The sequence below is a fragment of the Pleurodeles waltl genome, chromosome 10 (genome assembly GCF_031143425.1).
Source record: "Pleurodeles waltl isolate 20211129_DDA chromosome 10, aPleWal1.hap1.20221129, whole genome shotgun sequence".
Taxonomy (NCBI): domain Eukaryota; kingdom Metazoa; phylum Chordata; class Amphibia; order Caudata; family Salamandridae; genus Pleurodeles; species Pleurodeles waltl.
The window spans coordinates 69,976,219-70,220,011 of record NC_090449.1 but is presented as its reverse complement, the minus strand read 5'-3'; the positions used below and the strand labels follow the sequence as shown (position 1 = coordinate 70,220,011).

The window sequence follows — 243,793 nt, the reverse complement described above, 5'->3', positions numbered from 1 at the left end:
TACTATGCCAATAGCTCTAACTTAAGGAAACGCGAGACCAGTTGCATTGCAAATGCTTGTTTTACTTAACACAAAGCACTGTTATCCGCATGATGCTTCTTTTAGCCAGAGAGTGGAGTTCCCCCTCCCCCCAAACTAAGGCCCCCATTGAAAACCTCTGCGTTAGAGTCACAGGGCCACGACACTTCACTGGTATAACCAAGCTCTTTCCTTTAGTGGATAGGCAGAAGCGTTTTCAAACCAAGAACAGCTACGTAGCAGAAAACTGTGTGTCCCTCACAGCTTTCCCTTGGTTGTGCAACAGTCAATGACAACGGTCAGTGAACGCTGTTAGGTATTTGCATGCCCTGAGCAGCCAAGAGCCTTAACTACCATCTCGCAGCTCTACCGCTACCGGCTTCCTGCAATACACTCTGTCTCACCCCAACTTCCGCTCAGTGACGTAACCACGCCTGACGCGCCTAACACTTGGACGTGACAGTCACGTGCCGCTGCGTCGTTGCTAATGAGCCTTCCTCTAATGGGAGCTAGTCCCTTCCTTTCCCATATTGCCCACCTGCGCTCTGTTTCAGGTATTGAAGTAGGTTTGATCGGCGAACCGCGCGGGGGTCATCGTGGTTTTAGGGCATTCCCGGGAATCTCGACCTTGATTCTGGGGGCTGGCATGTGTATTATAGATGTCAGTGCCCTAGGGTCTTAGGCAGCGCGCTGGTCACCGGTCTCTTCCTTCAGCCACTATGTCCTCCGTGGACATGCCCGTGCCGGGCTCGGACACAGCGGACGAAGCCGTCAGGACCACCTGCGACGACGCCTCCATCTGCAAAAGGTAAGCGTGCTGCTGGGTGTGGTCTGCAGAGGGGGCCCTTGCTCCCCTGTGCGTTGAGTATTCCCCCTTATGAAACTTCTCAAATGTCACTGGGGAGCTTCCCAGTGTGCTGGAAATGCACCCAGCCTGCACAGTCTGTTGAGAGGCGGGTGCACGGATTTAACCTGCCCAGTTACAAACTTGGAATGCATTTATTTTTCCCGTGGCAGGTACTATGAAAAACCTGGTTTTGTGAGAGTCTGCTATTTTGGTGTATAGTGATCATAATATTTGGTGCAATCTGCAAACACAATTCCAGGGCATTCAGTACTCCTGAATTATCTCACCAACCAATAAGTACTGCAGAGAGTACGCAAATGTCTACTTTTATTGTGAGTGCACATTAAGTCAAATGTACCAAAACCCGAGCCCTGGTCCCTGTGTGTGTACAGAACATGCTGATCATCAGCGAATAATTCGAAGGTTGTGGACCTTCTCTCTTTCTCGACATCCCTGGGGTTAGTGCAGCTCAGTCAGAAAGCCACCAGTGGCTAATTATACTCCCAAGCGTCCACCTGTACCATTTCAGTATCTGTTATCCTACCCATGAGCCAGATTGATCACCTTCTAATTGAGCTACAGGTCACTTTTTTTGCATACAAAGAATGTTACTGTGAAACAGTTGGTCCACTCATCATCCCACTGGAAGAGATAAAATCCACAAGGAGCCCTGGATGGTGTAGCCTCCAAGTTGACTAGGGTCATTATTCGTGATATGATTCTGGACAGAATCCGTTTAAAGGAGAGCATGGGGAGGCTTGTTTAGTCCGCTTATTACATTTTCACCTGCTTAAGTTATTTCTAACCATCTTGGCAATTACTGTTTGGATGATCATGTAGAAACACAAAATTTAGAACTACCTAACTGAAACAAAAAAGGGCAGTACATACACAAAGGAAAAACAATACAGGCACACAAATACTAAAGCTTTACAAACTGTCTATTTAAAAGTCCGAAATTAACTATTGATACAGTTACATCACAGCATCGAACATTCTCCCAAAAAGCTCTTGTAAATACTTAATTCTTTAGCCCATCCATATTTTTGGAAAATAACATCATGCCCTTACAGGAACTCTGCCACAAACTTTCACTTTTTTTTCAGCCTAAAATACTTAATGCAGATTTCGAAGTCAGTCGATGGACAATAGAGCTGCCAGCTGCTGAACGGACACCTGATGCTGTTACGGATGTTTAAAAAAACAAAACCTTTAATTTTAGTTTTTCAGATAACATCAGCATGCAGCGGTCCATGATATGTCATACGCAGTACAGGTCATTTTATGAGGAGCAGTTTGTTTGGTCATACACTTTTATATTTCTCAATAACACCCAACGTACAACACCATGTAAAACGTTCCCACTACAGTTTTCCCCACTCTGTCTAATCTCCACTTTGAGCCACAGTAGTGTCTGCGTCTCCTTCCTCGTCAGTGAATAACTCATCATTGCTCACCGATAGTTCACTTGAAGCTCGGGACAAAAGCGCTGTGCAGTAACGCCCCCTACACCGAGATGCTCCGCCAATTTCTCATCCAGTCTACCGCCTCACGTGGCCCTCTTCCGCCAGCTCCCATTCCTGAACATCCCTGCGCCAGAGTTCTATTGTTGGAGCTCGCTGTCCCATCCATGAGATAGCCACGCTGCGTCAGGTCGGCACCAAGGCCAGCTGGAGAAATTTATAATCCATCCTGCTGTTTTTTGGGTTTCTTGATAAGGGCTAGTAGGCACTGGAGGGGGGTGCAGTTATTGGGTATGTGAGTTGCTCTATTTAATTCCGTCACTACATGTGCCCAGAACACCTGGACTGCCTGACAGTACCATGCTAAACGCATGAAGTCCGCTCCATTCATGTTATATTGCAGGCATCTATCTTGCCTAGTAGGCGTTATGCTTTGCGTTGTCCTGGGTGTTAAATGTGCTCTGTAATAAGAATGCATTTCTACGCAAGCAAACCCTTTTCAGCAGCATAAGGATAATGAAAGACTGGGAAAAAAAACATTTCTAATTTTTGCTATGCAGGTTTCATGCAGCTCTTTGGCAGTTTATAGCTCACTGTGCTATATTGCGATCGTAATTTATGAACTACACAGTATCAAAAGAATCTCTGTGACGAAAGCAGTAACCCACTGTGCTATGCACATAAACTACTGTCCTTTACATGATACATGTTCACTACAGCAGGCATATTAACTATCTGCGCTACCTTAGATGAGTCAAAACTGCCACCAGACAAAACTCCAGTTTCTCTCCAGCAGGTACATTAATCACCAAGGTGATCTTGACGCTTTTATTTTTACCCAAAAGCTGCTAAATGTACCAGGAACTTTGCAGTGCTTTAAAACTGCTGCACAAATGAAGTGATAAACATAAAACAAGCAGATGTTTCTGTCGAGAGGCCCCAGCTAGAGAAGTGCCTTCCTACTGACCCAGGCCTGTGGACCCCCTGGGAATCTGTCACGGACCTCTGGAGTTCAGCTGACCACAGGTTGGGCACTGCTGGTGTAAGGTAAAGCCGCTGAGATGTCACTGTGGTATGTGGACTTTCTTTTTCTTTTATCATGCAAGATAGCTTGCAGGGACAAAAACATGGGAAAGATCAGTCTTTTTACAACTCTTCTTGAATATATCGTAATTTTTTTCCTCCTAATTTGTGAGTTTTTTTTTTTCTTTAATTATTTTAAAAAAAAAAACAGTTTATTATTTTATTGCCATACCATACTTAACATACAAACAGTCTCCCCATCAACGAGAGATATGATTGAACGAATGTAAGGTGAGGGTTACAATGTTGTCAATAAAGACAGTGCAACGGCAGTCGGTGGAATCACATTAGAGGGGGTATCAATGCTGTAAAAATAACAGAAAGCATCGGAAGGCACTCGGAAGTAGACCATCAGTAAACACTTACATCAGTTTAAGTATCATAAGGGTAACGGTTCCTCCAAGCTACTGTCCCTGTGTGTGGTATTGATCATTAACGGGTAGTCCCCAGGCGTTGCAATATGTCCTTAGGTACGTGGTTGGGTGATTGGAGCGCAGCGTATATTTCGCTGGTAGGTTTGCAATAAAATAGACTCTGGAGCCATTTCTTCACTGTGGGTGGAGCTCTGCTATCTCAGCGGTAAGTCTAGGATCCTCTGTGCGTGAGAATCCATGTCCCACTGGTATCAGGTCCCCAAAGGTGTGGAGAGTCAAACTATTCAGAGTTGCGCTGGGCCAATTTTTCTTTAGCAGTGGGGAGCCATGGATTATTTGGTATAGTATAGTGTCCAACCATTAAGGAGTGGGCGAGCTTGCGCCATGTCAAGAGGTGGTTGAAACAGTTTGGACATCTGAAGGGCCCAGCAAATATCCAGCAGGGAGCAGTGTCTGTAGTGAAGTGGGGCTAATAAGGTCCTTTTCTGGTATGACATATGGCAAGTGTGCATCACTGTGATACCAGTGGTGCGCAAAGTGACACTGGTGGTTAGGTAGTACAGTTGAAAATGAGGGACGCCGAATCCTCGCTGTTCAGAAGGGAGTACCATGACATCCCAGAAGATCCGGGATAGGATTGGGCTAGGCTTGTTGCATCTGTGAGAGGTAACAACTCAGATTTTGCCCAGTTAATGTGTAGCCCTGAAAAGTTCCTGAAACGAATAATTTTGAGCAAAATGGGGTTCAGATTGTTCCCAGGGTGGCGAATAAATAACGGAATGTCATCCACGTTAAGCGAAATAAGCAAGGGGCCCAGCTTGAATTGCAACCCCCTATGTAAATGTTTTTCTTGGAGATGACGTACCAGTGGATCCATGACTATGATGAAAAGTAAAGAGGGAAAGAGGGCACCTTTGGCGTGTACCCATAGTGACTGGGAATGGGGAAGATGTAAAACCATTTAGTCAGATCCGAGCTGGGGGCTGTTAGTATAATAATTTAATCATAGAGAGAAAGCCACTGAGCAATCCGAGTTTGCGTAGGTTTGCAAGTAAAAAGGGCCACTCCAGAGAGTCAAGTGTCTTTTTAGTCTTGAGTAGAGCGCAGCAGCTGGGGTGGTGGGGGCGATCTGATTGAACACTGCAGATACGGTATGGCGATTAATGGACATGGACTGATAGGATACAAATCCCGACTGGCCCGAAGATCAGATTTGGTCCATCAGAAAGGAAAGGCGCATGGACAGTAGCTTAGCATTTGTCTTACAGTCAAAGTACAGCAGAGACCGGGATCGGTAGGAGCCACACAACCGGTGGGCTTTGTCTGGTCTGGGTAATTATGCGATTATAGCTTCTCGCAGTGTTGGTGGCAGGACACCTGCCTCCAGGGTCTGGGTGTACATCGCTAATAAGTGGGGCGCCAAAATGTTTTTTGCGCTCTTTGTAGAATGCGCTTGTAAATCCATCCATGCCAGGGACCTTGGATCCATCCAGGGCATCTGTCGCAAGCACCATCTCTTTGCAAGTAAACAGCTCACAAATCTATCCTGGTCATCCACATACATGGAATGTGGGTGGAAGGGGTGTTGCTTATGAATAAGAATGCAGACCCCACAAGAATATGAGCTGTAGCTTGAGAAGTACCAGTGAGCTGCAAATATGTAAGTGGGCTGTGGTGGTAGCTGGGTCCCCTGTAGGAAGGGTATCTGAGCATTGTGTCAGGACCTGTTTACCCTTAGGAGGATTATTGAGTCTGTTGATGTTCCAAGAGATAAAGGTGGTATTTAAGATGGACCTCCCAGTGTGTGCAGTGCTCATCATCTATGCAAACATGGACCTTTGGAAAGAGCTGTATGCATGGCGAACAGTTGTGGCAATAAGGTATTAAACAAGAACAACAAAAAAAGTTCATAGACAAAACGAATCCCCTCCACCCACCCTCACCCAGCGAGAACATGTCCGGTGGCTCCCCATAGTGCTAACAAAAGAAAACAACCCAAAAGAAAGTTGGCATGTTATCTACCATAGCGGGTGCGACCTGGTTTTCTAAAATGGAAGCTTTTGCTGTTTGGGGTCCCCCCAAACCATCTCAAGCACAGTGAGGAGGGCAGTTGACACTACCTGTGGGTGAAGTGAGGCGAGAGCAGGCATGGTGCAGAGTGAAGATAGGAGTACAGTTCAGGCCTTATAGATATGCATCACCATCCGCCAGCCTGCTGTGATTGCACATGTCGCAAACTAGGTATGTAGAGCAGGAGTACCCAGCTTGTGCTGACCTAGGTGTGAGCCAAGTATCCCTCGTGGCTCCAGGCACACTGCGCATTTGATGCTCAGCAGGGCACAGAGTCTCATTGGTTGCTGAGCGTAGTTGGGGCAGGGGGCAGTCGGGCAGGGCGATTCGCCACTCCGGGTGAATGTTCACAAGGACTGTGGCCCGCTGCAGGGTGGGCTGGGCTGACTGCAGGATGGTGGGGAGAGTGTGTGAATTAAGCAGCGCTGCAGCTGTTTCTTGGGCCATTCAGCAGTCAGGGTAGCGATTGCTGCTATTTAGTATTCTGTGAGGGCCGCTGGTGGAGGTCTCGATGGTAGGCAGTGTCCTCTCACCCCCCAGGAATGTGAGCAGCGAGATGGCCGGGGTATTTGTATGTGGCTAGGGTGGTCGATAGGCTACATCTCTTATGCTCACCCAAGACCCCTGTCGCTGCAGGGCCTCCAAGGCGTGTCCTGGCTTTCGGAGCGTTCTCTGTGTGAGCAGCAAGGAGGATGCTCACGACCTCAAAAACCCCACTTCCGCCACAGTGGATGTTCAGGATGTCTGCAGTGCGCCTCTGGAGCCATAGCGGAGCTCATTTGATGTTGTCCAAGAGCTGGTCTGATGGAGATTCACCACCACATGGCCATTTTTGTCACCGGCGTGGCTCCGCCCCTTAATTTGTTGGATTGTTATATGGTTGTGATTTGGCGAATGGTTACCTTCTCAAGCACAATAATATTGGAGGTAGTTGTTGATGACTCAGGATGGGTATGTGCTAATCATTTTTAGCAAAACCCATTGTAGGATGCTCATTGTTGAAAAAGCTGTTTCAGTTTCGATAGGGATATTGTTGAGATGGGGATATTCATTCATTCTCTTATTACAACTGCTCTGTATGGTCAGCTGGTGTTAGTTTTTTGTTTTCTTTGCCACTCTGAACTTGTGAAACACTGTTGCCCTTTCATGCTGGATCTAGACTTACCATTAGTTTTCTCTGTTTTTCAGATTCGCTGTAAGTGTAGGCTACTGGAAGGACCCTTACATTCAGTATTTTGTAAGACAGGCCAAAGAACGAAAAGCTCCAGAGATCAACCGAGGCAAGTCACTGCTACAAAAAGAGTGCATGCGTTTCAATGGATATATGTTGTAACAGCCTGTTTACCACAACATTTTCTATTTTTTTTATTATTGATGAACAATCACTGATGTCATAAAATACAGATTAATTGCAGCACTGTAATAACGCCCCATGATGTACAGAAAGATGTATTTCAGGCTCTATAGTGCCAGTTTGCTGACAAGGAGTTTTCTTTCTGATGTCAAACAATAGATTTTGTTATTACAACCATCCTTAATATGTTTATGTGTTGGTATTGTAATTTTTAAAAGATGTGTCTGCAAGGACCGGTTGCATGCTATACCGTGAGGACAACTACTCGAACAAAAAATGATTCCTTTTCACATGTACTTTTATCCCAGGAGATATACCTCTGGTACGTGTCCAGCACTGGTGGACCAGATACGACCTAGACATTTTGGCAACATACAATTATCCCCATCTAATCATACCTGGTTTACATCTTTGAGACTATCTCAAAGCCATCCATGCATCAGTCTTAACGGTTGTGACCAATGCCAAATATCCAAGAGCCTTGTAGATTGTTTTCTACATCGATATAGTACACTGTATGTTGTCCACCACTAGTCTACGTTTGCCATAGAGTGGCATATTGTATTTGAATATAAGGAGAAAAGAAATGGAATCAGTAATTCAAATAGTGGTTTTCATGATCCTATTTTTAGGGGCGAGCGCAAAGCGCTCCGTCCCGTGCAGTAATCTCTCTTTGGGCTTCTAACCACACCCATGTCACGTCAGTCACTTTCATTGGTTTGTGGGCTTGACTTCTAAAATCTGCTTGCTTTAATTCGTGAAAGGCATGCATAAGTCACTCCTTTTCCAGTGTTTAGCCCACCTACACAGCACTGGTAAACTACTGAAAACATGTTTATCCTTTTATTTTCCACGCAGCGCGATTGTGCTGTTTTCCAGTTTTCAATTTCAGTGCGATCGCACTGTGGTCAGGTTTTTTATTTTCTTCTTTTTATTTGTGTGGCAAGAAACGTCCGATTAGGAGTTTACAATGCTAATAGCTCTAACTCAAGTAAATGCGATACGCCGTTGCATTGCAAATGCTTTTTTTTTTTTTTTTTTTTTTTGCAGCATCCGATTACAATTGAGCTTCTGTTGAATTGAAATGTATCCAGGTTTTTCTAATTCTTCTGCAAGACTTGTAAATTGTTGTGTAGCAGTTAATCACCCACTGTATGACTTCAATAAACAGCATTACCTCTTAATGTCTTGGAGGCTAATTAAACCAATATGTTGTGTGATTTCTCAGTATGGGATGGGAAGTGCTCAGAGGATAAGCAAAATCATTATATTTACATTGGGAACAAAAAATTATGGAGTGTTTGCATGCATTGTTTCTGTGTGTTGTGAATTTGCATAGGTTATATACTTCCTACTAGAATTAGTTTCCCTGCCGCATTCACATCTGGTGACAACTAATATAAGGAGATTTCGAATTGATTGTTTAAGTACAGAGGGAATGATTTATCAAAGTAAAGGAGGACTACCAAAGATTATTGCTGTACCGGGGACTATTTAGTCACTTTGACTATGTTAATTCTTTGTGGCTCTAATTACTTCCCTGATATTTTATCTAACAGTCTCTGACTTTTTTAATGAAGAATGTATTCTTGATCCGACTGCCTCACATTAGTGACTCTTTAGTAGAAATGTTTATGTAATCTTTTTAAGAAGCTTGCCCGAAAAAAGAACATGTTGGATTGGCCTGCTGTCAGTTCCTGGATGTGACCGGAGTCCACAGAAAAAGCAGTCCGCTGAAAATACCTTTTTTAAACAACTAGAAAGATCTTGTATCTGTGTCTGGACCCCTAGACATGGACATTAGAGCTTCGGAATTGAGGGTAGAATTCAGTTGTTCCTGGAGCAACACTGAAAACACAAGGTACTTTGGCACACTATCACTTGAATATCATCTATTGCTGACTTCTCCTTAGAAGATCAAGACTGCTAAAATCGCAGATTCTTACAGACCATGTGCTTATACATTCATATAGATGGCAGCAGCCTATCATCTTGGTGATGTGATAAAATGCACAGAGAAATCTTCTCTTCTGCTCTGCACATGCTTCTTTAATTCAGCATCCTGCCCTGAAGGGCGTGAGAAAGGAGCTCTGTCCCAGCTTAAGTTTCAGCCTAGTGCCAAGTGTAAAGCTGAGGAACTGTCAGAAAAGTGCATGACAGGGAAGAGAAAAGATGGGAGATGTCAAAGATGAAAAGAATCCGAGGGCGATGATTGGCAAAGGGTTGTTGTATGACTTTATTGAGGATGCTGGGTCAGCTTTGTGATAGGGCCTGTCTGTCCCCTGCCTGCTCTCTCTCATTCAACTGAAGAAATTTACAGTCTTGAGTGCTCTCATCTTCCATGGTTGTAGCCGCAATAGCAAAGCCGTGGTGATAGAGACAACCAACTCAGATTCTTTCACTATACACAACCCTTATCTCGCACTTAATGAGCCACTTCGTTCAGCCTTCCCTCTAAAGTAGGCGATGTGCTGGGTCGTTAAGTCTGAACATTTGAAGAACATAGAAAAACTTTCTCTAGTGCTCTTATTCTGACCCTAGATTGTAGCTTTGGGCTCTGATGTGCAATAAACCTGCACCGTTAAAGGTGTAGTTGTGTTACTCAGGACACTCACTATAGAGGAATTTGTATGCATAGTGAAGGGATTACATGCGTCAAGGATCCCTACAGCCTTTCAAGAGCATAATTAATTCACAGACTTTTCATGCCTGCTTCACCAACCTACCTTTTTAATAATAATGTCTGTGATTTCCTATACAGTAACATTAAATACATTCAGCCAAACAAGTTCTTCTGTCGTACTACATTTAGGAGCAAGCTGTGGCAAAGCCAGTAGGCCTTGCAAATAGCGCTTATTTTGTCCAGCTTTTTATTTCCAATTTTTTTCATGCATGTGCAATATAAATCAGAACTGTAAAAGATTGAAAAAATGCTGCTGTCTTAAAGTGACAAGTATATATTTTCCAAGAAAAATAAGTAAAAAGTGAACCTGCTTTTGAAGCAGTGGCCCTGTGTGAGAAGCTGCTGCATCCTCAAAAAACTGAAAGTACCAGAAAATATTTAAATGTAAATAAAATAAAAAAACACTATCCAACAAGTCCTGCCACATTAGGCCTGGCACTAACATAAACATATTTTCAGGTAGCTGTACACATGTGATCAGGCAAAATGCCATGACTCACAGACAGCCAGTGGGTGAAACAGGATCCATTGCTCCCTGCTGTATCCTGTGGTGGACGGAAGCAACATGTGAATGACATTTAAACAAACCAGTAGATGAGAAGGATTGGAAAAATAGTGCTCAATGTACTTATGTAACAATGTATTTTATTATTTGTTTTGAAAACCTTAGGCTTGTAAGACACCTAAAGTTTTCTCCAGGCTGTACCTAAAAATGGAACAGTAAATTGAGCATGTCTAATTGAAATCAAAAACGCCAACACAAAGGACAATTTAAAAAACAATTATGCATAGCCTGGCGAGAGTGTGGCACACAACTACAAGCTCATTTATGCAGTTTGCCAATACTGAGCACAGAGGTTCGGTGCAACAATAAATGACTAACTCACGGCAGACTTGCAGTGTTCCTTCCTCTCGTCAGCATACTTACTCATTCAGGTGATGTTACTAATCCAATTGCATAAATCCTGGATTTGGTCTGTCACACCCTATGAAGGATCTTGTTCTGCATCAATCCCAGACTTAACTGTGTGGCTACATTGCGAAGATGCTCAAGTGGTTCCTGCCATTCCGCTTCTAGTAGCATGCTGTCGTTATCAAAACATAAGTAGTGTGTCCGGCATGTGGTATGGGAGGATTTTATACGTTTTGCAAATTGCCCCTGCTGTAAGTTCATTGAAGAGCATCCTGCCTTCCACTTTGGAACAGTCCTGTAACTAGAGCCAACTGATACACCTGGTCCACAGAACATGTTGGAGTGGCATATAATGCAACTAAGTATCCTTTTGAAGGTAGAAATTAGTTTGTAAGTCCACAAATGTCTTTATTTTCCCTAACCACCACGTCTCAGTTTAGAATAAGTCTATGGTATCCCATTGTTTCAATCCCTCCAACAGAATTTCCTCCAGCAGTCCACCAAACAAAGATTAGCCTCTCGTCGTCTTAACCTTATTCATTACAAGGACCGTGAGTCCATGCCTTTATGCCCGTGCAAGTGACCTGAGGTAAATCTCCTTTGTCTTTCCCCCATTACAAGTACTGCAGTATGGCATTGCCTTCTGTTGCTAGCCTATCTAGTAGAAACAAGGGTTTGCCAGCAGATTGGGTTCCTATTGTCCACTAGGGACATCCATGAGTCATTTTTACCATATGTTAGCGAGATGTTCTTCTCATACACAGATCTACTCGAGGTGGACCAAAAAGTTGTTAATGCTTAACATGCCAAACCAAAACTTGTTAAGTGTTGGATCAATGTTTCATAGAGAAACAATGGCTGGGAATAATTTTTAGATCCCACCTTCAGGCAGCGTTTATGTGCAGTTGCGACATTCTATTGTGAATAAAAACTTCTAAAATGGGGCTTTCAGCACGGCCATTACTTACACATTCATTGGCATCATTATCACTCCGCTTTGCTGTTTTCGTATTTACCAGTGCGTCCCAGGTGCCACGTCCTTCGTCACTTCCATTTCTTTCAGTGGTGCATGGACGAAGTACAGACTGATTTATCTTAAATATCTTAAAAATTGACAAAACAAATAGATCTCAGATAGCGAGACCTATTGGGTTTGCCAATGCTTCTTAAACAGTACTGCTCTACAAAGAAGCAGAAGCCACCTTCAATGCTGCACATAATTGTAAAACCTAGTATGTAGCTCTGTAACAGTTTGACCTGTAAATGTTGTCCTGGTCCCAGAAATATCTCTGACCAGGCATCTGAACCCATCATTATCGATCTGTAGGTTACTAGGTCTAGGGAGCCAACTGACCACCACTGGACAGCGAATACAGCAGATTTAGGTCAGTTTATTTGTAAGCCTGAGTGGAATCCAAGTTCACAGGAAACAAATAAAGTCTCAAGATTGTAAACTAGGTATCTGCAAAATATAGTAATATGAAGTCTGATAAAGTGATGCGGGTTCCTCACTCCTGTTTTTCCATTTAAATGCGCTAATCGGAGAATCCCATTTGTTTTGGTGTGGCAGCAGCTTCTTGCTGAGCCAAAAATCAAAGGGAAAATTCATGCCTTGCAGCCTTCTTACACAAACCTTGTACAAACAACCCTGTGTCATTGCTGACACCCATGCCACAAACTCAGTGCCAGATGCCATCTTCTGCAGCATACTCAACATGGAACACCACACTGTGGAGTCAAATGCTTTCTCTGCTCCTGAAGACCATATCAATACATTGTTGTCAATATTTTTGGCCATATCCAGAGTTAAAAAACCTGTGCAGGGCATAAAGCTAGCGTGATGTGAGGAAAGGAGGGTTGTGACCATCTGCTACAGCCTCTTAACAAGGAACTTGATATAAAATGTTTTTTCCGCATTCAGTTAGACCAGTCTACAGAGCTGTCATCAGCCGGCTTCCTGGTCTTATCCATCAGAGTAGTGGTGTGACTTATCCCAGTAGGAGTCCTGTCTGTTTTTGTGCCAAGATATAAAATGAGCAGACTGTTACCTGTGAAACGTTTTAAAGAGCTCCACTGGTAAATATTTTGGGCCTGGCATATTTCTGGATAGGAGCTGTTCAAAAGCAGAAACTGTTGGTTCTAAGGGTCCTGGAAGAGTAAGGTCACCAAGGAAGTCTTTCATTCCTGAGCCATCTCAGAGCAATCTAGGTTCTTGTAGCGCTCCAAAATATCTGGACCAGATCAATGTTCCCCACAATCTTCGCTCCGAACATAATCCTAGTTGCTTCTAGCTGACTAGATTTTTCATCCCTTTTGCTGAGCAGGATTATTTGTGTCCCATTCTTTTTTTTCTTTTTCTCATCTACTAAAGTCCCCGTCTTTCAATCTTGCGCCTTATGTTCATTGCCTGCGGGAATTGAATCACGATCAAGCCATATGTTGTGTGAGCAGGCAGCTTTTGCTTCTTTGTCATTATTTTCATCTCCAGTTCACTAACCCTGTTCACCCATTCCTGTATTTTATGGTTGATATTGCACATGGGATACGCTCAGAGAATGGTTTTAAAGGTACCCCAACGTGTGACTCGGGATTGCACCGGACCCTACTTTGTCCTGGTGTAGTGGGTTAAAACATCCAGCATATGACTAACCAGATCATTATGTTTTTTGTTCTAAATCATTCAACCTTAGAACTTCTCCAGGTCATGCCCTGTGATCTCCTAAGGTCTCCATCATTGGGTAATAGTGGCAGAAATACTTCTCCTTAGACGCAAATGTAGATCCTTCTATTTAGGACCACTTTCCAGAACAAGTTCTCTACTGACCTTAGTACATCTCTTAAATTACTTTCTGGTAAGATTGAAAACTCTTCTCTGGCACCCTCTAGCTGGTCACCTTCAGAAAAGTAGTGTGTTTCTAAAAGCAGAACCTATTTGGGCAGTGGCTCATGCTACCAATTCTGGATTAGTTCAGTCATTCTTGCACAAGAATTTGCTGTGTTATATCTAAATTTATTTTCTGTTTTCTCTTGCTCTGCCTTACCATTTCTCTGGAGTTTTTAGTCCTTGTACCAGTCTATATGGTTCCACATCTGATTTGCTTGTCAATATTTCTCTTGCCCTATCAGGCTCTCGCCCATATTTCTTCAAGTGGCCCTTTTCTTTGCTACTGCATTTTACACATGGTACCTCCTCTTTGCTCATGCTTTTTCCATATTAATCCTCACGCGTGTTCTTATGTTGTCCCAGTCATATCTGACCTGTGTATTTATTTGGCTCTGTCTTGTCTCTGTTGTTCTGATTTTCGTGTTGCACTAGGTGTTCTTGTTTTTCCACTGCTCTTCGTATTTCTAGCTCACGCTTTTCTTTATCAGATTTCTTTCCTGTGGTGATGATGACAGTACTTCTGCATTTTACTTTGCTTGCTCCTTTGCCTTTGTATTTTTTCTCGTATGCTCCATCCTATTGCCAGTGCTTTGCCCGTGGAACACAGTTTTTGCTTCAGTTCCTCCTGGTTGTGCATTCATGTAGTCCTGGCTCTAATATATACCATTATATTTCACCCAAAAGTGATGTTCCCTGCTCTCTACAGCTTGAGTGGTCTTATTTACGCCCTGTTCCAACTTTCACCTTTCCTCTAATGCCTCCAGCTCTTCCATGTTCAGCTGCTTTTGAAGCTACTTCAGTTCTCTCCGCCTCTACACCAGTTTACTGAATCCTCATGTGCTCCCCTCTCTGGACCAAAGTTGAGCAACAAGATTAGGTGCAGAAAATGAAGGTTCCAGAGGAACTGCTCCGATTGTTTTAAAACTATTTTCAAGCAAAAAGGAGATGCACAGTTTAAATAAGATCTGCCAACTCTGTCCAAAAAAAGAAACTTCTTAAAAATTAAATGTGTGTGCTAAAGCCAGGTTGCTATTTAAGATACTGTAAGAACTCATGAAATCATCTAATGCCTAACTACATTACCAGAGCTGTTTGGTCCTTCTGCTATCATTGAGTGCAGCCACTTGATGTATCCAGATCAGGCATGCATGTTGGCAGCTTTAAAAAAGTAGTACAGTGACTCCATCTCTGACATAGTGCACCTCTCAGCAGACCTTATAGAGTTCTCTGACTGTTTGGTCTTTTGTGTTTAATTATATACTTAATATTCTTGTCATTACGAATTGTAAATATAGTTTTTTGTAAAGTGCAACCCCTGCTGGGGAATAACGAAGCATTGTCCAGCAATGGAATGGAGAGAGACATTATATGATGTTACATTTAGGGAGCACTTTAAGATGTGCTCAATAGTGCGGATGAGGATGCTGGTCAGTTAAGGGAGTTAAATGCTCTCTGGTGATGACGTGTTATTTGAGTCCTCGGTGAGGCTATCCTTCCATTGTCAGTAAAGTATGCACAATTAAAAATGGGTTCTATCAATGCTTGTAATTTACAGTGCTTTGAAATTCCACATTCTATTTATCATTCCTGTTGTGATCGAGTATAGGCAGCTTAGAGGGTCCTTATTGAGGGTCCATGAGGTGCTCGCTGGACACATGGGGCTTTAACACCTTTCTGGATTGCATAAGTGAAGATGAATGGCTAGGGTGTGGAAGGGAGTTTTTCCACAGCTGGTGCATGGAGAGAGAATGCTTGATCGCTGGTTTTCTCTTTGTTGCACTTCTTCGTTGTAAGCCTGCTGAAGTCTTTGATCATGTCTTCTCTATCTTGTCTGGATTGCTAAGGGGTATATTCTATTTTTTTTTATTTCAAAGGATATTACGCTCGTGTGCAAGGAGTCCAACATCTGGTCAGTGCCTTCCTTCGGCAGACTCAGTGCAACTGCCAAATCATCAACCTTGGATCTGGCTTGGATACCACGTTCTGGCGATTAAAGGTAACCCAAACAAGTACTTGAAGTTGCCACATTGCACAGTCATGGTATTCTTTTTGTGTAATTCTTATACGTTGAATTGAATCTGCATGGCTGATGGAGTCCAAACATTGGTTCCTCTGTCTTTTCTATGCACAGATGTTTGTCTTGCTGCCTGCCAATGGTGGACTAGAGATAGACTAACTTTTATGCCTGGTGCACCTGCAACCAGCATTTTGCTTATGAAACTGAAGTATAGGCGGCAGGTCTTAGTTGTATCTTTAATATAGAGGAAGAATATAGGGTGTCAGTCCCTCTTAGTGCTAGAATAAATGCTTGTACACTTCTTATAGGCCAGCGACAATTTAGGCTTCTACCTCCTACTTGCTGACCTCCATTGGTCTACGCAATGCCAAGAAATCAATGGATGACGTTGTAAATGCCAAATCAGAGCACTGTTCGAAGCTCCAAAGAAATGAGTAAACTATTCAGGAAAGTTGAGAGACTCTTTTTGTCTTTAGTACGGAGGAACCCCTCCCTTCTCTTTTCCTCTCAGACCTATCTTTCTTCCCTACAACCCATGGGTAAATGGGGAGAGGTTTGTGCCCTGGTAGCCTTCCTTCTTGTTTTATCTACGTCGGGACTAAAAATTTCAAATTGTGAAATAGATTATATCTTCCAGTTTCAGCACTCCACGGGATTTGTGAATTTCTGTAATTTTCACACTTGAATTCCATACAGCATTAATTTGCCTTCATCTTGACTGCACATGAGGCTTTGATGTGGCCTGTGGCCCCCTTTGCTTTTCTTGACTTCCAGAAGACGGGGATCTTCAGCAAATCTGATTAAACATCTTAAGCCTGCAGAAAATGGTTGTTGCACAGTGGTAGTGATTGATTATAAAGTAGCTGATCACATTAAAAATAACCACATTTTATGGTCTTGATGCAGCTGATCACATGAATGAAATGTTGTGTTTTTAGCTTTTGACAGAATTGGTCCCTTGCGTTACAGCAATTCTGATTGGCTGTAGGATGGACAGTCAATATGTTTAAATCACTCCACACTTTTTGGGACCGATTCAAATCCTAGGAAGGTGTGTGCTTTGTCACATGACAGACTGACACGGAGGAAACCCTGCAGTGTCCAAGCCTTTCAGTGGACTGTCATATTTTCTAATTGTGGATTTGGATCTGGAAATAACACATTGTTTTCTACAACCTACATTCAGTAGAAGCAAAAAATAGGAGTTGTGTACCTCTGCTTAAACCCTAAGGTTCCATCCATATCCTCTTATACTTTTTTATTTGTATTTATAGCTGAATTCCTCCTCAACCGTGAACACTTACAATGGAGTGTTTCCCTTTCACTCCACTTCCTCCATGGTGTATTTTCCTTTCCACTTTTTGCATTTGGCATAATTGTGCAAATCCTTCTGTAGGGGAAAAATTATCATGTATTCTTTCAAGACGTGGATGACAGAAAGTAGCTGGATCCAGTACATAATTCTGGCTTACGCCCCAGCTGGAGAAGCACCAGCCGCTGCGCCTCTGACTCAGACCCTGATGAGAACCCAACAAGGCTATCGGTCTGATTTCCCTTTGAAGGTAGTGTTATGTCCCTGTGTTGTCTGGTCTTATCTAGTGTCTGCTGTCTGTGCCTCTAGGGTCTGAGAGGTAATGTAGAACCCTGGTCGTCTGTGGATTCCACCAGTCAGGTCGAGGAGCTCAGAAGTGCAATAGCAGAGCTGGTGTCAACATGCTGCTGGTGGGGTGCTATTATGTGTAACTTAATTGAGTAAATTAATTTAGAACTACAACTACAGATGGACTTTCAAACATCTTTACAAACAGTTTGGAGAAAGCTTAGTGTCTTAGTGCATCCATGAGAATCAAAGAATGGGAAGGATGATGTCCAAAGTAATCTGTATTGTGGCAACTGGGAACAATGCTATGCCGGTTCCCACCTCTAAACCTTGGAGCGAAACACAACTGTGATGGAAGATTTCCTCAAACTGAGGCCCACAGAAATACTAGAGCCTGTAGACGTCCCAAAATTGGTCTTCAGTGCTGGCTCAAATGGATTCCATAAGGAGGTTTGGCACCAGAAGAAAAGAATGAAGCAGTTACAACTGTAAAGTTGAGGAATCGATCCAGATGGTTCTCTCAGAGGGACCTGGTATTTACTAGTTAGAGTCCATACATGTCATCATATTTCCTGTGAAATACGTCATAAGTTTCAAGTAAGGATGACTTAAACCACTCAAGTGCACCAAAAAAAAACTTGCACACAAACTCTCACATGCGTGACACATAGGCACCAATGTCACACTCTAACGTTCCAATATACCAACCTAAAGGCTCACAAATACTGACTGAGATCTGGCTGCTTATCTGTATCCGTTAGGTGTGGGAAGAATTCTGTGCTGCTGTTTATGATGTTTTGGTTCTTTCTGTATAAGGTTAATGCTTCTGCTGTTCCTGGGAATAGGGCGACTGGGTGGGCACATACACAGTTGATGTCTCTGGTTACCTGTTCTTTGTGTGATGGAATGACCCACTTCTGCTTTTTCACACTTCTTTTGCCTGTTTTGTGTTAAGAATCCTGCACCGCACCTGCCCAGTTTCTACCTGTGTTATACGTGTTAATGATGTTTGGTAAAGACCTTTTAAGCAGACAATAGCCCAAATAAATAGCACATCAGATGCTTGTTTTTATTATCTCCTTATCTGCTGTCTACTGATGTAGTTTCCATTTCTCTTTGTGTCATGTTCCTTCTGATAGTGTCCTGATTCTGGGAAAGCTAAATGCTCAAGTACTAAGTTTCTAAGGGCCTGATTTATATATCCGTTACCGTTGGGATGCAGTAACCATGTCCGCCGCAACCTAAATCCCATTATATCCTATGGCATTTAGATTTTGGTGGACGGGATATTCATCACTGTTATGACAGAGTAACTTATCCACCAATATCTAAATCAGGCCCTAAGTCTAATTTTAAAAGTTCACCCAGGCCCACCAACCCTCTTGTTGGAAACCCAGAACAGGTTTGGTAGGGATTGCGTGTGTGAACGAGGCTGAAAAAAGTGAAGCGGTTCCACACATGGCTTTTGATTTGGTTGTGTGGATTATAGGAACGCAGGGAATCGGTAAACAGCTGTTGGGGTCCCTTCACCTGTGACTCATTGGTCTTGCCTAGGTATACAGAGCAGGCTGTTTTTAGGACTTGCCAGGTACTTAGGTTTGCCAAAGAGAAATACTGAAGCCCTTTTTTTTTCAGAACTAGAAAGTGTCGGGAGATTTGTACAGTTGTTCCAAGCATTTTCCATTTGAGGGCTGCTCTGGCTTAATGGGAAGCACTGACTGGCCACTTCTTGTGATTAATAGCTCAGTGGGTTATAACATTCTTAAAGACTGTTGCATCTGACTCGTGGTTTAAAGATCTTCCACAAGAATAAAAACTTCTCATGCGACATGCGGAGCATTGAGGTTTATAGTGCTTTATTTCCTTAGTACTTATTCGTTAGCCATTTTGGTACTGTTGAATGAACTACTAACATCAGTTCTTGATCGCTTTGTAATTGACGCAGCTGGTTTTGATGACTGCGTGGGCTGACAAGGGGAGCCAAGGGAGTTGCATGGGCATGATGTGATCAAATGTCTTCCAGCCATGGATGAGCTGTTCTGTGGCATGTAGGATGCATGTCAGGGGGAGGTGGCATTGTGTAGTCTAGGAGGCGTTGTAGTGAGGTGTTTCCACCACCCAGGTGCAAGTGTACGATGGCTGAAGAGCAGTTTACTGTTGCTTTAAGGGAGGCACAGCTTCAACTTATTCATTTGAGAGAGCTGGTAAAAAGCCATCTTCTTTTTTTTTTTTGCAGGTGTTCCTGCACTGTTGAGGCTAAATCCAAATGACTTTGTATTAGGTGAAAGTTGAGGTTCAAATCTGTCAAGGTTGTCATTGGGCCAAGTTTACACTGTTTCTTTCTTGTTCTTGGCAGATAACAGGAACTCTTCCTTGGAATGGTTGACCTTAAGGTGTGTACATCCAGGACTGGGTGTGGTGTGTGTAATGTTTGAGATGTGTGGCTATCTGACTTGGAGGAGACTTTGAAGTAGAGCTGGGAATCGTCCTCATATTGGTGAATTTTTGAGTTTTTGGGCTTGTGGCCCCAAGGGGCAATTAGGTTTTTGTCAATGAGTCTCTTTCAAGCATTGACTTGAGGCATTGTTAATCATCTCAGATCAGTCCAGAAGAGTATTGCTCTTGCACTGTCATGCTATAGATATTTGCCATATCATTGTGCCTCCTAAAGAGTGCTCATATTTAAAAATTACATTGCATTGGAGAGGAGAGCTTGTCTGGCAGCCAAGATGACTGACTAAACCTTACGCTTCTCCGGTAGAGGGAACTGTAGGTTAGTATAAATATCTTTAGGAGGCTCAGAAGGCTCAACTGTCACTGGGAGCTGGGAGACTGGACCCCTGCGCACTGTCTAAGCCCCAAAGAAAAGCATCTTGTGGTTGCTGCCAGCATGCAGAATGACCGCCCTCTCCGTCCGTCTGAACAAATGAAATGAAAACGGCCGCCCAACTGGAATAAGCGCTCATCAGCCAATGCTAATTTAGAGCTACCTGTTGTGGAGGCGAGGAAGAGGGAGTGCAGTGTCCGCTGACTCTGGCCGTGAACGCCTTGTGGTGTGGCACCGGTAGGTGGGTACACCATGTGATGCTGCAGGCCCAGGGGGAATCTGAGAACAGAATGGTGCCCCCAAAGTGGGATGCGCGGTGTTAGGAGTGATTCACTCATGTCCTAGTGCTGCAGGTGGAGCACCACGGGGGCTGCTTCTGGACACTTTGAGAATCAACTGCCTTTACCTGCTGTGTGGACTATGCAGCGCCTGTCAGCGGGGTGGCACCAGTTAAATTGGCCTTGGTGGTGATTGGTTAAATTAGGACATTCTGGCATCTTCCCTCTGACCCTGCTGGAGCTGATACAGACCCACCTTGCCCATGGTGGACATCCTGTGAGTGGGCTGATCACCATCCACTGTTGCAGGACCTCTCTGGTTGGTCCTTTGAATAGGGCAGTAGATTTAAGTCTGCTAAAGTGCACGAATACACCAGTCACAAGCTGCCCAACTTAAAAAGTCAGAGTCGTAGTGGTTTCGCTCCAGATTACATTTGCAGAGGGATGGAAACAGGGAATTTAAGTTTAACTGCTTTTTCCTCTTGGTGAGCTGGCACGAAAACTTAAAATTACTAGCGCAACACATCAGCATACTGCTTGCGCCCCCGTGGCTCCTATGTGAAGTGGGCCTTAAATGCCTTGGGGTGAAGGTGCAGGCGTTGCCTGGGGGCGCCGCGCTACAAGCTGTTGGCACTAGACTGGCCGCTGTTCCAGCACAGCCTGGTGATTTGCTTCTTGTGCACTTCAGGGTGTGCTGTACCTTCCTCAGACTGACCTGGTACATTAACGATAGGGAGAACCACTGACTCTAAGGCGCCCAGGCTGCCCTTGGAGACCAGCAGCACTGGAAAGCTGTCTGACCCTGAAAATACTCCTGGTACAACATCTCATGAGGATACAAGAAATATGGCTGAGATGATGAACCTGATAGAATGATGCTCCAAACCAACCAAGCCTAAATTCGATGGGTAACAAAATAGATGTGCACAATGGTTGTTGTGACAAGATGGCTGCAAAGGTTGATAAACATGAAACTGCTGAGGGTGAACTATTTATTGACAAAAAAAGTAATTGGCAATGGACAAAATCCAAACAGTTGTAAAAGCTACAAACAAAGATTTAGATGCCAGGTATTTTACAAATAATATTCACAGTCTGGGAGTTGCGAAGTCAACTGACAGAAGCAAGTTAGAAACATTGATAAAAGACATGCTGATCTTGCTTCATCTCTGGCTGCTTCTGTAGTCTTTTTATGGACAAAAGATCACACGGCTCACTGATTCCCTGGATGCACCCCCCGCTTAATCAGTAATTGGTTGACTCCTAAATTGCAGAAATAGGAATTTGGCACTACAGTTAGCACTGGACAATAAGTTACTCCATTATAAGGGCTGCATTATATCCCTGCATCCAGACTTCTACTAGCTCTCCAAGAGGTCCGTAGAGCATACACGACTGTACAGAAAAAACTGCAACGATGGAGATTCAGTATGCAGTGCTCTACCCTGCATGACTAGTGATCATCTACAAAGGCAAACAAAAACTCTTCACCAATCCTCGACATGCCACAACCTTTCTACGGATGATCAAGGATGCCCACAGCAGAGCGCGACCTGCAGAGATATAGATTTGCCGCATTCGTCACATAATCCAGTATCTGTTGCATAATCTGCAGATTTTAACAAAAATGTATTGTTTCTGGCACAAACTGTTTAAAGGTTACTACAAACGCTGCTACACATGTTCCTGTGCAATGAAAGGCCCTTTGCAAAGCTGGACCTACCACCTTTTTGTTGCTTTTACTATATTTGGATATTACAATGATACAAATGAGGTGCAACCAATGCCCAGACAGTGTTATCAGGTTTAAAAATGATGAAATAATGAAGTGATGCCATTACAAAGTGTGCTGCATTATGCCGCATAATTTGGTTTTCTTGTTGCATAATTTGCCTTTTCTTGCTGCATAATTTACTCCACCCTGCGGCATAATTTGACCCTTTCCTGCTGCATAATTCCAGTGACCCTGGCTATGATGGAATTGTAATTTGGTGGGCGGGATATCCGTCACGTTTGTGATGGAGTAATCCTGTCCGCTAATGCCATAATTGGGCCTCAAGTCTATTCCAAATGGTCATATTACTGACATTTCTACAATTGTTAACATACCCATATTGCTCGGCTAACATTTTTGAAATCCCTCCAGTCTCTGCTAATTGAACTAGCATGGCCTTAAAAAACAGAACCTAGAATGTCTTGGAAAGTCCTCTCTGTCCCGTACAATAAAGGTGAGTTTGAAGTTCCTCCTATGGAATTATACCGTCACACACTATTGGTTCCATTCTCAGCCATACATGACGCCTTGGCCGTGGTAACAACGTGGCAGGCGCCATCCAACTTTGCATGGGACTGTGGGTTTAAGCATAAGGCTAAAAATGAGGAAATTAACAAGGTTAATTGCACGGCTTGTGCTTGGAATAAAAATGAAGAATAAAGCACACTCTAAATTGCTGTGCTCCCCCTCAAATCCCACTAGCATCGCTCACACCCTTCCATGCTACAAGTAACCAAAAAAAGCTGTTTCCCACCTCCACTACTTGTGCATCGTTAACTGGGGGATTTATAGGAGTAGGGCCAGGTTATTGTCCTTGACACATGGGCCGGCGCTGATGTCACTCCAGAAGATGCTCTCTACTACCATAGGATCAAAGCTACCTGCAACCTGGTTACTCCGAAATTCTCACTAGACCCTTTTTGCTTTGGCTCACTGCATAAAGTCAGAATGGCGCATCCATCCATCCATCCAAGAACCTCGTAACCATATCATATTGTTAAACTCTAAAAGTGTCCTGGCCTCACACTCCTTCAGCGACAGGAGGATGGGACCCACACCGTCGTACCCCTCTGATTGATGAACTCTGGGGGTGCTGCCCAGAAGCAGGTTGAGAATGATTCATTGCAGATATATACATAGGCTATATTTTCTTGAATTTTGTTAACAGGTTATTGACGAAATTGAAAAAATAACTGGGGATGCCATCGCGAAGTCTCTGATTTTCACTTTTCACTCTGCTTGGATAGGTTAAACAAACCCCATGTGTCAATTGGATATTCATTGGGCTGGCATTGCTGTGGACAACAAAACTGCTGGCACGCTTTTGGGGCCGTGGAGTATATCCGACGTGGAAACTGTGGTTGTTGCAACTAACCTCTTGCAATGAACAACTGGAGCTCTGCGGTGAGTTGCTGCCCGAGGCCTCTCGCCCTAGTGCGAGTATAGACAGCGCCTCCTCTCGGAATCTGAAGCTATTGCAGACGAAGCATCCGGTGACCACGGGGTTCATCAGAGCCTGTGTGCGTAGACCGCTCTCCAGCAAAGGGGAGCGGCGATGGGAGTGTCCAATATGTGAGATATGGTGAAGTATCGTGCTCTGCTTTACGTGGTACTGAGAGCGGCTGTTGTACTTCACCGTTTGGAATTTTTCTATTTGGTTATGTAATAAAAAACAATTTAAAATTACCTTAGGAGTGCGTTGAAAATAGGAATCGTTTTAATTCGTTTTCCACAGCATGCATTTTAAATTCTTTTGTTATGACTCGGGTGTGACTCTTATACCAACAAGACGTCCAGAATGATTTTTATCATACCACCAATATCACCCCCCCAATGCCACACCACCACTAATAACCCCAACAATCCAAATTCTGTCAACACTAACAATACCAGCACCGCCACCACCAGTGCCAATGTCGCCGAAAATACCACCCATACCATCACCGATACCGTCAACAGACCAGGACCACTACCTTAGTGCCACCAGTTCAGCCACCAAGGTCAGACCACCATCACATCACCACCAATACCCCATGTACTCCATCAGCCACTCACTTCACCAACACCAAGCTTTGGGAAAACCATTAGGTCTGGATTTAGTGTGCTATTGCAGTTCTGCATGTCTGTGTTTGAATACTTTGTCATATTGAACTTCAACTATTGGCTTTTCCAGTGCTTGTTAATAGTTTAAGACCAAAGCGCAGTGATAATGTTTTGTTGAATGAGGTGGTTCCAGAGCATACCAGTTTTAACAGAACCAAGGTTCCTCTTGTGTCTAGTGCCACCTAGTGGTCAGAAGCAGGTTTGTAGCCTTACCCCGTTCAGCTCATTGAAGTTGCAGAACTGCTCCTTCTGTGCTGCTCAGTACTCCTCACCTGAAAAGGCTGCGCGAGAGGCAGCAGCGAGTGGAAATTCTATTGATAAAACAGCTGTTTAAGGTCTAATAAAAATAGAGCAGAAACAGAAGGGGAAATAGGAACGTACCAGAACACCAGCAGGGACGAAGGACAGGTGAACATGGCGCAGGTATGACCTTTTTTTCTAGTTGGGCGAATGAAACACTAGGTTTACAGCGACATGGTGTGTTCATTCATGGGAAAGGCATCCTTTACGGGATGCAACTCTATTCAGATTCTAGCATTAAAACATTAATTAAATGTATAATTTTGTTTGTAAAATTACTTGCCAAACAAATATATTGCTTAACATTAATTAAATGCAATTAAATCCCACAAAGTAAAACCTTTGGAAGTAATTAATTAGTAGTTCACCATTGGCCACATGTACGAAATTGCAATTTCGCATTTCTTAAATAGCGACTGCATAGAAATGCAAAATGTTATGTACAAAGATACCGATTTCCTAATAGAAGTAGGACTCGCTATTCGGAAATCAATACTAAGAAATCCCATTGCATTTGAGTCAATAGGCCGGTTGTGCATTTCCTAAATAGCGATTTCTTGTTAAGAAATCGCTATTTAGGAAATGCAAAACCTGGGATGGCAATAGGAAAAAGGCCTTCCTTGGTGCACCCCAAAAGTAGGGGTACACCTGTAGAGCACACATATGCCTAAGGGGCATGTGTGTGCTCTATTGCAATTTTTTAAAAAAACACCCAGGGGTGCTTTTTTTTAATGTATTTTTTTAATTATTTTGAATATGTGTGTGTGTGTATATGTGTGTGTATATATATATATATATGTGTGTGTGTGTATATATATATATATATATATATATATATATATATATATATATACCCACACCCAGAGTGGCATCTCCAAAATGCCCAATTTGCAGTTTGGAAATGCATGGTAAATCAGAATAGGAAATGCAAATAGGAAATCCGTATTTGCATTTCCTATTCTAGGAATCGCAAATTGCGATTTCTACAGGGGTAGGAATCACAATTTGCGATTCCTTAAAGGTCTTTGTACATTAGAAAAGCCCAGTTTGCATTTTTAATGGCCCGAAATACCGATTCAGGCCATGCAAACATGCTTCCTACATCTGGCCTTGTGTTTTTAATACAGTCTGCAAACCTTGCTCACATCTCCCTACATTATGATGTGTATCTCTCAAAAGCTGTATTAACACATCTGCACCTCCCTAAACAGCTTTTCATTCTGTAAACATGATGTAGAATATGTACAATTACTGACACTTTACAACAAGTTTTATCAAATATTATTAAATACCTGAACTTAAAGTTCTTTCTTAAATACAGGTGAAGGCACCAGTCTCTTTCACCCCCACATAAATTTACTTCTGCTGAGCACAACTCAGTCTTCCTTCTCCTCAAAATCACCAAGGGCAAACTGAGTATCTCTGTGTCTGCACCCAATCACATCACAGCATTTCTTCATCAATGTAATAACAATGGTTACAATTGGCCTTTTTTTTTTTTACTTCTCCCCATATGATCTTGCAAGACTCTTGCAGGATTGTAAAACAGCTTATGGCAGGGGTAGTAATTTTCCATGCGAGCCTCGGGTGATACTTGTGAGACTAACATTTAAAAAAAAAAAAAAAAAGAAGGAACAATCTACTAATCGCTGCCATTTCATTTCCAACATTCCAACAGCCACCCAATCAGAGCACTAGCTTTTGCAATACTCGCTGGAGCCTCTCACTCGAGTGAGAAGGCTCTCAGGGAAAAATAGGCCTCTTGACCAATCACACGGCTCAATTTTTTTAATTTGCAAATCCAACTGTCCAACTGTACATTTTTGTTATGACCCTTAATTTCTCAAAAACTGCTGTGCAGATTCACACTAAATCACAAAAAGCAAAATCTGCAGACCAAGATCTAGTTTCCTGCTGAGTAAATGGAAAATGCATGGGAATTTTACGTCCCTCACCCACCCACCCCTTTTGTTCTTGGCCCTCACTTGAAGGATCACCATACAGATTATGTTTGTAAATTTTGACTGTTGGGTCTGAGGGACTCCCACAAGAATCTGGCGAGAGAGCTAGTTAGTAAATAGAGCATTCTTATTGGCCCAGAGAGCTTTACTTCGTTGGGCCATTTCGCTCTTGTGGGAGTCAGACTCCTGTGGGACCAAGCGCTCTGATTGGCTGCCAGCAACATAAGAAAAATGTTGCTGGCAGTCAGTACAGGACTCTTGAACACTTAGTCCCCTAGGGTATATTTAGGGGGGTGGGTGCTCTCTTCTTCTAGCCAATGGTGGCCCCAGGGATCCCCATCCATTGGGGCTGATTTTGTAGAAAAGGGGGTGTGGACACAGCCCCCAACCCTGAGTCTACTTCGGCCTCGGGGACCCCATCCCTGGGGTTCAAATGTGTAAAAAAAAAAAAAAAAAAAAAAGGGTGGGGGGGGAGGGGGAGTGTAGCCATACGACCCCCGAGCCTTAAAAGGTCTTGTGGAGCCCATCTCCCAGGCCCGTAAATTAATTTGAAAGCCTTTAATGGTCCCGGAAACTCCATCCTCTGGGTCTGGCTCACTTACTGTGTCCTGGGGAGCCTGCCCCAAGACACAGTAGTTCCCTGCAGGCTGTGTTTGCTCCCCTCTGGTGGTAGCATTTTTGAATCTCCCCTCAAATGGGAGCAACCATTTAAAGATGCTCCTGCTGGTTGGGAACACACTTGTGTTCTATTCCACTGCCCGCCACAGATGCAGCTTATTAAATGTAATAAGGTAGCTCCAGTGTTCGCTTCTGGAAGAGGTAGGCCTTGCAGTTGTGAAAAACGAATTTAAAAGTTGTTCTTTACCAGGATATGTAAACCTTAAAACTCAATGTTCAGCCAAGCCAAGGATGCCAGGTCTACCCTCCCTCCTCCCAGGCACCACAGCCTTTCTTCCACCCCCCACGGGCGGATGTGGATGTTCAGCACTAATGGGCCCTGAGGCTGAAAGCCAACTAGAACACCAGGGAATGTCAAATTTGCAGTTTTTGGGGGTCTGTGCTCGACCAGGCACAACTATCTTTATGGCCCCTGGGGTGGTGGATCTGGATAGGTGGAGTGGGGGGTGTTTAGTCCCTAACGTGGGGTATTGTTCAGGAGAAAGGTGGGAATGCTGGGTGGTAGGAATTTTGTGGATCCCCAGAGATTACAGAACTTTCTTCAATAGGAATGTAAAAAAGCACGTGGTATAGTAAAAGTTTGAGGTTTACAGGGCATGTGGTTAAGAAACTGTTTTGTCAGTTTTCAGAAATCTATAGCTTTCCAGTTTCACACATAGGCTTCACACCTCTTTTCAGTACATTCTACAAATAGCTGGGAGTCACAAAAAATATGAAAAATAGACTGCTAGTTAGAAAAATTAAAAAACTACAAAGAATATTGTTTCTCGTGCACAATTCTGCTTGTTTCTGAAAACCGGGAGGAGGATGATTTTGGCACAGGAAACCTTTTGCTGATGCTAGTTTTAGAAAAAATGACATACACTTTCTTGCACAGCATTGTTTTCCCATTTTTTTAAACAAAAAACAAAATGCTATATTTTGGTTATTTTCACGGCTCCCTCAAGGAGAATCCACAAACTCAGGCTACCTTTAAAATCACTAAGATGAGGAGGGGAAACAAGGATGACAAATTGTCCTGAATATCTTTTTTGGAAAGTGTTTGTGAAAGTATAAGGTACACCAGACATCTAAAATTTGCTCAGCACTGTTGGTGGAAACTCTTTAGCAGCTAAGGGGTTAAGCCACCCTGCACTTCTTAAATGTGGAAAGGCCTTACCGGTGTGAGACATCTGTCAATGGTCCCTTCAGGCTGTACCTGTATCACTCTTGGGCATCTAGTGTAGGCATTGATAGTGGTGTGTCTTATTTTGTGATGTAGCTTGTGTACGATTAGCTCATATCACAAATTGTCCATTGGCAGAGTGGCAAAACAGCCTTCTCAATGGTTCGTAAGTAGGCAGTTTGCTATTAGCAACTTCTGGCATTGGCTGCTAAAAGAGGGACGTGGCCTGAAGAGAACAGCAGACCCCCATCTCTGTATTTGTATTCCTGAATGGGAGCATTTGTTTTATTTTTAGCCACCTGTGTTTCTTAAAGAGTCTGTTGCTGCTTAAAAAATATATTTCCTCTTGAGTGAAAACATCAGAGGGAAAAGGCAAAGGTCCATTAGACCACAGGCTGCTCCTCTCGAGACCACCAACGTAATTTTCAAAAGGAAGCTGTCCAGCAGGGAGGACATCTCTTTTGCAAACCACTTACCACCTTATTTGAGGATTCTGTATATTTTTCACAAACTTTGTGAATCGCAATTAGGATGGGATGCCCCTTTAATGCCCCACCATAATTGCACTTTGGAATCAGTTACAAAACTACTTTTGTTATTGAGGAAGGTTTTTCAATTACAAAAGCGATTTAGTATTATTTAATTTTGCTGCTCCAGACCCTCTCATTTTGTATAAATGTAGTCGTGAACCATTTGCTCTTCATCGCTCCTTGTAACAAGTAGAAGTTAACTTTGAGTAGAATCTTAATGGGTCAGAAAGGAAAGCTTTTTCTGGTTAATCAAATACAAATGTAAGCTTAATTTCAGATGACTGTTCATGGACCAGGAATGTTTTAAGGCATGGGTAAGGTGGGCTCTGGCCCAAGGCCCCAGCCTTTCGGGGGGGGGGGCCTGATCGAGCCAGCTCTGTTCTGAAGAACCTTCTCCTGGTAACTGAATACTTCTTAAATGGATTATTATAAATACCATTTTCCTTTCATTTATTTAATGTGGGTGGCATGTGAGACTATTACAGACATTTTGCCAACAACTTTTTTTTTCTTCGTTCCATGTAACATCCCTTCAAAAAAAAAAAAAACATGTTTTTTAGATCACAATAGGACCACGCATATGAGGAATGGGAGGGTGTCACAGACATTATTTGCCTAAATATTAGTAAGCTGCTGCTGTGTTACAATACTGAAAACACACGTCACTGTCCCCGAATATTAGATGCAAACACATTTAGAATTTGGACAATTGTCCCTGTGCACTATCAGTGACTTGGTCAAGGAGGCCATGGAAAAGCTGGAATTTAATCATAGCCTCAAACCTGTTCCGAATGGGGGCCCCCGAAAATACATTTGGCTCAGGGCCCCCAAAAATCATGAGATGTCCATGTCAGGGACATCTTTTTTTCCTATTCCTTTAAGATAAGACCCTAATTTTTCAGCTTAGATAGTTAGTTTGCCCTTAATGCTGGCTCCAAGTGGAAATTGATTGCCTTGTACTGCATTAAGTACCTCATTAATACCGAAGGCCAGTGACTAGCAGACATTGTCTGTATGTTTCTGATTGATTTACTGCTGTCTGTCATGCGTATGCAGTAGTGTAGCCTGACTGGTCAATCAGAACATTTATCCAGTCTTGTGTTTCTGGGTCTGTTTTCTATTGCTTGTCCATTTTTCTGTTCTGTTCTGAATGTCTTATCCATGATTTCAGTTAACACTGACACATGATTTCTGTTCACAGGATGAAAACCTCCTGCCTCTCAAGTACTTTGACGTGGATTTCCCGATGATTGTTGCACGCAAGTTGTACAATATTAAGTGAGTTGATCTGTGAATGAGAAGCTCAGTTTTGTAACTAATTCAGGTGGCTCTGCTAAAATTCTATATATTACAAGTTAATTGACATTTTATACATGAACAATTAACATACCTGATGTGTCACAAATCATTAGTTGTCCTAGTTCAACGCCCAAACATTAAAAATTGCCCTTTAGAAATGGAAATTACTCTGTTATTTACAGGAAACTGAAAACTACAGGGTAGTTGTAGTGTAATTTAATACAACAGTTCACTTAAAGATGGCAAACTGTTTCAATATAGACCATTTTCCCTGTTCCTTTTAGGAACTGTAATCTTCTCAAGTCAAAATAATTCCTTTCCTTTTGTTAGAGTGCACAGATATCTTTTCATGCAGTTAGCTGAGCTCATCATTTCAAGCCTCTGGGTCCATGTGAAAACATAGGTTGCCAGACATCTTTTGCAAAATCAAAAAGCCCAAAATATAAACTGATAAAATCTCAACTTAACATAAATATCCCCCTACAAAAATTCTAACCAGTGTTGAATTCCTAAATCAAAGCAGACTCACTTCCCACATATAATAGGTTCTGGTTACTTATGATTATAATTCCTGTGGAAACCTATTTTAGGTCAAGTTTTGTAAATGGCATTGGGTAATAGGTAGTGCAACAAGGATAGCAGTCAATTGTTCATAGTTCATCGAAGTGCTGATTTATATCTTAGTTGAAACTTTGACAACACCTTCAACAGAACGGCAGCTAAACACGTGTTTCGTCCTCTGGAGTTTCTCAAGGCTGTGAATGACATATGTGAAATGCCGCTGTTGCAGGGAACATCTCACCTAAAGAAACTGTCAGAGTGTGTCCTTATTTTTGACTCATTGATGATAATGTAATAGTACACCAGCTTTTCACATATGTTACTCGCAGCCTTGAGAAAGTCCAGAGGATGAAATACGTGTCGGCTGCTGTTCTTTTGAAGGTTTTGTCAAAGGTTCAACTGAGAAATAAATCAGCATTTAGATGAACAATAGACTGCTGAACTTGTACAACTTATTCAGTGTGCTCTGGTGTAAGTAAATAATACTTCTCCGTTCTCGTGAGCCAGGCCAGATTTTCTTACCGTATGTGGCAGGGTGATTGATACCAGATTTGGTGGCTGCTATGTCTGTATAATGTTACAGGATTCCTTGTTCAAACTATAACCGGTACACTAGGCTATCTCTGGATGTTTGGGCACTTTGGTATTGCGACCGATCTTTGAACTGTATCTGTTACGTTCTTTCATTTTATGGTATTGTGTTACATAGGACTTTTACTATGTCTATTGTATATATTCAAAGGTAGTTCTTAGCCACTGTTACTTGCATGTTCTGAAATCTTGGAATGGTGAGGCAGTTTTACATTGGATTTGCTAGCTAGCAGTCCTGTGTGCTGTGCTGTGATAAATAAAGAACTTATCTTGGAATTGGATCATTCCAATGGCAATGTGATTTGAAGATAGATCTGCTGCAATTTTCATGCAGCACAAGTGTGATTTTGTCTTCAATGAACCTACGACATTTTAATCACAATAATTGTGGCTGGATTCTGGCAGTTTCAAGATTATCACCATATGCTGGAGAAGATTATTGTGCCAGTGAGGTATTTCGGTTTGGTAATTTTTGTGAAAATATTGCTATTTTGGCCAAGACTTGCCAACAGCTGTCGTATGATGCCACGCATTCTCCGATCTACAGCATAAGGATAATAGAGTGCTGAGTGAGGGAACGTGTGCATGCCAGCAATAGAAGAACACCAGCAACGATGAGTAGATTTTGTTATCAAGCGTTATGGGGACATCATCTCACCATGCATAAGCTCCACTGCCCTTAAAAACCTCCGAAGGGTAGAACAAGCTCCACCACCTTTCAGAAACAAATGAGTGTGGTTTATGGAGCAGCCATCTTTGTTATGGGGCGCTTTTAAGCGACAGTTCGTATTCTCAGTGATAAACACACTATAAGAATTCAGAGCTGCAACCCGTGTCAACAGTAATGCTCACACTAAAAGTGAAAGTATTTATTGTTCGAAGTCAGCACGTATTCAGAGTTACAGTGCAGTGACGAGCCCACTTTGTACTAAGAAAGGTTAGAAAAGTGTAATAAAATGCAGTTTGACCCTCCCATGCCATGGGTGAGGTGCAAGGAAGAGTTCATGACAAATATCAAGGCCATAAAGGGCGAAAGAATGTTGGCAGAAAGAAAAAAAAAACATTTTTCTACATTGTTTGAAATCAGAAGGACAGGTCATCTACAGAACATTACCACAAGTAATAGGTCAAAGTAATATGAATGTTTTTGAGGAAGCTATGGTAAGAATAGAGAATCGCTTTCAGCCCACAGCTACTACTGCACTGAACAGATTTTAATTTCATACCGGTGCACAAGAAGATGATGAGACTATTGATGAGTTTATGAGCCCTATCAATGCACTACAACTTTGGGCCCATCAGAGATAAGATAAGAGACCAAAGTATTGTACATGTAATGAGTGAAAAAGTACAAGAAGATTTATGGGTATTGAGTTATCCAAATTTGCAGGTTGTAATAAACACTGCTCAAGCAGTCAGAACAATGGATGAAAATTGTGAGCAAAGAAAACAAAGATGTATGTAGTCTAAATGCTGGGGGTGCGAGTGTTAGTGGACATAATACATTAAAAACAATAGGTACAATTATTCATTGTTTTAGATGTGGTAATGCCAGTCACATTGCAGCTTCACCTCAGTGACCTGCATTGGGCAAGGAGTGCAAGACGTATGGGCGGATAGGGCACTTTGCAAGAGTGTGGAGGGCTGTAAAGAGATACAGTAACAACATAGTGAATGAAGACAAGGTTTCATGTATAAGTGAGAACTGAAGAAAATAAGGGCATAGTTTTGTCTATTAATGAGTGGAAGGAGAGTAAAGGAGCGGAAAGCTATGAGACTACCTAAATTAACGGTAAAAATGGTAGAGTTGGAGTTAATGGTAGAATCGGGATCGCCTTGGACAGTTGTTAACAATGATTATTTTATGCTAAAGTTCCAATATACTTTGAATTTGGACCCTCTCAAAGATTCTGATATAATTGCTGAAAGTGTTGATGGATCCGCAATTTACATTATAGACTATGAAGATGTTGCTATTGAGTTTAAAGGATGTTTGGCCCATATTAAATGATATGTGGGAGACAAAAGGTGTAAACGTGTTAGGCTGGAAAGACCAGTGGAAGTTAGTCTTAATTCTCAACCCTAGGAGTAAAGAATCCGTACTGGATGTGACGGATGGCAATAACAAAGATTGGGTGATTAGTCAATTTCCTAAAGTGTTTACGGAAGAATTGGGAAGGTTAAAACATTTTACACATAAATATCAAAGTAAAAGAAAATGCGTCACCTGTCAAACCGAAACTCATTGGTGTGTCTGATGTAAGAGAGGAACTAAAGGAAATGTTAGAAAATATGATGAGTAAAGGAATAATCGAGGAAGCAGAGTCATCGGAATGGGTTTCACGTATTGTCCTTGCACGCAGACATTACAAACGTTTGAGGTTATGTGTGGATTTAAGAGCTCTTATTGCCTATTTAGTTGTGGACTGCCTTGAGCAACCTAATATTAATTAGGTAATGTGCATGCTAGAGGGAGCAAACATGTTTTCCATATTTGTTCTCTGTTCAGCAAATCACCAAATCGAATTAACCGACGAGTCACAACAATTCACTGCTTTCCTTACTCCTCAGGGTTTGTTTAAGTTCAAAAGGATGACCTTTGGTTTAGCTTCAGCTGCATCCGTATTTCAGAGAGCAATCTTTCATGTGTATATAGGGACATAGATTAATTTGTTAAGTGCTTTCAGGATGACGTTCATATATTTTCCTGTAATGAAAAAGAACACATGAACCTGTTATAGAATTTTGCAACAGTTTGGAGTTACATGGACTAACCTCTAAAGAAGAGAAGTGCACATCTTTCTGTGATTCTGTACAATACTTGGGTCACACACTGTCTGGTATTGGAGTGTTCCCAAAGAAATAATTGGTGGATGCTATTGTGAAGGCTCCTGCTCCAGATAATGAGAAACGTTTGTCATTCTCAGGGTTGTGCGAATAATACAGTAAGTTTATAAAACATTTTGCCATCAAAATGGAATTGCTATGAGAACTAGGTACCCAACAGAATTCAATTGGACAGAGAAACAACAAAAAGCTTTTCAACAATCCAAGAACATATTGCAAGCTCCCACTCTTAAACCATTTTGTTTAAGCAAAACTCGTATGGTCACTGTAGATGCCAGTTTATATGTTATTGGAGGGGTGTTATCTCAAAAATGCGGGAAGCATGAGTGATGTGTTGCATTCGCATCAAGGACTCGCAGTGATGTTGAGAGGATATACTCTGTGATTGAATAGGAACTATTGGCATGTGCGCACTACCGTAACTATGTGTGGGGAAGTAGGTTCGTGCTCAGAACAGATCATAAACCTTAGTTGACATTCCATCACCAGGTGGTGGATGGAATGCCACAGCACGTATAGTTAGACTCGTGTCTAGATTGCAAGAATATAATTTCAGTGTTCAATGTTCACCAGGCAAGCGTAATGCCACAGCAGATTTTGTCTAGGTTTTGTGTCCTAGTGAAACTAGTGTGGGTAAGCATGAAATTGTAATGTTTGTGACCATCAAGAATTTTTTGTGAGTGGAGAATTCAAAACTAAAAAGGAAGATGAATGGAAAAAAGAAGTGGAAGGGATGAAAATTGGCAACGGATAAAGAAATAAATTCTGGAAGGGTGGGCAAATAATACGAATCTGAAGTTATGGGTGGTTGGCAGTGGAAGGTAATTTAATATTGTGGCAAGGGAAATATGTACCTCCGGAGTCTATGTAAGCAGACATTTTAAAACTTGCACATGAAGGGCACCCAGGTATGGCTTCCATGAAGAGGTTAATCAGATGCACGTTTTGGTGGCCTTGTATGGATAAGATGGTGGACAGGGTGTTGAGGGAGTGTAGCAAATGTATCAATAGTGATAAGATGCTTAAAGCATTTCCAGCTTCTTTGAAACCAGTATCAGTGCCCAAAATTCCTGTGGGGGAAGGTAGCTTTTGATATTTTGGAGCCATATGCAAATTTATCTCCAGAAGCCTGGTATGCTTTGTAATTGACTATCACTCCAAATGGCCTGAAGTTAAATTTGTTGCACCAGTGACATCACAAGTTGTGATACTTTTTTCAGGAAAGTATTTGCCTGCAAATGATGTCCGGAAGCAATTGTAACGGACAATGGAGTTCAATTGAAATAACGTGAGATGGAGGAATTTCTTAAAGGGTTCAGCATCAAAAATTTCACTACTGCATTATATGAACCTCAAGTAAACGGTCAAGTTGAAAGGTTCAGTCATATTTAGAGATGGTATTGAATGGGCACGTAAGTCTGGAAGAGAATGGAAGACTTTTCTAAGGGAAAGATTATGGTCGTACCTTATTACTCCGCATTCTGTCACAGAAGTAAGCCAGTTCTGGTCGTTGAAAGGGAGAGACCCAGTATCCAAGTTATGTCCTCGGTGGATGAGAGATAAAATGCATGGAATTAAGGTTGTCAGTGTTGAAGAAGTGTCTCTAAGAGTGAAACAGAAACAAGAGAAAATTCAAATTAGATATGATGACAAAAGGAAAGTGAGAGAACTGATTTTTATCTTGCAGCCCAGAGCAATATTTCTAGTCTGGAGTGGGGGTGCGTCAGCTTGAGCCCTAATATGAAAATAATATTTTAACAAGAGAGAGACAACAATCTCTGGGGACCAGGGGTAATACCTATAATAAAAATACACTGGTTGCAACTAATAATACTTTGAATGCAAAGAACCAAATGGGGGATAAAATGTATTCAATGGAGTTTACAAAAAAGTTTTGGGACACATAGCGGTGCAGTGAATATTCGTGCAAAATAAATGTGCTTGATGCTCTGCCCAGAGGTGATAAACTCAAGTGATAAATTGTGATCGACAGGTGTATTGACAATACAAGCAGCACATGGTTCATTACTGCAAGTTCTCAGCCGTCACATATGGTCTGTATTTTTAAAGCCAATGGCGGTTCCATCCCAATAGAAATAGGAAGGATGCAAGGGGTCTGGGCCTCAAGATTGAAGGCAGAATCCTTCACTGACTCGAATCAGCCCATAAATAGAGATGCACTGACTGGCAGCATGGAGTCCATTTGGGACAATGAGTGATTCCCACTAAGGGCTGATTGGACCTCCCTGTGGGCATCCAGCATATTTCCAGCTCGGGCCATTCCCAGCCATTCTGTTCCTAAAGCGTGTGACCAGGGACACCCTCCTTTAACAACTGCATCACTTTTCAAAGTCTCTTTCTCTGGCTTGCTGTATCCCCCTGTATCCTGATGATGATCCTGCCATTTCTATTGGGATCGAAACACCGTCGACTTTATTTAACAAAGGCCCTATATGATTGTTTAGAGCTTGCTGTAACAGGCCGTGCTGCTCTTATGTGTGTTGGTACATTTATTAATCACAATTTGTCACTTGAGTGTTTCACCTCTAAAGAGAGCACCAAGCAGGTTTATTTTGCACCAATATTTACTGTACCCCTATGTGTCGTGAAATTGTGTTTCACAAACTCCTTTGAATACATTTGATTTTACATTTGGTTCTTTGCATTTGTAGGAAAAAGGAGTATTATGCAGTGAAGCTGGTTAGGTTTCACTAAGCAGTACTCCCAAATGGGGTCCTTTTGGTTTCACACTAATAAATCTCTATCTCGGTCCTGGTAACACTGACCAGTCAGGCTTTACTAGAGGAACATGTGTAAGCATTTTAGAGTCCCAAAATGAACAATAATTACTTGACATGACTTGAAAGAAATCCAACACCAATTTATAAAAATAAAGCAGATTGTTAGATAAATTTAGACACGAAAACAAAGTCAATCAGATACCCATAACTGGGGTTAAGGATTTTGGAAAGAAAATACAGCAGTGTAGTACGTAGCTGTCCAACTTAAACATTGTGGTCAATGGAGAAAACAGCTAGTGACAGTCAGTCACTTTTCAGGTTGAGTCCAGTGGAAACCACTGGGAGTTAAAGTGATGAGGGTCCCAAGACCAAGGTTCAGCAGTCAGTACATTGTTACCTGGCTCGTAGGGACTGGCTGCAGACTTGTCCTGGCTGTTTGTAGTGCTTAAAACGGGAACACGTTCACTAGAAAAACATACCTAGTCACTTGCAGGTTGCGTTCAGGGGAACCCACTCGAGGTTGAGCTGATGTGGGTCCCTGGACCAAGGTTCACCAGGTGGTGCACCTTTACCTGGCTTGTACAGCCTATGTGCATTATGGTCAAGGTTGTCCTTTGTGCTGTACACGGGTGCTTCGGGTGCTGGAAGGAAATGGATGGAAAAACACAACAACAGAGCCACTGAGGAGGGTGGTTGAAGGTGTTGCGGGGTTTCCTTGAGGTTCAGAGTCGAACAAAGGTGGCGATATCCTGGCTGGCCACAAGCAAGCCTTGGTTATGGCACACACTGCATGCAATTACTTCGCTGTCCTGGAGTCCAGGGGAAAGCATTAGCAGCCTCAAACTTGCTGGAGGTCAGGGCTGCGTCTCCCACAATGCACTAGACCATTTACTCTTGGGAAATACCAATGGCCAGTGATTCTTTGGTTCTGGGAGCGTGCTGATGCATGTGGGCTGCAGAGGACTAGTACTTCTTGTCCTAGGAAGTTCTGGAATTGCCTTTGATGCTCAGAGAAGTTCCACTTGATTTTGGAACTGATCTGTGGTCCAGGATGAGTCGCAGTTGCAGGGTGGTTGCCACAGATGCAGATCTTTGCGTCTTTTCTTTGTGAAGGTCTTGAAGTTGCAGACACTGGTCTCTGCTGTGTCCTTGGGTGCAAGTTGAATCCGAACTCAGGTTCTAGTGCCAGGGGTGCCCCTTAAATCCTAGATTTAAGGGCTATAAGGGTGTGGGTGTAGGTGGCAAGTGGGCCACTAGCCCCATTGGCTAATCTGCCCCTGAGGTGGCCACATCCAATGGTGCGTCTCAACTTTTCTACCTAGAACCCCTTATTTTGCCACTTATCAAAATGGCTGAACCCATCCTCTGCTATACAGACCAGGTAGCTCAACCTAGAGGCGTGGCTAGCCTCCTGGGGGTGCACACTTATATAATGCACCCTGAATTTTGGGATCAGCAGGCCAACCTTAGGGTTGACTAGCATATATTAAAAGCAGTGCTTAGACATGGCCACACATGGGGAGGGCAAGGTTGAATTGGAGTAGTTTGCACTGTTCCTGCATTCTGCAATGGTAGGCCTGCTGTCATAGTTTTACTTGGGTCACTCAGGCTGGCACAATCAGTGCTACAGGCCTAGGTCACCCCGTTAACTCTCATGCCCTGAGTACCCCTTGTAGAACTATCCTAGGGACTTATAGAGGGGTTAAAGTTCTTGCCAATTGGGGGTACTGATTTAAACATATCACTTGCATCGGGCCTGGTTAACCAGGAGCTAGTAGTCCAAACGGAGGCAAAAGATGGGACGAAACTTGCAAAATGCCTGTTTTCCGACAGCATCTAAAGTATTGTTACTATGGGTCATTGTGTTTTTGTTCTTTCAGCCCTATTTTGAGCAGCTTTTATGGCCTGAAACATGGTGGTTTGGATTAGGAGTTCTCAAAGTGACACTAATTTTATTATATGCCTGTGGTTGGAATGCAGCAATGACATAAGAGTCTTAAACATATCTTCAGTGTGCGTTGTTCATCCTTATGAGCCTACATTTAACATCTTTCATCCAAAGCAAACTCTGCAGTCCTGCTGCCATCCTTCTTGCTTGAAACACCATGCAGTGTGTGGATCATACTTCTGTACGACAGCAGCCATGGAAACTTTGGAGTGGTCTAGGCCACAAGTATGTCTGCTGTCCTCTGCCCACACGCAACATGCTAGATGCCTGCGCAATAATTGCAGTCTTCCTCTGAAGGCTTGCCGCCTCTTGTGAGCTCTCCTCGTGGACGTAACACTGGGGAACTTTGAAACAATACTGGTTATGTCTTCCTTCGGTCATTCATAGTATTCTACTCCGTCCCCTAACTTGTGGATATAGCATTTGGTAAGTATTATACTGCTTTCAATCTTCAGTGTTCAATGATAACAACAGAAGTTCTTTCCCTCCTGAGTCCTGTAAGTTGTCTCAGGTTTCCACTTGTATCAGTCCTGGACAGCTGCACGCCCATAATACGTAGCTGTGCTGATAATTTAATGATGTATTTTATATAATTATGCAGTTTGTAATCTGCTGAACTATGCTCCTTAGCATTCTTGCAAGAGTTTAGTTGTTGATAGGGCTATCTTGTGCCTCATCGACACAGACCACTTCCAGAGCACGCATATAAATCAAACTCAGTGAACTGTTACCTCTGTATCCAACCCAACAAGGACTGGAATACATATTTCAGTGCAGGTTTCTTTTTCATTAGACCTCCTTTGTTCGCCACCAACCAGCAGGTTCACCTCAGTCTGTTTTTTTTTTTTTTTTAATTGAGATGCTTAAAATCACCGGACTGATCTGAGGGTTTGAAGCGGAGCAGGTTGAAGCTAGATACAGTGAATGGTGAAGGTGTTCAGTTGCCTCTGTTGCACCACTGCTCCAGTTTATCAGCTGGTTCTGGGCGGAACCAGACATGGACAGGAGATTGGTCTAAAGCGACTAGGTTTTTATGCACTCGAGCTCAGATGTCTTTGGCGAGGCCATACTTAACCGCCTGGCTTAATCCCAGTGACGGCAGAAAGTCAGCATGTTCTACAGTGCCATTCCTTACCATTGCAACCTTCGTGTAGGGTGTGTCTATCTTCCCCAGGGCAGCCGGTCAAACCCCACATGTAAAAATTAAACAGTGGAAGAAGGGCACTGCAAACACCTGATCATAAGTTTATATGTTTCAGCAAGCTCCAGGATTTGTTTAGTACCACATGCTTCTCAAGTAGGCTAAAAATACTTTAGACATGTTCCCAAAAAGCACTGGTAGCTTACAACAAATTGATCACTACTTTGGACTTGTCAGATGGAGGAAAGCTGATCTCATTGATTTATACAGCCATCGGGTAAGATATCCTAAAAAGTCACTAGCTAAGTAGAATTAATGGAAATCAGCTTGCAGAGTTTAAACTACATCAGAGAGATAGAGTAAAGAGTAAATATTCATGTATATATGTAAGTTAAATTCATCCTTTTCAGTATCATATACCATGCCTATGAGACTCCAGTATTGAACACAGATTTTAAAGCAAGAGTTGTGCCTACCCCACTGCAGAGGTCATGTTCTTCACTTGTCATGGTCTTTGCTCAGTTTTTTGAATGCCGGTGCCCAGACACCACTCGGCATGCACTGCCCTCAGATAACTCCTAACACTTGTCTAATAGTCGTTTCCCCCCTAGCAGTTAAGAACAAGATCACCAAGAAAGTGACATGGCTTTACTCACTGTTGGCCCATTAGAGTTTAGCTGTTAGATGGGTCTGTGTCAGTGACCGGAGTTGAATGATTGTTTGAGACGTTGAGGAATGGGTGAATGCCGTGCAGAGATGTATGAAAATAGCGTAGGATGGATGACCGATTGGAGCATGATTTCACAGTCTAGTGAGGTTTCATACTGAACCTTCTGTTCCCACCTGATCAGATACTCTCTAATATTTAAAAGCCTTTAGAAAAAGGAATATCTCCCTGTATGCACCATTGTACGGATCAGAGATGTCATTGGACATGACAAATATGCATAGGATCTTGGGGTGTACTACATTCTGTGTTATACAGTTGTACGGCACCTCCCGGCTACCTTGCTCTCCATTGATTCCCTAATACTCATGTACAATACGAGTACAGGGCTCTGCAATGCCAATTTATTGTAATCCTGCTGTCTGATTAAATGTACCTTCAAGCTTAAAATAGAGAGAAACTGACTTAGGTCAAATGTTTTTTTGTTGAATGTCTGAATTTCTCAGACTCTGGTGGGAATACTGCCCTGTACTATTTGTTTGTAAGTTTTGTGGGAATGCTGTCCTGTACATTTTTCTTGTTTGTGCAGGTGGCTTTGACATGTTTACTGTCGGTGTTTGTGCTTCCAGTTTAGATTTCTTCACAAACGCAGGATCTTAGTAGTTGTGATTCCCCCAAACATATTCTTTTAAAGTATAGGTTAGCATGGTGGCTAGTGGTCATGGAATCTGGTGTAACATAGTAGTAGGAACAGAGAATCTGAACTGAAGGGCTGAAAATGAAGACAGGCTACAGCTTACTTAGTTCTAACATAATTCACTTAAGCTACCTCGCATACAGATAGTGTGAAGTCTCTTACTCTCTCTTGTGGCTTGTTAGAATAAAATGATGTTTTAACAGGGTAGAGTAAAACAAAAAGTATTGGTTTTGTTAAGTCAAGGATTGACTTATCTTCAGTACCTAGATAACCTAGTGCTGTTCTTTAGCGCGTTTACACCACTAGATGTGCTGTCTCTTTCATTACTTTCTATTGTGAATGGAGTCGTAGCTCCTCAGCCCATTGACAATGACTGTGATCCCGAAGGTCATCAAAAGCTATTCCTTCCATGTATATGGTAAAGCCGAACGTTGCACGCTTGTCTTATTCTGAACACATTCTATGGTACTAACCAGGTAACACCAGTGTTCCCCAGCCTTATGGACAGCTTCCTCCTAGATCTCATTGCTTTCTCGTCTGCTATACCTGGCAGTCGTATGATACGCTAGGAAGACATGAGCCAGTTAGCGTATCCTACATTCAAGTGTGCATTTCCCTTAAAAATGTTCTTTCTTTTCTAATATGTTGAACTGGTTATTGTTTTAGTTCTGTCTTCTTGTTCTAAGTATGAAGGTGAAACAGGGCTCCTGATAGCCAAATCCAGCACTTAAATACTCACAGCAAAACCTGACGACTCGTGACGACTCGTGGAAGCTAAAACAAAAGCAAATAGATTATATTCGCAGCAGGATACATTGGCAGTACGTGTATTCATATATGAATGCACAGGTGCTTCTATGTTATGAAACTAGGAAGGGTGCAGCAGAGCACTGGTTTCAGTGATCGACTTCACTCTGTCAAGTTGATTTTATTTGTCATAAAGAGTATTCTGTATTTTCAGAATCTATTTTAACTAATTCCTTTACATTTTAGATCAAAACCTCCACTAAGCAAGCCAATAATGGAGGTACAGTCTGGGGAATCTCTGCTCATGGGTAAGAGTTTGCAGTAAATTATCATGTGTGATAAATGTAATATTTTTTCTGTGAAAAGTATTTTCCTTCGTAGGAAGTCTAGCTTCCAGAAGCATACTTGCTGTTTGTTTTTGGGATTCTTGAAGACAGTTTGGGCGGAAAGCAAAGAAAAGTAAATGATCACCGTCTCTGAAACCTTCCCTCTCCATAGCCAATCCCGTGCAGGACCATGAGCAGTGGAGTACGTACAAAGCCACTGTTTGTATGTGTCCCTAATCGCCCTTAGGAATAGTGTTCAGGAGAGTGGAGCATCTCTAGTGAATCCAACCATTAAACTGGACTCACAAAGGACTGTCTAACCTTTTGTTCATTTAAGAAATAACTTATTTTTGTCATTTTTGTTACGTGAAAGTTAAGGTTAATTGAATTTGATAAGGATGGGAGCTAAGGTTTGAAGTGTTAACTTGATTTGCGAATTTGGGGTCTTCTTTCGTTTTGCGCTGTAGCCAGTATTGCATCCCATCGACCTTAACAACCCTTTAACTTTAGTTTTTTTTCAGAAACTTCGATTTTTGTTTTATAGATGTGCACGTCTTCTAATGTTTCAGACTGCCACCTTTAGAATATATCCCGCCCGTTATTGCAAACAAGGTATGAAAAATGTAAACTGCCTCTGCCTTTCTCCGCCGACTCTTTTTTGTGGTTGAAAGAAACCTAAACCAGCTACTAGCACACCCAGTGACGACTTTGCAGGTGCAAACAGGTTGCTGGGGGAGCTGCCATTTTTGTTATTTCTCCTTCCAGTGTAAAAATTGTAATGACCAAGGAGAACTGGCTCGGGTGAAAACTTCCCTTGGCAGCTTGTTAGTGATTGTAAATAGGCATTCGACAAGCTCTGACCTGTCCTGTGCCTCATTGCTATCAAAGTGGTGCAGACCAAGGAGGGCAATGGATTTTGACAACATTCCTTGATGCCTTGTTTGATGTTGCAAACTGGGTGACTGGAGAAGTGGTCAATTGTCCTCGCGGTATAACGCCCTTTTTAGGGTGAAGGAGCCTGGGAAACAAGACAGCAATGCCTGAATCCTGTTTGCAATGGAGAACAGTATGCAGGGCAGCTGTTATCTCTCCTGGATGTTTTCAGGCAATAAAATTGCGTGGACCAAGGAAGACGGAGGCAGTATGTATCTGCACTGACACATTGTTTGCATTTGTGAACAGGGAGCCAGGACAGCTGCCACCTAAAGGTGCAAAAGCTCCTGCATAGCCTGTAGGTGACTCATTTCTATCTTGGTAGTTGTAACAAGGGCACTGAAGCTGCTTCTCCTGCTTTGGGCCTCTCTGAGCCACAAAATTGTTCCACATAAGGAGGCCCAGGGTGTTTGACACCTGGCCTTTTCTAGCTGGTGAGGTAATGGTTAGCTTCCTTTGTGTAGTGGGGTGACATTAGACATTTTAGGCCTCTGCCCAGGCCATTGGCAGTGGTGCCTTAGATATTCACCCTACCCAAGCCTATTCATTGTTGCCAGTGGATGCTTCTGGGATTAGACAAGGGACTTCTCTCAAGCACGTCACCTTTTACTGTCTGCAGAACCTTTACCGTCTGCAGAACTTCTGTCATGCAGTAGGGGGCTAAGGGTCTTTTGTCCCAAAGTAACACAGTGAGTTGAGTCACTGCTTGATTTGGGAGGTCGAGAATGGGGTGGTAGAACACTGCCCACCTCTATGAAACCCTCTCGCCCCTCTTCTCTTGGTGTGAAGACACAAACCTGCCCTAATGCAAAATCTGGATCCTAACCTCCCTAGTTGGTTTCACTGTATATGTGGTTGCAGAATTGAATCAAGAGGAATGTGGTGGTTTCCTCTCATCTTGTGGTTAGATACCCAACAAATGATTAACCCTTTTTCAGTTCCAGTCTCAAGTCAAGTCTGATCTGGAGAGGTTGCCATGTACTTCTTTCCCATCCCACTGGAGAGAACTACAAGAGTCATTTTCTCTCTCCTAGCGACTTCCGGCTCCTAGACTCGCAGGGATATCTGACTCGATGGTGTCGGACCATATGTGGCTGTGGCCTGGGGTCACTGTCTGTAGGGGCATGAGCGGTTGAGTTGGCTGCTGGAAAGATCCCTCCTTCCCTCACCGCTACAAGATATTCCGTGAAATCTCTGCATACACTGTAGGTCACGGTTCGGAAAGGTATTTGCCCTTGCTCAGATTTTCTGTACATTGTAAATCCTCCAACTTGGCACAGATTTATCTGTATAGATAGCGGGTACCATAAAAATAAGCAGAGATCTGCACCTTCGCCTCACTATCAAAAACTGCGTGCTTTAATGATACAGTTGGCTTTTTCCACCAGGTTTATTGCACCTCATCTCTTCCCCCACAAGGCAGGGGACGGAGAGATCACAGTTTATAAAATGATTGTGCAAGACAGGTGACTGGGTGCTCTGGAAAGTATGGTACAGTTAGTTTTATTGGATAATGCTTCATTTATTAAAATGGAAACCAAAAACACTTCCGTTCCATTTATCGCATAACATTCCTTAGTATAAGCCAATGTGAAATTTGTATATATAGTTTTGCATGTTAGATTCTTTGTACATTGAGACATAGAGGAAGTCTGGTTTCCTGTGTGGAGTCAACAGGGGCCTAAGAGAACAGGACATTTTCCTGATGGTGATAACAACGTGAATGCCAATCAGATCATTGCTCTTTCTGTTGAATCTCACCATCTTTTGATGCTGCATCTGCTATGTCGGATGTGAGGGGGTGAAGGTTCGAGAAAGGGAAGGGAAGCGGAGCGGAGGTGTCTGGTGGGCTGATTGAAGTGATTTTGGCAGTTGAGGTATTGAGCGAGGTGGTGAGTACGCGGCAGATTCTAGCTTTGCATAGGTTGAAGATGTGGTGAGGGCGGGAGTCAGGTTTGGCCTCTGAGTGGGCCGGGTTCATGATGGATGCGGTGTCCTGTGAGTCGAGCTGGCTCCATTCGGTTAGTTGGATGTCTGGTGGTAGCGGGGTCATTGTGTTGGTTAATGAAGTCGGATGGCTTTTACTGGTTTCTGAAGTTTCTGTAGATGTTGGCGATTTTGTCATGGAAGACGTTTGCAAGGTTGTTGCAGAATTCCTGTGAGGAAGTAATGTTGTTTGTTGCAGCTGAGGCGTTGGAGAATTCTATGACAATGTTAGAGTTCTTTGTTGCTATTGAAGTTCGATTTGATGCCTGTGGTTAAGGTCTTTTTCTTTAGTTCTCTCAACAGTCTGTGGTAGAGGTTGAGGGCTGTCTTGAAGGCGGTCTTGTCGGCTGTGTCTTTACTGGTGCGTCATCTCTCCTTTCCAGTTGTATACAGTGTTGTTTGGTTGTTCTAAGGTCTTCAGTGTACCAGCTAACTTGCTTGTTGGACCTTCTGCTGGTGTTTTTTGCTGATGTGAGCGATGCTGAAGGCACAGTTGGTGATCCAATTGCTGAAGTTTCTTAGGTTCTGGTCTAGGTTGTTGGAGGAGATCGGGTGAGTGGTGTTGAGGGTGTTAATCCATGTGCCCTTGGAGACTTTGCTTCAGCTGTGGTGGGAGGGCGTTGAGCAGACTACGGATGGAGGTCTGTGAGCTGGTGATGTTGAAGGGGGTGATGGAGTGGTCAGTCCAGGGGAGTTTTGTGGGGTGGCTCTACTTGATGCATTGACTGGAAGTGAAGATGGGGGTCTGACCTGTGGTGTGTGTGGGGTCGTGGACGAGTTGGGTGAGTCTGATGTTTTCATGCTGTCGAAGCGGTTGGTAGCGTTGATGTCATTGTGGTCATCGAGATGGAAGTTGAAGTCGCTGAGGAAAATGTAGTTTTTGGGGTCTGTGGCGAGGGGGACTATGAAGTCGGTGATGAAGTTGCATTAACATTAAACATTATGGGGGTCATTACGACCCTGGCGGCCGGCGGTAAGTTGGCGGTAACACCGCCAACAGGCTGCCGGTGTTCCGCTAGCTATTATGACCGCGGCGCAATAGCCACGGCCATACCGCCGGCCCCTCCACTATACTGCCAGGCTTCTGCCTGGCAGTCATAATCCCCAGGGCAGCGGTGCAAGCACCGCTGCCCTGGGGATTATGAGTCCCCGACCGCCAGCCTGTCCGTGGCGGTAAACACCGCCATTGAAAGGCTGGCGGAAAGGGGACTTGGGGTGCCCCTGGGGGGCCCTGCACTGCCCATGCACTTGGCATGGGCAGTGCAGGGGCCCCCAGGCATAGCCCCGTCGCGCATTTCACTGCCTGAATTTCGGGCAGTGAAATGCGCGACAGGTGCTACTGCACCCGCTGCACATCAGCATTGCCGCCGGCTCTATTACGAGCCGGCAGCAATGTTGATGTGACTTTTCCGCGGGCCCAGCGGAAAAGTCATAATAGGGAGCCAGGAATACCGCCGTCAATGGCGGTATTCTGTCTCCCGCAGCCTCAGCGGTCTTTTTAAAAGACCGCCGAGGTTGCAATGACCCCATATATGCTTTATCTAATCAGTTGAACTACATCACAAAAAACATACATAGGCAAAATCTAAAAGTTCAGTGATTAAATTAGTCAAAATGTATGAGGTGTGAAAACGTCGTGAGGGAGCCAGAGGACTTTTTGGGGTTAAGGAAACATTGCATTATTGGCCACCTGCAAGTGTATAGTTTGCCAAATGCTGATATTAAGACACTTGTGAAATCACTGAACTTACTTCCACACGCGCTTGTCGTCTCTGGACATGGCTTCTATTTCCATAATATAGGGTTGATTTTTATGTATTTGGGTTTTACTGTGGTCAATTTAGAAATGACTTTGTCTTTCAACAGAATCCTGTGTAATTTTTCAGGGATCTTGGTTTTGTGGTTCGGTATTGGGGGTCTAGATTGCTGCATGTTATATGGCCTTTTCAGGTCCGTATTACATTGTGTTGACCTGTTGTTACCTTACTACTACAACGTCAAGGCATGAATCAGTAGTTTTCAGGATCACTGTTTGAATGTGTCAGCCTTGCTCCAGTCAATATTAGTAGGCAGCTGGACACTCGCTCCTTGATGAACTTGGTATCTCTTTCGTATTTGACAAATTATTTGGATTGTGGTGTACCACTGGGTGTTTTTCAGATGGCACTGCTGATCAGTGCCTTAAAATGGGGTTTTCAGCCAGCACGTCTGTAACCATTTGTTTTGATGTAGCACTGTTGACAGTGTAAATCGATACAAGTGGGATAAACCAACACAGGTTTTTTTCTTGAAGCTAGTGTTGCAGTTTCAGCAAATCTTGTGGATGAACTGCTGTATTTCTGAAAGAAGAATATTGTGTCTTATTCATGGTTGTAGATTGGAAACGTGTTCACAAAAGCAAGTTTTCATGATTTTTCTGAATCGAAGTAACTTTTCAATAGTCCAGCTCTGTGATCAGAGGGAGGTCCAAAGGCTACAGTATTGGACCTGATGACAGATGGGGATCTCTCGTGCCTTTGACTCGAGTAGTCCGATTATAACTCATTTTACACTTGTAGAAATTAGTTTTATTAGCCAGAGAATGATTCTTTTTCCTGTAGTGTTTTTGGGCTCTGCAAAGGCTTATAAATTGAACACATTGTGTGAGTAAAAACCGGGCAGTGTTTGCAGTGTTGACAACATGAGATCCTATTGTATAACAGGTGCACAGAACCTTCCTTGTGTGGTTAAACTGGGTACAATTAGTGACATCAGACTCTGACACTCAGTGTGTTGTGGCTTCTAACACAGTTTCTTCTATGTTATTCAGCTTTTGGTTAAGACGATGGCCAGGCTGTGAGCTCCAATTATACCGACTGCATGAAATAGGCCCTCATTACATGTGGCCTACCTATGAAATGGGGCGGTGTTTCTCCACACCTTGAGTTACCAATACCTGGGGTAGTGGTACCCTCAGGGGTGGTAAAAGTCTGGCCCTTTACAAATTGGAACCTGGGTGTCCACGAAGAATTTAGGAAGTACATGTAGAATTGGTCATTCTGATGGATACAACTACCTGTGGATTCCTCACCTTATGAATTCTCCCAATGCGCCAGCATTCGCCGGAAATTTTTTCTTCCCAGCTCTCTACGAGGACGTCACAATTGCCCGACTCCATCTGACGTCATCATGGCAATAAGAGGTCCTCGTCGGTGTATTGACGTCAGTTCCCTTTTTTCCGTGCCTTTGAAGCATAATTTTTTTTTCCTAGCTCTTGGGAGTTACTGTTACCGAGGGTGTTTAATTGTAGGTACAATGTCTCCCCCTCGGAAATTCGGATTCAAGCCTTGTCAGGAGTGTGGGGGGCGCATGTCGGTGACGGACCCGAACAATGACGGCCTGTGGTGCTTGAGTTCTGAGCACGGTGTGGAGGAGTGTGGTTCATGCCAGAGGATGAACCCAAAGGCGTTCAAGGAGCGGGAGGCCAAGCTCTTTTTGGCCAAGGCAAAGAAGAAGGAGAAGCATAGGAGTCATCGCAGGTCTTCTTCCGGAAAATCCTCGAGGTCGCACAAGAAACGGCATCCGCATGATTCCCGGCGTCGTTCTGATAGAGGTCGGTCCCGATCAAGGTCTCTATCCAGTCGGCATCGTGCGACGTGGGAGGTTAGTCCAACGGCGACTCCATCACCTCGGAGTCCTCAAGCTTCTCTGGCGCCTTCAGTCTTCGAGGTGGTTGAGCCTCAGGAGAGGCCTCGCTTATTCGCCTGTAACGCAGTCGGACATTCCGGATCCGGCTCCGGCGCCACAGGAGGAACAGGGTTATCCAGCCTTCCCGGCTCCGGGTGCGGACCCGGCGGCATTTTTAAATGCCATGTTTAACATATACAGTTCTTTGGCCCCTGTAGGTGCACCGGCTGGTCCCACAGGTCCTTTGGCCTTTTCAATAGGTGCTCTGGCTCCATATAGACCGGCGCCGTTTATGCCCTTTTGCCATGCAGAGGGTGTTGGTCCGGCGCCGATGCCGTTGGTGTCTCCCGGAAGACCTTCGACGCCGGTGACATCACCTGCGAGACCAGTGGTGCCGTTGCCCCATACTCATTCGATGCCGGTGAAGCGGGCCAGTGTGCCCTTGGCGCCAATGGATTCGGTTTGGGCGTCGGATGGATCCGTAGAACCACGCCAGCCGAGATCTTTGACGTCGTGAATTCCATGTTGACGCCGAGAATAGAGGCCAGGTTAAGGTCAAGGAGAAAGGCTCTCAGACTATTAGAGGAGCGACAGTATCCGAGGCAGCTCCTGGAGGAAGGAGAAATTGCTGAGCCCCTGGGGGACTATCAGGATTTGGACTCGGCAAGTGGACTATACACTTCCCCTGAGTGGGATCTAGCCTCTCCTGGGGAATTTACAGAGGAGGCAGCCTCTTTTCATTCTGTGCTGAGGAAGGCGGCAGATTTTCTGGACCTTCCACTACCATCTGCGGAGGTCAAGTCTAATTTCTTAACTGAGGTCCTCCATCCTGCTTCAGCTGCTGGGGAACCACTTCTGCCCTTTAACTATGCTCTTACGGAGTCTATTCTGGATGTCTGGAAGAAGCCCGTGACTTCGTCTGCTGTTAGCAGATCGGTTGCAGGGAGGTATAGAGTGGCTCCGGGGGCCCAGGGTTTCCTGTCGAAACATCAGACTCCGGAGAGTTTGGTGGTACAGGCTTCATGCTCGTCTCATTCGGCTTCTGGTTCCTTCCCTGACACGCCTTCAGACAGGGAATCCAAGAGGATGGAGCAGTCTGCCAAAAAAAACTTTTCTTCATGTAGCATGGCCCTCAAATCTGCCAATGTGACTTGTGTTTTGGGAAGATACATACATGCTCTGATGGACGCAGCCAAGGCTGTGCTACCGGATCTGCCTTTGGAGATGCAGGGACTCCTGTCTGATGCTCAGGCTGCTGCTACGCAAGTTATTCAGTCGGGTCTGGATACTACAGACTCTGTGGCCAGAGCGATGGGCACTTCCATTGTCACCAGAAGACATGCGTGGTTGAGCCCATTTGTCGGATGCTTTATTTTTTGCGTTGTCCTTGGCGCAGAAGGGTTGTGCAGTTGCGACTGTCAAGGGCTATTTATCGGCACTGTCGGTCTTTCTGTGCCTTCCTGACCAACCTTCCTTGTTTAAGTGCCCTATAGTTGTAAGGTTCTTAAAAGGTCTAACTAATAGGTTTCCTCCCACTCCCTTTGTTTTGCCTCAGTGGGATTTGAATTTAGTTCTCACTTTTCTGATGGGTTCACCGTTTGAACCTTAACATTCTTGCCCCTTAAGGCTTTTGGTGTTGAAGACAGTTTTCCTCACAGCCATCACGTCTGCTAGGCGTGTGAGTGAGCTTCAGGCTCTTAGTGTTAAACCCCCTTTCACGTCTTTTCATGCAGACAAGGTGGTGCTGAGGACCAAGGCGGCTTTCCTACCAAAGGTACTCCCTTTCATATGGGGCAGTCCGTCACACTCTCGTCCTTTTACCCTCCTCCCCATCCATCGAAAGAGGAGGAGAGACTGCATTGGCTTGACCCAAGGAGGGCTTTAAGCTTTTATATTGAAAGGACCAGAGAATTTCTTGTGGACGACCAACTCTTCATTGGCTATGTGGGGAAGAGGAAAGGCAAGGATGTCCATAAGAGAACGCTGTCCAGGTGGGTCATTCTTTGTATTAAAATATGTTATTCTTTGGCAAAGAAGGATCCTCCTGTTGGAATCAGGGCCCATTCCACCAGGGCTAAGTTTGCCACTTCAGCCTTGGGTAGGGGTGTTCCAGTGGCTGACATTTATAAGGCCGCAACTTGGGCTTCCCTCCACATTTTCGCTAAGCATTATTGCTTGGACGTGGAGGTTAGGAGGGATGGCCATTTTGCACTGTCGGTGCTGCAGGATCTCTTGGTGTGACCACTCAGGCACCCTCCTCCGAGTGCGATACTGCTTTGGGACTTTATTCATAAGGTAAGGTAGCTAGTGTATCCACCAGAAAAAGCGTTACCGAAGGTAAGTAACTTGTTCTTCAGGGTCCTCCTTTTATCTTGTTCTTTTCTTCCAGAGTTTTCAGCTTCTTTCACCAAGTGACATCTTTAGAATAAGCAAATCATTGGTGTTCCTGCGGATATCATTTTAATTGAGTGGGCACTTTTACTGAGACCCATAGAGGAGCAGCAGGGAAGGGACAGAGCCTTTGGGAGCCCCACATAAGCAATGATATTTAAGTGCATTGGGTTAGCATACAGTTAGCAAAATGTTACAGGGTGGTGCTATATGGTATGAAGTTAGCACAAGTTGGATCTTCCACAGTAATTTTTTCAGAAGAACATATTGCAAAAGCATTGCATCAGAGCCAACATGCCATGTTCGAGTTCTTGGAAGATTAGCAAGGTGGTATTAGGTCATGAAAAGTTTGATGTAAATCAACAGTCACAGGTAGTCTTGACTAGTGCCAACAATTTTGTGTGTTTTACAATTTTAAAGAAAATGTAAACATTAGGCTTGATTGATCAAGTGAATGGAGTAGCCCTTAACAGACAGAGAAGCTGGTTAGCAAGTCCATTCCTTATTTCAAAAGTAAAAGTTGCCAAATGCTACTTTGGTCTTTGTTTTGAGGGAGGTTCTGTGTTATTTGGCCAAGTTCTCAAGATTATATTAGAGACATTGAAATAAAAACTAAATCTTGGGAGCATAGATAAGAACATGTGCACTGAATTATGGTAAAGAGCATAGTGTTGCATGTGCTTTTTAATACGAAAAAAGATGATTTTTACTTCTAATCATTTCTATTATTTTAGCGTGGGATGGGCAGCTCCTGCATCAGTAAACTTTTACAAAAGCGATGACAAAACAGGCATTTGCAAAATTAAAAGGCTGACTGCAAAAACTAGTCGTACTGGTCTTGGCAATATCTGTTGAAAAATGTTCTGAGGCATTTGTTACAAGTTTGTTGTAAATGAAGGGAGGACTTGTACTATTGCCTGGGCAAGATAGTTCGTGGCAATTTCTGAAGGACTTCTCCTAACCACCATGCCTAGACAAGAAGCCAGTCTACACTAACATTGTACAGGAATAAAATGGCTTTGGATTTGCAGAGGTACTGCTTGTACAAAGAAGCTGTTGGCAAATTCAAAAAGGTCATTTGTGAAGCACAAATATAATTTACAAATCCGTAGTGGTACTGGGAGTAGTCTTTGTGCATGAAGGCACATTTAGCCAGCTAGTTTCTTGGGGGTAGAAAAGGCGCATGTGTCCCCCCCCCCCCCCCCCCCCCCCCCCACACTTTCCAATTTTTTGTGATTGCTAACATTGATGAACAGCATTGAATGGTTACAGATTTCTAATTAGATGTGGTCACAATTCACAAAATGGAAGCTGTTAACCTTGAACAGCTTCCTTCATACATGTGCAAATTGCTAGCTTTGGAGAGTGCAGAGTGGGTTTGTGTAGGCCACTGCATGCTCCCTGCCATATCCCTATCACAGTTTAAAACTTAGTCATGGGATTGTGACCTTCTTTCATTAGGGAACAAAGTAAGTTATGAAAGTGAATGTGGATACAGAGGTCTGCTGTCCCTTCCAGGTCTTTGTTTCTGTATTCTTTGCTGTACACAATGAAGTGTACAGCTGATTCACACATTATTAACAGTAATTAGCTGGGCCACTTGCATCTTCGTGCATGCAGCTTCTTTTACGACATCCATATAATACATAGGACACATGGCAAGAGACTGGCTTTCCAGTAAAACTATGCTACGCAAATGTGACTACCCAATGTTAAAAGGCCAGTTAGCGTTTATGCTTCTATATCTGTAGTATTTTGTGCCATTAAACAACAAATGGAAAAATAATTATAATAGCTTCTACCGCTCCTTTCCTTATGGTTCCCAGCCGTCACCTCCATGAGTCCCACCCTGTAAACTTTTTTGAAATATTGTATATTACAAATTGCAGTGTTCAGAATCTCTGTTTGCTGCTTGCATTAGGACTGAAAAGCCCCTCCCGTAGTAATGAACGTGAACCCCTGCTCTGAGTGCCCCAACTGTAATGATGTCTGATAATGAGTTTTGTTGTTATGGGCGTACGCAGATCATGCGTGTTTGCAATGATATAGACCTGTCTCACAGATTGCAGTCTTTTTGGACCAGGGAGGTGCCCAAAGCGCAACCCTCATAGTGGTGGAAGGCTACTGCCTTTGCCAGGCATTAAGCAGCATCAGCCTGATGATGGCAGAATGCTGTGTAGTGATCAGTAAAAATGAATAGGTCCTTTTTACCTGCATCATTTGAGTGAGGCCTGCAGGCTCACCCATTTAAGGTTCTGCTGCTGTGCTTAACTCATCCTTGGCCTACATCAGTTTTGTGTATAGTGCTGCGCAGTGCACGTGTGTTCTACATATAGAAGGTGAGTGTGTGCCTGTGAATGGTACAGCACAGGAATGGTGCAGTGCTGTGCAGTGAATGCATATTAGATGCATGTGTTGTGTGTATGTTTGCCTATCAATGGTACAATACATGAAGGATGTAGTGCTGTGCAGTGTGTGTATATTATATGCATGTGCTGGGTAGATGTATGCTTGTGAATGATGCAATACATGGAAGATGCGGGGTTCCATTTTGGGAGACCCAGGGACAACTAGAGGAATAGGAGGTAGAGGAATCTCCCCCCAGACAGATTTGTGGATGGCTGCATTCCTTTGAGCAGGGTGGGACACAGTGGAGGAAGGGAGAGCCGGACTATTCAGTACACTTGCTCTGAATCGGAGAAAGTTTGCTGGGAAGGAGCCTGGGCACATCTCAGGCAGGACATTGGGCTGATAAGAGAATCATAAGAGTAGGACTGAGGTGCTGGAGTAACCTTTTAATACACATATTACTCTGGCTGAAATCCAGGTGTGAATCTCTAGTCACTGCTATGACCTGTGATGTGGGACTGTTAGATTAGGAGTCACTCCTGCGGTGATAGACTGCTTTCTTGAGGAAGGGCAGGGCAGATGAGAGGGCACTGAAGCAGACCCCCAAACATAACCTTAAGACTCAGACTCTATATCATACTTGGGGTCTGGAAATGGACTATAGGAAGTGGAGGTCGAGGACCCCCATAATTGTCAACAGTGAAGCAGCTAGTTGGGCTGTGCAAGGAAAAGACTTCTGCCTGTGACCAATACTGGTGGCCAAGGTCTGCCAGTGTCCCAGCTGTGTGTGGGTACATCACCTAGGGATTTCACGACCACCTGCCCCTGGAGCACCAATGACTGCCTACTTCCCAGCACCAGTGTGCCCTGTGAGGAATAGGAGAGCACTGGAGGGTGGTACAGGGGTCCAGTGGAGGAGCTTGTTGATTGGATTACTGTAGCGTGGTGTGAGGATGTGGCTGCAGCACCCATTGTGTTGTTGCCTGTGTGCAGGGAAAGTGGATGACCCTGGTATGCCACAGGAGAGTCACAACCCCAACCTCCACCTGTGTGGAGGATCCAAAGAAACTTACCAGAACTAAAGGATCATCGAGGACCTGCCGGTGACTGTGACCGTAAGACCGCGTGTGAGGAACTCTAGAAACCTCATGATGGCCCCTTCCAGGCTATGTGTGAGTAACTTACCAGAAACTGCTGCTGCTGGAGACTCCGGTCCCTCAGATCCCACTGGGGAATGTAAAACTGATTTATGAGCCAGATGGCCCAGAGGGAACTTGCCTGCCAAATAGCACTTCAGCACTGGAACACTTTTGACTTTAATAAAAAGTAGGAATGGGGCTCCTGAAACTTGGTATACTAGTGGGGCGTAACCTGAATGATTCCTATAGTGAATGAGGAATAACCACCCCATCTAGTGAAAGGGGAGTAGGACTCAGGAACTTGCCTATAAAACACAAGAGCCCTGACATCAAGAGACTGTGCGTTGTGTGTGAATGTCGTATTTTACTTAGTGTTCGTATATAAATATTCCTTCTTTTCCTAAAAGCAAGTATTTGACTGAACAATCATTTGTTGCTGCTGTCTACCCTCCCAAAACTCTCTCCTCTGCCATCCCTCAAGAAGCCCCAGACTGCTCGATCCACGCTGTGACCGAGTCCAGTGTTCAAGGGGTTCTTGGCCCAGTAGATCAAGATCTGTAGTAGGTCAGGCCCCAGGACTTCAGGACTAACAGATCTCAACTCCCAAAGTTGCGCACAGTAGCTCCTGCTTCTCCTTTGGCCCTCTGAACAGGGGTTTTGATAACTTGTGCTTCATGTAGCCCCCATTGCAATCCAATTCATGCATGGATCTCCAGCTAACCCAGATATCAGAATTTCTTTTAGTCAGTAGTGGTAGCAATGTGTTTTAGTTTCATCCTCTCTTGGAGATCTCTGGGGGTGAAGTACTCTTGGTTGACAGGATGTCATTTCTCAATCATGGGTTTCAAGAAAGCATTTCAAGATAGCAAAACATGTTTCTTTTCTCTTTCAAGGAGCTCTTGTTTAGAGTAAAAACCTGAAAAGAAAATATCAAAATGGTAGCCTGCACAACTTAATCAAAGAACAAGAGTGACTGTGATTTATAGCGTACAGCAGGTGCACCTTAGTCCAGTGAAGTTTAGCAATTTTCAAGTTGATGGCGGTTATGTTTCAGTCATTGGCCTGCAACATGTTGGCATAATTCTTTGTAACTCTCAATGAATGTAGTAATGAAGGTTAGTTCAGTTTTAACACTAAATAAATGGATGTTAAGTTTATGATTTGGCATTGGCATTTTCACATCTCTCCGCATGTGCTTTGTTTTCAGAGATAAGACGTAAAGATTCTTTGGATGCAATGCATTTGACACTGAAATGAATGAGATTTTCATAATGATTGCTATGATCCTCGCATTGCATTGTTCGACACCACAAGTTGCTTGAGTACATACCCCCTGTTCTCGCCATCGCCTCAGGGCAGGAGAGAGAAATATATAGTGCTCATTTCATGGAGGCTTTAAAAAGAATAGATTCTTAAAACCGACCATTTCCTTTTAGCAAAAGAAGCTAAATGTTGAACATTAGCCAATAAAAAACAGCAAATCAGAATGCCAGCTGGGAGGAGGTATGAAAGAGAGTTCCATGCCAAACCCTTCCATTTGTTGCTTTACCCAGCTTTGTAGCAGCAGTTTTTGTGGACTGTGTGTATCTACACATCCTTGTGACCATAGAGGTTCAGCTCCACCAATAGAATGGCGCTTAAGCCAGATGTATTAACAGCCCTCTATTAGTTGCTAACAGAGCAGAAATGTATGATGTCGAAGTATTGAGGTTTATTAGTAGGACTAATGGTCGGGTCTCTCTAAGGAGTTATCGCTCACAGATGCAGGCCATGATGGAGATATATCGACTTTAGTAGGTATGGTGCTCAGGTTTTGAAATAACATAATGCTGCAGGTCAGAATTAAGGTGCTTTGGCAGGGCTGTACGTGAGGGGGGTGTATTCTAGAATATCAGTGTGCTGTAGTAGTGAGGACCGGAGCTGGAGGGGCAGGTGTCTAACAGGTACATTGCTGTGGTTGTCTGAGAAATCCAGGTAACTGTACTTGGTGCAGAGCAGCATTAAATTGGCAGAAAGATGTAACTTCACACTTTAGGATCTGCAGATTAAAATTGATGTGCTTTGCAAGAGTCATTGTTAGATCCAGAGCTCAAGTAGACGCGAACTCTGCATGACATGGTCAATATGCTAGGAGATATTTGCTTGGAAGAGCTGGATACTACTGTTTACGGGCCTGTCATTGACTTACCTTTCCTCTAGTGGCATAGATGAATGACAAGCATGGAAAATTAGTTTTGGAGGCTATCCCCAGTCACTGGAAGCACTAAACAAACACTGATCTATTCCAGTGGTTCCCAACCTTTTGACTTCTGCGGACCCCCACTTTATCATTACTGGAACCCGGGGGACCCCCACTGAATCATTATTGGACTCCGGGGACCCCCACTGAGTCATTACTGAAAGCTGGGGACCTAATCTGACAATATTATTTCATTTTCTATGCAGTTGCGGACCCCCTGAGGAGGCTTCGCGAACCACCAGGGGTCCCCGGACCACAGGTTGGGAACCTCTGATTTATACAATAGACGGAGTGAAACATGCAGAAAATAAAAACTAAAAGGAGAGCACGCACTTGGGATTTGGCTGAGATCTTGACTTGTCCCATGTGAGGTGTGAGTGCGGCATCCCATTGCTTTTTCTTCTTTGTCCTGTGTTTACAATAATACATATAGCATTTCAGTTGCAAGAAGACAAAACACAGACCGGAAACAGCTGAGATTAGACAGCTTGCGGTCTCTACAGTTAAGCAGTCCTCTGCATGAGGTAAAGTTAAGTGCAGGTAGACAAATAATGATCATAAAGGTACAAGGGTCAGCCCATTCTTGCATAATAAGATGAGAATGATATGCCTAAAGCTGATCTGCTGCTGAACTGCACACCTCAAGTTAAACCCCACACCATCTGAGAACCAGTCTTTGCAAGGGTTAATTAATGTCAAAGAATTATAGACTCTGAACCTAAATTAGAGATGCTATCAGAGACCTCGCTTCTTAGCCAGGCATATAATTGCTCTCACTAGCAGTCACAGGTGATAAAAGGAAAGCAATTAGTAGGGCAGGCACAAAGAACAAAGTTGTAAGAAAGATGAACTAAATTATACACCAAATAAAGAGGTAACATGTAGTGAAGGAACTCTAGAACATGAGGAGCTGTGGAAAAAGTGCTTGCATCAGCTGTAGCTTATAGGCAGTGAATGAAAACGGCAGTAGAAGGTGTCACAAACTCTGAGCTTAGAACGCCTGCTCCCGAAACCCATCTTAGAATCCGATAACAAAGCGGTCTAGCTGGCTTAATACGCTCTATAAGGTAATTGCAAAAAACGAATTACGAAGGGACATAGATGAGTCAGTGGGAAAGGTCTCAGCCAGCAGGTAAAGCATACAGGCATGGAAGAATGTGGTTCACAAGTCAGGAGTAGCGAACAGCACTGCGGTTCTCTTCTAGGAAACTCTTGCCACTCACACTCGCATCTTGCTGTGTCCTGACAAGGTTGGAGCTTCATGGGATGCATTCCACAGGCTAAATGTGAAAACGCAGACTGTAAAGACAAAGACCCAGAAGTATAGGCAGCCCAGATATTGACTTTGTATAAATATCTCCTTACAAAGCGTTCTCACCTCTTGTGGCACTGGGTTACTTTACTATTCTGACTCCGGTCCAGATGTGTTTCAAACTAATGCTTGGTGGTAAATGCTGAATGCCATTTTTGAAGCTATATATTTCTGTGTTGTAAACATTTTGGTTTGTCACTTGTGAGCATTGATTTACATCCTACCGTCTCAGACGACTCTTTAAAAAGTCTCAGCAAATGAGCAGTACCCACTCTGGAACTATAATTACTTTTTTATTTGCCACCTTATGCCTTCTTAAGGAACCTGGCAATTTTAAATTGCAGAACCAGTACACTTCCAGGAAAAATTCATCGAACACTGCAGACTGTAGGAATATCCGATGCCACCATCAACAGATTTTAGGATTACCTTAGACTTCCAAACAATACAGCCACTATCAGGACCCCGGACTTATGTATTATGTTGCATCACACTGTAAATATTTATTTAAAGAGTTTAGTTCCTTTACCAACAATAGTGATAGTTTTTGTTGTGTTCCTATGCAGACTCGCACAGTATGGACTCAACACGATATTCCATCATTGGAGCTGACCTCAGAAACTTGCCAGATCTTGAGGAAAGGTTAAAAAAGTTCAACATGAACCCAGAGTGAGTAGAACATCTATACATTTGTTTTCTAGTAGTGTCTTGGTGTCACAGTGAATGGCATCATCCTACCATTTATTGTGAATTTCCTGAAACCTAGATATCGAACCATGTTTTTGAAAAAGCAATCATTTAAATCAATTACTTCTACAGATTTACACTCCTACCTGTACCTGTGCCCTGAGAGTTTTTGGAAAAGTGAATTCTGCAGTGTAGCAGTCGAGAGGCCCACCAGCTGCACCACACACGTGTTCTCTCAACCTTTTATAATCAAAGTTGGCTGACTTCAGTTAGATTTATTCTTTTGTTCACACTTTTAGCTGTTGTTGGTCAGTGACCTGTTTACCATTTATATGGTCAAGAAATGATGCCCTTTATTAGTAGAACATCACTTATTGCTCGCACAAGAATTACATTGTGTATAATTTGAGCTCTACCTGGAGCTGTTGGCCACACTGTGGCAGTTCTTTTTGGGGGTCTTTTCTTCGGTGCTTGTTTGGACCTTCAGGCATAGTAAGGTAGTGGGTGAGAAACGCCTAGCAAATATCAAACTACATTTCTGGCTGTTTTACCTATTGACATTTCTTTTTTCTAAGCTTGCCAACTCTCCTGGTAGCAGAATGTGTCCTGGTGTACATGAGTCCACAGCAGTCAGCTGCCCTCCTCTCCTGGGCAGCAAAAACCTTCCCAGCAGCCATGTTTATTAATTATGAGCAGGTGAGTGAAAATGTGAAGCTAGGACTCCATCTGTAAAGGGATGTTTGTGAGGATGTCTAGGAAAATTGCACTTCTGGGGGCTTCAGTCCCCTCAGTCAGGCGTCTTTCCCCAGTGATAAATCTTACACTTACTTCACATAACTCGAAGCTACCTGGTTGCTAGGATGTAATACAAAAATATAAACTAAAAGGAGATTTTAGCAGACCCCGATGCTTCAAGAACAACTGGTTCTGTGTGAATTTCCAAGCCCCCAAAATGTAGACAATTGTGCATTGATTGATACCTGAGATGAGAATATCAGGAACAAACAGAAATGCTGCTTCTGCCTCTCTTTGCTGTGGGGTGAGCCTAAATTACTCCTCTAGTTGGGTAACTCCAAATCTTTTCTTTAACCTTAAACAAGAATAGTGCATTGGAAATGTATCTCTAGTTCCTTGGTTTTCAGGAGATTTGATGTTTGGTGGTCACCATGCATCACAGATGAATGTTATCACATGCAACTTACTTGCTTCCTGTCTCTGATGACCTCATTCCTCTCTGCCTCAGCTGATGGGCTCCATCTCTGTGCATATTAGATCACCTCCATCCTATATCTGGTGACCCTTCTTTATCCTTACCTTGCAATATAATTAATCTAGGTTCATCCCTACGTGCCCATTAGTAACTTGGCTTTACCTTTTCCTTCAGTGGTTTATATCCGGCTGGCACTTCCATCCCCCACTTTGTGGCTTACCTCCATCCCTCCCCCTGCTTAGATAGTAACCTGGGCACTAGTGCAGGTGTTGCCAGCATCCATCATACACCGATTGTCTTTCTCCACTAATTTGCTGATCCAAAACTGAATACTGTTTGTGGATGTATGCCTGAGTGGCTGGTATTCACCTTTGAACGTTTTTGATAGGAAATAGACAGATGGGATGGAAAGGTAAAACAATTGGGTCCTGAAGTGTATATACTCCTGCTTGCCATGTGGCATCAGTCAGCTTTTAGGACACTGTAGGTGAAGATTGCTATCCTGTTTACGTCGGAACAGGGAAGAGAACCGCTCTGCAATCTGAGTGGCGACCCAGGTAACCTACAGCAGGGAGACCCACGAGAAACCATTAGTGACCTTTGGCTTGACGGACGGAAGTCAGATGATGGCAGAAGGGCTGTGGTGCACGGAGACTAAGTACCAAGTTAGAAGCTGGTGGGATTTTTGCAGCCAGGAGTCACTGTGACCTGAAAAAGTGAGGTCCCCGGTATATAAAGGAGTAAACTGAAATCGCAGTCTGGTCCTTGGTGCATCCTGGTGCAGTGGTGAGAAGGTAGTCAAACGAGGTGACATAGGTAGGCAGTGGCAAACTCAGGTGCAGGTTTGTGATTCCTTTTAATGATGTCAACAAGGATCATGCATTATAAGTCCTGGAATCCTCTTTTTCTCTCTATGAAACATTTTATTGTTTTGTCTGAAAGAATACTCCAACATGTAGAAAAGGGATAGTATAACTCACTCCAGAGTGTTTGCACGTCACTTCTGCACCACTGGTATGTAAAAGAGTCTCCATTTAAGTAAACTCAGCAGATCATAATCAGGATAAATGGATGGGTAAACCCACAGCAAAATGGTGGCCACCACTTGTTATCTACATGTGACGATCCTGAACCTCCTGTGAGTACATTATCAGCTGTAAATCCCTGGACATATCTCCAGTGAAGTTAAAGAAAACTGCTCTATCTTGTGTACACTGTGGTTGTTAGCAATCTTGTCATCTTTTTTCACCACGGTTCCATCTACCCTCTTCTTGACTTCATCATCTTTACCAGGTCCACTGCTCTTTCTATGTCCCAGAAAGTGTAGTCCTTATTGTCCTGTGTTACTCCGAGTTTTTCAACACAGAGTAGGCCCTCTTCACCCTTTGTGGCCAGAATGTTATTTTAACCACTGTCAAGTTCTACCTTGTTTTCATTTATTCTGGCACAAGATCTGGGAACAGTAGGATTCTCTGATATCCAATGTTCCTCAGTCCTGTCACCCAGATGATCAAGGTTGTGTCTTTGATTGCCTCATCTGCTGTTTGATTTTTGTGCCTATCTTTTGGAACCAGGGTGGTTGAAAAAACTGACTCTGCACCCACTTTTTCATTTGTTTTTCATAGAAGCTATGCCCCTTGAGTGAGGATGTATTACCTTCTTCCATTGTCCTGGATGTCTTACACCTCCTCCTAATCTCTCTCCCTTGTCTGGTGTATGCTCTCTACCGTAGGAAAACATCCGTGTAATAAATGGGCTTCTTGCCTCTATGATAGCTACCACAATGAGCTGAATGAAAAGCTTCACCTTTTAATTACTGCATTCTATACTATGGTCTTCTTTGTTCACAGGAGGTTTCTATACTTTAGGCACGTTCACCACTGAATGAGTAAGCTGCCTCATTACGAGCCCACACGAACAGGATTTCTTCCTTGCTTTAAATTCTTCTCAGTTCCCAACCTCCAGGCAAGTGCACAGGTTGCTCTTGCACGCTTTTCTCCTTCTGCTTCCGGCATGTGTCAGCACTCCCCTCTGATCCCTCTTGCTTCACTCATGGTGAAGGCCACATAGGTTGGACTTCCCTCTCTCACCCATTGATCTTCCTGCTCCCCCCGGCTTGTCTCCATGCGTGTTCTCCAACAGATTTCTGTGATGGGTTTGCCACTAGGAGTGCCTTGAGGAGGTCGTATTCTAAGGGTTTTCACAGAATTCAGGAAAATGATGTTGTCTTGGCATATACCTGGTCATGTACCTACCTTTCCTCCCCACTGACCTCTGTTACAGTGGGAATAGGATATGAAGCCTTGATGACCTAGGGTGGATACATTGAGGGACAGAAGCTGGACTGAAATTTAGGAGCAAGTATGGGTTTCAAAATATCCAAGAGTTTTATTGTACGAAGGAGGACTCCATTGACAGGAAGTTTTCATAAGTGAAAGAGGAAACAAAGCACCTGATGGTGACGCAGAACGTAGCGTCCATTGCTGTACTACTTGGGAGCTCACAAAAAAGGACACAGGTGTCAATTTTTTTTTTCCCTGAGACAGATGTACAGATCCAAAGATATCTGCTTCATCAGTCTACTGGCTGGAGATGAAAGCAGAGCTCCTCCAGGACTCGTCGAAGGCAAAATACATGAAAACTTAGTACACAGGTGGGATGAGTTGAAGAAGTTTGCAGTTGATAAGCTGTCTCTTTTCACAGGAATTGTTAATGCCCTCAGAGTCCCTTTAATGTGATCTACAGACGCAGATCAGAGAGGGGACACAATCTTCATAACCCACAAATCATTTAGGGGGTTATTCCAACTTTGGAGGAGGTGGTAATCCGTCCCAAATGTGACGGATTTACCACCAGCCGTATTACGAGTTCCATAGGATATAATGGACTCGTAATACGGCTGGTGGTATATCCGTCACTTTACCGTCACTTTTGGGACGGATTACCACTTCCTCCAAAGTTGGAATAACCCCCTTAGTCTTTGTAAATATATATTATAGAGCGTGCCATGAAGAATTCAATAGTATTCTGAGGAACCAGGCTTCTGTTATTTCCCCACGTAGACTATGAGATTCAAGAGAGGGAGCAAATCCTCTCTAAGTATCCAGAGTGACTAACAGATTTATAACCAAAACTCCTTTGAACATCTGGTTAAATTTAACATGTTTCAGGTGGAAAAGACATATACCTTCCCTCGGAAAAGAGAACATGCAGGCTTTGGGAGGGGGCCAAAACACAGAATGGCCTAATAGAAGTATTTGTTGTTTGATTGATACAGTCCAGTTGTCCTGTAAAGTTTTAGCTTACAAGTTCCTTGTGCTACCTGAAGTTTTCGCTGATGAGAAGCCAGGAGATGAAGGTGGGGACTTAATACTCCTTCCCCTTAAAGTCATAGGGTCCTATCTCTCTTACTCAGTCAATAGATTATGAGGATTGAGCTGGTATGAAGATGATTAAAAACAGTTTTCTTTTCAGCTTATGGAAGGGACTATTGATTCTGTTTATTAAAAGTAATTGGGACTGTTACGATGATAGTAAGTTGTCCTCTTTGCTGGTGATGTGGTCGTGCTGTACTGCACATGAATAAACAGTTTGAAACTTGGAAACAAAAGACATCAGTTTGCAGTCTCAAAGAACTGTGTATTCCTACACATTTGTAATGCAGAGCAGCCTTATGCCAGAGTGCAGACGTTACTTGAAAGCTGCTTGTGCCTACGCCCTGTATGTAGTGTTTCCCACATCTTTAGCTTCAAGGCTAGTGCCCCTTATCTGCTTCCAGGGTTCACAGTTACAAATTCCTACACGCTGATCCCACTGACGTTCTAAGTATAGAGGCCTTTCAGAGTTGGCAGAATCCTGGTCAGATGCATAGATAATAACATTTAAATCACGTTCATACATGGTTGACAGTCTAACCAAGCATATCCATGATGTGTCTGAATATAAAACCAGTGAAGTCCAATGCTTGCTTATTAGAGTACTGGCCATTTGAAATTCACTGTATCCTGGTTTGAAAGTTTGTAAAGTAGTTCAGGAGAGGTTCATGGTTAGATGTGGAGATGGATAATCATCTTTTGTCCATCAGTGTTGATGAGAGACCCAGTGGGGGTTAACATGCTCTCTATAAATATACCAACCACATTATGTTAATGTATTAGATGCTGAGGGCTCAGGTCAGGTTGTTGGTGCATCGGGTGCTTGCAATGCATTGAGTAGAGGTTGGTGAAACATTAGTGGGATGGCAGTATGTGGGAATTTGTGCATTGGGTGGTTGGTTGCAGAATTAGATCATTTTCATATTGATTGCGATGATGTGTTTGGCGTTGAGTGTGGTGAGTTGTAGTTGGGGCATTTTATCTTCTGGTGCTGTGTCTGAAAATAGGTCTGTTGTGAGAATGGTGCAATTTGTGGTAACCAGTTGCGTAGACTGTGTTTTTGTATTAAGATATTGGTATCCTGGGTTTTCCACAGCTGTAGTTTTTATTTTATAAATGCATCAAGCATAGGTTGTGCTAGTTGCCTTACAGTTTCTTTCCCATTCTATCCAGATCAATATGGGTGATCGCTTCGGCCGGATCATGGTGGAGAACCTGCAGAGGCGGCATTGCGATCTAGCTGGTGTTGAAGCATGTCAGTCCTTACAAACACAGGTGAGTCAAATAGTTGTATTCTTATTCAGCCTGAATAACTGATTTCTCTGTCGAGCCAAGACAATTATAGTTGCAGTGCAGACAGTGAAATTCTAAAGGCTATGGAAAAAAAGATAAAGCAGGAACAAAAAAAGTGCAATGTAAAAGGAAACAAAACAAAAGTAGGCACACTTGAAAATAAATACAACACACAGAAGTGTAGCTTGAGATTCAACAGTAATTGGCACACAATCATTTGTTAGCTGTGGAATATTTTGGGTCTGGTTATAGATAGTTTGAGATTTGTGGCAGATGTTTTGTTACAAGTTCTTAAAAATATAAATGTAGGCCGCTTCTGGACCTGCCCTTTGGAGTATTATTCTCTTGTCTCACGCAGTTGTCTGTTGGGTAAATATTCCCACCTCCTAAGGAATGCTTGTTGAGTGACTGCTCTCAGTTCCGAGACTCGGAGGACTTTGGGCAGAAACCTTGTGGTCAGGTGTTCGGTGCGATTGGCAAAGATGACTTTTTCCCTCCTGTCCCTCATGCTGATCTGAGGTGCTCTGTGACAAACACCCTCTGTTCTTCTGCTGTCACTCCTTTGTCTTCCCTTGTTGTTCCTCAATTTTTGCCCCACATCTTCTCCCTGGTGAAGATCAGGCTCTCCATCCAGACCTGCTCTCTACTCTATCCCTGCAGCCTCCTCTGCTCCTGGGTGCTGCTGATCTGTCCAGTTACCTGTTCAGTTGTATTGATAAGCAACAAAACGAGGTATGTGAAGTTGTGAGTCCTCCGCAGCTTTTCACACATACGTAATGTAAGCAGTGTTCTGTCACATTGCTATTGATTTTTGTTTCTTGTGGTATTTGTGTGAGGACAACAAAAGAAACATACAAAATAGCCCTGGATGTGAATATGCAAGAAGGGCATTGCTCAAGGGCAGTACATGTGCCACATAGGGCTCTCTAAATGCTGAAAACATTGCTATACTCTAATAGAATTATATATTGATTACAGCTACATGCCTCCTTCCTGGTGCTCTTTTGAGCTTAGTGTTCATTCGAAAGAATTTGTCTAATTTCACTAGAGCCATTTTGCTAAAAATCTCTTTGAAAATGGGAAAATCCTTCAATTGGGCAACATGTATTATGCCTGGGATGGTAGTTAATGCTGCAAAAAACACAGAATGGCAGAGCCAGTAGATCCCAATAGATCTACCTATAATGTGCATACAGTTGTTTGCATGCATTTCCATGTGAAGTCACATCTATTGGCTTTGCTAGTATTTGTTCTAGCTAACCTCCTCTTTTATACCACTAGTTTTTTAGTGCGCTGGCTGGGGTAGAAACACTAGTGTGTGGTGGACAGAAGTGCACCTGACATTTGTGAATTTTTCTCTCGTCTGTAGTTCGAGGACTAGCTAGCCTGTCCACCATGACCTGTGTGTTCTGGGTGTACAAAGCGACCGAAGAAGCAGTTAAGCAGGCTTGTGCGGTAGGCCTCTCTCCAGTGAGCCAACCGAGCACAACGAAGAAGACAAATGACTAGTAGTTGATGGCACCTAAATTCCAACTGAGAAGAATATTTTTTTAATCAAAATGTAAATAATATGAAGAGTGGGATAAGGTGACTGAAAAAGTGACATAAGGTCCCACTACAAGAGATAATGTGGAAGACCGCGAGAACCTTGGTAGAAGTAGAATTGCATCTGCTTTGAATCAAACTGTTCAAATACAGACTGGCCAAAAATGTCAATTTAAATGGATTTTGGTTCGAATCATTTGGTTGTACTCTACATTTGTGTCAACTATTATTTTTGCTGTAGTAATAGGGCGTACATGTGCTCCTGCTCTTTCCTTCATCTTTTTATGTCATTCGAGTTCCTGACAGGGCTTCTCTTTTCTTGTCTGTACTCTCATCCTGTGCCACCTTCTTTTCTCTCCTAACCAAATTTGCTCACTAGCATCTACCCTTCCCTCCTATGCTTTCCAGTTTACTGATTGTCTCATCTCTAGTCCTTTCTAAAACACCTTTCCTAGCTCTGTTTTCTAGTATGTTTCCTTTTTTCAAAGTTACTTTGTGTTTTTGCTGTGTTTTCTTATAAATAATAACTTTTTCAAATCTTTGTTAGAACTACACATATTTCAGATTATTTGCATAAGGATCAAAGAGAACATTGACATTTTGTGTATGATTCACGTCTTCATCTAGTCCAATCCGAGCTTACTCTCCAGTCATTTTACCTCAACGTAATTCTTAAAATAGCCACTTGTTAGTTTTGGTTAAAACTGTGTTGTGGGCCGAAGTTCAAGCATACCGGGAAGAAACACCTTATATAGAAATATGATCAGAACAGAGTATTTTATGGACTTGGGATTCATGAGATGTTCATGCCTGCTGGATACCAGTTAGCAACTCTTCCTAAACAGCGTGGGATCCAGTGAGTCCGGGCGATGGTTTGGCTTGACGAGCGTGGCCTTGCCACCTGGTGTAGGCCCCCCTAGATTCTGTGGTTGTAGGGAGAGTCGGTGAATGCTGCATGGCAGAGAGGCAGTGTATATAACATGCTCCATGGTATGTAATAGACCTTGCAAAATCAGGATTGCTACAGTAGCGGTCTCAGAACAGACCAATGATAATACCTATACATATAAGTGGCCATTTCCTGTGGATTCATTGAGTGTTCTGCCACTTATTTTGTAAATAGTGCTCTTTTACCGTTACCTTGGCCCCCTCAGAGCCTTTCCATTGGAGACATATGCTTCTGTGGGGGTGGGTTTTCCCATAGAGGATCATTCGCGCACGGACCATACCCAATATGCTGATAGGGTATTGTATTCGATATTGGACTTTCCCAGAGGTTGTTTGTTAATGTAGGATGCCATTGGAATCTGCCATCTAAACCCATGCAGTGGTGAGGTGTTTCTAGGGCAGTCTCTGCATGGTGTAGGGTGGAGGCGGTTTGTGCCAGTGCGCCTTCTTGGAGTCTTGATGCCCTCTGTGGAACAATTCTATTTCTGTAAGTGTCCGCGAATTGTTAGTGGGTGTTATGGTGAACGGGGCTAGTTACAGTGATGTTCATGTTTAATTTGATTCTAATTTCATGCTGCTGGGGTGCCAGTCTATGCAGTGCTAAAGGAAAGGTTATAATTCGTTGAGTGGCTTAGTCTGAGAAGGTGGGTCTCCCCAGATATTGCTCCACAAGAGCATGTAGGTTTTCTAAAATTCTTCACCTATTTGTGTAGCACAGCAATCAACAGTTACCCATTGGACATCAACAATTACTTAGCTGCTATAAGAATTATGTTGTGTTGGGCAGACTCATGTCTTCGATTGTGGGTTTATCAGAAGGAGCTTCTCTCTAGGTGGCTAATGGCAACTCCTCCTTCCCTGACTGAAGTAAATGTGGAAGGCGTTGATTGCAAGATGAAGGTTTTTCCTACAATGGTGTTTCATATACAGGGACACATATTGATACCCTCTAACCTAACAGGAGTCAGTTGAATTTATTCCACTGATTATATATACTGGGTGCCATGAAGTGGGGTTCGGGTCTCAGAGCCTTCCATCTAACCTATATGAGCTGTGGCAGAGTAGTCTTGTAGGGGGTCACCTATGGGTGGTATGGAATAGATGAATGGATAGATACAGGTAGACAGATGGAGACACACAAAAGACAGACTGAATAGAGTAGACCAATATACAGATAATCCGATATGCAGGATCACGTCTGTCCAGATAGAAATCAGTGGAGCTGTCCGTAACAATACTGGATAGCTCTGCTGTCTGCGTCAGGTGATAGTGCTGCACTCTATGACAAGCATAGGGATAGCTTTACGGTCAGCCAGCTGATCAAAGGAGCACTCTGTCAAAGATGCGCTATAACTCTGCTGTCTGTTTAAGTGAGAGGTAGTTTTGCTGCCCTTGACAGGTGAGCAATGACATGGATGTCTAACCTGATTGAAGAACCAGAGCAAGGGATGGCTCTCCTCTCAGTTGTAGCTGACAATTTGGCTATTGTTATTGTGTTTGTCACAGGTGATGGTTTTCCACTACCCTGGTGCTGGTGTCTCCTCAGAACTACACCCTGTAGGACAGTGGGAGAGATTGGCCTTACTGTTCCCTTTCACTAATGTATACTTTAATCACAGGACATTTACTTCTTCTCAGTTATCTATAGAACCCAGAGTTGCAGAGGGAGTAGATAAATGAGAATTTTAGCAGTGCCAGTTACTCTTTCCCTAACAGAGGTTTTATTTTACTGTAGGGAGGAAGGTGGCAATAAAGTTTGAGACCTGTGGCAGCATCGGGTTGTTAGTAGCCAACTTGTGACACTTTCTGATTCTAAGTCAGCTAGGCCTAGGATGCCATACCTCTTGCCCTCACGCTCGTTTGTATACCTGCTACATTGATTTGGCAGTTGTCAAGACCTAACCAGAGCTGTGCCCCTCTATGGTTATAGACCCTTTGGAACCCCATAAAGACAACAGGGCACAGAACTGAGCTGGTTTCCATCCATGATTTTTGATTGAAGATGGATGCCAGCCCTAAGTGCTGAGTCAGCAAACACAATACCTTGCCTCTTGTCTAGACATCTCCACAGTCATCATTATTATCCAAGTCCTGGATTTCCTGGGTATGCGTTCTGGCTCCAGAGGCACCCTAGCTATAAGAACGGTAGCCTCTCAGAAATATCTGTGAGAAGAGGAGGGAGGTGTGTGTGTTTTTTAAGGAACAGAGGAGTGAAGACAAAGGGATACTCATAGAAAGGTTCATTGAAATTGAAAGACGTTGTGTGTTATTGTCCTGGTAAGTGGGTGTAAATGACAGACACAACTCTTTTAAACATGTCTGGCATAGTCTTTGGAAGGTTGCATTTGTTTTAAAGACTGGTTTGGGATTAGAACAGTGAGTGCCAATATAGATTTGAACATATAGTCTATGTTGAAGGCTTCATCATAATGCATACTTTTTACTCCTACACCTAGGAGTCATTCACCAGTCAAGTCCCCACTGCCCTTGAAAGTAATTGATGCCCAGCATGCATATTGTGCTGCCCACCTCTCTATTTCTGCCTGAAAAAAACATTGTATTTGTCTATAATGTTTGCGAACAACCCAAACCTATAGGTACTAAACATCCTCCTAAAATGAAAGGTCTCACTGATCTCTTTTTCTTTTGAAAGAGGGTTAAGCTTGATCATCTCCTGGGTTGATAAGGACGACTGCTACTCGGAAAGAGTTTGGTTTCTAACAGGCTAGGATGATGTTAAGCATTAGGAGATCATATTTAGACAATTTATAGTATTCTATATAATTCTATTTGTACAGCTAATTTGTATTTATACTATGATTGGTATGTTTTGCATTGTTACTTGTTTATGCAGAGTGATATGAGATGCATACCTCAAACTTAGCTCTGTGGTTGGAGTTGTAGTAAAATCTAATTTCTTTGGATACTTCTGAATGCAGGTCCCTCACTTTGGAAAATTACACAGGCACCACATGAGATGTATGGATTTTTTGTAGTAGTCTTCCTGCACACTGCTTGGTGGTGTCATACCACTTTGCTCTAGCTTCATACTGCCCTGTAAGTGATGGAGTGGGGTCGCTTATAAGCGCCATCCTTGTTTGCTGATGTCAGTTCCTTTATTTCTGCCCCATGCGACGCGGATCCGGGACTCTCCTTCTGAATTTTGATGTTTTTTGAAGACTTGCAGCCTTTTCAGCGTGATACGTCCAGACCGAAAACGATAGGATTCAAGATATGCCACGACTGTATGAATCAGATGCCTTCAACAATCTAGCAAGAGAAGTATCTTTGGTTCCTGGGCTCTGTACACAATGTGGTATGTTAAGTGTCCTCATGTACCTGAAGGCAATTCGAGACCAAGAGGCAAAGTTTATGTTGCCGTACACAAGAACATGTTGCAGCCTTCGACTAGCTCCCACTCCTGCTCTAAATCATGGTTCTAGACTCTGTCCCAGTTCTGGGGCCTTTTCTATGACTGTTCCACTTCTCACTTGAAGACCTCTAATAAGTAAAACACCAAGTCCGAACGCAGTATATAAAATTGAAGTGGAACTCCCTTCGCTCCGGCTCCAAGTAGAAGGCGGTGGGTGTCAAAATTGTAAATCGCAGTCCATTGAGGTCATGAGTCACTGAACCAATTCCTTATCTGGTCCTGATGCCCTCGGAGTTCCCCGGGCCATCGTCGACCCCACAGCAGATCAAGGCCTTCAAGAGATCATGCTGCAAATATTCAGGCCCTTACGGGTTTGGCACCACCTGACTGCCAGTGCGGACAGAACACCGCCAGCCCTATTTGGAGTTCACCGCAGGGCCGGTGGGGAGAAACAGCATTTCTGCCCACCGGACCTGCGGTGAACAGGGCCTTCACATTGCATCCGGCTTGTAATCTAGCTGGCGGCAATATGGTGCTGCGGCGGTGCAGCAGCACCCGTCACGTATTCCACTGCCCGTAATTCGGGCGTGAAATGCGCAACGGGGCTGTGCATGGGGGTCCCTGTATGGGCAGTGCAGGGCCCCCAGGGCCCCCCCGACACCCCATACTGCCAGCCTTTCCTTGGCGGTGGAACCACCATGAAAAGGCTGGCGGTATGGGGACTCTTAATCCTGCCCTGGTGGATTAGAACCACTGGGACCGCCAGGCTGCCGGCTGGTGGCAACCAGGCAGTGTCGGTGGTCTGAACGTGGTGGCTCCGCAATGGTCGTAATATTGCGGTCTTCGCTGCCGGCCCATTGGAGGTGGTCCCGCCCGCAAGTCTTGTGGTCAGTAGACTGCCAGACTTGTAATGAGGGCCTCAGTCTTCCTCTGGCTCCTTCTGGCATGCTTTTGGGGCCCACGGGACAGATGAGGCCACCAGTTGGGTTACAGCCAGTGGAATACAGTCTCCAACACAATATTTCCCTCCAGGACCTGTTACCTGGCACGTACCTACTTCCGCTCAAGGATCCACATTGGTGTCTCCTGCCTCAGGACTGGTATGACTCCTCCGATGCAGCTGAATGATAGGATGCTCATGTCCCTGTTGGACCCCAAATCGATATTTGCTCGAGCTTGACCAACGTCGCTGTTTGAAATGACGAAAACACAACCAGTAGGCAAGCAGCCTGACTTTAACCGTGTGCCTCTTACGCGTTATCTCCTTTATCTATTTGGTTTGGACTCTGAAACTGTGCTGGAGCAGGTTGTACCCCAGGATAGTGATGACGTTGGTAAAGGCTTGCTCTTCCTGCCATACAGAAGACATGCTCTACCTGATTTACAGAACACCAGAGGCTTTATATCTCTATTGTGACAGAGCCTGACTAGCCCAATGGGCCACCAGCTGAAGAGAGTGCCCCATTTTCAGTGGTGGCTCGGAGGGCAGCAGAGGTGGTATATTTTAATTTCAAAGGAGGGCAGCTGTAATTCTGTTTTTTTACAGAAATTCTGCAGCTTGGGCTAGCAACAGTTTATCGCTTACTCTTTAATGATGCCTGTGCAGGTACTCTGATGGCTACCTAGTCAAAACATGTTCCTCTGTACCTATGAACAGGCATGTGGCCAAAAGTCATAGACCAGCACCAGGTAACCTGCATTTTCTCACCAAGCACCTCACTTTAGAGGGGTGTGTAAAACCTTTTGGGTTATGCAGACCGTCTTTTTAATTGCTCTGGTATCCATGGGAAGCTATTTGAGTGTTACCAAACCTAGTATAATGTGGTCAAATGTTTTAGTTTCAGTAGTTAAGCGTTCTGCTGATGATAACATGGCATTCCTGGGCTGATGTGTACTCTGGATGGTGGTATTAGCACTACAGTCCTGCCTGAAAGATCAGAGATTTGTGAGGAGTGTATCAGTATAACTTTCTTACCTATAGCTCTGCAGTTAAATGCCATAAGCTGTGGAGTCCTGCTGTGCCTGCTTGATGCAGTGTTGGTTAGAAAGCAGGTGATGGAGTGAGAGAGCAGATTCTAGAAGGGGTGCAGAGGACCGAGAATGAGAGGCATGGTGAACAGGTCCAGTGGTGATTAATGGGGACAAAAATTGGGTGCAAGATGGCGATGCAGCTCAGCCATGAGCTGCTGGTCAATATGTGAAAGCCGAATGTGGCACATATTGTGTGGCATTCGAGTAGTTAAGTGTGCATTCAGACTGTAGCTCTTGCAGTAAAGCCCAGAGCAAACTAAATTCAGTCTCTCAGCAGTTTTACTTGGGTTTTCTATGTTTGAGCGATGAAATACTGAAGCACAGGAGTGATTATAGTAATGCCATTGCTAAAGGGCAAGGGGTAGGAGAAAGATTCTGGTGCAGATATCTTCCTTCAAAAATTGAGCAACGCAAAATCAAGTGCAGACAATAATTGCCAGGGGATCCACTGTTTTTTCTAGACTTTAGCAGAAATTGACAGGCTAAATGAGAGAGTTAGCTTATTAATGTCAGGGCAGTGCAATCTTAAAAAGTCAGTATGGTTCAAAAACAGCAAGTGCAAGTGGATTCTAAATTTGAGAAAGCAGACGAGACTATTTGTGGTGATCAAAGATAACACTGTGGCCCTCATTCTGACCTTGGCGGGCGGCGGAGGCCGCCCGCCAAAGTCCCGCCGTCAGGTTACCGTTCCGCGGTCGAAAGACCGCGGCGGTAATTCTGACTTTCCCGCTGGGCTGGCGGGCGGTCTCCTTCAGACCGCCAGCCAGCCCAGCGGGAAAGAGGCTTCCACGATGAAGCCGGCTCGGAATCGAGCCGGCGGAGTGGAAGCTGTGCGACGGGTGCAGTTGCACCCGTCGCGTATTTCACTGTCTGCGCAGCAGACAGTGAAATACATGTAGGGGCCCTCTTACGGGGGCCCCTGCAATGCCCATGCCAGTGGCATGGGCACTGCAGGGGCCCCCAGGGGCCCCGCGACCCCCCCTACCGCCATCCGGATCTCGGCGGTCCGACCGCCGGGATCTGGATGGCGGTAGGGGGGGTCAGAATCCCCGCGGCGGTGCAGCAAGCTGCGCCGCCGCGGAGGATTCAATGGGGCCGCGGTACACTGGCGGGACCCCGCCAGTGGTGCCGGTCCGACCGCGGCTTTACCGCCGCGGTCGGAATCCCCATTGGAGCACCGCCGGCTTGTCGGCGGTGCTCCCGCGGTCCTCCGCCCTGGCGGTCAAAGACCGCCAGGGTCAGAATGAGGGCCTGTGTCCTGTAAAAGTAGACGCTATGGAGAACGTGATACGCCAAAACAGTTCAGGGTGATGGGGCTGAGTGTTGAAGGGGGTAATCCAGCAACTTTCATTGCCAATTGAATATGGACAGAGGGAATAACAATGTTTATGTGGATACTTGCTTTAGGATAAATCAAGGCACAGAGAGCACAAAGCCTTACATTGATGTTCCGGGTTGCTGACTTGTGGGACATTGAACAGGTTTTGATAGGGTCTAAGGAAAAAGGAGACTTTCAATTTGTGGGCCACAAGATATTCCAGGTTCAGGGTTATGGCCAGGATACAGTTAAGAAAAGGAGAACTCTCTACCTCAGTACAGAGAAATTTGTAGCACATTTTGTTAAAGGGGTTTACATCATCTAGCAACACTATTGTGACACATAAAAAAGGAATACGTCTGAGAAGCAGCGAAGGTAGCAAATCCTATAAACTGTATAGAAGGCAAATCAAAAGAATGTTGGAGAAGGTTGAGTGAGAAGTGGGTAATAATTGGTATGTGAAAACCTCTAAGGAATCTTTCTACTTATGGCACTAACCAAAAGTTTATTTTAATATATTCCACACCTTAGGAATGTTCTACTGTGTATTCCTGGTGTGTGTGTGTGGAAAGCATATAAAGAATTGTGCCTCATTTACACGTTTACATGTTCTGGATGAAATATAATGAGGTGGTCACACAGAAACTGGCTACTAATTAGTAGTCTAAAATTTCACCCATTTCACCCACTTTGTCCGTGTTGCACATGGATTTAGACAAGGCATCTACTGAACTAATGGTCTTTGTAAAGTGTGTACACCGGAGTTAGGACTCTTCGTTACTCCCTAGGTATGTAATTTATCTTTCTTATTAGAACATTAGTGAAAAGAGCATGCTAAATAAAAGAGCAATCACCAGCATTCACTCTGTTAGACCTGTCAGCTTTTGGCGTAGTTTCCCCTGTGGTTTTTGCTTCTGACCTCTTGTTTTTGATCCTGTGCTGAATTTCGTTTTTGCAGACTTTAGGACTCTAGGCACTTCACCCCTGCTGCTAGTGATAACGTACAAGTGCTCTCTAATTTGTATTGCTGATTGGTGTACCCACGATTGGCACATTTGATTTACTTGAAAGTTTGTAGTATAGTGCACCGGGTGTGCCCAGGGCCTGTAAATCAAATGCTACTAGTGGGCATGCATCATTGATTGTACCACCCACATGAGTAGCCCTGTAGACATGTCTCAGACCTGCCACTGCAGTATCTCTGTGGGCAGTTTGAAACTGCCATGTCAACTTGGTAAGTGCACCCACTTGCCAGGTCCAAACCTTCCTTTTTACTACATGTGAATCACCCCTAAGGCAGGCCCAAGGCAGCCACATGGGCGCGGTGCAGTGTATTTAAAAGGTAGGACTTGTACTGTTGTGTTTTACTTGTCTTGATAGTTAAATTCTGCCAAATTCAGTTTTCATTATTGCATGGCATAGCTCTTCCACCGGGTAACTTGTGGATTGCCTTGAAATATCTTTCAAGTGTAATTTCCCATTGGGAGCAGATGGAGATATGGAGTTTGGGGTCCCTGAACTCACAATTTTAAAATACACCTTTTGGTGAAGTTGGTTTTTGAATTGCAAGTTTGAAAATGCCACTTTTAGAAAGTGGGCATTTTCATGCTTAACGATTCTGTGCCTCTGCCTGTCTGTGAAATATACGTCTGGGTCAGGATGACAGTTGGGCTGTTTGTGAATTCACTCTAGGCAGTCGCACAAAAGCGGCTTAGGTGTGCCCTGCATTTCTTGTTGGGTCTTCTGAGCTAGAGTTGTGGGAGGAGCTAACGCTTTCACCTGAATAGGGCTGTGCCTGTCCTAACACAAATCAGTCTCCAACCCCCTAGAGTGTGTCTGGGCTGGGGCAGGAAGAGTCAGTGTCTTGGGCACTACAGAGACCTCTCTTTGAAGTTTGTCTACTTCAAAGGCAGAAATGGGTATAAGTACTTGACCTCTGATACCATGTTAGAACACTTCTGGACTGAGGACATTCTGTCAGGAAGAAGAGCTGGATGCTGCAGGAGGGATTGATAATCTGCCTGTTGCTTTGTTGTACTTCTGTCCTAGTAGTGAAAGGACTGGACTTTGCTTTCTGCATCCTACTTTCCAAGGTTTTCTAAGGGCTTGAACTGAGCTCGCCTCCTTTAAGAAGTCTCAGGGATATTAAAGACTTCATCTGCCAGCACCTGGGGTCTCTTGCTGAGAGTCCTGACTTGTCAAATGGTGCCAAATCCAGTTCATGGGTCCTTGGAAATGATCTCTGGTGCAACCAAGAAAAAAAACAAGCACTTCAGCTCCAGGGCAACTTTGGAACCGGTGCCGATGTCTGACACTGTGACTCTGCCTGAACTGCGCCGTGGTGCCCACGAAGTGCATTGACCATGACCTGCAACGCAGGCCTGACGCCTTTGAGCACTTCTGAAGTCCTGCCACAGCGTGAGGCCCGAGTGCCATGTCCCCGACGTCTGAGACACCTGACTCCGCCGCAGCATTTATGGGCCCATGGTGTGATCGCGACACTGCAAAGTTGATGCCTTGAATCTTGACCTGCCGGATTCATCAACCCAGCCGAGTTGTAAGGAACTGATGCCTTTCCACCGACGCCGCATCTCCTCCCCTGCCTAGCAGTAAGGAAGCGATGCCTCACCTTACCGGTAGCAGTGAGTAACCGACGCGGTCCGGCTCCAGCGACACCTAACCTCCCCGACTCTGTGCAAGGGCTTTGTTTGCTCATCGTTTTCCAAGGTACTGTACATGGGGTCCGTGAGACTCCGCAACTGGCCCGCACCCCCTCGCGAGTGGCGTCGGACTGTTGGGAACGACTGCGTCAAGACGTCTGGATAGTTGCACTTGGAGCTGTTGTGTTTCTAAGCACTTAAATAAGGTTTAATCTTTGAAAATGTGTATCTTTGCTTGTGTATGTTGGATATGTGTCGCTTTGGCCTTGTTTTACTCCGATAAATATTGGCTATTTTTCTAAATAGGTGTGGAGTACTTTTGTGGTGTTTTTACTGTTACTGTGTGTCTATACAAATACTTTACACATTGCCTTTGAGATAAGCCAGACTGCCCATGCCAAGCTACCAAGGGGGTGAGCAGGGGTTATCTTAGCTGTGCGACTCCCTTACCCTGACTAGAGGGAGGGTCCCTGCTTGGAGTGGGTGCAAACCACTGCCATCTTGAAGCCCCATTTCTAACACTGGCCAGAATATTTGGTAGACTGCCTGGCACCCCTTGTTTCTTCATTGATCTACCTGGATCAAAACCGGTTTGTTCCTTCTCGCAATATTTCCCCTAACCTACGCCGCTTCTTTAGAATCCATGTGCCAAAAAACTGGCCTTGAGCTGTATGCATAGTGCTTGATCGTAGAAAGCCTTTGATCAGCTAGAATGAGGCTTTCTGTTTCCGGTACTACCGCACTACAGGTTGGGGACCAGATTCAGTCCACTGGTGCGTCTTGTATTTGAATCTGCGAGCTAGAGTTAAAACAGGTAATTTTATATCACAGCCAATCATAATTTGTAGAGGCACCAGGCAAGGCTGTCCGCTTTCCCCCTTCTTTTCTTGTTATCCAACAAACCCCTGGCACTTGCAATGCGAGATTAAGCCATAGACTGGGGTATTCCCATGGGAGACGGATCACACACGATGTCCTTGCGGATGACTTATTCCTCTACATCAAGGACATAATTTCCATTCCTTCCTTGATCGTGCACACCCTACACCTTTTTGCCCATCTTGCTGGTCTAAAGGTTAACTGGGAAAAGCCCTGCCTTTTCCCTACTACCCCCACAATGTCAGACCCACACTTTATTATTAATAATACTTTGATAACCTGGCAGCCGGCGGTCTTTAGATGCCTTCGTATTAGAATATACCATCTGGATTCAGAACTATTCAACTCACCAGGACGGTTACATCACTGAAATCACATGAACGTTCTGGACCACGCTCCCATTATCAGCTGTGGGGCATATTGCCCTCCTTAAAATGGTGGTACTTCCTCTCCTATTGGTGCTCGAACCTGCCATTATACTTACAACCCTTCTTTTTTTTCGATCCCTGGAGAAAATGGTGAGAGGCTGTAACTGGAATAAAACCCACTGTAGGGTGGCATTATCAAAACAATACTTGCCTTTCAATCAGGGAGGACTGGCGGTACCTAATTATGAACAGTACTATTTAGCATCGCAGCTTCAGTTGGTGGCAAGATGGATAGCAGGCTTACAACTTATGGATATTGCCACGATTGAACCTACCTGGAGCAAGACCACCATCCTGCATTTATTTAATCCATGCTCTATTTTGCCAACGCCACACCCCAAACTTGTGACCCTGGCCTACTTCTGCTTTTGCCGCTGCCTATATCTCACTCACTCCATCACGCCATGTACACCAGCAGTGGCGCTACTTGGACACCCAGAGGATGAGCTGTGACCACCCTGTCCGAACTATCTGCCTGCCACAAGGCTGGACTCTATACACTGGGCGATCTTTATGGAGACAGGACCCTTCTCTTTTAGGAGTTGTTAATGGCTGACACCGGCCTGCCTCCTGCGCACTTCGTAACTCATTAGTTGGAGCACTAGGACACAACTGGAGGGACATAACGGCTGAACCCCAAATGTATCATACCATACAATTTATGCATATGATGGGTACGTGCCAACGCCTCACGCTCTGGCTATCGGACTCGTTGCGGCTCCATACCGCAACATCACTCACACTCCTTTGTCAGCGGTGGGAGACAGATCTGACATGCCCTTGAACAGACAAAGAGTGCGCCGCGCAGTTGGCGAGTCCCACGTATGTACCTCGAAATGCCAGATTTCGACTGATACAATGCTACATCATACAAAGGGCATATCTGACCCAAGAAAAAAATAACTGGTGTTACAGTAGAATGGATGCTACCTACCCTCAATGTACTCAAATAGATGCTGACCTTCTCCGTATGCTGTGGGATTGCCACTCCCTACGACACTACTGGCATGGAGTAATGCAACATTTATCCATATGCACGGGGAGACCCACACTACCCTCGACTAGCATATAGGTAGTGAAAGTGTCCTGATCCTGAATTCCGCTTTGATGTCTTCAAAAAATGTGATCTTACAATTACTAAGGAGCAGCCTCTCATGAGTCAACCCCTATTCTCTCTGTTTCTGGAATCTCCTGTGCCATGCCGGGCTAAAATCCTTGTTGGAAAAAAATATGTAAAGGGAAGTTGGGATATTGAAAGATGTGCACCCCAGCTACCCTTTTTCCATTTTGCTGGAGGGGATTTATTGATAGGAGAGGAATATAATGTCCAGCTTTCAAGTTTCTTATCTAACCTGGGCATTGCTCACAAGAGGGCCCAACTGTTACATTGTTGATGAAGCTTAATTGCGTCTCTGTTTCCAAATTTATCTGTTGGGTCAGCTAGTCTGGCAGGTTGCTTTATAATAGTGCAGAAGGTTAGGGGCTGCGAGGCCTCCCATGGATACCGGCAGAAGCAAAAATCTGTGTGCTACCCAAGGTTACTTGCAACTTCAGATAAAGTTATCTACAATAGATAGAAATTGCCGAATGATGCAGAATAGCAGTGTCAATGGTAGAGTTTGAGAGGGATAAAGCAATTTTGGTAAGATTGCCATTTTGACCACAGCCACCAGAACTGTCCATGAAAACAATCCCATATGACACAGTGCAATGATGTCTTAATTTCTACCAGCAGGTGTAAATGATTCATGGAGAAAATTTGAGCTAATAAAAGGGCAGTCAGAACCCCCAGATAAGCCACTTCTTTTGAGGCCCCTTTTCAGCCGGAATAGGGTTTCATTCTAGTTGTTTAGTCCAGTTGTTTATTAATTGTTAAAATATCAAATTTTTGGAGGTTGATTTTAAAGTCTAATATCTGCTAGGAGCTTTCCACACCTCCCCTCTATGGGGAACAGATCACGTGGGCTCAGATATTGTCGCAATTACATCATTCACGAACATGGACAGCTTATACTCATGCTTTCTTTTCTTAATGCCTAGTATGTCTTCCTTGTATCGTATACGAGCAGCGAATGACTCCATATATTAAGCAAAAACAGCCTTGTGTCACTTTAGATCTCTGTTTTCTGGGGTGTGCCCCCCATTGAGTCTTATGCTTGTATTCTGGTTTTGCTAGCTAGCCCAAATCTAGATGTGGAGCCTGGAGCCAGACGCATCTTTTGAAAGACCAGTTTTAGAAAGTACCCGTTAACCCTATGAAAGTCTTTTTTAGCATCTTGTGAGAGCAAGAAGACATTTTCCTCATCCTCTTTGTGCTACCCCCTGAATGCAGAGCCATTTTTGTATTAATATTAGATTGCAGTCCCTTTTAAATGTCTGGGTTGAGGTGATTACAATGAGCGGCCATAGACTGGTTGCCAAATCCGCCAAAGACTTAAGCATCAAGGTTTAACAGTAGGATTGTTCTGTATGATACACATCCTTTAACAATTCTGCCTGGCTTGTAAAATACAGCAATTTCTACTTCCAAAATGGAGGGGATTAGACAACCTGCCTTCCCAAAGGAGTTTCATAAATGAGTTAAGATGAGGCCAGTTCCACAAAGTAAGGATTTTAGAACATAGCTGTATATCTGGCCATTACCAGTTATTTTTCTAGCTTCATCCTTGCACACTTTTGACTAATTCCTGTATTATAATTGCCACCCCTAATTCCTACTTTTTTGAGTTGGGATGGGTAAGCCCTCTTATCGCTCAACATATGCCTTAACCTCTTTGTCCCTGGCTAGTTCTTAGGTATCTAGGTCTAGTCAAATGTCTCTGTATCATCATACTCTCGCTTTACTCTTTTATTGACTGCTATAGCAGGCAAGGTACTAGCCAACAATCTTGTGCTTTTTTACTGATAGCTTTATATATTTTGTTTTTAACTCTTGGCATATCGTATTCTGCGTTATCCATGGCAAGAGTTGTGACTTGATCTCTAACTGGCCTGATCTTGAACATACCTGGGGAGATTGTGGCCTTTTGTGTCCACATAAAAATATTTGCAAACAGTGAATCTATATGGAACTCATTTATACTGTTAGTGGTTATCCAGAAGATCTGGCATGAGTCCAGCCCTCGTGAATGTGCCATGGCTGTCTCACAGCAAGGCGAGTGGAAATTTTAATGGGCATGAAGGAGGTACTTTGCATGCCCAAACCACAAGAAGACTGTTAAATAAGATGTGAAATGCAAACAAAACGCCATGTGCCCATCCGTGTCAGTGCCATAGTGTCCTTAACATATGAAATGCAGTAAAATGATTCATGGTGCTGCTGTGAACTCTCCTGGTGTTCATGGGACAGTCTTTTGTTTTGGGCCCTTAACTTGTAGGGGATATTTGGTCTAGCAGATTTATGCCTGGGAGCAGGGTGCGATTCCTGCCCTTGGCACTTGATTCAGAATCATGTGGTTCTTGGACAAATAATTTATGGTCCCCGTACATAAATGTATCAAATGTGAATTTGTGAAATGTAATTTTGCGATTGAATAATGCAGTAATATGCAGCGCTCTGTTGCTCCTCAAGCAGATTTGTGATATCTAAATATCAATACATACATACAAACGCAGAGCTATAGGGCCTGATTTAAACTTAGGTGGGCATGGCTTTGAATTTCGGAAGAAGAGCGCTAAATCCAGTGTACATTCTACTGGCTTAAATATCTCCACCATACTACCCTGTCTTGGAAAAAATTCCAGTGGCAGTTTTTCCTTTATCTCCCAATTGTAAACCTGGCCATTTTTCTGCCACTAAATCCTGCAGTTATCTGCTGACAAAGTCTGTCGGTCTGGGGCCACTAAGACACTGACTTCCTGACAGATTTGCTCGTCCTGTAGCCAGCTCTCCTTGGAACAGATGCTGCTTCACACCCAGGGAACTGTTATTTTTTGATCTCCCATGGCAGCCCTCAACATTCATGTGTTTGTTTTGCAGAAGGACAGGTTATTGTTGAATGGCTGGGAAGATGCCACGGCCTTAGACATGATTCAAGTCTACAGCAGCCTTCCGCAGGATGATGTCAGGAGGTACAGTCCCCTTTTATTCAACATATAATTCAAATTGTTTCTGCTAGGTGTTTCCAATCGAAGCAGGTTATAGAGTTGGTCTGACAAGGACGTTGCCGCCAGGCCTGTGTTCTAGCTTTGGACCCTCTAAACCTTCTCTGTTATCTTATGGCTACTTATTAACCAGTGAGTTCAGTCCATGCTGCAAAGTCGAGCCCGAAGTGCCCGCGTACCAGGCTGCTCTCTATGGATCATGTATCCTACTGTAAACATGTTGTACTTAGTCCGCCTTCTGTAATGTACTTAAGAGTGCAGTTTTATTATTGTAATTGTAGGATCTATCTTTTTATTTGTTAATATAACCAATCTATTTTGCACCTTTTAAAAAACATGTGGCTGTTCTTCTAAAAGGACAAGTGCTCTAGTGATTTGAGGTTCTGGATGGGTGTGATCATGCTGAAACATAGTTATGAGCTATTGTGTGCGAAGCTGGGTTTATGGGTGGCAATTGTTTTCCTCTAGGGCGCTTGGTTGACAGCGCTGAGTGTCTTTGCGGTTAATTTTGTGGCCATCCAACTGTGAACTTGTGGAGGTCCTTTAATTCCATAATGCAAGGTTATTGTCAATGTCCATAGACCGGTGAGTGTATTTCGTTTGCAGAGAAGTGGCTTGCTTGTTGCATTTGGTGATTATGCCACTTTGAAGGATGTTAGTTCAATTAGTTCATGCCGTGAAGTAGTTTGTTGGTTAGTTGTGAGTGCCCTTATTTTGAATTGTTGCAACATTTGAACTTGTATTTGGGAGATTGGTTGATTTATTGACTGCAGATGCACCAAGTTAAATTGTCTTTCCATTACCAGTTGGTGCATCTCAGGGTACCACTGCTTTTGTGGTGATAAATGGTTCTCAGAAGGTACCAGTTGGTGATGATATATCACCCCTAAGTGGTTTCTTTTCTTTGCGTGGTTATTTGCCTAGCCTGTGTATGTGAATTGTGTTTTGTGTTTCAGCTGTGAGGTTCACCTGTTCACCTGTGGTGATCAAGTTATTTTTTAAGAGACTAGTCTGCGATTTATGTAGTTAGTACACTGTGATACTGGTTTTGGGCCATTGTGATGTTGTGTGTGTTCTGTGATATGCACTTCTGTACGAATGTGTCTGTGTTTAGTGTCAAGATGTGCCCCCATATTTGAGGTTCTATTACCAGATCAGGTTGACTTCTGAGTTTCTTAAGGGTTTACTACTTTGCAGTTGTTGATGCTTTCACTTCCAGAATGTATTAATGTCTGAATTTGCATGTGCCATGATTTAAAGCATGGGCACATACACACAGATGTCTAAATCGCAAAAAAATCATTGTTTGTCCATTTATGTGCATATTTTGTGAAGTGTTCTCACACCCACAGGCTTCGTGGCTCAACCCTGGTAACTCTGGGGCACTGTGGAGATCTTGTTGACATAGTTGAAGCCCTGTCATTGTCCGTTTTAAGTTCTGTGATCATCTGATTGTGGAGATTTCTGGTCACTTGTTGGTGTGCTATGAAGGTTACATTATCTCGAATTCCTGCTTATATTGTGTGTCGTAAGTGCTTGGCGTTTGCAGCTCAGGCACTGCAAGTCTTTGACCTTTGTGGTGACCTGAGGTTATGTTCTAGATCTTGAAACACGTTCCCTGCACTGTAGCCTGTGCATTATGGTGTGTGGCATGTGAATGATGTACCATGGCCCGAAGGCCGCCGATAGACGCACAGCATTATCTTAAGCCCTTTTATTGACTGAGTGTTTTTTCTGCAGCAAAATGTTTCAAAAACAATATTGTTCTAATCTTTGAATAAGTAACTTGTTAAATGGTGATCAATATTTCCAGCCTTTCATCAGCCGAACTTCAGATGCCTTTTTCACACAATAAAGTTGCGCGACATGAATAAATAGTCACATCTGGACTGTTCTCAAGCAGAGACATTAAGGAGAAGCCATGTAGGAGGTGCAGTGGCAGCAGATGCCAGGGCTTTTCCCTTAATTGCTGATGAATCAGGATTTTCCCTGAGGATAGAAGTATGACTTATTTGTACAACTCATAAAAACTGCACAAGAGTGCTATTTTTTGTTTTCACTGTATGATAAAGGCAAAAGAAGGTACCACTCTATCCACAGTCAAACACTTAGAATGTTATCCAAATGGTATTTGGATTATAAATCTTGAGATGATGATGTCTAAATTGAAGTTAACTGCTGATGTTGGCCATGGAATGTTAAGTACTGCAAACTGGAAAAGACAAGTCAACAACATTCTAAAAGAAGTAAGCTATGAATGTGACTTGAGTGCCTTTCAGGGTCACCTTCGCTATGAATAAATATATAATGAAATCTGAATGGACCGGCCATTCTACATCCAACCCTTAACTTTGAGATGGATGCTAAAACTAAGAATGGGGCACTTGCCTGTGGTGTTGGAGACCAGAAGTTAAAGGAAGAAGAATATTCCCTATGATACAAAATGGCATCTGTGCCAGACAGCTAATCAATATTTAATTTGTGGGTTACACTTTTGCAGTGGTTTAAAAGCACAGAACATTGTTGTTATGGTTTAGAACGGTACAAATGCGAAGAATGATGTGGTAAAACATGCAATGAGCAGAGGATATATATCATTGTGTTTTAAATTAGGGACATTTCTGAACGTATTTTATGAAATGATAAAACAAAGTGTGTGTTTTTCTTTTTTTTTATAAAGTGGGACTTTTACAGATTTTAATGTTTGTATAGCCTTTATTGGCAAAATGAAAGTATTAATAAACTTAAGTTTACAACATAAACATAAACTATTGATCATCATTACTGCAGCAGCTGTCACCGTGCCATTTCGATCAGAAGATCACACTCAGTTGTTCCCTTCTCAGCTATTCGGTACTAAGAGAACCATAGTTGCCCATGCCCCTTTGAAGTGTCGGAATATATGTCTTTACCAAGATGTGCATTGTGTTTTTAAAATGTATTCCTTTAAAAGGAAATGCGTGTGTTTAACCTAATTTTCAAGTATTCAGTCCTTAAAGTCGTCTGCATGGCTTTAGGGTGTGGTTACACAATTTATCACTGCCCACGTTCGAAGATTGGGGGGTTGAAGTAAGGTTTTTGGTCTTTTGCATCGCACAGAGCCAACCTCTCCCCAGCCCACCTCATCTACTTCCTCTCCCAGTCCTAGACGAATCCCCTATTATTCCCTTATTTTAATTCATCACCCAGTCAGTGGAAGCATACTTGACACTTAACCAACAACTACTCCTTGCTCACCCACCTCTGCGATGTGTGGCCCAGGCAGTAAATGCCAAGGTTTATCCATTGGTGGCATCTCTGCCTGGCACTCTTCCTGGTACTGTCCCTCATTCTCTTTTTTGGGAGATGGCCTTCATTTTTGCACCATTTTTGATTCTCAGTTAATACTTGATGAAGTCGACTGTGGCATAGAAGAGAGAACGATCCTCCTGAAGGGGGCGTGCTTTATCATCTGCGTGAGAGTGTGTATTCCAGTTCCTATGTGCTTTCTGATGTGCTTGAGTTTTAAGGAGAGTTTGTTACAGTCCCTTGGTTCTTTCTGATCTCTCTGAGTGCTAAAGGGAGAGTGTCCAGTTTCTACAAGTTTTCATACCTCCCTGTCTTCTAAGGGAAGTGCATTCCAATTTCACAGTGCTTTCTGATCAGTCTTCGTTCTGAAGGAACTGTGTTCAAGTTCTAGGTGCTTTTTTATCTGCCTCAGTTTTGCAGAGAATTGTGTTTCAGTTTCTAGGTGCTTTCCAACCTGCCCAAGCTTTAAGTGGAGTTTCTTCCAGTTTCTAGGTGCTTTCAGAATGGCATGGGTTCTAGGGGAATATGTTCCAGTTGCTTGATGCTGTTTGATCTGTCTGAAATCTAAGGGGACTGGCTTACGTTTTCCAGATTTCTTTCTTCTCTTGTGGATGCCTTCTTTCCAGGTTGTGTGAGCAGCTCTTGAACAGAAGGCCAAAGAATCCCTTTTGCAGCATGTGACTGTGTTTTCCTATGGATAGCAGAGAGCTTCTTTGTTACAAGACTTTGCGAGGGCTCTTGCCTGACAAATTTGCAGAGAACCTAATCTGGCAAGGGCTTGATTAACTCATTTGAGCTTTTGTATGAAGTTGCTGTCTAGAATGCTGCTGTACTCTTGCAATGACTGTCCCCATTTTAGGGAGCTGCAAGAAAATGATGCTCATGAAACTTTGACTTAGGCTTCTTTGGACTTGTTTCAGTCTATCATAATTCTAAGACGACAAACAACTTCTTTCACTTTAACTGATGTGTAAACTATGCTGGATAGGGAGTGGAATTTGTAATCTTTTAAACTAAGGATGGCGGATCTAGCATTATCACCTCTGTTTTTACTGTTGAGCTAAAGTCAGCTTTCTGCCTTCTGTTCCTGGTAGTACATAATTAGTCACTCAGATTATTTATTTAAAATTGGCTGCACCACCTTGTCATGTCACCAGGCTATTCCCTGCATGACACTGAGGACGAAGATTTGTTGGCACACCAGGAGGTACATGACACAACTTCCTGTGAGGAGAGAAAACGCAGTAAGCAAAGCAACAAAGGGTGCAGATGGGTACCGAATCATGGAGCAGATCACGTATCATTTAGAGTTGCTTTCCAGCCGGAGGACATTCCACTATATTTCCATGACCGATACACAATATCCAATGCAGACGCAAGGACAGACACACTTGGAAGCGAGGCTTATCCACTACAAACCATGACTAGCTGAAATCATGTTGGTGAGTACTGTGAAGTGACATACACTATCCTTGTCCCACGTAGAGCATCTTCCCAACCCAGAATGACAACTGTGACCCTGGGCATGCAACCAAAGGAAGTAAGCCCTCGTGGGAGTCAAAATGTCACTACAAACCCTGTAGTGCTAGTCAGCCCCGGTAGGCTGCAGCTGTGCGGGACTGTCTCAAACACATACGTGCAAAAGGAGGAAGCTCAGACCTTTCAGGCCTCCCCTGAACTTGTGTCAAGCACTCTCACAATCACCTCCATCTGACATAAAAAGTGGCCATAAGATATGGGGGAGTGCACTCCCAACGTGTATGATTAGTGCAGGCAGACATTTTATTACTTGAAGAAGCTTGAAATTTCATGAGATAAGAGAAAGACAGCCAGGCTAGGGTGAGGTACTGCATGATAGGTAAGCAATAAGGCTGCCAGGTTTGAATCAGACAACCTATTAAACAGCCATTTTGAAAACAGGCATTCTAGACCAACATTAATCAAAAAACCTAAATATCCTTCATAAATGCAAATCTGCATTAAGTTACATCAAATAAATAGAGACGAGAAGAGGGAGGAACACCAAGAGAAACAAGCATGTTCATCGACAAAAAAATCCAATGTGGGTCAGCTTCTTTCTTGCAACACCTCTAATCATCTCTTCATAACCCCGGGCAGCACATTGGGCCGGAATAGATTAAATGACTAGATGGCTTCATCTGGGTCTCTGATAAAAGGACAAGAATTAAATGTGCTAATGATGAAGCACCAAGTAGGCAACAATTTTCACTGGATAACTAAACTATACCTGCTCAATCCGCGAAGTACCAAAAGGTTTGAGATACACTGAATGCAAAATTTCTGCCCAAGAAATTCATGCATTACAGCAAAAAGGGAAGCCAATCAGTGAATTCATCCGCTGTCTTCATCGACTAATTGAAAACTGCAAATAAAAAAAAAATGATTATTTAATGAAGAAGCCATCTAACTCTGAATCACTGATGATTGTCACTCCTAATCACTCAGATGCCGACTGTAACAAAAAGATGCTCACTTGGGGAAATTATAGAGATGACACATACAAATAATCAAGCATACATTCAGCCAAATATAATTCAAGCACGTACATCAGAGAAGCAAGATCAAGCATTTTGGTTACAAACTTACCCAACAAAGAGTTATCAAAAGGAACATGTACAACAATCCAGATAAAAAGAGAGCCAATGAAGCATAAGATGAAATCACAGTTCAGACTGAGATAATGTTCAGGCAAAGAGAGAGAATGCTATTGGTGTGGACAGTCGTACCCTCACGATGCCTGAGCCACTTAGTGAAGCAGATATGTTGGAAAGTGTAAAAACAATCACTTTGAAAAAAAGTGTAAAGGATCCAGTAAAGTAACTCAGGAAAAGGCAAAAATCACTTTAAAGTGTTGCTACGCTTAGGACGTAGCATTGGCAGTAAGTGACGAGCAGTAGTCCTTCCAGATGTCACACAACATCACAGGCGACATAACAGTCACAGAGATCCCCACCCAAAGAATCGCACTGAAGATCAATTTTGTTGTATTTTCAAGATACTGATGAATATTTATTCATGGTACCCAAGAAACTATGACCAAAGTACAAAGAAATCTCAGTTTAAATCTCCTAATGGGGAGATGGTGCTTTTTTGTGTAGTGTCTTCAAATTACAAAATGTTCAACCCCAAGCCAAGACATTTGTGTAGTGCCTACATGCACAGATGGCAAGGTACGCATGCGCATTGACATGAGATTACCCAATGCCGCTATACAATCAGAACAATACAAGAGACCTCACTTTACTGACATGATCACTTACCTGCATAGGGCCAACGGATTTTATAAATTGGACCTTAACAAAGTTAACCATCAACTTGAGTTGCACAGAGATTCCTAGTATATCACAATGTTCACAACCAACCCATCTTGGACTATTCACTATAAGCTACTAAAGATCTGCAGTATCATCATCATTAGAGATATTCCAAGAAGTAGGCAGGAGAGTGATCTGCCCATCATCAGTGCACCGAAATACAGTGAAGACATCTTAGTACTTATGGCCCCCATATGGTAACACAGTGACAAGAGCAAGTTTGTTTAGCGCTCCTAGATGCACCCTTAACAGTTAATGCTACAAAGTATGAATTGTAAGAAATGCCATTTAAACTTCTCGGACACAGACATTCCTGGAACAAGATGACAATAAAACCTGGAACTCTCCCACTGATGTCAGTGACATCAGCCCATTCTATTAATCACCAGTGCTTGCTCAAGGTATACAGTGAGCTATGCCACCATCGGCTGTGCCTTCAGACAAATATCTACATTGGAGCACACGTTTGACGGGACCCTGGAATGCGAACCTGCATTTCAAGAAATAAAGAAATCAGTACCACCACCAACACGGCACACTTCCCTGAACTCATTGCAAAGGCAATGCCAGTTGCTAAGTTACATTCTACATTAGCTGAAGTCTCTCCAACACCAAGATGGCATACTCACAGCCAGAACAAGAGGGCCTGACCGTGTTATGGGCATCTGAATACTACCCCACTTTTATTTATGGGAAACAGTTCACCATATTAAATGGCCATTTGGAGCTTTTAACAATATTTAAGAGCCCCCATGCATTCTCAAATTAAATAATGGGGGACCCGCCTGCCAGAATAAAGGTACACCCCACTGCCCCGGGAAACAACAGCAACACTTATTACATGTCTTGGCACCCTCTGACCAGAGTGAGTAGAACAAACCCATGAGGAGAAGGATACATCTACTTCGTCCTATGCCAAGCCGCTCCCCCATCCATGTCTCAGATAAGCAACTGTTGTGCAGTCCAGGCTTACTCTAGAAGGTGGCATAGGAATTGGAATTCAAGTACAGTATGGCATAAGAATCACATCCCAGAAGCTCAGTAGCTGGAGAAGTTGTTTCTTTTAAGATGTCCTGATTTAGAGGAGCGGTATATGGAATTAAACCCCAAAAAGGCTCTGCAGCTCCGTCCCACATCTCTCTAACAAACATCTTTGTACACTGCAAAGGGGTAATAGAAAGGTGGCCGCCCTATGAACCACATGGGTGATGACATGGGATGGTCTTGCTTTAAGTGAACCAGGATTTTGAGATGGATATTTGGTAGAACTGGAATCCAGAATGTTGCTTGGTGGATAAGGGGCAAAGGCAGACCTTTGAAAACCTAATTGCCTAGTGCCTGGTCCACACACCACGTAGAGTGACATTAAACACAGTGGTGCAGAGATATCTGGCGTCTTAATAGTAGTAACATTTTGCTATAGATAGGCCTGCTCTCCGTAGATTCTGCAGTGGACCATAGCCATTAGATCTCCGGATGGCCCACAGATGTCAGCTTGTAGACATCCAGTGTTGATGCTCAAAGCATTGGCAACTGTGCTGTGGTGCTACACATTCCATCCATAATACCTTAATGCGCTTTGGCCTAATGTAAACTTTGCCCTCGAGGTAGGGCTCCAACTCGAAGCACTAGAAGGCAGATCCCTTAGCACATGGGTACTCGCAAACATTTTCCCAGGGGCCACAAAATTTGGTTTGTGATGTGACCGAGGGCCGCATTGATGCTAGCAGGGTGGTGGGCGGCGGCGGCGCAGAGGGTGGGGGGGTGTCTTGGGGCAGTGGGGGGGGGGTGCAGTATGGTGGTGTAGGAGAAGCGAAGCATATACATCTAGTGGCTGAAATGGATAATGTGAAACCAGAAAACCTGCTATGAATCCTGGCTTTCCCCTTTATCAAAATGTGTGATCCTAGACAATTCTTTTATTTCACTTCCCCTCTTTTTTCTTCATTAGTGCATATAAGGGAATCTCAAAATACATGACTTACTTCAGTATGTGCGTGGTACAAAACCTTCTCCTGTGTTTGATTTAATAAACTATAATAATGTTCATGTGTTGTAGGAATCCAGGCCACCCAAAGAGTGAATATGAAAACCTATTTGCCTCTTAGTTCAGTGTTGGCAGCATTGTTTTCAAGTGTGGGGGGGGGGGGGGGAGGGGGGATGAATGTTTCTGGATTTATGTTTGAAAACCATCACTTAAAAATAAAATGCTTCTCCATGCACTGATATAATCTGATGTACTATGTTGAAACAACTCTGCATGTTAATGATAAACAGTTTTTGATTTTTGAAGAGCCCTTATTATATTTTTACAATTTTGGTGTAGCATGTCTTTAAAAATGAAGGTGTTCCTACAGGTGCTGGACAATGTAGTTACTTACTTTCTTTGCCTCCGATTAACATTGAAATAAAGGCTTGCCTTTTATTTAACATATTTTTAATCATTATGCAGAGCTGAGAAAACAGCCGGCCAGTCCTGCTGTTGAGCAGGGGGCCGCATGTAAAGGTCAGGAGGGCCGCATGCGGCCCCGGGCCGTACTTTGACTATCACTGCCTTAGCAGAAGTAGTGAACATGAAATGCCTTATTATTCTAGGGCAGGGGTCGCCAACCTTCTCTGTAATAAGAGCTACTAAAGTTTTTTTGTTTTTTTTAAACATCATTCGAGGTACTAATCTTATTAGTCTTGTAATAGTGACCACATCAGACAAGATCACAATGGTGGCCACCTCATGCTAGTAAATGAGCAATGATCACATCAGTGCATCTGGCAGAATTGCTAGCAGTAATCTGAAAAAGGCTTAATCGATTTGGGTAATACATAACAGCCATAGCTGCAGTGCACGAAGATAATAAGTCTCCCCAATGCTGCATAATTTATCACACACATATTAGCTTTAAATCTAACGTGTAATTGTAAAGTGCATGTTTATCCTATAGGGTTTCTTGGTGCAGAAATAACACGTTTATTGTAAACCAACTGAATGGTTGCAATGATTGACTTGGAAATTCAACTGTAAATTCAACCACTTTAGACAAGCATCTACTTGTGAGTTTTGAAAATACACATATTTTCATCTCGAATACACGCTTTTGAATTTTGGTGCACATATATTAATTCAGCAATGCAAGAACTTCGAATTTAGTGGGCTGAATTGCACACAGGAGAGCTACTTGCAGGGAGATGGAAAACTAAGAGTAGCTCATAAGCTATTTGTTGGATAAACCGGCTCTACTGCCATACTTGCACCCTTCGTTTGTGCTGTCCTAGGCTGCTGCCACCATTGACTTATGTAGCATTTGCCATTGGAAGGGTAAGATGCTTATCAAATTCCTCTAGCATTAGGCGATGGGATGATGCCATAGAGACTATAGGTGCAGTCTGATTTGTATTTTACTACAAATATATATTTTGAAAGTATTTATTTTATCGTAAACACAAAGGGCCATATTTATCAAGCTTTGTACCAGTGCAAAGTGACCAAAAGTGATGCAAACTGATGCAAAGTATTGTTTTGTATCAGACCAAAACTTTATTTACACTGGAAAGTTGACAAAGTAATATGAAGTAGCACTATTTTTGCATCAAAGTGATATCCGATGGGTACCGAATAGACGTTTTCATGCTACAGCCAATGTTTTTTGTTGCAAAGCCCCATCTTCCAACAATGGTGGATAAGACTTTGCACCATAACCTTACGCCTCCTTGGGGTAGGCACAAAGTAGAAGAAACGTATTTATTTCTCTGAACTATCCACACTCTGCATGTATGCAGTACACATACACAGTGGGAAGAGTTTTATAGTATGTCTGAGCATAGCACTTTGTACAGGAAGGGTACCCTTGCAGTACAAACCCTTTGCTCTATGTGGCAAAAGGCTGCCTGAAAATGTTCCAGCACTTAGGAAGAGATCAACAGCATAATATCTTAGTAAATATGAACCTGTCTGCTTTCTCTCTCTCGCTCATGCAATGCTGGGCAGCAATTTATGGTCGCTGCCCTTCGTTGTGTGGAAAATTTGCCCTGAAATCTGTTTGTACATTGTGCGGAATGTGTAATAAAGTTTAAAATAATGGCTTGCATTTTTCAGTCGCAGGCAGGTACCTCGTAGTACTTTAAATGCACCTCACTGTTCCCCACTTGTGCCAGCCATGATTAGGTTTTGTGACTGTCTGATTTCACCCCAGACATCTGCAGTGACTGCGTTTACCAACTGGGATATAATGGCCTAAAAGAATATATTTTCCACCTTACTTTAACTTATATATTTTCATTTAAGGGTTGTGCTTTACATTTTAGATGTATTTACCTAAAGGTACAATGCCACTAAATAGTGAAGGAATTTTTGTTCTCTTTGTCCACCTCTCTAACCCAGCCCCCAGACTCACTAACCTTGCCCTCATTACAGTTAGGATCACACTACCATACTTTTTATTTTAGGGAACTTCAGATGCTGCTCTGTTGTGCAAATGCACCTCAGGCACAGTCGTATTGCATTGCCCTCATGTCACTATGTCTGCTGTGTGACCTATCCAATTCTTTGCTTCTTGTATCATTCCAGTAGAGCTCAAAGAGGCAGGTCTCAGCGCTTCACAGAAATTCTGCAGATCCTTTGGACTAGCTGTGAAGACAGAGATGGAGGACTTTAATGAACTGACATCTCTGCAGGAGCGTTCGTTATAGGCCTCATTACGAGGCTGGTGGTCTCAAGACCACCAGGTCCTCGGATGGCAGTTGGACTGCCATATTACGACTGCGGCAGTCGGGCCGCTTTCGGACCGCCAGGATTAGTTGTCTCTGTGTGCTAGCGGTTCAGGCGAGCCTAATCGGCCAGGGCAGCGATGCATGCAGTGCTGCCCTGGGGAGAACAGGCGCAGGGGGCACCAGGGGGGGCCCTGCACTGCCCATGCACACGGCATGGGAAGTGCAGGGGTTCCCCCAGCCAGCACCATCGCAATGTTAGACAGTGAATATTGCGATGGTGCTGATGCACCCTGTGCACTACAGCTTTGCTGCCGGCCCTATTACGGGCCGGAGGCAATTCTGTAGGCCGTTTCCCGCTAGGCCAGCAGGCGGAAACCGAGGTTTCCACCTGCTGACCTAGTGGGAAATTCACAAAGGGCGCTTCCCATCTGCCTTAAGGAGATGGGATTTGAAATGCCATAAATAGGGCACTACACAGAAGTGTCATCGGGGAGAATGTGGCACAATCCGTGAGACCACACTGTACGCTGCCAGTGCTCACAGCTGGTGCTCACACCATTGCAACTGGTGAGGCCAGTCGGTATCTTCAGTGATTGTGATGCAAACAATTGGTACCATTTCTGACCCCAGGAGTAATATTTTTTTTTCCACAGCTAAAATGAATTAGAAGTTTGTGAAATAAATTCAGTATTACTTTGACTACTATTATTAGAAACTGACTTCAAATATGTTTCAGAAACCTAAAAAAACACATTTGGTTAGATATAAATCCCATGACCCCTTCCTTGCTCGTAAGTAATCAAAAAGTGGTAATTCATTTATACCCTCTCATTTGATGGTTTCCACATACCATCCTGTGCTGCTTTATGTGCTCATTGGTCCAATCCGTGTTTATGACAGCTCATCATGCTCTGCACACCCTTCCATGGAAGCGGCGTGGACTTCTTGTCACAGTGGTAGCTGTGCAGCCAAAGGTTTCCTGTCTCTGTCCTTGGAACTCATTTTTATTTAGGGCAATTCAGTTTATCCTTCTATATATCAAATTACCGCACTGTAAATTGGGGGTGTTTGAGAATTGCTTTTGGCTGGTAAAACGCACAACAGTAAATTTCAAGACACATAATTACCTTCAAGCTGTGTTAAGTAGCGTTGTGGAGGGTTCTTCTGCTCTTACATTGACACAGGCATGTGGCACACTGTAGAAGCCAGGCTGGTATTTCATTTGAGTTTTTTTTAAATGTATATATCAACAGATAGCACATTAGAATGGTACATTTCAGCTGTTTAATGTGTGAAGCAGAGAACTCAGCGACATTTGCCTAGTTGTCGTAGGTGACTGTTTTTAGTTCACTAGTGTAGTAAATTACTAGTATATCTTTCATTCACTTGTGTATTAACATTTAAACAGAGGCCCAGAATCTGTAGGCATTTTGCCATCTGTATGTTGACTGTTCATAAATTATCTTACATACCACACCTCCGGTAAGATGTCAAACATCGCAAACATAACAAATATTGATACCTGAGGTCCATTCTGAATGCCCTGTTATGTGATGCATTGATAACTTACCCACCAAATACCAGTACAATGTAGATCAGTATTGAAAGTATCTGGTAATATGCTGTAATTCAGAGTTTTGCATTGCATGTCAGAATGTGGGATAATGCAACAACCTTTCATGTATCCCCATTGCAGGCAGCAGAATTTGCAAAGTGTGGTATTTCCAAACCCAGATTCCAACAAGGTTTAGATGGCAACAGTTGTGTGTTGAAAAAGTATGGTATTATCACATGTTGTAATCCAGGTTTGTGATATTTGCTTGTTCTGATCCAGATTCGTTATTATTACACAAGTTATAAACCAGATTCATTATTACTATTCATTCTGGAATGACTATCGTAGCGTGTCACCTTAATAGAACTTCGCACATTCCAACTATATGACCTTTCTTGAAAGAAAAGGGGACGCATTATTGAAGAATCACACATGGGATGATTCAGATGTTAAAAAATGTTACATTGTTCACTCAGATATTGTAGCCAAAGGTACCCAGCCGTTAGGAATATCTTCACACTTAGAAAGACTATATGAAAGTAATGATCAAGCATTGCTTTTATTTATATTACTGAATTTGAGCTTTATATTGTCAAGTCAAGTCAAAAATTCCTTTTATTTGGGATAAGCCTTAAAAGTATAAAAACAATAAAATGTACAATTAAATATTAGATTAACACACATAGTTCTTAGATCTTTCTAATTCTTATTAACCAACTCTAATTGCATAATTCATTTGATTAAAAATCAAGTTCTTACAGTTCCTGAAAGTGCAGCGTGCCAACTTAAATTATCCCACATACAGTTCTAATTAGACTCTGCTCCTTGCGATCTCCTAAGTGCAGTTTCCCATTTTGGAATGCTCCACGTTTTATTTCTTGCCTTGTTATGCGTAGCGAGGTTATCTAGAATACCATCAACCAATTTCATTTTAGGTTAAACAAGCTCTTCTTTTCTTTTACTTCCTCCATAATTCAAGTTCTTATAGGATCATAAAGTACAACATGCCAGCCAATTTAACCCCTATACAGCTCTAAAAGAGCTCCATCCTTACTTTATCATAAAGTGCCTTTTTTTTTTTCAATTTAAAAGTGCTCTCCATATTATTTCTTACCTTCTCCTAGCGTAGAAAATTTCCTAAAATCATCAACCAATATAATAATAATCGATTATAACACTTAAAACTCTACATTCCACATTATACCCTCCCTTCTATCAACCCCTATAAATCTAAATATTTCCCTTCTTAAGTCATCTAAAAATAGGCCCAGTGCACAAGTTACATTTAAAAATCTCATATCAATATGTAGCCTAAGTGCTTGGTCCCGATTAGTAATATTATATTTCTTAAAAATCGGTTTTAAAAACTTCTTATCCACTCCTAAAAACCATTGCCAATCCACAAGTAAATGTTGCATAGTATATTTCTGTTGTAAGCCACATGTACACAGACCCTGGCTATCCTTAAGAAATGCTTTTGCTTTGGGATCCATATATCCAGGGTTCAGCCCAATTCGGAACTGTAACACTAAATTTCTTAATCTTGAATTAGGAAGAGCCTCTATATACTGGAAGGTTTCCGTATTCCTCCATGCAGCTATCATAGCCTGCGTTAAAAATTTACTTTCTAAATACTTCAGGTCTGATTCTCTTGCTCTTTCCTTCACTATTATTCTTAAATTATACTTCGAGATTTGCGAACCACACCATTGGTTATCAGGTAATCCTAGGAGGGCACAGATCTTTTTTTAACTGTCCTCTCACTTGCGATGTCCAATGTAACTCACTTATTATAATTTCTTTCTTACACAGTCTCGCGATCTTACAGAACCCTTCATCTGTTATGCTTAACCAAAACTTCAGTGTGGCTCGTAGGCCCAGATAAGTCCACGCCGTCATTTGACATTCAGCTCTTATAGCTTGTAACATACTTGTGGGGGGCAATTAAAGCATGCGCTTTACGCAAATGCTTTCTTCTATTTCCCAATTTAGCTTCCCTGAGAAAGTTAAAACTTCCACCCCATATTGGAACTGGGGGCGAACCATAGAATTAAAAGCAGAGATAACCGGCTGAAGAGAAGGACCTCTGTATTTACTATTGAATTGTTTTAATCCCCAGACTGAAGATAAGGCTTTATTTTTTAAAGTTTCAGTATGTACTTTCCATCTTAAGTGCGAATCGAACCATATGCCCTATAGACATTATTTTCGTTTCCTCCATATTTACTATAAATGTTTTCCTTTGACAATAGGAATAAAGCATCTCTAGCTTCCTTTGTAGCCCTAACTCTGTCATATCCATTATCACTAAATCATCAGCGTATAGTAGGCAGGAAACATGCACACCATCCATTTTTGGGCTTAGCCCATTAACCTTCCATAACAACCCTTGCAAATCTGATAAGAATAATGAGAATAAAATTGGGGCCCACACACAACCTTGACGGAGACCATTCATTATAGGGATCCTTTTTGAAAGTGAGCCACTCGTATCTAAAATTACTTGGGCCCAGTTTTGTGAATGCAGACCCTGGAGAAGAAATAGTATATATAAATCAATTCCTAGCTGTTTCAACATATCCCGTAACAATTTCCTGTCTACCAAATCAAATGCGGCACGAAAATTGACAAAACAGCAAAATAGACTTCCTCGCAATTCAACTGATTTTTTTGCTAAAGCCCACAGACTAAAGCAGTGATCAATTGTCGAAACCACCTTGCTCTGTTGGTATGAGCTTTATATCGTGCTTCTTGGCTCCTCATATTGCTTCAAAGCTCCCTATTTCCACCCATGATGTTGAGCCCTTTGGCAGGTCGTTCAGAAACGTGTTGCTTTAGTTTATATAAGATTTGACTAAAAACATTTACACACTTAGGGCCTGATTTAGAGTTTACCAGACCTCTACCTCCTTCACAAATGTGGCAGATATCCAGTGTGCCCTATTACAAGCGCATTCTATTGTTTGCCACTTGTAGGAAGACAGACCGGATATCAGCCACGTTGGTGACGAGTTACGTGTGCACAAAACTTTAAATGAGACCCGTAGTAATAAAAATTAGCTAGTATTAGAGATCACATCAGAGAAACATATTAACTAATTTGTAGAGACAAAAGCATCCCCTGTTAGTTAGTAGATCAACACAAAGATCTACACTCCCCCATCATTGAATTCCAGAGGTTTCGGGGTTTTAGCAAGCCCCAGGACGTCCCAGGAATAAGGTTTCGGATTTCACGGACTGAGGACCAGTCTTCAAGCTTGCATAAATTCCTAAATAGTTCTAAAATTGCACAACTGGAACATGAGTACCAGAAAGGTATGACAGAAACTTTTATCATGGAAGCCGTGCACAAATGTAAAGGGTGGTGTTGCTTCAAGCGCACAACAAAATATGTAACAGTGTCTAAGTTCCTCAGGATTATATTTTCCATGCACTTTTTCTTAGAATGGAAGCTCCTGTTCAGAAGCGTGTGTTAGTGCGCCTTTCATTAGTTAATAGCCACAGTTGTAAGTATGTTTGAATGCAATTAAAATCACAGCCATCCTATTTTTATTTTTAAATCTGTTTATTCAACTTAATTCAAAACAAGGTACAAAAGCAGCAGTTCATTACAAATGACTTGGTAAGAGAATACCCATCTTCCCTCCATATGCTTTTCTTAACGTATGTACATTTCTCTGTACATCACGGCTGTATTTTAGTGTACTGGCATTCAACAAACTTTATATAACTATTAACACTTGACATGATGGTTATTATTCTTAAATATATGTGTTAGCGTCAAATATAATAGTGGAAGCATTCGTCTATACAGGCACTAAGGGCTTCGTTTCTATGTGTGCGTTTTGGTGTGGAGGAATAACAGTATCAGGGAGGGGCTGGTGAGTAGATAACGGATGGACTTGGCATGGCAGTATGGTTGAGTGGATCTGCTTTTAACAAACTCTACTACTTTGGGTATTTTTAATAATCACATGTCCCAAGAGTGCTAAAGGGCTATCTCATGGTGGATACTTGTCGTCTCTGGATTCAATTCTAACTACGAAAAGGTCCCAGCTTTCATTCCCGCCTTGTATCTGACCCTTGTGTTGTAATTGCCTTAATGTTTGAGACTCTGCCAATGTATAATCATGTAGGTCTCGCAACCAGAGCGAGTGGGGAGGGGCATTTGGTACCTTCCAGTGTGTAGCTATCAGGCGTTTATATGTCACGAATGCCAAATCTACAAACTTGTGAGTGTGTTTATCGCCTTTTGTGCGGTGGCGTATATTGAGCAGGCAGGATTCTGGAGTAGGAGTCAACAATTGGTCTATCACGTCTGCAGTTGTATCAACGACGCGGTTCCAGCCAGTGTTGATCGCGTGGCATTCCCAGACCATATGGTAGAAAGTTGCTGCAGGGGTAGCGCATCTTGGGCATATTGGGTTAGCGCCTGGGTATATTTTATGAATACAAGCTGGGGAAAGATATGCTTGATGCACATAATTAAATTGCGTGTACCTTAGTCTGGAGTTGCGAGATACGGACTTGATCGAGATAAGGGCTGCTTCCCAGGATTTGTGTGTAATTGGTGTGGGAAGGACAGTGTCCAAGCGGTGTTTGACCTGGGTTAGGGCCTTGCAGCTACTTGCTAGAAGTATTTTATATAGTTTGGTAACAACGCCTTTTGCGTCGCCCATAGAGAGTATTGCAGTGAGTAGAGGGGATTCATTCGGTTCGTTGTGACCACAGCCCCAGAGATTGTGTAGGAGATTAGTTATGGCATTGAATGTCGGAAATGCTCTCGGTCGCATTACTTCCGCAGACACCAGGTCTGCAAACTTGATTGCTCTAGAGTCAGAATAGAAGTCTCCCATGTTCAGGGTATTAACCACCCGTACATCATGATAGGAGGATAGGGCGTGAATGCCCGGTAACTGTGGCATTGGGAGTAGGGGAGAGTAGGGGAGGGTCTGCATTCTGCCCTGCACGTATCTCTTCCAGCAGTGTCTAGCTGTGTCCAGTAAGGGTGAGTTGTTTAGTGGATAAGGGGGTCCTGCTAGTAAACATGTCAATATCGTTGTTGGGATTGTATAAGCTGTTATAGCTGTAGACTCTGCATTGGACGGCTCGTTGAGCCATTTAGTGACCCATTAAAGTTGGGCTGCTGCGTAATATAGCTCAAGGTTCGGCATGCCCAGGCCTCCTCCTACTTGTGGATATTGTGTGGTAGTTAGGGCTACTCTGCGTCTATCTCTGCCCCAGAGCAAGTCAGTCAGTAGGGAATGCACTTTGTGGAAGAACAAGCGCAGCAAGATCACCGGGAGTGCAGTAAAATAGTATAAGAGTCTCGGTAGTATTAGCATCTTGACTATGGCTGTCCGGCCCATTGGCGATAAAGGCAAGGAACTCCAAAATGCCAAGAAGCCTCGGGTGGAGCGGAGCAGCCTGTCTAAGTTACCTTCCCTTAGGTCTGACATAGAGTGATATACTTGAACGCCCAAGTATTTGAAGGTCTGGTGTGTCCATGGTAGTTGGTGCATGGGGAGAGACGCTCGCTGTTCAGTGGGCAAACAAGTGAGAGGGAAGATACAAGACTTAGACCAATTTACATGCAAGCCGGAGACCAGAGCAAACATGTTCAGTATACACATTACCTCGGTTAGGGAGGCAGAGTGGTTGCGCAGATATATCAGGGCGTCATCTGCGTACAAGGATATTATATGATATGCATCAAATTCCTGTATGCCCCATTTATGCGCACAGCCACGGAGCTTAACTGCGAGTGGCTCCATAGCTATTGCAAACAATAATGGAGAGAGCGGGCAGCCTTGCCTGGTGCCTCTGCCTATAGGAAAGGCCTCTGACACTACCTGACCAGTCTTAACTCGGGCTGTTGGTTTGGAGTATAGCGTAGCAATCCAGTTGATAAAGCCACTCTGGAAGCCAAACGCCTTGAGGGTGCGGAATAGATATTCCCAACCAAGCGTATTGAACGCCTTCTCTATAGCTAGTGACACGGTCACACTACCTGAGTCTGTGGTATCATGCATAATGCGGATTAGGCGCCTTATATTTAAAAGGGTATTTCTACCCGGAATAAATCCCGACTGGTCAGGGTGTATTAAGTGCGGTAAATGGGGGAGCAATCTATTTGCTAGGATCTTCCCTAGGAGTTTGCAAACAGTGTTCAGGAGAGAGAGTGGTCTGTATGATTTGACATCCAGTGGATCACGACCTGGTTTTGGCAGGACCACTATTAGTGCTTCCCTCGTAGAGTCTGGTAACTGTTTCCTATTACGCGCTTCATTAAACACCTCTAGTAAGGGTTGCAGGAGGTGAGTGCTTTGTGAGTTGTAGTATTCTGCTGGCAGACCATCCGTGCCAGGGGTCTTGCCACGCGCCATCTGAGAGAGGGCCAAACGGAGCTCCTCCGTAGTAATGGGGCCGTCTAGAATGTCAGCGTTGTTGATGATATTCGAGTTTTGGGGAATCTGAGCAAGAAATTCAGCCAGTTGTTGTTCTGCACGGGGGGTAGAGGATTGGTATAGCGAGCGATCATACATGTAGAAGGCCTTGTTAATGTCGACTTGAGTGTTAACCACTACTCGTGTTTGTAATTTGATAGCCCCTATCAGCGATGATTGCGGTGATTGACACACCAGCCACGCCAACAGTTTGCCCGATCTGTCCCCCTCAGCATGTTGTCTCGTTTTGAAGTGTCTGTAGTCGTGCCTACTAAGACTGTCATCCGTTTCTCTGTATTTTGCTTTCAGTGAAATTAGTGTTTCTGGTGGGGCATTGTTTGTTGAGACCTCAATCTCTGCCCTATGTATGTTGGCTTCTAATTTTAATAACTCTATGGTAAGCATTTTTTTAATGCCCACCGATGCTGCCAGGCAGTGCCCTCTAATTACAACTTTATGGGCATCCCACTCAGTGGCACGTGTTGATATGTTTTTAATTAGAGAGAAATAATTTGACAGGCATGTGGCCAACTCAGTATTAAAAGGGGGTCGGTCAGGGCGTCTGGTTGCAGGCGCCATGTTGGGATACGAGCATGTATATAGCCCCAAAATCACAGCCATCCTAAGAAAGAGTTGGAATATCTAAAACAAATATTTTTTTCAACTGCAGACCAGGGGCTTACAATGAAAACAAGACAAGTTTACTGATATTCATTAACAGGCTCTTCTTACATTCCTTCTTTATAATAAATAGAGAAGATGGTGTGTACAGGTCATCTTGAAATTACCAGCTAACAAAAGCTAACTTGGTCAGTCCATATGTAATTTTTGGAGGCATTTAACTTCAAACCACTGAAGTTTGTTTCCAGATACTAATCGGCATTGATGTGTTGCAGCTCTCAAGGGATGGAATGAAATATAAAGTTTTCCACAAGAAGGTGTTGTGGACAGAACCACCCACCACTCGTGCTTCAATGCTTATGCACTAATCCCAAAATTGATTTATGTATCGTGCATTTGTAAAGGTCTCCAGTTCTTGATGAAGGCCCAGCGTCTTTATGATATTGTGACTGTAGTAGAGCCAGGGAGGAAATGATTTTTGGATGGACTCTTATACTAGTACTGCCGCTCTACAGGACAGTAGGAGTATTCACATTTACCAGAGTGTATATTTTTGCAGGGCAATTTCATATTAATTATTGGAGATTTGTTTTATCCCCTGAAGAATAGACCAACTTCTGACACATGGTTAATATGGTAAACATTGTGCTTTGCAACATCTGAAATGCATATTTTTTCTTTTATTGTTTTACATCGGTGTAAGGTGACTGAGTTCTTGAATGACATTTAGGCAAGCATGAAATATTTTTGTAATGATCTGAGTGAGAGCAGCAAACTTTGAAAGTCTTGGGAATAGTTTCTAACGAGACTAGGGTTTGAATTCCAAAGATCCACGTCATCTCAGTCTCCTTTCTTTACTATATGTTCTTCAGGTTATCCCTTGTGAAAAATTATTTTCTTTGTTTGTTATTATAACACTGCTGTATGAGAAGTAGGACTTTCGGTGCCAAATCCAATGGATATTAGTTGTTGACATGTGCAGTATACAAGACAGGGGCTCCCTTTGGGGGAGAAACATCCACACATCAAGCTAGAGAGTGCCCATGCACCCTTAAATTGTCTGTTGTCTTTCATATCTTTTAATATTTTTAGACCTGAGTTTCCAGAAAACTAATCCTGATACAGCAATGGTTAGTAGTGTGTTTATGTATTACCCCCTCATTTAGAAGGTCGTCCAGATACGAGGGCAATCTGACGCAGATTAGCTTCAACAAACTATAAATGCTTGTGATAGAAAGTGAACGTATGTTTTTCAGGCAGGCATGTGTTTTTTCAAGGGTAAGCCCCGTGCTATAGTGGCTGGTGAGTGCCTGATGGGGGTCCTTCATGTACAAGCACTAGACCTAGCCTGGCTAATTTGATACCACATGAAGAAATTGTCAATGTACTACAGGCAGAAACCAATTTCATTTAAATTTCTATTTATTTTTTATCTTAGACACAAAATTGATCTTGCAAACATTGACTCGTTCCCAAGATTTTTTGTTGTAAATGCTGGATTTCTGCATCTTTTGTGGTCCTGTTCATTTCTAAGAAAAGCTGAATGCAGAACGGGATTAAATTGAGTTGGACAGTATTGAGGAATAGCGTGCTTTTATTGGTACCCTAAAACATGAAGTATGCTTTTTTTAAAATAGATTCATGATCATACAGAATATTCAGCCTAAATATAGGATAATAACTTGATAAATTGACTGTTGCAGTTTTAAGAAATATGTCTTCCATAATGTAGTGGGACACAGCTAACATTAAATTGCAAAATATTACCTTGATACATACTCCAGTTGTCTGGTTCCAAGCTGTAGAATGATAAAAATGTACTACTCATGATAAATATTTTGAGACTTTCACTTCCAATTCTCTATGTGTGGACTGCACCTCACAGTCTAGCAATCAGCTTGGCTCCATTTATTTGAATATTCTCCAGGCATTAAGTGATGGGTCTTCTAGAATCAGAATATTACCTTCAACATAACGTTTGTGGTACAAGCTAGCTGTTTAATGACCACCTAAATTACATTAAGTTCATATGTTGATTAGGTTCTCATTCACCTACCTGAATAAGAAGCGGCTCCTATACGGTAGGCAGACATTCCTGCTCCAACACAAGATAGTTGTCCTTCTCACAGATAAATATCTGGCCTAGCTCCCTCCCTTTCCTCTCTGCCTTCACCTATCCCACTTGCCCCTCTGTCCACTTTTCCCACCTTCCTTTCCCTGTCCATTTCCTGTACACCACAACCCCGCATCAGCTCTTACACGCCCACCGTCCAACTCAAGACAAAACATTTATGTCTGGTTTATTGTCTGAATTGGTGCATGCCTTACTTCTCCGTAAATATAACAGACCTATGGTACCGTACCCTCTTTCATCGTACCTTGTTTACTGAACATGATACAGCACCATACCCTGGGTACAGAGTGGATGGGACACAAGGGAATACACAATTGAGACACTGTCTGTCGACATTGAGTGACTCACTTTCTTCTTATCCTGTATGCCTTGATGCATAAGAGTCCTTTATACTTTCCAATTGTTTGTCTGTCTTATATAAAATATAGTAAAAATAGGTTGAAAGAAAAAAAAAATATCTGCTGATATTTCATTTTTACATTTCGGTTAAGTTCTGCGATCCGCATTAGCTGACATCTGTGCGTCTCTTTATTTCTTACATTCTGGATATTTTTACAGCTCGATTCTGAGGGTATGTGGTCAGACATTATGAGGGTTTAATAGTGTTGTAAATCATTACCACTGACCTATGAGAGGTCACCCTTTCAAACTTAATATCATTCCAGGAGAGTTATCCACTCTTCCTTAAGTATTTCTTGTGATGTGGATAGGTGCAGTTTTTGGGACAGTGTCGCCCGGCACACAGGAAAACCTACCGACCCCAGACATTTCTGAAAACTACGCATCCAGGTAAGGCGAGCGTGATCTGGCATATGTGGATCTCACCACTCCCCTCTCCCCCCCCCGAATGCCCTGCAGACTTCCAATTCAGACTACAATTACAGATTTTCCTCAAATTTCAGAGCAGCAAAGCTCTGGAATTTGCAGAGATCCACAAAGCCCTACCACCGGGTGGTTCAACATTTCTCCATATACAAAGGGTAGCCCATGGGTGTGGTGGGTGGGCCTACCACCCGTGACAGAAACTGATCAAAACGTAAACCATGTGAAGTCAATTTAGTGTCAACTTGGTCTTTGGATTGTTGCAGTTTATATTTGTTCTTATGACCTATGTTAGTCACATCCACATATAGATGGCATCATTTTTATTTGGATACGAGTGAGAATGCAAGGTCATTAGACTTTGGCCATTGCTAAAAGTGCTTGTGATTTCTGTGACATACATGAAATAGAATTTGTGTTTATTGACAATTCGAAAATGAGCTGGGATTCAAGCAAGGCAGACTACCCTGGGTTCCCCTGGGTCGTAGGTTTTCAGAAATGGCTTTGTTTGGTGTCGTTCTTTGTGTGCCGAATGGTGCATCCACCACAGTGGAAAAGAGGAGGAAATTGTGTGTTTATTTTGAAATTTGCAGAACATAATGACAACACCTGCAGTGGTTCACCCAGGCCACACCACCTTGGGTTCCCCGAGATTACAGAAATGCCATGAGGTAACAGTGTTGCCTGGGTACTGGCTAACTGGAGCCCAACCCTGTAGAAATTACCCATGCAAATGAGAGGAGATTAGGATTTCTTTTACATATAGACTGGTAGAGAGAGGGTAAGCTCCTAATTCTGCCTTCCGAGCGGGAGGGGTAGAAATCCTGTCTTTCTCTCGCTTGCCATCAGGATGGCTATATTATTTGAGCTCTAGGCTCCAGTGGGTCAGAAAGTCCCAGGGGTTTGGGGTGTGGTCCAATGACAGGACATTTGGGTTGCAACCACAGTCTCTTCCTTACTCTTTTCACTGGGAGTCTAGTGGGCGTTCTGCACCCATAGGTGTGCAGATTGGGGTGTTTACCGTATGTCTGCCCGTCCCAGTGGGTTCAGGAAGCCTATCAGACCATCAAGGGGATAGTGTGAAACAGAATGAGGTGCGGGTCTTGCCCATCCTGGCTCTGGGCTGCATCCTTCAATCCTGGGCACCAGACAGAGCCATTTTGCCACTAGAGGGAGACTTTGGGCTCTAGGGGTGTGAGGTGTGGCCCAGTGCTAGAAAGGATTAGCCCTACTACATTGAAACAAAGTGCACATAAATTGCACATCTGGTGCACTGCCCCTGTTTGACTCATAATACTCCCTCAATTCGGTGCAGCCTGCAACAGTGCCTCAGATTACAAAAAAAACTGTTGCCCTCAGTGCGGATGCGAGCACCGGCATTTGGAACAATGTCTCAGCAGAGAGTATTAGTGAAAGCTGGGAGCCCTGTGACCACCTCTACTGGGGAAGGACTGACTTTACCTTTGTGCGATATTATAAACACACCGACTGTGCAGCACTCACAGGAGGCCAACTGTTCCCTCGTTTGCATGAGGCCTTGCCAACATGCAAATTAGGGACTCCTCCCTATAATTGTACCAACCCAATATTCAGGCACCATCATCCATTTTGTAGAAGGGCCTGCACAAGCACGTGTTGGCTGAGCCCGAGTCTGAATAGGCTGTCCCCCAACCCATTAAAAAAACAATGCATCCCTGGCTTCCAGTGGGCTGTGTCCCACCCTTCCCTCTACCCGGGCAGATTGTTTGCAAATTCCCCAGTTTGGGCGTGTGGGGTACCTCCTGACGCCTGGATGGACAGGCTCCCACCGTGTTATTTTATGTAATAAAAATAGCCTGGGACTTGGGAAGGTCATTTCGCGGGTAAATCATCCAACCTGCTCCCAGAGGTGACAGACAGGCTAGTGGGTCTTTGGGGTACCAGGCTTCAGCCCAGTGCCTGGTTAGAACAGGCCCATCCCATTTGTTTTAGGTAATGAAACAGAGCCCTGGTGTGTAGTGCTCTTTCTGTCACCTCTAGCAGGACAGTTTGAGAGTAAGCCCCCAATCTGCCCCCGCTTCAGGGAAGCGAAAAAGGCTGCTGAGTGCACTCCTGCGGCTATCCGGAAGCGTGGACCTGCTAGGGAGAAGAATTCTTCCCTTTCCACCTGTACCCCTCCCATAGTGGTCGGTGCTGAGCTATGCTGTGAGCAGTGATTGCACTGAAAGCAGTCAGTATGTTCCCTGGAATGTTCTTATTTGTCACAGGGGCGTAACAAAGGCCCCCGCAGGTCACAGGGGCGTAACAATGCCCCCCGCCGCCCACATGGTGCAGGAGGGCCCCTGAGCTCCAGGGGGCTCCCTAAGCACAGCACCTGGCCTGAGTGATTCCGGAGGGTGCCCCGTTCCATGCTCTTTGCTGGGGGTCCCCTCCAGTTTTGTTACGCCACAGGCAGGTTAGTTTTCAGCCTGTTTCTCAGTAGGTTCTAGCTCGCCTGCGATCCTTTTAAAAGTCAGCAACATATCATCTGAAGATAGACATATTTAGAATATTCCTCCTAAAAACAATTGCAAAATTGCTCCATTACTGCCATATTGCTTCATAAAGAAAGAAGCTGGCACTCACATGCATGGTCAATGCTTCTAATCTCCAAGCAGTGGTGTAACATAGCCACCCCAGGTGCAAGGGGCCCTCCTGAGCTCAAGGGGATCCACCTCAGCAAAAGTGGTAAGTGGTGGGCTGGGGAGTGGGGCCCCTCCATTTACTTTGCAGTGGGGGAGTGGCTCTCAAGTTTCATTACGCCTCTGTTGCCAAGCCTGGTCTGTGATGCCCTTGCATCTTTATTTGCCAGTTTTGGCCCTCAACCAGCCCTATGCCACATCCACCACATAACTGTTGTCGTAAAAATTTTTTATCTAAATATCATACACTAAAATATTGATTTTCTGTACACTCCATGAAACATACTAAAATGTCGACAACACAAATATGGAGCACCAAAAATGTCATAAAAACAATATTGCTAAACAAAATGTAGATTACAAAAATATTGTAATTCTTGGATAATTAGGACAATGAACAAAAACCTCGACAACTGAAACATCGTGATTTACAACAACAAAATGAAAACAAAGTAAAAGCACATAAACTTCAAAATACACATAACAATATATTTCAAAACTCAAGTTTTCAAAGGAGCATTTTATGTTGCAAATATTCAGTTAGACAACTGGAAACAAAATAAACAAGCATTTGCAATGCAACGGGTCTCGCGTTTGCTCGTGTTAGAGCTGACAGCGTTGTAAACTCCTAACCCGGCTTTTCACTGGTAATGAAACCTATCGGCAAAAGTGCATTTATGTACTAACCGGAAAAGTGCAATTAACTGTGTCACAGGGTCGATATTATGGAAAGCGCTCAGGGTCGATATTATGGAAAGCGCTCAACTTCTGCCAAGCGAGGGAAAAGAGAGAAAAAGGAGTCCACAGGCCGGAGGGAAAACAGCGAGCCTCGCATGTTTTCTGTACTTGGTCGATGCGCTCGAGAAGGGCTATCCACCGAAAAAGCATGACGGTTGCATGCCTTCCACTAAAGAAATCAAGCAGATTCTAACAGGCAAGCCCATGAACCAATGACGTGACGTGGACAGGGCTCCGAGCCCTTTTTAGTAACTAAAGCGTCTCGCTTAGCGAAACGCATGCGCAAGCGCATGCGACGCAGGCTCGACCCTAAAAATAAGTTAACCTATCACATTCCAAGAAAACAAACATTAACCTCACTTGTACAACAAAAAACATTTTTTTTAAATTACATGACGACTCCTACCCAAACGCTTAACAGTTACGCCAAAAACACATAATTAACGTTTCCACAGAATAACAGATTGACACAGAAAACCTCTTGCTGGAAATCTAGTCCAACGACAGAGGGGCCCAGGATGCTTTACTAGAGAAGCACCTAGAATTAATTTTGAAGTAAGTGCAAATTTAAATGTATTTAACTTAAATATATAATTTAAAATTAAGAAAAAAAAACAACACGACCAAATACCAAAATAAGTATATAAACAAAGTACATAAAGTTAAACATATTTTTCATATTTTTACTTCCTATTCCGGCCTCCCTAACAAAAAGGTGTAACCAAAGCTGCTCAACAACAGCATAAGGACACCCACAGCACGAAACTACAAACTAGTAATTATGCAAAGACTCATGTACAATGGTTTAAATAAATTAACGTTTTACAAATGTTTGATATTTACAACTTGCCAGTAAAAATAATTATCTTGTATGTTTATTAGATTTAAAATAAACTAATTAAAAATGTATGAGACCATACTCACGCAGTTAATGAACCAATTGAAAATGTATAAGACCAAAATCTGTTCCAGAAATTGGAATTAAAGGTGTGGTACAAGACTTAAAAGAAATTGCCATCTCTCCCTCTGCACCTGCGGGAACCTAAAGGAGTGTTCACACAGAATTCCAGTCCACTGGTCGAGACAGATAACACAAATCCCTAACTTAAGACCATAAATAAAACAAGCATTGGCAAAGCAAATATACCGCGCCTATGGGACCTATAGCTTTGGCAAAGGTTTTGAACCATGCTGTACAGCAGCATGGCTGAACATAATGTAGGAAAAAAGTGCAGTGATGCATCCTTGGCATCATCTCGCGGATGCATATGCCTTCAGAATTAAGTGATCATTTTTTTTCGATTTATTTATCAATCCGAGGTGGGTTAGTAAATAAATAGTTACACATGCCAATGTGCTTTTATGATGCAGCGATAACGCACTTAAAAAAAAAAACGGAGGAGTGGATTGGGGGTCAGGAGCTGACGGGCGACAAGACAACATGGATGATCGGCGCAAGAGAAAGATATAGTTGGGAGAGAAAGTGATGAGCAAGAAAAAACAATTTGGGAAGAACAAGAACAGCAGAGAGTGGGAATGCGCACAGACACCAGAGAGCACTCTGGTGGCAGTCGGGAAGCACATAGAAAACAGAGCGCGGGCGGTAGTGTGGAGGCAAACCAACAATGGCGGGTGGGCTGACGGAGCTAGGGAAGCACACACACATTGGAGGGTGGGTGGGCAAGCAAGAACAGTAACGGAAAGTGGGAGGACATGGACGAGGAAGCAAAAACAGCAACTGATGGAGTTAGGGTGACATCTGAAACACAAGTAAGAAACAGGAACACTTCGTACACAAGGGAGGCACCCGGAAAACACATGCACTATTCTAGAGTGCGTAACCAAAAAGGGGAAAATAAAGCCAAAAGAGAAGCGGTGGGAGGATGCAAGTAATGGTCCATGCTGCATGGAAGAGGCAAACACCAGAAGATAAAGGAAAGCCCACGAAAGCTGATTACTAACAAGCAAGCAAATTAGTTAGAATGTAGCCAACCAAGGGTAAGCAGTAGGTGGGCTCCAAGTCACTGTAAGCTAGCTGTATGTCTCGCAGCAGAAAGTGCATTTGCTGTTATAGGTGAGACCTGAACAAGAGAATGGAAAAGCAAACATGTGCCCAGTCTTCCTGGCATCCATGTATTCACCCCCTTCACTTTATTTGTGCTTTGGCAAACACTGATGATTCTGTCCCACTTGGGGGCACCATTCTTGTATTATGGGGTGTTCCTGATACCACTCTTCTTCAGTTATGCAAGACAGTGTTAAAAAAAAAAAAAAGTATAAGAGTTTATGAATTCATAAAGAAGATTGATTTACTGAGTTTGTATGGACAGGTAGGTCACCACAAACAATAGTCCTTGTCGAACTGGTAGCGATAGCATCACTCGCTGCTTGCCTGCTAGCCTCAGACCACCAGAACTCAGAGCTGTCCAACCTGCTGTCCAAATTGGAAAAAAACCTTGGATTTGTTTGATTGAAAGTTTTCTCTAAAACTCTTAATATTGGTGCTGTTGTGAGGAAAGAGGTTTACAACTTGCACTGGGTCTAGGATACCCTGGCCCTAATTCTCTTCTGTAGCGACTGTGCGATTAGGCTGTGCTTGGACTACCTAGTCCATTGGCTGTAAAGAGTCAAGAATGCTGCAGTTCACATCAAGTGAGCACATCGCACTAGAACGGACAGTGCTGCATTGGCTCCCCATCACTAAGCAAACTGAGTTCAAGCCGCTGTGCAACGGGCCAGTACTGCTTTCACATTTTCAAAGCCCAGTGCTGTATTCCTTGAAGATTATGAATTTGATGCTCTATGTTCAGGTAGGACATCCTTTGCGTGAAGAGGAGGATAGAATGGTGTACATTGTAAGTGTACTGACAACTGCTTGCTCTCCCAATGCATACATGAGGTGTTAAGCCCCTAAAGTTTAGAAAAGCCACTAAAACCAGGCTCTTTTCATTAAGATAACCACCGCCACGTAAATGTCGAAAGTTTGCTTTGCAGACATCCAAGCTCTGAAAAATGAGAACTCTTCTCAACCACCTAGGGTTTCAAAGAGGTGTAAAGCTCTGGTTGTACCCAAACCCCTGACTCTGTCACCCTCCGAAGGTCACCCCTCAATTTGCACCTGCCCATCAACTGATACATGACCCAGTTGTGGAGACCAGCGGGGGTGGTATGTAATGCCTGGTACCGGTCTTCGTATCTTGCATTCATCTGCATCACTGACATGCCTGTGTACTGTGCCACGTCCACCGCAACCCAACAGGAGTAGCCCTTTGGCCATTTTGCGTGGTGATGGTTCCGCTCTCCATATTGCACTGTAAACAGCTACTTCCCAGGCCATACAAAGCGAGCTGGTATACGCTTATGAAACCACCGGGTACTGCATTCTGGTTCCACACGAGGGGTATGAAGCGCTATACAAATGACACAATACGGTGCAGTTATTTTGTGCCTACCACTCAGTCTAAACACCAGGAGGCCCAATGCCACACAAGCACTATAGAAAATACAAATAAAATAGCTTCAGTTACAGGTAAGTCATTCTTTGTATTTAAAACGAAACTGCAAACTGTTGATGGTTTCCTTGATAAATGACACATTGATCAAAGTAAGTACATGGCTGGTTTTTACAATTGTTGCAGTTTGAGACAGCACTGTTTTCTAACATGTGAACAAAACAATGTTAACCTTATCAGCGGTCAAAGGTTGGATCACTTGCGGTTGATTCTTATTTTTCTCTCTTACCAGGCCCAAGTTCTTGGTTGTTTTCACCATCTTTGTTAAATCCTTGCTCTAGGTTCCATTTTTATTTATGTTGTCGTCTTGTCAAATTCCATTAAAATTGGGATGTAAAATTGGGAAAGTTTCACTTTCCTTTCTATAAAATGAAAATATTTCTAACTACATTCTTTAAACCTCTGTTAACTTTCCAAAACTAGATTACATTGAGCAACTACCCTTCATGGATACCTTTAGAGCCTAACCTACAAGTAGACCTAGGTTAAGTTCCTAAAGATTTATCAAAATAGAATTCTCTCACAAGTTAAAAATTAATTCATACTTCTCAAGGTCTTTTACAACATTGACATCAAAGAGACTGTGTAGGTGTCAAAGGAAAACTACATGTGTTAATTGCATGAGGCATGAATGCCTGGGAACTCCTCAGAAGAGATATAGTGCAAAATGTAATGTTGTTTAGGTCGCAGTTTGCGATCAGGGACTTATTTTGTGAACGGACCTATGTACTTATAGGTTGGCTCACGAATCAAGGAATTGGAGTGGGTTGCAGTAGGACCTGCCAATTTGATATTAATTAGAAGATTGTTGGCAAATTTGCAGTCAGTCCGATTCGCCACAATCACAAAGAGGGTGGCCTAAAAGTGTTAGCAGGCCACCATCCCTGTGATTCCACCTAGAAAAAAAATGAAAACTTTTTGTCTTAAAGCTGCGTGTGAGGAAGACAGCAGGGGCGGTCATGTAATCCACACAATTTGTAATCACAATTTCCCTGAACCAGGATTGTAACAGGACTCTTACTGACGCCCTTGCATTCCCTGTTGCAAGAATTTAAGTCCATTACCTCCTGCCTAACTTATCTTGGTAACAGGCATTTAATGGAAGACGGACGGAACTTGCAGTCTGAAGCATAAATTACTTGCCCGCCTGGGGGCCTCTCCAAGTAGGTGTGTCTATAATGTAGTATGAAAAATTCTTGGAGCAAGATTTGCTTTGCTGCAGGGTCTTTTTCCTCTTAATCGAGTTCCTTTATGCTGCTACTGTAACGTGCTGCACTTATGTCTTCCAAACACTAAGTACCTTGACATGTTGCAATATCTCAGCACAAGCCATCAGTGCATTGGTTCCTGATAAGGTTTCAGATAAGCTCTTGCTAGACATTTTCAACAAGGTAAGAGAACCTCCTCCTGGATGTGTGCTGAGACATAGACCTCTCATCCCCTGTCCTTTACATAACATCCTTGTAACATAGACCCTTTGAACAAGAAGGTAACGAGACTGGAGATGGACATTAATATCCTCTGACGAAGGATATCTTTACTGGGTATGATCTACTCTGTGTATGGGGAGGACTCGGAACACTAATAGCATCCGGATTCTCAATCCGAGCATCCACTTGTTGATCTGCACACGCATTTCCTAAGCAGCCACCTTTGCTACATGAGACATTATTGTGCAGTTGTAATGCGACAGTGCCTTCCTGATGGACTACGCATCTAGACATCTACACATCATTGCTTCCGGTGGTACCCCAGCCTGCCTCACAAGATTTAATATTCTGAGCACCAAACCACCTAAGATCCAAAATGGGATTCACTGTGGTGTGCTGCCTCGTATTGCCTGTTGTAGGTCACACTATTAAGGATAGTCTTGGGTATAATTAAGAATTGTCACTACCCATCAATCTCAATTTTCAGAATCGCTGTAGATGATAGTGCACACGGTTCTCAGTTTTCTGAGCAGGCTGAAGCCTCATCAATCATTTTAGATTGTTTATTCAATTACCCACTGAGATCTGGATGAAAGGAGACAACAACAGATGCAAATGTATGGCTCTCAGGGTTTGAATATTGGCTCTATAAAGCACTATTTATTTCCCATAAGGGCTCTAGAGTTGTTCATCCTAAAACCACATCCGTTGGCCTCATGGGGTGTGCGGGCTGCAGTGTAACAGGACATTCTTTGTGCAGCAAAAATCTATTTGGAAAAAAGGTGTCCACGGTGGTTACTCTGTACCGCAAGCTGCAACCCCAATCTGGTATGAATGAAACAAATTACATCGGAGTTAGTGAGCTGATGCCTAGTGTCAGAAGCCCAACTCAATAGCAATCCAAAGACCCTGCAGTGCGTAGATTTTATTTGTTTACTTGTCCAGTCTCCCTTTATCCAAACTAATGGGAAGATTCACAAATACTTTGTATGCGGTAGGAGAGATGCCACCGTGTTGAAATGTCCCTCAGAGCTAAATACAGTGTCCAGTGGCACCATGACTAAGCTTGAGATCTGGAGCTTCCACCCTTGATGTAGCGTCTACAAAGCTCATGCGTGTCAGCCCCTGGGGCTTCCAGACGGGTGAAGGCTGAGTGTGCGTGGTGCCAGTGGCGTAGCGTGGGGGGCGCAGTGGGGGCCGGCCGCACCGGGCGCAACATCTTGGAAGAGACTAAATCCACGGGTTAGGGGGCACAAATTACTTGCCTTGCCCCGGGTTAGGGGGCGCAAATTACTTGCCTTGCCCCGGGTGCTGACAACCCACGCTACGCCACTGCGTGGTGCTGGCATGACGCTGATCCTAACTGACGGCACTGAAAATGACAATCCTCGAGACCGAGAAGGGAACTCTTAGCTTCAGTGTGAGGAAACTGCATCGGTCACTGTTGGTCTGGTGGCCTCCCACCTTCCGAACGGGACTTGACAGATGTTATTGGAAATTCACCGTAAATCCGTACCTGTAACCAACAGAAATATTAGTTCAGAGTAAGAGTTGGTTTATTCCAGAAGCTCTCCAATCCTTCCATCCAGTCCCTGCTTGTGGGAGGGGGTGGCCCTTAACCTATGAGAGTGCAGCCAGTCGGATCAGTACACGTAATATACCTTTGCCACTTCTCCAGCCGTCCATTGGCAGGCTTCTCGTACAGTAGGGTCACCTACGTAGAGGTCATAGTTCAAAGGAGTAGTTCTGATGGTGGTTATTATAAGTAGCATTTATAACAAAAGAGGTAGTATGGTATGAGTAAGCCCCTCAGTTTTCCGTTTTGACAGATTTTTACAGCTAAATGGAGACAGAAAATTGTGTGTTTCCTGTCTGTATTTATTTTTAAAAGTGGAAAAACACAGTTAATTGGGGTGGTTTGCTGCGATTCTCCAAGGTATCACTCATGAGCTCTAGGACAATAGCTGTGCAGATTGACAGATTATTGAGTCTAAAAATAGGGTGATAGGATGAGATTAAATATTGCCGTATCTCAACATGTGTTTGTGTTATAATTCTTAGATTTTAATGTGGGTGTTTCGTTTTATTATATTTGGCTTTTTAATGTGCTAAAACCAGAAAGGTCGCAAAGTATGGGTGCACATTTATCAGTTAAATAAACATGGAACTATACAAAATTACAACTTAATTTGTTAACGGAACTTAAACTAAATATGGATAAATACGGTAAAATGGATACAAAATAAATATGGATAAAAACAGGCGGAAACATTCCAAAAATAAATACCATGAAACCGGGATCCCTAATAGGAGGACATTTGAAAGGCGCCTACCACGATGCTATTAACTATTGTCTATAATCCCTCTCAAATGGTCTGAATGTTTTGTAAATTTTTGAAGACGTCAGCGTTGGGGTCCAGATCAGAAAACAATAATCCAGAGTGCGCCCTGCACGCGCAGCACTAATTGTTTACGCCGGTTGTTTTTCTAGCCCTGCAGACTTGTTCTGTGTATCTGAGTAAATCGGGCGAAACGGAGAAATAATCCGGGCTGAGTGAGAGTAAAAGGCCGTTCTTTTTTAGTATGCAGTTCTGAAACTCGTTAAACATTTTTCCAATTTATAATTCATCGCCTCATTAATACAAAACAACTCCTAACACCCCACTTTTAAACCTCCCCCCCTCCCCCACAACAAAATCCCCAGAGCGTTCTTACAAGCTTCAATCTTCACCATCCCTTTTCTTTCCTCCACTGACCTTCACACGTGACTCCACTGTCACTCCCCACGGTTCCCTCTGCCAAAGCCTAGTCTGCAATACCCCCAACCCTTCCGGCTTGCTGCACCTTCCTTATACATTGCCACCTGTCCTAAGCAACAACCTAAAGCCTCAGAACTTCAGACCCTGAAAACAAAGCACAACTTCTAGACAACTGACTCTTAGAGACTGAGGAAGGGACGAGAAATAATTTCTCACCCCTCATCTGTAGGACCACAACGCCAGAATGTCGCACCGAACCTCTAGGTGGACTAATGTCTAAAGGAGTCTCGCCCCCAGTGCAGAACTGCCCAATAAGGAGTCCCAAGGTCCTGGATTTCTCCACTCTCCCGAAGCATCCAATGGATGCCACCCCCAAGAGCCCCCACCCGGCAAAATAGATACCACGCCGAATATGAATAAAAGGCTGCTTTTATTGGGACAGGTATGCAGTTCTGAAACTCATCCAACATTTTTACAATTTATAATTCATTGCCTCTCTAATACAAAACTACTCTTAACACCCCACCTTTAAACCTCCCCCCCCACAACACAATCCTCAGAGCATTCTTACAAGCTTCAATCTTTACCATCCCCTTCTTTCATCCACTGACCTTCACACGTGACTAAACCATCGCTCCCCGGTTTTCCTTCTGCCAAAGCCTAGTCTGCAATGCCCCCAACCCTTCCGGCTTGCTGCGCCACCAGGAATAACCCTGCTAAGGTGTTATTTCCAGTCCTCTCAGCTTTGTTTAAATTAAAGATTGCCATTCATTTCTTTCGGGGAAAATATACTCTGCCGCCAAAGCAGTTAGCATCGCCAAAATACCTTTGGAGGTTGAACATTTCTGGTTGCCATCTTAACAGACCAAATGCTTATTAGCACCACCTTTGAATGGCCACAGTCAATGCTAACTTTTCTCTTATTTCAAGTAGGTATAATTCATTGCTCACAAAAGAGAGATGAACTCCATCCTGCCTAAAAACTGGAAATCATCTTTTTTGATCTCATGGTGTTCCAGACAACCTATGCTCCTACTTCTACAAAAACATGTGATTTCTCCGTTAACCTTGCTTCTCGCTCTTTCAACTGCACTAAACTTAACAGCGCTGCTCCAAACTCTTCTGAGCACTAAAGCTGTTAACACAATTTTTGTCCCAGAACAAGATCGCCCAATCATATCAAGATCTTTCTTCATTTCTTTTATCAAACCCAAACCCAACAATTGCACCAGATCATTATCGCCTAAATGTAAAAGTAACACATCAGGGCATGCTATAACTGCAACCAGATTAGATAAACAAGGTAAAAGTTGACCCCCACCAATCAATTTTTATTTAGTCACTACAAAAATCCAAATTCCTTCCAAAATGCAAGGAGCTCGGCTTGGTTCACAGTCCACTTGATGAAAGAGTGTCCGGCTATCCAAATGGAAAGAAAAGCCACCACTGGTCCTGCCACACAACCTGGAATAAGAAAGAAATGTTAGTAATACCTTAAGCATCCTCAATCTCCCTAATGTAGCGAAGACAACAATCGGATGACCACGAACCCAATCTTTTCATTTCATTGAAAGAGAAACCCAGACTCGCTGCTTCTATTCGAAAAGAATGAGTGTCAAAATGAAAAGTATCCTCCCCAATATGACATAAAGTCTTTCTCTGTGCACCCAAAACCTGTGGTGCCATGAGTCTTGTGAGTAAAGACCAGACCTGAATCAGACCACCTGCTGTTTTAAACTCGAGCTAAGTAACCACTGGACACACCAACCCACATACTCTGTGTAGCAATACCCTAGCCCCCTTTCCTCTCTGGTCCGTTTTGGAATGCTCCATGAAAACCTGAATAGTTTTGCTTGTCACTGTTATATTTCCTACTCTCAAACCCCCAAAATGACCTCTCCCCAGAAGCTCGGAACTCCTAAATGCACCAAAAAACAACAAAGACATGCATAACCTTAACAAAAACTGTTCACAGGAAGAAAAACATACGTCAGCAAAGCCCTTTACCAAACGCACCAATGATTTCACGTAGATAGGATACCTGATAAGTCGACCTTTCTGACTTTCTTTAGCCCAGCCTTGTAACATTCCCCTACCCATCTCACCAACCGAGGGCTCATAGCCCCAGAAAAACTTGCCATAAAAACTCAAACCAGCTAGTTTACCAGCAATGGTGGTAGCTGAAATCTTCCTGTCAATATTACTCATAATAAAACCTGGTACATCATCTCTCCTTATAAACTATCTTGTTCATCTTGACGCCTATGAGACGCCCCCATCCTCAAGAATTCTTCCCATGCTCTTCTATAAGAGGTTCTCGTACTCACTGTCAGAGATTTCTCAACCAGTTCAAGCAGTCTCAGTCTGCTTGCTCCCATAACTCCTGCGGCACTTGTGTTTTCTACAAATCTGTTCCCGGCGACTAACCATGGAATCTCTGCCACTGTGAATGACACAATGCGTCTGCGATATCATTGTCCACACCGTGCACATGCTTGGCTCTAAAGACAATATTAAACATTAAACAAACTTGCACGAACCTTTGCAGTAGCCTGGAGAGGCTTCTCCTTAACTTTCTAACCATTGACCGAATCTACAACTGTTTCGGTATAAACATTGAAAGCAACTCTTTTGTTTTCCAGTTTCTTCCTCCAGACTGCCAAAGCTACCAATAAAGGGAAAACGAATAAAAAAATGCACTTCTCCTGTTTTCTTCCACCCACTTCATTGGCCTTTTCTCCGCACACCATCTGCTTTCCCAGAACAAACCGAAACGCTGGAGCCAACCGCATCTGAGAAAATCTGAATCATCCAGACAAAATCCACCTACAGAGACCACATGGTGATGCCATTAAAACCTCTCAGAAGCATTGACCAAACTTCAAAGTCTGCCCTCGTCGACTCTGTGGTGTGGTAACCTCACTCCTGGCATCGCAAAACCTAGCGACCTGGCACACAGAATTGAGATGGTGTAACAGTCGTTGCACTTGGTTCAATTGTAGTTTAGGTGCTTGTACTGCTTCGTCGAGTAATTCAGTGAATTCTTTAACTTTCATTTGAGGTAACCTTGCCTCAATTTTTACTGTGTCCACTTCAATTTCTAGAAAAACTAGACAAGTACAAGGACCCACTGTATTCTCTAGGGGCTAGAGGTACTCCCAATTCATCTGCCATTTCTGAAAATGTGTGAAAGCTAGTTTACCTTCTGTGTGCGGAACAAACTTCCTGACATCATGGGTATGCTCATGTGATGCTTCTGCTATTTAGTGTATCAATGAAGCTTGGCACTGCTGATGCTGACGTGTTACCTGTTCTGTTTCTTGCCGAAGCTTACCAAAACAAAATGCACTACACAAAAGCTAAAATTGTTGATTTTGTCAAGGCTTGTTACCCTAAATGTACTATTTTTATGTATTCTTTTTCCCAGAACATCAACACATGACCAGGTAGAAATAGCCAAATATAGACAGTAGACAGTTACACTTGCAGCCTGATTGATTCAACTATACCAACAGGCGCGATCCAGGTGATAGATTCCCTATTTTGAAGCCGGAAATGGCTTAAATTTACCTGTTTTGCGCATGGAAATGGGGGAAACATCCATTTTCCAGATTTTTTTTTTTTCAAACTTTTTTTTTTCTTGTTCTAAAATGTTGCCATGTAAGTTGATTAACATCAGTGTGTCACAAGACCTAGTCACAATCTCCTGTCAATTTATGCACATTATTAGGTGTGTGAAACATAGAAGACCTCACACACCTTAGAATCATTGAAGACCTCCCATGCCTCCTATATCTGTAACTCGTGAAGCCTTTCATTCATTCCAAATTAGGAAAGTCGCCACTTCTCACAGACTTTATTCCATTTTTCGAGGCAATCTCTCTCCTCATTATTTCTTTTTCAGCATCATACACCAATCCATATTATTCTGCGAGACGGCTAATTACAGACTATCCAACATCCTCCCAACTTCCCTTATAGCAACCATAAAACTTATTTTCGTATTTGAGGAAGTAGTGTAACTCCCATATGCCCAGTATCACTAGTTTTAGGGTACAGTCTGGTGACTTCTCTTGTACCAATGCCAGATAATTTACCATCACCCCTCAAAACTCACTATTTGAGGACATTGCAGCTGTGTGTGAAGGAACGGTCCCTTTTGCCCACATCCCTTTAAATATTGGGCCTCACCTTCTTACCTGTATCTCTATTTGTGTTCTAGTCTTACAAATACGGTGTAAATGTTTTAGTTTAACATAAAGCCAGATCTGCTTGCAACTGTGTCTGGGGATATCCGCATGGCAGCTCCCACTTTGCATTCTCTTTGGACCCCAGGCCTTCCTCGCATTTTCCCTCAATAGTCCAAGGGCATCAGAGGCATTATTCGCCAGTGTTATATGTCCGTGATACAGCTTTCTTCCGCAGCGGATTAGAGAGCGATCTGGTTTTCAGGGGTGGACGGACCGCAATCTCAATAATTCTAGTGTATTTAGACAGGACTTGTCTCAATTACTTATACTAATACCGTTTGAGGTCCTCCCGCTCATATTGATTACTGAGGGCTTCAAAATCCCGCTTATATGCCTGAGCTGTAATGTCCCAATTGTGGTCCTGTTTATCCTCTCTAGTTTCTATAATCCCCAGTCACAATCAAAACACTGCTGTGCCAAAAAGGGGTCTTCAGTGTAAGTTTTCATTTCCAGGCCATTGATTGACAGGCCACTCTCTAGACCTTCAGCACCACGTGTGTGGGTTCTGGGAGCTCCCCACCTTTAGATTCCCATAGAAACCTCCTATGTTACCTCTTTTGATCATCAGTAGCCTCTCACATTGGTAGAGGGTTGTCGATGCGAGGCAAGAACCAAGTTGCTTATTGCGAATAGATGGGTGGGACAGTAACAACCCCTTACATCTGGCAGGGACAGTAATACCCCCATACATCTGGCAATAGAGTGGGACAGTAATTCCCCCTTACATCTGGCAATAGATGGGTGGGACAGTAATACCCCCTTACATCTGGCAATAGATGGGTGGGACCGGAATACCCCCTTACATCTGGCAATAGATGGGTGGGACCGGAATACCCCCTTACATCTGGCAATAGATGGGTGGGACCGGAATACCCCCTTACATCTGGCAATAGATGAGTGGGACAGGAATATCCTCTTACATATGGCAATAGATGGGTGGGACAGGAATACCCCCATACATCTGGCAATAGATGGGTGGGACAGTAATACCCCCTTGCATCTGGCAATAGATGAGTGGGACAGTAATACCCCCTTGCATCTGGCAATAGATGGGTGGGACAGTAATACCCCCTTACATCTGGCAATAGATGAGTGGGACAGTAATACCCCCTTACACCTGGCAATAGATGGGTGGGACAGTAATACCCCCTTGCATCTGGCAATACAGGGAGTGCAGAATTATTAGGCAAATGAGTATTTTGACCACATCATCCTCTTTATGCATGTTGTCTTACTCCAAGCTGTATAGGCTCAAGCCTACTACCAATTAAGCATATTAGGTGATGTGCATCTCTGTAATGAGAAGGGGTGTGGTCTAATGACATCAACACCCTATATCAGGTGTGCATAATTATTAGGCAACTTCCTTTCCTTTGGCAAAATGGGTCAAAAGAAGGACTTGACAGGCTCAGAAAAGTCAAAAATAGTGAGATATCTTGCAGAGGGATGCAGCACTCTTAAAATTGCAAAGCTTCTGAAGCGTGATCATCGAACAATCAAGCGTTTCATTCAAAATAGTCAACAGGGTCGCAAGAAGCGTGTGGAAAAACCAAGGTGCAAAATAACTGCCCATGAACTGAGAAAAGTCAAGCGTGCAGCTGCCACGATGCCACTTGCCACCAGTTTGGCCATATTTCAGAGCTGCAACATCACTGGAGTGCCCAAAAGCACAAGGTGTGCAATACTCAGAGACATGGCCAAGGTAAGAAAGGCTGAAAGACGACCACCACTGAACAAGACACACAAGCTGAAATGTCAAGACTGGGCCAAGAAATATCTCAAGACTGATTTTTCTAAGGTTTTATGGACTGATGAAATGAGAGTGAGTCTTGATGGGCCAGATGGATGGGCCCGTGGCTGGATTGGTAAAGGGCAGAGAGCTCCAGTCCGACTCAGACGCCAGCAAGGTGGAGGTGGAGTACTGGTTTGGGCTGGTATCATCAAAGATGAGCTTGGGGGGCCTTTTCGGGTTGAGGATGGAGTCAAGCTCAACTCCCAGTCCTACTGCCAGTTCCTGGAAGACACCTTCTTCAAGCAGTGGTACAGGAAGAAGTCTGCATCCTTCAAGAAAAACATGATTTTCATGCAGCACAATGCTCCATCACACGCGTCCAAGTACTCCACAGCGTGGCTGGCAAGAAAGGGTATAAAAGAAGGAAATCTAATGACATGGCCTCCTTGTTCACCTGATCTGAACCCCATTGAGAACCTGTGGTCCATCATCAAATGTGAGATTTACAAGGAGGGAAAACAGTACACCTCTCTGAACAGTGTCTGGGAGGCTGTGGTTGCTGCTGCACGCAATGTTGATGGTGAACAGATCAAAACACTGACAGAATCCATGGATGGCAGGCTTTTCAGTGTCCTTGCAAAGATAGGTGGCTATATTGGTCACTGATTTGTTTTTGTTTTGTTTTTGAATGTCAGAAATGTATATTTGTGAATGCTGAGATGTTATATTGGTTTCACTGGTAATAATAAATAATTGAAATGGGTATATATTTTTTTTTGTTAAGTTGCCTAATAATTATGCACAGTAATAGTCACCTGCACACACAGATATCCCCCTAACATAGCTAAAACTAAAAACAAACTACAAACTACTTCCAAAAATATTCAGCTTTGATATTAATGAGTTTTTTGGGTTCATTGAGAACATGGTTGTTGTTCAATAATAAAATTAATCCTCAAAAATACTGCTTGCCTAATAATTCTGCACTCCCTGTAGATGGGTGGGACAGTAATACCTCCTTACATCTGGCAATAGATGGGTGGGACAGTAATACCCCCATACATCTGACATTGGGTTGCTTCCATCATATATCTGTCGCGTAACGTTTTCGAAGATCTCCTAGGTCTACACAGTCCTAGATCAAAAAATGTAGAACCCTGTCTGTCGTGCTAAAACTTCTTCCAAATGGCACGTTCTGAAGTAAAAATAAGGACTGGGGGATTGTTTTATATAGGGCTGGTTGCCATGTTAACGGCAGTGTCCTCCAATGAGTAGTATCCGTTTCAAAGGTTGTGAGGACTTTTGTTACGTTCTGTTCAGTAAAAACCTTTCTGGCCCCGGTGACATAAATACCAGATTAAAAAACCCAGGGAGAGAGGGCACATCTGTCGTATGTATGATTTATATACCAGAAAATAAATGGGCACAGACTCTTCATGGAAAACTAATTACATTGAAATTCTGTTACCAGGAAGAGAGAAATGCAGGCAGCTGTTTGGATATGTCCACGTGTTGGGGAGACACCCGCTGCCTTCTGACTCGGATTATGACGATTTAGGGGTGAGCAGCTTTTCCCCAGCTGCAGAGTTTTGTCAAATTCTCGGTTTTAGCACCTTGCAAAGTTCCAAAGTTTGCAACGTTTCCCAGTTTACTTATGCCTTCCACCGTGCCAAGTTCTTCTCCTTATTGCAAGAAAACTTTCACTGCGTAGTGAAATAAAATGTACTGCAATTAAACTAATCTAGGCTGACGAATTTGCGCAGAATAATTAATTATTTTTCTTTGAAGTTTTGTGCGTACAATTGAATTCTACAGGACACTAGGACCACATGATAAGTGCCTCAGAGGATGCGATCCAGTAAATCTGCAGTCAGCTACTGCAGTGTGTTGTAATTTTTGTATATGATTGAGACATATTGTTTAATGTTTTTTCTGTCTTCGCCTATCTGTAGCTTGCTTCAACCATATTTACTTGCTCAAGCTAGCACTGCCCACAAGATGTTCTGGTCTCTGTTGTAGGGTTGCATTATGTATAAATGTTCAAGATGAGAAAAGCTTGCTCAGGCAAAAACCTTTCAAGTCTTTTTGTAACTTTTTGCAGGCCATTTCCCATAGTTCTGAAGAATTCAGTTAAGCACCTGCTTGTATTCATTGTGAGAATCTTATGTGAACTGTGAGATAAGTGTACTTGGATAAATTTGAGTCTCGCCGGTACTTGTCGAGCATATCTTCGCTGATGATTTAAAGGGGGGGGGGGGCATCGGATAGTTTTTCTGTGATCCACAGAATGTAAATTTTTTGTCAGTAAACTCTTTGCGACTCAACCTAAATGTAAGGTGGAGCTTTTCCTTTTATATTGTATTAATTCATCTTTCCGGGTTTTCCCTAATAGTGGGAATAACAACAGAAGTCAGTGTTTCCATACCAATGTCTGCATGTTATCCCTCATTTCACGTTTTCCCCATTCACATTTCTCAGAATTGTACTTTGCAAAATCTTAATGAGAAAATCCCTGCAGGTGTTGTATTACCACGTATCTCGTAAAACTGTTTGAGATTAAAGTAACAAAATGTATCTATTTTCTGTGAAGAATCTCGTATACAGGACCATTGCACAGATATGGCTAAACGAAACACTTGTCAGCCTTCACAAAGTTTCCCATCGGGCTTTGCGTAAGTTAAAAGACAAAAATCTTTGCAGATCCCTAGTTTGTAGTAGTCATCAGGGTTAGTGGAACATTAGCTTGTGCCAAGGATTGATTTAACTTGCAAGCACAAGGTATACTGCAGTAGATAGTTTCTCCTGGGTGCAGCGCCTGGAAGGTCTGGGTGAATTGGCAGTCCCTGTGAGGTCTAGCTCTCTTAACCATCTGGACTCTCACTGACTCTTTGTCTGCTTTTTGGTGGCGCTGTACATTGACTAGGTCTCTCCTCTTTCCCCAGAATCGAGAAACTTGAGTTCCTGGATGAGAAGGAGCTCCTGGAGCAGCTGCTGCTTCACTACTGCATCTGCTGGGCAACTAAGGACAAGCAACAGCTGGGTAATGAAGGATTCCTCACCACCGCAGACTTCCATCGACGCCATCCATCCGTATCAAACAAGCTTCTTCCAGGAGAAGCAATAATTCAGACCTTGTGCCTGTATATGGCATGCGCTTTAGTGTTGATTAAGAATTAGTATGACAAAGATGTGCCTTTTACATAGATGTTTTTGTGTCAAAATGTATAGGGGGGAAAAATATATACAGCAGTCAGAGGAGGTACTGTAACAGGTAAAAAGAGATCCTGAAAGGGATAGGCACTGAGCATGAAAGAATATGGGGCTCACAGAGTGCAACATTAGGCGCAAATGCTTTGTGTCCCAGGTTGTCACATTAGATTACAAGATTATCAGTTCTTATTTATTCCACGAGCAGTTTCAGTTAGAACCTACTTGGAGGAAGTTGTTTTAACAAAACAGTGCATTACGAGTAATACTATGAGCAAAAACTTTTGTAGAAACTTTTTTAATCTGGTGTTACCCAGTATCGACTACAAAAGCAATAAGTGGGTGTAAAAATTGCCTCGAAGCACAAACTATATTTCTATTTTAGTGTTTATTACTCATCAGGGAAGGTGGTCTGAAGTGAGAAAGGGAGACTTGTTTCTCTTGCTGTGTCTGGTATTTGAGGCACTGTTACCTGCACGAGTACTGCACACGCACGGTGTACTGCCAAGTAAAATAGGGTTATGCTGTGATATTGCAAGCTCTAGCCTGCAACAATATGTTTACTTGTAGTAGATCAATCTGTGTGAGGGAAAAGACAAACAATTTTTTTGAAGAGCAGGTGAAAAATGCAAGGTTGTGTGATACTTTATCAAAGTTGTTAATATCGACCTATAATGTCCAATTTGTAATCTACCACTGTATTGTCATAGTACGCATACAATTACTATTCATACTTTCACCTATGCTTAACTTGTAATGTAGTGGTTAGATTGATGTTAACATGATGAAATTGTCATGCAGCGTGTTGCATCTGATATAGTGGCATATACCAAAATTCATTTATCTACATGGAATATAATTACGAACTAACGTAGACCAGCACCTAGAAAAACACATAATTTACGCAGAAAATAGTTACTAGTACACCGCACTCCTGTCCTTCACTCTTGTGAGCTGTCCTGAACGACAGAAAACAATAGCAGCTCAGACATCATTTTACCACACACAACATATCTTAAAAGAACCCGATCCCTGCAAAGTACATAAAAGGCCCCTGGCTTCCAGAATCCAAGGCACACTCTGTGGTCACCTGCAGGGATATTTCTGCTGAGCTTTCATGGTATTATTTTTTTAGGAATCTTTTTTGGTATTTGTTTCCTCTATTGTAAGAATTGTTACCAGATTATGAGTAACAGATGCTTTTTAATTTACACCTTTTTTCTGCTTGGAGCACCACGTAATGGTACAACGTGCCCATTGCCCTCACACGGGCGTTCTCTGTAAACCTTGGTCTTTCTACTGCTCCTTTCCCCGACGGGTTGAGCTCTGTCATTTGGCCCTATCCTACCTGTTCAATATAACATTGGAGCTTGCCCAAGAAGTCCTGCAAGACCCTACTCTAGGTTTTGCCAAAGACATCTCGTTCGGTCCGTATGATGGCTGTCGCCTAGTCGCCTAAAGTACTTTTTGGGACTGCATGGCCCATGTCACTGACTTCTTGCCTTTTTCTGTGGCTCTCAGTGCCCATTGCAAAGCATCTTGCTGTTCTTGGGCCAACCCTCCATGTTTTTAGAATGGTGGAATCTTTAACATTCGCCGCCTCAATACTCTTGGGCCTAATATTGTTTGGGAAGTGTTATTTGGGTTTCTAGTCTTCAAGCCTTTTGGACTCTTTTTTGTGTCCCCACTCTTGTGAGGATGTAATCCCTATCTTGTTTTTCCAGGATCCTTGTGATAGAAGAGACTACTACTCTTAGCACACTTAAAGGTCTTCTTAGTATGGAAATGAATGGAGTCCTGGCTAATATGTATAAAGGCATAAATGTTCGGTGCCCTGGGGCAGAGAGTACTATCGTTGACATTGCACAATACCCCTGTCGTCATGCCCTCTCAGTTCAGAAAAAGGAGAAAATGTACCGAAGCCTTCCATCATGGAAGAGAAATTGTTCTAAAGGAATTGAGTTGGCAATGGAAAAAATAAACCTCATGAGATAAAACCTGCAATAAGTGACAAGAAAGTTTCAGAAAAAAGAAGAGAAACAAAATCAGATCAAATAAGGAAACATTAAATAAGGGGTGTTGGCGGCTAAAGAAACAAATAATATACCCCGCTTCAGGGTAGAATCTTAAACAGTCGACTTGAAAACAGAAAATTAAACTACATTATGTAAAAGGTATGAATCAGTAGTCATTTTTAATTCAAATCAAAGGTAAACTTCCATGTTCAGAAGAGGAAATGAAAAGAAAGAAGCCATAATCGGAAGACCCAACATGATGAAGACCAGTAGTCTTTCCACCAGAAGATGAGCTCCCTTGCTGTATTTGAGAGATTCAGGATCTCAGTATGAATATTCTGGGGAAGGTCTGCTGATATCATTAGAGCACCCTTTGAAATGCAGAACCCCTGGTATTTTCTCCAGTAAACATTGAATACATTGTCTGGTATGGATCTGAGCTGAAAACAAACAGTGGCTGAAATGTGCAGATCTTTCAGTAAAGGGTGCCACAAGCCTTCTAGTAGACTGGGAGCTCAGATGTCTATGCCCAGGACATTATTATGACAGCTGTGAGCAAAGACTCCATTAACCTGATGAATCTGCAAAATAGTTTGGTTTAGCGCCCTCACGGCACGAAGAAATGCATAGCAGCCTATTAAAAGAAAGCTATGTGAAAAGGTTCTCCTGGCTGTCCCCCATGAAAAATGCAGACCTTGCACTGAAAGATTGCAAAGATGAAAGTGGAAAAAATCTTCAGAAGCAGCTCACATTAGTTATTTTCTGATCATCGACAACCACAACACAAAATGGAGACTTTGAGACCTTCAGCCCCTTTGAAGGACAACAACCGGCAGAAAAAACGCTTGTGTCGAAAGTCTAAAGAGCCATAGTGGACCCCCTGTTCTGTGGAAAATGAGAGACCCCAATCCCAGTCAATTAAGGCACTAATCCAAACCACTCCGAATGGATGATTGCGAAAGCGAACGATGACCAACTTTGCATTGTGGTTCAGATACAGAAGGTGCCAACCATATCAGAACCGGGGGTACAGAAATGGAAACTCCAGGGAGGCTTAACACTGACTGGAGGTTAAGTTAATGAAGAGATCCTTTCTAGGGAAAAGTTTCATAGTTGAAGCAGACAATGATTACTATCAGTGAGAGAACCCAGGGTCCCTCTGGGTGCAGGCAGGAGGAATACTATGATCTCCAAACATACCCAGGATGATCAACTTGAGTACCAACAGGAAACCAAGATCATTGAAAATTCTGGCAAAAACACAGATCCTCCATAGAGTTCTGACCTCAAATAGAGGATAAAAGAAAAAGAGATTAGGGATTGGGACACGGGTCCCTGGGTAGGATCTCTGCATTCACAGAGTAACCTATTCACAGTGGTCATCCAAGTTGCAGCCAAACCTTTTGTAGATTACGTAGTCTGAGGCAGAAACATTGTGTAAGGCTCCGTGCCCCAGAATAAGAGAGCCCCGGAGGAAGAGGATATTCGTTATCACTGAGCCAGACACCTTTCGAAAGAGATGTCATGGGGAGTAAGCCTGGTCGTGGCATTGCATTGGGGACAATGGGTGAAGCATACAACAGAGTGAGGTCCTGACAGTGGCAGCAACAATAGATAAAGACTGTAAGAATGGTCCAGAGGAGCATCCCAGGTCAAAGAATTGTATTAATCACAATTCCAGAAGCAAAGGACTCTTGAAGAGACCATACTTGATTGGCATCAAGGAGGTGCAGCAGTGGAGTATGACATGGCCCCGCACAGGAGATTCTTCGCTGGAAGACTGTACCACAGTTTGGTGGATACTGAGATAGGGCTCTCCTCTGAATAGCAATGGGTGATTTTTTTCTGCTGGTGAGTTGATTCTTTTCAGCCTGGTTGCTTTGTATGTCCTTCACAGGTCTTGGGAAGGAGTGAGTGATGCACTATTAAGTAAAGATTGTGTATATGACTCTTGAACTGGTTGACCTAGGTCACCCATCCTTCAGACGATGCACCCACCTACACCTCTCCTGCCTGAACAGCTGCTGGTCTTCCTCCTGACAGAGCTTGGGGACTGTGTTCTGGAAACAAAAGGACATAGCAGTAGCAGGGCCTGCTAGGGGACAGGGCTCTATACTATCCCTGGTTCAAGTCAGCATTTTTTTTTTTGCAGTGGAAATAACCTGTGTATCACAGCTGCTAAACTGGGACACCCAATGAGACAGCCACAAAATAGGGTGGACGATGTAAACCCTTCTCCGACGGTCCTTGGAGGATTCCATCGACTGAATATTTCCTTCCAATCCACCTAACACTAAACGAGGCAGGGGGATAGGGTACTCTGACACATTTGAGAGTGAGGCCAAACTCATCAGGCCAATGCCATTTCTTGGCATTCCAGGTACTTGCATTTTTGCTTTTCGATCTCTAGATATAGGACTGCTAGTCAAGGATAAAAGAGTGAATTCTGAAGTGCTGATCCAGAGGAGAATTAAACACATACACAGCATCTAAGCATGCTCACACACAACACCCACAGAAACACACGCTCACAACACACACGTACATAAACACGTGCCGTCCACGCAAACAACACCCACACACCATACACACACCCAAACCTCACTTACGAACACCCCCATACATACATCCTTCCCACTCGCACACAATATATCATGACACACATCAGGCCACCAAATGAGACCAGACCACGCCATTCACCAGAAACAATCATTCTTCTCGCTGGCCGCGGTACCTCCCCTCTCTTCATCAGCCAGCAGCCCGCAGTCAAGGACAAGCACTGGCAGCCTGTCGGGTAGTTTAAAGCACCAATTGTTCGCTTCTTCCCCCCCTCAAGACTTTCCTTTACCAAGGCTAGTGCACCACACGTCGGAATGTCCTCTCGCGGCCACCGTTGACATGGTAAATCTTCATAGTTCAGTTGAGGCAGAACTTCACAGGATAAGGCCAGTTTATTCAGACTTCCATTTTGGGAGCTGAACAGAAAAAACCCTCATCTGGATTAGCATCTGCTCTGCTCGGTCTCCCAGTCTTCACTGACCAGTTTACTGCCAGTGTCCACACACTTGTGCATGCACATATACACACAGGCTAGCTTTACTAATAAGAATGTATATTTACCCAAACAGACTTTTTTTTAGCTGCAATAAGACTAGATAATTAACGATTAGGGAAAAAACATAACGTCTGAACCTGTTTCATGCAGTCTTCATGCAGCTCTCTGATGACAGTTCTTACCAGTCACTGTTCTATATTAAGGTTCTGTCTTATGAACTGCGGTAACAAAAGGATCTCTGTGACAAAAGGAGCTATCCACATAAAATATAGATCTGTGATCTCATGGTACTCGTTCTTTGGAGAAGGCATACTAACCCGCTGTGCTACTTTATAGAGAATTAAAACTGCCACTAGACAAAATGCTGATCTCTCTCTCTCTCTCTAGCAATAACATTAATCAAAAGAATTCTCTTGACATTTTTTTTTTTTTGCTGCCTGAAAGCTGGACACACAAGGAACTCTGCAGCAGATGTTTTTAAATCTTAAGTTATTGCTAAACTCAGCTCCCCCTGAGGTCAGCGCCACCATTCCGCGGTTGGCGTCCAGTGCGGACGCACCAGTCACACTGCCCGAAAGCCGGCCCTGCACACACTTATTACACAACCTCACAATCCTTTCTTAAAATGTGACAACTTCAGATTCCCTCAAACTCCTCAATAACACAGCAAATAAATTACGACAGATAAAACTAAAGCACTGAAAAAAATCCAAAAGTCCATTCTGCTTGTAAATATGAATGTATACAGGCCAGAACATGAATGCTGCGCACTGTTGCAGAGCAGAATATGTGCTTTGTGGCCCTGTCTGACTGGTAATACATTTTTCCTTCCCTCCCAGCAGACCTGGCCATGCAAACTTAAACTAAATGGCGTTTAATGAACCAACACTCCTCATTAATCCTGGAGCGTGTTTCCTGAACACACACTGAGCTCTAAACTCACAGACCAACAGACCGACCATAGAAATGGAAGAAAGATACTATTTTACCAATAATGGTGGTTGTTTGTGAAAATATCGAGCAAAAAATATTGTGATACAATACAATTATAGCCAAAATATTGATATATATCATCAGGGTACACAGATGTGAAATTAGGTGTAGTAAGTCTGCTTATATATATATGATATTGTCGTAGGTTTGACTCTTCCTCTAGGCAAGACTGCTGGTTTAAGGATGACAGTACTTATGTTTGTATGCAACTATGCCAATTCTACAACAAATCGCAACTGTCGTACCAACCCTCCCGGCTCAAAAGGAGCACCTCACCAAAAACCCAAACAGTAAAAGGTGATTTGTGGCAGCCTTTACGCATGGACTCAAGAGTGTGACATCTCAAGGAGTGTCGTGGTTAATCAGAGATTACCCCTTTCTCACATAAACAATCATGTCTCAAACAGGCAATGAAAGAGATGCAGTAAAGTTTCGATAGTTTTTTTCTAACAAAACTGAAATCTATGATAAGTTGCGTGGGCTATAATGATTAGGATAATGAATAGTGCAAGAAACATAATGGTGAAGATGAGTAATTAATATAAAGACCCCCACCATCTTGCAATGACATGAAATGACATGAAGTGTGAAATATGTCCTAATACCCTAGCCTAATGAGCCTAACCTCTAACCTAAAAGAGAGCTAGGTGTGTTAAACCTAATCTGCCAATGCCATGTCCATGAGAAGAGCCCCAACCCTTGTTCCCTTGGAATGAGGTCTCTAGCTCAGACTCCGTAGGGACACGAAGACTGGGTCAGCGTCAAGGCGACGTGCAGCATCAATGGCTTCTGGTCGGAATCCCTCTGACTATCTGTCTAAGTGAGGTTCATTTATACAGATCTACTCGTACTCCTGACGTATGTCTGTTCCCAAAAAATAGATGACAAGACATGCTTTGGACAATAATTTATGTAAACAATTCCCTCGAAAGCGTGAAGAGGGAAAGAACCTAATGTGAACACCTACAGTTTGTTTATCTTTGTCGCTTGATATTGACGCCTTAGCACTGTGGCACTGATAACATGAAACTAAAACATTGTCCTAAGTAGAACCAAGGCAGCCATCTTAAAGGAATTAATTAACTAAATGCGCTAAAACAGAGCAAGTTAAGTAGGGTAAAAGTCGCTAGGTGACGGGGGCACGAGTCTTCAAGCCAAAGGCTAAGCTAACTCCTGTTTCCCATTTAAAACAAACTAGCATTCACTACAATATTGAGCAATGTTGTTTTTGTAGCACAATATTTTTGTCTCACTATTCTGCAAGAGTACTAGTGTGATAAGGGAAACCCTTGTCTCTCAAATCACCCCATACATTCTCATGATTCCAGTTTGACAGTGCATAACTTGTAGAAGAATGAGTGCCGGTGCCCAGGGCTCTGCTCGGAAACCCGTTCGTTACTGATGCCATTGAATGTCAGCGCACCCAATAGCAAGGCTGCATAGTCCTAAATCCACCTCATGCGTCTTTAATCCACTACCAGACACTCCTGCCCGATTGTCTTGCTTTCTCCCTTCGTGGCGGTTTTTCTGTCTTTCTCCTCTTCCATCTTTCTGTTTTGTGTATTTTTCCCTTGTGTGGAAAAATCAGCATCGGCCCCTAAACATGAGTGCCGACTATGCACTTTTCTAAATAAATTAAACCACAGAGACATAAAAAAAAGAGTGCCGATGAGCACCACTGACTCAAATTAAGCAAAGTAGTTTGAGGAGATTGTGGTGGTGCCGAAACAGTTTCTTCCCCGCTGTTTGTCCCGCCGGTGGAATAGCCCAGGTGAAGGATGTAGCTCTTCCTTTTGCATAAAAAGATCATTCAGCCCTCCTGGTTTATGATGCTAATTTGCAATGTGTAGTACAACATCCGTGATGCTTCACTTCTTACTGAACACATGATGAAGCCTTGAGTCTATATTCATTGTTTGCTCTTTTCTTTGCAGGGTTGGCAGACATTACGTTTTAGGCTTCTCAGAAGGAGCGGATTGAAGAGCCTAGAATACTGCTACCGGCCAAACAAGGATTCCTGTTTCCGAAGGACATTTTGGATTGTGTGCACATGCAGGCCATTCTTGTTCCCCAAAGACTAGCAACACTCCCTTATTACATGTGCCATGTTTGAAGGAAACTGCGTTGCCCGCTTCTCCCACACGGTCTATGTTTTGTGTTTGTTTAATAAATTCTGATAGACTTTGAGATTTGCATGGCCCATGGAGTCAGTCTTTTTCAGAAATAGATCTTTCTTTAGAGCTGTGATCTCAAACCCAGGACTTGCCTCTCGACTCCTCCTTGGCATTTCTAAGTCTCCGATTGACTTTCCCGCTTCCTGACGAAAATCTTAGCATGCCTCCTGCAGTGTGGAAACTGGTCTCCCAGAAGCCAGTCTTTTTAGTGTCTGAGACACAGAAGTATGTGCAATTCTTTATTTAGGAATGGTAACTGTTGCAGAGACCCACCCCTCAAGAGGTTAATGTAGTCAGTGACCCTTGGCAGAAGTCTTGTATGCATGGCAAAGCCCCCTTATCTAGCAGACGCGGGACATGCATGGACCAGCATTCAAAACAGGAAGGTGGATATCAGCAACTTTCACAGCAGAAGAAGTCACTGCAAGGAACACAATCGAGCAGAGCTAGGGAACATATGGAATTCTCTAATATAGTGAGTGGGTGTGTGATATGCCACCTCATTGGATATAAATGAGGGAAATAAGCCTTGTTTGGCTATCACAACCAGCAATCAAGAGGATGCGTGCAAGGATCTGAATCCATCTAAGTTTCGTCCCAGCCGAAGTATATAGATGCATGGAGCAAGAAACTCCTAGCAGGTGCAGTCGGTGTATGGAAAAGCACCCAGCAGGGAAGTGCATGGAAGGACAGTGAATTCATGGGGCGGCCCCATGATCAACATGGAAATGGTCAATAGATCGTATCACATGAATTGTATCAGAAGAGGGAGATGCATGAAACATCTTCTATCCAGAGGGATGGATTCCCTAGTGGCTCCTTCCCAAAGATTTGGATGCATAAAGCAGCTCCCATCTTTATGTAGGGTCTATGGAACAACTTTAATTTTATCACTGGAACATTTCTCATCAGTCCTATCCAAAGTTGGATGCAGTGGGCAGCCTCACATTAGGTGTGGGTTAATGATAGAACCTCCACCTGAGAAGCTGGAGTTATGTATCGGTACCTAACGGAGGAGTAGATGCCTGTGATTTCCCCCAACAGACGAGTGAGAGGTCAGTGTGTACAATATTTAGTGGACGAGGAGGTAGATGCCTGAAGCAGCTCCATCACAGGGGATCAATGTGGGAAATAGATGATCAGCAGCGATGGAGATATCAAAGCTTCTAGCAGAAGGAATGGATGATCCTCTTAGTGGTGGTAAAAGAAAAGAAGAGAAGAGCCTACCCTAGAAGTGATGGATAAACTGAATAGCCATGTGAACAAGTAAAGCATAGAACCACGACTCCAAAGGGGTTGAATGAGCCAAACGGAGCACGTCATGCGATGAATACATAGAACAGCGCAAGGTAGTGTTCTGCAGTGCATCAAGCTATGTCTATGCAAAGGCTGCTGGATGTAGGAAACCAACCCAAGGTCTATTTTATCATTCACCAATATCCGGGTTATTACTTAAGGGTGATGCACAGGCCGTACATTCAAAATAAATCCTCATTTAATCAGTGTGCTTTGAAGACATTCTCTTTGTAATCACCTACTAAACCTTTGCTTTTCTCGTCACTTCCCACTTTATCATTGTATTCTTCCTCGTGATATCTACAATGTGGTAGATCGCGCCAGGCCATGAAGGGATTTTTGCAACCTTTCCCAAGAGGGCTTGCTGGTGTAAGGCATTGTGGGAACTGAGGTACTAACAGCCTTCGTAATGGTGAGGCAAGCGTCGTAATTCCACGCTGCACCGCAAGCTGACATTTTTGGAAGAGTTTGTAATGTGTTTGGTTATTTCACTTGTATTTTAAGGTAATTTAAGTTGATTCTAAAGGTTGTAACCTTAATAAAAATAACAATTAAGAGAAGTATATTGAAAGATAAGTACAAATTATTTTTTCTATTGTACTACTGAGATTTAATTTAATATCTTCAGGTCATTTTCATAGCATGTTCAAAAGCCATATTCCTTTTGTTGATTTCATGTCCATTTATTCCTAGCTGGTGGTGATATCCCCCCAGCCCCCTTTTCAGGCATCTTAAAATCAGAGATTAAAAGGGCGAGAGACGCCAGCAGCGTCCTAGATCTCCCACATCCTGGGCAACTTAAATGGAACAAAGGTGAGTTCCTGAGAGCGTAATCTAATCGTTCTGCTTATGAAAATCAAGAAGGGAAGATGATATTATGACCACCATGGGCCAGAATCTGTGATTTATTTCTGGTGGGGAGTCCGTGTGAGACATGAGTTTGCGTCTAAGGCAGGCAAGAAAATCTTACTATGAATTCAGTATACCTGCACGGTACCCCATCACATTTCAGTTTATATGCAATTGCGCCATTTTAATAGTAGAATTTGCTTCTCCTTTTTGTCAAATTTGTTTTGCAGCAGTGGAGAAGTTATGAAAGAAGCAGAAGAGTTGTTCTTGCGTAAGCTGAGCATGTAATATGGTGAGCAGGCCGACTCAATGGATTTTCCAGTCCACAAAAGTGGGGTTTTGTGATGGATGATTGAGGCGGTGGTGAGGGTGTGGCTTTTGACGCAAGCTGGTTTTGTGGTGATCTGTTTTTAATGTTCAGAGTGTTGGATAGTTTGAGGAGGGTGTTCTCATGTTTGTGTTTACATATCCAGAGATCCTTAGGCCTCTGAGAAGGCTGTGAGTTTTGGATGGTTGAGGTGGTGTTGAGGTCCCTGTAAATTGGATGGACGGAGCTGCCTGGTTGTGGACAGTGGGAAAAGACATCTGATAAGCTCCTTTGATTTTAGTGTTTCGGGTTCGCTTAGAGTGCACAGCCAGGAGGTTCTGTGGAGAACAGCAGGCCCCCCCCCGTCTTGTGGGTACAGTCTGCACGCTGAAAGATGTAGCATGTAGATACAAGATTGTCTACGATGCATGCTTGAGCCATGCGCTTTTGAAAGTGCATCAATGTAATGTGTTGCGCGATATCATGTCAGAGAGTGTATTTATGAGCATGTGGTGGAGGGTTTGATTGGTAGTTGATGTGTGGTGACCAGTGGGGTGTGGATCAGGTTGTATTTGTTTCCTGTGTTTGTGTTGATAATGTATATAGTGGTGTGTGAGCCTTGATGTACGTGTGGGGATGGGCAATTTTGTCTTTTGGGGTTGGCACAAGCTAATGACTGAATTGAAGACTGAACTGCTGTTGCAGAGCCAGTGGGAATGGAAAGTTACAAGGGTGTTCCAGGCCTAAGTAGGCCCAAAAGATGATAGCTTTTTCCTTGACACCTTTAGCAAAGTATGCCTAGGTAGGACAAACCCTGACAGAGGTGTTCTTAAAGGCAGAAAGAGACCTGCTAGGTTAGGGGAGACGGTGTTGGCCTAACTGCGGGGGAAGGCAGGAAGAGCTCTGGTTTGTCAGGGGTACTAGAGGCTGTCAGCACGACCTGGAAACTTTACAGAGTTTCTTCCATGCGCTAAGATGAGAGGCATGTTTTCAGTAGCTTCCTAAATTTAGGAAAGTCCACTGGGGTATGCAAATAAAATGGCGCGTACATTTTAAATTCAAGGTGCAAAAGGAGAGAAACCACATCACCTGCAACTTTGTGTTTTAAAGCAAAGGTCTACGAAAAAGTGAAGTCCAGAAGACGTAAGAGAAGGAGTACAAACTGAGATTTTGTCTGAGAAAAGATTTAGTATTGCAACTAATGACCGTATGGACTAGACAGATGACTGTACACCTATCCTGTTCTGGGTCAGGGGCCAAGGAAGTTGACAGAGGAGAGGATTAGCACCACAAAAGTTTAGGTATTCAAAGTGAGCCTGGCTACATAGTTCTGAATAGCGTCCAGATGCTGCTGCAGCACTTGAAATAGCAATTGGTATGGAGAATGGAAGTAACTGAGCCGTGAGCAATAAAGCTGGACATTTTTAGACTCTTGCCCTTGTCGGTCACAAGCGGAAGAATTGTGCAGAGTCGTCGTGGGATGGAAGGACTGGTCGATATCGTAGAGATCTGAGGCAACAGTGTAAGATCAGTCATTTTTACACACAGGTTTTTGACCACCATAAAGAGGTTGGGGCAGAGACCCAGTATTGCAAACACAATCAAATCTGTCCAGAGAATCGAGGGCCACCCTACAACTAAAGCTTCAATTTTATTAATGTGTGTCATGAGCATGCAAGTAAAAGCAAAGCTTTGAGTGAAAGGCCGTATCTGAGTGAAATTTTAAAACTTTGCCTGGTACATTGCTGGCGGTACGAGGAGAGAGGATGTGAAGAGTCAAATAGTCCACTTTAGAAGTCTAGCCATAGCTTGTGGAAAAAAACATAAATTATGGTGGCTCCCACCCACAGCCTGTACATGCAGGTTGAAGATCTAGTGCAGGGGCAGGTTGTTTTCAGATGTGCGCTGGTTTTTAAATGAATAGTAAATTCTTCAGACATTGAGACTCCGTGCACTCAAAGGAACTCGCGGAGGGCAGTACTTGAAGCTTTTAGTATGTTTTTTTTTCAAAATTACCTGGGTGTGAGAGGCAGTATCTATAATTATCCCTGTAAGTGAATGGCTGCATTCACTTCTGAAGCAGAAATTCAGAGAAACCGCAGAGAAGAATAATGATTCTATTCAGTTGCAGTAGGCGGTAGCGAGGGGGAGAGGAGTAGGGTGGAAAATGGGGAGCCCCACAGTTTGTGTAATTGTCTCATAGTCAACCTGTTGTTCTCTGATGTTTACTGTGTGACTGGATGGTAGTGCAGGTTGGAATGTGATTATTATTTGCAAACTTGAGCCTGTTGAGTTGCTACTTAGTGATGTCAAAGCAGTGGTGTCTGTGTTGCTGCACTTACCATAAGCATGTCCGAACCATAGGATCAGCCCTTGGGCTGGAGATAGGGTAGGGTTTGAGTCTATGACTACAGATAAGCTTAGGATAAAGAGTAGAGATAGGTTAGGGGTGTGTGTTAGGATTATTTTTAGCCTTGGGTTTAGGCCATAAACTACTAATAGGGTTATGGTTGGTTTTAGTGTAGGAGTGGTAGTAGGTTAGAGGTGAGTGTTAGTTTTAGACTTGAGATGAAGCCATGGACTACTGATAGGGTTATGGTTAGCTTTAGTGTAAGGGTTAGGGCAGGGGTAGTGATAGGTTAGGGGAGTGTGTTATAGTTAAGTTTTATGCTTAGGTTAAACTTTGGACTACAGATAGGGTTCAGTAAAGGGTTAGGGTTATCTTTAGCGTAAGAGTTAGTGTAGGAGTAGTGATACAGTAGGGGTGTGTTTTATTGTTAGTTTTATGCCTTGGGTTAGGCCATGGACTACTGATGAGGTTATGGTTAGGTTTACTATAGGAGTTTTAATAGGTAAGGGGTGTGTGTTAGTGTTAGTTTTAGACTTGGGGTTATACCATGGACCACCATAAGCACGGACAGGGTTATAGGTAGTTTTAGTGTAAGGGTTAGTGCAGGAGTAGTGTTATGGTTAGGTTTATGCTTGGGTTAGGCTTTGAACTACAGATAGAGTTCAGTAAAGTGTAAGGGTTAGCTTTAGCGTAAGGGTTAGTGTAGGAGCAGTGATATGTTTTTCTGTGTATTGGGGTTAGTTTTAGACTTTAGGATAGGCCTTGAACTGTTTATAGGGTTATGCTTACCCTTATCATAATGCTTAGTGTAAGAGTGGTGATAGGCTAGAGGTGTGTTTTAGGGTTCGTTTTAGACTTCGAGTTCGGGTGAGGATGAGGATTATCCTTAGCGTCAGGGTTAGTACTTGGAGTACAAAAATGCTTAAGGGATAGGTAAGGTTAGGTATATGCTTAAGGGTGGTTTATGGATGGGAATGTGTTAAAAGAGGTGTTTAGTGTTCAAGCGAGGGGATTCGGGTTATGGCACTTTACATCATGAGGACAATGACAGGGCGCAGTCGAGGCTGAGTGAGCTCTTACAGAAAGATTTTGGGCCTGATATAGAGTTTGGTGGACAGGTTACTCCATCACAAATGTGACAGATATCCAGTCCAGCGTATTAACATTCCCGTAGGATATAATGGGATCATTAAACGGCTGACTGGATATCTGTCATGTTTATGTAACCCATCCGCCAAATTCTAAATCAGGCCCTTAATGTCTAAAAAAAAAAATCTATGTTTGGCTTCCAAACTATTTGATAACTACATTGATTGCATATGCATTTGAGCTAAATGTTTCAAACGTTTTATTCACAGACGTTTTAATTCACAAACTTTTTAATTCAAAGTTTCAAATTAGAGTACCTGACGATGCACCCACTCCTCTCAGTACATTGCCAGCGCTTGCCTGATTTTGCAGAATGCTTCCAGCTAGTACTAAGTACACATCCATCCTCACAAGGGTTTGGCTGACAGATGTTTGTCTTCTCACCAGACAGCTATTGCCCATCCCTGAATCCTTCATTGTAAAATGGTTGCCCAGCAACCATCAGGAATCTCAGATAACCCACCTATTTGTTAATTCATAAGGAACAAAACAATGTAGTAAAGGAATTTCTAACGAACCCATTTGGTCAAGCCTGTGTCTGAAAATTCCAAGATGAATTCACTGAATTGTCAGATCTAGCTCACTGAATGTCTTTTATCTCAATCTTTTATAGTGATTTTGTATTTCCTCTAACATCATGTAGATCCTTTTCCTGTTCCCTCATTCTTGAGTACTTTTGGAGAAAGAATTGTTTCACATCATCAGCTCTGATTGGACATAAAAGCTCCTTTTGGCTCCGGACTGCAGCATAAGTTTATAGATTGTAATCTGTTATAGTACCTTTTAAAGTGTTAACTCAGTGAAGCTTCATAGCTCTCACTGGCTCAGAGACAATGACATGTATCTGCACATCTATCTAGCCACATCATTAAAGGTCTAAGAACTGTGAAAAGTCCAACTAGCCTTACCTCATGGGAGTGTTCCAGAGTGTCTGGCTCCTAACACTGAAAGCCTTGCCTATAAGTGAGCTGTATTTGAATTTTGGTTCAATTTCCCCTTGTGCCCACATTTAATCTTACCCTTTTGTTTGGGGCAGGACCAGATTACTCCTTTTATACTCTTAAGTATGCTTGTCAAGGAAGGCTTTGGGCCTAATTTAGATCTTGGCAGAGGGGATATCCCGTCCGCAATATTACGATCTCCATAGGATTTAATGGGATAATTAATACAGCGGATGGGATATCCTTTCCAAGGGAGTATTCCCCGCCTCCAAGATGTAAATCAGGCTTTTTGTGTCCTAAAATGGATGTGAAAGGTCATCGCTCCTTCATAGGCAACCACTTCAAGTATGGTTTCATTTGTTATAATCTTGTGCTCTTGGTTACCAACCAAGCTGCTCCACGTTGTATGGATTGAAAAATATTCCTGAAAGAAAAAATATTGCTATTTGGAAATCCTTCTCTAGAAGAATTGTTTCATTCTTTCGTCCTTACAGGTCTTTCCTTCTCTTCTTTCTTTTTTCTCAGTCTCTTTTTCACTCTGTTTCATCCTTGGTATTGCTCTTTTGGCTCTTTTTATTTCTCTAAAGCTGGACCCACGTCTTAGTATCGGCTCTAAATTCTCCACAAGGTGAACAAGGTCTGTTTTCTGAAGTGAGGCGAATTGTTGCATCCGACCCCTTTCTTGTGGTGAGCACATTGTCACACCCCAAAAGGATTCCCACCCGTGAGTTCTCAAATGCTCAGTAATAGGAACTTAGAACAATTGCTGGTGTAAACAGCTGGACCTATGAATCTTACTGGTGAGGCTTCTGTCACCTGAAGCTAGGCCTGACATATTTGGCCATCCTCTGTTTCATCGTTTTACATAAGCTGATGCTCTGCACTATTAATCTTAGTAGCTGCAACTTCTTTATCCCCTCCCATTTTAGGCATTAATCCAACTACAGCTGCAGGTTACAGTACCCCTCCTTCCAGTAACCAAACCTACCACTTGATAAACTACAGCTCCTCGTTTAATGGAGGAACTTTCTTCCGGCCACATGTCTCCGTATCAGATACAGGCTATTGTGGCCACATCACCTACGAAGACAGACCGGCGTCCCCATGCTTGTCATTATGGAGTTATCTGATTTGTGGCACCGAGTACTGTATCCAGGCCATTAAGAAGATTACAAAATAAAATTTGCACCATCATCTGATGTGCAGAAACTAGCCTGTCAAGCAAATAGCTCCTAACAAGATCTTATGGCTTTCAGATGGGATCAGACTAAAGTATACAAATAATTGATGGATGGAATGCTTGAATTAATCTGAATCTCTGGGAATTACTCTGGCCACATCCTGGGCCATCGATATTTTTCATATCATTCCACTTCTGTTTGGACCCAGCCATATGAAAATCGGTCTTGGTCCTGCTCCAAGGGAAACAGAGAAGCCCAAACTGTTAGGCCCTCCCTGAACTGGAACGCAAGGAAAACTGGACCGATTTAACCGTAGTTATCGCTCATCAGACAAGTGTAGCTTAGTTCCAGTGACAGTGTGCACGGTACCCACATCTGGGCATACTGGTCCCATTTAGGGTGACACATTAAAGTATACAAAAAAGCTATGGGTGGAATGCTTGAATTAATCTCAGCCACTGGTATTTACTCATGCCGCATCCCAGTCCATCGTTTTTTTTGCACACCAGGCAACCTCAGTTGGGATAGGATCAGAGGCAGGGTCTTTTTGGTCTTGTTAATTTGCAGGAAGACTGCTTTGCTGACTGACACTTTCTATGTTTTAGGTATATATGATTGTGCATTCCAAACCCCAAATCTGTATTTAAGGGTACCCATTCTTAAAGTGCTGCCAGGGCTGAGTTGAAGTCAAAGAGACTGAATTCTTTTTTTGAAAAACTCAAGTGAAAGTAAAGGTCATCAATCAATATGGAGGCTAGTAGTTGTGGGAGCAAAATTATACCCTACATTTTAGACACAACGAAAATTTACCCGAATCAAACCTCCTACATTTACAGGTTTGGACACAGTATTAAACTTCAGTTTCATGAAGCGGTGTGTATTTGCGTTAAGTCAGAGCCCAAGCATCAGAACAGTATAGTAATACACCTTATTGAGTAATGGGGTCCACTCAATAACTGAGTTCTTTATCAGTGGAAAGTTAAAGAGTTTTATTACAAAGATAATGCCATAGAGCCTCTCATCTCGGAGACAAAGAAACAGTTTTACACTGTTATACACAGTTTGTCAACATCAGAAAAATATTCTAGGTCCCAATGGGCAGCAAAATCAGGAAATAGTCTTGGCAGAATCCCTAGCAAAATACAAAAGTCTCATTTCTCACCCACAAATTCAAGGTTTTTTTATACACTGTTCTTGCATTTTAAATCAACAGTTCTGCAGTTTAATCATGATGTGAGCAAATGTATTGTGCAAATCAGAGCACATAGAAAATAAACGTCATATTGCTGTAGCGCCAAGCACTAATTATGGATAATTATTCAGCACCTACTATGCTAATGCCATCCAAAGATGTTTGAACAAAATACGATACATCAACAATAAGACTTTTTTCAAGTGAATAGGTCCAGTGCAGAAACAGAAAATGTAGTTACTAGTTACATCCGCACAATGGAAAGTTCATTGTATGCTAAATAATACAGCAATGAAAATAAACTTATATGACCTCTTCTTGTCTGTGTGTGCTGTAGAGCATGTGAAGAGAGGATGTGTGCATGGGGGGGGGAGGTGAGACATGAGCCAGTAATAGAGGTGGCATCCATCTTGTTCAAGATGGTGTCTGCACAGAAATGTGGCATAACTAAAACCCATGAAATACACTTCATTAGAAATGTGTTTAAAAAGCAACTGTGAATTCAACCTAACTGTACAATTGTGTGTAAAAATGCATATTACACATTGTAAATGACATACAAAAATATAAATCTTTATCACAGTCACCCCACAGCACACCACCATTCAGGCCCACGTTGGCAGCCTAAAAACCTAGATGCACTCTGCTAGAATCTACCTTCTGGAATGAACATCAGCAATTTAAATTGTTGTTCTTAGACAGCCAGTCCCATAGCATAGTCCAATTTGTTGAAGGTGGCCGAGAGGGCCCCCCGGTGTTGACTGAGCTCAATGTTAGCCCCACAAAAATGAGCAAAACACACAACTTCTAAGTACTTAGTTGATTGAAAATGAATGAGTTGATGGCCAAGATAAGGGGGAATCTCAAATCAATCTTGTCTCAAAGACTTGTACAGTCGATTGCCTGAAATGTTTGCTTTGCAGACACCACAGTTTGCAATCACTTGTAGGCTCCTTATCGCTTCTAGCCCCTGGCCTGTGCTTGGGAGGAGACCCGTACAGTGATAATTTTGTAGAAAAAGGTTGGTCGGCAGGATTTGAACATGTTGATAATTTGACAGCAGGATCCAACTGGTTAACTCAAGGAAAACGCTGACTGAGCAGACGCGAGCAAGTGCGCATGGTGAGAGGGGTTGTCCCCAGTCAGCCTTTAAGCTTGTCAAGGTTGAGAACTTGGGGACAATTAATTTGGGTAATAGTAACAGCTGTTACCAGATCTGCAAAGAGGACAGCCACTCCACGATTAAGGGAACTCAATAGGCTTCCGCCCATATGATATAGAAGTTATTTAGGGGTAGCCGAGAGAAGCAGCTGCCGCCCTTGGGTTCCCCGCTGGTATTGTTAATACTATGGTGCTGAAGGTACCAGCAGGACCACATGCAAAGAGGGTTGGACAAGTCCTGTCTAGCATCTCTACTTTCCACTCAGCAGCAACAATAAGTAGGAGGTTGTTGAGGAGCAGTTGGTGGATAAGGGATTATTCCTGTAAAAGGAGTTAAAGGGTATATGATGCCATTCCCTCTATTACTGACATATCAGCGTGTTGATGTCCACGGCACAGGAGTAGTTCTGCAACCCTTGACTGCAGTTACTCTGTGTTGCAGGAAGGGGCCTTAGCGTGTGAACTCTGGACCTGCAACCAGCCCCGCAGCACATAGGTAAGTTTGAGAAGATTATCTGCTGATACCATTCTACCGGTGTCGCAAAGCAAACAACCAGTCTCACTGTTCCTTTCAGAGCCACATGTTGACAGCTGTATCCAAAGAGGAGAAAGGAGCTGCAATCGGACAAAGAAATCAGGAGTTAAAAGAAGGTAAACAGTTTTACACCCCTTTAATCAGATAAGACCTGAGCAGTTTGCCAGATTCTCAGTCATGTAACAATGGGCACTGGTGGCCAGGCTTTGTGGTCCAGGAATGGTGCGTGCAGTGTGCACAACCTTCTTTTTAGACCCATCATGTCAACAGAGCAGGAATCTGCTTTAGGCAGACATGTTGAGCCCTTCTTTGAGCAATAGGAAAGAAGTATAACATGCATCTGGCAAGCTAAGGCATGCCCCATGCAGACAGTGAACAGGTTCGAAGTGGCCCATTTCTTTTCTGGATCTGGTACTGACATTGTGGCGGCAAGCCATTGGCCATGTGTAATGTGCCTCGATGCCTATGTATGCCTGGTCCTGGCTAAAGGAAACCTTTTGTGTCATTAAGTGCAAACTTACCATGAATCAATAGGGTTCTGTATGGGAAAGAACCCTACAAGTTTTAGTATTTATAACCCAGGTGGGGAAAACCTTAGAGAAAATAGGGAGTGGCCTGCTATAGGTTCTCCCAGAATATACTATTCTTCATCGTCACCGGACATTTTTTTTTTTTAACCATAGGTGCGCCACCGAGACCACACTGGCTGAAGTCTCTGACAATACCTTATCGGTATCCTACCAAGGGATGATCTCTTGTTTGGTTACCTTGAATACCTTAAATAATTCTCTGCTCCTCATGTTTGAACTTCATGGTGGGAGCCTCTGACCGTGCTCTGGGGTGGTTTGCTTCCTCCATAGATAGAGTACACAGTGTGGAAGTTGGACCCTACACCTTGGCACCGTACTCCATCTTCTAGAGTGTTTCCCAGGGGTCTGCCTTGTCCCTTCAGTTATTTAATATCTACCTCTGGCCCTCCTAAGGCTGATAAGGTTGGAAGAGTTGAGGTTGAAGTCCTGTGCACATGATGCTCAACTATACTTTAACATTAGTGGACCTAAGGACAAATTTATTAATGTTCTATGTAACCTAGAATACGGAGCAATGCAACTAAAAAGAGGTTTATCTTACTCGGTCCCATTCACATCCTTAAATCAATTTGCTGCCCACAACCCACAATTTTCTCAGACACTCTATTGTTGAAAAGGTAAAAAACTTGAATGCATTCATGTGGGCCTTTCTATAATTTTAAAATTGTTTGACAGTTATGCCAAATTTTCTGAAACAATTTTTTGGGGTTTCTTGCATGAAAAGTGAGTATGAGGACAACCTCTCTTTCCAAGGTCAAAATACAAGATAGGAGACTGGCTAAGGGTGAAAATGGCTTCCAAAGGCATTTTCTGCTTAGTCTCGCAATCCCTTGAAACCACACAGCTGTGAAATGTACAGCAATTCAATTTTGCGGCATAATGAAAATTTCTACTGGCCAAATTTGGAACTCAGATCTCAAGAACGACTCATAAATGTAGACGGTATTTAGATACCTGATTCACACTGTGTTGGCTATGTAGGATGGTGCACTTTCCGCTCATTAACCTCCATAATGTGGTTGTGGGCACCGTCATTAATACCAAACTTGATAATGTCAATGCCTACGGAAGTGGACTTGTTAGAGTCGTTAAATTGCCTACAGAATATGGCATTAAAAGTTAGTTTTTGGCCCTGAAAGCTATGCTCTCTTCCAGCTTCGAGGGTGTTGTCCACTGACTTCCAATGAAGATGAGAGCAAAATTTAAATACTGATCATGCCGTGCTGGTGTCTGCATTGCCTGGTCTATGTTCTCTTGCAGAGACGCTGTCCTGGTATCATCCGTCAGATCCTCAATGTCATCGGAAGTAGCCCTTCGTGGTCCTGTGCACCCGATGCAAGTCCAGGGTAAAGAATATCTGTTCTGTAGCCTAAGTCATGAACCAGTTTGCCAACTTTCGTCTGTTTTTACAAACAGCTGCAAAAAGTGGCTCCTTTTGTCAGTCCCCTGAAGGTGGTTTTGTTTCTCCTCCGGGTAGTTATGGATGGGTCTTCGGTGTCCTACACTTTTTTATGTTAAATAAATGAGGTAATTGGAGAAGATTCACACCATGAGACTTGCTTACATTCAGGAGGATTCCCTTTGTGTGTCTGGGACAAGAGATCAAGGTGCCCACTCCAGGGCAAGGTGTTCCTTGAAGGTATTTTCCCTTTCCTAGGAGCAAGTGAGTGAAAATATGTAAATGAATAGATGATAATTAAATGTAGCATTTATGTAATTAAGCACTTAATTATGGCACGCAAAAAATTAGGGCAAGCAAAACCTTCTATTTCCGTGTCTACTCAAATCTGGACGTTTGGGTGGAGCTCTCACATTTTGGGTATACGTTACAGTTTGACCTTGTGTTACCAAGGAATCATAGTTCGATTGATGATTATGGGTAGAGTGTGCTATAAACATGCCATTGTTGTAATTATTAAATTCAGAAGGTTTACTCCAAATAATTTAAATTGAGAATTAAATCTGGACTATGGGGGTGTGATGTAGTTTTCAGTTGATCTCCAACAATGTTTAACTTGACTGTATGGAGTTATTCTAGAGGTAGAGGACCACTACGGTAATTAAGGTGTTTGGGAAGAAATGCAATGACATAGTCACCATGCATTAGCAGACGAACATAGGGGTTTAGCCATAGGAAGCAACCCTTTATCTTCCATTAAACCTGTGCATCCCCTCAGCTAAGCTAAGCCTGCTAATTACCCCTACACACCCATTCAGAGATCTGAACAGGACAGATTCTCAGTCCACTTCATTGAATGTTATCAAGCAACCTCGATCTTACAACCCAAAGTATCTCTACGTGAAGACGTCTTGAGCACACAGAGTTTTCACTCTAAACCTTCTTCAGTCCATAACCCAAAGAGTGGTTCTATTTGAAGATGGTTTGGGCTGACAGGGTTTTCATTATAAGCCCTGTCCACTTTTGTAACACTAAGAAGGGTCCTACTTGAAGATGACTTGGGAAGAGAGAGCTTTCTTTCTAATGGTTCTCCAGGCTCATAACCCAAAAATGATCTTACTTGAAGATGACTTGGGCGTGCAGAGTCGTCACTGTAACCTTTTCCAGGCTTCCAACCCCAGAAATAGTCTTACTTGAAGGTGACTTGGGCATACAGAGGTTTTACTCAAAGTGCCCACAGTATCCTAACCCCAGAGTCCTACTTAAAGGTGACTTGGGCATGCAGAGTTTTCACTAAAACGTTTCTGGCCTCCTAATTCCACCTGGTGCCCTACTTGAAGTCGGCGCTCCTCCATTCTCTTACAAAGTAAGACTCTACTTGGTTGTACAGATGTTTTACAAAAAAGAACTCTTTTGTAACTCCATATCGTAGACTAAAGAATGGTCCTACTTGTTAAAGACTTGGGCAAGCAGAGTTTTCACTAAAACGTTTCTGGCCTCCTAATTCCACCTGGTGCCCTACTTGAAGTCGGCGCTCCTCCATTCTCTTACAAAGTAAGACTCTACTTGGTTGTACAGATGTTTTACAAAAAAGAACTCTCTTGTAAATACATACATTGGAGTCCCTTTAATAGCTAAGGGGTCAGAGATGAAGGGGTTTGGTCAGATGCATAGAGGACATTTTTCTCCTGGTTGAAACAGAAAATTAAGAAGCACTGCTGTTTCAGCTGGTTTTATCCACAGTGAAACCGGCTGGGTGATTTATAGGGGCCTCCACAGGAGGGTATGATCATGCAAGATGCTGACCAGAATGCAGTCACTATGGGGCTAGGTGTTGTGGTGGTATCTAAATTGCCACATTTCACAACCCGTGGAAATGGATCATATATTCTGATGATGCTGCTTAAACGTGGCATTGTACTCCCTCTGGTTGTATTCTGTTCTCTTAATATACTCTTGTTTGATATCTGCTTTGTACCTCCTTAGACTTGTTGTACTCCTTTTCAATATGTGCTGTTGTTATCCTTCCATTTATATGGCATTGTTGCCCATTTAAGTTTTTGGTTCTGACTCTTAGGTATTTGACAATCGTCCCCTTCTGGATATGTGCACTCCAAAGAGGAAAAGACACTTCACACCGACCTCTTCAATCACTTAATATCTTTACGATATTTCAAATTCTAGCTTAACGACATTCAGTCAACACATTTTTCAGCCATAATGGGCTTCGCTGAGGCTAAGAAAATAAATATAAAACAAGATGGTGTCACAAAAAGACAGCTACAGATAAATTCATGGCATATCAAAAAAAAAAAAAACTATAAGTGAACAACAGCTGCACACAATATCTGGTCATTATGTAGTAGATTGCTATTGCATTCTCGCACGTATAAGGGTGACCACTGGAAGTGAGAAGGGGGCTTAGAATGTCTCTGTAGGGATCAGCTATGGTAGTGAGAGGGGGGGCTAGACTTTCTCAGTAGAGTTCGCCACTGGGAATGAGGGATCTGAATCTTTCTATATAGGGTAATCTCTTTGGACGAGAGGGGGCCCTCGACTGTCTCTGTAAGGATCACCTCGTAGGGTGAGAGAGGGCTTAAACAGTATTAGCAGGGATCACCTCGAGCTCCGGGGGCCTCGACTTTCTCAGTAGAGCTCACCACTGGGAGTGAGGGATCTGAATCTTTCTATTCGTGTCACCTCTTCAGTTGAGATAGAGCCTAGACTTTAGAGATCACGCCTAGGAGTGGGGCCAAATCTTTCTTTGTAGGGTCACCTCTTGGGGTACAAGGGGAGGCCTAAGCTGTTTCTGTAGGGATCCCTTCTGGGAGTGAGGACTGTGAGTCTTTATTTGTAGGGTTAACTCTTGCCGTAAGAGGGGGGTTTGACTGTTTCGGGGGCATTTTTTGAGGTGAGATAAGGCATGAACTATCTCTGTAGTGATCACCTGTGGGTGACAAGGGCTCTAGACTGTTTCTGTTGGAATCACTCCTGGGAGTGAGGGGACTGGATCTGTCTTTGTAGGGTCGCTTGTTGGGGGTAAGCGGGGGCATAGACTGTCTGCAGTGATGAGAGCTACTCATTTTCTGCAGTGATCACCTTTTGGGATAAGATGGGGTCAAGTCTCTGTGCGAATCACCTCCTGTAGAGAGAGGTGGACCTATGCTATCTCTGTGCGAATCCCTTTTGTGATAAGAAGAAGCCTAATCGCTGACGGATCAGTTTATGGGGTGAGTGGAGATTACTCTACCTCTGTAGAGGCAACCTGTTGGGGTGAGAGCTGCCCTAGTCCCTCTCTGGAGGATCGCCTCTCGAGTTGGTAATTCTGTCTTTCGCTGGTGGATTTGTCCTTTAGAATTAGGTAAATAAGTGTTTATCCCATTCACTCTTTGACCCCTCTGTACACATATATTCCAACATTCCTTCTGAGATGATTATCATATGTAGTATAAAGTAGGATAATTGTTACCTGTGGAAGTCCGCCCTGGCACCTGAGATGAATTCAAGATATAATTCCACCTACTCTGTGTTTAGTATGTATGTCTAACTATGTATGATCTATCGCACATCCCTGATCAGTCCCACTGTGCGCTCTATGCACGTTATCTGTGTAATTTAATCTTGTACTGACTTCCAGAGCACATAATGCACACATCTGAGAGCTGGTTGTGACTGTCCACTTCTCAAAGTATCAGCACCGCTCTCAAAAAAGACATAGGACCTCATTTAGAGTTTTGGCAGAACTTAAGGGAGCACAGCTGTATATCTGTGGTGCTTTTGTCCCACCGCTTTTTAGAACAGTGCTTAATTTGTGCTTGTTGTTTCCGGTGCAGAGCATCGGCAATTATTTTTGAGGGCCGGTGCTTAGTCTTCTGCCTCAAGCATTTGCTGCGACCAAAAGACATATATGGGAAAGACGGAGGAAGAGAAGAATGAAAAAGCGTCACAAAGGGAGAAATCAGAAAGCTGCAAGAGTGAGCTGAAGGGGCTGGGAGTGACTGTAAATGGATTAAAGAGGCCCGAGATGGCTTCAGGATTACGCTGCCTCAGCATTCCGTGCTCGCACATTTACATGCAGCAGCCTCGTGTTTAAGAGGAGGGCTTTGGGCACCTGCACGTTTTTATTTACAAATTAAGCACTGCTTTAGAGTCAGGGGAGCACCTGGTTTACACCTCTGATGGTTCCACCGGTTCTGCATAGTGGAAACCTATGACTTGGTGGCCTGTTCACTGGTGGGAGGTGTGGGGTACGCTGGCTCACATTGGCGGTCTCCCCTTTCTGTTGAGGGAGAAGCTCTTTTCCTTACCGGAACACCAAGTGAAACATGGTGAACACAGGCAGGGAACCATGTACCATGCACAGAGAGAAAACGCACAGTGCGTCAGGCCATTTATTTTGTTCAAAGAAAGCAAACTCCTGCAGAGTATTTCACTGAGCAAAAAGGTTTGTGGAGTGGGTGCGTTAAAAATTGCACCTTCTCAGGAAACATGCCGTCCTTGATTAAGCAATTGTCTTTAAATTGTATTCATATTTGCATGCTCAGTTTAAAAAACACAGAAAACATGTTTTACCAATTAAATCAACACTAGCATTGACAACATAAAGGCCCTTAGTCTGATTACACCTTGACCTTTGAACTCTCATGCTACCACTACAATGGTCTTGCATTGTAATAGATTGTGTACAAATGCACAGACTTGTTACCATTGTTGAGTGTTGGAATGAGCCACTGACTGACAAGAGGCAAAGACCCCTCCCCTCAGCACTAGGAATAACTAGCATATCAGTCAATGTGGAGCTCAGTATATAGTATATGCCACGTGGCTTATCACGTGCAGCAGTTGTAGACAACCAGGTTACAAAGAGTTACATGAATATAACAAGATAAGCCTCTTGCCTGTTTGCAGAGCTGTTTCCTCTATAAAGCCATTATAACCTGAATTGTCTGAGGCAATGAGCTCTATTGGTCATGTCATTTATGCTGTAAAACATCAATAATGTGGAATTTGACCTTTTCAATATAATACATTTGTGAATAACGTGAGATTGGACTACATTTATTTTCACTAGCATAACATAAATCACTCACAGCAAACCAATTAGCTGCATAGTTCACTGCAAGTGTACTCCATCTTGAGTAGGTGGCTGGGCTTCATAGTCGCCAAGTGTCCCGTTTCTGATGGATACTTCTAACCACAAATTCCTTATATGTAGAATAATCTCCGGACACCAGACTGGACCCGGACGCTTTCCAGCAGAGCTCCTGTGGTCTACTAGGTGGTTCTGTGTGGCTCTGCATTGACTTTGTTCCGCCCCGGAAGTGAGAGAGCAGAGCTGCATATAAGCACCACCTCTGCGCACCGATTCCAGTTCCTTCCTTTCCAAGCCAGCGAATGTGGATCTGAAGATTCACTCCCTATTTTTTGTAGCTTGAATTTATTTCTTCAAAACATTGAAATCCAGTGTGCAGGGTAACAATGTCCCCACCTAAAACTACAGTGTAAAGACATTACACGTCTGTCAGAAACATATGTCGTTTACGCACCCACACAAGGTGCGTCTTTGATGTTTTGGTTCGGGGTACAGCTCCAAGTCGTGCAGAGAATGCACTGTCCTGAATTTAAAGGTGATCTGGAAACCGAGAAGTGTAGCTGTACATTGCCAAGCATTGGAAATAGACATGCAAGTCCAGCCGGAAGTTAAGGGCGCTGACTTGTGTCGACTCTCGAGGCCGTTCCCGTGACAGGTCTTCTTCACAGTTGAGGTCATCTGGTAAACCCTAATCAAAGTAGAAACACAAGAAAGCTAAGCGGGACTCTTCCCAATTCTGTCAGTCTCTATTATCATAGAAGTCGCAAGACATAATGGTGCCACATGGTCTCACTCATTATCACCGTTTGGGGAGCTGATTCCATAGTAGAGCTGGATGCACCCCAAGTTCCACACATCATTGGTGACACCACAGAAGATTGAGGCCTTTAGGGAGGCCATGTTGCATGTTTGGACCTCTTCTGGTTCTCTTTGGCGTTACTTTGGCCCCCAAGAATCCAGAGGGGCCTCCAGTTGGGTTACTGCTGGTGTGTCCCTCCTCAGCGCTGCCTGTACCACTCGAACCTGCCAATCAACGAAGCCCTCACTGATACACATACATTGATGTGCACTTGGTGTAAGCCTTGTTCTTGCCCGCTGGTGAGCAGGCCGGTAGTCAGGCGCCATGGACTATGAGGCAACCCTGATATTTAGACTCAACACTCTATACCCGAGTACTCTGTATGTGAGCGGTGGTGCCCTCCTGGCATGGGCTGTGCATGCTGCTGTTGTGTGCAGTAAGTAGTTCTACCCTCCTGGCACCTCAGGGCGTGCCTCCCATTTGCCCTCATTCATAAGAGTTTATCTCTCGCCCTTGTCCCGTGTTTTCAGATATGTTCTGACAAAGTAACCTCCCTTTCCACTGCCAGGCCTGCAGTATATCGTACTGTAACCGGAAATGTAGCGATGTTTATATAAAGCACAAGGCAGAGCCATATGCAATCTATTGTGGTTAAGCAGCTTCGGAACACAAACAGTGCGGTTGATTGTTCAGACAACAATGAGGTTTATTGTTCACTGTTTAGAGAACATTGACGTTTATTGTTCATTCTTCAGATAACAATGAGGTTTATTGTTCACTGTTTAGACAACAATGAGGTTTATTGTTCAGACAACAATGAGGTTTATTGTTCAGACAAAAATGAGGTTTATTGTTCAGAGTGGAAACTGCAACATATAATTTATGTTTTGTACATAAAACTGCTACATATGTCTTGAATGCTAAATAAATCCACTGAGGTAAGACTCTACTTAGCGTTTATAGTATGTGCACAGCTGTGACAAAAACACAACATCTGTCCGCTCTGCTGGAGCTAGTGGGGGCGTGGTACTTCATCACCCCGCGTCTCAGCCAATGAAGAGGGAGTAGGCGGGCCCACCGGTCTCAGCCTAGGGTCAAAGGGGTTTGGGGCAAGAGGGTACTGTAGCAAACAGTGCTAGGCGTGGGTTGAGAGGGCACAGTGGTACTCCCAGTGGCAGGCTAGAGGTAGGAGTCAACATCAGCATCCCTAGTGCCAGGCTATGGGCAGGACGCAACTGCAGCGATGCCATTCGCAGGCGGGGGGCAGGAGGGTACTGTACCACCACCAGTCTGATCCCAAGGATTTGGCAGCACAGTAGCACAACCAGTGTCAGGCTAGGGGCAAGAGAGTACTGCAGCCCCCCTGCTCTCAGGCTAGAGGTATGAGACTACTGCAGCCCCTTGTTCTCATGCTAGGAGCAAGAGAGGACTGCAGCCGCCTGTTCTCATGCTAGGGGCAAGAGAGGACTGCAACCCCCACCCTGTTCTCAGGCTAGCGGCAGAGAGGACTGCATCCCCCTGCTCTCAAGCTAGGGGCAAGAGAGTACTGCAGCCTCCCCCCCCTGTTTTCAGGCTAGGGGAAAGAGAGTACTGCAGCCCCCCTGTCCTGCTCTCAGGCAAGAGAGTACTGGACCCCTCCCCCCACCGTTCTCAGGTTAGGGGCAAAAGGGGCTTGTAGCCCCCGTGTTCTCATGCTAGGGGCATAGGGGCATAGGGGCAAGAGAGGACTGCAGCCCCCGTTCTCATGCTAGGAGCAAGAGAGGCATGTAGCCCCCGTGTTCTCAGACTAGAGGCATAAGAGGACTGCAGCCCCCTGTTCTCAGGCTAGAGGCATAAGAGGACTGCAGCCCCCTGTTCTCAGGCTAGAGGCATGAGCGGATGAGAGGACTGCAGCCCCTCTGTTCACAGGCTAGGGGCAAGAGAGTAATGCAGCCCCCCTGTTCCCAGGTAGGGGGAAGAGGGGTCTGTACCCTCCTGTTCTCGGGCTAGGGACAAGAGGGGCCTGTACCCCCCTGTTCTCGGGCTAGGGACAAGAGAGGCCTGTACCCCCTGTTTTCGGGCTAGGGTCAAGAGGGGCCTGTACCCCCCTGTTCTTAGGCTGGGGGCAAGAGGGGTCTGAGGCACGCCCAGTGTCATGATTGGGGCGAGACGGTATGTCCGCACCCCTCAGTCTCAACTGAAGGAAAGCGAGTATGTCAGCCCCCTGGTCTCTGCCTAGGGGTGAGGTAGTCGTGCAGCACCCTCAATCTCTGCCTGGGTGCGAGAGGGCACTGTAGCACCCCAGTCTCAGGTTAGGGGGAGAGGGGTCTGCAGCACAAACAGTCTCAGGCTAAGGAGGAGAGGGTATTGCAACACCAGAGGCTTGGGCTAGGGGCGAGAGGGGTCGTCAGCACCCTTAGTCTCAGGCTAGGGGAGTTAACCAAAGTCTCATACCTGGGGCAAGAGAGTACTGAAGCATACCCAGTGTAAACCCAGGGACAATAGCTGTCAAGCTTCCTAGATCCATGAGTGACTATTTACACTAGTTACGTTTTTCTCTTAGAATCCTGGGACTTGTAGTCCTGGTTATACACAAGGTTTAAATAAGAATACAAGTCCCAGAAATCTAAGAAAAAAACTGGACTGGCCAAACTAGTCACGTATTAACCTGAGAAACATAGCAGTTATGATGGGAGTTCTGCATCACCCCCCGTCGTAGGTTAGGGGTGATAGGCGCTACAGCAGCCAGAGTGTCAGACTGCTTCCGGTCTCCGATGGTTTAATTGTGCGTCTTGCTCCCCCAGTCTGAAGAGAGGGCCGCACCCCTGGAGCCAGGGCGCTCTTATCGTGGCACCGCCCTGGACCAGAGGCAGTTCAAAGGCAGGGCGCGGATCAAAAAGAAAGTCCCACTGCAGGTTGATGCCAAGCACAGAGCTCCTGAATGGTTGTTTGATGGAAAGCCCGTGCAGAGGGGGTGTAATTCGGGCAGCTGGATAAAGTGCACAGACATTTAAGGGCAGGGCGCTGATGTCAAAAGCCTGCTTTAGATTTCTGTAAAAACACTTCGGCCTTGTTTTTTTTTTCATCGGGACGTCGATTTATCAAACGGTAGCGGAAGTGACACACGTGCGTCCTGTGTCCTCGTGATGACAACACAAGGATTACTCCTTCCCCCACTTTTAGCCTCTTAGTCGCTGCTGATGGAGGCTCGTGGGCAGGGTCCCTCTGGATCTGAGACCTGGTAGTATTAAAAACGGGCATTGAAACGGGTCCCAAGCAGGCCCTATCCTCTGTCCTTAACTTCACAGGCAAATAAAACGGATCTATTTCTGAACAATTAGTGTAAAATACATAAAATAATCTGTGTCAGTGATTGAGTTCCTGTTTATATTTCACATTTTACTTAATCTTGCATTCCCTTAGAGTGTCTGCTTTTTCCAGAATGTTTTGTTAAAGTAATTTTTTTGTCGGGCAACGTAATATTCTCATGTAGTGCACACTGTGACCTGAGTCTCCTCCAGGCGTTTATGACCAGCCATGAGGCAGTGAGAGTTTCTCTCAGTAGGCCCAAAAGGTTTTCAGATAACATAGCCATCCAGTCCTTGGCTCCTGCGGACTGCACAGAGTGATGGTCACGGTTCCAGTTGCAATTGTGTTTCTGTGCAGATGTGTGTCAAGGAGGTACACAGAAGTCACAATATCAACTAGGCAAAAGTTAAACAAAAGCAGTGCTTAAGAGATGAGTGGGTGGTTTGTGTGAGGGATGGTGAAGTGAAGGAGATGCGAGGAAGTTCATTCAGGAGAGAGTGACAAGAGGGCTCTGAAGAAAAAGAAGATGAGGTTTAAGATATGCAAATGGCAGAAATGCAGAGAGAAATGTGGTGTACATGGCTAACATTGAGTCTGCATGATAGGAGTGTGAACGTGTCTAGCCTTATTTGGTCCTTTGTAATTAGTTGATAAGGGGACGCATTCGAGGTTCGATAGACCTTTTGACTACGCTTAGAGTGGTTCCACCTTAGCTCATAACTTCAATCAGCAAATACAAAACATACGTAATAAAACACCATCAATCTCTGGGAGTCAGTAATCTTTACACACCATGACACATTTGGCCAGGAACAACCACACCTTCAGTAAAGTTAGAATATTTATTTCCCAAGATTAATAATGCTAATGTCACGTAGATTCATCTCAAAACCAAATGATAAAGTATACAAACAACACAGGCTGACCAAAGCGTCTAAAGAATCTCAACTTGGCTAAAGCATTTATAATCAAACACTCAAGAGTTACAGTACAAATCAATAACAGAAATAAGTGAAAACAGATATAGTATGCATCTAGGCTCAAACAGGAGAACGGAATCAATTCTTTATTAATATCATTTATCAACACGTTTGGACACACTAACTAACCCACCCATTCGAATGGCATGTTGGGCTTCATGAAAAACATTTTAGTCAAAGTTCATTTGGTAAAACATCTAACTAAGGCTCTATCCGAATAGCGGTTGGTACCTAAAGGAAAACACAAATACAGCATAAAAGAATAACATTTGTTGTATCTCTCCTCAATGAGTCAGCAAGAGGCGGTTTCTTCGTCAGGTGGACATCCATTTGGTTAGCATCAGCAAAGGGACATTGAAAGGGAGTGGCTCAGTCATGGTTGGGCTCTAAGTTAACTGAGCCAACTTAGGGACAATAAACTAAGGAATTAGCATTCGCAGTTCAACTGAATACACAGAACTGCTGCGCTCCACGAACAGGACTCTTGCAGGAACAGGAAAGATGGGACGCGAAGGCATCAGAAAAGGGACTGCACTGCCCTAAGTGTAAGCAGGCTAAGTTAAACTTGCATATGGTATCTTCTCACAACTTCATTGGTCTGAAAATTTTACATTTACAGTAGCACCAATAAGCTATAAACCTAAGATATAAATAAAGTCTTTCACATGTGGATGATTGGTTCCTCTTCCTGTATACCCATTTTCGGGTTAACGGGTAACTCTTTTTTGCAGTCCTAGCTCCAGTCTGTGCGGCTATTGTCCAAGCCTGGCAACGTCTCCGTCTCACGCTTCAAGTACACAATGTGTCAACTTCTAGTACAGCACATCTCCACAGGCAGTTCTCATGAGAAAGTTTAAGACATTTGCAAATCGCTTGGTCAGCTCCATGTCAACAATAGACAATATTAACTCTCGGCTTTTACAAGACATTTCCCAACATTAAACTAATTCTGCCAAGCAATTTAACATGAGGCTCTGTCGACTAGGCCCCAAACCTTATAATTGATCAATGCCTAATAATATTTAAACAAACACATAGTACCAATATGTCAGTGCAACCTACTAGTACGTTTGTGTACATCTGCAGATCATTTAGACTATAAACATAAGCTCCTTATTCCTATACATGTAACTCATGGAGGCCACCTCAGTGGGCACATTTTCCGTGACACAAAATCATTGCTATTTATTTATCTTAAACGTCTAACAACCACTGACAAAGGTAGTAGTCCTGGCTGGTTGTAGGTGTATGTCAGTTGTTGTGTCATATCTGGGTGCGATAACAGAAAGGTCAGAGGAGCCAGAATACTGGTCAACTGGCAGACTATGGGAATCACAGAAATAAAGTTTAAGTATTTAAGCCATGCCCTTAATACATAGGCACTCCCCTTTTAGAGATGCCCCTGCTTTTTTGCATCGCACTTAAAGCCCTGCCGATCAATCTTCACAAAGAAACGAAGATGCACAAGCCAGTATAATAATTAATCAAGGTAGACTATTCCAGTCTTAACATTACCTGTCAATGTCACACAATTTAAACTCCCAAGCAGACCTGCCAACTACAAAATAAAATCCACAATGTGAGGAGGTGAGATAGCCTTGGAGGGGGCGGGGCTTAATGAAGGGAACAGCCTGAGAGACACTTCTGTCCCCATGCCCACTTCCTCTACTGACCTCCTCCCTGCAAAAAACAAACAAAAAAAAAACATAAAAGTGGAAGCTGCCACCAATGTCCTTGTTTGGTTTTCAAACCCCTAATGGACTTCAGCTGCTTGGGGCCTACAAAGAAAAGCTGGAACCCTGGTGAGTGCAGGGGTTTCCAGCTCACCTTGCCTGCCGCCGTGCGCTATTGGCTCTTGATTGGGTAACCGTGTGAAAGAAACCCATATCATGTGACACACTGCATCACCCTGTGAGTTACCAGGCTAGATTTGAAAGGAATTAACTCACTAAATTGGTTTTGACACATTTGATTTACTTGCATTTATGTTTGGGTTCTTTAGTAACACTAAAGAGACTAGGGTATCCAAGCCCTGGGAGATAGAGGTGAAGGAACGGGGAGCAAGAGTCTATGGCGGGGAGGTGGATGGAATGTGCTTGTGATTTGAATGGCCTGTGTGCATTTTTCACCCTTAGGATGCAGGCAATGAGGCAATATGTTTTTATATAGAGACCTTTGAGCGCAGCTCTGGGACAGGCTCCTCAGTGAGTCTGCCTATTTCCAATATGTGCTCCTATTTATGATTGACTTTAGGAATTTAGGAAGGAGGGAGCATCTAGGACCTGCTCTCCAGCCCACAGGCCCTGTAATAAAATCTGTCCTACAGAGGTCATCAAGATGTGTTGGCTCCTGCTCATCATTATTAGGGTTATCAACTCCTCTATGAATCAAATGCACCCCCTTAGTCCAATAACACTGGCATGACATGTTCTCCCTGCTGTTGTAGTGGCTCAATGCACACTCAGAAAGCCACGGCGAATACAAATCTACACAAGTGTTTTTCAGGTGCATGTCCCCCTCGAAAAGGTCTTTTGTCACTATCGACAGACAACATTTCTATTTTTGCCCAACTCAGTGGTGGGTTTTGATCGACCTCAGCTTGCAGAAAGACAGGGTAGACCCACCAGGATTTGGACCTGTGACCCAACACAGAGCTTTGTAGTGAGAGAACAGGTCAACTCAGGATGCAGATCCTGGTAAATACCCTACTCTCAGCCAGTGCTTAATTTGTAAGTAAAAACGTGTCAGTGCCCAAAGCCCGCCTCTTAAATACGTGGCTACTGCAATTAAATGTGTGAACACGGAAAACGGAGGCGCATAATCCTAAAGCCATCTCGGGCCACTTCAATCCATATAAAGCCACTCCCTCCCCCTTCAGCTCACTCTAGCAGCTTTCTGCTTTCTCCCTTTGTCACGCTTTTTCGTTTTCCTCTTCCTCCGACAAAAATAAGTACCTGTGCTCAGCACCAGAAACAACAAGCACAAATTGAGCACTGCTCTCAGCCCACCTGGATCAGAATAGTCTCTTTTATTCCTTCCAGTCATGGTTCTGACTGTGGTAGGGGACAGAGACCGCACTCTGACTCCAGGCCAACCCTTGTGCATTCATTTGTGTTCAGCAGCTTTTGATACATTTGTCCCTCTTTGAACATGCTTTGTTGTCCAACCCACTCATCCCTTTCTGCTGTGGGGCAATTCACCTTTCATTGGCTCTCCTACCTTCTGAGAACTGAATCAGCAAGTTAAACTGGACCTGCTCCGCTCCCTCTACACAGTGCTTGGCTTAGTCAGAGATCCATCTCAATTCTTAATGGTCCCAGGTGACCATATTCTCAACTCACCAGTGATACCACATGTGTGCCTCAATCCTGGGATTTACATCAGTGTCCCCAGCAAGGCAGGACAATGGCAGATGGGGAACAGTGTGGGGGTCATTCATGGTTGGATGCAGCTGAACTTGCTCTCTCTGATCTAGGCGGTCCGGGTGATGTGGCTGAGTGGCCCCACCACACTTTCATTGTACTGACCCCCTCCCATGGGCTCCTCACCAACTCCACCCCAGGAACTCTGTAATCTTGGACTCATCCTGAGCTCTAATTTGTCCCTGGCTGTCCGAATAAACAACACCACGAAGAATGTACTCTACCATCCACATGAAATCGTACCTCTCCTCCTACCGCACTCGATATTTCCTATCCATGCAGTGATTATTTCCCACAAGGGTTACTGTTATAACATCCCCTGGAATTCCCCGCCAACCCGGTCTGGTAATTCCAAACTTGCTTCTCATCAGCCTGCCTCTATATCGCCCTGAATACCGCGAACACCCTTCCTTCTATTGATGTTCTGCACTACATGCCAGTGAAGTAAAGTGTTAACTTCAAAATACTGTTTCTCATGCACAAGCACAACACTATCCGGCACCTCTCTAGTGCACCATATAAATGATCACCCTAATACCTAACCTTGTCTATGCAAACAAAACGAGCATTCACCCAACTGGTGGGACTCGGGACAGAAGCCTACAGGTCCATGCCGCCTCTTCTTCATGGAACTTCCCCCCCTTGCCTCTTTGACAGGGACTGGATTTAAAGAAACTGAGGCAGTGTTGTAAATCTGCCTGCCCAGAAAGGTTTTTTGGGTTCACCGCAGAGGTCGACATCACTAGTTGCAGCTCCTCAGCCAGTTTCAGAAGCGCAACCGGTGCTAGTCTAGTAGATAAGCTTCTTCCTGATTGTGGGTAACCTTGCTTTTTCTTCAAGTGCTTTGAGTCAACAAACTAGATATATTATAGCCTTATAGCCCGCAGCCGAAGTCTATACCAGTTGTTAAACGCCCTGATCCTGAATTACAGGCCCAAGCCACAGACAAGGGCTTATAACGAGGGTGAGGGCCTTTAGCTCCAGGTAAAGCCCGGGGCAGAAGGACAATAAGCCTACTAGAACATTCCACCCACTAAGGGTAGAATGTTCTAAATTAAAATGGAAGAAACAGAAAGACAAACATTGGAATGTTGGAGCTCCGGGCGTAAACCCGCCATAAGACATTATAAGTCGTAGCTACTCCTTTGCCTTCAAGGGCGCTTTCAACATTGCAATGTGCAAATTTACATTAGATTATTGGAATGTTGTGAGCTCCACAATGGAGCAGCTCAGAGCTAATAATTGCTGCTATAGAACAACTGCTCCAACATTCTAATGCTCGCCTCACTGTTCCTTCCAATTTAATGTAGAATGTCCTTCCGTCTATGGGTGGAATAGTCTAATTGCTTTGTTATGTATGGCTCTGGTGCAGAGCCACTAGTGTAAACAACTGGATTCACATCCAGTAACTCACTGCTATGACGTAGCAACCGTTGTAGCTACATCACACAGGGATGCCAGGCTGCTCTGCAGGGGCTCTCTCTGAGCCTGACAGGCCTGCACTGAAAGCACAGCTTCTGAAAGGAAGAGAGAGCACAGACCGTGGTGGGGGTTGGTTGGTGGTTGGAGGCCAGGTATTATTTTTTTTATACATTTGGGACAGGGAGGAGAAAACAAATTAAGTATGGTACTCCCATTACTCTTCTGCCCCCGCATAGCTGCTGAAAACAGGGGCAGATAATTTTGAGGGCCATATATATCATAAAATTATTGTTGGGTAGAAAGTGAACTGGGGGATGTTTTTTATCATGGTGTTCTTCGTGACATCATAGACAACTTGAGCTTTGCTTTTAATGTCAATTTGATGTCACTCAGTATCCCTCGATGAAACACATCCCCGTAATTCACTGTTACCCATATATAATTCTATATATTATTTATTAAAACTTCGTAGCACATCTAGATGCCCTTTTCTTCATAATTGCCCCTCACTTGCCCATTGGGTCTTTAACTCAGTTAAACCTATATAGACTTCAATACTCACACTAGTAACTCTGGGTGGTATAGCGCCACCTACAATTCTATAAGGGATAAAGTACCCCTTGACGTACATTATAAAAATATTGCAAGTCACTGAGGCGTTCCATAACCATAAAGAGGAACAAGGCCAATGTCTGAGTTCCTTTATTATGGACTTCCAAGGTGACATGCAATATCTTATAATGTACGCCAGGGGGTACTTTATTCCATATAATATATTGTCATACCATCACCTTTCTCTCAAACTATTTACAACCTTGGTGTGTAGTTCTTTCATATGAAAGAGGGAGCATGTTTGCAAACATGAAGAATACAAATTAAAAATTAAACACATAAAAAACTAGTTAGATATTTCCTGCAAACAGATATTAGAAACAGTTCAATACAAATCAATTTAAAAAAAAGCTGCGGTAGCTGGGAATGTGCAGAAACATGCAGAAAGGATCTAGCTTTTCTTAATCTAAGGAGTGCATAACATAAACATATTCTCTGTTTGTCGTAAATTATTAAAATAGAGCAGAAGAAAGAAAAGAAATGCTCCGTTTTCGTTGCTTTAAACAGCTGCTTCAATAATGCTCGGTGACCCGGCGTCGGCTGCTGACTTTGGCAGCAAGCACTGTGATTTTAGAAGTTGACTGTAATAACTTATAATAGCTGAGTTTTGATGTCTTTTCTTTATAATCAGCTACTGGGTGTGTCACAAGTTGCTGTTTGTAAAGAAATTTTAGCCTTCCGTTTACACAGGGATTACCGAATCCCATGTATTATAAGTACTTCTAGGTTTATTGTGGTTAATCCCATTTCCAGGGAGAAAAAGTGTAATCATTGGATTACCATCAGCAATTGTGAATTTCGGCCCTCCACTAACTCTGCACCAAAATTTATAAGCCTTATTCTGAGGGCCAAAGTTGGAAAACTAAAAACTGCACGCTTTTGTGAAGTGTTAGGTTTCCGGCTTCACTGCTCCAGTAATTACTTTTCACACCATGAACATTCTAGTTTACTAGCACTTAGAGGCGTAACGCAAAATGATGGGGCACAAAATATGAAAAGGGGACTCTTTTGTCTCCCACAACACACAGGTCCTGGGTTTATTAGGGTCCCCCTGAAGGGTTGTGGTCCCCGGAAAGGTCAGAGACCCCCCCCCCACACCCCAGAGGCTGCGCGGTCCTGCATTACGTCCCTAGTTATAGGGCATCTGTTACCACAGATTGGGTGGTTTATTGGTCTTCAGCATCTCATTTTTTATGTGTCTTCCTGGGGATGTCATGCGGCAACTGTCACAGCACTTATTTGTACCTGCTCAAAAAATCGCTCCTGCGTATCCCTCGCACAGTTTCCATCCAGTGGCGTAACGAAACTTGAGGGGCGGGCCCTTCAAAATACACAGAGGGGCCGCCCACACGCCAGACCCAGTCAGGAACTCTTAGACGAGGACATCTGGCCTTGCACACAGCGGGAGGGGGCCCCCTGGAGCTCTGAGGCCCCCCCACACAGTGGGAGCTACTGTTACGCCACTGCTACCACTTCATTGCCAGCGGTTGAAGCCTCCTACAGAGAACGCGTGGGTGCACTCATGAAGGGTATTGGTTTTAGGTTTGAAGGTCCTCTTGCAGGGTTACTATTCACAGGGTCAATGCTCAAGTGTGCCAGGTGGTTCCCCATTTCAGCATCACATCCTGGCAGTAGGCATGTTCGTCAGCACTGCCCGCACGCTCCATCAGCACTGAACCTTTGCAGGTAGACACAAGAGCATTGTTTAGGCCTCTTATCCGCGGAATATTTTCCCACTACTTCCTTTGTCCTCGAAGACCTTATACGTAAGCACATACACAGACATTCAGGAATCCGCGTAATCACTGTTGACTGGAAGGTTTCGCGATAGCGTTGACCAGTTCTGGGATAGTTCAAGGGCATTCTGGGAAAGTCAGACATGTTGGACGCAGGAAGCGGAGCGATTACCCCACAATCTCAGTTTGTCCACTTCAAAACTGTTTTCCTAAGGTTGACTGTCTAGTTATTGCTGTAGGATAACAAAGGCCTCTGTTCATTGGGCTTGAACAGCTGCCAAATGGCAACCAAAAATAATCATCGAAAGTGTATGTGTACTTTCTGTATTTTATTAAGTTCCATTCAGCTACCATTACTGCAAAGGTCACCTAAAATGACTGTATTTTTCAGGAAGCTATTTAACTCAAAAATTCGGGTTACTCTAGAAAGCTTCCATAGCCTACAACAAAGTCGCCGACCACCTGTGCAGCTCGACACCCCTCCAACCTCCCCCCCCCCGGGCCTGACCTTTCTCTGTAGTCTTTACTATTTGAGTTTCCTTCCTGCTATGAATGTATTTTATACTGTGAGACATTCTTGAAGTGATGTGTCTTTACAAAACCTCACAGCCTTGGTTGGACGTTCAGATCTTTATGGCATCTATGATAATTGACTTTTACTTTTCTTAGAGTCAAACCTACCCCTCTGCCTCTGAGCTAGGTTGGGCCTGTTCCTGCTCATCTACTGTGGAGCCAGCTTTCTGCTGCAGACGAGTACTTGGCAGAGGACGCCAGTATACAATACGTGCATCTTTTGATAGTTTTGATTGCAGTGGGGTCCACAATCCCCCATTGTAACCTCCACAGCTCAGGGAGGAGTGCAGTGGGGGGCTCCAGGGCCTAATTCCCCTCTATGGCTGTGTCCAATTAAAACATTGACTAGTCACTATGGGCCCCTTCTTTCTGTAGGCTTGCTGACAAACTCTCATAAATACACTGTTAGGAAAATAACCATGACGGTGCCCAGGGATGAGGTCCCAGGGCTGCCTCACGAGACAAGGAAAGTGATGGAGTGAAAAACAGCAGGGGAGAGGCAAACAGAGCAAGTGGGAGACAGAAGATAAGAAAGAAAAAAGTTTGACAGGAGAGAACAGAAATATTGGTGGATAGGAAGTGGCAAGGAGGCAAGGGAAGAAGGAAAGGAAAGGGTGAGAGGATGAAGGGTGGAGGAAGGATTGCAGGGCAAAAGTACTGATGGATGGGTGAAAGGTCAATTTGAAGCATGAAAAGATGGGTGAAAGGGTGGTTAGGAGGATGGATGCAGGGATGAACGCGTGAAAGGGTGGAAAGATGGATGAATGTGGACTTCATGAGTTGACGGGGGAAAAGAAAGGTAAAAGGATATATGGAAGCATGGAAAGATGGAAAGCTGAAAAGCCGAGTAATGGACGAGAGGAAGGGTGACTAGACTGCGGGGTGACAATGGTGATACGTGAAAGGGAGAAGGGGTGGTGAAGGTATGGCTGGAAGGATCGACCAAATTGTGAAAGGATTCTATCCAGCAACAGAAAAGAAATTCACTATTTTCTGAACTAAAGGGTATTAATAAAAGGAACTCGGGACCTAGAAATAAATAATGTAATGATTTTTATTGAATAACAATACATATGAGAAGTCAGCACAGGTTCAATAAGGGTACTCTAATAAAGTGGTGTAGAAGTGGTCGATATATCAAAAAGCATGATGAAGAAAAAACGTTTTAAAAAAAGTTTGACAAAAAACCAGAAGCGTGATTGACACCAGTATCCTCTTAAGGATTTTGGGGGCTCCTGTCTTGAATAACTTTGCATTTTATCACCCTTTTTCAGCTAATTCAACCCCATTGATGCCTGACAATATTGAATAATACATTAAAGGCTGAAATGGAGAAATAGACGTGATATAGAAAGTTTTTTTCCCAGGGGGCCCGTTGGATGGTTGGGGCTTCTGCAATTGTTCATTTTGCTCATGTCTCTAAACATTTCTGATTGTCACCCCCTCTCTTTGCGCAGGGCTTCCATGCAGTCCTGTGATAGGGCTGACATACCACTATTTCAGCAATCTTCCTTACTAATTCTCAAGGTTGGGGAGACAGTATATTTGGGTAGGTGGGGGGCGGCCCTTCATCTACTGAACAGGAGCACCACATCCTTTATATACACTGTTGTTGACCAGGAAACAGACTGAGCACAGTTTTACCTCTGACACGGGGACTTAGGTTTGTATGGCGGCTTCTGTGTTAGGGACAGTATGGGAGGCAGGGAGCCGACCCAAGATTCACAACACACTTTCTTATTTGTGCACCTCTCCTGCTGAGGATTATGGGTAGGGATCCTCTGGAACGCTGCCACACAGATGTGGCGCTGTTGGTGTACCCGTATGGGGCTTTGAACACAAGGGGTGGAGCCTATCTTTAAAGGGACTGAGCCCCGATCCTTTCCACAACCAGGCAAGCACCTATCAGAAACTCCGGTGCGATGGTTGGGGAAAGACCAAGAGGCGGAAGACCAGTCCTCTTTGGAGGAATAGAAGTAGAGGTGGAGCCAAGGTAGAGAGCCCCCTTGGGTAAGGGACGTCTTTACAGTCAGTCCTTGAGAGAAGTGGAGGTCCTGACAGGATGCATCCTGATTAGACCACAATTGCAGGCCAGTAGGCCCAGGTTGGTGGGTATGGGTGGAGTTGGAAACAGAAGAGAGGGGTTGGGGAAGCAGATGACTTGACAAGATGGATCCTCATTAGCCCATGTATATCATAGGGAGGCTACACCCACAATCAGTCAGTTTTTTGTAAAGCACGGCTACTCACCTGTGAGGGTCTCAAGACACTGGGGGGAGGTCACTAGAGAAAGAGAGAAATCTCTCCTGCAGTAGAGCACGCATCCTTTTGCCGAAATGTTGGACAACTGCGGCCTGCTAACTCAAGAAATTGGAAACATGAAGTAATCTTTCTGTAGGTATGTATTCAGAGGATAGAGAAATAAGCTTTCAGACACATCCTGTTGCCTTGGTGATGTTCTTATTGTCAAGGGCTCATAGAGTTCGACATGTAAATTGAACAAGAAGAAGCTATGGCTGTATAGTGACTTTCAGATACAATGCAAGATTGGAATAATATATGTTCAAGCTGCAAACAAGTGATCAGTATGAACAGTACACATTTCAAGCCATTTTTGCAAAAAAGACTAAGGTCTTTATCAGGACAAAAAGGCAGGTCTGGAGCAAAACATATGCACCTCGAGAATACAATAAATGAAGGTAAATTGTGTGTGAAACATCAATCCAGGCCTAGATTAAGTAGTGACTTGAATGTGGACCGGTTTGCCTAAACCCACAAGAAATTGCATTTTGTTAAGAGAGCCAAATTAGGAGAAAGATATAGAACATATTAAGGACATGTATTCATACATGGAGACATCAGTCTATCTGTAGACAAAGGAATATATGTGGCACTTAACTGCAAAAAGTAATTCATACCTACATATCAGCATATTAGCTCTTGCAAGTGGATGAGATCAGATGTTGAAGTGGGTCACCCGCTTAAAAAAATCATTGGAGTGTGATGCAGGGATATAAAGAAGATAACAATATGGAAATCTATAGAGACATGTTGCTTTCTAGGAAGGTGATTAACATTAAAAAGAAAGAGCTACTCACAAAATGGAGATGAGCTGACAAGTGTGGGGAAAAATAATAAAATAATTGATTAGACACATCTCTGAAGGCAAAGCTATGGGTGTCAGATGATCAAGGCAGGAGATACACAGTCATGTCTCTTCAAACTCAAAAGGTTCTGCACATGTGGAGAGGCCCAGACAACCTCGGCTTGGTCTGTACTGAAAGGGTCAGAAACTGCAATGGTAGCTGTAATCCGTGGCAGGAAAGGATGCCTAAAGCTCGCCCAAGAAAGTACACTGATGATTGAATCACTTGACAAAAGCAAAGAATCCAAACTATGAAAACAGTGAACAGCCATGTCAAGGTGAAGGAGAATCAGTCAAAATATCCAGTGTTTGACAGAAGCAATACTCACTCATTAGATGGAGTAGAGCAGAATGGCAGATGTACCACAGAGATCTGCATTCAGTGAGCAGTTTGCTTTGTTTACCTTTTCAAGCAAAATTAAGTGTGTGCTGCATCCTCCAACACAGCCTCTCCCGTGTGTGCTTGTGCAGAAACATTGACGCCAAGAATGCAAGAAAACAACATGAAATCGCATTGTTTGCCAAGGAGTATCAATTATTGTGGTACACAAATTAAAGCCTTAAATTAGAAAAATCATTAGGTTGGGCCTGGCTTATGCTCCATCGAGCACATATCACGTTTTTTTTAAGATTGGCTGAATGACTTACCCCTGGATAGCCATTTCTCAATAATTTCTCATTGAAAATTCATAAAGTCAGGTTTGCTCATCTTCTGGTATGTGTATTTGGCACAGACCATTGTTTGTTGATTTTCCCTTGCTAAATGAGGTTTCAAAGTTTGAAAAAAGGAGGTAGATGTATTTTCTTGCCACTCTTAAAAGGTAAAAGAGCCAAGGACAGAGGTTGGACATATATCCAGAAAGCTTTCTGTTGACTTCCACTGGACGCCCTTCAATGAAGATAAGGAGTCTGTGGCTCAGTTCTGGGCCTCTTGGTTGCACAGTTAAACTACTATGATTTATGCCTTAAGGAAAGGAAGGAACATGCACATCATGGAGATTCACTGGCCTCAACCCCACATCTCTGCAGCAGTGCAACAGGAAGTTGAGGTGAGTGCCTAGAATCCTCGTGCAATCTGTTCTACCTCCATGTGAGAGTCTGCAGGATCTTGGCATGCACTTATGGCAACAGGGTTTCCTGCAATGAAGCCTGATGGTGTGTGCCTGTCTGTCCAGAGACAGGGGTCTTCCTTTGCTCAAAAGCTGTTCCTCGCTCAGGAGCCTTACAAGTGAGTATCCAAATCTCTGCGATGAGATTTACTTCCTAACCCAACATTGGCAACTCTGGAATCAAATGAGTTGTGTCATCACACTTGGAAGATGGGACATTACTAAGTGACAGATTATTCTCAAACAGTGTGTAGAATGTAGCCTGATGACATATGTACATAAAAAGAACTTATACTGCTCTTTTGCACATGTGTTAGGTGCAAACTTGTCCAAAAGTGTCAACGCTGTCCAATAACAAAGTACCAGCCATAGCTTTAGTAAAAAGTTTCATTTTTGTTTTGTGTTGTGCTAATGCGGGAGACGTGACCTTAGTCTACCTTAGGTTTGAGCTCAAAACTGAACACGTGGGTTGCCTACTCTGTTGGTGTTGACAAAGATAATGGAAATCTAAGCTGGATAGGTTGAAAAGTTGCAATGGGACTTAATGTCTCCACTTGTGTATGTGTTCCTGATATTTCATTCATAGGTACCACTAAGATGATAAGGAGCCGCCTCTTAATTGAAGTGTTGGCATAATTGATGGAAAGCTTGCCATGATGGAGCCAGTGGACTGAGTCACTTCTGATGCCTCACAGGTCTGTTATCGCTGCTCAAATATTGCGCGTCTTGTACTTGGGCCAAGATGTTGGGTAAACATCACTATCTTGCTCCTGAGAATTTGTATTTGCATTTATGTTTGCATATATATATAGTGTAGTTTATATGATGACAGAGTGATGGTGTTTACCCTTTACAGTGACAGGAAGCGTATTAAGGTTTCGATCCAACCACATGTTAGGTGCAATATTAGCATTGCTTTATGCGGTCAGGGACTTCTTGAACAGAAGCCTTCAATGCTTTAATGGATTTTTGGCTTGGTTGACTTCTCACAACCTGTGACACTATGTAGTATCTAGGTATATAGAGTGATAGGAAAGAGCCACCTCTTGGAAGAGGTTTTTGCATCACTATCAAGAAGCTTGGGCGAATGAAATGTTAAACAGTGGAGTTGAGTTACTGAGTTCAGTTACTGGCAGAGCTGGTCCACTGTGTATTGTCACCATGGATATTGAGAGTCCCTCCTGTTTGGACAAGGCCCGGGAGAATCTCATAATTTTGCGGATTAAAGTGCATTCATTGTTCTTAAACTTGTTGGGTTGGTCACGGGATGGCATGTGTTCAGCCCTGCTGGGTTGCAGGGACTGGTGGGAGAGAGGCCTAAGGGAGATTGAGTTATTGCTCTTACAAAACCTTCATGAGATCCTCCCACCACTGTGACCAACAGGTCTTTCTTGAGCAATCCGTTCCTTTTCTGAGTGAAGTTAGATGCGAGGCACAATTTCTTGTACCCACAGAATTTTTCTTGTCAAAGCTGTGGCATAGGGGATCACATGAGCATTTCCTTTCTTAACTCAAAGTGACCGAAGATCTACTGAGGTTGTTCCACTTTTTGGAAAAAGCAAATCCATTATTTACTGATAGAACCTCCATTTGTTATGATCGGATTGATTCAGGTGTCCAGTATTTGGTGTTTATTTAGCCATTATATATGGAGGGTGTCTCCACTATTGACTTAGGATAATTACTTATCTTTGAGTTTGAGTGGCCACTACTTTACTTGGGTAAGGCACTTATCACTGATTAATTGTCCCCACGTCTTAGTTTAGGTTCGTCATCCACCAGTGAAAGACATCTTCTGGACTGGGCACAAGTCAATGGATGTTTGCTTCACTCCCAGATTTAAGGTAGTCACATATTTTTGAGTGATAGCTAAATTGCTTAACCTAGGGTAGTCACATATCTATACATATTATCTCCAATACTTGGTTTGGGCAGATACACGCCTGGTATATCAGCTGTGTGATTTGAATTTGGCACATATTAGTTGTCGGTATTTACATTACATGTCCATAAATAGTGCTTCTGATTCGCTGCATTGTAGAATGGTAAAACCATTATTTCACATGGCTTTTTTTTTTAATTTGTTTATTGTCATTTTCAAAACATTACATCTCGATTTCAGTTATTACTGCTATTTGATATTAGTTTCATATACATTGCCCTTGTTACTAGCCCCCAGCTGGTAATACAGTCTGTCTATGCCGTGTCTTGCGGTTATGTTTGGGGAGGAGCGGTCACATAGCATATCTACTCACGTATGTCATGCCTCGTAGGATGTAAACCAGAGATCAGGAATACTCCTAAATCCCATTTAAACAATTTGGAGCCATTAACCAACAACTAAACATTGAACATTAAACTCTGCGCCTACGGTTCTCCTCGTTGCAGGACTTCTAATGGTAGTATATGTTGGGGTGGGAGGGTGCTCTTGTGTGGATCTATCATCTGACGCCGTTTCCCCTGGCCACTCTGGCAAGTATCTTTAGGGCGTCCAGTGGGTGCGTTCCTCCCACAGGGTCTCATCTGTCCCGGGTGCCGGATCTGGGTCCCCCAAAAACATCTGCCTCCTGCCTCCTGTCCCTTAGCACCCCTGACTCCCACGTCTCAACCACCTCCGACCACAGACTTATTTCACATGGCTTATGGAAGTCTATATTGGTGAAGTCACCATAATTCTGTTTTGGTGACTCAGGTGTATTCCTGTGTGTTTTCATGAATTTATTTTGATGAGACACATATGTACTGCAAGGACAGAGTCTCAGTTCTTGACTTGAGGTAGACGTGATGTTGGATAGATGGATGTTTGTTGGAAGGATGAGTTCCATAGTTATCCCATACTGCCATTATTCAATATATCTGTGAAATTCCTCCTATATTTTTCCTTTGTCTAAGCTTAATCTAACTCGAAGGACAAAGGTATCAAGTCAAACTTTATTTTGGTGTTCCAAGGTAACCATAAAAGTGCAATACAAAGATTAAAACACAACAATGAAACATTCCACATTAATACATTATAGTACATAGGAATAAGGGGCATCGGGGACAACAATACCACAAAAAGAGCCCGATAAACAGAGCTCCAATCACCGCCATATCGCCCAGCAAATTTATCGACCCACACTTTGGGGAACCATCTCCCCACTGTGCTGCTGGTCAATTAAAGTGCAGATGCAAGATTATGAAAAGAAAAACATGGTTGTAGGGTACCACTCACCCCCAAAATATAAACTTAAACAAATAAGGTGACTACAGCAGTTAAGACAGCATTGAAAGCCTGCTTTTTACAGCACATTAAAAAAAAAAAACACACATTATCGCAATTGGACAGAGCACCTAGCGACTGCAGATGTTTCAGTGCCTCCTTCCGTCTTCTGATGCCCAGTTTCCTTTTAATCAGGAGTAGAAACAATTTACTAAAATTACGATAAAAGTTTCAAAAAAACTTAAAATGCATAAAACTCTGGGACGAGGATCATCACAGGGACACAGCAGGATTTTGGAGGCGTCGAGTTGGTCCAGAGAGAACCCCAGGTGCCAACACAGAAAGCCCAATCTAAAGCGAGTAACATTCTACCCCAGGAGCGATCAGTCCACTCCAGATACGGTACTGAACCGGGGCTATCGCATACTCCATGGCAGACGTTTTAGTGGGCTTAAGGGTCTCTCTATGCTGATGTTTGTACAATTTAAAGGAGGTTTTTACTCCTACGATGTCTTGATTGGTGATGAACAAATGCGGCTCAGCCAATTCTACAAAGAAGGTCTTCATGTGGTGAAACCAGGGAATATTTGCACCTCTTTCACAAGAGAATCTCTAACAATTTCCCTGTTGAGGGAAGCATGGGGGTTGTCCACATCGAGAGCCACAAGAGTAAGGGGGCCAATTTGATTGAATCTGCCACACATTCAACCCCAAGCTCCTAGTGAAAGATAAGAGTTGAGCACGGTGGGGGGACGCTCAATAGCTTACAGCAATAGAAAGGTATCAATGCCCAGATAATTGTGCCGGGACTGGTGGGAAGCACACACTGCCCTCACCTTGCTGCGACAGCCAGAAGGTTATATTTGAAAGTGAACCTTGACAAGAATGTGGATAAGAGGCTAAGGAATGTTCACTGGGGAGCAGATTCCAAAGAAGAGGAGTCGATTGTTGGACTGTTCACAGATGGAGGAATGTGATAATTATTTTCTGTGTACATACACATAAATATGTACAATGAACTCCTATCTGGGTAAGGTATGTAATCCCCTAAAGGGTAATCGGTTCTCAGGTATCTGCCCCTTGGGTGGGTATGAGAGACTTTAGATCGACTAGGTAGAGCTGAGACTCTGCAATTATGAAATACTGCTCCTTGGTTCCGTACAAACACGCAGTGTTACCAATCGCCAAACCTAGGATTTCTTCCATGAACATATATTAGAAGACACCTTAGATTTCATATGAAAAGTCTCCGTTTGATCTCTTTCATTACTTCTCAGAAATGAACACTAGGTCACTACCAAAGATTTGAATCTGTGTCTTCCTCTAATGCTCTCAAGCCGGTCTTATATCAGACCTCACCTTTCAACTTGCTTCTTTGTGAGAAGCTTGAACAAAATTAAACAGTTTCAAAGTTTTGTGCCCAAATGCTCTAAATGTGAACCCTCTCATTCTTACTTCCACAGTGTCTACTCCTTCCCTTTGCCGCAAATCACTTTGTTCCCAAAAAAAAAGGTGCCCCAAAAAGAGACCTGGGGGCTTCTGGACTTCCTGTCTCCAAAGACCCCCATTCAATAATTCTGGCATCAAAGCTTCTCTACAGAACTTTAATACCTTGAAGTCTTCTGAAATCCGTTACCGAGGCTTTTCTTTTTGAACTGCAGCTCCTGATTGGTTATTGTCCACTTCATCAAGAGATCATGGTCCACCCAACTCATCCCTTCTGGTCTGAGAGCCATGGATCCGAAGGCCGCTGGCGTCTACCAATGTTTAACTTTTAAGCTTAGACCACGCAAATTGGACATCAGGAGAAAGAGCAAATCTGGTGTAAAAATTCCAATGCAACCTCTGATAACTGTGGCTTTTGTTGTTAAGGTTTGATCACTGTTTTCAGTAAGCAGCATTAATTGTGTGTGTTTTTGGTAGTGATGGCAAACTGTCAGCACTTATCAGTTTGGTGGGTGGTTCAGTGTTCAGATCTCCTCCCTGAGGATGATTTGTCTAGCGCTCACGCCCACACATGCACACACACTCACACATGCCCACATGCACACACATGCACACACACACTCATACATGCCCACATGCACACACATGCACACACACACATACACACTCACACATGCCCACATATGCACACACACACACTTACACACACACTCTTTGACCCTAGTGACGTCACATGGCTGACTGCTTCTCTTCAGCTTAGCCCACAGACAGCCTCCTATTTTCCTACTAAGGAACAATGGTGAGGCAAGAAGCGGAAAGTCTTTCAGCCTCTGTTGATATGTGTTTCTACCTCTGCACGCATTACTACATGGATGAAGGCTTGCAAGGTAGCACCTGCTACCTCTGGCTAATTTAAGTTAACTTTCATGGTGCTTTGTTTCTTTTGAGAGAGGAATGTGATCTGTACGTTGTGAACAGTGGCCTACAGTCTGTATAATGATTGCGAACAAAAATACAGGGATACATTTTTTTAGCTGAGGAATCAATAGACTGATCCCTTTCGATTGAATAAGACTGGTCTTTTTATCTGTAAGAGAAGTTTATACTGTGTATAGTTTACTAACAGCACAGTGATCAGGATCAGTTGGTGATCTTAAGTAGTGACGTGAGCAAAACCTGGGTGTAGTTTGGTGGTATTTATTGTGCTGGGTGACTTCTTATTTTAGTTTTTACTTTGTATATATTTTTAATGTGTTATTCAAGTGTTGTTCTTTATTAATTAGCAGCTCTGTCTGGACATTCCTTTTTTATTTTGACCGCAAGGAGTGTTTTTGACAGTATTTAGTCTCAGACACCTATGAGGTAGGCCGTGCCTTCACACTCAAGTATGAGACTCCTGGGCTTTGAAGGACAACTTTCCACCTCAGGCCTCTTGTCCAGAAGGGCACACGTGCGGTCTCACCATTGATACTTCATTCATCCTCAAGGATCTGAGAAGAAGCCCAAGGAGATGGTGCCTCCAGAACTTGGCCTGGGCGAGGAAGGTATATATTGATGATGTTAGATCCCCCTCTGAGGGATATTTCAAACAATGACATTTACCTTATTTCCCTTATGACAGGCATTGAACTCTTTTTTTGTGTATAATGACACTGACAGTGTTCTTGACGCTTGGAGTCCCCTGAGAGAAGAGACACCCTCTGAGTGTCTTCTCAAGGCATGGAGTCCTGAGAGAGGAGCCACCTTCTAAGTGTCTTCTCGAGGTATGGAGCCCTCTGAGAGAGGAGACATCAAAGTGTCTTCTTGAGTCATGGACTCCTGTGAGAGAAGAGACACCTTCTAAGTGTCTTCTCGAGGCTTGGAGTCCTTGGGAGAAGGAACACCTACTGAGGGTCTTTTTGAGGCATGGTGTCCTATGGGAAAGTAGAGCTAACTCCTGAGTGTTCCATGGGAGAAGAGATACATGTGAATGCTCTTGGTAATAATGTAGCAGCCCATAATAGGTCATATTTGGTCTATGTTGGATGCATGTGGGATGTTGGGTCTAACACACTTTTGGGTATGTGCTTTCAAGGTGGCAAATGTTTGGATTTCTGTTATTGAGTTTATTGCTATAGTACAAACCAAGCCTGAAAGACAGCACAGGGCTGAGCATTCGCCACTAAACAAGAAATCACAGAAAGTCATGTCCTTTACTCCAGAGAATGGCATGCGTAGAAGCCTATGGACAATTTTCAAGACAAAAATAAGGACTACTCTGTATTTAGGCCAATTGAATGCTATTTCAACTAGATCAACAATCACAGTTGGTCACATCAGAAGGACTAATGTAACATTATAAAGGTGCAGGTTTTGTGAACTCCTCCTGCACTGAGAGGGCCTAGGTTTATGCACACAGTCTGAGGGTGCTTTGAGGTTGGATGTATATTGTTGAATAAATCTGAGGGTCTTTGCATCGATGCAGATTATTTTTTTCTTAGTGAACCTCAGTGTGTGGAGACCATTGAGAATCTGCATTATTAATTCAAGATGACGTGCATTGCTCGCTGAGTGTGTGTTGGCCACCCAGAGACACTGCTTACTATTCATAGAGAATGAATGGGTATTGGTCACTGAGGTTGAGTGTGTAGTAGCCTTTAAGGTCTATTGGTCACTAAGGAAAGGTGTTAGTTGCTCATAGAATCTGAGTGTGGGTCATTGAGAACAGATAGGCATTGCTTATTGAGGCTCTGGGGTACATTTACAATGTTATAGCCAGGGCCACTGGAATTATGAAATTTGGTGGCGTGTTCCGCATAATTATGATTTTGCCACATTTGCCACTTAATTCATCATCTCCTGCATAATCTGTAGATTGCAGCAAAACGTCAGTAGCTGAAACAGAGCAAAATGTGTTGCTGTGCAGTGGAAGGCCCAAGGCAGAGGTTCGCTGGTCAGCTTTTTGTTATTTGTTTCAGTAGCTGGGTGCCAAAATGATACTGAGGCGATACTTTAGTCTAGAAAGTATTACTGCGTGAAATGCTAAAATAACTAGACACGTAAATTGCCTTTTTGCTGCATAATTTAGTCAACCCTGCTGCATAATTTGGTCCTCCCCTGCTGTATAATTTCAGTGGTCCTGATTATAGAGCAACGCAGCAAACCAACCAACGTCGTTGCACAAGGGGGTAAAGCACCAGAGAGCTTTATTTACTAAATATGGCTGGCCTGCTGCTCCCCTCTCCTGCTGTGCTGGCACACAAACAGGCTGCATAGCACCCCACACACTTGTGCACCACAGTGCTAAACTGTGCGTGTGATGTCTAGCAAAGGGTTTATTCTGGAATGGTATCCTTCCAATACAAAATACTATGCATAGGTAATAGTTAAAAAAAACTTGTTAAAGTTTTTTTAAACACTTGAGGAGGTACAATTCATAATAAACAACACAGTCCCATAGTCAACATATCACATCATTTGCCAAATTAGATTCTGCATGCACTTCATCACGTGTTCTACCAGTAGTATGTGCTGTTTCATTGGAAACATCAACAGCACGGGGCATTTCAATCAGATCCCCTCCAGCAGGAATCTCTCTTGACCTCCCCCCAAACGTTATACATATTATTATAAATATATATATGTTCACCAAAAAAGGAAAAAACACTGCACTCTCGAAAACTTCACTGGCAAGTTTGATTTAATCATCAGGCATCAGTAACCAGACACCGCGACACGTTTCAACATCTCGTCTTTCTCAAGTGGTTTCAGTCCGTGTCCACACGTTGTTGTTAAAATCAAACTTTCCAGTGAAGTCTTCAGAAGTGCAGTGGTTTTTCTTTTATGGTGAACAATTTATAGGGGTCGTGGTCTTAACCCCAACACTATTTAGACTGTATTGCTTTGGAATATATGTATATACCACATAGGATGTTGATAAAGAAGTTATGACTAGATGCTCAATCATTTTTAGAAATTAGTTTGGTGTAAAATTATTAAGATAATGAACCTACAGTTATGTTTTATCTTCTTTTAAATCCTGGTTGAATGGAATATATTCAAATCAGTAAATACATTCAGTGTTATAACTATTCAAGAAAAAAGAAACAATATGTTTTGGGTTCCAGGTTTTAGGTATTTATCTAATGTATCTCATAATAAATTAACTAATTCTTATCAAAATAGTATTTCAATTCACCATTAGGCTATATAAAGTTGTAACAGTTAAATCGTTGCATATTTAATTTTAGTTATATTATTTTCTCCATTATGTTGCTTTCTCATGTCTATGTTAACAACTACTGGTTTAATAATATTTCATAAATTGTTCTTGAGTCCTTATTTTCTCATTCTTCTATCTCTTCTTTTTCATCTTCTGTCTTTCTTCTGCTTTTTCCGTCTTTATGTAATAATGTTATTATCTTTCATAAACCTAACTTCACTTAATATGAACTTTAATATAATAATAATTTGCTGCTTATCACTATTAATATTGAAATACTGTTATGATATAAATTGTCAGAAATGCAATTATTATCTAATATTTATTACACTTATTTATTGTGTGTGCGTATTTTCTATTATGCAAATAAAAACTAATAAATGGAAAAAACATTGGCATTCAACTTCACTTACAGTCTCAATTACATTTGGGCCTGTTGTCCATTTATGCCCAAGGCCCTCCATTCAACTACTCTCCTGGAGTTTTCCCTAAGTTCATAAATTCCATCCCCTGCCATTAAAACAGCTCTCCAATATTATTGAAGGTCTTCTCTCTGTCTCAAGCAAAAATGGAGGCGTAATATTTAAATATGTACGTATGAGTATATGATAGTGACAATGACTGAGTAATGCTGTATACTAATGAGGTTGAGTGCAAGAATGAATGTTGGTCACTGTAATGTGTGAGTGTAAGTGTGTCTGTGAGTTTTACTGGAGTGTTTGTGGATTACGAGGCCGGTTTACTGTGTGATGATCTGTGGTGTGCTTTGTGCTGGTCACTGAGAAGCAGGGCAGGGTTTTGTGTTGGTCATTGAGGTTGAGCATTGAAATGAATGCTGGTCACTAAAGCTCAGTGTGCATGTGAACTGGTCTATGGGGCTAAGTTTTAGCCTGTGTTGGTCACTGATACAATTTTGGTCTTCAAGGCTGCATGTTGGTACATGCTGCTTGCTGAGGCCAAGGCTCAGACTTGGTCACTGCGGTGAAGTGTTCTTCTTCTTATCGCATGTTTGTCAGTAATGCACAGTCTTGGTCACTCAGTATGTGCTCTTCACTGAAACTGCTTATTGGTGCATTCTGCTCACTGACACAGGACCTTGGTCCCTTAGGCTGAGGCTACATGGTGGTGCATCACATGCTGCTCACAATGGTTAAGTCAGGGTCACTGAGGCTGAATATTGTTCACTGAGACTGAGTTTTGGTCACTGAGGCAAAGTGTTCCTCACTGAAGCTACATGTTACTTACAGAGGTCAAGCCATGGTCACTGAGGTACTGTGTCCTTCACTAAAGTCACATGTTTTGCCTTCTGTTTGCGATGTCGGCTGGGGGACACCGACTGGTACCTCTGACCCCTGCGGCAGAGACAGTTCTCTTGGTGACAAACAGCCCGCAGGCTGGTTTTCGCCTGCTCTGGCTATCTCAGCTCCTGGAAGAGTTATCAGCAGGCATTTACATCAATCAGAACATACTGTAAATATACAATAATCCCAATCTTCCTGGCTCACTGCCCTCTTAATCTGTGTTTGCTGTGGCCTGGAATCCAGCTCTTTCAGGGCCATTTCCATAAAGTTCTTTGTGAGATCCAGCAGGGTTGTGAGTTGTGCTGCCTGCTGTTAACACTGCACCAGCACTCAATGACAGGGTTGTGCACTACTCACGGTGTGTTACTTAATGGACATGTTGTGTTCTCACTGTTCAGCTGCAGTGCTTGATGTTAGTGCTGTTGGTTCTGTTATTCAGTGGCTGTGACGTGTGTTGACGGCTCTTTCATTTGTTGATGGTGCTGCGTACTCTCTGTTCCATTATTCATTGTCCGTGCTGTGTGACAACGGGTCCTTTATGTGATAGTGCTGTGTACTGTAGGGTCCATTATTCAATGGCTACATAAGCTGATGGCTCCATTACTTGGTGTTAGTGGTGCATACAGTTGGGCATATTTACTATTATTTCACGCAACGCGGTGCAGCAAGGACACTCAATGATGCTCGGTTCCCGCCCCATTCCTAATCACTGGCTAGAAACTGTTTCAGGGGCCGGACAGGTCTTTTATTCCACTGGGCACTTCCCCAATGGGATGGAGCCCTTTTCCCAGCTCCTGGAGGTTAAATGCAGATGGCACATGGGGGCTTCATAAGAGAAAGAGAGGGAGGAAAGGTGAGTAAGAAAGAAAGGGAACAGAGAAGGAGGAAGGGAGGGAGGAGATAAGGAGAGCAAGAGCAAGAACTGATGGATGGAAAGAGCGCGGTTGTGTGAAAAGTCGAAGGGAGTGGGGCTGGTTTGAGCTTTTTTGCCAAGGTTGCATATTGTTCCTATCTTGCCCTGCCTCTTTCACCTCACAGGCAGAGTACAGTATCCTGTAATGAGACATAAGGTGTTAACCAAATCTCTAACCAGTCCCAAACTAATCTAGTTTGAGACTGCTAAATAGCATGTTGCTCTGTACTTTTGTCATTGAATACGTTGTAGCAAAAATAGCATAGCAACTCGAATAATTAGCGCATCATTATTTTGCCACAATTCATATTTGTGATTTTCTAGCAACAGATTGGAAATAATGTGTACTAACAACTTTCATATTACAACTGGTCGAAAATGGTCATGGGCCATTTTGCACTTGCAAATTATTATCAAGTTGTTTGAAGTGGTAGCCAGATGAGAGTTATAACAAGCACTGGCAAAGCCAATAGGTCTTGCCTATGCAAGAGCTATTGTCTCTGCCAATGTGTTTTAGCCATGTTGTTCACCAGCGTGACTGCTGTTCAGCATGGCTAAAAGTTAGTGGCATACAGGAGAGTGGAGTGTTGTAGATTGTAATCGCGAAGAGTGTTGTAGAGTGGATTGTCAAAGAGTGTTGTGTATTGGAGTGGTATGGTGTGGAATTGCATAGAATGGCATACACTGGAGTGGCGTAGAGTAGACTGCTCTAGAGTGCTTTGACGCAGAGTGTTGCAGAGTATAGTGGCATTGGGTGCAATGGCATTGAATTCAGAAGCGTACAATGCAGCATCGTAGCAGTGGCATAGATTAGAGTGGCGCATTATAGAGTTCAGTGGTGCAGAGAAAGTGGTGCGGAGTGACACAGAGTGTAGTGGGGCAGAGTGGAGTGGCGCTGAGTAGAATGGCACTGAGTGGAGTGGAGGGGCAAAGAGTGCAGTGGTGCAGAGTGGCATAGAGTTGAGTGATGCAGAGGGCAGTGGCACGGAGTAGAGTCAAGTGGCATAGAGTGCAGTGGTGTAGAGTGCAGAGGGGAGTCTAGTGGCAGGAGTGCAGTGGCGTAGAGTGCTGCAGGGTAAAGTAGCCTAGAGTGGTGCAGAGAAGAGTGTAGTGCCATAGTATGCATTGGCATTGGGTGAAGTGGTGTAGAATAGAGTGGCGCAGAGTGCAGTGGCGCAGAGTGCAGTGTTGCAGAGTAGAGTGTCAGAGTGCAGTGGTGTAGAGTGGAGTAGAGTGACATAGAGAGCAGAGGCGCAGAGTACAGTGATGCAGAGTAGAGTGCAGTGGCGCAGAGTGCAGTTGTGTAGAGTGATTTGGCGTAGAGTGCAGTGGTTAAGAGTAGAGTGGTGTAGAGTGCAGTGGTTAAAAGTAGAGTGTCATAGAGTGGAGTGGCGTAGAGTGCAGTGGAGTGGCTTACAATACAGTGGCATAAAGTAGATTGTTCCAGAGATGAGCGAAGCGGCATAGATCGGAGTGGTGCAGGGTACACTGCAGTCGCATAGAGTGGCATAGAGTGTAATGGCGTAGAGTAAAGTGGTGTAGAGTGCAGTGGCAGAGAGCACAGTGGTGAAGAATAGAATAGAATGGCATTCAGTGGATTGGCATAGAATGCAGAGGCATAGAGTTGAATGGTACAAAGTAAAGTGCATTGGCGTAGAGTGTTATGGCAAAGGGTGCAGTGGTGTAGAGTGCAGTGTTGCAGGGTGGTGTAGAGTACAGTGACATAGATTGAAGTTGTGCAGGGTAAGATTGGTGTGGCCTAGAATGGAATGGCAAAGAGTGCACTGGTGTAGAGCAGCGTGGTGAAGAGTGCATTGGCATAGAGTGTTACAGAGTAGTGTAGACAGGCATAGCCTGAAGTGGCATTGTGCCCAGTGGCGTAGAGTGGAATGGTGCAGAGTGCAGGGGCATGGAGTGGTGTAAAGTGGAGTGGTGCAGAGTAGAGTGCAGTGGTGTAGAGTGGTGCAGAGTACAGTGGAGTGGCTAGAGTGCAGTATTCATGGTTTGGGAGCACACTGCATTACAGACAATACATTTGCAGTTGAAATGACCATTACATTTGCACAGACATACAGTTTTACTAATAAAACTGTACAGTGTACATATGAAATGTGTGGATATTGCATCACCTAGTTTAAAACTTTGTTTTGATCATATCAAAGTATCTGTTTCCAACACACAGAAATAACAAAAAATGTACTTCATTAATGCATTCATAATTCTGATATATTCTGAAATACTTACACAGTTCATTTAAATGTTGTCGTGTGCTAGAAAAAACTCTTACCTACCCCCAGTATTCAAGATTGTCTCATAAACCTCTCACTTTGAAGTCAGAGAAAGAAAAATAGGAGCACCCTTGGAAGACAGCACCTGACATTTGACCTTAGTCTTTTAATGGACACCAAATGTATTGAGATAAGAACAAGATGTAAAGGCCTGTTAACAGAAAGCAAGTTTGTGGAAGGATACAGGAAACTTTATTTAGGCAATTGGAGGGACAAACTGAACCTGGAGAGCATAACGCAAATAAAGCCAGTAAATGGAAAACCAGAAAGTGTGAGTTACAAACCACAAAGCCAATGGTGATCAATGACTGGAATGCAATCCTAGGTAAACTTTCTGAAAGTCCCCAAGATGTCTCTTGCAAACCAGACAGCTGTGCTGTCTGGTAGGCTGCGACCTAAAAAGGATCCCAGAATGGATTTCCTTTTCCCACAGTGGTTACATTGTATCCTATAGTGAGGAGAATCAGGATTTCTACTGTCCAGGAAATGAGAAGAAGGATACAGGAGAGATTTTTAGGCTTGCAGTAACACCTTTTGACCAAACAGAAGATGAAATCTTTGCAAAGTAAAGGCTTTGCAGCAAGGTTAGTTTGGATTTGGTCCAAGCTAGATCCACTGCTAGGAAAGATAACTCAAAGAAGCCAGGTCATAAATACACGTGCAGGTTTTATGCTCATTCCAAGCCCTCATTATGGTAGTTTTGTAGCACTGTTGCAGCAGCAGGTGAGGTGTCACAGAATGAACTCTAAACATAGTTTTACAGGTTTTTTGGATGGATATGAGGAGTTTAATTATGCATCATGAGTTTTTTTCCACGCACTGCTTGGGAATTAAAAAATACTAAACTGCAGAGCTACTGAATTACACATTTTCCCCCTGTAAGTGGCTGTGTAGATGGGACACATATAACTAACTGTCCTCACTCTCCAAGTCAATTTTTGTATAGAAATAGAAAAAAATCAATAAAGCCTTAATTTAGAGGTGGTCTGCAAAGTGCAATATATGATAGCAAACATTTTTGCAAGACATCCAGGCAGTACACGACCCATATACCTTCAGGCACTGTGTACTTATCAGTTGGTTTGCCAGATGTGACCTCAGGGGTGTTTTTTATTGGGTGTTATTTACTTACTAATTCGTATACCTTTTTAATGCAAAATAATTTAATTCTTAATTTCTGTTTAAGGTTCCAGCGACTACTTTGTCTGTTTCCAGCTACTTAGAAGGTACAACATTGCACGCAAGCAAACATGCCGAGCTGTTGTGAGAACTTTTGGAATTCTAAAAGGAAGTCTCATATATCTTCACAAAAGTGCTGGAGTACTTCCATACACACCAGAATCATCAAGGTTGCAACATTTAGCATGTAGAAAAAGCATCCCATCAGTGCAAAGGGATACAGGCACAGATGAGGATGAAAATACCCCCCCCACACACTCCCCACCACCACCACAAAATAACTTGTCAGGATGCCGTCGCCTGTAAAGCATGACATACAGAAATGACAGGCAACAATTTTTAAGGTACGTTTTTTAATGCTGTAGCAAGTAGTTGCCGTATAAATAATACATTATTACAACTTTTAATCCGTTTTTTTCCACAGGTTTACACTTTTTAGGAGGGAAAGAAAAACATTCCAGAAAAATATAGAAACACTGAACTATGCAAAAAAAAATACTATTTTCTCAAAAACTTACTTTATGAAATGCAAAACAGAAATCTAAAGGTGATATCTCTTTTTTCCTGGCCACCAGTAGCAGGTTCAGCACTTACTGTCCCAAATCCTTGAAGCTTTGAACTTCTGCTAGTACCGCCTTACTACTTCTTGGTCAGAGGGAAGACTTGGGGATGTGTTGCCACACTTCATCATTATACAAGACGCATTCCTCCATCAAAAGTCCAAGTTCCTTTTCTGAGAACGTGTGCTTTCCTGCGCTTTCTTGCACTTTCTTTCACTTTCCATCTCTGGATGGGTCCTTATTTGCCATGACTTCTTCAGATTGCATCTTCCCTTCACTCCTCTCCAAATGCTGCCTTCTGGGCTCCTCTAAGCTTTTGGTACAGTACTTCCAAATTCTGCTGTCATATCTTGCTGCCAGAGAGACCTTCGCAATTTGTGAACACATTTGCAAATAGCAAATCATATTTGCAATTTAGCTAATTGCATAATATTATTTAATAAACTTAACAAATCACTAAATTGTTACTACTGACATTAAAACATTAGGAATAGCGATTTACTATTATTGATTCAGCAATTTCCACAAATTACAAATCACTATTTTGAGCCTTGATACATCTAGCCAGAAGTTTTAACTGTGTCTGGTTGTTCTCCTTTAATGTTGGTGTTGATGCCTTGTTTGGAGGGTTCTGAATCAATTCTGAATTTGGAGTGCCAATGTATTTACTGTGTACTACCCACCTATTCATAGAAATCTGCTCCTAGAGCACTGCTTAATTGGTAAAATAAAAATATGTGCCAGGGCCAAATAGATTCTTTAGAAAGTTTCTGCAGATTCCCCATCCACAGTCCCTGCCATTGCTGGCAAGTGCCAGTTCCAACGCTACCTACTACCCATCAAACTCAGAATAAATGTCACAATTTGGAATTTTCTGGTTCACCCAAAACTGTAAGAATGGCCTGGGCAAGCTGCTATTAATATGTTTTAATATACATTGAATTATTAAATACACTGCTAATGTTCTCTGTTTAAATACAGATGGACAGCTCCACCATGTGGTGAAATGCATAAAAATGTCCGCTGTTTTAAAAAAAGTGCAGGTGCCGAGCTCTGGCAAGCATCGGCTCAAATAAAGAACTGTTCTGGAGTTTATTGGACAGTCAACAGCCTAGCACAACTCCAGGGATATGTGCTGATTTTGTGTTTGGTGCTAAAACTAATTTAAAATTAATATTAGCTTGAAATTAATGACCAAACTTTTTCCTGGCGTAGGCACACCCATCAATATGGCTTCTGTTAGACATGGTGATTAATGGTGAGTAACTCTACCTTTCAGATTACCTTTCACACGTAATTAGAGTCTTTTCAAAGGTTTCAGAAATTCAGAATTACTTATAAGTTCATTTTTGGCAACTTAGGATCTGATTCACAAAGGTAACGTGTGTGAACTTGAATCAGTTTACTACTTTCCGCTATGCACATAATCTGAATGTAAAGGCTGATTTAAGTTTTGGCAGACAGGTTAGTCCGTCACTATGGTGATGGATATCCCATCTGCCAAAATATAAATCCCCTAGGAAATAATGTAATTTATATTTCGGCGGACGGGATATCCATCACTGTTGTGACAGACAAATCCATACACCAAAATAATGCCCTAAGTTACAACTAAAACTACACACTAGTAGGTCCTGCACCATGCTTGGCCAACCACTGTTTATGCATCTCCTTCCCACAGACAATATTGGCGCTAGAGAATTACATTCATTTTTTAATAAAAAAAATTATTGCCCAGTGTTTTTCTTAGAAGCCCACTGCTGCTGCCAGAAGCCGGGAATGCTGAATGTCCAGATTTGATTCCACCCCATACCTCATCTTTCTACCACCCTAAACTTCCTGTCTCTTTACATCGCTCCTTCGGGTTCTTTTTTCCCCTTCTTTCTCCCTTTATCTATTTTTTTCTACTTTTTTTTCCCTTCTTTCTGACCTTTCTGTCTTTCTTTCTGTTGCTCTGGGTCTAAGTCTGATGACAAGAAATAAGTCCCAGACTCCAAAAATAAGTGCCAGAGCCAGAAACCTGCAAACAATGGTAACAATTGAGCACTCCCAGTCAACACAAGATACCCACTGTCAAAGTTTACTGGATAAAACTAGCAGGACGTAGCCACAGTGCAAAACACAACAAGTTAATAGGTAGAATTCCTACATTAATCTACACTTCTGGTAATTAGCCTAGGCTACAGTATAACTTTGAACTGCACTGCCATTGTAGGCTATTTGGTCAAATGTCGGCCAATCCTATTGTGGTTCGGGTCTTCTTTCGGTAGTACACACTGATAAATGTGCTCTTTGGCCACTAGTGGCCACAGTTTATATTCACCTGACCACCAAATGCCATCTGCAGTTACCAATTGGTGGATTGGACTTGAAGATAAGAAGAGCATCTTGTTGGGAACACCGAGATCTGGTTCATCAGCCTTGCAAATGTAAATCAGGGGTGTTATGAGCATGGAGTGATGAGGGGAGAAAACTCATTGGTGTGTTTTGTGTGGGCAGTTTCATAGAATATTGTCACAAAACCAGGTAAATTAACTTAGAATGCTTGCACTAGAGGGATGTTAAGACTATCATTCCAGAATTGGTGGGTATATTGGTAAAATAAACACTAAAAAATCCTTGAGAAAACTTTAGCCACAATGACTTTACAGCAGTATGTAGCCTTCAGGAAGCTATGTGATATTGACTTACCCGAATGTCTTTCTCATGACCTCACACTTTACATCATGGGTGATATTATTGATGAATCACTAATGATGTATCATGTGATATTATCAATGATATCAAAGACGTCTACGGGTGGCATCATAAGACACCATACTTTTCAAGCATGGTTCAAATATTGCTTGTCCCACGACACTCCATACCACTCTGTGAATTTTGACCTGAACAGATGTAATGCTGCACGTCTATTTTAGAAGGCCACCCACTGAACCCTAAAATAAAAAAAGAGGGGGAACTAACATAGAGACTGTAAGAGAACCTGAAATGCAAAATTCTAAGAGCTTCACTCCAACAACATAGGAATTTGAAGCCTATATATGAAGTTGCTGTTAAAATATCAATCTATTATTTTTCAACCAGGTAGGAAATTCAGTTTACCTCAAAATTTGCAATTGTGTTCTGTGTTTTAGGAGCAATCTGAAAAGAACATAATGAAAGAAATAGTGGAATCCCCAAGACGGTCTAGAGCTTTACATATATTTTCCCCAACAACTTATTTTAACAGATTTTTCATATATATTGAAAATTAAACAGCTCATTTAAACCACCATAGCTTTAAGATTGCTGATCACACGCATAAGCTATTTTTGCAAATAATACATTAACAAGTAAAATTAAAATACCAGCTATTGAAAGTAGATTCAGTCATTACATGTACTGATAATTGAATGAAATCCAGTAAGATAATTACTTTTAGTTGTTATCGACATGTTTTGGTCTACCATTTCTTAATGTAATTACTCAATGTCCACCAGTGCATCTTTATTGACAGAAATCCTTGAGACCTGCTTGTAGAAGAAGATATACTGGAGTGGCGTGAATGACTGACACAGTCTGATGCGTGATGAATCGCTTTAAGCTTTAAGCGACTAGCTTTAAGCGACTCAAGTCAGCATTAAAGAAATCATTAGTAGTTTACTTTCTTAGATAGATCTGGATGTTATACCTGCTTAATCTACCTGGTAAGGTCATTGAAAGTTATATAGGTTTCCATTTTGCATGAAAAGCTTAGCTGGAAATGTACTTTTGATGTGAAAACCAAGATTCGGGTGTGATATTGTTTTCCCTTACTACACCTGACCAAATTTGAATTGGCGATGAGAAAGGCAGGTCGGCAAAAAGACCTATTTTTGGGGCGTCTAGGTAAGGTTTGGACACAACTTCAGATTAATGCATTTAGATCATGTCTTGAACATTCATCAAATATCAACTGAACTATTGACCTCACTATGCCTCTCATCACTGTGTGACAACACAGCTGGGCACCCCATATAAATATAATAATGCACCCGCTTAACAACACAAAATAAATGTGGGCTATGCACAACAGGTCCACTCAAGTTTTAGGAGACCACACGAGTCAATATACAGAAAACAGTGACAATGTAATAGTGTCCAGCTCACCATTTCTCCCAAGAGTGCTGTTAAGTGTAAGGTGACTCGCTCATCTCTTGCTTTAAAGTGTTGATGTGTTGTGTTTGCACATAGGTGATCTGGGATGCACAGTCGATTCATTGGGGCTCCAGAAGCTTCATATATGAGTGGAAGTGCCCGCAAAGGTGGAACTGATCTTTAGGGAGCACTGTATAATCTCAGCATGGGCGAAGTCTAAAGAGGTTTCCAGGTTGACAATCAGAGAGCAGTGTTGCCGGAAGAGAATCAGGACTCTGAGTTGTTGTCCACACTGGTCTTAAGGGTATTGAGGGGAATCATGTGTTCAACTGTAATACACATTGCCAAGAAGCTGAGTAGAACCAGAAGTTTGCTTCATTCACCAGTATAGGTGATGTGAAGTGCATGGCTGACATCCTGGAACCTGACAATTTCCAGGCTGAGTCCTAGAGCATGCTCAAGTTCAGCTCACATCTTAGTCAATTAACGGTTCACTTGTTGATTGATTAGTGGCATTTATAACATGCTCAGGATCATGAGGTCTCTAGGCGCTGTCATCTTTCAGCCTTTCCCACTTTGCTTCTGCCTAACTCACATCCCTAAACATGCCTACGAATGGCTTTGCTGGTCCTCACCGGACTTCCATCAGAATAGGGTGAAACCAAAGCATCTGTCAATATACCGTCTGACATAAATATTGTGTCCTGAATAGTGTCTGCAAAATATTGCCCTATTAATTCAGTAATAGACAATATGCATCCAATAGGATGCTACTTTTCTAAACTATATTTAGGACACAGTGTATGTGTCACATTATACTTCTACATACAATATCAACCCAGGTAGTATGCTACTAGAACACAGAGTTATAAATATTGTGCAGCAAAACGTTCATATAACAAATACCAACAGCCAGTCTATCCTGGACCTACGTATTTATAGGAAAGAAAAAGATTTACTAGTTTAACTCCACATCTAAACACATTGAGAATAGATGTATTGTCAACATGCGTAGATATGTTACGTAAAAGTGGAGTTAGGAATAGTAAACCTATACCTCCCTCTATATGTGTCTGGTTGTCAACATTTTTGCTATCATATTGTTGTAGCATAATATTTCTGTAGTTGATAGACGTGCAACCGTCCAGATATGCCTACAGTAACAGCATGGGAGCTTTACACGCACCTATGGTAAGAGGACGGGAGGTTCATACACACATATAGGAATCGAATGTAAGATTCAGTAGGTCAGATATACATAGAGTGTGAGAATGGGAGGTTCAGACTCACCCGCAGGAAGAGGATGGGAGGTTCAGACACACCCACAGGAAGAGGATGGGAGGTTCAGACACACCCGCAGGAAGAGGATGGAATGTTTAGACCTATCCACAAGAATAGGGTGGAGGGCTCGTACACACCCACCACACGAGAATGGGACACACCCACAGGAAGAGGATGGAAGGCTAGGAACTACCTGCAGGGTAGGGAGGTTCATAAACACATATAGGAAAGGGATGTAAGGCTCAATAGGTCAGATATACATACAGTGTGAGAATTGGAGGTTCACACTCACCCGCCAGACGAGGATGGGAGGTTCAGGCCTATCCACAGGAAGAGGGTTCATACACACCCACCATGCTAGAATGAGGAGTTCAGACACAGCCACAAGAAGTGGGTGGGAGGGCCAGACACACCCACAGGAAGAGAGGTTCAGACACACCAATTGGAAGAGGATGGGAAGTGTGTATATACACACACACACACACACTCTCTCATATATATATATATATATATATATATATATATATATATATATATATATATATATATATATATATATATCTCTGCAGGAAGAGGATGGTAGGTTCACACACACTCTCCATAAGAGAATAGGAGCTTGAGACACACCCACAGGATGGAAGGTTCAGCAACATCCGCAGGAAGAGGGTGGGAGGTTCAGGCCCCCCCAGATTAAGGGGATAGGAAATTCACACTGACCTACTGAAAGACATTGGGAAGTTCAAACACCACAGTGTAAGAGAACAAAAACTTCTGACATGTCTGTGGTAAGAGGAAGATGAAAGCAGTCACACCTGCAATAAGTGTGAGAAGGCCTCAAGCAACTCCTAGACTAAGATGATGGAAGGTCCAATACGTCTGTACTATGAGGATGAAAAGTTCTGAGTTAACAAACGAAAACACAGCACACCATTGTATACAATCCCATCAAAACTGATCATAAAAAAAGCATAGCATTGCATAACGTAAAACCAAAACCTAGGCTATCACAGCATTGCGTAGTATTGCCCAGATTAGTATCGCATATCAGTTCATGTTTATAATAGAAGTTTTATATGTTCTGTCAGAGTTGCAGTCATTGGCTTATGCAAAGTTTTTTTCAAAAGTAAAGTTTTGCATTGTTCCTTATTTTGTACCTTAGAAAAGTGTTAAATGTTTCCTGTTTTACCTTAACCGTGCTTTATTTTCCTGTGCATTGCGGGATAACTTTCAGTGCACAGTGAGATAATTTTCACTCTAATCAAACCCAGTCAAGGTGAATAATACATTCAGTCCCATATTTGTACTTTTTTTGCGCCGCATTTGTGTCATTTTTTGACGCAAAAACGGCACAAACTTGCAAAATATAATTGTATTTTGTAAGTTTGCGCCGCTTTTGAGTCAAAAAATGATGCAAATGTGGGGCTAAAAAAGTATAAATATGGGCCTCAGTCTGTTTTTCTGGAATCCTACCTTTAGCGGATGCTTTCTCTGCACATTGGTATTGGCAGGAGAAGCTGTCTCTGGCCCGATTACAAGGTGCCTTTTAATTTCCGTGGGGCATGTAAAGTCAGTTACCACTGGAATTGCAGTGTCAGAAGTCAATCCGAGGCAGAGGCGTAACTTCGTCAGTGAGATTCAGGGGATGTGACTAGGATCAGTACTGGTTTGCATTAGGTTGGCCACTGGGGCTGATTTAGAATTTGGCGACCCTGAGACTTCCAACAGGAGGCAAGCTCTACTCCAAGCCCTTGGAGAACTTTCTCAAGCAGGACACACAGCAAAGTTTGCCCTTTGCACTCTTTTCAGACAGAAGCAGCAACTGCAGGCTAGTCCAGCAAAGCAACACAGCAAAGAGGCAGTACCTCTTCAGCTCTTCTCCTGGGCAGAGGTTCCTCTTGATTCCAGAAAGATTCTAAAAGTCTGGGGTTTTGGGTCTTCTTCTTATACTGTTCTGCCATTGAAGTTGGCAAACTTCAAAGCAAAGTCTCAAGTGTTTACAAGATCCTTCCTTGTCCAGGCCAGGCCCCAGACGCACACCAGGGGGCCAGGGACGGCACTGTGTGAGGGAAAGCACAGTCCTTTCAGGTATGATCAACCACTCCTCCCACCTCTAGCTCAGATGGCTCATCAGGATATGCAGGCTATACCCCTGCCCCCTTTTGTGTCACGGTCTAGAGAAGAGGTGTGAACAGCCCAGCTGTCAAACTGACCTAGATGGAGAGTCCACAAACAGGCAGAGTCACAGAACAGTTTAAGCAAGAAAATGCCTACTTTCTAAAATTGGCATTTTCAAACATACAATTTAAAAACCAACTTCAATAAAAGATGTATTTTTACATTGTGAGTTCATAGACCCTAAACTCCATATTTTTATTTGCTCTCAAAGGGAATCTGCGCTTTAAGGATATTTAAAGGCAGCCCCCATGTTAACCTTTGAGAGAGATAGGTCTTGCACACTGAAAACCGAATTTGGCAGTATTTCACAGTTAGGACATATAAAACACACTAGTATATGTCCCACCTTAAACATACACTGCACCCTACCCCTGGGGCTACCTGGGGCCTACCTTAGGGGTCCCTGACATGTAGTAAAAGGGAAGGTTTAGGCCTGGCAAGTGGGTACACTTGCCAAGTCGAATTGGCAGTTTAAAACGGCACACCCAGACACTGCAGTGGCAGGTCTGAGCCATGGTTACAGGGCTACTAATGTGGTGGCACAACCAGTGCTGCAGGCCCACTAGTAGCTTTTTTTGTAAAGGCCCTGGGCACCTCTAGTGCACTTTAATAGGGACTTACCAGTAAATCAAATATGCCATTCACTGATGAACCAATCAACAGTACAGTTTCTATAGGGAGCACTTGCACTTTAGCACTGATTAGCAGTGATAAAGTGCGCAGAGACAATAAACCAGCAAAAACAGATCTGAAAAAATAGGAGGAAGAAGGCAAAACATCTGTGGATAACCCTGCAAAAAGGGCCATTTCCAACAGCCTGGAAACCTGAGACTGGTGGAGCTTTCCAAGCCTACTACTGCCAATGTTTGTGAACTCTAAAAAGTAGTACATTTGCATCTATTCCAGGAGTAGTAATATGGGTGCAGAATTCCTACTTTTTGGTAAACCTTTCACTAAGTGGTATATCTACAAAAAAGCGTGCAACACAGTGCAGCAAGCAAAGTCGCTGCTCTGCGTTGCATCACCTGAAGAGAGCAAAACTGCACCATCTCTGCAAACAAACGTCACAGTTCTGCTTTTTCTATGCAGCGGGGCACTTTGAGCTGCCTAGTGCAGTATCTCAACGGTGTCTGCATTATGGTCCGGATAGTTTTTGCGCAGAAAGGAGTGCCTTTCTGGAAAAAAACTACCCTTTAAGACTGTTCCTCTTTCTATATGTGCTGAACGCACCATTCATGCGCACAGGAAGTAACAAGGAGAAATAACAATATTTCTCAGTATGCAGCCTCAGACAGCTGCACAATTGTGGCGCAAACCTACGTCTACAACTCTTCGCAAATATGAGTTTGCATCAAAATCCATGGGTGGGGAATTCCTCTGTACCACCCATAGAACGCCCAGCGGAAGCAAAGAAACGCAAGCAGCTCAATGTGGTGCGTTACTTTTTATTACAGAACTATGCAAATTGACATTTGTGTGGGTTGGTATATCCCCCCCAAAAAAAAATTGTATGCATCAAAAAGTTACACAATCTTTGTAAATCTGTGTCTTACTATATTTAAGATATTTAGGCCCGTATTTATACTTTTTTTGCGCCGCATTTATGCCATTTTTTTTACGCAAAAGCAGCACAAACTTACAAAATACAATTATATTTTGTAAGTTTGCGCAACTTTTGCATCATAAAATGCCGCAAATGCGGCTCAAAAAAAGTATAAATTCGGGCCTTAAGGTCCTGATCCAAAAATTAACAAGTTAAAAGCTCTTAGTCAAATCAGGATTTACAGGAAAAACTGACATAGACATAAGAGACCCACTGGGGGCACTAGACCCACTACCAAGCCAAAAATGTATATTTTGGGCTGTGTCAAAATATGTGACACTCCTCGTGAGTTCGTGTTTACCGTGAAGTGCATCGTGTGTGGAACTTGTTAGCGTTAGATACAGACATGGAGCAATAATTACTGAAAAAGTAATGATTTCTTGTGAATGTGGGAAAGTCAAAAACTTTGCAACCTGGCCAGCTTTGCACACACCTGCAGTAAAAGTTTGGAAGGTTCTGGAATACCTGTAGCAAAAGGGAACAAAATCGCAGGTTATCCAAAATTCAAAGCGTGGTCTAACTTTAAATCGGTTTTGAAGAAGTGTAAACTCTCACGAAGTCACGTGACGTCGGGGCTTCCAATATCTGGAAGTCTTTACTGGCTCCTCGCACCTGGAAGTCTTTGTTAACCAGTCGGAAAGGTCTCAAAATTCTGGTCTCCGAGGCTCCTTACTCGGCTGTAATATGCTCTTTCTGTGAATATCTGATTCTGTCAATAGGTTTATTGACGCTCTGCACTTGTATAATGAATGTATTTATCCTTTATAGCATGCTTGCATATCCCTGGTGGGACAGTATTTTACTAAGTAAAAAGACATAAATAAAAGAATGAAAAAAATTGGCAGACAAGCTGGTGAAAAATCTTCAAAGAATTTTGGGAAGAATGTTGCAATAAATCCCAGCAGTACCGGAGCCAGTACTATCCCAGCACTGAGAGAGGCAGCAATTGTTGCATGTGAGAGGCGACCTCTAAGCCACTGCGCGGATTTCATCCCTGGCCCCTCCTCTTGGCACAAATCAGGCCAAATGGCTCAACCCTCGGACTCACAGATAAGGTGCCTCCACCCGGCATGTGATTGGAGGGCTCCCGCCACCTGTCACAGATGATGGTGTGTTTTTAGCCTTGTGCCAGTCATATCACCTGAAAGCGCCCTTTGATGCCCTATCAGCTTCACTCTCCTGGCAGGTGCAGTGGTTGAGTATTCGGACTCACCGTCTGCAGGTAAGGTAGAGAACCTACATTAGATAGGTTGAGCGTTGGCCATCGTCCACCTCAACTGAGTGCAACAACCACTCTGGGACTCCGGGAACAACCACTTCTGCAGCGACCTCTTTAGGAGTTACTACGTCAGGAGTGATCACTCCAGGAGTGATCACTCCAGCAGCGACTTCTACGACAGCACCTGATCCAAAACCAGCCCTACCCGCAGTGTCATCGGTGCAGCACCCACCTTGCAGCGACCACTCCAGCGACATCCACCCAAGCAGCGACCCCACGTGGCAGCCACGGTCCCACAGAGACCACCAAGACACTGACTATCTGGCCAGCTCCCTTAGAACGGAAAGAGAGTGAAGAAGGTGAGTTTAACTAACATACTGTCACTTACAAGGTCTTGTTAGACCATCCTTCATGGTCCACAGATGTACTGAATATGTACAAAGTGTGGCTCACTTAAAATTGTGTATCTGCTGCCTTCATGGTCCCATAAAACTCTAGCATTAATATGGTACCTATTTATTCTATGTCTCAAAAGCGGGCAGTCTCCATCATGGGTACTACAGATGTCATATTCCCTTTTAGCTAAATAACTAGATGAGAAGAGGGTTTCACGTACACATTTTCTGAATATCACAGCTGTAGATGTACACAGCTCCTCTGTCTGTGTTTGTATGCCTGCACCTCAGTGTGTAGTTGATTGTTGTCCTCTGTCTATGTTTAGTGAATGTTTTTCTTTGGAGCATTCCTCCAACGCTGACATCGTTGACTCCCGTTGGATGATTAAACAGGTTGCAAAGGCAGCCTTTTGGGGTTTCTTTTGTACCCACCGCTCTCACCGCTGTCTGATTTTAGGAGAAGCTTGCAGTATGTTCAAGCTGCTCTTTAGCTCAGTGCATGAAGCACCGGAAGCAGAACAGACAGCACCGGAAGCTGAGCATGCAGTGCTCGCCAACCTGAGGTTCTCCAGGGCGAAAAAATACCAAACGAGCAACTGAATCGCCCCCGAGTAACTTCCAGGATGTGGAGGTGCGGGTGCGCATCGTCGCTTTGACCACTTAGCACTGAATGTTTTTTGTTTCAGATTAGCAAAATTCGCGAACACCACAACGTATACACATTTTTTGTAAAATCTGAAAAAAAATGCATCAAAATGTTAAATTAGTGATAGGAAAAACGCAAACCCAAGTTTGTTCTGTGGGAATTCAGTTGAAAAAAAGGTTTCTGCATCCGGCTTCTCCCATAAAAACTATTTCTGTGAATTTCACCACTCAGCAAAGACTTGCAAAGTACACAACTTCAGAACGTTTTGAACGTTGCACAACGATACGGATACAAATAAAACTTCACACAGCGACCTCTTTGCTAACGTGGGGGTTCTCACACCCACCCTCATTGGCTTCTAAGAGCGGTCCTTGTGGAAATGAAGAAACGGATCCCTCCAAAACCCCTATCTGAAGAGCATCGCCAAGAAACGAGCACCACTGGGGTTCTGCTTACGCTTTCCACTCTCCTTTCATTTAAGGGGTGCCGCCAGCACCCCTCTCTTTCTTTTCATACCTCAGTACGTCACCCTTTGCGATCTCCACTGTAGTATTTGTGGGTATGGTTTTGCTGTTCAGTTTTTCAAGATGATTGGTTTCTTGGCCATGGGGTATGGATTCTGACATGATTCCTCCCAACCCCAGGTGGAGACACTTCTGTTCAAGAAGCCCCGTCACCCCTCAGACCCTCTGCTTCTGCTCGAAATCATCTCTGCAATGTGGAGCCTCTGAACTTCTTGTATTCGTATCTTTTGATGCCCCATACCGCTTACTCTATCTTTTGCACAATTTTTAAAGCCTTCGCTCCAAGTATTCTTCTTACTCTTAGAAAGGAAAATACAGAAGGAATTTACTGGTGCTGTGCCTCAAAAAAGAACTAAGGGCCATATGTACGAACACATATTCCCATTGACACAGAATGGGAAAAACCCTTTGCTACATCTGGCCCTAAGTGAGGTGCAGTGCGTCCTGAAACATACGACACATCTTGCTGCAGGGTAACAGGGCCGGGCCCTCGACATGTTTCGGCCACTTTGGGCTTCTGCGGGAGAAGTAGACGTGAAACACAAGCTGCAAGTAAACCAATATTAAATTTAACCTGAGATAAATCGTCACATTCATCTTCACCGCCACGCAGTACCTGCAATGCAATATTGCAAGGGAATAAACATTAAAAATGTAGCGCCTCTCGGCAGGCTGATGCGCCTTAACCCTTTTTGAGGGGTGGGAGCTGGAGAGCTTTGAGCTCAGCTTCGGTGTCTTCCAATAGGCTCGAAAGGTGGTAGGTTGGGGTAACTGGCAGGTCTTCAGTAGCACACCCAGCCCACCACATTGCACCATTTGTGGCCAGCGCACCCATTCGGTTCCAGACCTCTCTGCTGGGACTGTGCTTCCTGCGTGCTGGTGATTAGGGCCATATGTACGAACACTTGTTCCCATAGACACAGAATGGGTAAAAACCTTTGCTACATCTGGCCCTAAGTAACTTAAAAGGAACACTTATCCACCGTGAACAACTGGGACTACCAAATCACTCCACGGCTGCAACCAGCATTCTATACTGTGACTTCCAATTCTGATTATAGTGTATAGGAACATTTGTATAGCGCTCCACATCACTTTGTGGACCCGAAGCGCTATCATGCGCGTTAGGCCATTAATAGCGTGCCTATGTATTGATGTTGCTTTGGCTGAATGTGAAGGGAAACCCAGGTGAGGGCTCTGACTCATCTAGCCCTTAAAAATAAATACAGCAATCCTGTGGTTTAGTAATCACATCATCGATTATTTGACTAGGAAATCCGTGTGGCAATCTGTTTTCCCCGCTCGGTCAAGATGTGTGATCCTGGTGAAGTCCCTTTATCGCCCTCTGCTTCGGTTTCTTCTCTTTCAAGCAGTGCTTTAAATGGGCAGGTACTGTCGGGTACTGGGTACCCGCACTTTTGTTTGAAAGGGAGATTACCTACACTTCTCAGCAATTGTACAATACTTTGAATGGGAGAGTATCGGTACTTCTCGGAAGCAAACAGGTACTCTAGATAAGAGTACATGCACTTCTATGTTTCCATTTAAAGCACTGCTCGCCAGAATTTGAGAGTTCTTAAAAGAGATGTAACCCCAGAACTGCTAACAGCCTGAACGTTACAGCTGCCATCGGCGGCAACGTGGACCGAAGAGACCTTGCGTGTACTCAATCCCGCCGCTGTGCTGTGAGCGGTGTGATCTTCGGCAGACGAACACACGTGAGGCTGCCTTCCTCTCGGCCATGTATCATGGGTCCGATGACTCCCCCTCAGCCCCCCGGGTGCTGCATACTCACAGTAGGTGGCTGCAGGGTCGTCCTGAGTGGCACTGTCACAACCAGGCTACCCCCCCTCCGGAGCCCGTGCCTGCTGCTCGGCTCCCAGCTCGATGATAGGGGGCACCTCGCCAAGTGTGGCACGGGTAGCACGGCTTGTGCAACGATGCCCAGCGGGGTCGAAATCTGATCGACTTCAAAGGGAGCGACCATGAACTCGGCGAATTGTTTGTACAAGATAAGGTGCCAGGAAGTGAAAGGGTGAGGGGGAGGGGGCGCTATACGAAGAGGGGGAGGGGATGAAGTGGGGGCGAGAGCTCCATGGTCTGTGTCGACACCCGAGACCTAGAGTCCACACTTGCGAACAGTGTAGGGCTAAATTAATGTGCCGACGATCACACGACTCCCTGCACTCTCCAGTTCTAAGGACTTGCTCGTTGTTAAGAGTGAAGACTGGCTAGTTGTAAAAGTTGTTTAAAGTGTGTAACATCCACAGGCGGCCGGGTTGTATAAATTGCCTCAGCCGCCTGGAAGTTTCAGTTTGTTTAACAAACATTATGATCTCAGTGGCTTTCTAGGCGCTACGGGGCACTTGCGGGGCTAATCTTTTTGTAAGGATTAGCATCAGTTACACACCCCGTGTTAAAATAGCCAGAACGCTCAGCGGGATTTAAAGAGCAGTTTTAGTTTGTATTATCAGATTACTGTAATGGGATTATTGTCATTCCGTGGACAGCTGGGCCGGGCTCGCGCCGCTGTGGTGAGACCCATCCAGGGGCCAGGGCAGAGCCACACACGAGCCGGGCCCGGCGGCTCAGTGAACTAAGAACCCTTCCCGTGAGATACATCGGTGGGTTGAGCATCTGTTGCAGAGATCTGAGTGCAATTTGCATATTAAGTTAATGGTCTCCCAACAACCACACTCCGGTCACTATCGCGTTGTTACGCATAGTGCTCCAAGGACATCACACAAGCGCTATGCACCTTTTTAGATCTGGCAAAGTACGGCCAAATTTATCAACATTTTGCGGCAACTGAAAACTCACCAAAAGTGATGCACAGAGGTGCAAAATGTGGTTAGGGATTTACTTTCTAGTTTAAAAACTTGTTTTGTGTTGTGAGATAGCCCTAAAGTAATGCAAAGTGGCACATAATGGGGTGTCCATGGGTGGCTCCATGCAACCGCCCATTTTTTTTGGAGGCAAAGCCCTACCTACTAACATTTGTAGACAATGCTTTGTACCAAACATGTACACCTTCCCAAGGCAGATACAAAGTTGGAGAACAGTTTTATTTTCTCCAGACATTTCCACCTTTACATGCTGAACTGTACAGCACACATGCAAAGTGGGAAGTGTCTTAAATTATGCCTTAGTATAGTATTGTGTGTATACACACAGACAGACACACACACACACACTTTTTTGCACTATGGTGCAAAGCTGTGTGCGAGGCACTATGTAGCCTGATAGTGCTCCAGAGCTGGGGAACAGACCTTAGTGTAAATGGTGCTGTCCTGCTCCCCCCTTTCAAGCAACACAACACAGCAACTTTGGTGGCTGCACTGTCTGAACATTTTTTAAATTTGCCCCAAAGTGCTATTAAGCACAGCACAACAGATCCCGTAAGCTATCTAAAGCTGCTGGTTTATGTAATTTAATTGCTGTGTAATTCACACAGGGGACTTCCTGGCTCTCTGTGCAAGGCTCTGTGGTGCTGCCCTGAGTACCACTTGCTTGCACCCCTAGTTTTACAGCAGCAGTGGCCAGAGCATGTTTCTGAGGCACCACCTTCTCATTCCGCCTCTGCCAGTGGCACAGTGAGCAAGGGACCCACGTCTGAGCATACCCCAGTGAGCAAGGGACCCACGTCTGAGCATACCCCAGTGAGCAAGGGACCCACGTCTGAGCATACCCCAGTGAGCAAGGGACCCACATCTGAGCATACCCCAGTGAGCAAGGGACCCACATCTGAGCATACCCCAGTGAGCAAGGGACCCACGAGCAAGGGACCCATATCTGAGCATACCCCAGTGAGCAAGGGACCCACGTCTGAGCATACCCCAGTGAGCAAGGGACCCACGTCTGAGCATACCCCAGTGAGCAAGGGACCCACGTCTGAGCATACCCCAGTGAGCAAGGGACCCACATCTGAGCATACCCCAGTGAGCAAGGGACCCACGAGCAAGGGACCCATATCTGAGCATACCCCAGTGAGCAAGGGACCCACGAGCAAGGGACCCACATCTGAGCATACCCCGGCCACTTATGGCGAATTATGGACAGAGTGCTGAACCTTTTCAAACACATACACTCAGTCACAGACCTGGGTTTAATCCATCATTCTTTTGCTCAGCATGCCACCCTAGTTTGAACCCAGCAGTATGCAAATCAGTCATGACCCTGCTCCCCATGGGAACAGACCAGCCCGAACTGCGAGGCCAGGTGCTCCCTAGGACTGTTTTCAGGGTACCACCACTCATTAGCCATGCTAAATTGAATCCAGTGACCCCGTGAGCAAGGGACCCATGTCTGGGCATATCTTGGCGACTTTAGCAACACTAAAGGATGATGGACGGAGTCCTGACACTTTTCAAACACTCACCCCCAATCACAGATCTGGGCTTAATCCATCATCTTTTTTGCTCACCACGCCACCCCAGTATGGACCCAGCAATATGCAAATCAGTCTTGACCCTGCACCCCATGGGAACAGTCCAGCCCAAATTACAAAGTAACTGCAGAGGTGACTCTGCTGTCGAAGGACTGAGCCTGTAAGACCTGTATAACATGCGGCACAGCGCTCCTGTCAAAGGCCTGAACTGGGAATTTCTGTGTAACTGCAGAGATGGCTCTGCTGTCGAAGGACTGAGCCTGTAAGATCTGTGTAATGTGACACACAGCGTTCCTGTGGCTAGAATATCTGTGTAATTTAAGAGATGACTTTGTTGTTGAAGATCTGAGGCTGTAAAATGTGTATAACCTGAGAGATATCCTTCCAGTCTAAACCCAGAGCCTGTTGCGGCAACACACTTGGAGGGATAGCTCTGATGTCCAATGTAAGCGTTTGTTTGAGCTCTCTTACCTCAGAAGTAGCCCAACTAATGACTCAGTTTGTAAAATATGGGTAATTTGAATGAGTATTGCTGGAAGATCTGCATATCCTGAGGGAGACCTCTGTAGTTTCAGCCCAGAGCCTGTACGGCCTGCGTAATTCGAGAGATAGCTCTGAAGTCCAGGGTCAGAGCCTGTAAGAGCAGTGTACCCTGGCGGCTGCTCTTCGGTATGGACCGGTGACGTCTCTGACACCTGAGGGATAGCTCTGCTGCTCTTAGCTTCATGCCTCCCGGCGCCTCCCTCTGCCTTTAATGTCCACAGGTACCATGTTTTTTTTAGCCATATCACCTCCTCATTGCATCATTCGAAAAAAAGATGGAATGAGCGCAGTCTGTATTTGTGATTCAACTAATGTGCTTCTCTGGTGCAAGGCGGCTGGCAGCTCGCCCCCGCAATTCGATGCTGCATATTAGTGCGAAATGCATCCTCGTGTCCGCTTTGGATACAAGGATGCATTCGCTCTAAAATGTGTGCAACGAAACCAAAGCACCGTTAACAACAACAGCAGCCTGCGCTCTGTTCTTCGCATTGTTCTTGTGCATTAATGGTATATTTGTCCAAGGACGGCTCATTTCGTGGTACATTTGTAACGTAAATGGCACATAATTCCACTATGTAGGGTAAGAGCGTAATTTCGCGATTTTCATGTAAAAAGTGTAATGTTAAATTACAGAAAGTATGCTAATTACGCGACATAACATACATTATGCCCAGGTCTAATAATCTACAGACACTGCTATTCTCCACCTCTCTGTCTTGTGTTTTTTTAGGTTAATTTAATCACATTTTGCTTCACTGCTGCTGGCAGGATGTTCTACGCATTCCCTCTAAATTCCGTAAGCAACCAAAGGATGAACGTTCTGTACATGTAAGGACTGGGGTTGCCACCTGGTCAATATTTAAACAAAGGACCATTTTTTTAGTACAAACCGGAAAAATAAAATTTGGAAACTAGGAAAGGATCCGTTTTTCCTCTTTGAAATATAAAGCTGAAACAGCAAATACAAAAATAAATCACATAAAAAGTATTTACAAAATATTCGGAAAAGACTATTAAAGAAAATTAATTCGAACGATTTTACACACATTTTATTCAAATTCCAACTCAATTCCCTTCAGAATTTCAAAACATCAACAAACAGCTAATATGTTTTTTTAATGTGAAAAAGACGGCGCCGCTGATTGATGACTGGGGTGACCCGAGGGGTAGCTCGGCTGTATATGCCTGTTAGACCCACGGGACATGAAGGATAACTTTTCTATTTAAACTATACGACCTGGGCGAACTGAGGGATAGCTCTGCTGCCTGCAGCAGTTTCTTCTGCTTGTCATGAGAGAGAGAGTGCTTCTGTTTGAACCTATAAAATCCGTGGGAACCGGGGGTAGCTCTGCTGTATGTGCTTGTTAGATCCAGTTGGCAGCAAAGGTACTTATTGTATCTGTATCTATACAATTTGGGTGACCTTAGTGATAGCTGCTGCATGCAACCGAGAGTCCTATATGTAACGTGCAATAGCTCTTCAGTCTAAATCTGTAAGGTTTGTGTGGCTTGAGGGATAGCTCTGCTGTAAGTCCATGTTACATCTATGTGACACACAGGATAACTCTTCTATCTGAACCTATACGATCTTTGTGTTCAGAGGGATAGCTCTGCTGCTCGAACCGGTATGTTTGTGAGACATGAGCGTAAGCTCTTCTTTCCTACCCTATAAGACATGTCTGACCTTAGATCAATCTTACCTCAGGGTTATCTTTATCTGAACCATTGCGACCCGTGTGGCTTGTGGGAAAGCTCTGCTGTCTGACCCTGTGAAAGTCCGAGGCACAACTATGCTCCCGAAACCTGTAGTATTTCTGTGACCTGACCGATAGCTCTGTTGTCTAACCCTGTGAGAGTATGAGGCATAGATATGCTCCCTGGACCTGCACTATTTCTGTGACCTGAGGGATAGCTCTGCTGTCTGACCCTCTGAGAGTCTGAGGAATAGCTATGCCCGCTGAACCTGCAGTGTTTCTGTGACCTGAGGGATAGCTCTGCTGTCTGACCCTCTGAGCGTCTGAGGAATAGCTATGCTCCCCGACCCTGCAGTATTTCTGAGACCTGAGGGATAGCTCCTCTGTCTGACCCTCTGAGAGTCTGAGGGATAGCTATGCTCCCCGACCCTGCAGTATTTCTGTGACCTGAGGGATAGCTCTGCTGTCTGACCCTCTGAGCGTCTGAGGAATAGCTATGCTCCCCGACCCTGCAGTATTTCTGAGACCTGAGGGATAGCTCCTCTGTCTGACCCTCTGAGCGTCTGAGGGATAGCTATGCTCCCCGACCCTGCAGTATTTCTGAGACCTGAGGGATAGCTCCTCTGTCTGACCCTCTGAGAGTGTGAGGGATAGCTATCCTTCCTGAACCTGCAGCATCTCTGTGACCGGAGGGATAGCTCTGCTGTCAGACCCTCTGAGAGTCTGAGGGATAGCTATGCTTCCTGAACCTGCGGCATCTCTGTGACCTGAGGGATAGCTCTGCTGTCTGCACCTGATAGTTCTATGTGGCATGAGGGATAAGTCTGCATTCTGAACTTGTCTGATTTGTGTGACATGAGACACACCCTTGTAACCTTGAAGCTTTAAGGTCTGTGCAACCTAAGGAATAGCCCTGTTCACTGCACCTGAAATATCGTTGTCACCAGAGACGTTTCTTGTGTATGAACCTGTAAAACGTGTGTTAGCCAAGGATTCCCCTGCTGCCTGTTCACGTTAGGACTGAGTGACAGAGGCAGCTTGGTTAGCTGACCGCCTGTGATCTGATGTCTGTCCCAGTAAGACCTGTGTGAGAGCTCTGCTGTAAGAGCCTATAGGGTCCATGCGACCTGAGGAGTGAATCTGTAATACTTGTGGGCCCCCGAGAATCACGTTGCTGGCTGACCCTGTAAGATTTTAAATAAAGGGCAACTCGGTGTTTGCATCTGTGAGATCACTGTGGAGGGATAGCTCTGCTGTCAGACCCTATAGGGTTTGAATGACGACTCTCTCGCCAATCCTACCCTGTGGGTTCTGAATGACCACTTGTCTATTTGAACCTATTTAAGTTAAGTGAACTGTTGGACAGCTCTGTTCTCTGAATCTGAAAGATATATGTGACCTGAGGGATAGCTCTGCTGTCAGTCCCTGTAGGTTTTGGACGAGCAGTGGGTTCCACTCCTCTGTTCGAACCTATATGAGCTGAGTGAGTTGTTGGGCAGCTCTGCTCTGAATCAGAAAGATCTATGTGATCCGAGGGATAGGTCTGCTGTTTTGCGTATAAGTCCTATGAGTTGAATAGTAGCAACTCTGTTGTGTTAACTTGTAGGGTCTGTGTAACCTCAATAGTGACTCTGCGGGCTCAATCCGGAGGGTCTGTGCGACCGGAGTGGTACCTCTGCTGTCTCAACCTGGTGGGTCTCAATGGCCTGAAATGCACCTCCACAGTCTCAATCAGGCGGGCCAGTGTGACTTGAAAGGTAGCACTGCTGTTTCAAACAGATATGTCTGTTTTACCTGATAGGTAGCTCTGCTGTCCCAACTCGTTTGGTCCGTGTGACCTAAGGGTCAGCAATGTCGTCTAAATCCAAAGCCTGTAAGATCTGTGTAACCTCAGAGGTAGCGCTGTCAAGACCTTGGCCTGCAAGATCTGCGCGCCCGGGGGAAAGCTGGACTGTCTAAGACACGAATCTGTGGAATCGGCCTGAGGGAGAGCCGTGACGTCATAGGCCAGAACTGTAAGATCCGTGCGTTCTGAGGGACAGCTCTGCTGTCTAAGACAAGGATCTGTGGAATCGGTCGGCCCTGAGGGAGAGCTTTGACGTCATAGGCCAGAACTGTAAGGTCTGTGCGTTCTGAGGGACAGCTCTGCTGTCTAAGACAAGAAGCTGTTTGTCCTGAGGGAGAGCTTTGATATCCAAGGCCAGAACCATAAGATCTGTGTGTTTTGAGGGAGAGCTCTGCTGTTTAAGACAAGAACCTGTAAGATGTGTGTCCCTTGATATTGACTTCCTGTCTGAACCTATAACATTCTCGTGTCCCTGGAGACAGCCGCCTGTTCCAAGCCTCCAGCCTCTGTGTGTCCCTGGTGTTCACCAGGAGTGAACATTTAGCCATGTCCTCTCACTGCACCAGGAGCATCGTCTGCACTTTTAACTCAATAATCGGGCTTCTCTTTTGCAACATGTCTGGCACCTTCTCCCGGATTCCTGGCCCTTCGGAAGTGTGAATCACAGATCATTTCCAGTACATTGTGCACTGGCACGTGGTTCACTGTGGCATAAAATAGCCTTTTCCAGACACATTGCACAACTTGGCCCAGAGAATCAAGCCCCACTGTGGCATCGTTGCAGGTCTGATGCCACCACGACAATCCATGTGATGAGGGCATATAAATTCCTGCCCCGCAGCTGAAGATAGCGACCACACCCTGAAATGTCCCTTCTAGGCGCGGCGCCCAGGTGTTTTGTTCCAAATTAGATAATGGTACAGGTGTCACCAGACACCCACGTTGTTTAGTGTGCCGAGATTTCATCCATATGTTAACAGTAATAGGAAAGTTTAGATAGTGCTGTTACTCAGCGCACTGCCAGCCTGGGGGTCTCATTTACGAGGAAATGCCACAGCGTGGCGCTGTAAGCAAGTTGCACCGCGCTGTCATTTTGAAAGTGTAGGAATGTGTCATATTTACAGAAATAGGACGCATTCCTGGACTTTCCTTCGCGATGGCGGACAAACTGCTGCCTAGCGCCAACACAGGCACCCTTGCGTCATGTTGCGAGGGTGCTTGCGTTGCAGGGATCATTGTTTAGATGTAGGAGGGGACACCTTCCTGCACATAACCAATCATTAATAGTGTTTTCCTCTTTGTATGAGTGCTGCAGAATGTATCGCTCATAGAAAGAGGAACAAGCATTTGCAATGCAATGGGTCTCGCATTTGCTCGAGTTAGAGCTGTTAGCATTGTAAACTCCTAACCAGACCTTTCCTGCCGCATACATTGAAAATGAAAAGTAAAACAGTTTCACATAAGCGAGCCGATTCAAAGCGCCACGCCATGAACGTGGAGGAGACACACAAAAGGAAAAAGAAGTTCGCTTGCAGTCAAACACATCAGCAAAAGTGCAATTATCCATATAACAGGGCCGATGTCCAAGGCGGTAACAAAACCGTCCCAAGGAGGGACAAACGTAAAGCATCTACCAATGATAACAAAGGATTTTTGAAGGGCAAGCCCATGAACGAGCCATAGTGATGGGCGTGAGGTTTGCGTGGTTAAAAGCCCAAATAGATAACAACACAGTGGAAAAGCAGTGCTTGTGCGCTGCTATCCTCGACCTAAAAACAGGGCGAAATAAAGTTATTTTTCTCTGTTGCACCACTTTAAAACCACAACTGAGGGGGCCTAGAAATCTGTCGCATTCCCACCCTTGTAAATCTGGGACTGCATCGGATTCCATCAGGTTCCATGGGTGTTGAGTGGGAACACCCACAGTAAACACCCATGGAACGCCGAGTTATGCGTGAAAGGGGACCATATTTACAAGGCCATGAAAAGCCATGCAAGGTGGCTTTGCGTGACCTTGTGAATATATGGACAGACACACTGCCCCACCGGAACATAACAAAAAAATTACGCACCAGTGGTGCAGCATACCGCTAGGGCCTTGTAAATGAGGCCCTGAGCTCTTCCAAAACTGGCCCATGGGACATACTTAGCAAGCATGGGCGCAAAGCCAATAGGTCTTATCATTGGGACCTATTGACTTTGCCAGGGAATATAATGTTGTGCAGGATGGCTAAAGGCTATAAACTTAAAATATAAACTTAAAATAAAAGGTGCTAAGAAGATGCAGTTGCATCATGCTATTAGGTGCACCTATCACGCATTTGTGCGCCTACATAATAATAAGAGCTTTAAAAAAAAAATGTAATAGCTAGTAGAGGAAGAAACACATAGGGCAGAAATAAGCGGGCGAAGCAATAGGCACCAGAGAGCAATTTGGTGCACGGAGGGAGTAAATGGGCAGGTAGAGCAACATGGAGCAGGGCAGAGAGAAGCACAAGGGCAAGAAAGCTTGTAGGGGGCTGGAAGAAGCATAGGTTGACAAGCGCATCATAGAGGGGGTGGCAATAAACATTAGGTGAAACAGTGAACCACAGCGCTACAAGGTACAGGGAGGTGGGGTCAGGAGAAGTACATAAGGAAGATAGATGGAAAGTACATGCACTCTTGTGGTGTGCTTAAGACACAAGAAAAAAGTAGGTCCCTAAAAGTGAGCAGCAGAAGGACACAAGTAAAGACACAGGGCCATATTTATACTTTTTGACGCAAAACTGCGCTAACGCAGTTTTGCGTCAAAAAAATTTGCGCCGGCTAACATCATTCTGAAGCGCCATGCGGGCGCCGTATTTAATCAATGACGTTAGCCGGCGTTAGCCGCCGGCGCTGCCTGGTGTGCGTGGAAAAAAACGACGTACACCAGGCAGCGCCGGCTTAGGGAGATATGGGGCTTGGGCGTCAAGAAATGGGGCAAGTCAGGTTGAGGCAATTTTTTCGCCTCAACCCGATTTGCGCCATTTTTTTCGACTCCCAACCCCCATAGAAATGACTCCTGTCTTAGCAAAGACAGGAGTCATGCCCCCTTGCCCAATGGCCATGCCCAGGGGACTTATGTCCCCTGGGCATGGTCATTGGGCATAGTGGCATGTAGGGGGGCACAAATCAGGCCCCCCTATGCCACAAAAAATAAAAAATAAAACACGTACCTGAACTTACCTTAATGTCCCTGGGATGGGTCCCTCCAGCCTTGGGTGTCCTCCTGGGGTAGGCAAGGGTGACAGGGGGTGTCCCTGGGGGCATGGGAGGGCACCTCTGGGCTCCTTCAGAGCCCACAGGTCCCTTAACGCCTGCCTTTTGCAGGCGCTAAAAAATGGCGCAAAAGCGGCCGTACGTCATTTTTTTTGACCCGCCCACTCCCGGGCGTGAATTTTGCCCGGGAGTGTAAATACGGCGCACATGCCGCGGAGTCAATTTTTTAGACGGGAACGCCTACCTTGCATATAATTAACGCAAAGTGTGTGTCCACGCTAAAAAATGACGCCAACTCCATGGACTTTGGCAATAGACGCGTCTAACGCCAAAGTATAAATATGGAGTTAGTTTTGCGTCGGAATTGCGTAAAAAAAAACGACGCAATTCCGGCGCAAACGGAGTATAAATATGCCCCACAATACTTCAGGGGAGGGGCAGACACAAGATGAACAAGGAAAGCCATCCAATAAGAAGCAAGCTTATAAGAGTGACAGCATAGCCAATCAGCAATGGGTGGACTGCAACCCCTGCAGGTTCTTGGTAAGGCCACGCTTTGTCTCACAACAGACAAAGTATGCGGTACCTACTAGGCTTGACCTAAAAACGGTCCATGGGACAAAATAAATGGCTCACACACTAGTCTCACAGTCCCAGATTGCCTGACAGGCCTGTCAATGTCCCAGTTCATGACATGCCAACTTGGGATCCTTAGTCCACTGAAGGACAGTGCCACCTTGAGGATTTTTGGTGCCCCAGGCAACACATAATCCAGGGGCCTCTGTTTGGAACAACGTTGATTTTTGTTTCACACACTTTCTGCTAATTCACACTGTCACAATACCGAATAAATGTTTAGGAACATGGTCAAACTGAAACATCTGAAATATGTCTTTCAAGTGGCTCCAGAAATCCTGAACCTGACACTAGACAAAGAAAGAGAAAGAGATATTTAGAGGTGATTTAGAGAAAAAGTTCACTTTCCTAGGTGGTCCCGTGGAAAGAGTGGGTCCTGGGCAATTAGCAACTTTGCCCATGCCTTCATAAAAGAGGACAGAAATTAGGAAATTATAGAATTAAATATGAAGAGAAAACAATAAGGCAAGGACAAGAGATATGGGCTTTGGTGCAACATGGGGATTGCATATTAAAAGGGAGAAGACTAGAGAAAAACCAAACTTCAGATGCATTTTTCAACTTTTATGCACACATTTCATTATATGTCACCCTTTCTTTCTGTTCAGAGTGTTTTTCCCTGGTAAAGACAGAGAAGTACAACTATAATAGCAGAATTTGGGAAACCAGGTGGAATGCTTTGCCCTGTTCTTCATACAGTTGTATTGGTATTGAGTTGATGGGGTTCTTGTTTTTTTCATTATTTTCACATATAACCATCTCTCTTCCGCAGGGGGAGCCCAATGTCGGACGGAGACTTTGGTCGCATGTCCATCAAAGATGGCGACTCAGACAACAAGCGGAACTCCAGATGGTCGCACTGGTTCGAGGCGTACGTGCAGCCTTGCATCGCCGAGGTCATCGGCACCACCATGTTTCTCTTCATCGGCATCATGGCTGTGGCGACAAACACAGAAGGCACTGGCAGGCTCCAACCTGCCCTGGCACACGGCCTGGCCTTGGGGCTAAGCATTGCAGTCCTTGGGGGCATCAGGTAGGCAGCAAGACGCCATATAGAGAAACTAGGAGATTCCAGGCAAAATGGTGGCAGCACTTACTGACATGATCTCGTTAGGTGTGCAGGATGCCGCACACACCTGTATGTAGAAGATATAGGCCCATATTTATACTTTTTTAGCGCCACATTTGCGCTGCTTTGTGACGCAAAAGTGGTGCAAATTTACAAAATACAATTATATTGTGTAAGTTTGTGCCACTTTTGCATCAAAAAATTACGCAAATGCGGAGCTAAAAAAAAATATAAATATGGGCCATAATGTGGGCTTTGACAAACCAGCAAGGCCATATTTTCAGGTGACCCTGGATTTGTGAACCCGCAAACTTTCTGAGCCTTTGTTAGTCATTCTTGTGCTGTAATTTTTAATTTTTTTAGGTCTGGCCTTTGGAATAGCTTTAGATGTTCGCCAGTCCATTATTTTTTTTCAAAAAGATCATCCATAAAATACATACAAAGAGTGGCCTTTGGTCAGCAAGCTTCAACTATTATAAATTACATTTTGGTCCTGCCCACCACATCATACAGAACTTGTCACTGAGTCTGCTCATATTACCAACTGGCTTGCTTCACTTTGAAAGGCTGCACAAGGCCTTTGCACTTTGTTCACATCCGCATAAATAGTGTCTTTCTTTTTAGTGATAAAACTAGTTCAAAAAGCACAATTATATATATATTTTTCTTTAAATGACAGCTATTCATTTTAACTGCTGTTTGGGTGCTCAGTTGGATGGGGGTTTACTGTCCATTTCCTTTTAAAGATGCTGTTATAAAAAGTGGCCTTTGGTCAGCAGGCTACTGGCTTTCAATTATTGTAACTTGGTGACTGAGCTGAAATACACAGGGATGACTGAAGCAAAAAAAAACAAAATGGAATGACAAAAAGCATTGGTGATGTAGAGTATTGGCCCACCAGCTCTGGCAATGAAGTGCACTCCGTTATGGGCGGATGCGCACAAGTGATCAGGAAAATGCCACTCACAGTGCAAGTGAGCCAGTGGCCGACGTAGACTGACCTGCTGCCCCGTGCTGTGTGCTGTGGTAAGTGAAAGCAAAATGTGAATGACAGTTGTTGAACACACCAACAGATAAGAGAGCTGACCCATAACCCCTATGTGCATGTTTTATTTATTATTTTCTATTACCCTAATCTGGTGAAACAACTAAAGCTGTCCTTACACCAGACCTAAAAACCAGGACTCAGAATAAGCCTCATGTTTTTCAGCGGCGGCCATTTTAACCCGGCGGTGTCACTGGGGGCGGCCATCATGGGCGGACTGAATATCTTCATGCTGATACCGTACTGGATCTCGCAGCTGTGTGGAGGGTTGATAGCAGCCGGGCTGGCCAAAGTGAGTCACAAATACTTTCTATAAATGCCAGATTACTCATATTGTGGAATACAAATTTCAAAACCTTTATTGGTTTGAACGATCTTGAATAAATGAACAAACTATGTGTTACCTGCTCAGCTCTGAGTTTTGTGCTTCGTATCCCAAGCCCATCGTGTCCCCCCTTACTTTCTTTCTGCCTCTGCTACACTACTAGGGCTTCTCTGGAGTCCACTTACTTGCCTTTGAAGTGCCTTACGTTTTGCAAAAATGGGAACTCATTGAGTAAAGGTCCTTAAAAAGAGTCACACGCCACGTGAGTCGGTTCCTAGCATGTCCAAGACACACAGGTTGCTTGGAAGAGATAGCTTGGTCCAGAAAGTTGGATCATTAACCAATATTGTAAATTATTTAGAGGGTCGTAATCCTGATCTGCATATGAGAGTGACTCACATTACCATCTGGTATCATTAGGCCTTTAAGATGTCTCTTGGTCTGTGCTGGCCAAAGTATGAACCGAGTTGTCTCTGCTGCAGGCCATGACCCCGGAAGACCAGTTCAACAATGTCAGCGGAGCTGCCTTCACCACCATCCAGTACGAAGAGCAGATAGGCCCTGCCATTGGCGCGGAGATCATCATGACTTTCTACTTGGTGCTTGCGGTCTGCATGGGTGCCATCAACGAGAAAACCAAGACCCCCCTGGCTCCGTTCGCCATTGGTTTCACAGTCACTGTGGATGTCCTAGCTGGGTAAGACAGCTGGAATGACTTTCAGGACTTTATATTGCTTCCCCCTTCTTGTTTACGACAAGCCACCAACAAAAATGCTCTTTGCAGTAACTAGGGTTCTCCTGACCTGGGGTCATAAAATAGCTCAGTGCACACCTCGTCCCCATATTCCAGTTCTGAAGACTTCCTACATTAGAAAGCAAGGGCATTCATACAAAGCAATCCAAACATCTGGGAAAACCTCTCACTTAGAACTGGTCCCTGTATGGCTGTAGGGTCCAACGTATGTCCAGGTTGTTCAAAATCTGGTACAGTTGAGACTTTTTCCTAGCGAGGGTGACTGCTCTGGAAGTCTTGAGTGCATAACTTCAGTCGCGGCTGCTGCCAGGAAGGGGTAGGGTGTGGGGAGGGCAGTGCTCAGACTGGGGGGTGTGGGGCAGTAAAAATAAAATAATAAACGTACCTGCCCCTCTGTGATCCACAGCTCCCGCTGCCTCTCATCTTCTTCCCTCCCCAACCAACCCCGACGCTTCTCTCATGCTGTTAACACAGCATGAAAGAAGTGACACAATCGGCTTGAGTGGGCAGAAATGCCGCGGAGGGAGTGGGGCATTGCGCTTGGTCTCCACCTGGCTGTAAAATACAGCCGGGTGGGGAGCTTCTAAGTGCTCATGTCAGTTTGGCCGGCCTCAGACGGCCGGCCAAACTGACATGCGCACTTAGAAGGACACATACCACTCCTCCTTCACTTGACGTGGAAGAGGCTGGCCCCGCCCAGCCCAATGAAAGTGGGAAAATAAAGGGATAGTAAAATACTTTTATTAGCCCTTTATTTTTCTGCTTTCAGCAGCGGCGCAATGCTCCTCCGTCATAGCAGAGGGGCTGCCCCTGGACCACTTTAAAGAGATACTAGAAGGATCTTGAAAAGCAGGCCTCACCAGCCATGATTGATCGTTAAAACATTTGTGCCCACTTGCCTCTAGTCTGATAATGGTCCTTATTAAAACCTTCGGATCTCTTTCACTCACGTGCTTCAAGCACACATGCAGTACTCCCACTGGGGCAGAAGGAGGCAGATAGGGTCAGCCGTGCCCATCTCTCTCTTTTCAAATTACGAGGGTGGGAGAAGTTTAGGTTCTGAAACGTTGTCTTAAAATTCATACATAGCTGACATCATGTATTTTAATGATAATGACGAATTTTACAAAATATTTACTTGCTCAAAAGACACTGAAGGCAAATATCAGGGCATTGTCAGAACGACTTGAAACAAATACTAATTAACTTTAAATTAAATTGAGTTGGCACAGAACTCACACCGGAGAAATACCATTTCAGTGTCATTTGAAGGGATATGTGTGCCAAGACTAGGGCAACAGATGCTGTGTTGATGCTGAGAAGGCTTAGGTACTATATTAATCAGGCTTGTCAGAAGCATTTCTGGGGCCTTAAGCAAAAACTCTTGGAGTGCCCCCATCTGCTTTGTAAACCAACTACCAATAGTTAGGGATTAGTATATTGGTGCTATATTTGCCCTCCATTGTGAGGGGGCTGGGGTGTAGATGCCACTTTCATGTATGCAAAATGCTGTGCCATGCACAAAAGATTTGTGAAAATCCCGAATCTATGTAGTGCACAGTCAAAAAAAAACCTTACAACCGCTCCCTCACTTTTACTTTGTACAGTTCCTCTACTGTTACTTATGACAACCTATTCACTGTTACTTAGGGCATCTCCTTCACTGTTACTTAGGGCATCACTTTCACTGTTACTCTGTGCAGCTCCTTCACTTCTACTTAGGGCATCACCTTCACTGATACTTAGGGCATCTCCTTCACTGTTACTTAGGGCACTTTCATCACTGTTACTTAGCGCAGCTCCTCCACTGTTACTTAGTGCAGCTCCTTCACTGTCACTTAGTGCAGCTCCTTCACTGTTACTTATGACATCTCTCTCAATGTTACTTAAGGCATCTCCTTCACTGATACTTAGTGCAGCTCCTTCACTGATACTTAGTGCAGCACCTTCACTGTTACTTAGTGCACCTTCTTCACTGTCACTTAGTGCAGCTCCTTCACTTCTACTTAGGGCATCTCCTTCACTGTTGCTTAGGGCATCTCCTTCACTGTTACTTAGTGCAGCTCCTTCACTTCTACTTAGGGCATCTCCTTCACTGTTACTTAGTGCAGCACCTTCACTGTTACTTAGTGCACTTTCTTCTCTGTTACTTAGCGCAGTTCCTTCACTGTTACTTATGACATCTCTCTCAATGTTACTTAAGGCATCTCCTTCACTGATACTTAGTGCAGCTCCTTCACTGATACTTAGTGCAGCACCTTCACTGTTACTTAGTGAACCTTCTTCACTGTTACTTAGTGTAGCTCCTTCACTGTTACTTAGTGCAGCTCCTTCACTTCTACTTAGGGCATCTCCTTCACTGATAGTTAGTGCAGCTCCTTCACTGTTTCTTAGTGCAGCTCCTTCACTGTTACTTAGTGCACTTTCTTCTCTGTTACTTAGCGCATCTCCTTCACTGTTACTTAGTGCAGCTCCCTTACTGCTACTTAGGGCAGCCCCTTCACTATTACTTAGTGCAGCTCCTTCACTGTTACTTATGACATCTCCCTCACTTTTACTTTGTACAGTTCCTCTACTGTTACTTATGACAACCTCTTCACTGTCACTTAGGGCATCTCCTTCACTGATACTTAGTGCAGCTCCTTCACTGTTACTTAGTGCACTTTCTTCTCTGTTACTTAGCGCAGCTCCTTCACTGTTACTTAGTGCAGCTCTCTTACTGCTACTTAGGGCAGCTCCTTCACTATTACTTAGTGCAGCTCCTTCACTGTTACTTATAACATCTCCCTCACTTTTACTTTGTACAGTTCCTCTACTGTTACTTATGACAACCTCTTCACTGGTACTTAGGGCATCACCTTCACTGATACTTAATGCAGCTCCTTCACTGTTACTTAGTGAAGCGCCTTCACTGTTACTTAGTACAGCTCCTTCACTGTTACTTAGTACAGCACCTTCACTGTTACTCAGTGCACTTTCATCACTGTTACTTAGCGCAGCTCCTTCACTGTTACTTAGTGCAGCTCCTTCACTGTTACTTAGTGCAGCTCCTTCACTGTTACTTAGTGCAGCTCCTTCACTGTTACTCAGTGCACTTTCATCACTGTTACTTAGTGCAGCTCCTTCACTGTTACTCAATGCACTTTCATCACTGTTACTTAGTGCAGCTCCTTCACTTCTACTTAGGGCATCACCTTTACTGATACTTAGTGCAGCTCATTCACTGTTACTTATAACAACCTCTTCACTATTGCTTAGTGCAGCTCCTTTACTGAGTCTTAGTACATTTTCTTTACACTTGCATAGTGCAGATCCTTTTACATGCTCAAAGCAGCTCCTTCACTATTACTTATATCAGAGTCTTAACTGTTAATTAGGAAAACAAAGAAGCGTTAGAAGACTTACTTGAATAAATCCCAGATACTGGTAATTACTCTTGACCATCATCATCATGGAGTTGTACTCTGCAGAATTCTGCAGAATTGGCTTAACACTCCGTGGAATTCTGCAGAGTTCCGTTTGAGGCAGATTGCCTGCCCTACCGCCCTGGCCTGAATTATGCACCCAATCTCAGAAGCGCTAAGCAGGGTCGGGCCCAGCTAGTAGTACTAGTAGGCTTCCGAGATTGGACACACCGCATTCAGGCCAGGGTGGTATGCCCCTCGTAAGCAGCGAAAGCAGAAGTTTCAGGCCTCTTGTGCAGGCAGAGCCCACCAGCCTGGAGCCTGCTGCTCTCAACCACACCTGCACACTTCCCTTACCAACTGCCCTCCTTCACAAACTTGCTACGGAGGGCCAAGCAAAACCCCGGTCTTCCACCAGCCTTGCAATCGCTTCCTCTGCACTTACACACAGCCTCAGATCTCCCTTTCTTTAGGGCCCAGCACTTGCAGCAGCAAACCAACTCACCACCAGCAGACTGGTATTTTCACAAAGTGCCCACCTGTGCTTACCACTGGGCTCCAAGGCACTCTGTCAGTCCATACACATCTCTTTCTGGTGGTAGCTGCTGGTCTACACTCAGCAGCTGATGCTTCCCCTGTCTCCAGCTCTCCCTGCAGGCCTATGCACCTTACCTCATAACACAACTTCATTCCTCTGGGGAGACAGGTTAATTTCAAGTGGAGCTCTGGCTGCAAGTTCCCTTTTTTCAAGCACACAGACCACCCCCCTTTATGCAAATACTGTCCATGCCCAGTGCCAGCCCCCGTGTGCACACAGAACAGAAAGTGAAACAAGGGTCTTACTTGGCTGAATGCTGGTGCCAGTCCCCGTTGCCTGTGCCTGACTCGCCACCTCCCTCTGCTCCCTGCTTCTGGGCTGCTGAGGACAGTGAAAGGAGGGAGGCTTGGATCTGGAGCTGCTCCAGTGCAGCCCTGCAGCTTGCAGCTGCACACCGTCGACCGACGTCGGGCCGAGTGCGCACTGCAGCCCAGTTATGGGCCACACAGTGCAAGCGCAGACAGTCTGCGCTTACGCTGTGTGGCCCATAACTGAGTTGCAGTGCACACACTGTGAGCTGCACTGCAAGAGAAATTGTAAAGCAGACTTAACATGCAACAAAACCATTATTCTTCCCTCTGGGGCACTTTGATCGTTCACCTATCACGATCTGCCCATGCGGTGAGCATCCTACTCAAACCTTAATGCACTTTACTTTCTTTTGCATATTTTACCGTGTGTATGCCAAAATGATTTTTGTATGCCAAAATATGGCATATTTTTGCCTCTTAATATGGGGATTAAAAACCTTTTGGCATACAAAAAACATTTTGGCATACACACGGTAAAATTTGCAAAAGAAAGTAAAGTATATTTAGGTTTGAGTAGAATGCTCACCGCATGGGCAGATCATGATAGATGAATGATCAAAGTGCCCCAGAGGGAAGAATAACTTTGGATAATACCACATCTGAACGTAGTTAATAAGATCTGATCCCAGGTATTATCTGTGACATCCAAATATGGTTCTGCACCCAAAGTTGTGCAGATCATAGGCCACAATCCAGTACATCTCAGACTGGGATCAGCCATGTAGATCAGCTTAGTCCTGCTCCAACAGGCACAGTCCAGTTTGATCTACCAGACCAGGTCCCCGGTGGACAGGATCACAAGCAACCACAGACCGGTTTCAGCCACTTTGTGCCTCGTCAGTAGGTACAGCATGGATCCCGCAGCATAGTGAGCATAGGACCCAGGTCTGGGCATCAGATAAAGGAAAACAAAAAGGGATGGGTGGATTGCTTGAATTAATCTGACTCACTGGTGATTACTCTGGGCTCTAATCCAGTCCATCGCTGTCTTGCCGAACATGCCACCTTCGCTGTTACTAAGGTCAGCTTATTAGCTGATATTTAGTGGAGCTCCTTGACTTTTACTTAGTGCATCTCATTTATTTTTACTTGGGACACCTCTTTATACTGTTACTTAGGGAAGCTCATTCACTGGTATTTAGTGCAGCTCCTTCACTTTTACTTGGGACACCTATTTCAGTTTACCTAGGGAAGCTCATTCACTTTTACCTGAGACGGCTCCTTCACTATTACTCAGTGAAGCTCCTTCACTTTTACCAAGGGCAGCTCCTTCACTGTTACTTAGTGCCCTTCACTTTTACCAAGGGCAGCTCCTTCACTATTACTTAGTGCAGCTCCTTCACTATTACTTAGTGCAGCTCCTTCACTTTTACCAAGGGCACCTCCTTCACTATTACTTAGTGCAGCTCCTTCACTTTTACTTGGTGCAGCTCCTACACTTTTACCTGAGACAGCTACTTCACTACTACTTAGTGCAGCTCCTTCACTATTGCTTGGTGCAGCTCCTTTACTTTTACCAAGGGCAACTCCTTCACTATTACTTGGTGCAGCTCCTTTACTTTTACAAAGGGCAGCTCCTTCACTATTACTTAGTGCAGTTCCTTCACTATTACTTAGTGCAGCTCCTTCACTTTTACCAAGGTCATCTCCTTCACTATTACTTGGTGCAGCTCCTTTACTTTTACAAAGGGCAGCTCCTTCACTATTACTTAGTGCAGCTCCTTCACTATTACTTAGTGCAGTTCCTTCACTATTACTTGGTGCAGCTCCTTCACTTTTACCAAGGGCAGCTCCTTCACTATTACTTAGTGCAGCTCCTTCACTTTTACCAAGGGCAGCTCCTTCACTTTTACTTAGTGCAGCTCATTCACTTTTACCAAGGGCAGCCCCTTCACTTTTATCTGGGACAGCTCCTTCACTATTACTTAGCGCTGCTCCTAGGATATATCTTACTTTTTTACGTAGGACCCAATGCCTTTGCTACTCCATTGTTACTTACTACAGCTTCCACTCCTTTACTTAGAAAGAAATCCTTCGCTATTGATTACGGCTAATGCTTTACTAATATGTCCTCCATACTACTAAGGATAGCTCCCTCTGTATTACTCTGGACAGCTCCCTTCGTGCTACTTTGCTTAGGTCCCTCTGTGTTACTTTGCATAGCTCCCTCAGTGTTACTTCGGACAGCTCCCTCAGTGTTACTTTGGAGAGCTCCCTCAGGGATACTTTGGTCAGCTCCCTCAGTGTTACTTTGGACAGCTCTCTCAGTGTTACTTTGGACAGCCTCCTCAGTGTTACTTTGGACAGCTCCCTCAGTGTTACTTTGGACACCTCCCTCAGTGTTACTTTGAACAGCTTCTTCGGTGTTACTTTGCATAGCTCCCTCAGTGTTACTTTAGACAGCTTCCTTGGTATTACTTTTGACAGCTCGTTCAGTGTTACATAGGACAATTCCCTTGGTATTGCTTTGGAGAGCTCCCTCAGTGTTACTTTGGGCAGCTCTCTCAGAGTTACTTTGGACAGCTCCCTCAGTGTTACTTTGAACAGCGCCCACAGTGTTACTTCGGACAGCTCCCTTGATATTACTTTGGATAGCTCCCTAAGTGTTACTTAGGACAACTCCATTGGTATTACTGTGCATATCCCCTCAGTGTTACTTTGCTCAGCTCCCTCGGTGATACTTTGCATAGCTCCCTCAATGTTCCATTACATAGCTCCCTCAGTGTTACCATGCATAGCTCCCTCAGTGCCACCATGCATAGCTCCCTCGGTGTTACTTTGCACATATCATTCACTGTTACTTAGAAAACTTCCTTTAAGTTACTGAGGGCAGCCTTTTCATTAGCACATAGGGCAGCTTTCCCAGTATTTGCTAGGACGACTAATTCACTGATAATTATACAGCTTCCTCGTTGTTACTCATTGATGGTCTTCCGGTACTCCCTAGGGCAGCTCCCTTATTGTACCCCAGGAGAGTTGTATCCCTTTACTTAAGACATCTCTTTGATTGTGTGAGGGGTTCTCTCCATCCCCATGGACAGCTTGTAATGTATCTCTTGTTGGCTTGTTCTCGAGTGGCCACCGACCCTGTACCTCTCCTTGCCTTGCAGGGGGGACATCTCTGGAGCCTGCATGAATCCTGCACGCGCCTTCGGGCCCGCCGTGGTGGCCGACTACTGGGACTACCACTGGGTGTACTGGGTGGGCCCCATGGTGGCTGGGGGCCTGGTCGGGATCCTGATACGGTAAGCCCCTGGAGCATCACACACAGGTGCTGATGCTGAGACCCTGGCGCTCTGTGTTCCAGTATCCCTGGGGTAATGCTGAGCCAATGGACACGGTCCAGGGGAGTATTTGTAAAGTGTGGCATATTAATGTTAACAGGTGACTCTTTATACTGCAGTGTCCTCTGCACTGAGTAATGCAATGAACCTGGCATTTCTCGTTGCCGTCGTTCCACAGTAATGCTGTGGGGCTGGCACACAGTGGTGCCGTACTCCTAAAGTAATGTCTTGGATCTAACACGGTATAATGCAGTATTCGCAAGGTAATGCTTCAAATGTACCACTCTGCAGCGTAGCATTCCCGAAGCAATGCTTCAGATTTACTCGTCTGTAGTGCAGTATTCTTAAAGTAATGATGTGAGCCTGGCATTGTACAGTGCAGTACTCCAACAGTAATGCTGGAGATCTACTACTCTGTACAGCAGCATTCCCAAAGTAATGTTGTGCGCCTAGCATTGTATACTGCAGTATTCCCAAAGTAATACTGGAGATTTTCCATTCTGCAATGCAGTATCTGTTGCATCCCAGCATTGTGCACTGCAGTACAGGGCACCATACAGACAAAATGCAGCAAGCGTGGGGGAGAAGGGTGGAGTGAGGGGGAGAGACAGAGGGGGAAGGGGAGAAGAGAGAGAGAGGCACAGAGTAGAGGGAGACATTGTGAGACGGAGAGAGACAACATGTGAGAGAGAAATATTAATGGAGAGAGGTGGAGAATGTGAAAGCGTCGGCTGTTGCACATTTTTCATGTGCTACGATGTGTTATATCAGGCCTTTAAGCACTATACTGATGATGTTCGGTGTGCGGGATGCTTTGGGTGAATGGTGATAATTTTAAGGCACGAGTAATATATGCGTGCAAGCTAGGTTGCCTTTGTTTAGCATTATGTTTTTTCCCCGAATTCCCTACACGACATCCGTTCCTTACCTTTCCTAGTAAAATCAGGACCTGCGTTAGCAGTGACTGATTTATTCATTCGTAGGCTTTGTGTTTTTTTTTTCTGAACGATCAATTCGGATATAAGTTGATATGTATCACATTCGCATATTGCTTTATTCTAACGTGATGAATGCATACCATAAAATATTAACAAAAAATGAATGGCTTTTGTAATTTGGCGACAAATTTCCCAAAAATGTAGCTGAAAGTTTCTTATCTCAATATATTATCTCGATGGCTAATCCTGATCTCTGCGTTTTTTTGTCTATTTAGGCTCCTTATTGGCGACCGAAAAACGCGCTTGTTTTTGAAGTGACCACAATTGTCCCTTGAAGATGAGTCCACGAGCCCCCGTTGAGTTTGTAGCGCTCGGCGTGAGCGTGGCTGCCGTGGACATGGCCGGTCCAGGGCTCAAGACATTCGAGCCAGATGGAAATTCCTGGACCCCAGCCTGTGATCTCCCATAATCCATTGCCGGTGGCCAGTCACCTGACGTCATCATTAAAAGACCCTGGGACGGAACACTTCTCCCCCTAGCGGCGAGGTTAGAACGTCCACGAGGTGGCAAAGTGAACACACCACCCACGCCTAACCCTACAATGGCTCATAAGCAGCCTTTCCCGCGCTGGCCTCTCACTAGAGTCCTGTCGGCCATGTTCCTGCGAACTAGTTTTGAAACAGATTGGCATCGACTGCAACTGTGGAGAGACAATGTTATTTTACAGGTGTAGGCATGGGCCTCGATTCGCCAAACTGCCAAGGGTACCGGAAGTGACATCATTTGACGGTAATGGTGTCACCGGAAGTGATGTCACATGACCTTAACCCTCATGACACCACAATGCATTAGCCCACCCTGACTCCCTCGTTTGCCCCTAACTCCTCTAAAGTTCATCCTCCACTCGGCTGCACGTTTCGTCTATGGGGGCCAAATAAAATTACCCTTTCACACTTATGTTGATAATTCTTCGCTGGCTTTCTATTGAAGCCAGGGCCATATATGAGGCTGCTTGCATCACACATAAAGCCATTCACACCTCCCCCCTTGTTAACTAGCAAACAAACTCAAGTTATCTGGCGGCTCTAGACGCTCACAAAATGCTGAAAATCTGCTCCTTGAGCCTCCTACTTCCAAAAGGGAACGACTCGTGGCGCAGTCGTTCTCAGGTAGTGCTACAGGAATCTGGAACTCGCTGCCTATAAACCTTCGCACCCCCACCTCCTTCAGAACCTTCGAAACGGACCTCAAAACCTTTCCCTTCCAAAGTTATATTTCACAATACACCACTCGTCAAGAACCATGCTAGGCCTTCACCCCACCTTTATTGGCATATCCCTAACTGCTATTTGACTATCTCAAGAGCTATAACTCTGTTACTTAAGCGTCCTATTTTAAGTTACCCTGGATTTAATTCTGCTAATATGTACTTTTCTTCTGTATAATCTTATATCTGTCTTGTAATTTCTCTAAATATATTTTATGTAGTTATTAAGTACGATGTAAATAAGTTAACTTGTTATGAGTACGCACAGTAGCTTACATTGTGGTTCCTACTACCGTGTTACTCTCAGTTTTTCTTGTAACGCTTTCTGTTCTATAGTAAAGCGCTCTGACACTCTTGGGTAACGTCCGCGCTATATAAAATCACAGGGATAAATTGCACTCTCTTGCTTATTCTTACTCACTCCCCCATACTTTCTCACTTAATTTCACACACACACAGACACACATACTAATACATCCTCACACATAGACATGCTCCATCACCCACATTCTCGCGCACCCACGTGCACCCACAACAGATAGTGACAAATATTTTAATTGACTTACTTAAGATGCCAGTGAAGGTTCCGTTCCAGATCCTGCTGCCCACTTGATTATTATATTAATCGTGAATGATAGATTATTAATTACTGTAATTGTTATAAAAATCAGCAGAAAAGGAGGCTGAAGCCTGGCACTGGTCATTGCAGCCCCCTCCCTGTTTGTGGCACCAATTGTTCTATCTGTCAGGCCAGGGGTCGCAAAGGCTGGCACTGCCAGAAGTCGCAAAGGGCAAGACAGGGTTCGCAGCTGTCTTCATAGGCGAGGAGGGAAGACGCAGGAAGAGTGGGAGGAATGGAGGAATTAAGGAAAAACTGGAAGAAAGGGAAACTAGGGCGGGGTGGGAGAAAGAGAGACGTGGATGTTAAATGCGACAGGAAGGGAGAAATCCGAGAGTGAGGGAGCGTAGATTGAAGAATTAAACTGAAGGACGAGAGGAAGGTGACATAAGGAATGAAAAGAGTGAGTGAATGGAGGAGGGAATGTAGAGAAAGGGCGCGGATAGAGGGAAGCAGAAAGTGGACGAGGAAAGGAAATAATTGGTGAAGGCGGGAAGATGGGGATTTACTTGAAGGCCTTCTTCACGGGCGAAGATGGAAGGTTGAAAGAATGAATTAAGGGGTCAGAGGAAGTAACGAGGGGGAGGGAGGATGTGAAATAAAGGAGGGGGGCTGTACAATCCAACACAAACCCGACAATCTCCCAAGAACGCCTGCGGGCCGGAGCAGCGGCCAGAACTGCTTCATTAGTTCCTGTGCAATATCTACAGCGAAGGATGAGAACTATGGGCCAGATGTAGGAAGCACTTTGCGAGTCGCAAACGGCAAAATTTGCCGTTTGCGACTCGCAAATGCGTGTTTCCTATGCAGAAATGCATTTTGCGAGTCGTTACCGACTCGCAAAATGCATTTCCGAATCACAAATAGGAAGGGGTGTTCCCTTCCTATTTGCGATTCGCAATGGTATGCAATTCCATTTGTGACCGCTTATGCGGTCGCAAATGGAGTCGCAGTTACCATCCACTTAAAGTGGATGGTAACCCATTCGCAAACGGGAAGGGGTCCCCATGGGCCCCCTTCCCCTTTGTGAATGGACCCCAAAATATTTTTTCAGGGCAGGGAGTTGTCCAAGGGACCACTCCCTGCCCTGAAAAAACCGAAACAAAAGGTTTCGGATTTTTTGAAATGCAGCTCGTTTTCCCTTAGGGAAAACGAGCTACATTTAAAAAAAAAAAAAACTGCTTTATTGAAAAGCAGGTCGCTAACATGGAGGCCTGCTGACTACAGCAGGCCTCCATGTTAGCGAGTGCCTATACTCGCTATGGGGCCACAATTTGCGACCCACCTCATGAATATTCATGAGGTGGGTCATTGCGACCCCATAGCGAGTTGCAGTCGGTGTCTGAGACACCGTACTGCATAGCAATTTGCGAGTTGCAAATTGCGAGTCGGAAGGACTCGCAATTTGCAACTCGCAAATTGCTTCCTTCCTACATCTGGCCCTATATCATCACCGTCCCCGATGTCGTGTTTTTTGCATTATTTCTGTGGCATCGTGTCCTGGTCATATCTAAAGCAAACATCCCATTTCACAAAAACTTTCCCTTTGCTGAGACATTTATGTATTAATTGATACGACAAATGGCAAACGTCAGGCACCAGCCAAAAAAACGTATGATGTAAAATATATAAATAATTGTAAATATAGAAATATAAACATTTTTACACAAATAAATATTGTTACAAAAAAAAAAATGGTAACTGTCTTTACAGCGCCGCTAGTCTAGGTTGGCGCTTGCGTGTAAATGGAAGTCGCGAGCAGTCATATGCAAATCAGCAAACACGTTACCATAAGGGCACACACGGGGAGTGACGGGGGTTTCCTCCGTTTCTCATTATTTTGAGTGAGTGAACGAATGCCCACTAGTTCAGGCCGAGGCGGATGGAGCAGTATAAGAGTGGCGGCGCCACCTAGCGGCACGTTAGCGCCACTGCTGCTATGTGTAATCATCACAAGTGTTATCTAACCACCTTAACAGCAACCACATTAGCCGCGCTGACCAATTGGCGCCAATAAAGTATTGTACCGCCTTGAAGCGAACCATTTTGGAATAATGAGTAGCCCTATCACGGGCATTAGAACTTAAAAGAGCTAATGGCAGCTATATTGGTAAATAAAAAGACTTAATAGATGTGTGCTGACTAGAGGGTTGTTGGGAGTGAACGTTATGGGACATCTCAAACATAAAAAGGAAAGCAATAAGAAACTCTGGATTATGTCATAGAGGTTGAATTAGTGAAACGGATTTACTGCTCAAGGATATTGTTTTTGTGAAGAATTCATTTGAATAAAGTAATTAATGAGCCATTTCTGCTGATGGGAGGCTCGTGTATTGTGAAGTGTCTGAAGATGGTGGACCCTAAACTAAATTATTTGTGTTTAAATTGGAATATTAAAGGTTAACTAGCATTAAAAAGAAAAACATATTTTTCCATTTACAGGACAAAAACAATCTAGGTTACTTAGTAAATACCCCACAAGGAACAGCATCTTCTCTGCCCAGCCCACTCTCTCCAGTGGCCTATCCTGCCGGATGGTCACTCACCAACAATCTCGGATCTCATAGGCTTGCGAGAGCTGGGCAGTGAAGGCATTAATGAGCCAGCAAATTTAACAACATCCCCGGTCCTGTACAAATACTAGGTTTAATAGTGTTGTGGCATCACTTTTTGCTAACTGGTCCCTCTCCTGTCTGTGCTTGTGCCCTGCTAACAATGTTCACTGTTTGCTCACTTTACAGAACTTTTCACATGAGAAAAAGTCGCCAAAGCAAGCCACTTATTGACATGTCAATTCTCTAGCTCATATTCTTGCCAATATCATTTGCCTGCTTCTTGGGCGCATATGTCCTGTATGTACATTAAGGGCCCATACTCTTCCTCAAATTAGATAGAGTTGTCTCAGTACAGCGCTTAGAGTAATACCTTAGACTGAGCCCTAAGTCCCTTCAAATTCAGAAAACCTCATTTGGAGCAGGTACAAATATTTAGACGACGTAGGCAATCCTCGATATGTCTAGTCATTGTTCCATCACTTACAAAGTGAGGGTGTCGCCTACCTACAGATATGTAGAGCCCTGGAGTTGCCCAATGAACTCCTTCTGCTATGTCCTCTGCTTCCTGGTTAATTAAAGTTACTACCACATCATGTGATTTAACCAACACTAAAGGAATCTACAGAGTTATGGAGTTCCGGGTGATAGGTAGGATCTGGTGTCAGGTGGGCAAAGGTTGTAAAGTGACTATTTCTCAACGCAAGGCGGAGTGATCATCGTATTTGCACACTGAACCTTCAGGCTGAACGTGATCTGCCAACCCCAAATTCAAACTAACACCATCATTGAAGTAGGTATGGAATTCCTCACACCCCAATTAATCAGCTCGGTCAACATTATCTTCCTTGGGGACGTCAATCTTTACTGGGGGTCTAAGGGAAAGAAACCTATGGGCACCTATAACTCATTTCTCAGTGATAATGACCTCTGACAACACTTCCAGAAACCCACTCATTGCGCAGGTTCTACCCTGGATCTCATCCCCGGTGGCTGGTCTGATCACTTACAAACCTCTTCACAGTGTTCTTCACAATCACTAAAACCTCCGGTCAATGTAAGAATTAAAAAAATTGGTTCAGGGACACAAGGAACCACAACATCAAAGCCATGGCCAAAATGGCACTCCTCAACCTTGCCCTGATAATACTTCAACTTGATATCAATGAGGCCACAGACAAATTAAACCTCAGCATGGAATCACTGATCAAATAATTTGCTCCTCTCCCAGGCAAGTGCAGCAGACCTAAACCTTCTCGCCCTTGGCTCTCAAAAGACCTGTATGAAGAAAGGAAGCTCCTTAGAAGGTTTGAGACAGAATGGAGACTAGCCCCACTCCCTACTCAGTCTGACCAAACCACAATCTGCGAGGAAAGACTACAAAAGACCACGTATTTAGAGCCAAGTCATCTTACAGTAGATCGATCACTCCTTGGCACCTCCAAGAAGAGACCTGAACCACTATTTGAGGTAATCAATCAGGCCAACAACCCTTCTTCCACAGCCAAGCCCTCAGTAGCTGTATGCAACATGTTTGTAGAGTTCTTTGACAAGAAGTCAATGATGTAAACATTTCCCTTCTGGTCACATGTGTCATTGAAGTTGAGCAGAAACATCCCTGTAAGGCACAGCAGCAATGATCTTCTCTCTTCTTCTCTCTTCTTATCTAATGCTGGCTATATCCAAGGTGAAACCCTCAAGCCTTATCTACAATGCTATTCCAGGCTCCATTAGGACCCCCCTCTACAAACACCTACTAAATCATTAGGCTACCCTGGTCAACTCCTCCCTTGAACAGGGTTTGTTCCCAGACAGACTAAAAGTAGGTCAAATCTCTTCTCTAGGTCCTGACGCATTGTACAACCTCTGTCCAGTCCCCACCCTTCCATTCCTACCTAAGGTGATCTAAAGCAAGCAATCAACCCCCTTGATACTTTCCAATCAGGCTTCTGTCACGGACACAACACAGAAAATGCAATTCTTCAGGCTGTGAACAACACTCATGCATCCTAGACTCACAAAACTCATGCCTTCTTGTTCTCAACCTTGCATCACAGTGAGTGGGATGTGAAGATGCAGCCCTGAACTGATTCTCCTCCCACCTAACCAAGCGTTCCCAAATAGTTAAAACCCGGGAGCTCGTTGTTGAAGTCAGGCAGCCTCAGGCAAGGTGTCCCACAAGGATCAATCAACTCTCAAACCCGTTTCATTCTCCACTTTGTGTAATCCTCTGTACACCCTGATACCCATATCTCCATGAAGGACATACCCCTGGATGACATCACTCTCCTACTGAGCACCCTGACAAAAATTCAATCCTTGATGTCCAACTACCAGCTCAAACTAAATCTGGCAAAAAACCGAATTTCTTCTGATATCTCAGTTCAAGACTGTCTGGCTATCTTCCCTGCCCCAGAGGACCATCCTTCAGTTGTTTAGGTTGCTAAGTTACTCAATTTCACCCTTACGACAGAGCGCCTCCCCACTTGGGGTGGCACGGCGTTTAGGACCAGGGGCCGCTGCAGCCCGAGCCCTGTACGCTGGTCCTACGTTTGCTGGCCTGGTGCTTCCACCCTCTCGCAAGGCGAGAGGGCAGAAGAGCAAGAATTGAGACGGAGGTCACGCACGTCACTTCCAGCCGCCGCCTGCACCGCCGCATCCATTGGGGGGTATTTAAATGCTCCCCAGATCAGGCCTCAGCATTTTCTGTGGATGCGGGGTGGGCGGCGCAACCAGTGATCGGCGTTAACCCACCCTTCCATCCCTTTAGACATGAGATTGAGGATAATGTATGAGGTAGAGTTATTAGGTGTGAGATGAGATAATAAATGCACCCTAATCAACAGAGGGGTACCCAAGACAGGGTACCCTGGATAACACCGAAGGTAGGATCCTGCAGTCCTTAATCAACCAGCGGATGTACACACCAACATGGGGGTTAGGGTGCCCAGATCGCTGGGGTGGGCACGGGGCTCCCGCTCCTGGCCACCCCGTTGCACACCCATGGCAGCTTGGTATTGGGGTCGGGGCGAAACCAAGAGCACAAGGACAATGGACAGTGAGGTGTTGGGAACCGCCCCCCCACCCAAGGATGCAGTGAAGTGTGGTTCACGTGTGTGGTCCAACGGTGTTCGGGACGCAGAGGATCCTTGGTTGCGTCGTTACCATGATTTATGACAGGATTGAATTTTGACTTACAGGATATGTTTTTATGATTTATGATTTTGATTAAATGACTTTTGTAAATAAAATTATTCCAATGCCAAAAACAATCAGACTTTGTCGGTTTTACATTTGGTGGGTGTTGGGGCTGGGGCCTACTGGAGGCATCTGGGTTCTAATAGCCATCTCAACCCCCCAGAACCATATTGTTGCCATGACCAAGAACACCCAGTTCCAGCTAAAGCTGCTTTAAGAATCATGCAACTTATTCCAGAACAGGACCTATTAGTTGTTCAGGCGCTGGTTCTCTCAAGACTTGGCTACTGGATCACACTCTCCTCTGCCATCCTCAATGTTCACATAGGTCCGCTCAGAGCAGGCCTACATGCAGCTTCATGCTTTGTGCTAGGAGACAAGAAATTGAACCAAAGAATTCATATTTTGTTTATCCTCGTGTGGCTTCCCATAGGAGCGATATCCAAATTGAAAAGCACATGCACTCCTCACAAAGCGCTACACTCATCTTTGCCCTCCTACCTAGCTGAGAAATTCAACCCTGGGTGGAAAATAATTGATCCAGGGGTCACGAAATGTTCAATCCCTTCCTCTTAAGCTTCCCACCTTCAATCGAGAGTACCAGGTGAGCCATTCGTTCTCCCAAAGACCCACATTAACTCTTGCTATGTCACCTTTAAAACATGTCTCAAGGCTCTTCTCTTTGTTAGTCACCTGGGTTAATTCCTCTGGTCCTCACTCCCTCTTCAAATTATGCTGTAATGTGCTTGAGGTCGTCTCACATTGTGATTGTTTTGTTTTGATTTCATTGTAAAGCATTCTGATGTCCATAGACCATGTCCTTGCTATATAAAATTACAAATAAATAAACCTTTTTGCTGGAGTTTTGGGCTTGGCATTTTGGAAAAGGAGCCAGAGCTATTACAGTCCCTTTTCTATTGCACTCACCAATGTGTGAGCCCATTCACAGGCCTAAGGCTACATGGAATGTACCTTTCACATATGTTAATGGGATCACCAAGGGAGTCTCAGTGTGTGTGAAGTTCAGGTTACCCATGCAGCGCCCACTGTGGCATCATTTACCCCAGGAGATACCTTGCCGGTACTTCTGTCGTGAGTGTGTCATCTACTGCATCTGTCCCACACACACTACATTAACATGCTGGCAATCTTTTTGTTATTTCCTAACACAGATGAAATGAGGACAAACATCTAAAAAATCCAATGCAGCCTTCAGGCTCTTTGTTAATAGCACTGCTGCCTTCAATCACGAACCTCCAGTTTGGTGCGGTGTGGCTGGTGGATTTGTAATGTTAGGACACCAGAAACACACATCAGACATATCTTTCAAAGCAAGCTCACACTGGATTATTTATTCCTTTCATGTATGTAGCTAACCGTGGCTCTGGAGTGTGTAGGAAGCAGGCAGTGCTTCAACACATTGGATACTTGCTCTGAACGTGTGAAGGATTATTGCACGGCTTCTTCATATGCTGTTCCTCCTCTGTGTGAGTGAAGCTTGCACTGCTACTGCCTGCGCTATACCTGCTGTGTCTGTGAGTGAAGCTTGCACTGCTGCTGTCTGCATTGTACCTGCTTTGTGTGTGTGAGGTAAGATTGCACTGCTGCCCCCTGCAATGTACCTGCCCTGTGTGAGGGAAGCTTCGATTGCTGCTGCTTGTGCTGTACCTGCTCTGTGTGTGTGTGAGGGAAGCTTGCACTGCTGCTGCCTGCGCTATACCTGCTGTGTCTGTGAGTGAAGCTTGCACTGCTGCTGCCTGCGCTCTACCTGCTTTGTGTGAGTGAGGTAAGATTGCACTGCTGCTTCCTGCACTGTACCTGCTCTGTGTGAGGGAAGCTTGCACTGCTGCTGCTTGTGCTATACCTGGTCTGTGTGTGTGAGAGAAGCTTGCACTGCAGCTGCCTGCGCTACACCTGCTCTGTGTGTTTGTGTGAGGGAAGCTGACACTGCTGCTGCCTGCGCTGTGTCTGCTCTGTGTGTGTGAGGGAAGCTTACACTGCTGCTGCCTGCACTGTATCTGCTCTGTGTGTGTGAGGGGAGCTTGCACTGCTGCTGTCTGTACTATAAATGCTCTGTGGGTGTGGGTGAAGCTTGCACCGCCTCTGCCTGCGATGTGCCTGCTCTGTGTGTGTGAGTGAAGCTTGCACTGCTGTTGCCTGTGCTATACCTGCTTTGTGTGTGTGAGGTAAGATTGCACTACTGATCCCTGCACCGTACCTGCTCTGTGTGAGGGAAGCATGCACTGCTGCTGCTTGTGCTATACCTGCTCTGTGTGTGCGAGGGAAGTTTGCACTCCTGATGCCTTCAATATACCTGCCTCTGTGTGTTAGGGAAGCTTGCACTGCTGCTGCTTGTGCTGTATCTGCTCTGTGTGTGTGGGGGAAGCTTGCACTGCTGCTGACTGTACTATAAATGCTCAGTGTGTGTGAGGGAAGCTTGCACTGCAGCTGCCTGCGCTGTACCTGCTCTGTGTGTGTGAGGGAAGCTTACACTGCTGCTGCCTGCATTGTATCTGCTCTGTGTGTGTGAGGGGAGCTTGCACTGCTGCTGTCTGTCCTATAAATGCTCTGTGTGTGTGTGTGAGGAAAGCTTGCACTGCCGCTGCCTGCGCTGTACCTGCTCTGTGTGTGTGAGGGAAGCTTGCATTGCTGTTGCCTGTGCTATACCTGCTTTGTGTGTGTGAGGTAAGATTGCACTGCTGATCCCTGCACTGTACCTGCTCTTTGTGAGGGAAGCTTGCACTGCTGCTCCATGTGCTATACATGCTGTGTGTGTGTGTAAGAGGGACGCCTGCACTGCTGCTGCCTGTGCTATATGTGCTCTGTGTGTGTGAGGGTAGCTTGCACTCCTGCTGCCTGCGCTATACCTGCTTTGTGTGTGTGAAGGAAGCTTGCACTGCTGCTGCTTGTGATATAATTGCTCTGTGTGTGTGTGTGAGAGGGAAGCTTGCCCTGCTGCTGCCTGTGCTGTATCTGCTGTGGTCTGTGTGCACTGATGCTGTCTGCCCTACACCTGTTCTATGTGTGAGGGAACCATGCAACGGCTGCTGCCCGCACTATACCTGCTATATGTGTATGAGGATGTGTGTATGAGGGAAACTTGCACTGTTCCTGCCTGTGCTGTATCTGCTCTGTGTGTGTGTGAGGGAAGCTTGTCCTGCTGCTGCTTTCCCTATACCTGCTCTGTGTGTGTACGGGAAGCTTGCACTGCTGCTGCCTGCGCTACACCTGCTCTGTGTGTTTGTGTGAGGGAAGCTTACACTGCTGCCGCCTGTGCTATACCTGCTCTGTGTGTGTGAGGTAAGCTTACACTGCTGCTGCCTGTGCTATACCTGATCTGTGTGTGTGAAGGAAGCTTGCACTGCTGCTGCCTGTACTATAAATGTTCTGTGTGTGTGAGGGAGGCTTGCGCTGCTGCTGCCTGCACTGTACCTGCTTTGTGTGAAGGAAGCTTGCACTGCTGTTGCCTGTACTATACCTGTTCTGTGTGTGTGATGGAAGCTTGCATTGCTGCTGTCTGCGCTTTAGCTGCTCTGTGGGTGTGAGCTAAGCTTGCACTGCTGCTGCCTGTGCTATACCTGCTATGTGGGTGTGATGGAAGCTTGCACTGCTGCTGTCTGTACTATAAATGCTCTGTGTGTGTGAGGGAAGCTTGCGCTGCTGTTGTCTGTGCTATACCTGCTCTGTGTGTGTGATGGAAGCTTGCACTGCTGCTGCCTGTACTACAAATATTTTGTGCATGTGAGGGAAGCTTGCACTGCCACTGCCTGCGCTGTACCTGCTCTGTGTGTGTGAGGGAAGCTTGCACTGGTGCTGCCTCCGCTATACCTGCTCTGTGTGTGTGAGGGAAGCTTGCACTGCTGATGCATGTGCTATACGTGCTGTGTGTGTGTGTGTGGGAGAGGGATGCCTGCACTGCTACTGCCTGTGCTATACGTGCTCTGCGTTTGTGAGGGTAGCTTGCACTGCTGCTGCTTTTGATATAATTGCTCTGTGTGTGTGTGTGAGAGGGAAGCTTGCCCTGCTGCTGCCTGTGTTGTATCTGCTGTGGTCTGTGTGCACTGATGCTGCCTGCCCTACACCTGTTCTATGTGTGAGGGAACCATGCACTGCTGCTGCCCGCACTATACCTGCTATATGTGTATGAGGATGTGTGTGGGAGGGAAACTTGCACTGTTCCTGCCTGTGCTGTATCTGCTCTGTGTGTGTGCGAGGGAAGCTTGTCCTGCTGCTGCTTTCCCTATACCTGCTCTGTGTGTGTACGGGAAGCTTGCACTGCTGCTGCCTGCGCTACACCTGCTTTGTGTGTTTGTGTGAGGGAAGCTTACACTGCTGCTGCCTGCACTGTACTTGCTCTGTGTGTGTGAGGTAAGCTTACGCTGCTGCTGCCTGTGCTATACCTGCTCCGTGTGTGTGATGGAAGCTTGTATTGCTGCTACCTGTACTCTAAATGTTCTGTGTGTGTGAGGGAGGCTTGCGCTGCTGCTGCACTGTACCTACTCTGTGTGAAGGAAGCTTGCACTGCTGTTGCCTGTACTATACCTGTTCTGTGTGTGTAATGGAAGCTTGCACTGCTGCTGTATGCGCTTTATCTGCTCTGTGTGTGTGAGCTAAGTTTGCACTGCTGCTGCCTGTGCTATACCTGCTCTGTGCGTGTGATGGAAGCTTGCACTGCTGCTGTCTGTACTATAAATGATCTGTGTGTGTGAGGGAAGCTTGCGCTGCTGTTGTCTGTGCTAAACCTGCTCTGTGTGTGTGATGGAAGCTTGCACTGCTGCTGCCTGTACTACAAATATTTTGTGTGTGTGAGGGAAGCTTGCACTGCCACTGCCTGCGCTGTACCTGCTCTGTGTGTGTGAGGGAAGCTTGCACTGGTGCTGCCTCTGCTATACCTGCTCTGTGTGTTTGAGGAGGATGGCAGCCTGCTGCTGTCCCTGTGGTATGAGTTATATTTGCACTATCCCTGCTGTGCACAGACAGCCTCACCAGTGTCCCTTCATGTACCCTCGCTTGTCCCTTCTGTTGTTTTCTGCAGGTATAGTTTCAGGGATGGAGCCTAGTGACTCTCCTAGCATCTTTTATGCATTAAATCAATACAATACAATTCATCTAAAACTCATTACATCCAATGTAGCATAAACTAAAAATTAAAACCAAGAATATTGAAAAGAGTGTCTTAAAAAGGCAAATAATTTCTGGCTTTAACAGCATCATTAAGAAAGCTGAGCTTTGCAGTATATTATTCTAAAACATTTGCTAAAAACAAAGCTGGTCTAGACTGTGCAAGGTTTAAATCTTTTAATGGAGGTGACAGATAATGTATGTGAATAAAGAACATGGCAAAGCAAATTGGAGTGGTGGACGTGACAGAAGCTGAATCTCTTGTATCATTTGTCCTGCAATTCATTTCCCTGTTTGTGATAAACACACCCTGGGCCCAACTCACAAACTGCAGTTTGTGGAACATAAACTTACTTACTGCCAGATTAATTTCACAAACCTACGAGTGTAAATCTCCACCTCTCCTACTTTTCCTTGGGGGTATCATTATACATATGAAGTCACTAGTAAGTAGCAAATGTAGGAGGGACCGACATACTGGCCGGAAAAAGTTAAATACTTCCTACTAAATGGGAGGAGTTAAGAGGGTAGTGAGTAGGAGTTTAGGGAGGGATAAAGAAGAGAATAGGGGGGACAGACACTCACTCACAAAAGAGTGACCCCACTGGTATTCACAATCAAACATCCTAAAGTTACTACAGAAAAAGCGTCAAGGCCCCAAAACAGTAGTTATTGTACTCCAGCTCAGACCTGGAGAAAGTCCAGTACCACACACGCCAACCACTAGTACTGCTACATCCTCCCACAGAAGATAATGGAGGGAGGAACTTAAAATAGAACCTAATAGCAAACAATGTTAAAATAAACACATTTATTTTGACCTGTTAAACACAGATATAAATGTAATTTAATGTTAAATCTATCTATTTTCTATTTATCTATCTATCTTTATGTATTTATATACATACTATTATTTCATGGTAAAGTATTTTGATAACCCTTTTTCATATGAAATAACCATAATTTTAAATAAAACATGAGTTAATTGAAATTAATTTTACACATAATGGTTTGATGTTTTTGACACATAATAAGTAAACATAAACATTTTACTTTAGGTGGGCACTTTTAAAATAAACCTTTACAAATAATTTTAATTTAATGTAATGTATTCAAATGACACACATATTTGATTCTTTTTATAAAGCAGGACTGCGTTGCTATAAAAATTAATTAAGCTGTCTTGATCTGAATGCTTCCTGAATGTTTGTACCTTGCAACAGCAAGGCATCTCCCCATGGAGGACACCTTTCATACTGAGCCAACACAAGGCGCTCTGTACTACTTTATCTGTTTTTTTCCACCAAAAAAATGCTACATCAATTGGAACGCTGAATGCTTATGAACCTGGCTCATTGGAGATCAACTGTTTCTCATGCCTCTGCTGGTCTTGACTGGTCCAACTTTGATAAAGCTTCTATTTATTTAATAATAGGTAAACTGACTTTCATCTCCTCAGGTTCCCCTCTAGACCTTGGTCCAACGTATCAACTAAAGAAGGTAGTTTTTGTGGTTACCCCAGTGCTGACTACACTGTGCAATTCTTCCCTCTTCTCTAGGAATATTCCCTCATTTTGGAAATCAGCTCTTATCTACAGAATCCATTTAAGGACATTCTCGTTTCTCACTCCTAATCTTTACTTCTCTTCCACATTTGTCATCCATCATACTTGCTACTCATCCATCATCCATACTTCTCACCCCTGCTTCCCATCCATATTTCTCATCCATCATCCCTGTTTTTTATACATCATCCCCACTTTTCCTCCAGTATCCCTGTTTCTCTTCCACATCCCTACGTTTCACTCCTCATCCTTGCTTCTCTTTCATCATCCCTCCTTCTTATCCCTACTCCTCATTCATCATCCCTGCTTCTCATCCCTCATTCCTACATCTCATCCCTACTTCTCATCCACCATCCCTACTTCTCATCCATCATCTCTACTTCACATCCCTCCTTCTAATCCATCATCCCTGCTTCTCATCCATTACCTATTTTTCCTTCATCATCCCTACTTCTCATTCCTCATCCTTGCTTCTATTCTGTCATCCCTCATTCTTATGCCTTCTTCCACCCCTCATCCCTACATCTCATCCCTACTTCTCAACCACCATCTCTACTTCTCATCAATCATCTCTGCATCTCATCCTTACTTCTCATCCATCAACCCTACTTTTCATCTATCATCCCTGCTTCCTATCCTTCATCCCTGCTTCTCATCCCTCCTTCTTATTCATCATCACGACTTCTCATCCCAACATCTCATCCATCTTCCTTACATCTCATCATCATTGATACTTCAAATCCCTACTCCTCCTCTATCAACCACCATTCTTATTTCTCATGAATTATCCATCATCCCTACTTAGCATCCCTTCTTCTCATCCATCATTAATCATCCCTATATATCATCCCTACCTCTCATAACTAATTCAACATCCATCATCCCGTCTTCTCTTCTGCATCTCTCAGCCATACCAACACAACTCCAGCCCAAACTGCCCTTACTGTTGCTGATATCAAACTCGACTTGTTTCGTGAGCGAGGCCTGCACAGCCACGGGTAGACTCGGATGTCTCAGCATCCCTCACATGATCTCGGCTGACTGTCCCTTGAGCTGCCCTACCCACTGTGAACAAGAGGTGTGCCCACCTGCTGTGTTATGTGAGTGCTTGCATCCTACATCTGATTTTATGAGAGAGGCTTGTGCAGGCGTTGCTTATGCCATCTATGCTTTTTGAGGGAGGTTTGCACTGCTCCTGCGTTGCGTGCAGCATCTCCTTTGTGACAAGCGGTTCCCCTGTTCCTTGCTTCCTGTGTTGCATCTATTTCTGACAGAGGCTTTCACTGCTCCTTCTGTCCCTGGTTGTATTTTACCATTTTTGTGATGGAGGCTTACACTTCTCCTTGTTTCCTGTGCAGGGTCTGCTGTGTGATGGAGGCTTTTACTGAGCAATTGTGAATTATGACCTTTTACAATGAGGCATGGTCCTAGTTTTCAGCCTCTTGATGCCCTGGCCTCTCATGTGGTGCTGTGCATCGGAGATGGTTCTTGAACATGATGTGGGCTTGGAAGGGGGATCACAATGGCGATCTTTGACTATAGTAGGGTGTAATACATGCTCAAAGGCAAGCCGGTGAAGCAAGCAGGCCCAACTTCTTCTATTGGGCTCAAAGGGGAGTTGTTCTATCCTTGAGAAACCTTTATAAAAAACGTGGTCAAATTGTGTATTTTAGAGCACATTAGGACATTTTCTTTAAACCCATGTGCTCGGAAAGGGCACTCAAAAAATAGTGAAGTACTTTCATGGGATGTTAAGCCAATTAAGCCCAAAGCTCCCAATAAATTGACCCAATTGTTGTCAATAATTATCCTCATTGTATCAAGGCCAGCATTTTATCATGGATGCCCCACATTTGTCACAGGTGCCCCCTTATGACAAGAATTACATGCGATAGTCCAGTGCCAGAAGTTTACAATTGACTAAATGCATATAAGATGAGTGACTCATATGACCAAAATGATCTCTAGTATGTCAGGACCTGACAGCTTTTTTCCACGGATGTCCCTCATGTATCATAGGCAGCCCGCCATGCCAAGAACTACAAACAGAATGCTAGCGCCAGAATGTTGTCTTTGACTTCATCCATATACCATGGTTAACCCATTTATATGATAAAAATGAACACTAATGTGTTAAGGCAAGCATTTTGTCATGGTTGCCATGGTTGCCATTATGCCACGGTTGTCCTCCCTGATGACCAAAATATTCTATCTCCAATATGTTAGCTCCAGAATTACGACCCATATCCCAAGAATTACCTCTGGCGTGCCAGCTTCAGCATTTTTGAACCAGTACCTCGTATTTTAAGAATTACCTCTAGTCTGCTAGCACCGGCATTTTTCCTTGCGGTACCCCTTATACCAGGAATTATCTCATGTGTCGGCATTTTGCCATAGATTGCTTTTATGACAATAATTACATTCATTAAGCCAGAACCAGTATTTTACAGATGCCAAGAACCACTTCTAGTGTGTCAGTGGCAACAGTTTGCCACGTATGCCCATATCAACAATTACCTCCTATGTGCCAGTTCAGCATTTAGCCATAGTTGGCCCATAAAAATAATGTCCAGTATTCTAGCACCAACACTTTACTATGGGGTCCCTTTATGCCAAGTATTACGCCCAGCTATCCATCACCTGTTTTTGCCAAGGGTGCCCCATATGCCAAGAATTCCATCTAATGTACCAGTTTTTGAAACGTGTGTCACAAGCCAAGAATTACCACCAAATTCACAAATGTAACACAAGTATTCACACACTCTCTCCCCACACACACTCTCTCTCTCCTGCTCACTTACATTATCTCACTCACTCTTTTGTTTTTTTTATAAATATGTTTATTGACAGTAAATTACATGGTGGAGACATTGCATGACAGTATTTTAATAACTGTTATGGAGAGCAATACAGTGTATCCCGACCCCCTCATTCATAATTCCAGCGTACCCATGTATCAGTCGACAATCGAGTGGAGCCCCTGTGAGCCTGGGCATGCACTTGAGGGTCCCAGAAAGGTAAGGGTATTACAGATGCCTCCCCTGTGTGCATTCCAAGGTCCCAAGATCTTTGTCGATTTGTGGGGGCACCCTTGACCCTTATACACCACCCTCTCAGTTAGCATGATCCAAACCATATCTGTTTTCCAGTCTTCCGACCCGGCGGCTACTCTTTCCCCCACATCCTTGCAACGTTACGTTTGGCCCCCATAAGACCTAGCGTCCACCATATCTGCATCATATGTGTCACCTCAGTCCCTCCCCAGATATTCAGGAGAAACCACTTTGCCGATGGCATGAGGGAGCTCCCTGTTACTGCACTCATTCACTCAACCACCTCTGTCCAGAAGGTTTGGATTATGGGGCAGGCTCAAAAAGTGTGGTGGAACGGATGGTGTGTCCACATCCCCGTCGGCAATCCTCTCCCTTCATCTGCCCAATATTAAACAATAAATATTGGATATAATATGTTCTATGCAGTATTTTTAATTGTACTAGTTTAAATCCCGCCCGTATGGCCACCTCCCGTGGGGATGCTTGGGCCTGTACCCAATAGTTGTCTTCCATTTATCGTAGGTTGTGTACCTATTTCTTCTTCAGGTGTTTTAAGGTGTCAGGGGTTTTGTTGAGTATCTTCCTGTACATTAGGGAGATTGCCTTCCGGGGCACACTTTCGTCCAGTAAGGTATTCCAGGGGTGAAGACTCTGACAGGGAGTTTCCCTTGTGCAATATTGCCATGAGCGTGTGGCGTACTTGGAGATAGCGATTAACTTCTGAGGATGCTAGCTGGTAGTCTCATCTAAGGTCTGACCATGGGGCTGCTTCCCCATTCGCCTAGAGGTCCCCCACTTTCGAGAGACCTATAAGATCCCATGTTTCGAACCCCAGCAGTGAGCCCGGGGTGCCTAGTATTGCAGTGTCCCATAAGGGGGTTGCTCCCGATACTTTGCCTTTGCATCCCAATGCATCCAGGGCAGTGTAGCAAATGGTGACCACTGTAGCCTAGAGCATAGCTTCTTTACCATCCTTTTAATTGGGTGACTTGTATCCTTCCACAGCTCCATATCAGGGGACTACTTTTTTTCCTCTGAGCCATCCATAGGAGTGCATGTTTTTATTGCTCTCTCTCCCCTATGTGCTGCTCCCCATCACTTCTCTCCCACCCATGCCTCCGTGGAACACCCACACTCCTCTCCCAGTTGCTTCATAAAAGAACAGCAACAGATATATTTTGTCCCAATGTTTGACTAAAAAGCATACTTTATGAGGCTGATTTAGTTTTATCTCCTGTGTTCTCAACATGTTGCATCAAAGCACAGGCCTTCACATACCAAGCAATTTTATTGCACTGAGGAACGAGAAGGTTGTTACTTCATCTCTGCAAAAGTAGTTTTTCTTCCATAGGCTTGTAAATCAGCTCACTGGGTTGCTGCGGAGCACCAATTGGCCTGAGAATCTGTTCTAGCCCAGACTCATGTGGAAAGTATATTTGTCTAGGGACGCGTTTTCCTTTAAACCTGGGCAGTTCATGGACCACAACCTCAGACAGCTATTATGTTTTTTAAGTCCGCGCAACTAGTCCTCTGTGTTCTTTTTTTTTAGCTGGATCATGTCCAAAGTACCTTGTCTGACTTGCATCATCGTCCTTGCGTGAAGTAATACATTGCAAGACAACGCCAGTCCTTAAATGGAGTTTACAAAGCCACACAAGGGGCAATTTGCACCACCTTGCAAGACTTTCTAGAGAAATGTAACTAAGGGGACCAGATGTCCCAGATTTGCTGGGACAGTCCCGGTTTTTCAAGGACTATCCCAGCGTCCAAGCTGTTTTTTGCTGAAAAGTATGTCTCGATTTTTGAGAAAGTTTCAGATAAGTGTGCAAATTAAAGATGATGTGGTACAGGCTTACATTTCGTCCAACCCTTTCTTCACACCAGGGGCAGACTTTGGGTTGTTAGAGTCGCCCGCTGGGCTGCCTTGCCTCACTCACGCAGCCCAGCAGGAAGACTGGGCCTCTGAGTCCACAGTCCACATGAGGACAGGAAATAGCCTCTTTGTGCCTCTGTGCACATTCATGCACCAAAACGATCCTGCCTATAGCGGGGGCAGCTTTGCAGCATGGCGTAAGGGTGCCTGTGTTGGTAGAGAGCTGAAGAGCGCTATATCTTCCTAGATATGGGCCTCTTCAGCTCTTTCCTGCTCACGCAACACAGGGCAGCGACTTTGCTTTCTGCCTGAACTTTTAGTAATGTGCCTCCTTAGAAATTCTGTTCAGAATTTCCAGCATGAACAGTATTTGAACAATAAACCTCACTGGTTATAAAGATTGAAAATATTTAATTAAATGTTCAGTTTTTAGATACCCTAAATGTGTGTTTTGCTGTTCTTACATTATTTTTAAATGTGATCTTTTTGTTTTACTTATTTTAAACAAAACTTTAAAATCAAGAATTGGCAAAGCCAATAGCTTGTCACTGACATTCTAAATGCGAGACCTATTGGCTTCGACAATGCTTTTTAGTGTACGTATGAATGGCAGTGGGGTGTTTCTATAGTCTTTGTAGCTGTGCTGCGTGTTTGGATTAAGACATTTCAAATGAGTTCCCCTGTCATTGCGAACATAACGTGCACACTGAAGCAATGGGGCAGCTTGTCTGGCAACCAGAGCTGTCTCAAGTCCAAACCGAGTCGCCTCTCAGTGTCCTCAGTGCTGTCAGAGAGGGAATCAGGGTACAAGGATGCGCAAGGCTGTGCAGAGTGAGTGGTGAGTGGGGGAGCCGGGATTCACACAGAGGTTTCCTGGGCCCTATAGCTACAAGGCAACACAACATGCAGAGAACAGAGGGGCATATTTATACTCCGTTTGCGCCAAATTTGCGTCGTTTTTTTCGACGCAAATTCGGCGCAAAACTAACGCCATATTTATACTTTGGCGTTAGACGCGTCTAGCGCCAAAGTATGAAGAAAGAGCGTCATTTTTTTGCGTGAACGCCTTCCTTGCGTTAATGAGATGCAAGGTAGGCGTTCCCGTCTAAAAAAATGACTGCGACGCAAATGCGTCGTATTTATACTCCCCGGCAAAAATCACGCCCGGGAGTGGGCGGGGCAAAAAACCCCGCATTTGCGCCTCTTTTTAACGCCTGGGTCAGGGCAGGCGTTAAGGACCTGTGGGCTCAAAATGAGCCCACAGCTGCCCTCCCATGCCCCCAGGGACCCCCCCTGCCACCCTTGCCCACCCCAGGAGGACACCCAAGGATGGAGGGACCCATCCCAGGGACATTCAGGTAAGTTCAGGTAAGTATACATTTTTATTTTTTTTATAATTTCTTTTGGCATAGGGGGGCCTGATTTGTGCCCCCCTACATGCCTCAATGCCCAATGACCATGCCCAGGGGACATAAGTCCCCTGGGCATGGCCATTGGGCAAGGGGGCATGACTCCTGTCTTTACTAAGACAGGAGTCATGTAAATGGTGTCTGGGCGTCGTAAAAAATGGCGCAAATCGGGTGGAGGCGATTTTTTTGCGTCAACCTGACTTGCACGATTTTTAAGACGCCCTAACGCCATTTTTCCCTACGCCGGCGCTGCCTGGTGTACGTGGTTTTTTTCCACGCACACCAGGCAGCGCTGGTCTGCTAGCGCCGACTAACGCCATTCAATAAATACGGCGCCCGCATGGCGCTTCAGAATGGCGTTAGCCGGCGCAAAAATTTTTGACGATAAACTGCGTTAGCGCAGTTTAGCGTCAAAAAGTATAAATACGGGCCAGAATGTCTTTACCAGTGGCGCACAGGGTACATCGCACCAGTTCTATGAAAAAGTATAATGCAGAACTGCAACTGAGAAATAAGGAAACACATTTTTTTTAATCATGGGGGATGTTATCAAAAGTAACACTTAAGTACTCATTTATTACTGAATGGAGTTTACTTGTATCTGCACATCACTTGCAAAACAACTTTTCTTAAGGGTTGCATTGGTTTATATTTTTGCGAGGCCAGGGACACACAAAGTTAGCCCCTCAACCCATTTTGTGTAAAATACATTTTAGTAAGGCCCGCTGCCACCAATGGCGTGTGCACTAGCTCTTCTGATATCTCTGGGATGGGTTGCAGGTTTTAAGGTACTGGAACATGATTGGTGGCAGGTTGATTACACGTGGGGGGCCCCTTCACTGTAGCTTCCGGTGAGGGGGGGGGAGGGTTTTGTGACGCCACTGCAGTGTGCGGTGCTCTGCGAAGACTGTACAGACCGTAGGGAGGGCTCCAATCCAATCCAAACTCGATTTACAGAGTGTGGCTCACCACCCCGGGGTGTCCAGGCTCTGGGAGTCGTGGCTGCGGAGGGTGCGAGGGGGGAGGCATTCAGAGGGACATAAGTGGGCAGGGGGAGTGGGCAGGAGCAGAATACACAGCACATCAGAACAGCAGCCGTATTAACGGAAATGGAGACTTCATGAAAATGTTGCACAACTATAACAGTTAAGAAAAAAATGCATGTCGAATGAAAATCGTTCTGAATTCAGCATTTACGAATTTAATTTATCACAAAAATCATCAGTACCCACTTCCTCTGAGTTCAGTGCTAGCGTGGGAACTTCCTGTGGTCTCAGCTCTCTGACACGTCAAAGAGCTCATCAGTAACGTGATACAACTTATATCCTACTACACAAACGTGTATCATTTCTGTGCACGTTCCTGAACCAGGAGAACACAAATTAGCTTTGGCTGAGAGGTGGTGCATGGTGGGACTTGCTTGAAGAATGTGTTCTCAGATAATTAAAAAAATATGGTTAATTTGTGTTATGGAACTGCTGGTATAGGAGGTACGTTTTAAAATTATGGCCCATATTTATTCTTTTTTTGCGTCGCATTTTGCATCAGTTTTTTGATGCAAAAGCGGTGCAAACTTTCAAAATACAGGGCCATATTTATACACCGTCTGCGCCGAATGTGCATAAAAAATTTTGACGCACATTCGGCGCAAACCTTGCCCAATATTTAAACTTTGACCCCCGAGCCTGCGAGCGTCAAAATCCCGCCGTGTGCGTCATTTTCTGGATGCGGGAAACCGCCTTGCGTTAATCATATGCAAGGTAGGCGTTCCTGTCCAAAAAATGACTTAAACTCCTGTGCGTCGTATTTATGCTTCCGGGCAAAAATCCCACACAGCCGGGAGGCGGAAAATGACGCACAGCCCGATTTGCGTAAAAAATTAACGCCTGGGTCAGGGCAGGCGTTAAAATGGGGCAAACACACCTGTATTTAATCAGAACACACAGAAGCAACAGCAGAGCAGTACAGCAGCAAAAGGGAGACATGGAGGTGGTCTCATCCAGCGTGCACTCAGACGCAGAGCACAGCAACAACAACAGCAGCTACCACAACACCAGCAGGGACCCCAAAGGCAACGCAGAAGGCAGGAGAGGATATTCCGCATCAGGACAACTCTTCATGGCCTCAGGGAACATGACATCATCCAGAGGTACAGGTTGAACTGGCAAGCCATTCAGCAGCTGCTGCGCAACGTTGAGCCACAGTTGGCACCCAGCTTGCTGACACCCCGCACCATCCCAACAGAAACCAAACTGCTAGCTGTAGTACACATGTTGGCAAGTGGCTCCTTTCAAACCACTGGCGCCCTGGTTGCCGGGATATCACAGCCATCATTCTCTGCCTTCTTTCCCAAAGTACTGGATGCCATTATTGGACTCACACCACGCCACATCTGCTTCCCAAACGAACAGCAGAAGCAGCAGGAGACCAAACAGGGGTTTTACCTCATAAATGGATTACCACACGTCCTTGGTGCCATTGACTGCACACATGTACGCCTTGTGCCACCTGCTGCAACTGAACACCTATACCGCAACAGGAAGCACACACACTCCATCAATGTGCAGGCCATTGTGGATCACCAAGGATTGATCACCAATATTGTGGCAAAGTATCCTGGGAGTGTCCATGACTCATTCATCTTCCGTCACTATACCATCAAACAACACTTCCAGGATGGACAATATGGCAATGGACTACTTGTTGGTAAGTACAGAAACCTACTTATATACACACTGCACAGCAGCCCTCTAGGACACACAACACATACACCACGACAGCAACATGTGGACAGGAACACACTGAGGTTGTGACATCGCTAGCCATGTTTGATAGGTCTGCAGTGAACGTGTCACACATCTGAAATTAGTGTACAGTCTAATGTCAATACGTCAATGATCACAACGTATGGAGAGGTTTGGCTAATTGTCACCTTGCAAAATGTAAGCGTTTCACTGATGTTTAAATTAATCCATTGCATATGTCTAAAGGTATGAGATGTCCAGGGTACATAGATGCTAATATGTTACTACCACTGTCAATTTGAATCTGTGTTTGGAACTATCATCTCACCCCCAGTGAAGACAAGGGACACCTGTAT

At 43.9% G+C, this 243,793-nt stretch overlaps 2 protein-coding genes across 2 annotated transcripts; both read left to right on the top strand.

Moving 5' to 3' along the window:
- The first annotated feature begins 501 nt into the window (after nucleotides 1-501).
- LCMT1 (leucine carboxyl methyltransferase 1) lies at nucleotides 502-135,285 on the top strand. Its single transcript, XM_069209701.1, has 11 exons — nucleotides 502-826; nucleotides 7,044-7,135; nucleotides 15,564-15,685; nucleotides 30,124-30,200; nucleotides 42,408-42,469; nucleotides 59,069-59,171; nucleotides 59,765-59,885; nucleotides 64,947-65,048; nucleotides 82,228-82,319; nucleotides 125,281-125,378; nucleotides 133,543-135,285. The coding sequence occupies exons 1-11, from the start codon at nucleotides 738-740 to the stop codon at nucleotides 133,563-133,565; spliced, it is 981 nt and encodes a 326-aa protein (XP_069065802.1). The 5' UTR covers nucleotides 502-737; the 3' UTR covers nucleotides 133,566-135,285.
- A 59,022-nt stretch (nucleotides 135,286-194,307) lies between these two features.
- AQP8 (aquaporin 8) lies at nucleotides 194,308-220,490 on the top strand. Its single transcript, XM_069209700.1, has 6 exons — nucleotides 194,308-194,753; nucleotides 209,081-209,341; nucleotides 210,588-210,714; nucleotides 211,230-211,444; nucleotides 218,925-219,059; nucleotides 220,312-220,490. Exons 2-6 carry the CDS (start codon nucleotides 209,091-209,093, stop codon nucleotides 220,352-220,354), a joined length of 771 nt encoding a protein of 256 aa, XP_069065801.1. The 5' UTR covers nucleotides 194,308-194,753; nucleotides 209,081-209,090; the 3' UTR covers nucleotides 220,355-220,490.
- The last annotated feature ends 23,303 nt before the right edge of the window (nucleotides 220,491-243,793 follow it).

Bases quoted from the DNA above. Each gene is read 5' to 3' on its own strand.
- LCMT1 (XM_069209701.1), top strand. From the start codon at position 738: ATGTCCTCCGTGGACATGCCCGTGCCGGGCTCGGACACAGCGGACGAA. The intron at 7,136-15,563 runs GCAAGTCACTGC...TTTATTTCAAAG, and splicing joins AGCTCCAGAGATCAACCGAG to GATATTACGCTCGTGTGCAA. The intron at 42,470-59,068 runs GTAAGAGTTTGC...GTTCCTATGCAG, and splicing joins TGGGGAATCTCTGCTCATGG to ACTCGCACAGTATGGACTCA.
- AQP8 (XM_069209700.1), top strand. From the start codon at position 209,091: ATGTCGGACGGAGACTTTGGTCGCATGTCCATCAAAGATGGCGACTCA. The intron at 211,445-218,924 runs GTAAGACAGCTG...CTTGCCTTGCAG, and splicing joins ACTGTGGATGTCCTAGCTGG to GGGGGACATCTCTGGAGCCT. The intron at 219,060-220,311 runs GTAAGCCCCTGG...TTGTCTATTTAG, and splicing joins CTGGTCGGGATCCTGATACG to GCTCCTTATTGGCGACCGAA.